Source organism: Ascaphus truei, chromosome 14 (genome assembly GCF_040206685.1).
Source record: "Ascaphus truei isolate aAscTru1 chromosome 14, aAscTru1.hap1, whole genome shotgun sequence".
Lineage (NCBI taxonomy): Eukaryota > Metazoa > Chordata > Amphibia > Anura > Ascaphidae > Ascaphus > Ascaphus truei.
The window spans coordinates 24,875,078-25,125,474 of record NC_134496.1 but is presented as its reverse complement, the minus strand read 5'-3'; the positions used below and the strand labels follow the sequence as shown (position 1 = coordinate 25,125,474).

The 250,397-nt window shown below is 44.7% G+C and overlaps 1 protein-coding gene, 1 long non-coding RNA gene and 1 other non-coding gene across 8 annotated transcripts; 1 reads left to right on the top strand and 2 right to left on the bottom strand.

The window, feature by feature from the left end:
- Positions 1-15,245: 15,245 nt before the first annotated feature.
- Positions 15,246-151,764, bottom strand: RHBDD1 (rhomboid domain containing 1). Of its 6 annotated transcripts, XM_075570131.1 has the most exons (10): positions 151,666-151,764; positions 122,376-122,879; positions 120,109-120,241; positions 83,456-83,541; positions 81,232-81,285; positions 78,434-78,562; positions 19,695-19,745; positions 16,892-16,945; positions 16,495-16,614; positions 15,246-15,771 (listed from the first exon to the last, which is right to left on the bottom strand). In XM_075570131.1, exons 2-9 carry the CDS (start codon positions 122,806-122,808, stop codon positions 16,583-16,585), a joined length of 972 nt encoding a protein of 323 aa, XP_075426246.1. In that variant the 5' UTR covers positions 122,809-122,879; positions 151,666-151,764; the 3' UTR covers positions 15,246-15,771; positions 16,495-16,582. The 6 variants fall into 6 exon arrangements, with proteins under 6 accessions (XP_075426246.1, XP_075426248.1, XP_075426247.1 ...); XM_075570133.1 differs by lacking the exon at positions 16,892-16,945; XM_075570134.1 differs by lacking the exons at positions 15,246-15,771; positions 16,495-16,614; positions 16,892-16,945; positions 19,695-19,745 and adding exons at positions 69,668-69,726; positions 70,887-70,913.
- On the bottom strand, positions 61,756-61,860 carry LOC142466259 (U6 spliceosomal RNA). Its single transcript, XR_012788113.1, has one exon. It is a non-coding gene; the product is annotated as a U6 spliceosomal RNA (small nuclear RNA).
- LOC142465818 (uncharacterized) lies at positions 151,142-222,420 on the top strand. Its single transcript, XR_012787985.1, has 3 exons — positions 151,142-151,342; positions 217,693-217,767; positions 221,467-222,420. It is a non-coding gene; the product is annotated as an uncharacterized LOC142465818 (long non-coding RNA).
- Positions 222,421-250,397: the final 27,977 nt, after the last annotated feature.

Sequence of the window (250,397 nt, the reverse complement as noted above, 5' to 3'; positions counted from 1 at the left end):
GCGGGGGGGGCGTTAAAGGCGGGGGGGGGCGTGAAAGGCGGGGGGGGGCGTGAAAGGCGGGGGGGGCGTGAAAGGCAGGGGGGGCGTGAAAGGCGGGGGGGCGTGAAAGGCAGGGGGGGCAACACACACACACAGTGTGACACACACACACACAGTGTCACACACACAGTGTCACACACACACACACACACACAGTGTCACACACACACACACACACTGTCACACAGACACACAGTGACACACACACGTCACCTAGAGCGACACACACGCGACACCTACCTGTAGTTCAGGCCGCCGCCATCTTCTCACTCGGCGCCGCGAGGGAACTACTTCCGGCCGCCGCCATCTTCACTCGGCGCCGCCGCCATCTTAGGCGCATCGCGAGGGAGGAAGGGGGTCTGCTGCCTGTTCCCCCGCCGGGGATGGAGATGAGGCGCCGCGAGATCCGCTGCCTGTTCCCCCGCCGGGGATGGAGATGAGGGGAGCGGGAGCGCCGGGAGAGGTGAGCGGAGGGGGTGTAATGTGCGCGCGTGTGCACAGGGACATCTCACTCGGCGGCGCCGCCGCCATCTTAGGCGCATCGCGAGGGAGGAAGGGGGTCCGCTGCGCGGGGATGGAGATGAGGCACCGCGAGGTCCGCTGCCTGTTCCCCCGCCGGGGATGGAGATGAGGGGAGCGGGAGCGCCGGGAGAGGTGAGCGGAGGGGGTGTAATGTGCGCGGGTGTGCACAGGGACATCTTCTCAGTCGGCGCCGCCGCCATCTTAGGCGCATCGCGAGGGAGGAAGGGGGTCCGCTGCGCGGGGATGGAGATGAGGCGCCGCGAGGTCCGCTGCCTGTTTCCCCGCCAGGGATGGAGATGAGGGGAGCGGGAGCGCCGGGAGAGGTGAGCGGAGGGGGTGTGTGTGTGTACACAGGGGTGAGAGTGTGTGTGTGTGTACACAGGCCTGACAGTGTGTGTGTGTACACAGGGCTGAGAGAGAGTGTGTGTGTGTGTGTGTGTGTGTGTGTGTGTGTGTGCAGGTTGTTGTTTCACAGGGGTGACTGTGAATGTGTGTGTACACAGGGGTGACAGTGTGTGTGTGTGTGTGTGTACAGGGTTGAGTGTGAGTGTGTGTACAGTGTTGAGTGTGACACTGAGTGTGTGAGTGTGAGGGGGTGACTGTGTACCAAGGAGTCCTCAGAGGTTCTGGCCGTGTGGTGTGACTGCAAGTGTGTGAGAGTGAAGGAGGTGATGTCACAGTGGGGCGTACCTCTTGGCCAATGAGTCACGGACCAATCAGATTCACCGCAGATAGCACTAACCTCGCTAACCATTCGATTTTATATATTAAGATACGAAGATACGATGAAACCATCTTCCACCGGGACGTCAGCTTCCAAAGACTGAAGTTTGTTGGAATTGTGGCTTAAAAAATGGGATTTGAATGGAAAAGTACTGATTTTTATTAGTGAGACTCCACTGAAGTCTATAAAACCGCTGATGCTAAAAAAAATCAGTGAGACTGACTCCAATCCAATGAAAACGTGGAGAAGATTGGAATCCAATTCAGTCTGAATAGTTAGGAAATAACGAGGAGTTTACCCCTAAACACACAATACTTCGTCACGGGGGTGGATTCGTGGAGTTGCCCCCCGACAATGGTAGTAGTTACATAGTGGTTAATACATAAAAGGAATTCAAACGTGCTTGGGCTAGCTAAAAGCTGGTACCAAGTACAACATAAAGCCAAATATCAAATTCTAAGGTTTTACAGCAGGAAATGGGCAGAGTGGGTGTGCCACGGGGTTCTTGTCTGCCCTCACATTCCATTTGAAGCTGCTGGTTCCACTTGATTTAGACTTTTTTTTTTTTTAAATTAGCTGTGTACCATTTTCTATTCATAACATATCAACCCTTGAAAAACAGAGTCCCCCGGGACGGATTAAAATGATTGTGTTAGTTTGTCATACAGTATAATAGGCTTGAAGGCTAACATCCAAATACCTCCTTCATCTTCAGGCTTCTTTGAAAAAGAAGAAAGGTTAGGAACATGTATCATAATATGAACTTAGCTCTAAATGCATATGGTGCGGATTGATTAAATGACGACGATAGGAATTTATTTTCCCCCCATATGAGATATCTTTGGATAATGTGTCACTGTTTAGTTTTTTCCTGCCTCTGGATCAATATACTGTAAGTACAAATATATACTGTATATATATATATATATATATAAATAAATATATATATATATATATATATATATATATATATATATATATATATATATATATGTTTCGGTCGTCCAAATTTAACATAGGTTGGACTTGATGGGCATATGTCTTTTTTCAACCTCATCTACTATGTAACTATGTAACTATGATAGTCTGAGGGAGTAAGGAGTATAGTTACTTTTTATTTACAGACCTAATTTAAAGTATTTTTTGGAAAATAAAGGGTTTGTTTAAAAAAAGAACCTCCTTCGTACTGATCTTATAACACACGGTACATAACCTATAATTTTATGTTTACTTAAGTGTCTGAAGATCTTTATGCTCTAGACCAAGGGTGCGCAAACTGGGGGGTGCACCCCCCAGGGGCGATGCAAGATTCTCCAGGGGGGGTGCGCGGGCAGTTGCAGAGGGCCTGCACTCTTCACCAAGGCATTTAAATTAAATGCCGGGGGATCGTGTGAGTCCTCTGTAATTCACTTACTGGGATGCAGATGTGTGGTGTGACGTGGCGCCATGGCAACGCGGCATCAAATTACGCCGCGGGACCATGTGACGTCACATGACCCCGCTGTGTCATTTGACGCTGGAAAACGAGGTAAGAGGGGTGCGAACACCGCTAGACTGGACTTAACCAGTACTTTTCTAATGGCACTTCAATCACTGTTTAATGGTGATCCAGAACCACTGATACTGTATATAATAAACTAGTGTCACCAATAGTAAAATCCCTTGACGAGTGCCCCATGTACTTAGATTTATTTTCTCACTCTGTCTTATATATTGCTATTTGTCACAATACAATGACAAGGTTATTAAGATTGTTCTCTACAGGCATACCCCGCTTTAAGGACACTCACTTTAAGTACACTTGCGAGTAAGTACATGTCGCCCAATAGGCAAACGGCAGCTCACGCATGCGCCTATCAGCATGTCCTGAACAGCAATACCGGCTCCCTACCAGTACTGAAGCTGTGCGCAAGCGGGGAGACTATAGAGCATGTTACAAATGCGTTATTTATATCAGTTATGCACGTATATGACGATTGAGGTACAGTACATGCATCGATAAGTGGAAAAAAGGTAGCGCTTCACTTTAAGTACATTTTCGCTTTACATACATGCTCCGGTCCCATTGCGTACGTTAATGCGGGGTATGCCTGTATTGTCTTCCCAATGCCTATAGGGGATTTGCCGGTTAAAAACCCCTCTTAATTCAAGTACCATTTCACTAACTAATGTATGCACTGGTTTGTGTCTGTGATAAAGCTCAACGTTAATTAATTAGAAACATTGGCCCCTTTCCAGTGTGCTATGAATCTCCTTTCGATCTTGAAGATTTCAGCTCCTTTCATTTGAATCAAGTTGAAATCTTTCCAAGTCAGGAGAAGATGATTTCACAGCATATTAGTCTGTGTATCAAGCAGTGTGTATTAACAGAATGTCACTTTTCAATTAATGAACATTCTTTGTACGCAGTAGCATAGTAGATGAGGTTGAAAAAGGGCATCTGTTCATGAAGTTCAAACTATGTTAATGTTAGGCAACCGATAATTATCCTATATTTGTGTAGCCCCTGTAAGTAAGAGCGGGCTACTTATCCTTCTCCTACTGGAGTAAGCCCTGGTAAGGGCAGGCGCCAGTAGTAACCATGGGTTTTCCCCCCTCACCAAGCCCTGCCTGGAGTGATAGAGGTAGGCCCCTGACTCTGTAGCAGGCCTGAGACAGAGGGGAGGTTCTGCTGACATTGTATTGTATGTCTTTATTTATGTAGCGCCATAAATGTACATAGCGCTTCACAGTAGTAATACATATCATATAAATAACAAATAATATAAATAACAGATCATGGGAATAAGTGCTTCAGACATACTGTAAAAGTAACATTAAGGAAGGAGTCCCTGCTCCGAGGAGCTTACAATCTAATTGGTAGGTAGGGAGAACGTACAGAGACAGTAGGAGGGAATTCTAGTAAGTGCGTCTGCATGGGGCCAAGCTATATGTATCGTGTCCATGATTATCCAGTGCTATTCATATGCTTCTTTAAGCAGATGTGTCTTAAGGTGAGTCTTAAAGGTGGATAGCGAGGGGGCTAGTCGGGTATTGAGAGGAAGGGCATTCCAGAGGTGTGGGGCAGAAAGTGAGAAAGGTTTAAGGCGGGAGAGAGCTTTAGATACAAAGGGGGTAGAAAGAAGACATCCTTGAGAAGAACGCAAGAGTCGGGATGGTGCATAGCGAGAAATTAGGGCTGAGATGTAAGGAGGGGCAGAAGAATGTAAAGCTTTAAAAGTGAGCAGGAGAATTGAGTGTGAGATACGGGATTTAATCGGAAGCCATGGAGGGGGATTTCAGGAGGGGAGATGCAGAGACAGATTTAGGAAAGAGTAGAGTGATTCTGGCAGCAGCGTTTAGGATAGATTGTAGGGGAGACAGGTGAGAGGCAGGAAGGCCGGACAGCAGGAGGTTGCAGTAATCGAGACGTGAGAGAATGAGGGCCTGAGTCAGAGTTTTAGCAGTCGAGTAACAGAGGAAAGGGCGTATCTTTGTGATATTGCGGAGGAAAAAGCGACAAGTTTTAGAAACGTTTTGAATATGAGAGGAGAATGAGAGAGAGGAATCAAGTGTAACCCCTAGGCAGCGTGCTTGGGCTACTGGGTGAATGATCGTATTTCCAATAGCAATGTGGATGGTGGTAGTAGGGCCAGGTTTGGGAGGAAGTATAAGGAGCTCTATTTTTGCCATGTTAAGTTTCAGTCGGTGGATGGCCATCCAGGATGATATTCCAGAGAGGCATTCAGAAACTTTGGTCTGTATAGCAGGTGTAAGGTCAGGGGTTGAAAGGTAAATTTGTGTGTCGTCAGCATAGAGGTGATATTTAAACCCAAAAGATGCGATTAGGTCACCTAGAGAGAGTGTGTAAAGAGAAAAGAGAAAAGAGAAGGGGTCCCAGGACAGAGCCCTGGGGTACCCCCACAGAGAGATCAATAGAGGAGGAGGAGGAGAAGAGGAGGAGGAGGAGAAGAGACACTGAAAGTACGATGGGAGAGGTAAGAGGAGATCCAGGATAAAGCTTTATTCCGAATACCAAGAGTATGGAGAATGTGAAGGAGAAGAGGGTGGTCCACGGTGTCGAATGCTGCAGAGAGGTCGAGTAATATGAGCAGAGTGTAATGACCTCTGTCTTTGGCAGCATGAAGGTCGTCAGTTATTTTAGTGAGGGCTGTTTCAGTAGAGTGAGCAGTGCGGAAGCCAGATTATAGAGGGTCTAGGAGAGAATAGGTGTTGAGAAAGTGTAGCAATCGAGAGAATACAAGACGTTCAAGGAGTTTGGAGGCAAAAGGCAGGAGGGCGAGGTAGAGATGGAGAGAAGTGAGAGAGCGAAAATGAGATGAGGTGATGGTCAGAGAGAGGAAAAGGGGAAATTGAGAAATCGGAGAGAGAGAAGTTTTTAGTGAAAACCAGGTCTAGGTAGTGTCCATCCTTGTGGGTGCTGGCTTCAGTCCACTGTTGAAGGCCAAAAGAAGAGGTTAGAGAAAGAAAGCGGGAAGCCCAAGGGAGAGAGGGGTCATCAATGTGGCAATTGAAGTCCCCAAGGAGAAGAACAGGGGAGTCTGAGGAGAGAAAGAAAGAGAGCCAGGATTCAAAGTGAGAAAGGCAGAAGGGGTAGAGGAAGGTGGGCGATAGATGACCACCACATGGACCAGGAGAGGAGAGAAGATCTGGACTGTGTGAACCTCAAAGGAGGGAAAAGCAAGAGAGGGAGGAATAGGAACGGTTCGGTAGTGGCAGAGAGAGGAGAGCAGGAGCCCCACGCCTCTACCCCTGCCATCAGGGCGCGGAGTGTGGGAGAAGGAAAGTCCAACATAAGAGAGGGCAGCTTCCAGAGCAGAGTCAGACTGAGTGAGCCTGGTCTCAGTTATGGCAAATAGGAGCAGAGAGTGAGAGAGAAAGAAGTCATGCACAGAGAGGAACTTGTTAGAGAGGGAGCAAGCATTCCAAAGGGCACAGGAGAAAGGGAGAGAGGAGGGAGGGTGGCAGGGGATGGGTATGAGGTTGGAGGGGTTTACACCAGAAGGAGTAGAAGTTGCATATGGAAGGCGAGGACGAGAGCAAGTAGAAATAAGGCAGGGACCAGGATTGGGAGAGATATCCCCAGAAGCGAGGAGGAGAAGCATGGACAGAAAGAGAATGTGTGAGGATGATTTGTAGGGGTGTGTTTTAGTGCAGGAGGTATAGCTGTATGGTGACAGAGGGCGCAGGTAAGAGAGGAGTTCATGTGAACTGAGAAGTGGTGAAGTAAGGAGAGATGAAGATATATGAATAGAGTTAGAGACATGAAGATGCTGGTGGAAGGAAGTGCATAATTTGAAAATAAGTGAGGTTACAGCAAATATAAAAAATAAAGGTGGTATCATAGCAATAGTAATGTGTTGAGATGTGCAGTCTGGGATGATATACTCCTTTCAGGCGTAGTTCAAATGCAGGAATCAGAAGCAGTAGATGGTGTCCACTTTTTCCACTTCTTTTTGAACTTCCTTTTTTTTAAACTTCCACACTACTTTAAAGATTTCTACTTAAAAGCATTTCTGCTTAGAAGCAAATGCTGCAGGCAGCAATGGCTGTTGTGAGTTTACTTATATACTCTTACAAAGTCACCTGGCTGGACTAAACAACTTAATTAGCACGTGTGAGGGACGTTACAACAAATGGTTTGAAAGACAAATTAAATTAAGACACAGCAGGGTATGATGATTGCAGGACAGACAGACAATTTGAGATGTTTTTACCTAAATTGAACTAAATAGGCAGCAGGGTAGGATGATTGCAGGACAGACAGACAATTTGAGATGTTTTTACCTGAGAAAAGACAAGACATGAGATGAGAAGCAGATCAATGGCCCCAACTTCCTTTTTTAAACCTCCACACTACTTTAAAGATTTCTACTTAAAAGCATTTCTGCTTAGAAGCAAATGCTGCAGGGCTGGATCTATTTAGTGGGCTGTCCTGTGTGTGTGTCAGTTCTGGAGTGTGTCAGTCTGAGAGTTCTGCCTGTGAGGAGGAGAGGCTGTCAGTCTGTGGAGTTGGAGTGTCTGGCTGGTGTGTCAGAATCTGGAGAGGAGAGTGGCAGTTCTGTATGGTGACAGGAGAAGCCATGCTGAGAGTGAGAAGAGTGCTTGGAAGAGATACTCAGAGCCCCTCTGAGTAGAGCGGACAGAACTATAGAGGTGGACCAATGCCCCTCACCCTGTTCAGGGGGTGAGGGGAAAGACATCTAACCTCACCCATAGGGCCTACCCTGGGGGGGTGGAGGCAGGGGTATTGAGGCCCGGTCCAGACCATCCTGCCAGGATACAGTCTGGAGGAGAAGGAGGGAGGAAGAGACCTTGTTCATATGTGGAAGTACTGCTGCTAATGAACTGCTGCTTTGTATGAGCTAAGAGACAATAAAGATATTGCTGTTTTACACAAAGAGACTGTGTGAGAGCTGGATCATTCGCCCTGGGACCAGGGTTTTCTCTGTAAGGGTCCTATCCCACATCCCTGGGACTTATGGAGATGGGGGCGCTGCTCCACAACCACTAAAGAATGGAGGCATATACCCCAGAAGCCTGGCCCTGTTATCCCCCACACCAACGCGGGAGACTCAGGCCCTCCTGTTCCAAGCAGGTATGCACCACCAATTACATGTAGCCAGCCCTCACTACACCTTAGAGGCATGATCTGTGTCTGGGGCGGGGGGTTGGGGGGGGGGGGACATGGGCTACATTTGTATATCCAGTATTTGGATCCAGAGGAAGGTAAAACCTAAAACCCCAGTGACACATAATTCAATGATGTCTCATCTTGTTTCCCTATTTTATTTAATGTCTTCATCCCCCTTTGAGAAAGTCGACCATGTGCGACGAAACATGTCAGGGAATGTCATTACGCATCACGCACTGACATTACGTCACCACGCATGCGAACGATCAGGCCGGATCGATCGCGGAATACAGTTGCGGCCTACCATTATAGGAGACTGTTTTGGGACTTCAAACGGACTATTTGTGAATATTTAAAGTTGCCTCCAGGTTCCGCGGCTGACCACTGCCCTTCTACACTACTGAAGGAGACTACAACTGTGGACTTCAGACGCAGATTGACCGGATTGGCTGTGATATTATTCACAAATTGCTTATTTTATACCTACCTTTGTGAGTGATTTTCTTTCCCTCCCCCTCCTTTCCCCATCAGTAAATTTACTTTTTTTACGCTATGGGGCGTGCGCTCTCTTCTCTTTCTCATATATATATATATATATATATATATATATATATATATATATATATATATATATATATATATATATATATATATATATATATATAATATTTATTTGTATATAGTTATCATATCCCCTCTTAGACGCCTCTTTACTAATGTAAATAAAACTAATTTAGCTAGCCTCTCCTCATAAGTTAGATTGTCCACCCCATTTATTAATTTGGTGGCTCTTCTCTGCACACCCTCTAGTTCCATAATGTCTTTTCTTAGGATTGGTGCCCAAAATTGTACTCCATATTCAAGGTGTGGTCTTACTAATGTTTTATAAAGGGGCATAATTATGTTTACTTCCCTTCCATCCATTGCCCGTTTAATGCAAGATAAGATCTTGTTTGCCTTTGCAGCTACTGCATGACTTCGGGCACTATTGCTAAGTCTGCTGTCTACCAGTACTCCTAAATCCTTCTCCATCAAGGATTCCCCCAATTTATCCCCGTTTAATTGCTTTCATACCGGCCCTTTTGACACAAACTCGGTGGTACACAAGGACACCTGTACTCCATTTTGAATTTTTTTTTTAAGTATGCTCATTGAACACACTATGAGATAAATACAAAGGTATAATTTGCTCAATCTTTGATGTACCTTAAACATGGTACATCGGCTATACTCTAATCTACATAACTGTTTACCTTTTTGTTCTGTTTCGCTAAGATTTCATTATTCAGGTCACTAGTATACACCAAGACCTGAGATACCTCTGTCTAATACCATCAGAAAAGGGGTGTATATCGAAGCTTCGTGGTATACATTAATAGCATTTATCCAGGCTAATGACTTTATTAAAGCCAGCACAGACAAGGGACCAAATGTCCCGCTGGTTATCCTCTATAATAATAATAATAGCATTTTCTTGTATAGCGCTGCTAGTTTTAAGTAGCGCTTTACAGAGACATTTTGCAGACACAGGTCCCATGAAGCTTACAATCCTCTTCTGAGGCACAGGGAGATAAAGTGACTTGCCCAAGGTCACAAGGAGAGGACACTGGGAATTGAACCAGGTTCCCCTGCTCCAAATTCCAGTGCCAGTCAGTGTCTTTACTCACTGAGCCATTCCTTCTCCCTTCTAAACCAAAGAAGGGTTAATACTTACCTTTGCTGATAAGGTTAATGCTTTACAGATAGTAACTTGTGATGAAGGATCGCTTTTTCTGAGTAGATTGGTTGCTACAACTCCATTCTCTACCAACTAAATATAGCAGCACGCATTCACGTCTCTGTTTCATACCAGCATTATAAATACAATCGCGCCATGGGACATGTATCTATATGGTTGCTAATGGCAGCCAAGTAAACAATATAGAGATTCAGGGTATCGGAGTGTTCTCAGGACTCATACATACCTTTGATATACTGTAGAGTCAAAGTGTTAAAGAGATCATTGATCCCACTATCATATACAGGATCACATGGTCTAATAGGTTTGTGCATACTCACAGAGGTCTATTATTTTTTACAGAAAGTATAAGGTTTTTAGCAGCACCTAAAATGAAGAATATAAACAGGTAAATACAGAAGTGGTGCACGGGAACAAGGAGGAACCCTGATTTCCTCCAAAATTACAATGTAGAACATGGGGTATGTTCCCAGCACACAATGAGAATACGATTGTAATTATTCAATCGTATTCTCGTTGTGTGCTGGGAACGTACCCCATGTTCTACTAGTTTTACGTTCAGACGGGTATATTTGCTAACACACCTAGTTCTGAGCATCTAGTCTACCTCATGTTATTGCACAACGATTTGGTTAATTCGATGTTTTTTTTTATTAACTCTTCTCTCACATCATCCATTGTATTTGGATGCTCATTATTTTATATATTATTCGAAATAAAGTATTTGAACTAAGTCACTAAACATATATATTGTTGTGTGCCGCAAAGAGAATCTTTCTCTCCAGAGCACCCTGCAGCTACTCATAGCCTTTCCCAGGCAGCACACAATATAATCACTAAACACCAGGTTTGAGCGAGGTCCCCTACACCGTATATCTATTTTCAAGCAAGCAGGAAAAGATCCATTCAAAATACTATGCTTTTAAAATGTCAATATTATATCTTTGATGTCTAGAGAGACCCCTATGTTTTTTAATACCCAAACTTGTACATTGTAACTGTAATCTTTCTATTTCTGGCAAATGATGTACGTTATAGCGAAAGCATTTTTATAACTAGCAGGAATATGTTACATATCAGATGTGCATTTACTCATAAAGTACATTTCAAGCCGCTAAACTAAATATCGGCTTCTCTCACAGCAATTGAAAAGGCTGAACTTTAAGTAAATTCACAAAAGCCACTCCGGGAAGAGAATACATTCTATGATTTGTGTTGCTTTGTATATAAGAACTTCTTGCAAACAGGGAAAATGAATCTACTTCTCTTTTCATTTTATTAATCCTAGAATTTATTGTTAAATCAGCTAGTAGTTTTGTTACCTTGAATTTCAGACCTGATCGGAGAGAAGGAGAGGCTCAGTGAGTAAAGACACTGACTGGCACGGAGTTTGAAGCAGGGGAGCCTGGTTCAATTCCAGGTGTTGGCTCCTTGTGACCTTGGGCAAGTCACTTTATCTTCCTGTGCCTCAGGCACCAAAAAACATAGATTGTAAGCTCTACGGGGCAGGGACAGTGTCTGCAAATTGTCTCTGTAAAGCGCTACGTAAAACTAGCAGCGCTATACAAGAACATGCTATTATTATTATTAATTGTCAGCGCATTGTCATGTAGGGGTTTTATCCCAGCTACTTATAATGAGAATGCGGAGATGTACTAAACTCTGCTAAATGAGGGAACAGCACGTGACGTTACATAAAACAGGAAAGGACATTATGTTCCCTGAGTTACTTCTGTGTTGGTCCTTTTCTTCCATGTAGTAAGAAAGGAGGGAGAGGGAGTAGGGTGTATGATACCTTTTATTGGGCCAACAAGTAGTTGATACGTTACAAGCTTTCCAACTTCTCAGGGTCTTTCATCGAGTTTCCCTGACCCTGAGAGGTTGGAAAGCTTGTAACATATCAACTACTCAGTTAATACCATATCCACTAAAGCTAATTATGTGCAAAAACAATGTGACATTACTTTGCTCATTGGCATTGGAGTACGGTCAAGTTATTACCGATTTCTAATAATTATCACATGATTCATAATAGGCCAGGTAATTGGTTATTGAAAGTGCAATTCCACTTAGTCGACCAGTTGAATTTCTTAGGTGCCTCTGAATGGGCAAGTGTTTGTCATTCAAGTGTTTTCTTTCCCCTTATCCCACCCTGTCCTTAGCAAAGAGCCAATAAATAGAGGGGGTGGGTGATGAGAGGGAACTCTGTCTGTACAAGCATTTGCTGATCATACAGTGACATCACACACAAGGGAGCAGCCAGAAGAAATCAAACCCCTCCCAAATCTGACTTTAAAAAATACTTAGGTGTCAGGTGTGGGTAAAAAATGTACTGTATTAATCACCCAGATGAGACACCTTAAACAGGTCACTGTAATTAGTTCACCTACTGTAGGTTACTGGTTTACAACTTTTTTTAGTTAAGGGACAACCCTAAGTAAAATTCTGAGGAACCCCAACCCTCTCTAATAGCGCGTCTGAGAGATGTATTGTAAGGAGCCTCAACCGTCTCTAATAGCGTGTGTGAGATCAGATGCATTGTAAGGAAACCCAACACTCTCTAATAGCGCGCCTGAGATCTGATGCATTGTAAGGAACCCCAACCCTCTCTAATAGCGTGTCTGAGATCAGATGCATTGTAAATTCTTCTGTATTTGAAACAATTTTCAAATGACCAAAAAATTGCAGGGAACCCTTTAGGGGTGCACGTGTAACCCAAGAGTTCCTAGGAACCCTGGTTGAAAAACACTGACCTAGTTTTAGAAGGGATTGCCTCTTTAAGCATCTGGTATCTAAATTCTTTAAAAAAAAAATTATAACAATGTTGTGTGTATGAAATGATGCATATTAACCAATCAAGCCACTTAACCTGACTCTAGGCTGTGCTATCGATGTCCAAATTTTGACCTACACTGAAAAGTTATTAATTCTATCAAACAAACATTACAATGGTAAATGTGTTAGATGGATGAATGCTTTTATTTAATAGTCAATGCAATATATCTCGATGATTGTGACTTGGTTTGATTAAAGTACTTAAGAAAGTGGTGGTACAGAGGCAGGACAGGCTGTTTAATAACGGCAAATAGATTTTTTTACCTCATTTTCAAATGGCTAATTTTATATATTGTCTACAAGAATTGAAAAGGGGTTAGTCTTTTAAAATTTATATTAGGAATAAATGCAAGTATCAACAGCAATGTATACAACATACCCACACCCTGACCACCACTAACTGATGCAATGAATAGGCAACAAGTTAATTTGGCCAATTACAGTTGATGCATCATTTTGTTGACATTGAAAGCAATGGGTATATGAACCTCTGACCTCAAGGTTGCAGAGATGTCACACAAACAGGATCTGGCTGTGCTAAAACAGAACTGAGGTCCAAAGGGAGTATCACAAGAACTGGGACCACCCAGAAGGTAAAGCATTCCATAGAGATTAATTATCCAATTACAGGGGAGATTGGGAGAGTAATTAGAAAAATTGGCAGTTGTCCTCCCATGAAGAATAAATTATAGACATGAAGGAGGTAAATTGATGTTCAATAGAATAGATCGAGTCTTGTAGGTGCAATTACCTCTCATCTATATGGGCTACCTCATGCGTGAACTGCTGTTTGGTTTACGGATTAGAGTTAAAGGGAGCCCAATCAACACATCCTGCCCCTGCCCCTTTGAATGCGAGAGAAAAAGACTTCATTCTCTTTAATTATAAACGAAAACAACAATGGTTCATAACCGGGTCAGGCAATTCATCTGTGTTAGAGCACTGTACATTGCTGGCTTCAAAGAGGTGAATGATATAAAGCACCTCTATTATTATCTAAACAAAAGTATGAAAGAATCCGTGCAAAGCGTTTTTTTGTCCGAGTGCTGAATAGCTTATTGGAGTAGAGAAATCTGTATTGTGGGGAAGAATTCTGTGCTGGAGGCACTGGGACAGATACACACACAGGCCCAAATTTACTAAATAGTGCTAAGATTTGGTACACCTTAAAGCTCCAGGTCAAGCAATATCCTACATGTGTGTTTTTTTATGCATCAGTTCTGTACTATGAGAAAATACTTGTAGCATTTAAAAAAAACAAAAAAAAACAACTATGAATGAATTTTTTTATGTATTATAATGTAACAAGCATTTTTTGTTTCTATAGCAACCACTTACATAGGGGATGTGACTTCCTCTTCTGAATCAAGCTCTGGCACACCCCTTTTTTGAGCCCTGCCCTCTCTCTAGCAGTGCACAAATTGTATCTAGTGACTGTCTGGTCACATGATCTTCCCCACAGAACTTTGCATCTCTCGTCCTCTTCTGCTGCACTGACAGCCATTTAGTGAACCCCCGAGCCGAATCTTCACTAATCGATCACAGGATAACGGATCGATCAGCAGCTTAGCTAATTACTTATCATTGTGTGGATTGTATTAATGCACATATTAAAGGGAGGGGGAACGGCAGCTTGGACTGCTGCTTTAAGGCCTATAGCGGGTTGTGATACGTAGACCTCTTGTATAATAATCTCTGGCCAGTGATATCATTTTCTGTTGTGTAAATATGTGATATCCTGTCATTTCTGTTACAATATGATGGGATTTCCTCGGAGCATTGATCGCTCTATTGCACAGTCATCAAACTCCGACAGCCCCAAAATATGGTATAGAAGCACCCAAAAAAAAACAATTATGGTAAGTCATCAACATTGTATCACACATTTTTTTTTAGCCCATCCGATAAAAATATCGGGACTGGAATAAAAATGACTAAATACCACAAATGTTGTCATTTTGGTACCCATCATTAATAACGTGAAATAATACCACCATGTTGAATCCCCGATTCCAGTTGGCTCTATCTTGCCTATGTACAGTATAAAAGGGCCATTACTGTACATAAATAGGCAAGATACGATAAATCAACATGGTGATAAAATATAACATACAGTACAACACATTTAACTACAGTACATATTAACCCCTTAGCATCCCAAGTGGTCAGTCATGGGTTTCCACATGCAGCCGCGTCCCCACCTGCAGCTGCGTCCCTACCTGCAGCCGGGTCCCCACCTGCAGCTGCGTCCCCACCTACAGCTGCGTCCCCACCTGCAGCTGCGTCCCCACCTGCAGCCGCGTCCCCACCTGCAGCCGCGTCCCCACCTGCAGCCGCGTCCCCACCTGCAGCCGCGTCCCCACCTGCAGCTGTGTACCCATCTGCAGCCGCGTCCCCACAGCGCTTAAGGTAAGATGTAGGGCCTGGCAACCCCGTGGATGCCGTAGATGTCTCTACATCATGAGGGAGCTGGACAGCAAACCTCCAGACCCGGCTGCGGCCACAAGGACAGTAAGGCTTGTTGCATCTTTACAACGGGGCAAATAACTGCTTATTTAGCATAGTTCATTATTTTCAAAAAGTAACATTATAGCATATAAAAGCAGAAATGAAACCTGTGGAATATACTAAAGAAAACGGTGAATATTATGGGTACTGTAGGCATCTCACAGAGCCGGTGGATTATGGTGTTTCAGAATTCCAACAGAAATAAACATTAAAAACAAGAAGACGTAAGAATGAATGTCATGAAATTGGAGGTTGTGGATCTTTTATTGCTTTTTGACTTATGGCTTTGCAGCTTGCAGTCGGTCTGGTTAATATTGCGTGAATATATATAGTATCGACTTGCTCAGCTCTCTTAGCTACTGTTACCGAACACATCAACAAGAAGTCAGGATCATTGTTTCACCAACGTCATATTGAAACAAATATTAGGAATAGTTACGCTCCAGATTCATGTGCCGTGACCAACTTTAAACTGGTATTCTTCTTGGTTTGCTTGTATTAATGTACAAAGGTCTAGTTCAGGGGTGGGCAACTCCAGTCCTCAAGACCGAGCCTCTGATTGAGCCACCTGTGCTGAAGCAGGGATATCCTGAAAACTTGACCTGATGGTGGCTCTTGAGGACTGCAGATGCCCACCCCATGTCTAGTTGCTACATTGGTCTTTCAGGATTGTCAGGGTATAAAACAGTTTAATAGACCAACGTGAGAGTCCATTAAAGATTACAGCGCCGGTGCTCACCTCGAGTCCTGGCAGAAGTGGTAACACCATAACTGTGTGATGCAGGGAAAAGAAGGGGGAAAGAACAGCATAAGATACACTACTTACACCCAATTAAAGTATCCACCCTCAACTTATCCAATAGGTTCATAAAACCAATCCCTGTATCATTAGCGATAAGGTAATAATATCAGAATAATAACGTACACACTGATAAGCAAATGGAACATCACATAACAACTTTCTATCACATAACATAAAATCATTCAAATCAGTTTAACCTCAGTGTGTTCCTGTATTTCGGAAGCTTTTCTAAGGGTGATTCTGGCTGGGACCTTTAGTTTTATTGGAGAATTGTAAGGGGTGTATATTCACACGAATGTGCACTTGTCACATCTCATTTAAGTGCTGTGCCAGTGCTAGATGTGCGCTTGGCTGATCTTGATTAATTAGATCCCTACACTACATGTGGAGAGCAGCCTTAAACTGCACCTCCTGCAACGCGGTTATTTTCAGCAATGCAACCAGCAATGCAACCAGCAATGCAACCAGCAATGCAAAGGGCAATACAAGTATCAAGAAATGCTTTATTTTATTTTCTGTTTGACTAACCCAAAATGAGGTCTGGGCACAAAATATCCTGTCTGCGTTCATATCTCTAATGCCAGGTAGAGCTCAACATTACGGTAAGTAAAAGTGTATGTACAAGTATGCATGCAAGTGTGTGTGTGTGTGTGTGTGTGTGTGTGTGTGTGTGTATATACACACATACATACATCATCATCTTCAGCTCTTATCGATCTACTGCTGGATGACGGACTCCCCAATGATCTTCCAGGTACTGTGGTTACAGACCTCTCTTCTCTAGACGTGCGAACCTGTCGAGATTCGCTTCCCTGCAAAAAAAACCAAATATTTTGCGGGAGCTAGTGCAGCCAAAAGTTCAAGGGAAACAGGCCACATTTTTGTTTTTTAATTCTCTATTTCCTTGTTTAACGTGGCAGAATAGCAGCCCCTGCGACTTTTCAAAAACGAAAGTGAAAAGTGCTGAGCGAACTTATTGCAAACGTTTGGGTCGAACCAAAACGGGTAAAATTCTACCATCTACACAGTATACAGTACTCTTCTCCATGTTGCTGCAACAAATTTTCTGATTTCATCTTCCCATCTTACTTTTGGTCGTTGTCTTGGTCTTTTGATATTCTGTGGAATCCAGTCGAGTACCATCTTTATCGGATGATGATCATACATATATATGTTGATAAAGAGACAAGCGCAAGGAAGACGCGATAGTATAATATTGTTTGTATGGTTTCTCTCAGTAAAAAGTATGGTAAGTATGACACACATGACCAATGTCCCCGAGGGAACTACCACCATCACCCACCCCCTGAACTTCCAGCCCCCAAATAAACCACCCCAACTTGGCTCCCTTACTGACTATCATGTAATGCTTTAGTAATCAATAAGGAAATGAACCTCTAAAACCATCACCCTGGAGCCCTAAACACCTACCCTGGGCCAACTACCCACATCACCTACCTAATCCTCTGCCCCCTCAACCCTCGTGTGAGTAATGTGCCAACAGAATGAACAAGATCTGTGTTGATGCAATAAAAATATTTATATTATAAATTGTGCAACAAAACAAACTGTATAACAAATACAACATTACTATCGCCCTCTCTTAGCAGGGATGGGGGCCTTCTGGGAATATAGCGGGGTTCGGTGCAGACGTGGTGCGGGGCCTCTTGCCTTCTGCTGCTCATCATGCAGGGACCCTCATCATGGTGCTCCGACATCAAATGGTGTTATGTTGCCATGATGAGGGATCCTGCAGGAAGAGATGGACAAGGGAAAAGCGTTACAGAGGCCTTGCACTATCCCCCTGGCAATCAGTTTCATTCTTGTGGGAAAGACCACGGGGCCTCTGTAACAACAGGGCTCGGTGCACTGAGGGGAGGGTTGTTTTGTTGAGTGTAGGGGGGTGGGAGATGGAGGTAGGTGCCCCGGGGTGGGTGGTTAGGCTTCCTGAGGGGTGGTGGCAGGTGTTAACCCCTTGGTTACCTTACCACTAGCCACGAATGTGGCCAAGGGGGGTAAGTTATGTTTTTTAATATGGTAAATGTATTTTTTTTAATTATAGTTCACCATTGATTGCCAATGTGGCTATCCAGGTCCCCATTGAGAGGGCTTAGGTAGCCACAGTGACAATCAATGGTTTTATGGTGAACATTTATTTTGGAGGGGAGTGGGGGAGGAGGGTAAAACGAGTAGTTTCCCCCAGGGAGCATGCTTAGGCCTCCTGGGGGGTTGGCAGGACGGGTTAACCCCTTGGTTACCTTAGTGGTTAGTAAAGCATTGCATGGCAAGGATTTACTAGTCACTAAGGGTTGTAGGTAGTGTAGTTTTATATTAACCCCTTTGTAGCTCTCGTGGTCAGCTGGAAACCATGACTAGTTCACCAATGAGCTACTAAGCAGTTAATTATGTACTGTCAAGTATTTTAATTACTATTTTATCATCTATTTCAGGTTGGTTTAACTTATCTTGCCTATGTATATATTGGCCATTATATACATAAGAAATACAGGGCTAAAGCCAGCCTGGAGTAGGTGATTAAATATTTGGGTTGAACCAGGTGATCTCCGGAGCTGAACCACGTTGATTTCAGCTCCTGGGACCCCCTGCTTCCCGAGATACACACCTCCGTAGGTGCTGCCGGTGACAAAGAGAGAATATGACGTAAGGGGGGGGGGGGGGGGGCTGACATAACAGCACTGGGATCTAAGCAACCATTTTAAGTCAGCATCCATCTCTTAGGTTTTGTCTGAGTGAACGGGTTATGAGATGAACGGTTTGAATGAGGTTTTTGCTTTTAATTTTTCAAGTGATAATAAACCAAGCAGCTAACTGAAAAAACCTTGAGAATGAGTGCTAAGTGCCAATGTTATGAAAATACGAGCCTGATAGGCACTGTCTCATTCCGAGAGGGGGGCATGAAGTTCTGTATGTAGAGAAAAGGTCAACGGCTGAATAAAGGAATATTGCTGAATCATTTAATTTAGGCATCCCATAATAATGCTTTAACTCCAATGTGTTCATATTCATATTTTGTTTACGTAGTGATGACACGCAACCTTGCATAGGGGGCGTGGGTTTAGTATTTTGTGTATAAATAAGGCCTGTATGCCACCATGTCGTTGGGAGGGTTTTATTTTGAAACTCTCCTCTGCGTGTGCACCGTACACTGCAATAAACTTATTTGTCATTCTGCAAAATATATCCTCAGACTTGTGTTTTTTATTCACAACTTTCTCACCGGTATGTCTCTGCAGTTAAATGTCCCGATCACGGCTTCCTATTGGCCCCTTGTGACCTTGACATTTAAACAGCAGAGAGATACCGGCACCCCTAAGGAGGAGTATATCTCGGAAGAAGGGGGCCCGCGCAGCTAAAATCAACGATATTCAGCTCCGGAGAAACTCTTGCATCAAACCTAATTTTAAAATAATGTCGGGGACAGATTTAACCCGTTATTACTGATTTTGACTTTTTGGGGCTGATCCGTGGATATCCCCGGGCCAAAGAAACCGGACGATCCGAGGCAGATTAAAATCTGCCAAAAAGATTGACCATCTCTATTTTACAGTATATGGTAAATAACATGTTTACATAATGAATTAAGTAGTAGCCAAAATGTATATTATGATACAGTTAATGTTTAATTACTTTTTAAAAAAAAACCATTATTCACCGGTGATGTCACTCACATACTGTATGTTAAATTAATTTACTGTGAAATGTATTTGATAGAAAAATATTGTATTATCAAATTTCATATCACAATTCTTATTTGTGACTTGGGTATTGGGCACTATTGACAGCTGCCAATCACATACTGTATGGTATATACTGTGTGTATGTGAATACGTTCTTGTGTTAAATTTGGACCCTTCTTATATCAGTTACTTACCTGGTGAAGAGGAACTCAGCGGTGCGAATGGGGCGATATTCAGGAAGGAAACTATAAGAAGGTAACACAGAATGTATTAAGTAAAGGTTCTGTACATCATGACATCTGCTGCTTAAACAGATTTACATGTAGTGACATTAAAATACATGTGGACTGTATTGGCTTAATATGTGAAATAACTATATTTGATATAATAAAATTGTAAAATGGCAGTCATTTGTACAGTATATGTACATATATATATATATATTTCTTTAACAGTACTGTACTATTATAATGGCAGATTTCAAATATTTGTATTAAAGCATAATGTAATGTAATGTTGGTCACATACAGAAACTGTAGTGTGTGTTACATCAGGGGTGAGCATACTTTTTATGCCGAGCCCACCTTTTCACCCATAAAATTTCTCGGGCCCCCCCTGCCTGATGTAATCAAAATCACATGAAAAAAAAAAAAACCCTTTATTAAACGGTATACAATATAAATCCAAATATGTTTAAATACTTACATATTTCAGCAGCTCGCGCTTGCAAAATTAGGCTGCGTCCACGCTGCCGCTGAGAGCGGTGACATCACCAACTCTCCAAGCATGAGCACAGGGTGTCCTGCATAATTTTGCAAGCGTGGATCGGGGCTATTTGTGTGTGTGTCTGTGTGTGTCTGTGTATTGACCGCTGCTGAGCGCACATCAAAGTCAATTTTGTTTGTCTCCCCAAGCGCCAAGCTTGGGAGAGCGTACGTGCACAAAGGCAATACTTTGGGGGGGCATTCATCCACCTCTTTGCTACCTCCTTCCCTCTACCCCCCCTTTTTTTCTTCCTTCCCCGCCATGCTTTTTGTCTTGCTATCCCCATTGTCATCCAAACTCCTACCTACATTATTATTTATTTTTTCCCGTTTTCAATGTTGTGTTTTCACAGTTTTTTTACATAATTTCTGTACATTCATAGTATGAGTGATATAGTGGCAGCCGACCCTTTCACTTGCAGAGGATCGCAGTGAAGCAGGTTGCCAGCAGAGGAGAGCAGGATCACAGCGCTATTGCAGGGCAGACACCGAAGGAGGGGCGTTTGACTTCACCGTGCTCGGGCGTGCTCCTCCCTGTACCTCCGAAGCCCCTGCGTGTGCGCTCACACACCATCACATTGCCGCCACCTGCACTATCCTGTTCAGCCATCCGCACACATCTTCGGCTGCCCGCCCGTGCACATCTTCTTGGCCGCCCCTCGCGCACAGCGTCTGCCGGCCCGCGCACCCAGTTTTCGTTGCACACCGCCTGCGCCACCCTAAATAATCTTGCGCCTCATTGCCCCCCCCCCCCCAGTTTGCGCACCACTGCATTACAACACACACTCTCTCAATCAATCACCACATACACTCAATCACCACACACACACACACACACACACTCAATCAATCACAACACACACTCAATCAATTACAACACACACACTCAATCAGTTTGCGCACCACTGCATTACAACACACACTCTCTCAATCAATCACCACATACATTCAATCACCACACACACACACACACACACACACACACTCGATACCCCCCCCCCACACACACACACACTCAATCCCCACACACTCACACAAACACACACACACAATCCCCCCACACACACACTCAATCCCCCCCCCACACACATACACACAATACCCCCCCCACACACACACTCAATCCCCCCCCCCCACACACACACACACACTCAATCCCCACACACACAATACACACACACACACACACACACACACACTTTCTCCTGAGGGGGCGACATGCTCCGATCCCCCAACCCCCCAACCCGCTCACGACTAGTGAGCAGACAGGAAGAGAAGGAGGGGCTGTCTGTGTGCAGAGAGAAGCCCCGCCCCCTCTGCAAGACACAGACATAGAAGCAGCAGCACGGAGCTTCTGGCCGCCCGTGCACAGCTCTGCCCGCCCCCAGGTTTCCCTGCAAGCAGCCCGCGCCCCCACTACATAGTCTTGCGCCCCCCAGTTTGCGCACCGCTGTTTTACATTAATATTACTGCACATTCCAGGTATGTGAGTAGTGCATAATATTGTTGATAACATACAGTAATGACCTTTAACATATTATCATTTGGTTACCTGCTTCCTCATCTGGCATTGGTCGGCCTGTGTCCCTGACCCATTCGATGTCGGGGTGGATTAGGTGCTTCAAAGAATTCTTATAGGCATTGTATAGCACCGCCATAGGAGACCCTCCACCTGACCCTCTACAATGTGTTGCCTCTTCAGCTATTTTGGCCTTCAACCTCCGCTTAATGTCAGCTTCTTACAGTGCTGGGCACTGCGCAGTACTATACCAGCACTGTGTACCACATCGGTTATCTACTTCTACTTGACATTCTTAACAGACATAGTGGGTATGAATGCCATACTCCGAGGAATGACATCGTAGCACACTACTATATTTCATATAAGAAATGTATATTCTCGTCATCCGTTATCTTCAGGTTTTGTAGCTGCTAAATCTCAACTGCCTCCGTGCCATGATCAGTTGGAGGAGGCTGGACATGAGCCTCCCGTGGACATTGATGCTGCTCCGTGCCTGCTCCACCCACACCCCTCTGCCTTGTTACTCTCTCGTCTCCCCACTCCTCCTATCCTGGCGTGTTTCTGCACTGATGACTGAACCCCCCCCTTCTCCGCCCACCACCACTCCTCACACTCCCTCCACTCCTCAGGTCCTCACTCCTTTGCCCACCACCAGTCCTCACACACCCTCCACTCCTCAGGTCCTCAATCCTCCGCCCACCACCAGTCCTCACACACCCTCCACTCCTCAGGTCCTCACTCCTCTGCCCACCACCACTCTTCACAATCCCTCCACTCCTTCTGTCCTCACTCCTCAACCCACCACCACTCCTCACAATCCCTCCATTCCTTTAGTCCTCAACGTTCCAGGCAGTATCGGTTCCTGGAACTCACCAGAGGGAACCCCCCACAGACCCTGAACTGATGTGGAGAGCATTCTGCCTCAGGCATACAGACAGATTTCCCCTGGCCCAGGTCTAGTTACTTCTGCCCCCTGTCCCCCCTTGCCGGCGATCTTGCGAGCCTCCCCCCTCCCCCCCAATTTCATACCTAACGAGCCCCCAACTCTTCCCAGGTATTTCTCTCCCCTCCGTCTCACTCCCTCCTCACTCACCCCTCTCATTTTCCCCCCTCCATCAATTACCCAACTGTCACTCAATCCCCCCTGCCTCGCATGTATTTCTCTCTCCTTCGTGTCACTCGTACTCCCTCTTTTCCTCACTCTCACCCTTACACTCCCTCCGATAGACATAGAAAAATACACACTACACCCCCCCAATACATACACAGAAAATACACCCACCCCCCAATACATATAAAAAAAATACACCCACCCCCCCAATACATATTAAAAAATACACCCACCCACACCCCCCCAATATCTACGACGCCACGCCAAGCTCCCGACACTGGCACGCACTGAGCCCCTCTCTCGTGCTGGTGCAAGCCAGAAGCTGAGGCCCAGCTTGCTTCCGGCACGCTGAGTTCAGAGAGGCCCGTCGCGTTCCAGCGTTAGAAGCTTGGCGTGGGACAGAGTGAGGGAGGCCAGGAGCTGGGCAAGAGCCGGGGCCGGGCAGCAACTGCTTTGTCCGGCCGCCGGCCCCCCGCAGCCACCGGGCCCAGGGCACTTGTCCCGGCATTCCCCCCGGTCCGCACTTCTGCCCTGCCTACAGATACCTCTCTGTAGACTTGTGTTAAAGGTTTGTAAGAGGCCTAGTCTTCCAGCCCTCCGATTGGGACTGCTGAATGTTAGGCTGCGCTTATAGTGCCGGCGACAACGACGTTGCGGCAAAACAAATGCATTGCCGCCGTCGCGTGCACTTATAGTAAGCGCGTGTGACGGAGCGACGGTTCGGTTGCGATCGCTGGAAGTCATCTCCATTTGATTTTTTCAGCGACCGTAGCCTGACCGTCGCGTCGCCGGCACTATAAGCGCAGCCTTAGGCCAGAGGGATGGGGAGAGCGGAGGCGTGCTAACGCTGAGGCTCGCCTGCTTCAGTCAGCACGATTGCACGGACTTGCAGGCGAACCAGCGTGCGCGAAGGGAGCCGGGGGGAGGTGGTTGGAGGCGGGGCAGTGACGTCGCTGGGCCAATCGCCCGCGACACACTGACGTCAATGTCACGGCGCCGTGACGTTGACGCTGCTGTGCTGTGATTGGAGGTTTTCAGCCGACAGCACGCTGAAAAACAGCTTGGCGCTCGGCTGAAACCTCCATCTCGTCAGCACGCCTGCGGACGCTCGCGTGAGCCCCCTCTCAAGGCATCCTCATTGAGGATGCAGGGTCTCAGCGCGGAGCGTCCGCACGCCTCAGCACGGCCTGTCCGTCTATGGACTCGGCCTGAGTCTGTCCCCTACATGGGGTTAGGCCTGGTGGTTGTTTTCTGTGCTAATTGTGTTTTCTGATATGAAGCTGTTTTCTGGTTAACGCTGCTGGATAATAAAGCCTACGTTTATTTTCCCCTAACACGTCTCCTGTGTTTGACCTCAGCGCACAACTCCTACAGCAACCTTTCTGATAAGTAAGGCAGTTTCCCCAAATGGTCCATTGATCTTATGCACAACTCGCTCGCATTGTGTTGGGTGTCACTTAGAAATCTCAGTAAAAAACAAACAAAACATATCTTTCTGATGGGTTCCAGTCATCAGCACTACACACAAAAAGTCATCTTAACCCTTCAGTGTTTGATCTGCAACATGTCTATGAATTTGACAGTATATTACATGCGCTGTAAATTATTCTTTGAGCACAATCTGGGCACTGTTGGCATTCTTTGCACCTCATTTTCTTTTCTGCTGTGAGAGAGCACCTTCTACTGAAAGACTACTGTACATGAGACCTTTCAAACCAATACATTGTATTTTAAGTGGTCCAGCTGGGAACAAGCTTCTAATCCTAAGAGCATAGAGAGAAAGTGTTCAAAAGCTCAATAGGACCTGTCAATATACTTCTACATCGTGTGAAAAGCCTTTTTTTTTTCAAGTGCTGCCAAAAGGTGTTGGGGAGGTAGAACTAATGATTTAAGGACACATTTTGACAGCATGGTTTATAAAAAAAAAAAAAAAAAGGTTAAGTGTCTTAAAACGAATGGCTTTGTGCCTAAATACAGGGGAGCACGAACCAATTAACGAAGTGAGGACAGCTCTTTCAGTCTCCGTTTTCTATAGTCTGGTCAGAAACACATAATTACATGCACGCCTCTTTTTTCTTCAAAGTGCAATGCAACTGTAAAGACGTACAGCAGAGGGCCTGCAGTTCCATAGCATTATCTCATCTTAAAGCCATTCAATAAAGTACAAAGCTGCCATCTGCACTATAGAACCCTGCAATGGTTATTTCTGAAATAAAATCTTAGTTTCAGCAGCCCTCATGTAAAACTTCCAGACGTTTGCTGCTGTGTTAGCGCACCTGGTAACTAAGCGGATGGAAGTGCTGGGTGTCCTGGCAAAGTCAGAGGTCTTACATGGGCAGAGGTGCAGCGTGTCAGAATTGTGAAATAACGTGGCTTTGGAAGTGGGAAAGGCCGACTCTTGCACTCTTGTGATGAAACAATACATGCCCACCAAGAAAGAAAAGACCCCAGGCATATTTCGTTGGTTTGTTCTTAATGGGATCTGTCATCTTCAACTCAGAAAGGAGTAAAGTATTTGGACTTGGGGTGGAAAGTTGAGTTTTTATTGTGTATGTTGGGTTTGCCGGTATAGCAGAGTGCGTGTAATTGTTTAACCCCTTCCCTGCTAACAAAGTAGCCAACACTTTGATCTGAAATGCTTTGCACCTCTGGTTCTGACCAACCCTTGGGGTCACGGCACCAGCCATCCAATACCCAAATCCATCGCGATCATGTGACGGCATCGCCACCCAATCCAGAAACAGAAGAGGCGTCAAGTCGCGTAAGTGCAGAACGCGATCTCCCCTGGAAACCAAGCTGTAAAAGGCTGGCATAACCAGTACGTCACAGGGCTCCTTGTCTTCCGAACCCGGTGACGTCTTAGGGCACCTAACGGGTTTAATGTATGTTAGAGAGAGAACCTTTGGGTTATTAACTTCTGATCCAACAGAATAAAAGGATGAGAAATTGTCACCTGTTGTAAGAGTTTAACAGAAAATATTCATGAAATAGACATAGGGAGAGATTTAATAAGGTTTGTTGTTTGGTAATGCACCCAATCAGTTAAATGTAAATACAGGCGTACTACATTCTCCTTTTTAGTTTTTGCTATGTTACCATGTTGAAGGTTACTGGTACACAAACCTTTTAACATTGTGTACCATGCATGTAAAATCTGGTTGGTAATCTGTCCTTCATGTCACCTGTAAACTGCCTTTCAGACTTTGGAGCGTATTTACAAAGTTTTCGATTAAACATTTTTTTTGTGTGCCCTTGAAAATATTAGTGGTAAAAAGTATTAAAAACATTTTTTTTTAAATGTATATATGAAGACGCATAATTTGTTTGTAATAATTTTTGACATTTTGTTTACGTGAAAACAGAATTGTGTCTTTTATTTATAACTAATAATGGTAAATACAAATGGTTAGTGTAATAATATATATAATAGCCATACTGTGGCAATTACATCTTGTTAACCTGTATAATAGGGAGGGGGGGCAAACTCGGTCCACAATAGCCACCTGGTTTTAAGGAGATCCCTGCTTCAGCACAGATGGCTCAGTCAGAATGACTGAGTCACTGATTGAGCCATGTGTGCTGACGCAGGGCTATGCCTAATACCTGGCCTGTTGGTAGCTATTAAGGACTGGAGTTGGCCACCCCTGCTTTAAAACTAGTTGAGCACAGGCGTGACTGAGCCTGATTGGGCCACCTGTACTTAAGAAAACCTGGCCTGTTGATGGCTTTTGAGAAGCGAGTATGGCCACCCCTGCTATATAATGTAACATCTGTGTTGCTTTGAATATATAGCAACTTAATTCACTATTAAGTGTCTTTTTAGCGTAGAAAAACAAGTTGGTGGGTGATTTTGAGGCACTTTAAATTTGATATGAACTCTTTTAGTGCCTGCCATTTACATGTGCAAACGCCGGCAATTTCTATACGCCAAAACAAAAGTAAAAAATATTTTGGGACACAGTGGCTCAGATAGAGAAATTTGAGTTAGGTCCATAGGGGGGAGGGGAGGGAGGTTAACTCAAGCTTAAGGGCCACCAACAGGCCAGGTTTTAAGGATATCCCTGCTTCAGCACTGATTGGGCCACCTGTGTTGAAGCAGGGAAATCCTTAAAACCTGGCCTGTTGGTGGCCCTTGAGGACTGGAGTTGGCCACCTGTGCCATAGTGGTACAGAAAATGCAATTGAAATGGAGTTTGACATGCAGCAATTGTGCACCAACAAAGCCGCTTGCAACACCTAGTATGTAGCTTCTTCCAACGCCTAGTACAAAGCCTCTTCCATTCGGAACCAGTCTCTCAGCGCGGGGGGAACCTGTCTAATAAGTAGATAACGAATGCTACTTTACGCAGCCAGTCGTCCTGAAAGGATAGGCAGAGGGCCAGCAAATGAGCAGATGTCAAGTCCGCATGGAGTGCAGCTAAGAAAGAACATCTCGTTGCACTAACTTTGCTTCTGTGCATGAGCACCATGGATGTCCGTTAATGATTACTGCTGCCCTGGCACTGTGTCAATCTGTCTTTTCTGCTTAACCCCTTCTCTGGGAAGCCTGCAACAGATGGCTTTGAAGCCGACTCTAGCAGTAACAGGGGTTAATTATATAGGTCCTCAAGGGCCACCAACAGGTCAGGTTTTCTGGATACCCCTGCTTCAGCACAGGTGGCTGCCATTGACCTGTTGGTGGCCCTTGGCGACTGAAGTTGGCCACCCCAGCACTAGCAGAAATCAGGACTGGGCATTGAAATATGGTCTCAAAGTGTTTATTGCCTGTTTTACATTCTTAGCTCTATCACGTATCAGCGCATATTTACTGCTATAAATTAAAGATATATGTACTTTCCAGCACACTGCCTGATCCTCTATAGCAGGGGAGGCCAACTTCAGCCCTCAAGGACCACCAACAGGTCAAGTTTTCAGGCTATCCTTGGTTCAGCACAGGTGGCTTTGACCGAGCCACCTGTGCTGAAGCAGGGATATCCTGAAAACCTGACCTGTTGGTGGCTCTTACAGACTGGAGATGGCGACCCCATGGCTAATAAAATACTGTAGTTATCCTGTTTTTCTTTTAGGCTTTGTTTGTGCCTAAACTGTGTGTTCACTTTCTATACTGCTTTCACCACACTACACCTGATGGGAGATTGTTCCATGCATCAACTACCCCATTCACAGGCAGCTATAGTCCCAATTCCATATAGTGAAAACATGTATTGACGTTTGGTTCACAATGCAACAGGTTGATGCAGGTGAATGGGTGTGGATGTGTTAACCATGCGTTACCCGCACCTCTCAAAATATATTATATTTTCCAGCAAGCTCAAAGCCCACCCACCCCCCCCTCACACGCTCAGCGCCAGCGGGGACTCAGCCTTACTGATGATAAACCTTTTCCAAAACAAGTTGTCTTAGTGATAATGTCATCATCATGTCTTTATTTAGTGTCCCTCCGTGAAACAGGGACTAGGTCCTGAACTCGCTCCTACCACAGGGGGGATTGCCGGACCCTTACACCAGGATAAAAAAAAAAAAGAATTAAAACAAAGCGTAAACGTATGTGATGAATAGAATAACACAATTAGGGAAAAGCTAGACAGAAAAAGTGTGTCTTGCGCTGGGTTCCAAAGTCAGCGAAACCCTGTGCATTCTGAACCCAATATGTAAAATGCTTAATACGTCATAAGGGCAATTTTGTACTGAATACGGAAGGTCACAGGAAGCCACTGCAGATAGCGGAGAGCGAGTGTAGTATGTTCAGAACGGCCGACACGTCGAAGCATGCGAGCAGCAACGTTTTGCACTGGCTGGAGCCTCCTAATCAGTACAAGTTCCGTAGTGTAAGACCCCAAGGAACATCTCTCCCCAAGAGGGGTCCCCCCAGGCCACAACTCACCCGACGCTCTCCGGCTCCTGCTCCACAGGAGCTCCGCCGCGAGCGGTCCTCTCCTTCCCCTTCCCTGGCTCCCGTGGCTGCCTTTATTTATTTATTTATAAAATATTTTACCAGGAAGTAATACATTGAGAGTTACCTCTCGCTTTCAAGTATGTCCTGGGCACAGAGAAAAACAAATAATACATGGTTACAAGTACAGTTGCATAAATGAACAAGGTATACATTATATACAAGACATTGCATGCACAGTTAAAGATAATATATATTATGAGCGTATGAAACAGTTACAGACCAGGTTAAAATGTGAGACAGCCTTAGATTTGAAAGAACTTAAACTGGTGGTGGATGTGAGGGTCTCTGGTAGGTTGTTCCAGTTTTGGGGTGCACGGAAGGAGGAGGAACGTCCGGATACTTTGTTGAGCCTTGGGACCATGAATAGTCTTTTGGAGTCTGATCTCAGGTGATAAGTGCTGCAAGTGGTAGGGGTGAGGAGCTTGTTCAGGTAGCTGGGTAGCTTGCCCAGAAAGTATTTGAGGGTGAGACAGGAAAGGTGAACTTTGCGCCTAGACTCAAGTGATGACCAATCTAGTTCTTTGAGCATTTCGCAGTGATGTGTGTTGTAGTTGCATTGGAGAACGAAACGACAAATTGAATTGTAGAGGGTGTCAAGTTTGCTAAGGTGGGTTTGAGGTGCCGAGCCATATACTATGTCTCCATAGTCAATAATTGGCATTAGCATCTGCTGTGCAATACGCTTTCTGACCAGGAGACTTAGGGAGGATTTGTTCCTGTAAAGTACCCCTAGTTTGGCATAGGTCTTGGTTGTCAGGGTATCAATGTGCATCCCGAATGTTAAGTGGGAGTCAAACCATAAGCCCAGGTATTTAAAACTAGTGACAGGTGTTAGGGTGGTTTTAGCGTTGGTTCTAATCAGGAGCTCAGTCACTGGAAGCTTTACAAATTTAGTCTTGGTCCCAAATACCATTGTTACAGTCTTGTCAGTGTTTAAAAACCGTTTGTTTTGGGAAATCCAGTTTTCGAGTCTCAAAAAGTCAGACTGAAGTATGTGTTGAAGGTCAGAGAGGCTATGGCTGTGTGCATATAGGATTGTGTCATCTACATACATGTGTATTGAGGCTTCCTTACAAGCTGTGGGAAGGTCATTAATGAACACTGAGAAGAGTAGGGGCCCCAGAACAGAGCCTTGCAGGACACCACAGGTGATATCCAAGGGGTTGGAGTTAGAACCTGAGATAGACACGTTGGGATCTACCTGATAAGTACAGTACCAGTTTAAAGCATGCTTCCCTATTCCAGAGCTCTGGAGTTTAAGCAGGATAGCATGATCAACTGTGTCAAAAGCCTTTGCAAAATCTAGGAATACTGCACCAGTGAGTTGTCCCCGTTCCATTCCACACTGGATTTCATTGCAAACTTTTAGCAGGATAGTTACGGTGGAGTGTTTGGGACGAAACCCAGACTGGAATTGGCTAGGGAAATTTGTCTTGGTGTAGAAATCGCTTAATTGGGAGTGGACACATTTTTCCATAACTTTGGATAGAATTGGGAGAAGTGAGATTGGCCTGTAGTTTGAGACAGTGTTTTTGTCCCCACTTTTGAAGATTGGGACAACTCTGGCAGTTTTCCAGGTCTTAGGGATATGGCCTGCAGACAGGATAGAGTTGACTATGGACGCAATTGGTTTGGCAATGGCTGGGGCACCAAGTCTTAGGAACCTAGATTGTAGTAAGTCGGGTCCACATTGGCTGCTTAGTTTTAGTTTGAGGAGCGCTTGTGTAATCTCCTCTTCAGATACTGGGCTAAATTGAAAATTGTGGGCAGTGTTGGGAGGGGGTGGTACTGTAGGGATACTCCCAGGATGAGATTCATGTTTGGGGTTTGTGCTGCGTTTCGCTAATAAGTTAGTGGCACACCCCACAAAGTAATCATTGAATGCATTTGCAATGTCAGTGGGGTTTGTCAGAGTAATATCCCCCTTAGTGATATTACTTGGTTGTTGATGGTTAAGAGGCTGGAATATATTGTTGATAACCTTCCAGAAGTTAGCTGGGTTTGATGTATTCTGGTGGAGATTGTCAGAGTAATATTGTGCTTTTGCATGCCTTGTTTGCCTTGTGCACATGTTCCGCATGCATCTGTAGTGATTGAGATCCTTGGTAGTGCCAGTTACTTTGTAGCTTTTCCACAAGGCATCCCTGAACTGGTAGAGTGCTATAAGGTCAGGTGTAACCCATGGAAGGTGGGCCCCCCGTACCCTTATTTTGCGTAGTGGAGCATGGGTATCGCAGAGTTTTAAGAACTCGGATTGGAAATAGTCGAGCGCAGAATCGGGGTCGGGAATTAAATCGATTCTGTGCCATGGGCAGTTGGTAAGGTCATCCAGAAACTGTTGTGGGTTAAAGTTTTTAAATGTTCTAGTGAGGAGAACTTTAGGGCTTGAATGGGGTGGTTTAATTTTCCTTACACAGTACACTATTGCATGGTCACTGAAAATATCAGGAAGGATGCCAGAGGATTGGATTCTGCTGGGGTTTGAGGAGAGAATCCAGTCTAGCAAGGAATGGTTATGCGATTTCAGGTTTATCCGTGTGGGTTGGGAAATGAGTTGCGATAGGTTAAGTGACTTGAGTTGTATCTGGATTTTGTGGTTTTTAGGGTCAAGCCAATTGAAGTTGAAATCCCCTAGAACTAGCAGCTCACTCTTCTCATTCAGAGAGGAAATGGAGCCAAGAAATTGGGTGATATCAGTCAAGGATTGTAGAGGGGCTTTAGGGGGGCGGTAGATGCCAGCAAGCAAGATGGGCTTAGAAACGGGGAGGCAGATTTTGCCAACTAGAGTTTCAAAAGAGGGTGGACTTGGTGGGCAATTTAACAGTGTAAATTGTAAGGTGTCTGCAATATAAAATAACACCCCTCCTCCTCTCTTTGACCTATCTCTCCTAAAAATGGAGTATCCCTGAATGGCGAAATTTGCATCAGGGGTTTTAGGGGATAGCCATGTTTCTGTAAGAACGATGGCTTTGGGTTTATGCATAAGGCACCATGCCCTTAGTTCATCCAGTTTGGGCAGCAGGCTCCGGATGTTTATATGGGCGACAGATAGCCCTTTTTGGAATTTAAAGGTGGAATTCTCAGGGGCATGGGACAGAGCTGAAATGGGAGGACCTGGGTTAGTTTCAACATCACCTGCTAGAGAGAGTAATAGTATGAGTAGAAATTTGGTTAGTTGTTTGCAAGTTGTAAATTTGTGGTGTTTGCCATTTGAGTGAGCAGTGGTTGGTGTGCTGGTTTTTAGAGTTCTCCGCCAACATTCAGTAGATAGTGCAAGGCTTCTGAGTAGTCCAGGGTGTATGGTGATGTTGGGTGTGGGCCAGGATGGAGGAGTTTGTAGTGGATAGAGGGAGTAACATCTCCATGAGGCCAGGAGAAAGAAAAAAGTTAAAATACATAGCAGGTTCATGATGCCAGAGGTAGGCAGTGCTGCAAGGAGCTGTTGTGAGCAGAGTGAGTGTGTGCAGACTAAACAGCAGGGGTGAGCCTGTACCTTGTCAAGTGTTTGCTGCATTGCAATGCTAGGGTCAATTCAGGGTTTCAGTGTTTTATGCATTCAGTTTTGGGAGAGGCTGCAGTGAAAGAAGTTGTAAAGGGGTGGGGGGTTAAACTATGCAGGCTAACAAGCATGGGATCATAGTGTGATCTGAATAGCTTACCGTTTGTTGTCTTGAGTAAAAGAGTGGGCAGTAGATGCAGTCCCCAGTCACCTTTAGTCAAACTGTAGTCTAACTGTATTTATCACTTAAAAAGCTCACTTCAAATGCCGCTCACCTTTATTTCCTCTCGCGAGCAGGCCTCTCCTTCCCCTTCCCTGGCCCCCGTGGCTGCCACTGGAAGCGCACATGCGCGCGCACGTTCGCGCGTCTCCGTCTCCTCCTGCGAGAGGGACTCCCGGCCCCAGCTTAGGCCGCGCACATCCCCCCCGCACGGGGCACACGCCTGATGCGCGTGCACAGCTCACAAGCCGCGCGTCAGGCAAATCAGCTGGGGCAATATTTCCTCCTATCCCTGTCTCCCATGGGATCGCGCCTCCGTTCCTCCCCCTCTTCCCATTGGTCTCCCTTCTTATATATACACTGCTCAGCCATTCCTTCGTTGGCTGAGCATAGTTCTGTATGACCAGTGTTAACCATGGTCGTGTCTGTCTTAGCTCTTGTCCCTTTGTCTTTTCTAGTGATCTTTTGTGTACCGAACCGGCTTGGCTGTGGATCCGCTCTGGACGTCGACTTTTGGCTAGTATCCTGATCTCCTGAACTTTCCGACCTCTTTCCTCTGCTTACGGATCCTGATCTACCTCCCAGCTCTGGACCCCAGGCTCTCGGTACCAACTATCTTCTGGAACCTCCCTTCTCGTCCGGCGAGTATCTTACTTTATCTTATACTCCCGTACGGTTGCAGACGGCTATTTTCCACTTTCCAGGCGTGTCCCCGTAGCTGTGGGTGCATGGGGTTACTCTTCTCACCTCAGTTTCGGGGTCCCTCCTTGTCCGTGGTGAGCACAGCGTTATATTATGCTCAGCCCCACAGACATGGACCCCGAAGAGGTGGAGCAACCAAGCCCCATGCAGCGACTTCTCCAGCTAGAGGCGCAGCTCGCCTCCATGACGCTGGAGCTCTCAAGACTCTCCTCATTGCAGCATACCCCAGGCCCCTCTGCCATGGCAGCTGCGGCGTTTCCCTCTCCGGGTTCCTCCGTGGCTTTAGATCCTTGTCTCCCGACTCCCAATCGCTATGCAGGGGACCCGCACGAGTGCAGAGGGTTTCTTAATCAGTGCGAGATTCAATTTGAATTATCCCCATCGCGCTTTCCTACCGCACGCTCAAGGGTGGCTTATATTATATCCCTCTTGAACGTAAAGGCCGTAGCCTGGGCATCCCCCATCTGGGAGCGGGAACCTGCCATGACGCGTGACTACCCTCGCTTTCTTCAGGAATTCAGGCAAGTATTTGATACACCTGGTCGCCAGATTACGGCGGATTCCTCTCTTTTTCATATTTCCCAGGGTACTCGTCCTGTCGCCGAGTACGCTTTGGACTTCCGGACCATCATGGCGGAGACCTCCTGGAATGATAACGCACTCTCCGCAGCTTTTTGGCAGGGTCTGTTTGACGCCATTAAGGACCAGCTGGCCACCATGGAGAGACCCACCAGATTGGAGGAGCTCATTGCAGTCTGCATCCGCGTGGACCAGCGGCTACGAGAAAGAAGACTTGAACGTGCTCTTCCTCGTACCACTTCCCCTCGGTCTACCAGCCGCAACCTCGTCCCTTACGTTCCCCAACCCACGGATGAGCCCGAACCTATGCAGCTCGGAGGTCATCGGCTATCCGCGTCTGAGAGACAGCGCCGATGAGATGGTGGGCTTTGCCATTATTGCATTCAATCCGGTCATCTTCTGGCAAGCTGTCCTCTGCGTCCGGGAAACGCCAAAATCCAATAAGGTATGAGAGGGTCTCATTGGGTGTGATCTCTTCCTCTCTTTCTTCTCCTAAAAAACTTCCCACCAGAATAATGCTGCCCATCTCTCTGGCCTGGAATAATTCCCTGATCCCCGCCTCCGCATTCATAGATTCTGGGTCTCAGGGAAACTTTATTGATCAGAGTTTTGCCTATAGGAATAAGATTCCCTTCCGATCTAAAGCTGTTCCAGTTGGTCTGGAGGCCATAGACGGGCGTCCACTCCAACCAGCTTTTATTTCCCTGGAGACTTGCTCTCTATCCCTCTCCACGGAGGACGGTCACCAAGAGAAAATTATCTTGGACGTGATCCATACTCCATCAGTAGATGTGATTCTGGGACTCCCCTGGTTACAACTACACAACCCACAACTGGATTGAGTTAATAAAGAACCCATACGTTGGAGCCCCCAATGCCTCAAGACCTGTCTTCCCCCCAAACAGATGTTAGCCGGAGTGGATTTATCCGCGGAGTCCAAAATTTCTCTCCCAGCGGCCTACTGGCACCTGGCGGACGTTTTTGATAAGGTGCGTTCCTAAGTGTTACCCCCCCATAGAGTCTTTGACTGTCCTATTGACCTTCTTCCCGGTGCTGCCCTACCCAAGAGCCGTTCTTACCCCCTATCCATACCTGAGACCAAGGCCATGGCCGAGTATATCCAGGATAACTTGAGGAAGGGGTTCATTCGCAATTCTTCATCGCCAGCTGGAGCGGGATTTTTTTTTGCTAAGAAGAAGGATGGCTCCTTAGGTCCCTGTATTGACTACATAGGTCTTAACAAGAACTCTTCGATCGCCTACAGGGGGCAACAATTTTTTCCAAACTTGATCTCCGCGGAGCCTATAACCTTGTCCGCATCCGTCAAGGCGACGAGTCGAAGACCGCCTTTAACACTCGGGATGGGCATTATGAATACCTAGTTATGCCTTTCGGCCTGTGTAATGCCCCGGCGGTTTTCCAGGAGTTTGTCAACGAGATCTTCCGCGATCTCCTCGACAGCTTCGTTATCGTATACCTTGACGATATCCGTATCTTTTCTAAATCTCTCTCTGACCACATTCAGCACACCAAGTTAGTCCTGTCCCGCCTTCGGGAGAACCATCTCTATGCTAAGCTAGAGAAATGTTCTTTTCATCTTTCTTCCATTCCCTTTCTTGGATACATCATCTCTAGCCCTGGCTTCTCTATGGACCCAGTCAAACTCAAAGCTGTCTTAGAATGGCCACAACCCACTTCCTTGAAAGCCATACAGCGATTCTTGGGATTTGCGAATGACTATCATAAATTCATCAAGAATTTTTCTTCTATCGTGGCTCCCATTACTGCCCTTACCAAAAAGGGAGCTAACACAGCAGTCTGGTCTCCTGCAGCTCTCCAAGCTTTCGACTCCCTCAAAAAATCTTTCGCTTCTGCTCCTATTTTGCGTCATCTTGACCCCGGGCTTCCCTTTACTTTAGAGGTAGACGCATCCGACGTCGGTGCTGGCGCCATTCTCTCTGAGACAGTCCCCACAAGCCAAACTTCATCCCTGTGGGTTCTTTTCAAAATAAAATTCTTCGGCAGAATGGAATTATGACGTCGGAAACAGAGAGCTCCTGGTGAATAAACTCGCCCTTCAGGAATGGAAACATCTTCTAGAGGGAACAGAGAACCCCATTTCAATCTTTACTGATCATAAAAATTTGCTTTACATTGAGAGTGCACGTCGCCTTGGGGCACGTCAGGCTCGATGGTCTCTTTTCTTTTTGAGATTTAATTATCTCATATCTTACATTCCTGGCTCAAAGAATCAAAAGGCAGATGCACTTTCACGTCAATTCCTGTCTGAGGACAATTCTGAAGTTATCTCCGAAACAATCTTACCCTCCAAATATATCATTTCGGCCAACTCTTTCGATATCCTGGATCAGGTCATTGCAGCACAATCTAACCTCCCGAGGGGCCTTAAGGTGCCGGTCGGCCGTCTGTATGCAGCTCCACGCTTCCTTAAGAAGATTCTTGAGTGGGGTCATTCTTCTAGGTCAGCCGGTCATCCAGGCATTGACAGGACTTCTGACCTCATTGGTCGTACCTTTTGGTGGCCAACCATGTTGCAGGACATTTCGGAGTACGTAAAAACCTGTCCAATTTGTGCCCAGGTTAAGACCGCTCGTAAAAAGCCGTACGGTCTTCTACAACCCCTCCCTATACCAGAACGCCCATGGAGTCATCTGTCCATGGACTTTGTAGTGGAACTTCCAACCTCTAAAGGGATGAACACCATTTTGGTTGTCGTGGATCGTTTTTGCAAACAGGCTCATTTCGTTCCTCTCAAAGGCCTACCCAATTCCGCCACTTTGGCAGACATTTTTGTTAGGGAAATATTCCGCATTCACGGAGTTACTCTTTCCATCGTATCCGATCGAGGTACACAATTTGTCTCAAAATTTTGGCGGGCCTTCGCTCGCAGGATGGATATCACCCTCCATTTTTCTTCCGGGTATCATCCCCAAACTAATGGGCAAACCGAGAGAACGAACCAGACGCTGGAGCAATACCTCCGATGCTTCATCGCGGACAGCCAGGATAATTGGGTAGATTCACTTCCATGGGCAGAGTTCTCCCACAATTCTTTAAAGAACAGCTCCACGCTGAAATCACCTTTTTTCATTAATTAAGGTTTTCACCCAGGTCAGCTGCCCATCACCTCAGTTCCTTCCGGGGTTCCAGCGGCCGATGACCGAATCAAGGATCTTCAGGAATCCTGGAAAAGATCCAAGAGGCTTTGAGAAAGGCAATCCACAGACAAAAAGGCACACTGTGTACGGTTCCAGACGCCTATTTTCCACTTTCCAGATGTGTCCCCGTAGCTGTGGGTGCAGGTGTTACTCTTCTCACCTCAGTTTCGGGGTCCCTCCTTGTCCGTGGTGAGCACAGCGTTACACGTAGTCCAAGTTGTCACAAAGGCGTGGACAAGTGATTCCAGGTCAGGCATCGAGAGAAGCTAACACAATCCTCTGAGTATCCGTAGGAAATAAAACCCAGTTCTAACTGCAGCCAGAATCGGCACTCACATGTTCATGCTAAAGTGAAACAGGACTCCTAGATTGCTCACCTCCGACACAGGGAGGGGTCTGACACCATTAATTAGTGTGGTGTCGATCCCACGCTCTAAGTCTTTGCTCTGACTCAACAATCATGACTTCAGTCTTGTCTGGATTAAGATTCAACCAGTTCTGACCCATCCAACTGGCTACCTGTGACATGCATGCAGACAGAGCAGCAACCGACACCCCGGGGTCTGATGTAAAAGAAACATAAATCTGTGTGTCATCAGCATACAGGTGGCACAACATACCACGTCTCCGAATGATATCTAAAGGCCTCACGTACACATTAAACAATAAGGGAGACAGTACAGAACCCTGAGGAACCTTGTGCGTGGCCAGGCCAACAGGTAATACATGGTCACCTATGATCACTTGCTGGGTCCTGTCCGTTAGGGAGGTGATCCACTCCAGAGCGGATCCCCTGATCCCTCCAAGACTCCTCAGGTGTCCCAACAGTATCCCATGGTCAATAGTGTTGAAGGCTGCTTACAAGTCCAACACGACAAGGTCAGACAAGCTGCCCGTCCATTGCTAGTGGTAATTAACCTTTACAAGACCCTAATGAGTAATGACGTACCAGGTATGCCCGGGGCACGGGTTAATTTTCTAGCTGATTATGGAGTCCTCTGTACTTCCGTTTCTGGCATCTGGGCCCTGGGAACATTATGCTATCCCTCCTGGTGCGATTACATGATGCAGAAGTGCCGGAGGTCCGGTGGCACTGTTAAGGTTGCGCTAATTGGTTGAGTATGTCATAAAACAGACTGATTGTAAACCTCAAGGACTAAACTTGAGCGTCACTGCTCTGTGACATCCGTTCTTGCCTTCTATTCTACTCTGGTGCCTGTAACAGGGGACTTATCCCTGTTCACAAATGTGCCTCTAATCCAGCAGTGTGGTGGTTAACTGCTGGTAGGCAATTAACTAACACCACCTGGCTGATTGCAGGTGGTAGAAAAAGCCTGCCTTTGAGACAGGAAGTGAGACTCCTTAGCTCACACCTGGGCTGAACTGGGAGACAGAGCAGAGATTACTTAGTCCACAACTGGGCTGAACCAAGGAAGGACAGATGTCTTGAGCGACAAGCTGACCACAAGACAAAGGGGACAAGATTCTAACCTGGAGCCTGACATTTCCTGTGCACACAAGGGTGTGGTTCCAAGAGAGCAGAGAAGCTTCCCCTACAGCAGCCCAGCTAACAGACTTTTCGTATAAGACTATTATCTATGTCTATGTGTATTGATAAATGTCTCCATGATTTGGGGCTGGTAAATAGCTTAGCTAACCAACCCAGTCAGAGAGGGCTGAGCTACATGTGTAGATAGTCTCCAAAGCAGAGATAGGTTTCTTTTGTTTGGCTTATTCTCTTATGTTGATTTTTGCTGTGTTTAAAGCGACAGCCACAATAAAGCCTTGTTTTAATTTCACCTTAAAACAGTCTCCATTGTGTACCTCTGCACATGTGCTCCTACAGTGCCACTTCAACCCTGGCACTTAAAAGATTAAAGATGTACAGATCTGTAGCCCCATTTAAAACACATATGACTTGCAGCAAGTGAGAACTCATTCAGGTGCAGCAATTCCTACCATGTTAAGTTTCATATCTTAACCCCTTTACTGCCAGAGTACAGTAGTAAGCAACACATTGCAGAAACCTTCTGGCAGTGTAGGGGTTAAAGAGTTAAGCCCTGTCGGGGTTAAGTGTAGGGAATGAAGCAACATATCACAGTTGCAAAACGCGTTGGAGAAAGGACATGAGGGAGTTTTGTCCCCATTGGCGATCCTTGCTAAGACCGGAGAATCCAGGAGTGACGTCACCGCAGCTGCAGCATGGAAGACCCTCCAGCCGGCACCACGGAGCAACGGGGTCACTGTCACCACACAAAGATAAGCCCTTTTAACTTATGTACATTGTGAGTGCATTTTATAGCTCTTTTTATTTGAATAAATGCGTTTTAATTGTCTGCGCTTCTGTATTCTGGAATTTCCTGTCTGGGATCTGTGGACTCCCTTATCCAGAAGCAGCATCAACACACCTACTAAAGACTAACATTTTAATATGTTGTGGGACTCCCTTTTCCTATCACCTTCAGGACTTTAGGATTTAGACATTCTGTGAATATATATTTTTCTTGCATTCTTTAAGGATTTATTTGTTCCATTTATTTGTCGGGACTTTATCAGTGTCACACACTGTGTTCATTCTCATTCATTTTTATACCCACAGGCCCCTTTATGCAGCTGCCTACATGTACTGTATTTGGCCGATCGTACATTTTTGGATCCATGGTGTTTGATTCATCTATTTGGTTTCTGACCACCTAACCTTCCCCTCACTATTCTCTATCTCCATCCTACACCTTTGATTCATTCATAGGCTTCTAATGATATTTATTACAACATTTAAGAAATATAGATGTGTAACCTTTAAACTGCCCTTATCTAAAGTGGATGACCGTTCAATGTGTTTGTTAGTTACCTTCTACATCGTCCAGCCATAAAGACAATAGTAGCGCTCAAACTTTGGATGGTAACTTAGTCATTTATATTTAGTTGACGTCTTATATAAAAGTGGGTGAGTATGTGACAGTGCTGCTTTAATTGGTGTCCTCATACAATAGTTTTTTTTGTTTAAATCCTTTTCTGTATTCACTCCATCCAGCCAGTGTTCAGATTTACTATTTAATTTAGATGCTACTGATGCATTTTGTGTAGCCGATTAAAAAAAATACAACTTGATCTAAGTACGCAATATTTGATTTAATGACAGAAATAAACATAGGTTGGACTTTATTCCATTATACTGTACAGAAATGTATCCTTTTTTTAATCACCTGTTAACCCATCGGGACGATTTACACAGCATTTATCAACTACTGAATCCACCAAATATTTGTTTTCTTACAAAAATCTATAGCTGCCCTAAAAGTAGCAATAAAAGAGAGAGGATAATAGTGAAATCAAGACATTATTTCTAGTGTCCAAAGCAAGGGTGTTAATATAAGAATGTAGCATCTTAATCCTACCAGTCCTATTGTTTAATCTTCCCTATTACTTAAAGATTTGTTGGCGGCTATAATATATTTTACGAAATCTTCCTAGATGACATTATAAGGTACAATGTTTTCCAAACCCCACAAGTCTTTTCTTTAGGTGTAATACTATAATATACTGTAATAATACACTTAGTTAACCTATATAATATGACATCCGTGCTGCGTTGAATACATTGGTACATACTGTAGCAACTTTTCTAGACGGTCAATATTAAGAGTCTTTTTAAGCAAGTTGGACTTGGTGGACGATTTCGAAACACTTCATTGAATTAAATGCAGTAAATTTTGTTTCTGGCATCCGGGCGCCAGTCTTGTCATGTGAACGCTCCTGGAAAGACTTCCAGCACTCTAAAGGTTAAAGCGCCGTCCTTCTCCTTAGAGAAAAGGCAGAGAGAACAAAGTAACCCACAAGTAAGATGTTGGTTTTGGCGTTTGCCAGCCTCCTGCAATAGGGGATTCTGTTTTGGTAGTTACAGATTATTAGTAGTGATCGTAGGGTTTCAGCTGCTGTAAATATTGACAAAAGGCTATATACAGAATATAGGCCTGTGCACTATATATACAGTATACTGATGCAGCGGCCGTTATTCGAACACATCTCGGCACCGATTTTGAGTTCTCTGCTGTTCCCCACGCAGCATGAACGCGGCCAATCGCCCCGGGCACCCGCGCTTATCGCGGATGTTTTGTTTGAATTTCATGGATTCTGTTTCTTTGTTTGCAATAAAATGGATGAATTGTAATGTGTACAGTACTGTGCTACTGTGCTACTGTGTCAATTTCATGTTTTTAAAAGCCAGAACACTAAAATTCGTTTTTCTGCACTCGCCGCGCTCGCATCTTAGTGCGGGGAGGCTGGAATTCATCCCGCGGTTTCAAATTGGGATTCCGATGTACATGACGCGTGAAGTGTTCAAATAACGGCCGCTGCATCAGTACATATACAGTAATTAGATTTGAGGAAACCATATTTTTCTAGTAGCTGCAGTATTGTACATGTGAGTATTTGCAAGTATTTCCGCCCGGTTTCCCATTTTGGATTTAACCAGCGAATTGGCAACATTTGTGAGATTGAGACACTTTGGCCATAACGCAGGGATCTGCAGAGCCGGAATTAAATGGCATCTAAAAAAGCCTTCTCTCGACCAGCTTGGACACGAGTGAGCGGCTTTTAGAATACAGCGTGTTGTATATCCGCGGGAAAGGGGCTCTCTCTCCGCATGGATATGCACTTCTCGCAGCTACTAGAGCTGGGGCTTATTCTGTACGGGAGTGATAGCGCGGATATCGTCCTATGGCAGAAAAAGCCCCATTTAAGTCAATCTACAAGTCATCTGCGCGATCACACCTTACAGAATAGGCCCCTCTGTCTCTAAGCAGAAGAAAGCGGATTAGAGTTGGAAGTCTATAGTCATACTGATGTAGCCCTCTTACCCCCACCCTAAGTGAGATTAAGGTGGGTAGGTGTATCTGACTACTTATCAGTGTGGTGCTGTACCTGTTTGGCAACCAGGAGGGCTGAGCTTCCGCCACGGGGAACCTGGGGTGAATTACTCTTACTACTACTATATGGTGCAGCGCCTCCACCTGCGATGGCTCCCAGCAGAGTGGGAGTTGTTCCTCGCAGGACACACACAAATGAATACATACACTAGATGTAAAATAGCAACAGTCTTTACTATATGCAGAATGTAACTTAACACATACATCAGCAATACACAACAAGATATATGTACCACCCTCTGCCACTAGCTGGCAACTATAACCTTGCCCCTAACTGGGCTATAACCTCCTTCCCAACCCCGTGTCCAAAGAGTCCAAGCCCACCCAAGTGTGTGAACAGGCCTGTCACATGTGAGGAGCAAGTTAAAGTTGGTGCACGTGTGGAAGGTTGTAAATACCTGCCCAGGTGTCTCTACACCTGGGTGTCTTCGCAAAGGGTCTACCGGCGTCGCTTGGTCCAGCGCTGATCTGTAGCTCCGCGTGGGATGGGGTCCAGCCGGACGTCCCACCGTAAGGACAGTCTCTGGATCAGCAACACCGCACACAGGAACATGCAGCAAACCCTTTCACTGGGCCCCTGCACTAAAGAACTGCAGCAGGGCCTCTCTCTCTTCCTGCACTAAGGAACTGCACAGGTACTGTCACTAGGTCCCTGCCTAGCACACAGCTGAAGGGCACAGGGTCCTTACCTAAGGGGCTGTTCCTATGAACACCCACCCTCACTAGTGGGGAGTCAGGGCCTCAACTCTAGCCTGGGGATTTCTGGCCTAGGGCATAAGCTCGCAGCTCTCTGCCCCCCTTCTTTCCCTCTCTGTGTCCTCAGTCTCACTGAACAATCCCTGTCTGCACACAACATTGTATCTTCTTTGCAGCATGAGAATCTGTCAGCCTTAGTGGCTGTCTGACTGCATGTGATAGAGGTGAAAGGGCAGTCCCCAAAGGCTGCTGGGAATCGTAGTCCACTCAGGGCCTCTTTCCTATGGGAACCGCGTGCGCAATCTCTCCTGCGCCTGTGCGAAGCTGTAATGGCCGCCGCTATGCTTAACTGCGCCTGCGCAACCTCCCAGAGCTCATGCACACTTGTAATGGCTACCGCTACCCTTCCCAACCTCTGCACATTGCGCAAACCTCGCGCCACAACCAAGATGGCGGCGCCCACCGGGAGAAGTCGCCGTCCCCTTCCCCCACTGCCACAGGGGTAAGGCAGGGGGCAAAGGAAGATCAGGGGAACCGGGGGTGACTCCCTTACACTCTTCCCCTGGTGAAAATACCAACGTCCCCGCTTGGAGGACAGAGTCACCCAGCACAAAGTTATATAAAAAAAATGCAGGGCATGATATATACAACTTATCACATATGCTTTGTATGAATTGTTACACCACATAACAACCACAGTAATACCCGAGGCCAGCTGAGTGTTAGCTGCTTGCTGAGACCAATGGTGGGGTGCCCCTAACTGATAATGTGGGGGTACCTCACTTTGACTTTTGTGAGCCTCTGCCTGGGTAATCTCTTGGAAATCATGCTCTGGGGTAACAGTCACTGGTTCCGTACTACTTCCTCCCCCTGGTGGAAGGAATAGCACAGTGTCTCTTGGCCAGACCTTTACCTGGCCATCTGCGGCATGGATGCGGTAGGCCAGGAGGTCTTGATCTTTTCCTCGGTCCACCACACGGCGAATGAAACGCTCCATGTCGCACTTAGAGGAGGCAAATTTCACTGGATCACTAACAACACAGTCCTTGTCCTTAAGCACTTGGGAGGCTTCCACTGGGAAGCGAGCGATTAGCAAAGTCTCGGTACTCAATGTCTTTACCACATCCTGGAGGGGGTAAAGGGTTGGTGCCTCACCACTGCGGTGATTCACGGTGGCCAACAGGTCCTCGGGGACGCAGTCAGTTCCCACCTCGGCTGTCTTGGGACCTGTCCCCAACACTTCTGGGGAAGTCCACCCACTTTCTGGACACTCGGGAGCGTTGGATCCCAATCCTGAGACCAATTGGGTTGAAGCGCACGGGCTCACACTTAGTTCAGTTACGGTAGTACTTATGGCGGCACTGGACATCACGATGGGGCTGACTTTTCTCTTCGCCTGGACGATAGGCGGTGGGTACTGGTCCACTCGCACCACTGGACAGTGGTCTTCTAAGGGGGACACCTCCGCCAGGATGCAATGCCGAGTGGAGCCAATCGTCCTGGTGGCCAGACTTAAGGAGCTACCGTGCTCCGCGGTCACCTGGAAGCTCACACTCGACACCCCTGGGGCAGTCAACTCACCCTTGTCGTTGTTAGGTACTGATCCCAAGCCTAGGACCGACGGTACCATCATCTTAGGCCGGACTGGCCGTAGTAGGGCACACGGGCCCATAGCAGGCGAGGCAAAGTGTTCTTTGTCCTCAGCTTCACTTTTCATCTGTGGTTCCGGCATTAGAACCGAATCTGGAACCGCGGTTAGGGCGCACGGGCCCTCCGTAGTTGAGGTAGGTTGGTTAGCTGCATCTTCCTCTGCGGGTTCCGTAGCACACAGCAGCACTGGTTTTAGGAACTGTGCCTCGCAGCAGGCACACTTGGGTCCCCAGCTCAATTCACCATCTGGAAAATCACACGTGGGGCATAGACACCTGACGTACCTTTTTCCTTCGACTTTCACTACCTGAACCCCTCGTGGTCGCTGATAGGGATCAAAGTTCATACCACCGGAGAGTTTAAGGTCTTTCTGTATGCACGGGCACAAAATAAATGTTACATAAAGTCCCTCTGCTGGCCAAACACCATACAACTGAGGATGTGGTTCGCTGCATCCTGTACTGTCCTTAGTGGAGACAGCAGTTACTGAGTGAGCATCCTTGTGCTGGCTCCCCCTGGTGGACTCCAGAGGCGGAGCACCCTCTTTCAAGGAGTGGTTCTGACTCTGTGCTGAGCTACTCACAGTGCAGGGGCGAGGCTCTGGTTTTCGCGCCCAACCCGGACAATACTCTGCAACAATTTCTTGCACAGTCCTGGTGCTCTCCCGACTTGGCGGGAGCCGCCATCTTAGGTGTGACTCCCTGCTTGAGGGAGCCTCCATTTTAATCACAGTCTCCGCAATTACACTAGGGCTCTCTGCATAGATAGGGGGGTAGCCTTCTGGTGTGGCCTCAGGTTTTCCTGGCATTTCAGGGTAGATAACAGGACACCATACTTTAGTGAGGGTTCCATGGAGCAATATTTTGGATGGGCCTCCTTCTCTTATTAAATCTTGTTCGGCCCTCACCAACACTGAGCACCACACTCCGTCGGCATCTACGCAGCGGCCTAAGACTTTTGCACCCCATAAGCCAGGGTACTGACCCAATATTAAGCAAATATCACTGGAGGGAGTGTCAGCAGGAACTCGTCCTACAGCAAGGGTTTGTGAGGGCGGGACTTGCCCCTTTAATGCCCATTCGTACACTTCTTGGCAGGATGGCAATGATAATGAGAACAACATAATTTACTGAGTACGGGCACCCCAGGTCTGGCTCTCAGCAGCGCCTCCAAATGTAGCCCTCTTACCCCCACCCTAGGTGAGATTGAGGTGGGTAGGTGTATCTGACTACTTATCAGTGTGGTGCTGTACCTGTTTGGCAACCAGGAGGGCTGAGCTTCCGCCACGGGGAACCTGGGGTGAATTACTCTTACTACTACTATATGGTGCAGCGCCTCCACCTGCGATGGCTCCCAGCAGAGCGGGAGTTGTTCCTCACAGGACACATACAAATGAACACATACACTAGATGTAAAATAGCAACAGTCTTTACTATATGCAGAATGTAACTTAACACATACATCAGCAATACACAACAAGATATATGTACCACCCTCTGCCACTAGCTGGCAACTATAACCTTGCCCCTAACTGGGCTATAACCTCCTTCCCAACCCCGTGTCCAAAGAGTCCAAGCCCACCCAAGTGTGTGAACAGGCCTGTCACATGTGAGGAGCAAGTTAAAGTTGGTGCACGTGTGGAAGGTTGTAAATACCTGCCCAGGTGTCTCTACACCTGGGTGTCTTCGCAAAGGGTCTACCGGCGTCGCTTGGTCCAGCGCTGATCTGTAGCTCCGCGTGGGATGGGGTCCAGCCGGACGTCCCACCGTAAGGACAGTCTCTGGATCAGCAACACCGCACACAGGAACATGCAGCAAACCCTTTCACTGGGTCCCTGCACTAAAGAACTGCAGCAGGGCCTCTCTCTCTTCCTGCACTAAGGAACTGCACAGGTACTGTCACTAGGTCCCTGCCTAGCACACAGCTGAAGGGCACAGGGTCCTTACCTAAGAGGCTGTCCCTATGAACACCCACCCTCACTAGTGGGGAGTCAGGGCCTCAACTCTAGCCTGGGGATTTCTGGCCTAGGGCATAAGCTCGCAGCTCTCTGCCCCCCTTTTTTCCCTCTCTGTGTCCTCAGCCTCATTGAACAATCCCTGTCTGCACACAACATTGTATCTTCTTTGCAGCATGAGAATCTGTCAGCCTTAGTGGCTGTCTGACTGCATGTGATAGAGGTGAAAGGGCAGTCCCCAGAGGCTGCTGGGAATCGTAATCCACTCAGGACCTCTTTCCTATGGGAACAGCGTGCGCAATCTCTCCTGCGCCTGTGCGAAGCTGTAATGGCCGCCGCTACGCTTAACTGCGCCTGTGCAACCTCCCAGAGCTCCTGCAAACTTGTAATGGCCACCGCTACCCTTGCCAACTTCTGCGCATTGCGCAAACCTCGCGCCACAACCAAGATGGCGGCGCCCACCGGGAGAAGTCGCCATCCCCTTCCCTCACTGCCACAGGGGTAAGGCAGGGGGCAAAGGAAGATCAGGGGAACCGGGGGTGACCCCCTTACACTGAGAATGCTTTATATTACAACATGCTCATTATCAGTGGTAGAGCAGTGTTTTTCAACCAGGGTTCTAAGGAACTCGTGTTCCCCGAGCACCCCGACAGGGATTTAAAAAATTACTTTTTGGGACAAAATAACTTGCACAAACTGAAAGTGTTGTTTACAAAAAAAGTTTATATTTAATAACGTTTTGTGGTTTTACAATGTATGGGGAAAGAAAGTACAAAATTCTCCCTTATATATTCCACGCTGAAAAGAAGCGTTTGTAAGGAGATTATGGAAGTTTCTTACAAAGTACAAAAATAATTTAGAATGTGCAGCATCAGTTTGATCTAAGGCAGGGGGGCTCAACTCCAGTCCTCGAGCACCCCCAACAGGTCAGTCTTTGACTCAGCCTCTGATTTAGCCACCTGTTCTGAAGCTTGGATATCCTGAAAACCTGACCTGTTTGGGGGCTGGAGGACTGGGGTTGAGCGCCCCTGATCTACGTAAAAAGACCGTGCATGCTAAGAGACTGGACCAAGTCATTCATAAGAGGGCTGAGATATCAGTATCTGTTCAATCTTCGTCTTCTAATTTCTTCTGCAGAGGGTTGTTCTGATGGGATCCCAGGGGCATCTGGTTGGGTCCTCCTCTGCCCTTCTAAAATGTAAACACAAATGATCCCAATTAAGTATTTTGACCGCAACATCTACATGTAAATAATTAAATGGATACACAGACACCAACAGTGCAGCTACACCGTGTACACACAATCGTAAGACTGTAATAATGTCACGCCTTCACTAACAAGAAATTCCCTAATGTTCAAATTAATATAGCACTTACGATCACATTCACACGTCAGGCGGATCCACCAACCTGTTTTTCCCGTGATGACAGCACAACCTGGGTTACAGAAGTGCTTGTCCGCTGAGCATACACTTTAGTGACCCATGCATTGCTGTGAACACTGTGTAAAATGGCAGGCATCATTTTTATAAAGCAAAAAGTGACACACTGGGTGATCATTTGCATGTCATTACCCAGAATCCCTGGTGGCAGTGAAAGCATTGTATGCTAGGAGATAATGGGGGAAGCCAGGTTAGTGGATCTGTTGAAGATATGTGAATGTGCTCACAAGTGGTATTGTCTGTACGCTGGTTTCGGTTTTGGTCACTTTTTTACTCGCCATAACTTAGCTTGATATTCCAAGAAAAGGATTACACCTACAATACAAATACTCTTAGGCATCCACTGACAGCTGTTAAGCTAAGTTTGGACGGTATGTTCTCTTAATCTGGAATACCTAAAGCTACTTACAGTATATGCAAAAAGAATGCTCAAAATACATCTAATTAGAATAAACGTAATGTCACAATATTATGGCATACATTTGTGTAATCTTTCAGTAACGTGAAGTTATATCAGTCTTATCGTTACTCCGATCAAATGGAGCAGTGAGTTACAAAATCATGTGATTTGGTGCTTAATCATTAAATGCTGAAAAAGCCCTCCGGATTGGAGCACTGCCAAGTTCAGGTATGACTTAACTAATACAAAAAACATAACTAATGTATGTCAGTCCCTGCTTCAGCACAGGGTGCTCAGAGGCTCAGTCAAAGATATCCTGAAAGCCTGACCTGTTGGGAGTTGAGGGGGGCTTGAGGACTGGAGTTGAGCACCCCTGCTTTAGATGATATGGTTAAGCTCCCGCATCAACTGCTTAACGGACTTTAGAGGAGGAGTGCTCAACTCCAGTCCTCAAGCCCCCCTCAACAGACCAGGTTTTCAGGATATCCCTGCTTCAGTATAGGTGGGCCAATGAGTTCCTGCGTCAGCACAGATGGCTCAGTCAGTCCCTGCTTTAGCACAGGTGGCTCAGAGGCTCAGTCAAAGATATCCTGAAAGCCTGACCTGTTGGGGGGTGGAGGGTGCTTGAGGACTGGAGTTGCGCACCCCTGCTTTAGATGATAGGTGACTCCATTTGTTGTTACAGTATTATCTTGTGTTATAGTTAAGGTGATGCCCTTTTATGTCAAACAGTTAGTGGCCTATGTGGACAGACACTGTTAGCGAGTCGAGATAACCACCACATTAAGTAGTTTAACGGCTGGTAAGTATTAATAAATTCACTCGTATTTCTACCTTTTCGTTATCTCTCATTAAGAGAAATGTGCAGCAATACCCTTCTGAGAACAGGCACTATTAGTAAATGTAGCAGAGAAACGCAGAGCGCACCGGAGATCAGTAAAGAAATATCATTATGAAGGTTGGACATCTTTTTAGAAAGGAAAGGTATACAGGGATATACCAAATAAGTAACATGGGAAGGATGTTGATCCAGGGAGTAATCCGATTGCCAATTCTTGACGTCAGGCTTGGATGATATGTCACTGGGGGTTTTGTTTTCCTTCCTCTGGATCAATAAGTAAGTATAGATATAGGATAAAGTATCTGTTGTCTACATTTAGCACAGGTTGAACTTGATGGACGTACGTCTTTTTTCTACCTCATCTACTATGTAACTATGTAAGGTGACCGCGACGTGTTTCGCACAGCTGTACTTAATCGGGAATAAATGTATCATCGTTGTTATGATTAATGGTTATCTTGCGGCTTTTTTTTTTTTTTTTTTTTTTTTTTTTTTTTTTTTTTAATGCCCTTTGTTATTATATTCACCAAAAAAAATAGTATGGGGGAAAAAAAAAAACCTCAGACAATAAGAAAAAGCGTCTGCACTCAACCATATATCTCCAAAAATGTGTTTAGCAAAGTTTGCTAAATAATCCAAAACTAAGAATAATACAATAAAAAAGACAAATACGATAATATACAGTGAAGGTCGACACACCTGAGAAATCCTCTTAATAAAAAGGGTTGTTTCCCGAAATGTTGAGGATTTCTCAGCTGTCGGCCCTTTGCCCTTTAGTTGTATATTATTGTATTTATATGTTTTTTGATTATTATTGTTTGTATTATTTTTACCTTTGGATTGTTTACCAAATTTTGCTAAATACATTTTTTGAGATATATGGTTCAGTGCAAACTCTTTTTTTTTCCCCGTCTTGTCTCAGTTTTTTCCCGTACAATATTTTTGTGCGTTATTGGGGGTCCTCGTCTCTACATCTTGCTATTGGATTATGTTTTATCCCTTTTGGAGTATACCTTTGACATTATATTGCCTTTGAATGTCCAATGTAGTTTGAGTTAATGTTCCACATGTGAAGGTGTTGCGTATTTACAAGCTATATCCAATGTCACCATAAAAGGAAATGTACATTTTTAGGATATTGGGAATTTTTTGTGAACCTGTGCTACTTACTAATCTACTGGTGACTATTAGGGCCTCCAGGTGGCTTCTCCAAAAATACCGGACACAATAGTGAAGGGTGCGACGCAGACACACCCCTCTCCGCTCCATACAGTTTCCTCCTCTCCTTGGCCCCACCCCTGGGCTCATGACACCACCTCCTGATTTAGTTACATTACCCAGCAGCAGCCAATCAGGATGAAAGAAGCTGCCTAGCCCCCTAGCAGCAGCCCTGCTAGGGAAAATCCCGTGGCACCCCAAGTCGGTCAGGTCATTATGTCCAGATAGGTAATACCGGTATACACCCATATACATGTCCAGTATTACCTGTAATTGTATACTGGACAGTGTCCAAATACAGGACAGTCAACACCTGGCACTATTATTATTAGCATTTATTTATCATGTGCCAACATATTCCACAGCACAATCCAACGTGATGTATGTATGTCTTTATTTATATAGCGCCATTAATGTACATAGCGCTTCACAGCAGTAATACACGAGACCTAATAATATAAATAACAAATAATACAAATAACTCATAATGGGAAGAAGCACTTCAGAAATAAAAGTAACATTTAGGGAAAGGAGTCCCTGCTCCGAAGAGCTTACAATCTAATTTGTAAGTAGGAAGAACGTACAGAGACCATAGGAGCGTCTTCCGGTAAGTGCTTCTGCAAAGGGCCAAGGTTTATGTATGCGGTGTATAGTATCAGCCACGGAGCTATTCATATGCTTCTTGAAGCAGTTGTGTTTTGAGGTGGGTCTAAAATGTGGATAGAGAGGGTGCTAGTCGGATATTGAGGGGAAGGGCATTCCCGCAGTGTGGGGCAGTGAGTGAGAGAAATTTAAGGTAGGAGAGGGCTTTAGATACAAAATTGGTAGAGAGAATACATCCTTGAGCAGAATGCAAGAGACGGGATAGTGCATAGCGAGAAAAACAATGTAAAAACAATAACATGACAGCGCTAACATATACAGGCACAGTTGGTAAGGAAGACCCTGCTCAAAGGCGCTTACAATCTAAGACTAGGTAAGTTTTAGTATTTGTGGGTGTAACAAGCATGGTAATCAGAATGCCAGAGTTCCTTGTTGTGGGTAGTCTACAACAATCCTTCCTCCGTGTACTGAATACCAATACGAGAGACCTCACACAGCCTCCTCACAAAGGCTCATGTTGGCTGTTTGACCAACGGATAGAGGGACTTCCGCAGGCTAATGTTCCGGAGTCTGCAGTTTTCAGACCATTGATCAAACCCCCCCCTCCCCCCCCTCCCCCCCCTGTTAAGTACTTGGATCTGGCTTACTGCAGGTCAGCCAAAAGTAGTACTTAACAATGAGCCACAACTCTAAGTGGCATAGCAGTGAAGTAAACTGGAATTGGTGCGTTTTACCACATGTATTCCAGCAGAGGGCACCAGAGTCCTTCTCTGGGTACATACAAGAAAACTAGGACAAGCGCCAGTCAGCAGAGCTTTCCACATAGTAAGCAGAATTAGGCTTATTTTGAAACAGATGGGCACTACAGAAGCTGCTGTACTGAATGTTATGGAGTTGTTTATTGTCTGGCTGGTTTCAAAATCAGGGATTACTCTGCCGCATCTAGCAGTTTCTGTGTCACATCAGGTTCCATCCAAAGCAGGCCAACAAGTGAAAGCTCACGGGGTTACACGTGTGTGTTTTTCTTCTCTAATCCAGTTGTGAATTCAGAACTAAAAAGTCCTATTGTTACTGTGTTGCTACACATTTTTTTTCCGTTCTGTGTCAGTCTACATCAGGGGTGGTCAACCCCAGTCCTCAAGGGCCACCAACAGGTCAGGTATTGCGGATATCCCTGCTTCAGCACAGGTGGCTCAGCCCTGGACTGGAGTTGGCTGAAAACTGAATCGCTGATTGAGCCATCTGTGCTGAAGCAGGGATATCCCCAATACCTGACCTGTTGGTGGCATTTGAGGACTGGAGTTGGCCACTCCCTGCTCTACAGCTAATGAACGAGTCAAAGCCAGGAAAAGAGAGAAAGCTGTAAGTTCTGCAAACAGTCCTATCCGACTGCTGATAATATCAGACATATACTGCAATCAATCAGATAGTCTCTTGTACATATAGTAAGATGTGCTATTTACCAGATCCGTCAACATAGAAGCCACTTGGTCAAAGACACCCAAAGGGCATATTCCACTACTGTAGCTTCCAAAGCAAATGAAACTCTGATGTCATATCCTGTGGTATATTACACGTGTAATGTATATGTGTTTGCAAATGTACAGTACTACAATCAAGGCACATTGTACAACACCAAACACAATAGATTAATCCCGGAAACAAATGACAGCGCTGACCCATTAAACATGAAATCAAAGTAAACTGATGCTATCAAGGTTCACATGCAATGGTCACTCAATGCTCTTTTTTTCCTATTTGCTAAATATAGCTTGTTTTTTTGCACCAATATAGTCCCAGCTGTGTAGCATGGAAACTTTGATGAATGACTCCATTAGATTGTATGGTCTTTGGGGCTTGACGTTTTCCATATGTTTAGTTATGTCTGGTGTTCTTACCTCTATAGGGGCCTATTCTTGTAACTCCGAAGTGTGACAAACCGCTTCTAAAATGCCCTTTAGAAGCGGATTAGCACGCGGTGCTATTCTGTAAATCCTTATTGCAAGGCCAATCCGCATCTAAATGCCTTTTTTTTTTAGAAGCGGTTTCACTCTTGCTCTGACAATCCAATCGGTTTGTCAAAAAAAGCCTCTCGCTCGTATTTTTTGCCCACAACGGCTATTGTCGTAGTTATTATTTATTTATAAAATATTTTACCAGGAAGTAATGTGAGAGTTACCTCTCGTTTTCAAGTATGTCCTGGGCACAGAGTTAAGACAAATAATACATGTTTACAAATACAGTTACATAATGAGCAGGGTATACATTATATACAAGACATTGCATGCACAGTTAAAGATAATTTATATTATGGGCGTATGAAACAGTTACAGACCAGATTAAAATGTGTGATAGCCTTAGATTTGAAAGAACTTAGACTGGTGGTGGATGTAAGAGTCTCTGGTAGATTGTTCCAGTTTTGGGGTGCACGGTAAGAGAAGGAGGAGCGGCCGGATACTTTGTTGAGCCTTGGGACCATGAACAGTCTTTTGGAGTCTGATCTCAGGTGATAGGTGCTGCATGTGGTAGAGGTGAGGAGCTTGTTCAGGTAGCTGGGTAGCTTGCCCATAAAGAATTTGAAGGCAAGACAGGAAAGGTTAACTTTGCGCCTAGACTCGAGTGATGACCAATCTAGTTCTTTGAGCATTTTGTTATGCAAACCGCTTTTACAAACTCACTTTTTATTCACGCCACCTAAATGGGGGAGAGATTGGTATCGCGAGTTACATCCACAGCCTGAAATATGGGTTTGGCTGAGAGTGTAAAACCCATAAATCAGACTGGGAATGGATTATGGAGTTGGCACCACCTCAGGTTATTCCGCTTCTAAAGCAAGTACAATCCGTGCGGTTTGTCACTTTTTTAGAAGCGGTTTAGAAGTGATTTGCAATAGAGACTACCATTTTTTCTCACATTTCATTCCCCTTCTTGTGAACATTCCGCTACTTGTGAACATTCCGCTACTTGTGAACTTTCCGCTACTTGTGCTGTTTGGCAATGACAACTTTGGAGCTACTAGAATAAGCCCCTGTGCCTTTGTGCTGTACATGTTAATGTACCATAGGATTGCCTTCATTGCATACGTGGTGGGAGTTGTATATACAGCCGGCTCTATATACAGATGCAGCACTATGGTTGGTCGCGCTGCCACCCCTAAATCAGCTGCGGCACAGTATTTTTTTTATCTGTGCTCGTGGTCTCAGTAAGGAGATTTAATGGCCCATCGGAATAACACAGCGGGGGTCCCTGTGTCTGAATAGGACTCGCGCTGTGTGAGTCCTACAGGTCTGCACTTGTGTGTAAGAGACGCGCACTAAGAGTGAGACTGTATCACTCACTCTCGCTGCGCGCCTCTAACAGGCGTTCGCGGGGCTTTTATTTTATTTTGATAACAGTATTGAAGCAGGGGGTCTCTGGAGCTGAATCACATTCATTTCAGGCCGGGGACCCCGTGCTTCCCGAGTTACAGGCCCCGTTATGGGGTGCCGGTATCCCTGTCATGTTTAAATTCTCCCGCGTCAAGGCCCACGTAACTGGGAGATTTAAACAATGCAAGGGGATACCGGCCCCGGGGAGGGTGGTTAGGCGTCTCGGGTGGGTAATGGGAGGGGGGGATAACCCCTTAATTAAAATAGTGGTTAATAACGGCTAAAGTGATTAAGGGATTGCAGGTCAGTAGTTAGTTTTTTTTTATTTTACTGTCGGTGCCCACTAAAGACGAGGATGCAGAGCAAGATGAGGAGGATGAGGGCGGCCTTCATCCTGGCAGGGGTAAGTAAAACTTGAATTTACTATATGCTGGCGGGGTAATGTTTTGGATATGTTTTATTTTTTAATTGGCAAATGTGCTATTATACAGATATGGATAATAGGGATTTTGCTGATTACTGTACTTTACGTGTTGGGGGGAGGGGGGTTGCTCATTGTATTGGTGGTTGCATTGTAATGTTTATTGGGGTGGAGGGGGTGGGTGAAGGGGGTAGTTGCCCCAGGGTGGGTGGTTTGGCCTCTCGGGTGGGTAGAGGGAGGGGTTAACCCTTTCATTACAATAGCGGTTAGTACTGCTAAGGTAGTGAAGGGGTTAACCCCTCCTGCAACCTTCCCGGTCAGTCTAACCACCCACCCTGGGGCAACAACCCCCAAACCCACCACCTCTACCTCCAATAAACCAGGTACTCTGGCTTAACTCCTTCATTGCCTTATCAGCTAGCCACTAAGGAAATGAAGCTGCTTTTATTTTATTTTGATAACACAGTAGTGAAGCAGGGGGTCTCCGACCTGTGAACAGCATTCATTTCAGCCTCAGGACCCCTCTGCTTCCCAAATTATAGGCCCCGTTATGGGGTACCGGTATCTTCCTGCATTGTTTAAATGTCCCAGTCACGTGGTCCGTGACGCGGGATAATTTAAACATGGCGGGGATACTGGCACCCCATAACGGGGCCTGCAACTCGGGACGCAGGGGGTCCCTGGACCTGAAATTAATGAGATTCAACTCCGGAGACCCCCTGCTTCAATACTCTGTTATTAAAATAAAATCCCTGCGATCGCCTGTTAGAGGCGCACAGGGAGAGTGACTGATTCAGTCTCACTCTTACTGCAAGTCTCTTACAGACAGGAGCAGCCCGGTAGGAATCACACAGCGGGAGTCCCATTCAGACGCAGGGATCCCCGCTGTGTTAATCCCGATGGGCCATTACAGCCTGCGGACTGTCAAGGCATTGCACACGGTTGACCAGTCCATTCTTGCAGCCACGTGCCCAACCATAGTGCTGCATCTGTAATAATGCCATTTTCAGGGAATATCTGTGACAAGATGAAGGCTTTATGAAGTAAGCAGGAGATGCCCTCGGCAGAGTTAAATATGCATGTTAGTAGGTTTATATAAATGTGTGGCTTGCGTCTTCTTGATTGTTTTCTGCGCTGGTTTTCTACATCGACCTTAAAGATTGTGTAAGTCATTTTGTAACGCAGAATACTAATGCAGCATGTGCCAAATTGTCCAACAGCAGAATGAATATGTTTCGCCTGGACAGATAAGAATACTCATTTTTTAAGTACATGCGTTGGCATGCACCCCGTTCTTCTTACAAAGACTCCAGTATATGTTCTAAATCACAAATCATTTTTTGTATGGTGCTGCCAATGTATCATACATTCTGAATGTAATGACGCAAAGTCAGTGAAACTCTGCTCTGAAGCAATCACTATTATTTTGGTATCCCAACAGGGAGATGAAGTGGCGTGTTAAATGGCACACACCTCTGCAGTTGCGCATCAACCACGGTTTGGAGGTCAACACATTACAAGCCAGTATACACTCCTTTTATTCCTGTCTTGGCCATGTGTACTGCAACTTGTAACCACAAACTAGATGCCTCTTCCAGATATAAGAGAATATCTTGTTTGTAAAATAAGCATGAAATGCATACACCATGACCAAGCATAAGAAGCAATGCCTCACTTCACTTTCATTGACCTGGGATGGTAAACAAAGCTAAGAAACAGGGAAGATAAAACATGAAGCATTTAATAGGTCAAAAAAAACCACTCTGTATGCCATTCATTTATTGAAGTTTTTTTAAATTTATTTCAGCACATCACCATCATTTGTGTTTGAGAAAAAAAACACGCTTCCACTTAAGGGGCATCGCAAGACTTTACAGTTAAACAAATTACAATGATCTACAGTTGTTTAGTTAGACAGGAGAATCCAGGAAGAAGAGAGAAAAATTACATCGACCCCGAAACAGTGGTAAGGTAGATATACACCTGAGCTCTGGCGGTAGCGAGTTCCAGACCTCTGCAGCTGCACGAGAAGGCCCCGCCCACCCAGCGTAGGGTGCAGCACCCTTAAAATTAAAATGGGTTATCCAGCCCTTGCACGCTGCTTGTGGTTTATATTCTACAACAAGTTGTAAAAGGCCATAGGAATAATCTAGGTAAGGTGGGCACAGTTGTAATATGTACATTAAGGAAATGTCAAGTGACCTAGCAGATAAATGTCCCCTTTTCTCCAACAACCCATTGGGAAATTTCAGAGCCAGACAACAAATTCAATAATGGAAAATCAGGGGCACAAGAACAAACATCCTCACAGACTTTGGGTCATATTTACGAAGAAGTGTTAAGTCTTCAGGCACCATACAGACATTCATTTGAATGGGCTTCATCAGCTGGATGGTGTCTACTGTGAGACCCACTTCCCACTGTACAATGAAGAGCTATCGGTTTAAGAAACACTAAAGGACTCTAGTTAAGAATGTGTCTATGGATGTTTTGTTTTTTGGCTATGCCCATGCATATGTGTATTTCAGCAGAATGAAGCAGTTGAGCTGTCTGCTGTAAATGGATAAGGATGCTAAACGAGATATAATGTTTAATTTGTACTGTATGTCCATGAAGAGGATAACTTGTGTCTGTAGTGTGTTATACTGTAATTACTGTCATATATATGGGCTGTTAAAAATAAACCTTACAACATGACATGGTCTGGATTGTTGTAATCAGCACTTTACTGGTATAAATGTAAATGGTATTCTTATGGTGAGTGGCCATTTAAATGTCTTCTACGCTGCATTGAAATCAGTGTTTTTCAACCAGGGTTCCTAGGAACACTTAGGTTCCCTTGGCATCCCTAAAGAGTTCCGTGTAATTTTCAGGTCATTTTAAAATGTCACCAAATACAAAATAATTTACAATGCATCTGATCTCAGACGCGCTATTAGAGAGGGTCGGAGTTCCTTACAATGCATCTGATCTCAGACACGCTGTTAGAGAGGGGTGGGGTTCTTTACAATGCATCTGATCTCAGATGCGCTATTAGAGAGGGTTGGGGTTCCTTACAATGCATCTGATCTCAGACATGTTATTAGAGAGGGTTGGGGTTCCTTACAATGCATCTGATCTCAGACACGCTGTTAGAGAGGGGTGGGGTTCTTTAACCAAAGAAAGTCCACCGACTTAGATCAATATAGAGCAAATTAATAAACACACAATCCCAGCAAGCTCTAACTCAAGAACACACCACATTATATATATATATATATATATATATATATATATATATATATATATATATATATATATATATATATATATATATATATATAGTGGTTGACAAATCACCCAAAAATCTACTCGCCGAACCAAAAAATCTACTCGCCACCTAGTCCCGCCCCCTATCCCGCCCTGCTTGGTGTCGGCCATGAGGAGGTCGCCACGGGGTCAAATCCAGTCGCCACGGGCCTGTATTTTAATGGATTTGTCGAACACTGTTAATATATATATATCAAAAGGAGTGCTGCTGAGCATGACCAAATGTATACAACAAAAGACAAAAATATCCAATGCCACATCCAATGTGACAAAATACATAGTTAAATATTTCAAATGTTAGTATTCTCATGAGTAAGGGTCATTTAGTTGATCCCTTTGGCCAAAGCGTTATAAGCCTGCCGCCACGTCACGGCATGACCAGTATGCAGGTCCTAACACTACCTGTGAAAATTCTCATTTACCTCTGCAGTGGAGGGAGAATGGCCTTAATAGACCTGTCCTGCACAGGTACATGAAAAACCTGCTACTTAAAACATTGAACATTTCGGGTCCATGTTAAAATGGACAGGAAGCAAAAGGTGACACTGCGTGATTTGCATATCCTTTCCCAGAATCCCTGGCTGCAGTGGAAGCACTGAATGCTCAGAGATAATGCGGAAAGGCAGGTTTGCAGACCTGTCTGAGACGTGAATGTGCTCACAAGTGGTATGTTGAAGCCAAAATACCACACAAATATAATGTATGTATATCTTTATTTACTGTATATAGCACCGAACAGGTACATAGCGCATCACAGCAGTAATATACGTGACATAATAATATAACACATAATGGGAATAAGTGTTCCAGACATAAAGTTAAAACTAGGAAAGGGGGATCCCTGCACGGAAGAGCTTACAACCTACAGTTGGTAAGTAGGAAGAACGTACAGAGAGGAGGAGGGTTTCTGTTAAGTGAGTCTGCAAGGGGCCAAGGTCGATGTGTAAGGTGTATAGTATCAGCCACAGAGCTACTCGTATGCTTCAATACAGAGGTGTGTTTTAAGAAAGGTCCTAAAGGTGGAGAGAGAGAGGGTGCCAGTCGGATATTGCGGGGAAGAGCATTCCAGAGCTGTTAGTCATTTGAAATAATCACAATATTGCTCCTCCTTAATTTACCATAATTTTGCAGCCATTCATGTTTGTGAGTATTTTAAATCTAAAATAAATCCCTAAACCACTAACACAAGCATCAGTATCTCAATCAAAAGGGTGGCCATCTTTAAAACACACAACGTAGATAAGAGCATCTGCTTCCATGAAAATCGGACAAGAAAAACACCCTTGTTCTATAAAGAGAACATAAAATAAATGGCATGTTTCATAACATCTTTATTTTTGATATTGAAGACATTGGACACGGGGGCTTGAATTTCCAGGAATGAAAAACATTTCTCCTTGGTGTTAATGAAGGTCAGTAGAGAGATGCATTTAATATTGCCTCCAAACTTTTCACAACTTGGAGGGGGACAAAAAAAAATGTTGTTTTTGGATTTAGGACAAAACATGCATTCAAAGAAATAGCCTTTATTTTCTCAAGTTATGAGAGTTTCCAGCACTGAATGCAGAACGGCCGATAAACCAGCGTGGTATGGTCGGGGGATCTGGAAAATACATTCTATCCTGTTTGGGGAACGTTAAATCATAACATTCCGGCCAACAAAAGCATGGCACAACTACAGTATAAATCTGATATTGTCCTAACTTGATTAACTAAGATTGCGTAATTTCTATTGCTCTGACACGTCCGGAGGTGGAATGTATCCATGTTACAGTATGCAAGTTAGGTGTGCTATCTTTATAGGTTTATATTACAAAAAGATAGACCCTAGAGCTGTATTATATGGAGGTTTTGGGGGAAAAGTACTGCAAAGTTCTAAACCAATAAATCCACATGTATTGTACACAGATGCTGCTTGCAAGACATTCATGGGAGCTAAAAATAATACCCCGTTTTGCAAGGGCGTTGACAAAAATACTTCCCAACACCGGGGGTGCTCAACTCCAGTCCTCATGACCCCCCCTCAACAGGTCAGATTGAGGATATTCCAGCTTCAACACAGGTGACTCAGCAGGGATTGAGTCACCTGTGCTGAAGCAGGGATTGATTTAGGCACCTGTGTTGAAGTGGAGACTGAACCACCTGTGCTGAAGCAGGGATATCCTGAAAACCTGACCCGTTGGGTGTCTTGAGGACTGGCTTTGAGCACCTCTGTCTTACACAACACCATTTCAACAGTATTTGACTATTTAAAATCTTTGTCCCCCTTATTCGATGGATAAATTATGCAAAGTAATTACAATATTATTGTGTAGACTGGTTGTAGGATGTGATACTTTTAGGTCAACTCATATGAGAATTCTTGACAAATGAATTGAATATAGAGCTTTCCAAAGCTCACGTCTCTTCCTCAAGTTCCAGTAGGGTTGGTCCACCTAAATGGTACCACAATCTACACGTCTCCAGGGATGATATGGCTAGGGCTGGTATGGTTCTTTGTGTTTTGGATAAACACCGATGCCAAATAAATGCGGCTTCATTAGCACCTGCCATTTTCACTTTGGAATCGCAGCGGTATCTTTCCAGAGTTTATCTTGAGCTCCTATCAAAGCAGCGTGTATTGCATATTCTATATTATTTGTTGGTTTGTGCTGTTTGAAGATAAGGGCCCATATTTGCTAAGCAGTGCTATTCCACATGATGCCCTCAAGTTAATGGGTTGCAAGTTGTTTGCTGGTGCAGTAAGATGTCTTATCGGATAACACCGCTTGGCAAACATGGCCCATAATCTTTCAGATCATTAGGATGACTTTCGAAAAGAAAATGATAGTGGTGAAAGTAGAGGTTAGTATGTTGAGTGATTTCACTTTATTGAATGTCAATATATGTTGCAGGATCTTCTACTAGAAGTGTATTTAGTTGTATTTCTATCAATACAATACTATATCTTTGGCTTTTGACCAAATATGTACTTTGAACAACATATTTATCCCATACTCTGTATGTTCACTGAATAACTAACATCAATCCGCACACGGTTCTGTTAAGTATGTGCGCTCTTACATTTAGTGAAATGCATGGGACTTTATTGATTAAAATTGCCAAGAGAAGGATGTGATCAGCTCTGGGAACGTGTAACTGATGTAAGGCATACAATGTAGTTCTCCTGTCATACGTACTTGTGATCCAGCCAAACCACGTTTTTCTGGCAGCTGCCAAAAAGCAAAAGATGCATAAGCTATGAACTGTGCTTCTTCATGGCTGTAAGGAAGAGTGCACAATCCCTACAGGTAGCTGTGTCATGATAACAAGCAGCTTTCTGGCACAAAAACACAGGCACCTAACAGCATTTTTTGGGGTTTCCTCTCTACCTTTCTGTTTCCTACTGTTAGGATAAATAATCGAAACGTCTTTCTACATTGCTTTCTCCCGTGTCTAACACATGTTGGTTTTATTCACAGTGCCATTACTTTCTTAAGCCAGTGTGTGAATTGTTGCAGAATGCACCAATACTAAAATTATTCCTTAGATCAGGAGTGGCGAACTCCAGTCCTCAAGGGCCACCAACAGGCCAGGTTTGCAGGATATCCCTGCTTCAGCACCGGTGGCTCAGTCAAATACTATGTTTACGTTGCACATTGTACATTGCCTAACGCTGCACCACGTCAATACAAATAAATTAATAACCGTTTAATCCTTAAAACCTGACCAGTTGGTGGGGGCTTGAGGACTGGAATTGAGCACCCCGGGTCAAAGGTACCTACAGTAGTTGTTTGTGGGGAAGGGGGCGGGGAGGGGGGGGTCATACCTGTCTTGGGCGATCTTCATTTTACAAGTAAATTAAGGTTCAGCTGTTTTGACGTGTCTAGAAAAAACTACGGAAGTAATGTGCACTAGTACAAAACTTCCCAAATGTGCATGTCATCCTTTTTCAGGCACCATGCTAATCTTCTCTGCATATTTCCAATATCAGTGGATAAAGCTTTGGATGATTCTAACAGTATTGCCAGAAGTAGGATTGCTAAGTCCATATTGTTTCTTGTTCTCATTCGTTTTCCAGCGGAGGGCCAGAATATAAAGTGTCGCTGTAACAGGGACTTATCACTGTTTGAGAGAAACTGCCTCTAAATCCAGCCGTGTGCTGGTTAATTGCACACAAGCAATCAACCAGATTCCAACTGGCTGATTAGGACTCTTAGAAAAAGCCTGATGTGAGAAACAGGAGAGAGATTCCTTAGCTAACATTTGGGTTGACATAAGGAGAAGGAGGACTGCAGAGATTTCCTTAGCCCACAATGGGCTGACCTGAGGAAAAGATGATGTCTTGATGCACACAGAAGGACTGTATGCTGACAGCAAGAAACGTGGGACAAGACCTGTATACCTGGAAACAGCGAGTGCCATAGCACACAAGGATGCTGACCCAGGAGAACAGAAAGGCCTACAGCTACAACAAACAGATAAGAGACTCTCTTGTTGGACTAGTGTGTGTGTGTGTGTGTGGGGGGGGGGGGGGGTAACCAGCTTAGCTACACACCCAGTTAGAAAGGGCTGGAATAAAAGTTTAATTATTCTCCAAAGTGGAGTAGGCCTATATTTTGTTTGTTTTTGTATGTTTTGCCTTGTTAAAGGAACAGGCGCAATAAAGCCAGGATTTAATTTCCCCCTAATCGGTCTCCATTAAATGTACCTCTGCAAACATCTCTTACAGTCGCTTTCAAGTGTTGTTTTCAACATTTCCATTATGACGTATAAACATTTGAACTTTGCCCTTGTGGTTTCTGATATGAACACAGCATTATTGGAAAATAACAGTGCGGCTAATGGATTCCTATTTATAACTGTTTGTTTCCTATATATACTACCGTTTACTGTGAGAACATTACCTGTACATTAAGTCGAAAAACACTACTTAAAAACATTCCTGCATACACAGAGACAATGAAAGGCAGAACACGGCACACGCAAGTAATGTACTGTACACCCATTAGCTCAGCACTCATAAGCTTCATAATGGAATTATGTTTTTGACACACTGAATGCAAAATGTAAATTTAGTCTCCATAAATAACATTGTACATTTTCTTGATTTAAAACAGAAGGGATTTCTAGTCACGTAGCCAAGGTCAGTGGGGACCAATCAATTATTGCATGTGATAAGAAAGTTGCCATTAATAATAACCATGCAATTTATTTATTTATAACAACATTTATATAGCGCCCTTATCCAGGGCGCTGTACAGTACATTAGTTAGTAAAACTTGCTTGGTTGGTGGGCAGGAGGTTAATGGGGTATCATGGAATGTGATGGAGAAGAGACAAGTTCTGAGTTGGCTTCTGAAGATAGGGAGGGGGCAGATTGGATGTGGTGGGGGAGATTGTTCCAGTGGAGAGGGGCACGTAAGACAAATGAGAGGAGGCACAGGGGGCTGTGGGGGCGGGAGTGAGGGTTGTGGCAGTCAGGGAGTGAAGATGACGGGAAAGTGTGTAGCGAGAGAGGAGTGCTGAAAGGTGAGGAGCAAGACCATGGAGAGATTTGGAGACCAGGGTGAGGAATTTGAAGAGGGAACGCTGGTGGGTGGGTAGCCAAGGAAGTTGGGAGAGGAGAGGCATGGCGTGGGCAGAGCGTGGGAGATTGAGAAGTGTACGGGCTGCAGTGTTTTGGATTTGTTGAAGGGGTATGGAGGAGTAGAGGGGGAGATCAAGGAGAAAGGAGTTACAGTAGTCGAGACAGGTGAAGATGAGGGAGTGGATGAGAAGTTTGGCAGAGAAGATACAAATGAGTGGACACATGTTTCTTATGTTGTGTAGGTGGTAGTGATGGAGGTGATGTGTTGGGCGAAGAGGAGGGAAAGGGTCAAAGGTTAAAGGTGACTCAGAGGCTGCGAGAAGAAGATGATGGGGAGATGATGAGGGGGGAGGAGATGGTGGGGGGGAGGAAAAAGGAAACTTGAGAAATTCAGTCTTAGCTGGTTTAATATGTAGGAAGTGGGAGAACACCCAGATGGAAATGGCAGAAAGGCAGGCAGAGATACGGGTTGAAAATTCAGGTGAGAATAGTGGGAAGGAGACATAGATTTGGATGTCATCTGCAAAACAATGGACGTTGAATTAATGGGAAGAGATGAGGTCAAAGAGGGGCAGTGGGAAAAGAGGAGAGGACCAAGGACGGAGCCTTGGGGAATGCCCAATCTCGGTGGGAGAGCGAGGATGAGAGCCATGAGAGGGCGGTGTTAGTGATGCCAAGGTTGGTGAGTGTGGAGATAAGTTAGGTGATCGACGGTGTCCAAGGTTGAAGAGAGGTTGGGGAGGATGAGGATGGAGGAGAGTTTGTAGTGGCGTTCTTGGGAGAGAAAGTTGAGGTGAGGAGGGCAGTTTCAGTAGAGTGTGAGGGATCGAAACCAGACTGGACAAAGGGAAGGAGGGAATGAGTGTGGATGAAGGTGGAGAGTTGGAGAAGTATGAAGGAGTGAGATAGGGTGAAAGTTTGCGGGTAGGGCAGGGTTGAGAAATTGTTTTTTTTTGAGGAGATGGATTACTATTGCAGTTTTGAAGAAGTCTGGGTATTGTCCGCTGGATAGGGAGAGGTTGAAGGAGAAAAGATAGGGTTAGGGGAGGAGGGGTGGAGTGTGGTGTCAGAAGGGGATGTGGTGGGAAGAGAGCATTTGATGGTTGAGAGGAGACCATCATGAGAGATTGGAAAGAAGGAGGGGAAAGAGTGGGTAGCGGTGGTGGATGGAGGGGAGGGGGCAGCAGTGGGGTAGGAAGCACGTATGTTGTTAATTTTTTTGTTAAAAATTAGGAGGCAAGGTCCATGGCTGAGATGGGGAGGGTAGCTTAGGCAAGAGAGATGGGGAGGGTTGTAGCAGATTGTTTAGGGTGGAGAACAGATGGCGCGGATGAGGTGATAGTGATTTGATAAGGGTGTTATAGCATATTTGTTTTTGCGATTTCAGAGTGGAGGTGTATTGGTGGACGGGGGATTGGAAGATGGCTAGTGAGGATGGAAAAGATTTCCATGATCTCTTGGCTGTGCAAAAGGAGAGGCGGAGTATTTTGAGTTGGCAGGTGAGCCAGGGGTGAGGTGGCAATAGATTTTTCGCCGACACCTTTTTCAATGCATTTCTTCTACATTAAGTTAAATAATGATAATAGATTTGAGGATTCTGGAAAATTGCCCAGCACTATACATAATAGAAAACATAACAATAATGAGCCGATCAGTGACAGTCAAAGATCTAAAATTGGTATCTCGAGAACGAGAACCCCTGAATCTTACCAGTGACCTTCGTTGGATCCTGCCAGCAGTGCATAGTCAGTTTTAGGTTTGCAGGTCCAAACCGCAATATGCTATGTTGGCCTGCAAGAAGTTGGCATGGGATTGGAGCCCTTTCTCCAGTTTATTCGTGTCTCCTCCCGAAGGTGCTTGAGATCAGCACTCCTCAGTCGCTCGAGGAGGACTTTTTCTAAGTATAGTCTTCTTGCTACGTGCGCGGTCATAAGATTTCCCTCACGTCGGGTGCTCGTCTTATTGTAGGCATACTGTATGGCAGCAGTTGCAGAGCGTTTAAAAACAGCCCTTTGAGTTTTCCGCTCTTGAAGCTGTCTCTCTGCCCTTTTCCCACTCAATGGGGTTGCTAGTTCAGCCTCTTTGGGGTTAACACCCACTTCCAGAGAATGTCCCATCTTTTCAGCTTCATCAGCTAAGGATTCTTCTGGTTTTGATTCAGCACGTGTACCTTCTTTTGTTGCCTGTTGGGTGGCTGAAGGTTTTGCTTGTGCTTGTTTAGGTGGTTCAAATTTTGCAACCTTTTCTTTCAGATGAGCAGTATTCCCAGCTCTCACTGTACCCTTGTCTTCATGGGTTTTTGTGGCTGTGGGATACTGACGCTTAGTCAGGGTCAATACTTGTCCTTGTAGGACTGTAATCTCATCCGCGAGAGATCCCTGTTTTTTGAGTGCGTCTTGCAAGTCTCTTCTCAGGGAATTTATCTGCACGCTTTGCTTTCTCTGAGCTTGCTTCCACATTTTTATTGCATTGTGAAGCACTATGAATTTCTTTGCTCGGGCCACAGTTACTTGTTTTAGTTTCTGGACCTTCTTGTGCTCCCATTTGTGCCGGGTCACCTGGGTTCTAAGCTTGGCCTCTAGCGACGCTTTGGTGGCGCTCAGGGTAGCCTTCAGTTTCTCATGCTGTTTTGCGGGGACATACTGAGTCATCAGACGTTCCTGCAGCACTTGAATTTCTTTAACAGCCTGCAGATTTTCTTCCTGCAGATTTCGCTGCTTCTCCTCAGCCTTCTCGAGGTTCGTACGCAGACCTTGCAGTTGGTTCTGCAGTCGGTGCTCTGCTTCAAACTTCTCACCTTCCAAAAGTCTATTTATTTCCTTAAGCTTGTGTAGCTTTTCATTCTTTTCCTTGACTTCGTCTGTCAAATGAAAATTTTCTTCTTCCAGTTTTAAGTTCTCTCTTTTTAATCTTAAATTTTCTCCTTTTTCAGTCTCTGTACTATTCAGGGCCTCCTTGCAGTCCTCCTTCCATTTACGCACATCTGTTTTGAGAATGACAGTCTCCTGGCGTGAGACTTCCTTCTCTAGGTTGAGGGTCTGAAGCTCCTTCTGAGAGACTTTGAGATCTGTCTTAAGATTGACAATCGTTTCTTTAGAAATGTCCAGCTCCTCAGTGAGACTGTGTAGTTCTTTTCTGGAAACTTCCAGGTCTGTGCGGCAACTGTTGGTCTCATGATGTGAGGCATCCAGTGCTCTGCGGAGTGTCTGAACCTCTTTCTGAGATACGTCCACCTCTGTCCGGACACTGTTGACCTCCTGTTGTGAGGCATTCAGCTCTATGCGAAGAGTGTGAACCTCTTGCTGGAAGACTGTCATCTGCTTCAGTGCCTCCTCATACTTCCGCTTTAGCGTAGCCATCATTTTATCAGATTGGCTCTGCTTTTCATCCATGGCGGAAATAGTAGCATTTGCAGTATCTAGCTCAGTCTTGAGATCGTCCAATTCTGTCCTGACTGCAGAGTACATTGCGAGCACCATCTTCTGTAACTCAGCATTATCTTTCAGTAGCTCCGCGTAATCATCTTTCTTTTGTTTCAATTGTTCACGGAGTATATCACAGTCTCGTCTGGCATTTTTCAGGGCATCCTCAGGGCTGGTCAAGGGATCGACACTCACTGGTTCTGGCTCCGCTTCCCTGGGATGACTAGTTGAGGGTTCCTCACTGTTGGCACCGGACAGACACTTCTTTGGGGTACACGACTTCTGCCTTGGGCCCTCTGGATATTCGGTTATCTAGGCTGCAGGGCATCTCGGTCCCCCTTTTTCTCCACAGGGTCTGCGGACGTGTCTGTTCCTTCCACAGTAAGTGAAGAACCGCTTTTCTTTTTCCGCCCTTTTGTTTTGGATGACTCCGTCCCATCAGGAATACTGGGGTCTCCTTCTTTATTTGATACTTCAGCAGCTCCCTTATATACGCCAGGCTTTTCTTGCAGTTGCTTTAGATGATGGAAATATTGGGTGATCTGCTGCTCCCGCTCTTTCTCCTGCTGATCATATTCGTCATCATAGGGAGCGGTCTTTTCGGTTCGTGCCGAGTTCAGGCACCCCCACCATACTTGGGGTGTTTTGTGGGTGTGACTCGGTTCGGGTTCCCCGTAAGAGATGTCTTCCTCTTTATTGGACTGGAAGGGCCACTCTTCCGTGGGGTAGGGTTCATTACAGGAACGCTGCATCTTGTCCTCCATTTTGAGGCTATCAGGTGTAATTTTCTTCCTGACCTCAGGAGGCGCTATTGCAGCTGTTGCCACTGTATTTGCTAGAACCCCCAATTGTGGTAGTCCTACAGGTGGGCATATTTTGCTTGTAGAGGTCGTAGCTCTCACAGACATCTCTGTAGGCTTTTTCTTTCTTGGATAAGTTTTACAATATCAGCAGTACTGTGCACACATTTTCTCTCATCAGGTATACAGGATGTGCAGTTGCTAGGTAAAAACGTCTACTGTATTTGCTTTACACTATTTACTTGCTAGGTGTAATCTCTCATTAGGTATGCTGGATGTGTAGTTGCTAGGTAAAAACTTCTGTTTGCTTTACACCATTTACTTGCTAGGTGCAATCTCTCTGCTACAGCCAAATAATGTGATTTTCTGCTTGAGTTCAGTCTCAACTTTGGGTATTATAACATTTACTCTTCACACTTTGGGATACCTTTTACACAGTTCAGCAATTCCTTTTTTTTTAGTAGGCAATTTTACCCTCAGCACTTGTTTACTGAAAATTCCCCTGCTTCAGCACAGTCTTGCATCAATTTTCACATTTTTCTGCATATACTCCATTCACAACTGGTAGTCCTATGCGGTGAGGCAGCCTTTACTTGCAGAATCAGTACCGCTCATGGGTCACCATCTGTATTCACTGTTTCAGCTAAACATTTGAAAATAACAAATGCCTATCCCTTTCAAGGGCTAACTCACTTTTTGAACCCTGACTATGGCTGGAAGGCAAACCCCCTATTTCAATGACCATATTACACTTTATTGTGATAGGCAAATAAGGTTTACCTGCTTCAGCAGTCTCTCTCTCCTCTTGGGATTGGGGAAAAGAGTCCATCTGTGATTTTGTAAGTTTCAGTGCAGTGGTGTGTATCACGTTAACTCTGGTCTCTGCTGCATGAGTTTTTTTTTAAGTTGCTCAGACTGTTTGTAGGCAAAAAGCATAAAAAAAATTTCACAGAAAAAATCTCCGGTCATTTCTAACTTCAAAGACCACCTCTCGTCCCACTTCGGACACCATATGTAGGCGGACGCTCACAGAGGTATGCAAGGGAGTCTGGTTATAGTAAAATTAAATAAGGCTTTTATTGCGCCTGTTTCCTTAACATCAGGAAACCATCCAAATAAGGGGTAAACAAAGCTTCTATTCACTTGGGAGTATTTCTAGTGAAATACTTTGCAATCCACCACTCCCTTTAGATAAGCATGTCTCCCACCCCAAACAAATAGCATGAAATGAACAGATATAAAAAGTCTTGTAAATGAAAGTCTTATCTGTTAGCTGGGCTGCTGTAGGGGAAGCTTCTCTGCTCTCTTGGAACCGCACCCTTGTGTGCACAGGAAATATCAGGCTCCAGGTTAGAATCTTGTCCCCTTTGTCTTGGAAGCAGCTCTGCTGTTTCTTCTGGCAGGGCTCAAGACAAGTTGTGAGAGTCGAGGACAATCTCTGCTCTGTCTCCAAGTTCAGCTCAGGTGTGAGCTAAGGAGTCTCTCTTTCTGTCTCAAAAGACAGGCTTTTCTAAGCAATCTAATCAGGCAGGTGGTGTTTGTTAATTGACTACCAGCAGTTAACCACCACACTGCTGGATTAGAGGCACATTACCTGAACAGGGACAACTCCCCTGTTACAGTACCCAATACTGGTATTCCCACTTAGTTACTGTTCTGATCTTTGATCATAACCGCAATGCATGACGCCAGTGTCGGGTACAGTGGGCTACTTGCTGTCTTGATCAGCTAACAAATCTGTTTGTACTCGCCTATCAAACTACATCATAATGAATTATGGTACGTGAGCACTCAAAAAGGGACATGTTCTCACTTACAAGGGATCACAATATACTGGTTACTGCATTTTAATTTAAGGCAGCACTATTACAACAAAATTCACATACACAACATTACAGTTGTCGTGCAAGCTTGTATCTTCTGGTGTGTACACAATGATAATTCATGTACAATTGATGTTTTTGTTTATATTTCCCATACACCTCTTCTCTTTGAATTTCACATCTTGTCGGTCACTATGGCATTACTAATGTCTGTAGATGGTAGTACATAAGGTTAACAGATTATGACCTAAAGAGTGAGATGGAGAAAGGTTGACGGTGAGATGAAAGAAATGAGTGAGAGACCAAACAGTGATTGGGGGGAAAATGATGCCCCAAATATATTGGAGTGGGAAGAGGTCTACCCTAACAGGCATGTATGGTATAAGTGCAGTATGCCCCGCGGTTATGTGAGATGTGGCATGCCAACCCAGACATGGTAAACATGGCAGGATTTGCTGACCCAGCCCTGGCTATTCATCCGATTTTTATTTTGAAAAGGTAACTGATAAGTACTGTAATAACGCCAGCAGCTTTGGTTTGGCAATACTAGTATTACTACTAATGTGATCACCAAGGACACCACTAATACTACTACTGTGATCAGCAAGGATACCACTAATACTACTACTGTGCTCAGCAAGGACACCACTAATACTACTACTGTGATCAGCAAGGATACCACTAATACTACTACTGTGCTCAGCAAGGACACCACTAATACTACTACTGTGATCAGCAAGGATACCACTAATACTACTACTGTGCTCAGCAAGGACACCACTAATACTACTACTGTGATCAGCAAGGATACCACTAATACTACTACTGTGCTCAGCAAGGACACCACTAATACTACTACTGTGATCAGCAAGGATACCACTAATACTACTACTGTGATCAGCAAGGGCACCACTAATACTTCTACTTTGATCAACAAGGGCACCACTAATACTACTACTGTGATCAGCAAGGGCACCACTAATACTTCTACTGTGATCAGCAAGGGCGCCACTAATACTACTACTGTGATCAGCAAGGGCGCAGACTTGACAATCACTCTGTTTTTATATAAAACGACATCTGACATCTATAACAACATGTTTTCTTCTATAGTGTTGACAGAGTATGCAGTACTGTACTTAGAAATGTGCAGGTACATGTAGTCCCTATCCTGAAGAGCTTACAATTTAATTTGGGTGCCTGAAGTCCCAAGGAGAGCTGCCACTGGGATTCACCCACTTCAAAGGCAAGGACATTACCACTGAGCTGCTCCTTCAGCCTGTGTAGGATTTACCTCTTCAATGCTGCAAGTACGAGTAATATTCTCCAGCAGGGAAAGGGTAAACCAGCACCTATTTATGTGAAGAGCCATCTGTTTCTCCCGAATCAGATGGTTTATTTTGTTACCTGCGGTTAGCTGCTTCTCCTCCGTCCCTGTAATTGGAAACAATGACATGCTTTTTGGAAATATACTGTGCATCCCTTGAAAGTGACATTGCTCATTCAGGCCCGTGATTTGTCAAGTTAATTGACAGGGAAGAACATCCTAATTGCTCATTAGCACTGCAAATGCACCCTGCATCTCGTCTCATGGTCTATAGAGCCATATAGAACAAGCAGCTGCCACAGCGTGCCATGGCCGGTACACATCAGCAATGATCTATGTAAAAGAACCTGAGTTTGTGCAGGTTATCTTCTGATATGTACCTTTTATTGGAGCCAGATGGAAAGTCCACGTGGATGTTTTACAGTGAAACATTTCCCTTGATAGAAGGAACACATCCAGTTTTATTTTAGGCAGATAGGATACAATTTAATTAGCAATTGTTGTTAGCCAATAAAATGGTCCCATTTGCAACTTAGACTACAATCCTCAGTTTAATAAGATCTGGGGTTGTCGAAGCACCGAACCTGCTGAAACCAAGCACCGAACCTGCTGAAACCAAGCACCGAACCTGCTGAAACCAAGCACCGAACCTGCAGAAACCAAGCACCGAACCTGCTGAAACCAAGCACCGAACCTGCTGAAACCAAGCACCGCAACTGCTGATACCAAGCACCGAACCTGCTGAAACCAAGCACCGAACCTGCTGAAACCAAGCACCGAACCTGCTGAAACCAAGCACCGAACCTGCTGAAACCAAGCACCGAACCTGCTGAAACCAAGCACCGAACCTGCTGAAACCAAGCACCGAACCTGCTGAAACCAAGCACCGAACCTGCTGAAACCAAGCACCGAACCTGCTGAAACCAAGCACCGAACCTGCTGAAACCAAGCACCGAACCTGCTGAAACCAAGCACAGAACCTGCTGAAACCAAGCACCGAACCTGCTGAAACCAAGCACCGAACCTGCTGAAACCAAGCACCGAACCTGCTGAAACCAAGCACCGAACCTGCTGAAACCAAGCACCGAACCTGCTGAAACCAAGCACCGAACCTGCTGAAACCAAGCACCGAACCTATTGAAACAAGGAACACCGAACTTATTGAAACTAAGAACTGAAACTAAGCACTGAACTTACTGAAATTTAATTCGGTTGTAGACCAATCTCAAAACAACACCGAACAAGAACATTTATTTTAGCCAGGTTGGGTAAGTATGGAAAATAATGAAGCCTTGACACCATAAAATGACACTGTATTACCTTTTAACCTTCATTAAAGCCCAAGGTTTGATTTTTTTAACATTTTTTTTGAGCAACCTGAATGGAAGATTCCCTGGTATTATAGGTACCCTGTGGCAATGTCATGGCAGAAGCCCAAGGAATAAGGCGGAGACACCGACAATATTGGAAAATTCTAAACTGTGTGATTTATGGCCGTAAAATCAGCCTGAGAAAGTATCAGAGTATTGCTGAAATTTGGAGGAAAATTTATAGCACTGCTCTATAATATGAAGGAAGCCCTGCAGCACGGTTTTGAAAACACATGATGGATTATCACTGAACATAACTAAACTGGGGTCAAACCCAGGCGCACTCATAGTGTATTAAAGTTTCACAATTTATGTAGGACTGAAAAATAATCTAAAATGCGCACTCACAAACAGATCTAGAACAAAAGCATTCATGAGATAAAATCTCAAACCCCAACACTTGTAGCCTGGATCCAGCTTCTGGTGTAAATTCAGTGCCTCTCTCACTGTGCAGACAGGACCGGGAGACTCATCAAAACCCTCCGTGTACCGTATGTGATGTTTGCGCGCCGTGCGCTCCTCCATTCTGGCCCCTCTGTTCACAGTTGTTCCTCCTCCGGTTGTTCCGGCTCACAGCTCACTCACAGTGCCTCGCAAATTGGATCCTCTGCTTGGGGTTGCCTTCCGATCACCAGCCTATGTGTTTTAGTCTCTCCGTGTGTGTGTGTGCAGTAAAATATCGAGTTGCTGCACTTGCCACTCAAACACCCTACGCGTTTCGTCTGGGATGACTTCGTCAGGCATCCCCTGAGGCACATTTAATATATACATGCATATTGTAAGGAATCCGCTCCTCGGTTTAATGTTTGCCTTACCTTGCAGACATGTGCAGTCCCGTAACACTTCCCCTGATATTTACTGCAGCCTGGATTCACTCACCAAAGCAATACTGCCACACGCCCCTTCTGCCATTGGTTCTCTGACCTTTAAGTGTTGCCTTCCCACAATGCTCCCTGCCGAGCATAGTCCTTCCTGGATGTCTCTGTGTTCTGCTATAAGCCTTGTCTTGTCTGTCTCCTTGGTTCCTGAGACCGGCTGCTAGTGTCACGCAGCGGTCTGTTCCTGTGCTGAAGCGGAGTACTCTCCTTGTTGTCTTCAGCTCCCTGATTCCTGTGACTGGCTGCTAGTCTCATGCAGCGGTCAGTTCCTGTTTCCTGTGCTGAAGCTGAGTACTCTCCTTGTTACTTCAGCTCCTTGTTTCCTGTGACCGGCTGCTATATTCATGCAGCGGTCTGTTCCTGGTTTCCTGCACTGAAGCGGAGGTTTCCCTGTGTATCTTCAGCTTCCTGGTTCCTGGGGCCTACTCTTTCCCTAATCTAGAGAGGCCGTGTCCTGGTTCCTGCGCTGAAACGGAGGATTCCCCAGCCCGCTCAGAACTCTTGCGCTGAAGCACTGGTTTACCAGTGCAGCTAGGCGGTGTGCTACTCTGGTCTGTCTACCACTTCCTGAGACCAGTACCATGGGCCATGGTCGCCGCACGCGCAGAGGCCACTCCCGCGCTCCTAAGCTGAAGCGGGGCTCTCCTGACTACCTGTTGCCGAACTCCTGCTTGAACAACGTTTACCCTGATGTCTCCAGTCCTGACCCTGGCGTGTCCACCGGCGATGCTGTCTTCTCCTATCCTGATCCTGCTACGTACGACTACGAACTGCGCAATCCGGATCAGCCTGCGCGGTCTAAGGTCGGTGCTTTTACAACCCCACCTCAGCCACGCGGTCCGACCCAGGTTTGTGGCGAGCACAGTCGTGACACATATATATGCATCTCAACAGGTTGTTCTAGCATTGCACATCTGACTGAATGGCATTATGAGATTTCAATCCAGTCCTTATTTTCTAACACTGATCTCGGTGCATTCTAGTTCAGAACTGTTCTGCATTTCTGTATAAAGTGTAGCTTTGGAAAAACCAGGACCAGAGTGCAATCACACGAGGACATGGAGCAAAGTGGGCCAACAGTGGGTTATCCACTTAAGAGCAGTCCTGGTGATTTGTATGCTGAGCCTTGGATCAACAATGTCCCATTTAAACTTGACGACTGAGCTACGAGATTCTAAGTAGTTTATACTGTATAACAATGATCATTTCATGGACGGCCTCCACCCTGAGCCATATTAGACAATACTTTTACCCATAATAAGCTATCCCATTGAGTTTTTACTGTTTTAAATGTCACGTCTGAGGCATTGGATAATGCATCTTCTCTATAAGACAATGAATGAAGAAAATCTTACTTTTCTAGTAAAGTACACATGGAATTCATTTAAAATCAGGTGGATTTCTATGAGAAGTGCAGGATGCCCAGAAGCGATAACTTTGTTGTGACTGCCGAATTTATTAGCATTCCTACAGCCATAAATCAACGTTATAATCCGTAAGAATTAATGAAACGATCGCTTGGATCAATCTGTGAAATGTGAGGTCCCTGACCTCAGAAAGGGTGTGCCACTAAGTTATGCTATCAAATACTTATCATATTTTAACACCTCAACCCTTGAGGCGTACATTTTTACATGTATTAGGTTGTTTCATTTCAGCTGTAATTAAAAACTTGTTTTTGTAACCTTTTGACTACAACTCTCTTTAGGAAAGGCCAAGCTTGCTACACCCCACTGAAAGCGAATTAGAGCAGGGGTCACCATGGTTGATGGATTAATCCTATGTATCGACCACCGAGTCCTATTTTACTGCCGTCAGCCCTCACGTTTCATGCAAGCACATTCGGGAATAAAAAATAGCCCCAACAAGAAACTGTACGGAATGGGACATTTGGTCGCGACCATCTTGCCGTGACCAGGCTTTTCAGCACAGCATGGGTTAAAGAAGTGCAGATACAGTGACCCTACTCACAGACGGCTATTTCGACCTTTTGGGTCTCATCAGTGTGAGGTTGGTTGACACCAAGGCCCATTGTTACAAAGTGGTGCTTACAGACCATTCAACTGAATAGAACGTATACACTCACATGCAGAAGATACACCATGCCAACATTATTTACATTTATTTAACAATGTCATTATACAGGGCACTAAATGTAAATGATAAAGCACAGCCATTCTTTGTTGTTTAACTACAGTGAACTGTACTATTTAGAGAACACATTTTGGCTATAAAACATAATGTCGGTCTGCCTTTCATTAGCATGTGTGCGCCACATCATGGACAGGGATCAAGCATTTGTTCCTATAAGTGTTTGTTTCTGTTCAGTGCACCAAACATAGGGAATCTTTTAGTATTGCCTGTTTCCGAAATTATTTCAGGCTACTATTTAGGCCATGGCGCCCCCCACGTTACAAACGTGGCTCACGGAGGGTCTTGGCCCTTGGCCCTGTCAGCTCCTGCTGATTGCAGTGGCATTTTTCTGCACAGAATCTCACCGGTAAGCCAAGGTCTTGTAGATGTATACAGTATGGGAGAGTGGTTATAAATGCAAAACGTTGAACTGTGATGTTTGGTGTTTACGTTGATCCAAAATGACATGGCAATATTCTTCTTTTTGGATGCGGCCCACTAGAAAACTAGTTGAAGAGCCCTAGTTTAAACCCTGTATCAAAAGTAAAGCTAGACAGGGAATGGTAGCTAAAGGAACAAATAAAACAAAAAACAAATCTTCGTCTGTATGATTATATTGCGAACGATATGCAAAAACATTTGCTTATATTGTATTGTATTGTATGTCTTTATTTATATAGCGCCAAAAGTGTACTCAGCGCTTCACAAAGAATATAGTACAGGGAATTATAATAATACAGTAAGCGCAGCAAAATCAGACAACAGGAAAGGAAATCCCTGCCCCGAAGAGCTTACAATCTAAGAGGTTTGATGGGGAACTTACAGAGACAGCAGGTGAGGGAATAAGTGCGGTAGATGGCAGTGCTTGGTCACAATGGGTGGTAGGAGTGACTGAATGTGGGTGAATAGCCATGAGTGCAGGCTGTTGGGTTGCTTTGTGGGGTGAGTTTTAAAATTAGTCATTATTAAAATGTTATATTTATGTTCATAACAAACGCTGGATATTTACGACGGCGAAAGCAGTCATCAATATATTAAACATTGCCAAAAACTGTAAAATGTGATTATATTACTTAGAAAGCATATTTCACCTTAACCGAGTATTGACTATATTTTGCAAGTTTCCAATATTCGCACCAAAACAGGACAAACAGAGATATGAATGTTCTTGCCCTGACAATTGACCCGTTCGCCTTTCTTTGAATACTTCAACAATACCCGAATTTCGGCACAATTTCGAGCACACTTTGCAAAGTGAAACGGGATAGGTTTGATCAGGGGTGGGCAACTCCAGTCCTCAAGGTCGACCAACAAGTCAGGTTTTCAGTATATCCCTGCTTCAGTACAGGTGGCTCAATCAGTGGCTAAGTCTTTGATTGAGCCACCTGTGCATAAACAGGGAGCCACTGATTGAGCCACCTGTGCTGAAGCAGGGATATCTTGAAAACCTGACCTGTTGATATCTTTTGAGGACTGGAGTTGCCCACCCCTGGGTTAGATAATCTCTAATAATGTTATTGCACCGTCCGACACGTCAAATTGACGGGTTAAATGATATAGGTAATGCGCATAACCTTTTGTTTCAATAGAGTCGCGTCAAAGCTGCTCGGATAATCCCAGATCTGACGCGACTCTATTGAAACAAAAGGTCAATGGGATAACTAAATTGGCTACACCTGTAGTTCTCCAAGAACAGGAATCCCTTTGAAAGCAGTTGTTGTTTTTCCTTTGATAAATCTTGTACAATTCTCCTGCACTGGGTTTGCTGAAGGTGCACAGCTGGAGATTTTAGTAAATAACCCCCAAAGTGCCTTGTGGTAATTTCTTCCCCCCCCCCCCATCACATTTTAATCCACCAAATATATGAAGAAAAAGTTCCCTGCACTGAACAGCTAAATAACTCCCTGTCTCATATACTTTTTTTTTTTTTTTTTATAAATAGGATAAGTGGCACTAATCAAAATAAACAAACCACCCACCTATAGTGGTATATGCACGAGTCATAAAAAATACACATCACCCTGAAAGTTTAGAGAGATGGACACAGCACACGGGGGTCTTTAGGCTGCGTCCCCGCTATCGCTGAACGCTACATATATAGACAGTGGTTGACAAATCAGCAAAAAATCTACTCCCCACACAAAAAAATCTACTCGCCACCTAGTACCAAACGTGTGCTGCTTGGGCCAATATTTACTCGCCCGGGGGTTAAATCCACTCGCCCGGAGCGAGCAAATGTATAGGTTTGTCGAACACTGTATATAGATATATGTAAGTCCCCGCTCACCGGCGCTCGTGTGCGGGCTCACACGCTCACCGGCGCTCGGAACTTATGTAAACAAAAAAATCTAACTTTCTAGTGTGCTCAATGCCCCCCCCCCTGCGCGTAATTGACCGGACACCCGGCGCTCTTGCTTGGAGCGCTCTCCAAGCATGAGCGTGCTCGGCGCTAGCGGGGACTCAGCCTTAGTTGCAAAATAAGTGTATTATTTAAAGTCCATACATGAAAAACATGTGTGGACTTCAAATAAAACACTTATTTTGCATCTAAAGACCCCCATGTGCTGTATCCATCTCTCTAAACTTTCATTCATGTTTTTTTGTCACTTGTTTTTAACCATGATCCAATAAAGTATTTTTCTATTTTTGTGATCATCTGGTGAGTTCTATTCCATTTTTGGGGTTCGCGATTTACCACTGATCCTTTTCCAAACCTATCCAATCTACTCATCTGTCTGGGGCGCCAGTTGATGAACCAGGAATACCTAACCAATCCAAAGTGTGACTGCCGTGTATGCATGACAAAGCGCTATGTAGGCTTGAAACATTGCATATATTATAGTTGTAGAATAGTGTATTATTAGATGCATTCAAATAATAATATTTTTAAGTATTTGGCGAGTGCTGTGGCTCTCTGAACTTAATGTCTCAGCCAGAATATTACCATGACCTATCACAATTTTACATTACTTTTATACTTTCTAACAGAGTTTTTTTTTTTTAAGTACTTCACAAGAACATCATTATGGTTTACCAATAAAAATATGTACAAATCCACCTAATTATCCAGGACCACAGTGTTAAAATTGTGATCGGGCTTCTGCCTTTATTCTAATCCCTTCTCCCGACCTGTACGTTCTTAGAAGAAAGCTGTTCCTGCTCATGTTTTCTAGCGTGAAATACCTTTGGTACTGTATTCAACACATTATTTATTACCTCAATCAGTATAGTCATAAAGTTTCTTACCTCTTTGGTTAAGACTTTCTCTTATGGCTCTTTGCAACTGTTCCTCTTCATTAAGCCCCCCTGTGTACATCGCATCGCTTTCCGGGGGTCTGTTTTGCTGGTACTGATAATCTGAATACCCAGCGTAACCTATTAGAACAAGGAGCAGAATTCAGGTTTTCACACATACTGGTCTTTTTGCACCTTTCTGAAATGCTTGATTTAAAGGGACAATCTCTCCTAGGACAAAAGTGAACTAATTGCAGTGACATATTTAAGGTGTCTCATCTGGGTAAAGGATGCCTTTTTTTACCCAAATCTGGCAGATATAAGTATTTTCTATGTATTATTTAAAGCTGGACTTGAGAGGGGTTTGATTTCCTCTGGCTGCTCCCTTTGTGTGATGTCACAGTGTGATGTCCCCCTTCCCCTTTCTTTATTGGCTTTCTGATAACGGCAGTATGGTATAAGGGGAAAGAAAACACTTTTTTGATAAAAACGTCTCCATTCAGAAATCCCTAAGAAATTCAACCCGGCAAACTATGTGGGATTTTACCTTTGAGATAGTACTGTGAATTGATGATGATGGGTACTACTTATGTAACCCCGTGTGTCTGCAATCATCATAGGACATGGCCCCTTTAAGAATTACATTCCACTGGACCATGTGACTGTGCTTAGCCAGTGGAGAGACAGTTGGGAAGGGATTGCTGAGGGGACTGAGGTGGCAGTTTGTTTGGATGTGGTGAGGCTGCTGCAGAACACTCTGCAAGGGCCTGACTGGTGGATTCGGCTGGCCAGTACAAAGTATAGTGACACCCCAGGGAGCACTGCAACAGCTAAGAGGAGAAATATCAGGATTTAACAGCCAGTGGAAAGAAGGAGATCCCCCTTGGCATTGGCACACGGGTTATGTTTTCAAATTAAGTGTAAGCAGCAGCAGCCTGCATCTGTTTGAATCCAGAGCTCCAACGAAAGGTTATTGTACAAATACTGTGTCTGATCAACAGGGCATGTGAACTAATATGCAGTGACTGTAAAATATATAAAGACAGAGGTGCAGCGTTAGTGATTTGTTTTAGTAAGATTGCAGAAATACTGTACTGAGTGGTTATGTGGTAGCCCTGTGTATGTATCCCTGTTCAAAATGATAGATAAAGTAATATAAAGTTTGTTATAATTCCTACACAGTTTTGTTGTGTCTAATTACTCCGGCTTCCCACTCTGTGTACCACAGACTATAAGAGTTAAACCCCAAGTTACAGGACTCAGGCCCCCACCTCAGTGACAGGTTCTATAGTCTGAGGTAAAAAAAAGAGGGGTTACATTTAGAAATGTTAATTTCTACAGATGTAGCCCCGGCGCTCAGCGGCATGAGAGGCACACATTGTATGTATATATATATATATATATATGTATGTATGTATGTATGTATGTACAGTGTGTGTGTGTGTGTATATATATATATATATATATATATATAAAGGGGGAGAGAGAGAGAGACATATACCATGCTTTAAAAAAAATACTGCACCTGCCATGTTAATGGAAATAAAAAAGATCAATTGTTAACCAGGTATGTAATAATAACTAACTGTTCTACTGTATTTGTATACATTTTTAGCGCCCACCATTATTTATCTTCCTATATAAACATAGTGCTACTACTAGGGATATTGTTAAGAATCATTTACAATACTGAGCTAAGCCAACGTTCTTGCATGATATACTCTATAAGGCTTGCAGCTCTTGTAGCGTACGGATTAATAAAGGATGCCGATATGAAGAAAATGCAGATTACAAAGGTAATTATTTACTAAAACCTTTATTTAGACAATAAACTAAACAAGTGGATCTCAACCTTCTTTTGTTCTATACCCCATAGTAACACAGCAGAACCATTACACAGAACCATGTTATCTATTTCCCTCTTTACTAATGCAACGGGAGACCTAGGGAATGGCTCACTAAAGCTACTTATCTATTGCAGAGTGTTAGGAGGTTAGTCATGAGATTGCAATAGTGCCGATCGGGACACAATCGCACAGACAAAATCAAACTGAAGTCAATGGTACTGTAGCTTCCGTGCAATTTCGTTGATAAAGAGGAAGTTCAACATAGCAGGTAAAAAAAAATATGAACAACTTGTCAGTGTAATTAGCTTCCGTAGAACGGTTCAATCCCCCTTAATGGAGCAGTTTTCCTTGTGAAAACTGATTATGAATCGGTTCTTGTTGGGGACACTGGCTACTTACAGTATGTCTGTCTGTTTCAATAATAATAGCACTACAAGTACTTTATAAACAAAGGAACAAAGCCAAGCCAGCAATGTTAATGACTAGTCTTTTGGGGAAAAGATAATTTGGCGTTTCGTGAAACCCTTTGTCCCACCTGAAAACGTTAAAAGTTGGAAAAATATTTAAAAATATTTTTGTGTCTGTTGTTTTTAGAAAAGATGTCAATCAGCTCCATGTAACCTATATAACAGCTCCATGTAACCTATATAACTAGCCACTGTGCTCAGTTAACTCATCCTGGGTTGAACTTCCCCTTTATTGTGCATTCAAGATCATGGCTATTAACAGTCAACCATAGCTACTGTACTATACTATTCCCCGCTGAAGCCACAGAAGATTGAGGTAACACTTTGAGGGATACTGTGGCCCATATTCACTAAATGATGCTCCTTAGAATGTGCTAAAGCTTAGTCCCCTTTAATGAATATGGGCCTGTGTACCTCCATTAATACTCATGCCACGGGTTGGCAACTTAACAAACTGCTCAAAATATCATACTAATAATATGGTAAAACGTCATACCAGAAGAGTTGAAGTTCCTGTGTGTTGGTGACCAACCATCAGAGAAATACGTTGCTACGGAAGAAACACAACATGGGATTCTGATATACTGTAGTAATCTCTCCAATATTGGCAATATGATGTTAGTATTTCTCTAATACTAGGGGGGGGAGGGGGGGGGGGGAAGGAGGGGGGATGGGCACTGCTGCGCTAACTGGAACAACAAGGTGTGAGGAATAGCAATTGAACAGTGATAGTGTATAACACAAAGGAGTACACCAATAGCTAAATATATACTGATTAAAACTGATACATACTAAAACATACTTAAACATACAACACAAACATATGGGAGGGAGGGGAAGGGGAGGGTGGAATGGGAAAGGGGTGTTAGGGAAAAAAGCCCCAAGAGACAGGTGAAAAAATAAAAATATAAAAATAAAAGTGTCTTTATACTGCTGCTGGGTTTCGCTGCCGGTCTTCAGGATAAACCCCCTTCCTCTCAATCTGTAAAACAAAAAGAAAACAGCGCGGCTCCCATAGCGTAAAATTGTAATTTAATAATAAAAATGTCGTGCAAATGAATCACGGACACTTACAATATGCAAGTAAAATAAAGACTTGAATATAAAGTCATTCGTAGTCATCACGATGGAGCCTCTGTGGAGAGATGATACATGGATGTCCTACACACTCTTGCCGTGAACGCCAGGTGGGTGCTCGCGCACCTAGTCTCCTCCTGGAAATAGATCTCGCGAGAGTGTGTGTCCCCTCCAACGTAACAGGATGCTGACACGGAGGTCAGACTTCCTGCATCACCATGGTGTAATCCAAGTGCCGGCTCCAAATACAATCGTGTGACTAATAAATAATAAGCTGAAAAGTTCATGGATAGTAAATAGATGAGTAAGTCCAATACTAGCTCCTTCCCTACGCGTTTCGTCGCGATATGCGACTTCCTCATGGGATTGGGCTATACTAAGAAAATTGCCATATATATATATGCCTGTACGATTGATGCACATTGAAACACCTGGATGTTAATTAATGATTAATGGCTTCAATCATTAATTAACATCCAGGTGTTTCAATGTGCATCAACTCATCTATTTACTTGGACTTACTCATCTATTTACTATCCATGAACTTTTCAGTTTATTATTTATTAGTCACACGATTGTATTTGGAGCCGGCACTTGGATTACACCATGGTGATGCAGGAAGTCTGACCTCCGTGTCAGCATCCTGTTACGTTGGAGTGGACACACACTCTTGCGAGATCTATTTCCAGGAGGAGACTAGGTGCGCGCGCACCCACCTGGCGTTCATGGCAAGAGTGTGTAGGACATCCATGTATCATCTCTCCACAGAGGCTCCATTGTGGTGACTACGAATGACTTTATATTCCTTTCTTTATTTTACTTGCATATTGTAAGTGTCCGTGATTCATTTGCACAACATTTTTATTATTAAATTACAATTTTACGCTATGGGAGCCGCGCTGTTTTCTTTTTGTTTTATATATATACATACACTGTACACACGCCTCTCTAAACTTGCACCTTTCATGCTAATGTACCAATTTTTGCTCCGTGTGCACCATGCTGCAACTTGGATTGTGTCAATAAACTTAACAGAGCTCCCTGCCAGCATAGTTAAATAGGAGGAAAAGTAACAGTAACTTGTTGCATATTATTGATATGTTAGGAACTTCAGTCTATGGGAAGTGGAGGAACAGCCAGCACTGATGATCCTTTTTTTTAGCAGCTGCAACCAGCTTCAAAGGAAGACATTACTCAGAGCATTTCTTACTTGATTGTCAAATGGTATATGTACTGTAGTTCTCCATAAACTTTGTTAGATATTGAAAACTGGGAATACACAGCAGTGTTGTGAACTACATGTCTCTCAGCACTTAAGCCGAGTCTTTTGCCTGTAGACATTGATTTATCTGCAGTTAAAATCATTATGTTCTGTAAGCCTTGTTCAGTTTTATAGTGCCCTTTTATTATTATAGCATCCTGCCAATCACTCCCAGCCTGCCATAAGGTAAGCTTTGTATTCATTATTTGAGAAATAAAATATTAATATTACACAGAAATGGCTTGTGATGAATGACAAGCACATCATTAAACTCACATAAGTAAGTCATTAAACTCACAGGTGTGGCTTATAAAAGAAAAGACGATTGCCTTCAAAGACTGGGCTTCATACTGAAAGCGCGTTTGCACGGTGGGGAGATTACCTGCCGTTGTCAGAATCGTCTTCAGAGGCCCATGCGTGTACAACACTCCGACCAAGATACCAGAGAGATGCCCAACAAAGGAAGTCCTAGGAGAAGTGGAAATCCTACATGAGTACTCTTTACTTTTATTTGTGCACAGGTCAATTCATTGACTGGATTTGCTTTACATGACATACACAATCTTGGCAAATTCAAAACTCACAACCCCCGTATTATATATGTAATTGAGTCAACTGGACTGATACTGGGCTAGTGACCTCAAATATACAACAGTAACAAAAGAAGCCCCAATGCATGTCCAATATGACCAATTATTTTATTCATTTCGCAATGTTTTTTTTCTTCTCATAAGTATGGATCATTTAGTAAACATGGTAAGCCTGCCACCACGTCAAGGTGAGACCCTATCCAATTTTTTTAATCAATGCCTCTAGAAATGAAAAATAATTATTTGCCATATTGGATATGCATTTGGCCATCGTTGTTTACGTTTGTCCTACATCATCCGCTAGCTTTGTTACACATTGTTAATCCTATACACCTTTGTATAGATCAAATAACCATGTTTCCCATTGCATACAGCAAACATGCTCTTTGTAATGTAATAACACAGCTCTATTTGAGGGGTTTCATTATTAATGGCATAATTACAGAAAATGTGTACTTGTCCATCACTCCGGTTCCTCCAATACGATTCATAAAAGGTTTTCAATGGTGCGTAGTGTCTCCGAAACCGTCACCATTTCAATGATAACCTTCCTGAAGTGTTAATTTTGTACCCCCGAAATGTTGTGCCACTATTTATCTCTTTTTAATATAATTAAAATGATCTCAGGATCCTTTGAACATTACGAGGGCGACAATCCCTCCTTGCTTGCTTATCTTTAGGATTTAATGTAAATGACAGTAGTTTCATACACATTACGGATGAATAAAAACAGCATATACACACAAAGACACTCGCAGAACTATATACCAGGACTCTACAACTAGCTTTCCAATGGGGCTAGAACAAAACAAGAATAAAGCTCTAATGGGCCACAAGAATGATTCAATGTAATTTTGGCTACATGTAAAGACATTTTTCAAGCATTTATAACATTTGTACCATATATATTAACATTGCCTTGGCTTACAAGAAAGTTTCAGTGTGAAACTGCACTTGGCTGACTGAGCAACTACAAATATATTGGCAGGAGCAGACTATCCATGGCCTTTTGTGTCAGTTGAAGAGCCCTGCTATACCCCATGCAAGTTCTTGGACTTTCATCAAGTAAGTGCTATGGAAGAACAAAGTATTGCATACATTCCAGTTTGTTTTGGAACTACTATAAAAGTAACAGAAGAGTTCGGTGCAGCATGTTTAGATCAGACTCTGTATGTAGTACCTCTCACTTGAGATATGTGCCTACAGCGCAGAGCAACATAACGACTGCCAAGCTGTAACACTGTATTCATACTAGATTCTTTCTACCAAAATGACAGTTCACAAGTGCAGACAATATGCAATTGAACAGAGGGGGACATAAAGATAATGGTTCTTTATATTGGAAGGTTAAAATAAATATAATTTTTTTCACATAGTGTTATTTTGACGTACTCGTAACTTGCCCAAATTTATCTTGGGCTGGGAATTTCCCATTTGCTAATTACCTTGTGTCATCAATTAACAGTGTCTAGGTAGATTCCATGGGAATTCGGTTAATTTACACATTTGAATTGGACCGTGGATGGATGTTGTTACACTCCTTTATAAAGAAGATATGCTGCTCTTTCTCCAAAGAAAATTATAATCAATATGATTTTTCTTGTTCAGTCGACTAAGTAATGCTAATCCTCTGCATTCCTAACTCCTTCCCCCTTATAATAATATCACTATGCTAGGGTTATAAAAACAGTACAGTATGTATATAGGATTGAAGCAGGGGGTCCCCCTGCTTTCAGAGATACTTACCTCCATAGGGGATGCGGGTAGCAGCTTCGGCTCAGCTATGTGGCTCATGTAATGGCTCCCAAGCCCAGCGGGCCAATAGGAAGCCATGATGTCATCCGGTGCGGCTTCCTATTGGCCCGCGTGACCGGGGGCTTTAAACTCCATGAGATACCCCAAACGGAGGTAAGTATCTTGGGAAGCAGGGGATCCCCAGAGATTAAATGAATGGGGTTTAGCTCCCGAGACCCCCTGCTTCAATCCTGTGTAAATAACTGAAAGGGCCACTTAGATTGCTCCTCTAAGAAAAGAAAAAAATGTGGAAAATTAATAATTTTATTTAGGGGACCAAACCTAGCCCACATGTCATTGTTGTGTTTGTAGGTTTTCATCCAAGCAATATCCTACGTGTGGGGTTCTGTACTATGAGAAAATACAGTACTTTTTAGATTTTTTTTTTTTAAACTAAATTAAATTTTTAATGTATTATAATGTAACAAGCTTTTTTTTGTTTCTATAGCAACAAAAGTCACATTCCTCTTCTGAAACAGGCTCTGACACACCCCTTTTTGAGCCCTGTCCTCTCTAGCAGTGCACCAATTGTATCTAGTGACTGCCGGGTCACATGATCTTTCCCACAGAACTTTGCATCTTTGGTCCTTTTCTGCTGCACCGACAGCCATTTAGTGAACCACCGAGCTGAATCTTCGCCAATCGATCGGCAACTTATCTAATTACTTATCATTGTATTGATGCACATATTAAAGGGAGGGGGGGGAATAAAATAATTTCAAAAACAGCAGTAAAGCCATTTTTAATGAGTTTAATATACTGAGCATCCTTTGATTTCTACAGCAGATTTTAGCACAGGTCCCCAGCAGTGCAAGATTTTTGCAACACTTTACTGTTTGTGATAATTTGTTGCCAATATTCCCAGCAGTTTGAGCTGCAAACTGTAACAATAGATAATGTTACCTTAGTAATATAAGGATACATTGTAGCTGCTTAGTTACACTGACTGAAGAGTTGCATTGAAAAGGAAAGGCAGCCATTTAGTGAAGCCTGGGAAGCAGGATCTTTGCTGATAACGAGAAAACAAACAGCTTAGGTAATTAGTTTTCAATAAAGGTAATAAAAGGTTGCATATATTAAAACAAATATATATATATTTATTTTTTTTAAGCTGCTTAGATTGCCTCTTTAAAATGATTTCAAATGTTAAAAATAAATGTATGTACAATGTCTCTAAATTGGAAAACATTTACAAAGCAAAGAAATGGCGTACATGTGGAAATATTTTTTAAGTCATGTAAGGTCAAGTCAATTGGCTTGGTGATAAAATAATAATTTACATTACTTTTTACACCCAACATCTGTTGGGTTCTATACATAAAAAAGTACATTTGTTAAAATACCAGCTTTCTGAGGGATTCCGCAAACCGTGCATTAAAATATGGTTTGCCCATTACTTGCACACATTTACTTAATAATGACTATGTTGTTATTTTTCTTTCATCATGTCTTCATCACATATTTATCTTTCTATTTTTGATGTCATGAGATTAAAAATCCAAATATCTGGCGTTCTATTTTTAGGGCTCATTTTACTTCAAGATTGCACTATAAAATGTTTTATAACCATTTAAGTGTGGGAGAGAAATGTTCCCCTTATTAAGGCAGATTGGTTCACTTTACAGGGTTAAGGAAACCATTAGAAATCCTGTTGAAAGACCGTAGTGAAGGTTTAAGGTGCATTGAGGTTACTAAAGGACTAGTACTCATGACTATCTTTAAACACGTACAGCAAACTTAAACCCCAATTGAATACTAGCCTTACAATTTCTTCTAGATTTGTAACTTTTCAATCATTTCATCTCAACTAAAAATAGTTTTCACGTAGTCTTAATTCGAGCTCTGAAAATATCAGCATTTTTCTCTACTTGTGCATATTTAAATGGAATCCAATTCACATTGCATTATAAACAAACTAGTAGACAAAGTATGCAAAATGTTTGAAAGTCCAGGTGTAAAGTATCTGCAAGTGACAAATGATCACTTCAAGTTTCAGGCATCAAATACCTTTGCTTTAGAAGTCATGTTGCTGATGGATTGAGTTGGATGTTGTGTCCTTATGGATGAAATTTACATCCGACTAAATTTAAACAATGATTTGAGCTACGGTACGTTCAGACTAGTTCAGAGAGAAGCATCAGAGGTATGTTCTCCAGCTAAACTGCAGGACTTACAGCTCAAAGGTTTTCCCAGTTCATAAAATATTTTCAGCTGCCAGTAAAAAAAAAAACAAGAGGCCACTGGGGTCACTGACAAAAAGCTATAGCCCGGCGGTCATATTGTGTCACTCTAAGAAGTATTCTTGTCCAAGAGATGACAGTGTTCATTTCTCAGAAACCAGGGGGTCACCAGTGCCCCCCATAATGTAGACACCCATATAAGGGCATCTACGCACATCATCCAGGGGGAAGAGGAGGAATCCATGTACAGCCCCGCATCTCTTACCTTCAGTGCTGCGGGGACACGGCTGCAGATGGACAGGTGGAGACACGGCTGCAGACGGCTGCGCAGTTCATCTGAAAGGTGAGTTCGGTATTTCTCTCCCTGCAGATGGCCCAAAAGGATTAACGATGCGGGAACCCATTCAGAAGCATGGAACCTCAGAGATAATCCTCCTTGTCAGCTTACAGTCCCCGGGCCGTGAGAGCTGTAGCAGCATTGCAGCCGCACTGGAGCAGTGAATATTGTGGCACCGGGGACAGTAAGTTTGGCTACATCTGTACCATGGTGCTGCTCCAGGGCCTCCCTGGTTTATGTATGGCTGAAAGAAATGTACTTTGGGAAGCATAGTTCTTTAATGTTCCAAAAAGTCTCATGCATTGGCGAATCCACTCACCATTAGGATAGGTCCATGTATCTCAGGTTTTCATGGCAATGGTCTGTGGTGTCTGGTTAACCGGAGATCACCATGCTCAATCTATTCAGTCAATCCATAAAAGAAAATATTGGAACTTCACACTCTTTCATGATGCAAAATATTGGCTTATCTTTTATTGCTGAGAAAACAAACACAAAAGTATTCCTGTTTCTTGCCCTCTCACAGCAGATTTCCTGCTTATTTTTTGTTTTTGTTTCTAGAAACTATCAATTTTCGGGTAATAATCAATGCTGATCTCATAAAAACACAAGACAGAGAAGCACTCCCAAATATATTTTTATTGTTTTAACTGTGCTTCACTATAGCATTTTTTTTAAACTTATCTTTTGGGTAATTTTCTGCGCTTCACCGATCCTTAGAAATCCATGATTTCATCAAAGAATGATGTGATATGTTACCTCATGTATAGAGCAGCAGTCATTCATTAGAAGAATGACAGATACACTAGGCACCAGGTCATCAGTTAGTGGAATACACAGAAGTGGAAGGTGGCTCAGGGGTCATAACACAGACACCAACAGAGAAGGCAGTTGAAAGATACTTAAAGAAGTGTTCAAATCACAAGAGTGTAGAGGTGCTAAAAGCACTCTGGATGAAATAACTAAAAAAGTACTACCAAAGAGAAACGCGCGTTATTCCCTGTGTGGTTTTGTGTAACTCCTTCACTGCTGCAGGGGCCAGTAACTCCGTTTCTACTAATTGTTTCTACTACAAACAGATCTAGACACTCTTATTTTGGGGTTGGAGGTGGATCTGGTTTGCATTCAACATTTTCCTAGTAAGAAGATTTAAAAGACAGATTTTGACATCAACACCATAAAAATACAGCCATGTCACATTTCTCCACATATGTTTATCATCCCATAACTGACTGTTAGCATGTTATGTATATTGTGGTGAAGACTAAATACATATTGGATGTATGCTGTGTGAATTCCCAGCACCATGCTTGTTTTTGGTATTGTGCTGAAAGTGTTGAGACTGCTTTTCATGCCATTATCAGCTAAATGCTGAGTTACTAGAGTGCTGAGTCTTACACCTCAGGGCCCATGTACTGCCTCTAAATAAGCCTACATTTGTTATTTTTAATTGTTTTTCAAGGTTTACCTGATTTTGATCAAGCCCGATTTACTATCCTAATTTTGTAGGCCAAACTTCTATCTTAACCAGCAAAAAAGTGCATACCCAAATTTGGAAACAAACACCCCCTTTTGGGTAAATTAAATATACTCAGAAGCAGCAGTTCGGGATTTTCGTCTGAAAACGCACGACGTTCAGAGTATATTGAATGTCCCTCTTAGTCATTTACTTTTAACCGAGAAGCTGCTGGTGTTGAGAGACGCAGGACAAGTTGTTGTATCTGATTGATTGCGTGATTTTTCCTTAAAGGTTCAGACCAAGCAATATCCTACATGTGTTTTTTTTTTTTTTAAATAAATCCATTCTGTACTGTACTGAGAAACTACTTGTAGCATTTTTTTTAAACAACTGTGAATGACATTTTTATGTATAATGTAACAAGCATTAGTTGTTTCTATAGCAATCATTTACAAAGTCACATCCCCGTCCTCTTTTGAAAAAGGCTCTGGCACACCCCTTTTTGAGCCCTGCCCTCTCTCTAGCAGTGCACCAATTGTATCTAGTGACTGCCTGGCCACATGATCTTCCCCACAGAACTTTGCATCTTTGGTCCTCTTCTGCTGCACTGAGGGCCATTTAGTGAACCCGAGCCGAATCTTTGATGATCAAAGATCAGGAGAACGAAATCGATCTGCAATTTAGGATTGTATTGATGCACATATTAAAGGGGAAAAGGTAAATTTAAAAAAAAACACAGCTTGGACTGCATCTTTAATGTCTGTTCTTAACAGCATTGTTTGAAATATATTTGGGGCTAGGAGAGGAACCATGAATGCAATGACATGTAGGGAACTACTCATTCAAATAATATATCAAGTGCATAACTGTTTAGGAACAAGTTCCATGTGATTAATGAAATGGTCTTGTAGTTGGAAAACCTGTATACAGTAAGTTTGGCCAAATAGACATTAAGGGGCCTATTCTACAAGCCTCGATAAGCCACTTATGGAGGCCTGTTCGGCCAAAATGCCTACTGCAATCTGCAAGCCTCGATAAGTGGGCAATAAAGGCATAAATCTACCATTTTTTCAGCCGTCGAAAACACATCACCAAGTGAGCCGCGATAAGCCACTTATCGGCAGGTTCTGAAACTCATGCAATTCTATTAGCCTCGATTAGTTTATCGAGGCTAATCGCGGCTCTAGAATGCGAGTTTCTCCCAAATTCTTCACGCCAGGAAAAGTTGGCGTGAAGCTGGGGAGAACCTGCTGAGAAGGCGGCGAGAGAGGACTTAGAAAAAAAAATGCATTTTTTCTGCATCGGATTGATGCCGGGAGTCTCCAGAGCTGATACCCAATAATATCAGCACCAGAGACCCCCGACATGAATCAGATGCATGGGAAATGCATTTACAGGCAACTTCATTACCTTAGCGGCTGACCGCTAAGGCGATAAAGAGGTTAACTACCAGTGCCATGTTTATTGTGAGTAGCAGGGGTGGGTGAAGTTGGTATTTTGCCATTGGTGGGTGTTTAGGCCTTGTGGGGGGGTTGCGGGTGTAGTTAACCCCTTCATTACCTTAGCGGTTAATACCGCTAAGGTAATGAAGGGGTTAACCCCTCCCGCTACCCACTCAGTAGGTATAAACACCCACCAAGGGCCAAATACCAACTACACCCATCCTCGCTACCACAATAAACATTCAAAAACACAACAACACAACAACACTACTACCCACCTCCTCTACCCCCCAACAACCCCCCACAATTCATACAGTACAGTCATGGGCACAATAACTATATCCAGTGTGACAGGGTCATTGACTCAGTATATGTTAGTAGGAGATGGCAGTATGCATGCTTTCCAGTAGACGAGGGGTTAACCCAGCTTGTTAAGCAGTCCACAGGTGATTCAAATTAAGCTAGTTCACCTGCTTTAAAACAGGAAGAGGAAATGCCTCTGGGGCGGCAGTCTCTCTCTCTGAGGTGCAGAGAGAAGACAGAGGAGTGTTGACAGACAGACACAAGCTGCTCAGATTGATCCGGTCCCAAGGGGGGGAGAATAAAGCTCCCAGGTATGGAGCCAACTGCTATTGCTGAACCTTGTTGGGCTGGACTAGGTTAGCTAGCCAGCCAGGTAGTTAGCCTGCACTTTTGTTTAGTCAGTGCCCCGACCGGGGTTAGGCTTTTGTTTACGTTTCAATTTAAAGGGACAGTGTACCCATTGTTTTAGTTACCCTTTTTGGACAAATAAATCCACCAGCACTATTTCACCAGAAAAGTCGTGTTGTCTCCTCACTTACCACGACCATCCTGCCACACGTGGTGTCAGAAGTGGGATTTCAAACACCCTGTAAAAGGGGCGGAGCTACCGATTGCGACTGGTGGGACCTGTCCACACGGTAACTATCAGTATGGAGGACATTGTAAAGGCCTTAGTGCACAGCACCGCTGTTCAGCAGGAAAGCACGACTGCACAACGCGAGACGAACTGGATACTTGCAGCCCAGCTTGACATTATTGCAGACACACAGAAACAGCTGATTGAGCAGCTGACCCAGATTAAAATGGACTCGTCCAGTACGGCCCCGGCGCGGCCCGTCCAGGCGAATGTGTACCTGCAGAAAATGACGCCGCACGATGACGTCGAGGGATACCTCAGGTCCTTTGAGCGAATTGCTTCCCGGGAAAGTTGGGCCCGCTCCAAGTGGGCTGGGATTATCGCACCCTTTTTACTGGGGGAAGCCCAAAAAGCGTATTGTGACCATGACGAAGAAGCCGCAGCAGACTATGACTGTCTGAAAAGCGAAATCCTTGCAAGGATTAGAGTGACTCCCGCAGTTTGTGCGCAGAGGTTCCATACGTGGAGATACCAAGAACAGATGCCACCCAGGTCCCAGTTATGGGATTTGATTCACATAGCGTCCCAGTGGCTGAAACCAGAGGAATATAGCCCGACGCGGATCCTTGAGATGGTGGTGTTGGACCGCTTCATTCGAGCGTTACCCCAGGACCTTCAACAGTGGGTGGGGCAGGGAGATCCCCTCTCTTGTGATGCCATGGTAGGCGCAGTGGAGCAGTTTCTGGCTATCCGTGAACTGTCACGCCCCACTCGCACAAACCACAACCCACGTACCAACTCGAACAGTAGAGGCCAGCACTGGCGCAAGGACCCACGACCGTTCGCATGATTTGAGCGGGTGGAAGAAAACCCGGATAGGGACAGAAGCTCTAAATCTCAGAAAGGGTTTCAAGAACGAACTGGGCCATTTGTTTGTTTTGAGTGTGGGGAGACGGGACATATTAAGGCTCACTGCCCACAGTTGTCTGAGCCAATGGAGTGTGCGTATGGCTCTGTGAAGTCTGAATTTTGTGGAGTGGTAGGTATGACCCTCGAGGGAAAACGTACCCACAACTTCCTCACCACGGTGATTTTAAATGGTAAACCAGTCTCCGCCCTGGTGGACTCAGGGAGTAATATTAGCTTGGTATCAGGGAAGTTGGTTAAGCCTCTCCGGTTACACCAGGGTGAGAAGTTGCGGGTATTATGTGTGCATGGGTGTACGATTCCGTACACCACGACTCTGATAAAAGTAAAAATCGAGGGGCAAGTCATCCAAACTACGGCAGCAATTGTACCAAAGTTACCCCATTCCCTAGTGTTAGGCTGTAATCTCCTGGGTTTTGACACCCTGATCAGAGGACAGCTCACCTTAAACAATCCTACTCCAGATGAGCTTTTTCCATTTACAGATCCCGAATTAGTCTCCGAGGTGTCTAAAACTCCTAAGTCGAAACGAGAACGTAGGAAGGAAAAAAAAAAAGAGGTACACCCCCACCCCAGTTAGCACTGGCCACTACTCCTGACGGAGGGAGACCAGAGGGAGAAGAGTTGTCCGAGACAGGACCTGGTGATGCTCAGGTGTCCGAGTCACCCGTGGAGGTAACCGGCCAAACTCCAGATGAGGAAGGTTTTGAAAGTCTAGAACTTTCCCTGACTAACTTTGGTAGGGAGCAGGCTAATGATCCCCAGTTGAAAAATGGGTTTAGCCAGGCAGTAGAAGTTAATGGAGTCCCGGTAGAAGGGACAACCAAGGAATCCTATCCCTATTTTTGTATTAAAAATGACTTGTTATACCATGTGAGCCAAGAGGAGGGCCAAGAGTTTGAAAAATTGCTAGTACCCAGTTCATTAGTAAGGAATGTCCTGGAGCTAGCACACTCTCACTTATTGGGGGGTCATCTGGGAGTAGAGAAGACACAGCAAAGAATCCTAAAAAGATTTTACTGGCCTGGGATATATAATGCAGTAAAGAGATTCTGTGCCTCTTGTCCAGAGTGTCAGTTGACAGCCCCCCGACCAAGTTTGAGGGCCCCATTGATCCCTATGCCTATTATTGAGATCCCATTTGAGAGGATCGCCATGGATATAGTGGGTCCCTTGGAGAAATCTGCCAAGGGTCATCAATACATCCTAGTGATCCTAGACTATGCCACTCGCTATCCAGAGGCGTTGCCTTTACGTAATACTTCCTCCAAAGCTATAGCTAAGGAATTTTTACAGGTATTCTCCCGACTCGGGATACCGAAGGAAATTCTGACAGATCAGGGTACCCCGTTTACATCTAAGCTTATGCGAGACTTATGTGTAGAGCTAAAAATACAGTCCCTAAGAACCTCTGTTTACCATCCGCAAACGGACGGACTGGTAGAACGATTTAATAAAACTCTGAAGATGATGTTGAGAAAGGTGAATAGAATTTATTGCAGCATTGTTTTTAAAATATTGGTTTAATCTATCATTCACCTGGCTACTCTTGACAGTTAATATCAAATTAAGGGTGGGTTCTAACATCCAGGTGTACATACTATATGTATGACAATTAGGCGCTGTTTCAATTCTTTTGTGTGTATATGTGTATATATATATATATATATATATGTGTATATATATATATATATATATATATATATATATATATATATATGTGTATATATATATATATATATATATATATATATAATATATAATATATATATATATTTGTGACAGGGTCATTGACTCAGTATATGTCAATAGGAGATGGCAGTATGCATGCTTTCCAGTAGACGAGGGGTTAACCCAGCTTGTTAAGCAGACCACAGGTGATTCAAATTAAGCTAGTTCACCCGCTTTAAAACAGGAAGAGGAAATGCCTCTGGGGCGGCAGTCTCTCTCTCTGAGGTGCAGAGAGAAGACAGAGGAGTGTTGACAGACAGACACAAGGTGCTCAGATTGACCCTGTCCCAAGGGGGGAGAATAACGCTCCCAGGTAAGGAGCCAACTGCTATTGCTGAACCTTGTTGGGCTGGACTAGGTTAGCTAGCCAGCCAAGTGGTTAGCCTGCACTTTTGTTTAGTCAGTGCCCCGATCGTGGTTAGGCTTTTGTTTACGTTTCAATTTAAAGGGACAGTGTACCCATTGTTTTAGTTACCCTTTTTGGACAAATAAATCCACCAGCACTATTTCACCAGAAAAGTCGTGTTGTCTCCTCACTTACCACGACCATCCTGCCACACCAGATATAGATAATAGCTCATTTGCCCATTCAAAATTAAACAATCGCCAGCCTATCTAAATAAAGTAAATACAACTTTCTACTTACCCCTGCCATCATGAAGGGTGTTCTCAACAGCATACTGCAGGTCCATGTCCTCTGTTGCCAGCAAGAATACATAAAAAATACAATATAATGCACAGGAGATACCGGCACCCCATAACGGGGCCTGTACCTCAGGAAGCAGGTGGCCCCCGGACCTGAAATAAACGCGGTTCTGCTCCGGAGACTCCCTGCACATCTACACTAGTATTAAAAATTATATTAAAATCTTGCGATTGCTGGTGAGATTTGCGCAGGGAGAGGCAGCTGGAAAAAATCACCGGATTAGCCCTTTTGAGAGAGGCGATCATGACGTCACCGGCTACTCGCCCGTTTTGGGGCTTTTGCTATCACTGGTAATCAAGGCTTTCTGAGTACCGTGATAGCAACGCTTACAAAACTGGCGGCGTAATCGGCCACGTGATATTTTTAATGAAGCCTTATCAAATAGGCCCCTTAAAGTCTTGTTAATGAAGCAGGCATAATGCACAATGGTTCGGGGAAACCCCTTCCTCAAGTGCAAACACGTAAGTACACCTAAAGAAGAGATTTCCATGAAACGTTATGCATTATGTCTGCTTCATGAAAAAGACTAGACATTTTTATTTGACTTTTGTCACAGAGTTTGAGTGCCACAGGATACAGTTACAGTATCTATTGAAATCTATGGAGAGATTTCTGCTGGGATTCTCACTTTCCCGTTAGAGCATCAACCACCATTTTGAAAAGAGTGGTATGCGCCACCATCTTTGGATCCTTTTAAGTTTGGCAAGTCACGGTGCTTTGGGTAACAAACATTTGATTGTAAGCTTTTCATGGCACTCATTTGATGTGCCGTCATAGTTCTATTATCTATATTAATGTTTTCCAAATCAGGGTTCATAGGAGCCTTGGGTTCCCTGCAATTTTTTGGTCATTTGAAAATGGTACCAAATACAGAAGAATTAACAATGTATCTGATCCCAGATGCGCTATTAGAGAGGGTTGCGGTTCCTTACAATGTATCTGATCTCAGACAAGCTGTAAGAGAGGATTGGGGTTCCTTATAATGCATCTGATCTCAGACGCGCTATTATATATAACTATATAACCAGGATTTTCTTCTAGTACAGAACTGATTTATTAAAAAAAAAAACACACGTAGGATATTGCTTGAACTGCTGCTTTAATGTATTTGCGAGCTACTTGGAACCACCCCTTAAAGGTTCCGATTTAAGTAACTTACAATACTGAGTAAATGAAGCCCCTTTCTGTCAGGAGGTTCTGCAATGCTTTGCTATATGACAAAATACATGTTCTAAGTGACGTCCATCTTAGAAGTCTTTAGATTCCCAAGAGCAAAAACATTTCCAAACACCTGCCCTTTCATTTTTATCGCTGCAAGACTGTGGAATGAACGCTATTCATTCATTAGAAATCTGTCCATGGTATGCTCCTTTGTGACACTGATTAATGCATCTTAAGCAGATGTGTGCATCTGTATCACAAATGCTGGTTTCTATTTTTGTAGTATTTAAAGATCAAAAATATTTCTTCAGTGTTTGGTCTGTCACGCAATCTTTTTTTTTTAACATAGTGATATTGTAGGTGAGGTTGAAAAATTACATGTCTGTTGAGTATAACCTCTCCTTCAATTCTAAACTGGATGAGACACATGCTACGTGTACATGTCTTGCGGTATTGAAGTAGTTAAGCACAACACCAATCCTGCTTCTTCTTCACTTGAGACTTCTGGGGGTGAAATAGTGTCATTTCCACCAAGCCTCTCTCAAGTCAGTGTATCAAGCTCTTTGCTGCAATTTGGGGACAGTCAATAAAAGGAATTAGGGAGGCGATACAATGAGATGTATCCCATGCAGTTCTACGCGTCACTTTTTCTCCCTCTACATGCGCCAAATAATCTGCCAAATTGAAGGTGATGAAATGTTTTGGCTTCTTACAATCTGCACCAGATCTAACAAAATGTTTTACATTTGACTCGGTGCTTCAGGAAATGGTGCACTGTGCTATAGTGTTTAGCACTTTCCATAACATCCTCTTTTAGATGGGCAAAGGAAGAACTGGTCAAACACTTTCATCTGGGGCGCTGTGGGAGGTTCCCTGGAAAGTTGGTCGTGTTTCGTCCCAATCCGCTTCATCCCATAATTATTCTCTTCAAAGAATTCTCTCCGTTGGCCGCCACTAATACTTGATGGCCAAGGGAGACCTAGTTTTCAATGTATCCTAGTCCTTTTTCATTTATTAAGATCTTTATAGAGTTGACACATTTGTTTAACATCACTTTGATCTTGCAGAGATTTTTATGGAGCCTTACCTTTTTATGTGCTTTGACGAGTTCTCCGATTTGTTGCTGTACTAGGTAAGGACTGTGTAGTCTTCAATTGTGTGTTTCTTGTTAGCTAGGATATAGTCCATTTCATTGAGGTCCACTCCATGTCCATTTTCTATTTGGATTTTTCTTGAAGAATGAATTCATGATGCAGAATGTCTCCACGTTCATTCCTGTTACAGTTACCATACTTACAAATGGATGTTTCATCTTGCTGCATGGCACTAATCTTTAGATTGAAATCTCCCATAATGATCTTGAGGTGACAATTTTGTTTGTTGTTAAATTGGTTGGTTTCATGGTAGATGTCTTCCACGTCATTGTCTGTGTGATTTGATGTTGGAGCATCCACTTGCATTATTTGTATAGCTTGTATCAGTTGTCAAATAAATGATGATTCTGGTTGCTCTATCAGCTGAACTTTCATACTTCACTATGTGGTTTCTCAATTTCTTGTCAACAATAAAGCCTACTCCACTGATTATTCTATTTGTTATACTTCTGAAATATAATAGGTGTCATTTTGGAGCTCAAAGAGGCCTTCATCTTCTTCTTACTTCAACAAGGCCACCTGTGACGGTGAAGGGGTTAACCAGGCTCACTAATAAAGGTTAAGCCCACTTGGTTACCACTGACCCATGTGTTGAGGTCCTAGAGTGTCAGCTCTTGGACCCATATGTCAGAAATGCATTACCGTGACTGTGTGTAAATTATGCGACATTAAAGATTTGTTTGTGTTTTGCCTTTCCTGGGGTGCTGGGAACGGGAGATTTCTAGGCTGTAAGTTTCGGGGTGGGTTTTGCCAGAGAAAGTCTTTACAGAATGTGTCTATGTATCGGAGTTCTGGAGTTATGGGATACCCCAAAAGTATGATCCGGGAATCGAGTGAGATTCTCGGATACAGCCAAGCACATTGCTCCGGCCAAACCCTGACTCTGAAAACGTTCTTACGACTCACCGCCAGGATTCCTGCTGCAGAATCATCCAGACAAGGTAAACGGGCATGAAGGGGCCTTAATGTATACCTGCAACCATGCAGGGAGTCCCTAGTATAAAGAGGGGTCCCTAGTATAAGGAGGGATGCCCAGGTACTCTGAACCTAGTATAGGGGTTCAGGGGAAGTTCCAGCTGTATGATAAAGCTGACCGTGATTTTTGTGTGTAAAAAGTTTAAAAGTTATTTCTACAGTCTGCCAAGAATGAGGCTAATGAGGGTAGGCAGTATATATCCTCCCTCCACCCCTGACACCAGAACAAGGACTTAAACATCTTTATCACACAAAATACAGGGCACAGTATATTTTAGTAAAGAGTTATGTTTAATAGGTATATATGCTGATAACCTGTGAATCAACTGTGGGATTTCCAAGTCATGGATTCCGAGGGACCAGATGGCTACCAAGCTTGGTGCCTATGGGTCTGTGCGGAGTGCGGACTTGAAAGCCTCAGGGATGCCAAGGTGTTTGAACAGGAGGGGTACTGCAGTTCTGCTTGAGTACCCGCATCCTGGGCTAACACAAGGCTATCTGGCCACCATTTGCCAGAGCCCAGACTCTGTGGAGCCTGGACAGTGGGTGGGTTCAGTATGCAAAGAGGCAGAGGTGCCAGGTTGGCGCATGCCCTTTGCAGAATGAAAAAAAAAGGTGCCCTTCCGGCTTTACAATACCGGCAAATCGGGGATTGGCTGGCAGGAGAGTTCCCACCATCTGATAGGCTGTAGAGGTTTGTGAATGGGACACTGAAACCCATAAGGAGCCTTGCAGCCAATCAGGAGAGCAGATTCCAAGCGCCAAACCAACAGTGGCAAATTCAAAGATGCTCTGTGCTGAATAGACACAAGCAGGCTTCAAAGATTTTGACTAAAGAAATTTTCTAAGTCACGCTTTTTAAGAACGTAGCGGTCGCGGCTGGCATTGCATGACGAAATCAGTTCCAGGACTTTTGTGAGTACCTTCCGGTCATTGGAAAGGGCTCCTACAGAGGTCATTTTTGTGAATTTCGTTTAAAGGACCAGTTTATTCATTAGCCCTGTTCCAAGTGTGTTAACCGTGTAAATTGTGTTACATTGTGTGTATGTCTTTTCCTGAAATAAATTACAATTTATTTTACCTCCTTGCTTTGCTGAATCATATGATCCCGGTATAAAAAGGTGGCGATAAACCTGGTCTCCCGTGACACCACCACTATCCCGTTTGAGTTTTTCAAGCTTGTTTTCTTGTTCTCACAGTACTGCTTTACTGAAGAGACCAGCAGTTGTAGGTAGCCTGATTTAAGATTGAATGATGATTGAATGTTTAACCACTGAGATTCTTAGCACCTCTAACTTCATACTGAATGCTATCAAGCTAAAGGACAATCCGGCCTTTGGAGAATGACGGCCATTGCTCTTCAATGTCTTCTATATTTTGGGCTTGAGGCCTTACTTGCCACATTTATTTATACTGTATCTATTTCAATATGCTTGTGTCACTCATCCATGTACTGCTTTTCAAAGCATTGGTAGTGATAATATTTAGGATTCAACTCTCCCTCTAAAAAAAAAAATACTTTACCCAAGTACTCTAAAGTTCAGAGAAAGAATTGGCCGTACATCACGGGTAACTGGGAAAAAAGTGTATAAGTCAAAAATACAGAATTCAATGTTTCAGTCCTTACTGCACCGACACACTTTATTCGAGCAAATACCCAGTATGTACCTGGCAGATACCTGGAATGCGCCGCTTCTCACCTCTGACAAGCCCCGTTGCGTTTGCCTTCCCAGCCTGGGTTCATGCCTGGCTGACGGGCGGCTGATCTGTTAAATGATAATGATTAGGATTTAATAGGCTGCAATGCTTCGCGTGTCTACCAGATGGCATAAATTCATGAATTGTAATGCAGTATATATATATATACTGTGCAGTATTGCAGCCAGCGGGAATAAAATGCTTCAATCCCTGCCTGGAAAATACCTCAATGCACTCGGGCAGAAAACAGTCACAAACCTCAATACACCCGGGTATACCCGAATTCGGGGGACTAGCCGAGCTCGAATAAAGTGTGTCGCCAGTGTATATCAGGACCTTCGTCAGGATGAAGGTCCTGATATATTTTTTGTCCACTTACCTGCGATGTGCTGCTGTTTCTTTCTATGGACTTCGGTTTGGGTAAAGTATCTTATTATATGATTGTTATGTTGTGTGTGTGTGTATATATACAAGTGTGGTGAAACCTATCCCTGCTTCATTTTTCAAAGCCAGTATAACCAACCCCACACTGATGAGACCCATTAAGGTCGAAACGGCTGTCTGTTGGTGGGTTTACTGGCTATGCATCTTAACCCAGGCTGTGCTCAAAGCTGTGAAATGCAGCAAGCAAAAGCTTACAGGGAACCATATTATATGGTTTTGAAGCAAAAAGTGGCACGGTGTGCTCATTTGCATGTAATTTCCCAGAATCCCTTGCTGGAGTGGAAGCACTGTGTGCTGGGTGATAATCGTGAAAGGCAGAGTTGCAGACATATATATATATATATATATATATATATATATATATATATATATATATATATATATATATATATTTGATGAGAAATATTTTTTTAATTCTACATCATATCACAACTTCAAAAAAAAAGTTATATAGGCGAGTTGTATTCTTCTGCCCTAACAATTCAGAATAATTCATGTGGGACTTGACTAATAATATACCAAAAACGCCCACACGTGTAGTAGGCTACATATTGAATATAGCAATTAATTTCTACATTCATTCTTACTTACATGTGTGTAACGATCGTGCTTGCCACAAACCGGGACCGGATCGCAGGGCTGAGGTGGGGATGCATATACACCGACCTTAGGCCACCGTGTCAGGTCCGGAGTGCGGATTCCGTGGTCAAACGTAGCCGGTTCAAGATTGGAGAAGGCAGAGTGATCCGTGGACAAGCCGGGGTCAGGGTTGGAGAAGGCAGGGTTAACGATATCCAGGCTGGGGTTCGGCAACAGGAAGCCAGGTACGTAGCGCTTCAGCGTAGAAGCTGCAGCATAGGAATCGCATCTGTGTGAAAAACGGCAGCGGCCCTTGACAAAGGCCTCTGCAATGGGAGTAAGCAGACCGGCCTAGGAACACTGAAGGTTAGCACTGGGGATCCAGAGCTTCAGCACATGAACCAGGAAGCAGGCCTCTGCAAGGAGGATATGCAGCAGGCTGCAGGAACCAGGAAGCAGGCCTCTGCAAGGAGGATATGCAGCAGGCCACTGGAACAAGGAATGGCTAAGGCAGGTAGCTTGTGGCAAACACAGTTACATCCAAGTAGCACTTGGTTTATGCTCAGCAATAAGGAAAATGGAGAGCCCAGTATACGAAGGAAAGGGAGCCAATCAAAGGACAGGGGTGTGAGGGAATTCCTCCAATGACGGAGCACAGAGACAGAGCTGCAGTGATTGCAAGCACAGGTGATACTGATTGCAGATTCAAGGGGGAGTGGTCTAGAAACTGCATAGCTCTGTAAGGAATGCGTTTCAGCCAAACCCAGGAGCGGATTCCTTACAATGTGAAAATACTTGGATCAAAGAAGCATCCTTCTACGCAATAAAGCCAGGAGCTCCAAAAATATTAGGAATTATACACATACAGTATCTAGGGACGGTAAGTCTGTATGGCTAAAGAGGACAATAACATCTTGCTCAGCTTGGATCATCAGATCTGGTTAACACTCCTCAATGACAAATCCTGGAAACCCCTTCTGATCATAGCCATCATCTTCTTCTCTGCTCAGACAAGCACGTCCATGCAGTATTTAGTATGGCATACTACTTCATAAGACACCTTTGGGCACCAGAATGCGCCCGTTCACGCGAGTGTCTTATGGAATCGCACTACGTAGTATTTATGACCCAAAGTCTTTCCAATGCCTACAGCTATGTATATCTAAGACTCATTTAAAGCATTGGTAGTTATAAGAATCCCATTCGAAAAGCATGAGGACAGAACATAAATTAAAGACTTTACATTCTTTCAGGCCAGTATCCTTTTCAACCCTGCTAATGGTTATCTGATGTAATCATCATTTCTAACTTCTGGTCTTCTTTTTGATCTCTCTTTGTTGAGTTTTCACATCTTTCCTTTGATCCATTAGATAATCTGTTACTAAAAAGCACCTGGAGCTTTGGCTGACAGTTCAGAACATAAAGCGGTAGAATCATATATCCATATATGTCTCTGGAAAACTCCATGCATCATTGTTTTAGCACTATAATCAGATATTTCTCCTTCTTCCACCATGCTTTTTGTTTTCTTTGTAACTTTCAAGATGCATCAAGTCGAAGGCATTTTGAGAAATACTTTAAGTACATACATGGCGGTCAAGGACATTCTGGCCCTGCCATCTCGCCGCAGTCGATCAGCCATGGGTAAAGCTAACTGCCAACCGTTTCACCGCCAAGGTATGTCCCTAACCTTAACCCCTTACTACAAACCCTCAATCCCTTACCCTAAAACCCTACAGGAGACCATTAACCCCTTACCCTAAAACCCATACATGTAACCCCCAATCGGACCCCTTACCCTAAAAACCCCTTACTGTAACCCGTTAATCCCTTGCCTAAAACCCCTAAAGTTAACCCCAAATACTAATACTAATCCTTCTAACCACTTACGTACTTTTGCGGTGAAATGGCCAATATATCCATACATAAGGCTGTAAGATACTTTAGTGCTGCTAAGTACACATGGCCCCTAGTATTTTATTATAGTAATGATCAGTGTTCGACAAAGCTATACATTTACACGCCCGGGGCGGGTGGATTTAACCCCCGGGCGAGTAAATATTGGCCCAAGCAGAACACGTGCTTGTTTTTTAAAATTTCCCCCGCTCGCGCTGAATTTTCCCTGCTCGCGCTGAAAAAATAAATAAATAAATCCCCCTACCTGATTGCTGATTGGCGCGCGCACCCAGGCTTTGTAGGCGCGCGGCCAGGCTCTATATGAGCCCGCCCCCAACGAGCGGCCATTTTTTCTGGCCAGAAATCTGTTGGAGAGTACTAGAGTAAGTACTCTCCAATCTTCCATCCCCTCTGCTCCTTCCCTGCCTCCTGCAGTTCCCCCTTACTCCCCACTTCCCCCCCCCCAATACCCGCGCGTGGCTGCAGATGGTAGCGAGGGTGTTCCGCCTTCTCTCCCCGGCCCCCGCTTATCCGCGCGGGGCGGAGGTCCCCCCCCTTATTCCCCCCAGCTTCCCGCGCCACTTCCAGCTTTCCCCGGTCCCCGCGCGGGGCGGGTGATGGTAGTGGGGTGTTCCCCGCTTACCCCGGCTTCCCACGATCTCCGCGGGTGGGTGATGGTAGCGGGGGTGTCCCCGCTTACCCCGGCTTCCCGCGATACCAGCGCGGGACGGGTGATGGTAGTGGGTGTTTTCCCGGCTTCATGCGCCACTTCCCGCTTCCCAGATCCCCGCGCGGGGTGGAAGATGGTAGCGGGGGTGTTCTCCTCTTACCTCCTTGGTCTCCGCTTCCCCGCGGTCCCGTGGCTGTCCACGCAGGGAGGGAGATGGTCGCGGGGGGGCGAGAGCGGGGCAGTGGTGGTGCTTGGTCGCGCAGCCTTCCCTCTTCTTCCCCCTGTCGTGTGTGTGTGTCTGTATGGGAGAGTGTGTGTGTATGCATGCATGTGTGTGTGTGTGTGTGTGTGTGTGTGTGTGTGTGTGTGTGTGTGTGTGTGTGTGTGTGTGTGTGTGTGTGTGTATGCATGCATGCATGTATGGGAGAGGTGTGTGTATGGGAGAGTGTGTGTGTGTGTGTATGGGAGAGTGTGTGTGTGTATGCATGGAGTGTGTCATATGGGAGTGTGTGTGTGTATGCATGCATGCATGGGAGAGTGTGTGTGTATGCATGCATGGGAGAGTGTGTGTGTGTGTGTGTGTGTGTGTGTGTATGCATGCATGCATGGGAGAGAGTGTGTGTGTATGCATGCATGCATGGGAGAGAGTGTGTGTGTATGCATGCATGGGAGAGAGAGTGAGTGTGTGTGTGTGTGTGTGTGTGTGCGTGCGTGTCTGTGCATGCATGCATGGGAGAGTGTATGTGTGTGCGTGTGTGTGTGTGTGTAGGATACCAGAAGTGTCACTCCACCCAGTCACCCCACCCCAGTCACCCCACCCAGTCACCCCGTCACCCCACCCAGTCACCCCGTCACCCCACCCAGTCAACCAGTCACCCCGCCACCCCACCCAGTCACCCCAGTCAACCAGTCACCCCACCCAGTCACCCCATCACCCCACCCAGTCACCCCACCCAGTCACCCAGTTACCCCAGTCACCCCACCCTCGTCGCCCTCTCTCTCTCGCCCCCTCTCTCTCGCCCCCTCTCTCTCACACCCTCTCTCTCTCACACCCTCTGTCTCTCACACCCTCTCTCTCTCACACCCTCTCTCTCTCTCACACCCTCTCTCTCTCTCTCACACCCTCTCTCTCTCTCACACCCTCTCTCTCTCTCACACACCCCCTCTCTCTCTCTCTCACACCCTCTCTCCCTCCCCCACACCCTCTCTCTCCCCCACACCCTCTCTCTCTCCCCCACACCCTCTCTCACACTCTCTCTCTCACAATCTCTCTCTCTCACACCCCCTCTCTCACACCCTCTCTCTCTCACACCCTCTCTCTCTCACACCCTCTCTGTCACACCCTCTCTCTCTCACACCCTCTCTCTCTCACACCCTCTCTCTCTCACACCCTCTCTCTCACACACCCTCTCTCTCTCACACCCTACACCCTCTCTCTCACATACCCTCTCTCTCTCTCACACACCCTCTCTCTCTCTCTCACACCCTCTCTCTCTCCCCCACACCCTCTCTCTCCCCCACACCCTCTCTCACACTCTCTATCTCACAATCTCTCTCTCTCACAATCTCTCTCTCTCACACCCCCTCTCTCACACCCTCTCTCTCTCACACCCTCTCTCTCTCACACCCTCTCTCTCTCACACCCTCTCTCTCTCACCCCCTCTCTCTCTCACACCCTCTCTCTCTCACACCCCCTCTCTCTCTCACACCCTCTCTCCCCCCCACGCTCTCTCTCCCCCACGCCCTCTCTCTCTCACACCCTCTCTCTCTCTCACACCCTCTCTCTCTCTCACCCTCTCTCTCACATCCCCTCTCTCTCTCTCACACCCCCTCTCTCTCTCTCTCTCTCTCTCACACACCATATCTCTCTCAAACCCCCTCTCTCTCTCTCACCCTCTCCCTGTGTCTGTCTCACACTCTGTTTCTGGATCTCTTATTTACCCTATATATCTTAACTGCCCTATACTACACCAAAATCACCTATACTGCTTTCTTCTAGATCTGACTCAAGCTTCACACAGAAGACATCGGAACCCCCCCTAACCCAGAAGACAGGTAGGGAACACCTAACATTGCGGGAATGAGGTACCTGGACATTGAGGAAATGCGGATCAGGTAAGATCCCAGGTGGGATTGCTGCTTTAGATATTGTGAAGCGGGGACGTCCAGACACTGGTTAAAGGGTTCAGGAAACTAGTCATTCACACCTGGCTTTTATTTCTAGATCGACATTTACACACACACACACACACACAAACACACACACACACACACACACACACACACACACACACACAACAAGGACTAATTGTAGTATAATGTAATACAATAAAGACATTTATGTCAAAAACTAATGTTGTTCTGGCTAGGAATTTATTAAATGTATTTTATTTATATATTTTATTTTAAAGCGGGGTTGGGGGCGGGACTAGGGTTGGGGGCGGGACTAGGGGCGGGACTAGGGGGCGGGACTAGGTGGCGAGTAGATTTTTTGGTTGGGCGAGTAGATTTTTGGGTGATTTGTCGAACACTGGTAATGATTATTTGTTAGATATGTGTACTATTTTCCAAAAACATAGACAACTTAATTTTTATTTAAAAAGGCAACACTCACTGACTTGAATAACCGTTAACGATCATTAATGCCTTTCCCTTAAACCCCAATATAATTAGAAGTTGGTTAACATAGTTAAAAATACATGTTTAGAGGAGCCTAAACATATGACAGACAGGTTCAGAAGGAAGGGTGCAACAGGATAGGTGATTAAACAGGTCGATGGAGAACTATCATTACAGGTGAGAAGAGTGGAAGTTGGGTGGGTATGCTGCCGCCTCTACCGGTCGCCAGTAGAGTGAACACTGAATTTCCCGAGCAAGACGATTTGCCGGGTTCAGCATTGCCTCCAGTGGCCAATAGAAAGCCGCAATGTCATCAGGATATGATGTGGCAGCTTTCTATTGGGGATCATGGTTGTTTGTTTTTTTTAACCGAAGTTACAGGAATTTCAGTAAATTTTAACGACAACTGGGCAGTCCCTGGAGCTGGAAGTATGATGGTTGAGCTCCATGGAATCGCCCCATTTTTCTAAGGTTAAGAAAAAGACATTTGGGGAGGGTTGCATATTATTAAACTAGCCCTGGGTTATGTAGGCCTTGAACTCGGTTACATGTCTTAAAGCTGCAGTTCAGTCAATATCCTGCATGTGTGTTTTTTTTAATAAATCAGTTCTGTAGTAAGAAAAAATACTTTTAGCATTTTCTGTTTTTAAAAAAACAACTTTGAAAGACCAATTTTCTTGTATTTTATTTTAACAGCCATTTGCTAAGGCACTGCCCCTTCATGTCCTGTCACGAGCCCTGGCACACCCCTTTGTCAGCCCTGCCCTCCCTCTAGCACTTGTCTGTGCAGGATTGCTCATGAATATTCATGAGCTTCCACTGACAGACAAGCAGAATATAAACAAATGCCAGCTTTTAATATGTCATCAAATTTCGACCTATCAATACATGGAAAACGAATTGACCTGCAGCTATACTGTTCTTTAGCTAATTAGAGATTGCACACATGAAACTATTGAAGTAAAAAAATTAATGCAAAAAAAAAAAAAAGACTGAACTGCAGCTTTAATGACCACTGACCATTCATCACACAGCTAGAAATATTAACAGAACATATCCGCAGAGTGATAATAATGATCATTGCGAATGAAATGGTTAATACTTCGTTTAAAAAAAAACTGTTTACAGACTCATTCATTTTAAAACATTAATAATAATTACATCTTATATTTATATAGAACCTTTCATTTTGAGACCTCTTATAAATATTAATATACACAACTCTTGCATAGTATCCGGGCAGTACAGTTCTTGCACGGAGGTCTGCATGTCAACCTCCAAAGGATATATGACGTATTATATTAGCATTATTAATCAATTACTAGTGGATTTGTGCTAGATCAGACAGAAACCTCAAGAATCTGTATTTTAGCATGGCTGAGATACCCTCCAACCTGAACAACATCTACTTGGAAGAGAAATATTAGTGCCTAATAAATCCATATCTGATGGATGACAAACGACTGTAGAAGATTCTAATACACTGGGTGCACAGTAATATCTTTGTTCTGATACATTCTCATATGTTAAAGACCAACAAATAACCCCACATAAATAATGTGAAAACGCAGCAGCTTTATCCACATGCCTGGGAGTATTTTATCGCTGTGTATTTATTAAGGTTGTTATCCTGTCCCCCCAAAAGCTTTTAGTCATTGTTATCATTTAGCCACTTAGCTCAGGAGCCGCTGGCCAAGAAAGACAAAATCAGTAGGTATTCAAGCAAAACTGTTAACCATTTGCATCTTAAAACGTTTGAGAACAAACTACTGTAGATATTCATATGATAAATGGATTGTGCAATGTGTGTCCCTACGTGTATGTGTATGCGTGTGTATGTTACACACTTACCAGAACACTCTCATTCTGTCTCTGTAAGTTCTCCCCACGTATCACTTAGATTGTAAGCTCTTCTGGGCAGGGACTCCTTTTCCTATTGTTTTGTCCGAAACGTTTATTATTATGCCACGCGTATTGTAAAGCGCTATGTAGCTGGATGGCACTATATAAATACAAATTTACATATATATGTATGTGTCGGTATATATCTATTGTCCCTGTCCTGTGCCATGCACTGCTCTAAATACTCCAGGCTGAGTAATGTCAAAGTGCACAGACGTGACATCAGCAGGCCTCAGATCAGACACATTAACATGCACATGGTGGATAAATGACTGTCCTGCACTATGCACTTTGTTACATCAGGCTGAGTGATGTCACAGGGCACAGCAGTGACATCGGCAAATAAAATCTGCGGAGAGCTCTCTCTCGTATATATGTGTCACTATCTATACTGTATATATATTGCTGCATACCCTCCAACATTCCACCCCCTTGTATAAACCTACCCCCACCCGCTCATATACCTTCCTCACATATAATCGCCACCTCACTAATATGATAACCCCCTCCCTTCCCCTATTAAAAAAATCCATGAGATTAATATTATAACACACACACTACTACTATAGTGTATAAAAACAAACAAAAAAAACATTGCACTACTATAATAACCCCCATTATTTTGCAGCCACTCCTTACCTCCACTGTATAGGGTCCTTGCAACTGCAGGCCGAGTCTGCGGAGGAGGGACCTGGACACAGAGCCCACCGCAGATCTCTTGGAGTGTCCAGGGACAGCGGTGGTTTCCTGCTGCTGCACGTAATCTGTAACAACGGGCCAATCAGAATCTGCTACAACCCTGATAGGCTGGTGCAATGCCACCGGCCGCTGCTGCTCTTACCTCCGCTGTCGGGGCGCGGCGTCCGGTCCCGTGTCCTCTCCTCTCCCCCTGCAGCCCCTGCTGCGCATGCACGCCGTCGGAGCAGACCCCCGCGCGCGTCTACTGTTCCGGCTTTTTCTCCTGGCAGCACTGCCGCCAATGTACTTGTTCCTCCCACACCTGTTCTGCATCCTGCCTCAGCCTATCAGCGCTCTACCTTTATCTGACATCACCGCTGGGAGCTCTCATTGGCTCCTATCAGTATATAGTGCTACCAGCCCTGAGCTGATTGCTGAGCATAGTCAGTCTCTAGTTGTGCTTGCTACAAGCTACTTCGCAGTCTGCTCTTGCCTTCCGTTACAGACCCTTGTTTGAATCTGGACTCCCGATCTCTGGCACCCTCGAACCCTGGCTCGCCCTACGGACTTCTACCCTCTCCTCGACCTTGGCTTTGGACCCCGACTACTCTTGATCTCTTCGACCCTGAATCTGGCAAGTACCTCTACAACTCTACACTCTCCTGTCCCGAACCAGGCTATCCACACGACTCAACTTACCGGACCCGCTCACGCGGCTGTAGGGCGGTGGTTTTCCTGTATCCCCACCTCGGCCTCGCAGTCCAGTCCGGTTTGTGGTGAGCACTCCTATAGTCCCGTGACATTATGCTCAGCCCAACAGACCTGGACTCCGCCGAGGTGGGTCGATGCTTAAGCGAACACGATGGCCTGTTCAAGGAAGTAGAGACTTGTCTCTCTCAAAATAACCAGCGTATGGAACTGCTCCAAAACTCCTTGGGTACCATTTCAGAACAACTCAAATCCCCTCTGTCCTCTCCCGATACTGCTGCCACTCCTCCTGCTCCTATCTTCTCCCCGCCGGTACCTTCAACTCACCCTCCTGAACCTCGCCTACCTACTCCCAATCACTATGCGGGAGAGCCTTCAGCATGTCGTGGCTTCCTGGGGCAGTGTTCCATCCAATTTGAGCTTCTACCCTCTCATTTTCCTACCCCACGTTCCAAGGTCGCGTACATTATCTCGCTGCTGACCGATGATGCCCTGGCCTGGGCTACACCCATATGGGAGCAACGGCCGGATCTGACTTCCAACCTGAACCGATTCTGTGCTGAAGTCCGGAGGGTCTTCGATACACCAAGTAGGAGGGTAACTGCCGCATCTTCTCTCCTCAATGTAATGCAGGGAAATCGCTCTGTGGCTCGCTACACACTGGAATTTCGCACTATTGCGGCAGAAACAAGGTGGAATGACGAAGCACTCGCCGCAGTGTTCTGGCAGGGTTTAAATGACTCCCTCAAAGATGAACTGGCCGCCCTGGAGCGTCCTACATCATTGGAGGAACTCATCGCGCTCTGTATCCGTATGGACCAGCGGCTCCAGGAGCGAAGAGCAGAGAAAGGGAAGCGTCAAAAAGGTACCCAACCCACTTCCTTCCCACATACAGCGCCAGGGGAGCCTGTTGCCGCATCTTCCGAAGAACCCATGCAGCTGGGTGGGACTCGCCTTTCGTTGACAGAAAGACTACGCCGGCGTCGGGCGGGCCTCTGCCTTTACTGCGGAAATAGTGGACACCTGGTGAGTACCTGTCCTTCCAAGTCGGGAAACGCCAGCCCCCAGTGAGTACTGGGAGAACTACACTGGGCATGGTAACTTCTCCTCCCATTCCCAAACTACCATCCAAGATACTCCTTCCTATAACCCTATCAGGAGGCTTTGGGGACGTCACCATGAAGGCCTTCCTAGACTCCGGTACTGGTGGGAACTTCGTCGATCAGGCTTTTGCGGAGAAGAACCAGATTCCTCTGGTAGCCAAGGATTGGCCCGTGGGCCTTGAAGCCATTGACGGTAGGCCTTTTCAGCCCGCATTCATTTTACAGCAGACCATTCCCCTCCGTCGTAAGATGACTGGTCACCATTCCGAACATATTCAGTTGGATGCCATCCACACGCCGGCTGTAGACGTGATATTAGGTCTTCCCTGGCTCCAGCACCATAACCCCCAGATCGACTGGCTCCAGTCACAACCCATCACCTGGAGAGACCAGTGTCAAGACATTTATCTGGATCTAAGGCCCTAGTAGGTGCCACACATCCGGAATCCAAGAATCCCCTCCTTCCGGACGCCTACGGGGAGTTCAGAGATGTCTTCGACAAAATTCAGGCGCAGGTATTACCACCCCATCGCGCTTACGATTGCCCGATCGACCTTCTTCCTGGCGCGATTCCCCCCAGAGGTTGTACCTACCCGCTTTCCCCCCCCCCCCGAGACCAAGGCGATGAAGCTTTACATACAGGAGAACCTCCAGAGAGGCTTTATTCGTAAGTCTTCCTCTCCGGCAGGAGCTGGCTTCTTTCTTGTAAAGAAAAAGGATGGCAGACTTCGCCCTTGCATTGATTATCGTGGCCTCAAAAGGTGACTATCAAGAATCGGTATCCACTTCCCTTGATTGCCGAACTTTTCGACAGGTTACAAGGCACCACTATCTTCTCCAAGCTGGATCTCCGGGGAGCCTACAATCTGGTTCGGATTCGTAAGGGAGATGAGTGGAAGACGGCTTTCAACACACGTGATGGGCACTATGAGTACCTCGTGATGCCCTTCGGTCTCTGTAACGCGCCAGCCGTCTTCCAGGATTTCGTTAACGACGTTTTCAGAGATCTTCTGGATCAACACGTGGTGGTCTACCTAGACGACATCCTTATATTCTCTCAGAATCCCCTGGAACATACTCGGCACGTCAAACAAGTACTTCAGAGGTTGCGGGAGAACCATCTGTTCGCCAAACTTGAAAAATGCCAGTTCCACCAGTCATCCACGTCATTTTTGGGTTACATAATCTCGGACACGGGACTCGCGATGGATCCTACCAAGGTGGAAGCTGTCTTGAATTGGCCCCAACCCCTCTCTCTGAAAGCGGTACAGAGGTTTTTAGGCTTTGCCAATTATTACCGCAGGTTCATAAAGAATTTTTCCACGTTGGTCGCACCCATCACAGCCCTCAATCAGAAGAGCGCCAATCCCGCACTGTGGTCCCCCGAGGCAATCATGGCATTTCAGGTTCTCAAGGAAGCCTTTGTCACAGCACCTATCTTGGTGCATCCTGATCCAGCACAACCCTTCACTCTCGAGGTGGATGCTTCGGACATAGGGGCAGGGGCGATCTTATCCCAAAGGAAGAACCCACAGGCCCGATTGCATCCCTGTGCATTCTTTTCAAAAAAATTCTCTGCAGCAGAACGGAATTATGACGTGGGTAACCGTGAGCTCTTCGCGATCAAGATGGCCTTGGAGGAGTGGCGTCACCTGCTGGAGGGCGCTGAGTACCCCGTCACCATCCTTACGGACCATAAAAACCTCTTATATATTGAGACTGCCCGCCGTCTGAGTGCCCGGCAGGCACTTTGGTCCCTCTTCTTCACCCGGTTCAACTTCCTTATTTCATACCTCCCTGGTTCTAAAAATATTAAAGCTGACGCACTGTCTCGTTAATTCTCTGTAGAAGACAAAACCGAAGACCCTCAAGAGACTATCCTTCCTCCTAAATGTGTCCTGTCTGCTAATACCTTTGACGTACTGACGGAAATCACCATGGTTCAAGATCAAATCCCTCAGAATGCCAGTTGGACGACTCTTCACACCCCCTACCTTCCGCCAGAAGGTAATGCAATGGGGGCACGCCGCCAAGACGGCAGGTCATCCAGGGATCAAAAGGACTATTGACCTCTTGCAACGAACATTTTGGTGGCCAGGCATGCGCAAGGACATTCAACATTTCGTCTCAGCATGTTCCACCTGTGCACAAAACAAAATTCCACGGAATAAACCTCCAGGACTCCTGCAACCCCTTCCCATTCCCGATCGACCCTGGGAACATCTCTCGATGGACTTTATTGTCAACCTCCCCAAATCTAAGGGTATGGACACTATACTAGTAGTGGTTGACGGCTTTTCAAAACAAGCGCACTTTATCCCACTCAAAGGTCTACCCAGCGCTCCTAAACTGGCCGAGGTATTCGTGAGGGAAGTCTTCAGGCTCCATGGGTCACCCCAAACCATAGTCTCTGATCGTGGGTCGCACTTTGTTTCGAGATTCTGGAGGGCCTTCTGTAAGAAACTTAACGTGGCACTTCACTTCTCCTCTGGATACCACCCACAGACCAATGGTCAAACTGAACGAACCAATCAGTCACTGGAGCAGTTCCTTCGTTGTTTCATATCTGACTCTCAGGACAATTGGTTCGACCTACTCCCCTGGGCAGAATTCGCTCATAATAATCTCAGGAATGAGTACACACTACAGTCTCCATTCTTTTCTAATTCTGGCTTTCATCCCTCCGCCCTTCCTCAGTCTTGGCCTAGTACAGGAGTTCCGGCCGCAGAAGAGAGGATTCGGGATCTTCGAGCTTCCTGGTCTAGGATTCAGGATAATCTCAAACAGGCCACGGCTATGCAGAAGAGACAGGCTGATCGCCATCGTTGGAAACCACCCAATTATGCCCCGGGTCAGAAAGTATGGCTATTGTGACAAACGCCCCTCTTTTGTAGCGCTGACGTCTGTCTGGGTTATTCCCGACACAGTCTTCTAGGGTTAATTATACAACAAACAGGAACATGCAAAGTATTACGTTGCTTAACTCAGGCTTCTGCCTGCTTTATTTTCATCCATGTAAGGTACTGCAGCTTTAACATGTGTAGGCAGGAGGCACTCAGACATTTAACCTTCAGCGGTTTACTCATATCAGTGTTATAACATTTCACACAGTGTCACTTTTCAGAACCAAACCAAATCAAATAAACCAAATCCTATCCCATTCAGGGATCTAACTACACATCAGAATCAGCCTCTAACTGCTGCTGGGCCAACTAACCTGGTTCCCCAGTTTAAAAGAAGGCCCTCTCATTTAGGGTCACTAGATAAAGCATAATCTTTTAGATACAGAAATAAAGATTTGTTTGTCTTATCTGTTCGTGGTGGGAGCTCGGTCCCAAGTGTCCAGGCAAATCCTCTGGTACTGTGATACTTGAAGGGGCCGTTCACCCCGAACTGGATTCAGGGGAGCAGCGACACCCCCAGCCCCCAGGCTCTAAGGAGAGAGACTGAAAAGCAAACCTCTCTGCTCTAAATACCTGTTCTAGTGATTAGGAGAGCAGGTGAGGGAGAACTAGACACATTGTAAACTGTGGTCTGGATTTTCCATCCACCAGCCTGAGTAAATGTGAAGCTGTGGAATGGATCATTAACTATTCCTGCACTTTCTGACCTAAAATGGGGCAGAAAGCTGCCTAACATCTTTGGACTATGTCACACTATCTACAAAGAACATACGGTTGAAAGTCACATCCCCAAAGCTAGCACCCTGATTTATCGGCCCATTCTCTATATTGGAGTGGATCAATCCGGTTACCTATCGACTGAAACTACCTGCAACTATGAAGATTCCCTCTACCTTTCACTGTTCTCTATTAAAACCGTTTATACCCAATCCTCAGATCCAACACAACGCACCTCCCCCCAGACTGGTCAATGGACAAGAGGAGTTTGAGGTACAGTCCATCCTGGATTCTCGTATCTCAAGAGGAGGGCTCCAGTATTTGGTGCATTGGAGGGGTTTTGGACCCGAAGAGAGGGCATGGATTCCTCAAGCCCAGGTACACGCCCCCAGGCTGGTCCGGGCATTTAATCTCAAATTTCCGCTTAAACCTGGTATGGATCGTCCGGAGTCCGACCCTGAAGGGGGCGGTACTGTAATGTCACCGCCCGCTGCGGCTCTTACCTCCGCTGTCGGGGCGCATGGCGGTCCTCTCCCCCTGCAGCCCCTGCTGCGCATGCGCGCCATCGGGGCAGACCCCCCGCGCGCGTCTACTGTTACAGCTTTTTCTCCCGGCAGATTCAATCCGCCCCTTCCGTCGCGCGCGTCGCACGCACGCGCCACTATGTCCATTTCCACTGCCGCCAATGTACTTGTTCCTCCCACACCTGTCCTGCATCCTGCCTCAGCCTATCAGCGCTCTACCTTCATCTGACATCACCGCTGGGAGCTCTCATTGGCTCCTATCAGTATATAGTGCTACCAGCCCTGAGATGATTGCTGAGCATAGTCATTCTCTAGTTGTGCTTGCTACAAGCTACTTCGCAGTCTGCTCTTGTCTTCCGTTACAGACCCTTGTTTGAATCTGGACTCCCGATCTCTGGCACCCTCGAACCCCGGCTCGCCCTACGGACTTCTACCTTCTCTTCGACCTTGGCTTTGGACCCCGACTACTCTTGATCTCTTCGACCCTGAATCTGGCAAGTACCTCTACGACTCTACACTCTCCTGTCCCGAACCAGGCTATCCACACGACTCTACTTACCGGACCCGCTCACGCGGCTGTAGGGCGGTGGTTTTCCTGTATCCCCACCTCGGCCTCGCGGTCCAGTCCGGTTTGTGGTAAGCACTCCTATAGTCCTGTGACAGCTGGCCTCACTACACGGCCAGCCTATCAGCATCCCTGAATATTCTGATTGGACTGTGGTTGCAGCCAGGAGCATGCAAGCAGGTACACTGATTGGGGACCGGTATAGCACCTGCCAAATCTGTACAGTTGGAGGGTGCGTCCCTGTATGTGTGCGTGCGTGTGTATAGAGCTGGGCTCTTTAACTAGCTCTCCAGCCAGATAGGCAAACATTTGGGAGAAGCGCCACAAGCTTATTGTAATGTCCTTTTAGATGCACTTCCAGACTGAACAATGATTATATTTCAACATTTTGCAAGCATTAATAACATCTGTACCAAATATATTTACATTACCTGTGCTTATAAGTGAGTTTGTGTGTAAAACTGCATTGAGCTGCCTAAGCAGGTAGTATGAAATTAGCAGGGGCAGATAGTATAAGGGCCACATCAAGCACTCTGCAGGCCACATTTTGGCCCACGGGCCACCAGTTGAAGAGACTTGGTATAGATTGATAGATAGATCTAGTTTTAGGATAGCATGATTGGTAATGCAGTTGGTTCCCTATGCCAGGGGTGGCCAACTCCAGTCCTCAAGGGCCACCAGCAGCAGATCAGGTTTTAAGGATATCCCTGCCTCAGCACAGGTGGCTCAATCAGTGGCTCGATTGAGCCACCTGTGCTGAAGCAAGAATATCCTTAAAACCTGATCTGCTGCTGGTGGCCCTTGAAGACTGGAGTTGGCCACTCCTGTCCTATGCTGCAGCAATATAAGTTATGGCAAGCAGACATCAATATCTCCCTCTCTACTGCAGACAAAGCATGACATTCCAATGGAAAATTTTACATTTTCAATGTTGCTGCCTGTGGCAAAGTTTGTTCTTCACCTGCTTACACTAAGTGAGATTGATGGCTTTATTTTAGCTCATTCACCTAAGATACAAAAATGCACAACAGGCGTTCTTCAAAGTTGTACAAGAAGCGGGCAGAGCTCCTATTTGGCAACTCTGGGAAGATGTTACTTCACATACTTGTCCCATGTAACAAGTATTAGCAGTAGCACTGAGCAATGTTACAAAACAGGGTGTTATGACCCAGCTAGTCACATTCTTCTTGTCTTCATCAAAGCAGTCCCAAGACATGCGGTTCTCCAACTTATTTGTATGATAACCTTTCGCAGATACATACAATATTCTTAGGGGGAAATGGTTATGACATCTATTTCATGCTTAGTACGTCATGGTATAATTTGACGATATATATATATATATATATATTTTTTTTTTTTTTTTTACTTTTTTTAGCAATTAGTGAAGATGTTGCTCTGGACTATATTATAAAGGGATATATACATCTTTGAGGTATACAGGCATAACCCGCATTAACGTACGCAATGGGACCGGAGCATGTATGTAAAGCGAAAATGTACTCAAAGTGAAGCACTATCTTTTCCCACTTATCGATGCATGTACTGTACTGCAATCGTCATATACGTGCACAACTGATGTAAATAACGCATTTGTAACAGGCTCTATAGTCTCCCCGCTTGCGCACAGCTTCGGTACAGGTAGGGAGCCGGTATTGCTGTTCAGGACGTGATGACAGGCGCATGCGCGAGCTGCCGTTTGCCTATTGGGCGATATGTACATACTTACTCGCGAGTGTACTTAAAGTGAGTGTCCTTAAAGCGGGGTATGCCTGTATGTATAAAGATTTTTTTTTTTTAAACAAATTGAAAGAGCACATTGCATTAAAAAAACAAAAACAAAAAAAAAAACAATTTTGCACCTAAAATAATTAGTGACATGTTGGAATCTTATTTATGATCTTACATTAGGCGCACATTTTCTCTTTCTTTGTATGGTGTACGTCATATTCTGACATATAGATGCATTAAGAATTGTTTGTGTCTACATGTGTTTCTCTGTTAACCCTTTCTTGGCGTAACAGACAATGTTGGCGCCTTTCTGGCAATTTTGTTCTCCATATAATTTGCGAACAGATGAAGCTACCTTTATGATCTGCGATGCCACTGCCACCAGCGGGCACCGGACGGCGGTGGTCACGGCACCAGAGGACCTTTGCTTCCTAGAGCGCGGCGCTGGAGATGGCGACTCTCGCTACACCTGTAAGTGCCCCACCGACGGCCTCAACACCCCCCCTCCAACACCTCTCCCTAGGTCATTATTTTTGCTTAGTGGAAACAAAACTGATCCACAACCAATCAAAATCGGTTTTATACATTGCGTACCAGCACCCATTAATTTGTCACTCTTCTGCTTGTTACTCAATTGCTTTTAGCCACGCTTTATACATAGGCCTGTTTGTTTCTGCATCATCTGAATACATAGCCCCTACCCTGCTTTGTTCTATTGTACAGAGCCAAGCAGGGGGGTCAGACAGGGTTAAGTGTATTGATAGTGGCCACTGCTGAGCCTTTTAATGCCCATACCTTATGCTCTTGAATTCTATTGCACACATTCACTACCATACACCGGTACACATACAGACATGTTAATGTACTGTATGTACATCTTTATTTATATAGCGCCAAAAGTGTACTCAGCGCTTCACAAAGAGTACAGTACAGGGAATTATAATACAATAAGCGCAGCAAAACCTGACAATAGGAAAGGAAAGCCGTGCCCCGAAGTGCTTACTATCTAAGAGGTATGATGGGAGACTTACAGAGACAGTAGGTGAGGGAATAAGTGCAATAGATGGCAGTGCTTGGCCACAATAGTTGCTGGGAGTGACTGTGGGTGTGGGACAATAGCCATGAGTGCAGGCTGTTGGGATGCCTGATTTGTGAGGAGAATTTTAAAGTTAGTCAGTATTAAATCAGATATGTTAACACCATTAGCAGGGGAAGAGGTGGCAGGGAGGCGTGGGTGAGAGCAGGTGTGTGTATGTCTGGGTGCAGGATTAGGAGAGATATCCCAAGCAGCAGGAAAGAGTAGATAGAGGGTGTGAATAGAGGATTTGTGTGGGTGCTTTTTTATTGAGGGGTAAAGAAGTTGTGGGGAGAGAGGTATATAAATAATGGTGCAGTGTATGGGCACAGGCATAGGTGGAGGGGAGGAGAGATGAAGAAATGTGGATAGAGAGGGAGGAAGGTGGAGAGAACAGCAACGTTTACAAAGGAGTGAGGAAACAGTACAGAAAAAGCTTAGACTTCCCAGATAAAGCAGGATAGGAAGATTACAAATTATCAGAGCATTTAGAAAGTCATAATCTCACAGTTGTTTTTGTGCAGAGTCCAGATCTTTTTAAAAATGGATTAGAAGCAAAAGGTGAAACGGAGTGCTCATTTGCATGTTATTACCCAGAATCCCTGGCTGCAGTTACAGCACTGCATGCTAAGACAGGGGTACTTTACTCCAGTCCTCCCGGCCTCCACTCCCCCCCCCCCCCCCTAGGTTAGGTTTTCAGGATATCGCTGCTTCAGCACATGTGGCTCAATCAGTCCCTGCTTCAGCACAGGTGGCTCAATCAGAGGCGTTGAGCACCTATGATAAAGCTGGGATATCCTGAAAACCTGACCTGTTGGGCGGGGGGGAAAGGGAGGTGAGGACTGGAGTAGAGCCCCTAAGGGATAATTGGGAAAAACAGGGTTGCAGACCTGTCTGAGACATGTGAAATGTGCTCACAAGTGATATTTTTATTTGCTGTACAGCAGTTGAACACACAGCCCTGTTCTGAAATTTTAGGCTATTTACTTAAAACTCAAATATCATCCAGCATCACCATGTCTCATTATTGGCTCTTTTTTTTGCTGTCAAGTCTCTTGCTACAAATGCAGCTAATTTCTCATTTGCCCAGTGTTGGTTTGCTGGACTTTTTATTCACATTTAATAGGCCCACCGTGCATTATCTGTGACACAGTGATAACATGGCACCTTCTATAACCGTTCACTTATCATTTTACCTGCAGTAAGTAACAAATTCATTTATGGTTATTATTGTGCACAAATGTGTATTTTTAGAAATATCTAAATAGCTTACTTTGATCAGGATACGCGATTTCCGAGGCAATGTGGGATTTGAAATACTGTACAGTACTAACTAAGTCAAGTCCAGCATTAACTTGGTACCAAAATAAACATTCTGAAAAGGAATCTCCTACATAGAGCTACTTTGCAAATGTTTGGCACTCTGCAATAAATGCAAATTGGGGGTTTACACAAGAGTTACAAAGGATTTAAGCATCTATTACACGTATAATGGGATACAACATATTGTATCTAGTTTTTAATTTATTGGGTCGCACTGATATCTGTTATGTCTCAGGAGTTACACGGCTCTTTGGCTAATGATCTGTGTCAAACATTCACATATTGCTGATTTTTTATGCATATGCAAGCAAAAAAAAAAGAGTCACATTTTGCTGTGTGTGAATACTTCCTGTTTTGTTGCCTCGATAGGTAGGCTCCTATTCTGTATGCTGAGAAGCGAGATAAACCCCAGGTCATGCTGGAATAACGTTGATTCTAGAGACTGGAGGGTAATGCATCATTATCAGTACGTTGCCCTGATTCTCACTATATTGAGTAAAGGGAAGAGCCCCCGATGTTTTAAACAGAGACAACCTTGTATTAAGAACTCAGAAGAACACTTACCCCGGTGATACCACATGGATCGCCACCAGCTCTGCCCAACAAGCATAACTGTTAGATACTTGCAATCCAAATATATTTGATGATCCTCCAGGGTGATAATGGTTGTTAAGCACTTTCAAAGCAAACAGTACCCCTAGAAGCAATAATAGAACAATGATGAGTAATTGTAATATATATATATATATATATATATATATATATATATATATATATATATATATATATACCCCTGAAGAAGTATGTGTATTTATACACACACACACACATATATAAACATACACATATACATACTGTATACATATACATTCTAGTGTTGCCATCGGTTAGTTTATCCCAGTTCACCTATAGGTCACACAATATATATTTTCCAATTTTGTCAAGAGAAATCAATGCCTCAATCCACAAAGCTCCCTGGAATCAGAACTCATAATGTCAGGAGCAGACATTCTGTTCCCTGTGGTTAACGCATACCCACCACGCTCATTTTAGCAAAAACAACGCCCATTCTATATCTCATTAGCATAGGCTTAATGTCACAGTATTGTATAATGTTGGAACATTACGTACAGTATGTCTTGCTGCTAATACGATCCAGACCCTGAAACAGGTGTTTAACTCAAATTGTGAAAGACAGGAGAGGAGAGGGAAGTAAGGCAGGAAATGACGATAGTTAACTAATGCCTAATTGACAGAATAGGGACATTTGGTTGCGCCCGTCCTGCCACGACCAAATGACCACCGGCATTGGAACATCCGCCGTCGGCTGCTTCTAGGAGAAGGTAAGATTTACCGCTTAGGGCAGGGGTGTGACAACTGGGTCACAAGATTTTCCAGGGGGGAGGGGGAGGCGCGGCGGTTACAGAGGCCCCGCGCTCTTCCCCGTGGCATTTAAATTAAATGCTGGTGGATCGCGAGGCCTCTGCAACGTCCCTTACCTTGTCTTCGGCGACGTGTCGCCATGGCAACATGGCGTCAAATAACACCGCGGGGCCATGCGACGTCACGTTGCCATGGAACGTGACCCCGTGGCGTCAATTGACATCGAAGACAAGGTAAGGAGGGGTCACGAGCAGGGAGTGGGAGGGAGCAGGCAGGGGTCGTAGCTGGAAAAGTTTGCGCACACCTGGATTAGGGTATGGGGTTAGTTTTAGGGGTTTTAGTGAATAGGGTAGGGGGGTTTTAGGGAAAGGGCTTACAGTAGGGATTTTAGGGTAATAGCCTAGGTAGGCACTTACCTTAGCGGCAAAGTGGCAGGCGATGACAGCTTCTGGTTTCAAGGTGAGTCACGGCGCAGCACTGGCGGGTATTTGGTCGCAGCGAAACGGCTGCGACCAAATGTCCCATGGCTTTACACCCATCCAGACCCTGTAAAAGCCCTATTTCAGGGCCTGGGTGTGAGTAACGCCAAGTCCAGGTATGTCCTAACCAACATAATGTGAAGTCCCCGCATAAACCTTAATGCACGTTTGTGCGCTGTTACCGTAACATTTGCATATAACGTGCATGTAATTATCACTAGTGGCAATGCTCTTTACGTGACCAATCATGACTTTACATTACGCTATTGGCCTTGAAAGACATGGGGTGAGGCGTAAGGTGACATTAAGTTAATTAAAATCATGTTAAATTACTTAACAGAGGTTTGTGGAGTTTGGCCTCTAAAATCTTTGGATAAAGATGCCACTTAGGAAGCTTCTTCAAGCATACAGTAGCCCGAAAACAAAATGTTTTCTTCATCCCACATACATTATTATTGTACAGATGGAAGAATAACGTATTCGTCATTAAAGCAGCAACACGGGTTTCACTTTCCTTTTAATTTTTATTACAGGTTTGAAGCAGGGGGTCTTCGGAGCTGAACTGTGTTAATTTCAGCTCCGGGGACCCCCTGCTTCCCGAAATACTTACCTCCAAAAGGGCTGCCAGTATCTCTGCAGTCAGAGAAACTGTGCGCTTAAGATAATGGCGACGTTTAAATATCACGCTGACCAATAGGAAGCTGTGATGTCATCTGGTGCAGCTTCCTATTGGCCCTCGTGACCGGGACATTTAACCTGAAAAGAGATTTACCTCTTCGGAGGTAAATATCTCTAGAAATAGGGGGTTACCGGAGATTAAATTAATACAGTTCAGCTCCGAAGACCCCCTGCTTCAAACTGGAAAAGAAAAAGATGGAAGCTGTATTGCTGCTTTAAAGTTCCCACTGTAGTCATCATCTTGGCAAAATAAAGCTTCAAATGAATCTATTACTGTAACCAATGCCATACCCGAGAAGCCCACGGCACACTGCATCTTGTAGGATGGATCATCCATGAGTTCTGCCAGGATTAATTCCAACATGACATAAACCACGCCAATCAACTGGGAAAAAACAGCGATAAGCACGGCAAACAGCACACTTCCCAGCTTACGTTCCAGCTTGGAGCCCTTCCACAGCAAGGACACCATGTTAAAATACAGGTGCCAATCGTCTGCATGGTGGAACGGTGACAGAAGTAAGCGTTGCCAATCGCTGTGGTAATAACCCTCTTGTACGCTAATACAAACATTAAGCAGTGGCTTCAGCGGGTTTAAGAAGAGGAAGACGTTCAGGCCGAGTGTTGCCAGAGTTACAGGGGGAATGTTGTTAAACCCAAACTGATAGATTTGGGTAAATAGAAGTAGAAGTCCAATGTTCGCTCCTCTCTGTCTTCTCTGCATTGTAGGGTGTGATTACGTTTACACAAATGATGAGCAGAATTGAACTTGACTGTATCACATTCCGACCGCATCTGAAAACGAAAGATAATGAAGATTACATGGCAGTGTTCTCAGTTCTTCCATATCAGTGTTTACTTTAAAGACAAAAGCTAATACAACAACAGTAGAATCTTTTGTAAACTCTTAGGTGTATTTCTCGTTTGCCAGGATGCCCAAATGTCAGCTGTGTACAATTGGGCACAATACGATGAGAAGCAAAATGTTGGATTGTATATTCCATTGTATTGTATATGTTTTTGTGCTATGCTTTATAATTTCATTTTGTTCCAACTTCAGTATCTATTACTAAGTACCGTTAGTCTAAACCAGGGGTGACCAACTCCAGTCCTCTAGGGCCACCACCAGGTCAGGTTTTAAGGATCTCTGCTTCAGCACAAGTGGCTCAATCAATCCCTGCTTCAGCACAGGTGGCTCAATCAGTCCTTGCTTCAGCACAGGTGGCTCAATCCCTCCTTGCTTCAGCACAGGTGGCTCAATCACTCCTTGCTTCAGCACAGGTGGCTCAGAGGCTCAGTCTTTGACTGAGCCTCTGATTGAGCCACCTGTGCTGGAGCAGGGATATCCTCAAAACCTGAACTGTTTGTGGCCCTTGAGGACTGGAGTTGGCCACCCTTGACCTATAACATGCACATAAGGCCTCGGGCATGGTCAGCGCCTAAGCGCTGACCCGTGCTGAGGCGCGCTGGTGCTTACCAGTGAGCCCCTGCAGCCGCAATAAGAGCGGCTTTAGCAGGGGCTCGCGCACGCTTCCGCAAGCGTCCGGAAGCGTAGGTCTTAGGAGAATTTTAGATTCAAGCGCTCAAGGGAGCGCAGGGCCGGTCACGTGAGTGGTTCGCCCAAGGAGGGCGAACCAGCTCCGTGACGTCACTGGCCCGCCCCCCGACACGCCCACGGACGGCGCGCTAACCAAGGCCAGGGAAAGCACCCGCTTTCCCTCAGCGCGCCTCCGTACGGCTGCTGCAACCCTGGACGCAGCCTAACACAGGTCATTCTGACTGAACCACTTGTGCTGAAGCAGGGATATCCCCAATACCTAGCCTATTGGTGGCCATGGAAGACTGAGGTTGGCCACCCCTGGTCTAAACCATTAAACATCAACATATGATGTGGGGATCTCGATAAGTATGGAGTCTATCGGATGTAGTTATCAAGCTGCCCAAACTGGATCATCAATGACGCATAGCCAAGGTGCATTGAGCCAGTGTGGTGCCTCTTGCACAAGCGAGTTAGTTATAGAGGGGCCGCATTACTTTAACTGGTGCAATTTTCCTTTCCTTTTGTGTTAGGTTGAAGTGCCTTTACCTGCTGTTTTGAGATCAGTGTAAAGTGTGAGAGACAAGTTTCATAATATGCCACTGTAACATTAATACAAATGAATGAATTCTTCTCCAGCACTGGAAGAGGCTTCCCCGCATGTTAATTTAAGGAGCTTGGATATTTAATTTTTTTACACCCCCCCCTTTTTTTTTTGTTACTTAAGTTTTTATTAATCATTATTTAGAATTTAGGGAAGGGGATACATAAAAAAAGAAGGGGGGGAGTGCATTGATACATATAATCTGGTAAAGTCACAATTGTGGAGGAATTAGGGGGGAATGGAAGGATACGGCATTTGTACATATACAATATAATGAACCAGTTTAGATACAGCATAAATCACAACATTCAGAATGTCTTAATCTAAATATGGAGATATACCCGCACTGAGAATTGTGAGGTAGAGCCATTCAGAGAGATTTTACATCTAAACTATATGCCAGATTTTGTTGTTTATTTGGTGTAGAGATGGGTGGGAAGCAAGAGGGTCCCCGGAGCTGAAACACGCCAATTTCAGCTACCGGGACCTCCTGGTTCCTGAGATACATACCTGTAAAAGTAACGCCAGGACCGGCCCTTCCAAGGGAAACAGGGGAGGTTTAAATCTGTCACGTTATTCCCATTGGCTCGCGTGACGAGGGAGGGGTTTAAATGTGCGTTAGTACCGAGAGCTACCTTTACCGGTATGAATATTCAGATCCAGAGAGCCTCAGGAGCTGAGGACCAGCACTGGAGTGCTATATAACTTTAAAGCCCAGTATTATCCCTATTTTGTGCCTATTTTGTACGCAGTTTGTCAGCTTGGGATTTTGGGAATGCAGACAGTAGAAGTTACGGTGTTAAAGTCGTCTCCATCATTTTATATTCTTTCCTTAGAGCAGGGGTGGCCAACTCCAGTCGTCAAGGGCCACCAAAAGGTCAGGTTTTCAGGAAATCCCTGCTTCAGCACAGTCGAAGCAGGGATATATTTAAAACTGGACCTGTTGGCCATGGAAGACTGGGGTTTGCCACCCCTGGTTTAAACCATTAAACATCAACATATGGGGTGGGTATCTCAAAGTATGGAGTCTATGGGCTGTACTGTAGGTATCAAGCTGCCCAAACTGGAGCATCAATGACGCATAGCCAAGGTGCATTGAGCCAGTGTGGTGCCTCTTGCATGTTGGTGGCCCTTGAGAGCTGGAGTTGGCCAGCCCTGCCTTAGAGTAAAAAAATCCCCCAGCGCTTTGCGGTAGCGAAAATCCGCACATGGCATATTGGCTGCAAGAAACGTCATGAACAAACACTCAGGGACACAGCCGCAAACAGAAAATCAAAGAAAGACAAAAAATAACCCAGTTTCACGTTTATTTTGTCTGCTATATAATCCTTGTTGTGTTTTCAGTGTATTAAGGAGTGCTCGAAGTCTGTGTCTCGCCTACATACCGGAAAGGGTTAATTCCAGGCGGCTACTTAATGAATGATCAAAGTAAAAAAATAAATAAACACCCGCTCACTGGAATCCCAAACCTGGCTCCGGCACAGGGGAGAGGCAGGCGTTCTGCTCCGGAGTGCTCATTCATGCCGACAAGATGCTGATGTGTGGGATCGGCACTTCTCCCAGGTCAGCTGTCAATACAATTTTTGGAGCAGCGCAGGAACATGACAGCGGTGACAGGACAGGGAAGCTGCACACTGGGACGTGCGAGCGAGGTTTACCCGTGCTTGAAAATGCAAGTCTCCTCTGCAGAAAAGAAATGCAGAGGCTGATCTTTTGTACTGTGTGCCACGGATCGGATTGTAAGCTCTTCGGGGCAGGGACAACTTTTGTAGACTTTTATCTGTGAACGCTAATTCCCATTATGTCTCCTAGTATGCCACTGCTGTGAAGCGCTATGCACTTACCAGAACGCCCGCCATTGATCTGTTATTTGTTTTACTTGTTATTTCTATGATTGACATGTGTATTACTACTGTGAAGCGCTATGTACATTAATGGTGCTATATAAATAAAGACATACATGCATATATGGCGCTATAAGGGGGATATTACTCTGACAAACCCCACTGACATTGCAAATGCATTCAATGATTACTTTGTGGGGTGTGCCACTAACTTATTAGCGAAACGCAGCACAAACCCCAAACCTGAATCTCATCCTGGGAGTACCCCTATAGTCCCACCCCCTCCCAACACTGCCCACAATTTTCAATTTAGCCCAGTATCTGAAGAGGAGATTACACAAGCGCTCCTCAAACTAAAACTAAGCAGCCAATGTGGACCCGACTTACTACAATCTAGGTTCCTACGACTTGGTGCCCCAGCCATTGCCAAACCAATTGCGTCCATAGTCAACTCTATCCTGTCTGCAGGCCATATCCCTAAGACCTGGAAAACTGCCAGAGTTGTCCCAATCTTCAAAAGTGGGGACAAAAACACTGTCTCAAACTACAGGCCAATCTCACTTCTCCCAATTCTATCCAAAGTTATGGAAAAATGTGTCCACTCCCAATTAAGCGATTTCTACACCAAGACAAATTTCCCTAGCCAATTCCAGTCTGGGTTTCGTCCCAAACACTCCACCGTAACTACCCTGCTAAAAGTTTGCAATGAAATCCAGTGTGGAATGGAACGGGGACAACTCACTGGTGCAGTATTCCTAGATTTTGCAAAGGCTTTTGACACAGTTGATCATGCTATCCTGCTTAACAAACTCCAGAGCTCTGGAATAGGGAAACATGCTTTAAACTGGTTTCAGTCCTACCTATCAGGAAGATCCCAACATGTGTCCATCTCAGGCTCTAACTCCAACCCCCTGGATATCACTTGTGGTGTCCCGCAAGGCTCTGTTCTGGGGCCCCTACTCTTCTCAGTGTTCATTAATGATCTTCCCACAGCTTGTAAGGAAGCCTCAATACACATGTATGCAGATGACACAATCCTGTATGCACACAGCTATAGCCTCTCTGACCTTCAACACATACTTCAGTCTGACTTTTTGAGACTCGAAAACTGGATTTCCCAAAACAAACTGTTTTTAAACACTGACAAGACTGTAACAATGGTATTTGGGACCAAGACTAAATTTGTAAAGCTTCCAGTGACTGAGCTCCTGATTAGAACCAACGCTAAAACCACCCTAACACCTGTCACTAGTTTTAAATACCTGGGCTTATGGTTTGACTCCCACTTAACATTCGGGATGCACATTGATACCCTGACAACCAAGACCTATGCCAAACTAGGGGTACTTTACAGGAACAAATCCTCCCTAAGTCTCCTGGTCAGAAAGCGTATTGCACAGCAGATGCTAATGCCAATTATTGACTATGGAGACATAGTATATGGCTCGGCTCCTCAAACCCACCTTAGCAAACTTGACACCCTCTACAATTCAATTTGTCGTTTTGTTCTCCAATGCAACTACAACACACATCACTGCGAAATGCTCAAAGAACTAGATTGGTCATCACTAGAGTCTAGGCGCAAAGTTCACCTTTCCTGTCTCACCCTCAAATACTTTCTGGGCAAGCTACCCAGCTACCTGAACAAGCTCCTCACCCCTACCACATGCAGTACCTATCACCTGAGATCAGACTCCAAAAGACTATTCATGGTCCCAAGACTCAACAAAGTATCCGGACGTTCCTCCTTCTCCTTCCGTGCACCCCAAAACTGGAACAACCTACCAGAGACTCTCATATCCACCACCAGCTTAAGTTCTTTCAAATCTAAGGCTGTCTCACACTTTAATCTGGTCTGTAACTGTTTCATACGCTCATAATATATATTTTCTTTAACTGTGCATGCAATGTCTTGTATATAAATGTATACCTTGTTCATTTATGTAACTGTATTTGTAACCATGTATTATTTGTTTTACTCTGTGCCCAGGACATACTTGAAAACGAGAGGTAACTCTCAATGTATTACTTCCTGGTAAAATATTTTATAAATAAATAAATAATAAAAATAAAAAGATATGTGTACAACATATTTTGTTCAATGTGGCAGTGCATCATGGGTAGGCGGGACTACTTAAGTTTAAGTGAGTTGTTAAAAACAAACTGGCCACTTCACTGCCTGCGGGGCTTCAACAAATTGCACAGCGGTAACCCTTTGAGAGCCGGAGGGGTCGGGGTGCCCGAGTGCACAGTGCAGTCATGTAACGCGGTGGCCATTTTAGAGGAAACAGAAAAGGGATCCTCCTTCATTTCCGCACTGGTTAGATTGCGTCCTGCGCTCAATGGGAACGCAGGACGCATTCTAACCTGGAAAGGGTTAAAGGAGAAATTATTTTCCTTCCCTCCCGCCAGCTAATTTCAGCCCCTGGTAGCCCACTGGTACTACAGATATATATATATATATACCAGGAAAAGTCACGAGTGTACCGTCCTCTCCAGGAGGAAAAAATGGCAGTTTAACCCTTTGAGTGCCCTAGGGCGTAGCTATTACATCAGAGGTTCTGGCGCCCTGGACGCCCCTTAACGCAGTACTCGGGCTACGTCCCCCAAAAATGCTCGCGGTCTTACCTGATGGCGGACGGAAGAGGGATGACACCTCCCCTTCCATCATGCGGTCACATGATCGGAGTGCAAGAGGGGATCGGAGTGCAGGAGAGGCTGTCCCCCCACCCCCTGTCCCGTCTCTCCTGCACTCAAAGGGTTAAGTCTCCTGTGATACAGGAGTCAATAGGAAGGATTTAAATATCCGAGTGTAGCGGTACCACCTTTACCGGTATGTACCTCGGCAGCTGAAATGACAGTGGTTCAGCTCCGGGGACCCCCTGCTTCCATCCGTGGAAAAAAGAGAGGGGGAGGCAGAACAATACAAAAATATATCATTGTTCTTATTCAAAAATGACACTTCTTATTAATTATATTACATAGAATGTTGTGCACAGAACTTTCCAGAAACAATGGGACCCTTACAATCAGTGCGGATTTCCATTAGGCGGAGTAGGATATAGCCTAGAGCAATTTTTGGGGGAGAAAATGTGTGTGTAAGAGCTGTACCTTTTCCCGAGCGGGTCCCCTCCTGTAGCGCTGCATCGTCATGGCGACCCGACGATGCATTGCCATGACAACGTGGCATCACACGACGACACGTTGCCATGACAATGAAGCGTCACATGCCGTCGTGACATCACTACGCTAGGGCAGAGGGCCGCGCCCTGCCTACAGGTGGCAAAAACGTGAGTCCGCCACGGCTTACAATGTGTCATTTTTAATTGCTGAGGCACAGGGAAATAAATTGCTTTAAAGCTGCAGTTCAGTCAATATCCTGCATGTGTGGGTTTTTTAAATTAATCAGTTCTGTAGTAAGAAAAAATACTTTTAGCATTTTCTGTTTTTAAAAAAACAACTTTGAAAGACCAATTTTCTTGTATTCTATTTTAACAGCCATTTGCTAAGGCACTGCCCCTTCATGTCCTGTCACAAGCCCTGGCACACCCCTCTGTCAGCCCTGCCCTCCCTCTAGCACATGTCAGTGCAGGAGTGCTCATGAATATTCATGAGCTTCCACTGACTGACAGAAGCAAATAAAAACATATGCCAGCTCTAATTATATCACCAAATTTCGCCTATCAATACATGGAGAACGAATTGACCTGCAGCTATACAGTTCTTTAGGTAATTAGAGATTGCACACATGAAACTATTGAAGTAAAACAATAAATTAAAAAAAAAAAAAAAGACTGAACTGCAGCTTTAAACGATGTCACAAAAAGAACGGAGATACAACCAAGTTGGCCGTGTTCTGACACCAAAAAATAGGTTTTAAGCTTTTCAGGGCAGGAACTCGTTGTTTGAATATCTCTGTGTACACCATCAGCGCAATTTAAGGCGGCAATCCAAGCTGGCGATTTTTTTTTTTCTTTTCTTTTTTTAACATGGAATTGAAGCAGGGGGTCTTCGGAACTGAACCCCATTCATTTCGGCTGTGGTGACCCACCTGCTTCCGGAGATGCTTACCTCCGTAGTGCAGGTAGCAGCTCCGGTCAGTTAGCAGGGATCACATAATGGCCGCTTTTCAAAGCTCCCGCACCCTGCGAGTCAATAGGAAGCTGTGATAGGTGCGGCTTTCTATTGGGAGCTTTAAACTTTGTCAAGATACCAGAGCCCCCTGCACAGGTAAGTATCCCTGGAAGCAGGGGGTCCCTGGAGCTGATATTAATGGGGTTCAGCTCCGGAGACCCCGTGCTTCAATTCTATGTTAAAAAAATAATAATAATACTATCGCCCACTCGGATTGCTCCTTTAAGAAGAAGATATTTTTATCCCAATTAATACTTTCAAAACCTAACAGATCTTTTCTGTACTCCATGTGTAAAAAGAGACCTGTGAGGTTTCACATGTTTTGTACTTACGAGTACATCTATGAATAACCTTGGCTGGTCTATTAAAAGGCATCACGATTGGAGATGTGTGAAACTGTCCAAAATGTGAAAAGTCCTCATGGGCTAATAATGTGGCTAAATTTGTAAGCTTTGTGAAACATTTCCCCAGTCAGTGAGCGAAACATGAGGTGTCTGCCCTATTTATAGTCTCAGCATTAAGCAAATGCAATAATTGTAGAGAATTTGGCAGATTATTAGAAATTACAATGCACGTTGGCTGGGAGTCATCAAAACACAATCCATCACTTCACTCCTAAATCTGTCTCAGCGTCTGTCCTGCTGAAATCCCTCTCCTGCCTTCCTATTAAATCATTTATTACATAATTCTCTGTCTGCCTTTTAAGGCTATACACTCTTTTGCTCCTCCTTACATGTCAGTCCTAATTTCTCGCTATGCACCATCCCGGCTCTTGCGTTCTGCTCAACGATGTCTTCTGTCTTCCCCTTTTGTATCCAAAGTCCTCTCATAAAAACCTTTCTTACTCACTGCCCCGCACCTCTGAAATGCCCTTCCCATCAATATCCGACTAGCACCCTCTCTTCCAACCTTTAAGGCCCACCTTAAAACACACCTCTTTAATGAAGCATATTGGTAGCTCTGTGGCTGATACTATGCATCTCATATGCACTGACTTTGGTCCCTTGCAGACGCACTTACCAGAATACCCTCCTACTGTCTCCAAGTTCCCCTCACTTACCACTTAGATTGTAAGCTCTTCGGGGCAGGGACTCCTTTTCCTAATGTTACTTTTATGTATGATACGTTTATTCCTATTATGCCACGTGTATTACTGCGGTAAAGCGCTATGTACATGAATGGCACTATATAAATGAACATATACATACATACATGCTTTGGAGGCTGAATCTGCTATATGTGCCATTGACTTTAATGGCAGATATTGCCGATTTGGGCATGATAGAGCAGATTGCGCATTGACGACTTCTGGCCATGGACGGCATGGCAAACAGCTCGCCAACTCTGGTGCTGCCACAGCTTTTTCAGTGTCTCAAAAAAGGCCCATTTTGCGTAGTTGTGACCTCATGCACATGGATTGCAGATTTGTAATCCCTCATTTCTCTTGGACCAATACAGCAACAAGGGAAAAAAACAGGTAACTCTGCGTTTTTTTCCCTTGTATTGATCACTGGATGGAGCACGCTGAAACAACAAGCAGCTTGGAATCACGCTACCGTCTATCAGCATCAACCGGCAGTCTACACATCATACTGTGAGTACTTGCCAGCTGATTCATTCATCGTGGGACACGGGGTGTAGGTGAGGCTAGCAGATACTGGACATTGTGACTTACTTTTTGGCATTTCTATTGGCGTGCCTCTTTGCACACATGCTTAATAGCCCTCCACCCTGAATTTGTCCGGTTACGTGTGAAGGATTCAGAGCCTATCATGTTTATGTTTATGAAGACGTTGTGCCTTTCTCTGTGCTCTATGGACTAAAATATCACTTGCCCTGGTTGTAGCCTCAGGCTTTGGGGGTTTATTCCCCATTTTTTTCACAATACAGCAACTAGTACTGTAAATCTTGCCAGAATCCATTTGCCAAACTTTGCAAGATTTTTTTTTTTTTTACCAAAATCTATCGCTGGCCGACCAGTCTGCACAACTTGTAAGGGTTAAACGTTTCTCAGAAACAACACCTTTCCACCATCAATTCGCCGTTTCACCAATGAACCCCATCTCGGTCGCAATTCTTATGTGATTTGCCAAGCATTTTCTCCTCTACTCTCCGGCCAAACTCCTGTTTTAGACTCTGGATGGGAGTTTGAATAATTCATTGAAATGCGTGGCGAGTTTGGACCGTTCAGGGATTTGGCTCTGACCAATTCGCAATTTTTCTGGTAGAAAAAAAGGGCCAATTTTGCATGGTTTACTAAACCGGTCAACAGCTTCACACATCTCTTTGGTGTTAACAATATTGAATGTGAAAGTGACATTTTTCCAATATAGAATCACTCATACTGCGTGAGCCTGGACCGACTTGCTAGAGTACATCTTCTGATAGCTATTTTCAAATACAAGATCCCAATACTTGTCAATAACGCTCTACGAACACATCCTCCCAGAAATGTGGTCTTTAAAGAGGGGAGCGGGTGATTTTTTTTATTTAACTAGGATTGAAGCAGGGGGTCTCCGATAGAGATGGGTGATTTTTTTTATTTAACAAGGATTGAAGCAGGGTGTCTCCGGTAGAGATGGGTGATTTTTTTTATTTAACTAGGATTGAAGCAGGGGGTCTTCTGTAGAGATGGAGGTTTTTTTTTTTTTGTTGATTTGGATCTGCAGTGTATTGGCCAGTTCCTGTGGACCGTGGTTCAATCCCAAAAAGGGCGACTAGCGATTTGTTGACTTTCTATTAATATTACCAATACACCCCACGGATTCCGCAGCCAGTGGGATGGGTTTGAAGAATCCAATCAGCGGATTCAGCAATCCGTTGGCGGATTCTTAAGAATCCACCAACAGATTGCTGAATACGCGGATTGGATTCTACAAATGTGTTAACAGATTTATCCAATGGCGGATTTTGATGGTTCCGCACGGATTAGGACCAACCAAATCTGTCCACGGATTTTACCCCACGAAACAGATTTTGGGGTCAAAATGCATAAAGATCCAGGAAACTGATTTGGGCGTATTCTATCTCTAGTCTCCGGAGCTGAATCCCATTCATTTCAGCTTTGGGTATCCCCTGTTTCCGGAGATACTTACCTCTGTAGTAGGTGCCCATAGCCAGCGAGCAGTGATCACGTAATGGCCGCTTTTCAAAGATCCCGCTCCCTGTGGGCCAATAGGAAGCTGTGACGTCAACTGGTGCAGCTTCCTATTGGCCCGCGTGACACGGGAGCTTTAAAAAGCAGAGAGATACCGGCACCCCCTTCGGAGGCAAGTATCTCTGGAAGCAGGGAGGGGAGGGGGGATCCCGGGGCAGAATTGAAATGGGGTTCAGCTCCGGAGACCGCCTGCTTCAATCCTATATTAAAAAAAATTCACATTACAAAAATCGCCCGCTTGGATTCCAAAGAAGCCATCTGCTCTGTAACCCTGATTAATTTCGCATTTCTTTACACGTGCCGCTGGAAGACTGTCATTTGTACTGCAGACAGGCTTTGGTTAACAGTTCAGCCAACTAGTGCTAAGAGAAGCGGTACTAAAGAGATAGGAGGGGATGTGACATTGGGGTTATTCTGTAGAACAGCACATCTGGTATTTGTGCTAGAAAAGAGCTGCTGACATTGCTTCATTAAAATTCTATTAGCAGCTCTGGTGGGAGATGCAAAGGCAGTCTGGGCCATTCAGAATGACTGTACTATGAGTCAAATAAAACTTGTTGTGTTCAGAAATATTCAAGGCAGGAAAACTGACAGACACATTCTTTCATTCAGAAAAAAAAAATGCAAACGCAGAACTGGATATTGGTTTATCTGCCCACTATGGAGGCAACATATGCAACCATTTAGCTGGTGATACAGAGACTCCTACTGCACATCGAGCCCCAAGGTGTTGCTTTTATACTGCATTTTTTTTAAAATATGTTTTTGACATGTAATACACTTGTGTATCTCTGAAATGACATTTCAATACATTGAAGGCATCCTGTGTTTCGTCTGCCTTGAAAAGAATATATTAGCCCACGGGTGCTCAACTCCAGTCCTCAACCTCCCCCCCCCCCCCCCTCCAACAGGTCAGGTTTTCAGTATAGCCCTGCTCAGGTGGCTCAATCAGTGATTTTGGTGAATTAATAATCCGCGGTCGGGTTGTTATTAACCCGCACTCAGATTAAATCCTAAAGGGACAGGGAGAGAGGGAAAGAGGGAGGATTTGTAACAATCCGAGTGTGGCTTTTGTATTCCATATGGAATTTGAGTGCGGATTCTTAAAAATCCCCCCCCCCCCCCCCCGATTGTATCCAATGGTGGATTCGGATTAATACAAATTTTTTAGTACCCAATCAGCAGACGGATTTTGATGGGGGGAGTTGGGCTGCCAGATTTGGTCAAAACAATCCAGGGAATGGATTTGGACTGGTTCGCTCATCCCTAGTGGTTATTAAGGGAACAAAAACTTGTCGAAGCTGGGTAGCCGACGTTTCGGTCCAAGACACAGACCTTCTTCAGAGAATGGAAAATAGCTATACCGACTCACAATTTTATACTCTTACTCCAACTCAGAGTGGGACCCGGCGTTCAGGAAGTGGCGTGATAATCACAGGCAGCCGCAGTGTGCCAGAAATCCCCGCGGCTGACAGACGCAGCCACGCCCCTCAGATACGCCGGGGCCAGTCTGCTAGTAACACAAAACCACAACAATCAGGCTCATTAGTGCGAAGATGCGGGGAATATATATAAAAAGAGAACAATAAATCAAAAGAAAAAACGAAGAGGGCAATAAATAAGGAATCTTTCCATGACCCTCCTGGAAATAACACTAGTGCAAACAAACAACAAACAATCTCCAACATAACTCGAACAATACAACCACTACATATAGAAAAAAAATTCTAACTTTAAATGAGTAATGATACAAAACACTAATAATAATAATAATAATAATAAGTACAAACACATCAATATATTCCATATGTGCCTGCTCACTCATATACAGAACCTTTTCAGTAATGATCCTTTGACCTTAATTAACTATTTGATGATTTGGTACTGAGGCAACTTCATACACAATCCATTTAGATTACCTGTTTGTCAGTATACAGCACCCGTACGTAAGGAACTCCATCAATATGCATGACAGCATATAATACAATATGTCCTGTGTTCTGATCATGCTTCAATGACAAATGGGCAATGTTATTGTGACATCAGCCATATCCTGATATGAAAATACCATTTGCAATGGTTTATGTAGATAATCATAACCAACATACGGCTTTAATTCAACCACTGACGCTTGCACAATTCTTTATTGGTGTTAGATGTCTGGATTTACGGCTGCTCTATGAGAGTGGATTTCAACCGTTTACTCGAAGAAACTTTAGCTACTCCAGATTTTAGGAATGACTAATGAATTAAGAGAGGGGAGTTTGCATTTAGTTCACAAGTACATGGAGGATTTGGGGCTAATTCTGTATCTGCCAAATGTTGGTCGAAAATGGTCCAATCGGCTACTGAAACAGATATAGATATAGTTGGCTACGGTCTAGGACAGGTGTGGCCAACTCTAATCATCAAGAGCCACCAACAGGTCAGGTTTTCAGGATATCCCTGCTTCAGCACAGGTGGCTCAATCGAAGACTGAGCCACTGATTGAGCCACCTGTGCTGAAGTGGGTTATCCTGAAAACCTGACCTGTTTTTGGCCCTTGAGGACTGGAGTTGAGCACACCTGGTCTAGGACATGAACGACGGCGACGAAAACGGTTACGTTTAAAAGTCCCATTCCAGTTGGCTTAGCCCAAAGAAGGCCTGGTTCAGTTTTCCTGAAGGTAGGGTTGGACATCTTTGTTCTTAACACAAACCCAAAACCAAACAGAAAATCCAGTGTACAAGTAGCGTTTCCGTTCCATGTGATGGAGAGAGAACTGTAGAACGCGTCCTTGCTGAGCACAGATCTAATGATTGTTGACCTGCAGAAGCAGATCATCATTCAAGGCTTGTATTTACTGGAGTGTGATGACTACCATTGATCGTCAACAGCCACTCGTTGAAATGGCCATTAATAATGGCTACCTTGTTAAACACATGTAATGTGGGCAAGCTGGTATAATATAGTCATGTTTCCCACACCGCAGGCATCAGCTGTTCTACAAGAAGCAGCATTAATAAGGATTAAAATGTATTGCAGTTTATTTCTCTGACTGCCTGTGTCATCAATGACATCTCCAATCAAAGATGATTTCATCCTCACTCCTAGAAAGATGTAGTCCACATTTTACTCCGCTGACACTAATCTTATTTCATAACCACATGCATAAAAGTATTCCTCTCAAGTCTACGTGTTCGCCAAGTTAACCGTACACATAAAAGACACTTGGACTTTTATTCAGAATCACAAACCTAGAACAATAGAAGCTTTTTTTTGGTGCTTTTGAAACGCACTTCACATGCAACACAAGCTTCTTTTCTCTTACTGTACAATCATCTCCAAAACTATGCGGCAGCAGCCTACAAAAAGTGCACATCTTAAGGTCACGCTTTAAGTGGCTAGTTTGTTGCGACGCTTGACTGCCACGCGCCTGCATTTCTGCTGCCTACTCAAAGTAAATGGGAAACAACAGTGCTGCTTTATAACAACAAAGTGTTACACTGGGAGTCCGAAAACAGATTGAACAAAATAATAATATTAAGATGCCCTGCTATACACTTTCTGGAAGATTCATATCTGTTTGGTTTGAAATCCTGCTTTCCTCTTTTTTATATAGTTATAGAATTAACGCAGGGGGTCTCCGGAGCTGAACCCCATTAATTTCAGCTCTGGGGACCCCCATGCATCCTGAGATACTTGCCTCCGTAGGGGGTGCTGGTAGCATCTCCGGCTGGGCTATGTGAAGCTATCGAAATGGCAGATTTGAAGCTCTTGCGACACGCGGGCCAATAGGAAGCCGTGACATCATCCATTGCGGCTTCCTATTGGCCCGTGTGACCAGGACATTTCAACCTAGCAGAGGTAGTAGCGACATCATCTACGGAGGTAAGTATTTCGGAAAGCAGGGGGTCCCGGGCGCTGAAATTAATGGGGTTCAGCTCCGGAGAACCCCTGCTTCCCATCTATGCACTGTTACTGACGAGTGTGTTGGTTTCAATAATATATTGCCTCTTGTGAGGATTCGGAGTACAAACATGTATGCTTCCTGATTCACCGGGTGCACCAACATTTCCGACGATACAGTAAGTCAGCCTCTAGTTGAAATGGCAATTGCCTCCATCTGTCATTATCCTTTATAAGGCTCGGCCGGCTGTCTTTGCCTGTGCAAAGTGCTCTGTACCTTTGCTCCTCCCTGGATTCCTGTCTGCTGTGGTTTTTTTTTTAAATTCATCCATCACCCCTGCCTGCATTTGGACTCTCTGCTTCCCTCCTGCCCAGTGGAAACAGAGATGCTGTCTTGCGCTCTTTTTATAGGTGAACAGTTCAGGCACCCGTAGGTGTCAGTATACCCAGTGAGAGCGGAGTGTGTGAGAGCAATAAGACCACTATTTGAAATCGGCGTTGGGAAGGTTTGCAATCCTTACCTCCATTAAATCTCTGATCTGTGTCATGCACTGATATTCCTCCGCTGCTCTTAGCGTGCGTCCGGTAGATGAGAGTGAACAGGAATGCAGGAGAATCCGGCGCCACTGCAGCGGCAAAGATCCAGGCAACTTCCGGTATGTCACTGAAAAAACTTTATTCTGACAGCATACACGAAGAACCCAGGTTACACCACAGCCTCCCCCTCAACGCGTTGGAGTCAAGACGAAGCGCTGTTCCATAGCGTGAAACGCGTTGAGGGGGAGGCGGTGGTGTAACCTGGGTTCTTCGTGTATGCTGTCAGAATAAAGTTTTTTCAATTACATACCGGAAGTTGCCTGGATCTTTGCCGCTGCAGTGGCGCCGGATTCTCCTGCATTCCTGTTCTCTCCTGCCCAGACCTTGGAAAAGAGACCTTGACTATTCTGCCTCTCTTTTACCCCGACCAACCTGCCATCACCCCACTATCCTCATTCGTTGAGGATCCAGATCCAAGGTACAGGTCGGGCTATACTCCTCACCTGTGCCTTGTGGGTCTGTCTCCTGGACAATCGAAGTCCACAGAACACCCCAACCATTCTTGGGTAGAGAGGGACACGGAACCTATTTTGTTCTGGTTTACCCGATTGGCCGGCTTTGCTTGAACTGAAATCCTATTTGGGACCAAATGCGACAGAAAGAAACAAGTACCAAATGAACCAATAGCAAGTGAACTGTAAAAGAAAATGAAATGTGCTAAAAATGGAGGGTTAATATAAAGAAATCCATATAGGGGGATACCGAGCATAGCAGCCCGCCTGGCGCTCACTGGGAGACAAACACTGGAACCATCCCAGTCGACTTGGCGTAGCAGCAGCCCTTTCTTCAAAGATAGTACACTGTAGAAGCAATTTCTCTACACACATAACAAAGCGTAATGTCCCAGGCAGTCGTGTTTTAATTCAAAGTGATCCAGGCACACAGACAGGAAACCGTGCCAAATTAAGAAAATTATATTTTTCTAAGTAAAGCCACGGATATTTGACCTTCTTTTATGTTAATATTTGCCTGCCGTGCCAAGACCTGCTGGAACCTCTGATTCTGCTTGACAAGTGGAGATAAGGGCCCATGTTTACTAAGTGGTGCTATGCCATAAAACCGCTTCAAGCGACCGAAAGACACTTTGGGGTGCAATCAATTGAATCTGCTGCACGTTGTCTTCCAGCACTGGAAGGTGTCTTATTTCCTTGGCTTTGTGAGCATCATTTTTATTACCTATTGAAATAGGATTTTGTTGAATGCAACTTAGAACAAATCTGATTCACAGTAACCTCACTTATGAACAAAACAATGAGAGCTGAGGTTGTAAAGAAGATTTGAGTGCGATAAGTCAGGAGTTGGCACATTTCTCTGTGCTCCCACAGTGCATCCAAGAGCACCACTGGTTTCTTGCCTTTCCTCAGTCCCTCACAATTTAAGTCTATTGAGATACTGTATACTAAACTGTGTGGTGTTGCTACCATTTCCGCAGTATCACTATCTTGGGTTTGGGCTGTGACAGCACCGATATACATAAATACAGCATCAATGTGCCTGCAATAATAAGCACTACAAAGCAAATAGATAAGAGAATTACACTTGATTATCAATTACTAATTCATGTTGACGCCTATATAAGACTAAACTGAACTAACAGTGATTTATTTACTAGCTTCAAACCACTTTACTACAGAGTGCCTCTTTGTAAATTGAAACAAAAGACAGGTGGCACTTAAAGTGTCCATCCCTGGTATTAACCTACTACCCATGTAAGTTATTGTGAGCAAAAAAGTGAGAAAAACCATCCAAGTAGGGAAATTATAAAGAACACTTATGAGCACATTCACATATTGACAGGTTCCCAAACCTGCCTTCCCCCATAATCACACAGTATACAGTGCTTCCACTGCAGCCAGGGATTCTGGGAAATGAAATGCAAATGAGCAGTATTAGTGCATCAATTTTTGCTCCAATCCACTTTAACATAGCTCCCTTTAAGCTTATGCCATCTGCTTCACACATTATTCTCACTGGTTCAATTTCATTCAAAGTGAGATTACACCAGGAATAGATTAAATAGATGGTATATTGAAGAAGAAAAAAAACTGTCGATACATTGTCTGTGTTGTGATGGTTCCCACTTTAATTTACCTCCCCCTTTTTTCTCTTTTGTACCCCTCAAGTCAAATTTTCAATACAAATATTTGTACCAAGAAAAAATACAAAGCAACCTTTAGTATCTACAATCCATCTCTTGCTTTGGTTAAACTCTTTGCAGATTTGATTTGCACATACCTACCTACCAGAGGCAGCTTACATTTGCATTCAGTGGGCATTTTTAATTACAATTCATATAAAAGAATAGGTCAAACTATTTGCTGTCAATTACAATTAGCTGTAAAAGTTCTAGTCAATTACTTGGTTAATAACAACAGACAAGGGTATGACATCATTATGCAATTCATTAATTTACACAGAAAGGCTTTTTTTTTTTTTACATCAAACACATCCCACAGATACTTAGCCCCTTGTCAGGCAATGTGTATTGTAGTATCTAAGGAATCTTTTTAGATAGAGCAGAGCTTTCCAAACTGTGTGTCGCGACACGTTAGTGTGTCGGCTGCAGTGTGTAGGTGTGTCACGCGAACGTAACAAGAAACCGCTGACCGGTGCGGAAACTGGGGGGCGCATGATTATTTAGGGGGGCGCGGGCGGTTAGAGCCACCAACAGGGGGTTTGCTGAGCCGTGCGCTGTCCCCTCGACAAACCTGGTCACCACAGGGTGACAGGCGCGCGCTGGGGAAAAATAAATAAATAAAAATCCCCCCACCTGACTGGTCGGCGCGCAGCCAATCTCTATCCGAGCTGCACAGTGAGGGGGCGCCTTTTCCTGCACGGAGCGAGTAAGGTAAGTACAGCTCCATGCCCCAACCCCCCCTGCTCCAATTGGCCCCCCGTGTGTCCGATCCCCGTTTTTGTGCAAGAGTGTGTGTGAATGAATACAGACACCAATCCACAGTCAGTCACCCAGCCCCTCTCTCCCTCCCTCTCCCTCCCCCTCCCTCTCCCTCCCTCTCCCTCCCCCTCCCTCTCCCTCTCTCTCTCTCTCTCTCTCTCTCTCTCTCTCTCATAAATGACAAAAATTTTGGAAATGTATGTTATCTTACAAATCATATATTTTTAAAAATATAAATGAAAGGTTTTCATGAGATATGTTGTGTCCCCATACATTTTGTTATTACAATTTATGTATGTGTCCGTATCTCTTATAAGGGGTTAGTTTAACCTCCGGTTTGCTAGTAAAACAGATTTACAGTGTCGCGAAACGAAGCATGTCTAAAAAGTGTGTCACCAACATGAAAAGTTTGAGTCTGAGATAGAGTATAAAGGCTTCCTAGAGAATCAGCACAGCTTCCAGGCATTCGGAGAACATTACAGAACACACCTTGTAGCAACTATCAAAGCTCAGCATGAAGGAAAACCAGTGGAGAAATAAAGTTTGACTCTTTCAGTGCTAGAGGAGACTGCATGAAAGATAAATGGTTCATAGCACAAATTAATAATACCGGTAATAATTGATTTCATTTGGATTATATCATCTTGCCGGGTTTAATTTGCTGTAGATAACGTAAAGGAACATCATGTTCCTTGTCCCAGGCCACACGTCACAAAGAACTGATGCTGGCTTTTCAACGAATGTCCCAGTTTAGTGTTTATCACGTCTGTTTGCGTCATTCAGTACATCACTAGCAGCACGTTTTTGTGGAAATGCTAAATATGTTCCTTATGAATGATACTCATCTGTGGATCTGAGAGGTCTCCTATACCTTAGATCTGAGGTGGGCAACACTGTCGCCCATCGCCACAAGTGGCAAATCGGCAATGAAAGTGTGGCGAATTTGAGTTTGCCAGCTCCCACAGTAAAATAAACTTTTTCCTGACGTGTCAAAGACAAAGCGCTTCGGCGTGAAACGCGTCAGAGGATCCGCCAGAACTCCACAACTATGCTCCAATAAATCTTCTTAGTCACATTTTCAGCCTTTTCATTTTTTCATCTTGGTGGTGCACCCTTTCTTTCTCCTGTGGGAGGAGTATCATCCTGAGGTGAGTGAAGCAGCAGGTGATAGTGCTGAGGTGAGTGAAGCAGACGAACAGTGTGTGTTGTTTTAAATGTTTGATTGAGCAACCTAATTTCTCAATTTTTTCTGAATGAGTCAACAAAGTGAACCAGACTATTTTGATCTGGTTCAATACTGATTGGCCGGCAAAGCCGGCCAATTCAGTAAAACAGCAATTCTACTTGTTGCCAAGTAGAACAAAGAAAAACCAGTCAAACAAATATATAAGGGAATCAACAAGTGCACTGTAAAAAGTGCACTTAATAAAGAAGGGTTAACTCAGAAGAACCCATGATGGGGGATACCGAGCAGAGCACCCCGCCTAACGCCCACTGGGAGGCAAACTCCGAAACCGTCCCAGCAGACTCGGCGTACGTGAACTCTGCCCGAATACGGGAGTGCACCAGCGCCCGGAACACTGCCACGATGTTCGTTGGGACCCCCCTCTCCAAACGCTGCTTCCTGGTCTTGTAAATGGCTACCTTAGCCACTGCTAGGAGCAGGTTGACTAGGAGATCCCTAGGCTTATTGTCTCGGGACACTGGGCACCCAAAAATAAAATGATGAGGAGAGAAGTTTAACCAGAACTGCAGGAGAAGGCACCTCAAGGTGGATAAGAGGGGCTGCAGTCTGGCGCAGCTCAGATAAATGTGGAATACGGACTCCCGCTCGCCACAGAAGGGACAGGCGGCGGGGGAGTCCGTGAAGTGTGCCAAGTACTCTCCTGTGCTCAGTGCACCGTGGAGGACCCTCCAACTCAAATCCCTGGCGGGACGGGGAACCAAAGCTGAATAGAGCTCTCTCCACCGGGGTCTCTCGCCCTCGTTCCCAAGAAATACCCGCCTCCAGATGGTATCTGGGCGGGTGACAAGGGCGAGGTAGTGCACTATATGGAGCACCAGAGAATACAGGACTTTCCTCGGCATGCCGCGAAAACATGCCGGGGACATATCCCCCAACCTGCTGAGGTTGGGGGAGATAGGAGCCCGAGGGGGTTGCCGTGGTTTGGGTTCTACGCAAAGATCCGGAGAGCTGAAGTTGATAGGTTGACAAGGCTCTCCGGTCTGCAAAACCCCCTCAATGAAGGTGCGTGAGTCGGGGTGGATTGCATCTTTAATCTCCCGGATCAAACGACGAGGGACACGGGCAGTAAGCATACCCATACGGGGCACAAGCACCTCTGCGCTTACCCAGTCTCGCCGCTCATAATCCAGGAGATCCCCGACTCTGGTCACGTGCGCCAGGATTAGCCGGCGGCAAATAGAGGGTGAATCCAACATCCGAGCCCCCACTGCCGGATTATACAGCAGGGGCTCGGCGAGGAAATCAACCCCCACCGCCTGCTCCTTCCTGGTCGCGGAGACCAGTTTCCAGGCCTTTAATAAGTCCCGGTAGTATGCCGGCAGCTCCGAGAAGTTTCTTCCTGTCAGCACGTCCTGAAAAGCAATACCGGCTCCCTACCTGTACCGAAGCTGTGCGCAAGCGGAGAGACTATAGAGCCTGTTACAAATGCGTTATTTACATCAGTTATGCACGTATATGACGATTTCAGTACAGTACATGCATCGATAAGGGGAAAAAAGGTAGTGCTTCACTTTAAGTACATTTTCGCTTTACATACATGGCTGGATATACAAATGGAAGCGTAATACAAGACACGGCTTTCTTATCCTGCATTGGTACATGGATTGGCCATGCAAAAACTTACAGTAGCCATAACTGAGAGGCTAAGCCAGGGGTGGCCAACTCCAGAGCTACCACCAAGTCAGGTTTTCAGGATATCCCTGATTCAGCACAGGTGGCTCAAGCAGTGCAATCAGTTGCTCAGTCGAAGACAGTACCACTTGTGCTAAAGCTTGGGATAACCTGAAAACCTGACTTGTTGGTAGCTCTTGAGGACTGGAGTTGGCCACCCCTGGGCTAAGCTAACTAAATGCACCCTTAAAATATGTATGTGTTACTGAGACTGAGATAAAATTGCTGCTATTAGAGGAGTATGGAAGAAAGACGCATTGTCCAACATTCCTAACATTTCTCTCCTAAAAAGCAAAGCAGACACAAGCATACCTATATGACAGAAGGTGTTTTATTTGTCACTCCCAATAGTATGCAAGGAGTAGGGAGAACTATTTGCTCTGCTGTAAATTTCTGAGTGCAAATATATGCCCACAGTGCCCCATGCTTTCAACACGCAAACCTATTTCTAAGTACCAGTACTAACACAAAAGTGCTTCTCTATCTTGTATCTGGTTATCTTGTACATCTGTTGGACAAAAGGCATATAACAAGCCCACGCTAAGTGATCTTTACTGTACAGGCATCAATATTTCCTTGTCATCAATACGATGGCACTTTTGATAGGAACAGCCCCTCGTATCATGTTTTAATCCAAGGGTGGTGGGTAACTAATCGTACAGTTTTCAGTGCACCATTCGGTATATTGGACGGGTGCTGGTGGTCTGGGAGAATCACTACTTTAGCAAATACTCACTAAACAGTGCTGAACCTCTTCACACCTTAAGCGAGTAGATCCCATCTGTGATTTTTTATTTTACCTGTTTTTTTTTTTTTAACATGGGTTGTAAGTCGGGGATCTCCACCTCTTAGTTTCCTCCCTACCCCCCCCCCCCTCTTCCCCTTCCTGCTCCCCCCTCTTTCCCTTCCTGCTCCCCCTCTCTCTTTCCCTTCCTTGCTCCACCCTTTCCATTCCTACTCCCCCAACCTCCCCCCCTTTCCCCTCCATACTCTCCACTCTTCCCCTCTCTACTACGTCCCTCTTCCACTCTCTTCGCCTCCCCCCTCTTCTCCTCTCTACCTGCCTCTTCGCCTCCCACCTCTTCTCCTCCCTACTCCCCCCCATCTATCAAGGCAATTCGGGGGCAAACAAACTGTACCAAAAGTATAAAAGAAAAAATCCTATCCTACTGATTCCCACTTGCCCCAGTGTTGCCTTGATACACAGGCCCATATTTATACATTAAAAGTCCACACTGCTCGGAAATAGTTTTTTTTTTAGTTTATGGGGTATTTTTTTTAACCCTAATTGGAGGGTCCCCCGGACCTGATCTGTGGACCTCCGTCCTCCAGAGCAGCGGTGCGCAAGCTGTGGGGAGCACCCCGGGGGCGGGGGGGGGGGGGCGGTTACATGGGCCTCTGTAACATCATTTACCTGCTCCAAGCCGGGTCTTCGGTGACGGCGTCATGTGACGTGACGCCTTGACAACGCGCGTCAAATGACGCTGCGGGGTCACGTGACCCACGACGTCATTTGACACCGGGTTCTTACCGACGGGGGGCGCAAAAAGATGAGACTCCCAGGCAGAGGGGCGCAAGCAAAAAACCTTGTGCACCCCTGCTCCAGAGAACCCCTGGTTCCCAATCAATGAGCAGCTTTGTCCACCGATCAAGAACACTTGCCCAGTGGACACAACGTGGCAGTGGGAGCAGAGCTTGCTCTGTCGGCCAATAGAAAGTTGCGACCTTACAGATGACCCTGCAACAATATTTCTAGTATTTTTTTGTGTGTCAAAACTGGCGCAAAATGAACTAACAACATCTTGGGAATCTGGGGGTCCCTAGAGCGGGGGTGCCCAACTCCAGTCCTAAACCCCCCTCAACAGGTCAGCTTTTAAGGATATCCCAGCTTCAGCACAGGTGGCTCAATCAGTGGCTCTGTCTTCCCTGCATTAGAGGTTCTAGTAAGTTGCACGGCAGGGGTAGCTAACTCCAGTCTTCAAGATCTACCAACAGGTCAGGTTTTCAGGATATCCCAGCATCAGCACAGGTGGCTCAATCAGTCTATGCTTCAGCACAGGTGGCTCAATCAGTCTATGCTTCAGCACAGGTGGCTCAATCCAGTGCTGAAGCAGGGACACCCTGAAAACCTGACCTGTTGGTAGCTCTTGTGGACTGGAGTTGGCCGCCCCTGTTGTAGCGATACACAGATAGTATAAAAAACATTTTTATACACATTACAGCAACAAAATATCACAGGGCTACATTGGAACCACCTTATTCATGTCACAACTATACCAACCCCTTTTTTTAATTTGATTTTTACACCAAGTTTGTTTTAGAAAGAGCATGAAACCACATGACTAATCTATTTAACCTCGCCAAGAAACTGGCAAACAAACATCCTTACATTATGAATTATTACGTTCACGCGGCTGAAGTCTCCTCTTCGTTATTTGATATCCTGTCTCGTGTAATTTAAAAAGCTTTGGCGTGTCATATCGGCGGTGGGGGGAAAATAGCATTGGGAAAATTAAGCCGCCTTTAACCCTTCTAGCCTTTACCTATACCAGCATAGAGATAAGATAGAGACTCAGCGAGGAAACACACTGATATTGATTCAGTTCTATTCCGGTGTCAGCTCCTTGTGACCTTGGACAAGTCGCTTTGTCTCCCTGTGCCTCAGGCACCAACAAATCGAGTGTAAGATCTGCAGGTCAGGGACTGTGTCTGTAACATTCCTATGTGCTGCATACCATGCGCTACAGGCCGCGTCCATACTTAGTGCGATGGTTCGCGCGGCGCGTACAAAAGTCCGTGCCTCTATGAGGCAGGCCATAGAGCGCGCGACCGCCGAGCAGACAAGATAATCTGATTTTGTCGCGGGACGGCCAGGTCATGTGAGCGGTTCAGCCAATGAGGGCGAACCAGCACTCTGACGTCACGGCCACGCCTCCCCATCGCGCGTCTTCCCCTAGGACACAAATCGCCTCTGCGGCAGTATAGTCTCAGCCATACTGTAATTGTGAAGCACTTTGAGTCCTATTTGGAGAAAAGCACTATATGTAATAGTTATTATTATAACAGTACAGGTGGTGCAAGCTTATCCGACGGAATGCGTCCCGCAAACCGCCGTCGGGTAACGGACCATCGGATTGCGGGTCCACGTTAATCGGCAGCGGTGACCGTCAGATAATGCGTCCGATGGACGGCATTATACGGCGTCAGATATGGCATCCGTCGGTAAGCAGGACGTCGGTAAGGCTGGGGCCATGGTACTGCAGACCGTGCGGAGGCGAACAGACTTCCTTAAGGCAGTGATCGCGTTCATGCGGCGTGCGGAAGAGGGCGAGCGTTGCGCAAGAAATCAGTTCAAACTGATTTCTTGGCGCGACAGGCCGGTGACGTGAGCGGTTCGCCAAATGAGTGCGAACCAGCTCCGTGACGCACCTAGGCACGCTTCCCCCTCTTCCACACGCCCCCCATGGCCAGCGAAAGCACCCGCTTACCTCACAGCCTCCGCACGGGCGAAGGCACCATGGCCCCAGCCTAAGCGAGTACTTACTGTATACACAGGACATACCTGAAAAGGAGAGGCAACTCTCAATGTATTTTTTTACTGGTAAGATGTTTTATATATAAATATAAGAAATATAAATATAAGAAATTCACCAATTCAGGGCTCTGATGCTAATAATCTTATTTTGCTTTACACTGTCGAACGTATGTATTTATATATATATTTGTTGATATGGCGCCAACAATGTACATAACACCGCTATTCAAAGTAGACTATAGAATACAGCAAATAATAGCATCGTAAATGCGACACTTACTAGCACAGGATAGGAAGGGGAGTCCCTCCCTTGGAGAGCTTACAATCAAAGTGGCATGTTGGTATACTTAGACAGGGCACCCAGTAAGTACAGTGGCCAGCAGTGCTGACCACAATGGTTGGTAACTGCTTCCGTGGGTCTGGGAAGCAGTGGTAAGTCCAGGCTTTAAAAGGCATCATTAACTCTTTGAGTGCCAGGGCCCTTCCTGCACAGTCCGATCATCTGACCGCTTTAAATCGCTGTCACATGACCACAGCGGCAATTTTCCAAAAACGGGCAGATTGCGTCCTGTGCTCAGTGGAAACGCCGTACGCTATCTACGCAGGAATGTATATATATTATGTGCAGTGTTATACATGCTTGCAAAATATTTTAAGTGTAATCATTTCTAGTCTTTAAAGAAGCACTCCAGGTGACATTTTTTTTAATAGGTTTGAAGCAGGGTGTCTCCGGAGCTGAACTGCATTAATTTCAGGTTCGGGGATCTCCTGCTCCCCAACATACTTACCTTGGAAGGGGGTGACGGTAGCAGCCCAGATGGGGGCTATTGAAATGCCGGCTTTAAATGTCCCGTGGGCCAATAGGAAGCATGACATCATTCCTGCTTCAGCACAGGTGCCTCAGTCATTCCAAGACTGAGCAACTTGTTCTGCAGCAGGTATATCCTAAAAACCTGAAATCTTGGAAGCCATTGAGGACTGGAGCTGCCTATCCCTGGCATATGCTGATGGAGATAAACCGTGGCATCCTAACCCTCTGAGTGCCAAGGGGTCCAACCTCCGAGTCCTCTGGAGAAGAACCACACTGTTTTTAGTCTGTGGCCACCCGGTTCCCGAGATACGTACCAAGGAAGTTACCTGTATTACTTCCTGGTTTTTAAGGGGGCTTTAAATTGTCGTCCAAAAGGAAGCCACAACCAAACACGTTGTGGATTCCAACTGGCCCTGTAGATTTAAACCTAATAGAAACACAAACAAAAGTTCCCCAATTAATGCACTCACTGTAAATTGTGTGGTGAAAATGAGTAGAAATAAAAACCTTTTAATATTAAAGCTGCAGTTCAGTCAATATCCTGCATGTGTGTTTTTTTTAATAAATCAGTTCTGTAGTAAGAAAAAATACTTTAAGCATTTTCAGTTTTTAAAAAAACAACTTTGAAAGACCAATTTTCTTGTATTCTATTTTAACAGCCATTTGCTAAGGCACTGCCCCTTCATGTCCTGGCACACCCCTCTGTCAGCCCTGCCCTCCCTCTAGCACTTGTCAGTGCAGGAATGCTCATGAATATTCATGAGCTTCCACTGCCAGTCAAGCAGATTATAAACAAATCCCAGCTTTTAATATGTCACCAAATTTCGACCTATCAATACATGGAAAACGAATTAACCTGCAGCTATACTGTTCTTTAGCTCAGGGGAGCGCAAACTTTTTGTGCTGCGCCCCCGTCACTCTGCCCCCGGCTCTCGCGCCCCCCTGCCTACCTTCATTCGCGTCAGATGACGTCACATGCCCACGCAGCGTCAAGTCACATGGTGCCACGGCGTCTATTGACGCCGCGTTGCCATGGCGACGCAACACAGACGGCTGAATCCCGGTAAGTAAACAGTTGCAGGGGCCTCACGCGATCCCCCGGCATTTAATTTAAATGCCTGGGGGAAGAGCGCGGGGCCTCTGCAACTGCCCGCGCCCCCCCAGCACAATCTCCCGCCCCCCCTGGGGGTCGCGCCCCCCACTTTGCGCACCGCTGCTTTAGCTAATTAGAGATTGCACACATGAAACTATTGAAGTAAAAAAATAAATGTAAAAAAAAAAAAAAAGACTGAACTGCAGCTTTAAATAGTATAAAATAATTTTTGTAAAGAGGGACTTGGTATTCATAGTTCCATGGCCAATCCCTTTAACCACATACATATCAGATTTAGTACATATATAAAAATGCTTGTTTAACCACTTCTTTATTTTGTACCCTTTGTAATCCATATATCTACTTCCAATGGAATGTCATTAATATGATCATATATTCCTTGGAATATCAGTGCTGGCCCAATTTCTCATGTCTGAAGGGGTCCAATATATGGCATTGATATATTTTACTAAAACCCAGGGTTAATAAATATATCCCTGAGATCTGAATCACTAAGAAGTGAAGAAGCCAAGTTAGAACGGTACACGGTACATACAACTTAATATAAAAGAAGTTACATAAAACATGCTTTGGTAACGTAACCACAACTTGAAAATCTATTGTTGTGGGGTCATGTGCTAGTGAAGTAGCTGAACCTTTGTTAGCAGTCACAGTTTAATTCATATCCTGCAGTGTTATAATCTTGCAAAGGAGGAGTGCTATTCCTCTAGTAACAAATAATGTTGGTGTTAATGCTTAATTAGTTGCTACTCAGTCATTCATGCTAGATTTACTAACACCGCTATCTGCATAACCTTACTGCCACTCGATGCCACATAATTAGCAGCTTATTTGTGGATAGAAAATATATACAATTGTGTGTGCCAATCTTAAGTTTTCAGGTGCTAATGCCTTCCAACCCTATATTTATAGGCACACTTAGGCGTGGATTTATGCCTTGAGGCGTGTAGTTCAGTGACCGCATCAAGTTATAGCCTCAATCTGAGCGTAGAGCGTTACACTTGTAGCTATTCTCATCTACCTTCAAGCACTTCCACATCATAACATCGTTACGCCGTACCACCCGACGTAAGTTTCGCGCAATCAGCGCAGTGTCCGAGGTTCTCTACTCATTTTCACCACACAATTTACCGTGAGTGCATTCATTAGGGAACTTTTGTTTGTGCTTCTATTAGTATATATTTATCCCTATTTGCACCATAGTATATCACTACTACGCTGATGCGGGTGTTTTCCCTTCTCTCCCCTTACCCCATTATTATACCAGTAGATTTAAACCTGTTGTACACCTATATCTTGGAAACCGGTGGTCCCTGGCGCTAAAAATAGTGAGGCTCCTCTTCGGAGGCCCCCTCAATTCCCTGTCGCTTGAGCGATCTGTGGCCTTTGAGCTAGGGAGGGGGAAGCGTGGCCATACCGTCACAAAGCTGGTTCACCCCCATTGGCAGAACTGCTCACGTGACCTGGTTGTCACGCGACCAAAACAAAATCTTTCGTCCGTTGCGCTTCATTGTGCGCTCTATGGCCTGCCCCGTAAATGTACGGCTTTTTGCTTGGGTCGCGAGGAATATGGACGCGGCCTTAGGGAGTGAGCATGACTTCATGGAGCTGGTTCACCCTCATTGGCTGAACCCGGCCGTCACACAACAAAATCAGCCGAGCTCGACCTCTATGGCCGCCCTCATTGATCATTACTACTGTGAAGCGCTATGTACATTAATGGCTCTATATAAATAAAGACATACATACATACATACATACATACATACATACATACATACATACATACATACATACATGATGTGACATAAAATGCACAAAAAAAAAAGTGTAGTTGAAAATGCCTTTTGTTTTTTTTTGTTTTTTTAAGTACTTTCCTTTGTTTTGCTCTAATACTTTTTGGAAGAATTACACATATTAGGTGTGATGGTTGCATCACGTGACTTGCAGCCAAACAATCCCAGCGCTGAAAAAACTACACAATCACAGTGCATAAAACATAACGGGCGTCAAAGTAGCTTAATCAGTGTCATTGCCGCAGAAAAGACCCCATTAAGGTATTGGAGCAAGGATCTTTATTCCCAACCGCTCCTCCAAGCTCCTGCCCGCGCATGCGCAGTATCTTCCCCGCTTCTGCCTGACAGTATCTGGGGGCTTAATGGACAGCCAGGTAACCTGTGTAGGGTTACACTGACCCCCCACTACACTGCGAGATGATTGACAGGTATCTCAGTGAACGCATTGCTTAGGTGTTAACTACTTGTTGAGGAACGTGGATAGGACTAGGTAATAAGCAGCGTTGCTGCTTAGACAGGCAGTCACTGTATGTATGTGTAACTCTTGTGATGATCCTGCATGGGATTATATCCAGTGTCAGAAGGGGGGATTCAGTGTGGCGCAGGCCGCTCTGGCGCGGAAGCGGTTAATATGTCACTGCTTGTGTTAGGTAAAGCCTTGAGGATACGTATGGACAGGGTAAGACAAGGCAGGGACCCGGCCGGGTAACTTTAGGGTCCGCAGTGTGTGTGACGGGGGAAGGTTTCTAACCTGAATGCTGCAGCTTCCTGGCGGCCAAAGGGAAGTCCATACGCAGCCTGAGGTAGAAAACTACATCTCCCATCATGCCTTGCGAGAAGCAACCGGTGGTGAGGGGGGCATTCAAATTGGAAAAAAACTTTATTAGCACATCTGTATGTATGCTGACTACGGTGACATACATACACAGGCTGGTTACAAGTTGAGGAGAACCAAGTGGTAGGTGTCAACTGTTGCATTACATGTAAATTTAATTTAAAATAAATAATTGCCAAACACTTGTGACTTGAATAACACTGTCATTGCAAATGTAAAATGTCATGGTGATTAGGTATATACTATAATACCAGTTCCTCACCACCTTTATAAGAACTTGCATTGAATGTAACTATTCATAGATAAACTGTTGGGTTACCTCAGCAATTTAATTATGTAAAGATGGGCTAGTTGTAGGGACAAAAAGGTTTAGAAACTAGTTAAACTGAAACACCCAGGGGGGGGTCCAGTGGTCTCCTTTTATCTGTTATGTTAAATTGTGTAACATTTTAACAATGTCATACAATACTCCACAAGGTTAAACTCAACATGTCTATTAAATTCCTTCCATACCATTGATCTTCCCTGTCGCTCTCAATTGATTTATTTGTGTAACAACTGAATAGCTGTCCATGTTAAAGGACCCAAGAATGAGGCTTGGAGATTCCTGGCTGAACAGCAATTGACTTTTAATGAGATTATTCAGTGTCTCCAAATGAAAATTCAGCTTCATGAGCTTGGTGGGGATAAAAGCCATTGCTTTGTTTGTTTATCTATCGTAAGGTAATCTCTCTTTACTCTACCTATTTTATTTTGTTTTGTATTGTTAGCAATACAACCAAAGCCCAACAAGGCTGAAGCGTCACAGAAACGACTAGAGCAGGAGATCTCAACCATTTTTCCAATCATATATATATATGTATGTATATAAACAACTCACTATGGGGGCATAACAAGGAAAAAATATATCTCACTAGAGCAGTAGAACATGTGGGAGATAGGGGGGGGCAGAGAGTGTGAAATGGAGGACTGTACATAGGGGAAGAGAGTGAAAATGGGTGGGAGTTACATGGGGAGGCTGTGCATGTGCTCTCTCATCTCAGTGCAAAGGGAGCAGGGACGTTATGGGCCATGGGTGAGATTGTCTCCCCGCGTCATCTGCTTAATACTGTCCGGCTCTTCTTCTTACCGTTTAGAACAGGGGTGTCCACCTTCAGTCCTCAAGGTACACCAACAAGCCAGGTTTTAAGGATATTCGTGCTTCCTCACAGGTGGCTCAGTCTTCAACTTCGAGCCACCTGTGCTGAAGCAGAGATATGCCCAATACCTGGCCTGTTGGTAGCTCTTGAGGACTGGAGTTGGCCACCCCACTTTAGAACAAATGTTGGGCACAGAATGGGAGCGTGACACTTTTAATGACCACACTGTCTGAAAATTTCTGTTATGAAGGGAGCTGGTGAAAGCTCTGATCCGTGGCAGCAAACTTTCTGCTCTTTTTGCACCAGAAATAGAGGGAGAGTGGGCCGTCGGAGCCCTCTAGGGATTTCCCCTGGTCGCCGACCCTGTATGCAGTGATAGAAATGTTATAGGTGCTGTAACAGGGGACTTATCCCTGTTCAGTAATGTTCCTTTAATCCAGCAGTGTGGTAGTTAATTACTAAACACCACCTGCCTGATTAGATTGTTTACAAAAAGCCTGCCTTTGAGACAGGAAGTGACTCTCTTTAGTTCTGACTGAGAGCTGACCTTTGGAGAGACAGAGCAGAGGTTCTTGAGTCCCAAGAGAGACTGACCAAAAGAAACCCAGATCTCTGGAGCTGACCAGTCTTGAGCTCTGCCAGCCACACAGCAGAGCTGATTGCAAGACACCAAATAAGACTTCTAAACCTGGATGCTGATATTTTTCTGTGCACGCACGGGTGCGGTTCCAGGAGAGCAGAGAAGCTTACTCTACAGCAACTAAACAGATAAGACTTTCCTTATTAAGAGACTGCTTATATCTGCTTATTTTCATGTTATGTGTTTGGGCTGGGAGAAGCTTAACTAATGGAGATGTGAACTAATTGCAAGGATTTCACTAGAAATACTCCCAAGTGAATGGAAGCTTTGTTCCCCTCTGTGTTTGGATAATTTCCTGACGAAAAGGAAAAGGCACAATAAAGCCTATTTTAATTTCACATTATAAACGTCTCCAAATTGTGTACCTCTATGAACGTCCGTCTACAGGTGCCTATTATCGTAGCTCCGAAGTGTGGCAACCGCTTCTAAAGAGCCCTCTCTGATCGGATTGCATGCTTTGCTATTCTGTAAGCACTTCTCGCGTGTCCAATCTGTGTCCAATAAAAGGCATTCTTAGAAGCGGTTTCATTCTGGCTCTGCCAATCCGATCAGTTTGTCCAAAAAGTCTCCAATTCGCATTTTTGACAACAACTGCTTTGCTAGTAGCTCTGTAATGCAAACCGCTTCTACAAATTCATATTTTTTTTTACGCCACCCCCACCCCCATCCACCAGGTTGGAGAGATTGGTATTGCGAGTTACATCCAGAGCCTGAAATATGGGTTTGGCTGAGAGAGTAAAACCCAGAAATCAGACTGGGAATGTAGTATGAAGTTAGCACCACCTCAGGCCCTTCCGCTTTCTAAAGCACGTACAAACCGGGTTGTTTGGTTGTTAAACCGTGTGGTTTGTCACTGTTTATAGACGCGGTTCAGACGATGCGATTTGCCATAGAGAATAGGGTTTTTTGTCACATTTCATTCCGCTACTTCTGAGCATTCCGCTGCTTGTGAACATCTCGCTACTTGTGAACATCTCGCTGCTTGTGAACATTCCGCTGCTTGTGAACATCTCGCTACTTGTGAACATCTCGCTGCTTGTGAACATTCCGCTGCTTGTGAACATCTCGCTACTTGTGAACATTCCGCTGCTTGTGAACATCTCGCTACTTGTGAACATTCCGCTGCTTGTGAACATTCCACGGCTTGTGAACATCTCGCTACTTGTGAACATCTCGCTACTTGTGAACATCTCGCTACTTGTGAACATCTCGCGACTTGTGAACATTCCGCTACTTGTGAACATCTCGCTACTGGGAGTAAAGACACTGATTGACACTGAGATTGTTGCAGGGGAGCCTGGTTCAATTCCCGGTGTCGGCTCCTTGTGACCTTGGGCAAGTCACTTTATCTCCCTGTGCCTCAGGCACACACAAAAAAAAACATAGATTGTAAGCTCCACGGGGCAGGGACCTGTGCCTGCAAAATGTCTCTGTAAAGCGCTGCGTACAACTAGCAGCGCTATACAAGAACATGCTATTATTATTACTTGTGAACATCTCGCTACTTCTGAACGTTCCGCTACTTCTGAACATGCCAAACCAGAACTTCACAATTACGAGATTAGGCCCCAAAGACTACAGGAGGAAGCTGTCTGCGATGTGAAGGGTTTGAGGAAATCCAGTTGCACTACGGACTGAAGTTAAGTGCATTGATTTTGAAACAATAAATGCATACATAAAGCATAAAAACGACATTCTAAACTACAATGTGGGTAAAACACAGCAACAATCTGCCTCAGATTTGACCTAAGTGTGTCAAAAAGTGTCATGCTAAGCATTGTAATGGAATGTAACATTATGTGTTCCCACACATTCAAAGCAGCTGGTGGGAGCAGCGTACAGCTGCGGGGCAACATGGCGATGGTCGTAAACGCTTCCACTTCCAGGTGTGAGGGTTTTTAGTCTATTAGTGAAATAAAAATAAACATTTACCAAAACAGCTTTAAAAAAATAAAATACAAAAAGATGTAGTTGATTCAGCTCCGTAACTAGAAAGGTCTTATTTATGTGGAGTACAATGTTTTGTGAAACCTTCATATTAAAAAAAATTCTGGCATGCTGAAAATATATTGTAATTATTCGTGCACTGTATGTATGTATATATGTATATTTTTATTTATATAGCGCCCACAGTGTACTCAGCGCTTTACAAAGACAATACAGTACAGGGAATTATAATACAATAAGCGCCACAAAGTCAGACAATAGGAAAATAAATCCCTGGCCCGCAGAGCTTACAATCTGTAACCATCTTTGGCTATTTTGTTGGCATCATTATTCTGAATATTTGCATAGGATTTATTTCTTTCATAAACCTATTTCACTATTTTTACACAGCTGCCAATCAATTTTTTCACCCAGCGTCGGATTTACAAATCTGCTGTCCCTAGGCACTTGCCTGTGTCAGCCACCTCCTTGCTGCTGCCCCCCTGCTCCTTTGGCATCCCAGCGTCATATGATGGCGCGGATGTCACGAACGTGACGTCGCACGACGGCGTGTTGGCATGGAAATGTAACGTCATTTGACGCTGGTATTCCAAAGGAGCAGGAGAGCGGCAGCAAGGAGGCGGCTGACCCAGGCAAGGGCATTCCCATTAGGTCCGATAGGTCAGAGAGTGCGGCAAATGCATATGAGAGCAGACATTTTTGCCGTCCCAAAATTTGGCCGCCCTACGCCGGGGCCTTATGGAAAGTCTGACACTGGCTCCATCTGTAATGAGAATTTCTGATTATTAATAGAGTGATTGTTAAGCAAAAAAAGAAGGGTTAATAGTCACCAAAAGGGAGATCGCGTGTAATGCTCCATCGGAGCAATGTTTGTCACTTACCAAAGTCCGTTTTTATTAAAAGAATTTAAATAATAAAGTACAAGTGTGTGCGTACTACACCATGATAAAAAAAAAGAGTGATCAGTGCTAATGCTTACAATACAATACATACAGTAACAATATGAATTACAGTGATTACCAAATAAAACCTTTAACTTAAAGTTGAGGCTGCCTAGAAAAAAAAAAAAATCGCAAACAAAATAATTTTTATTAAAAGAATTTAAATAAAAAAGTACAAGTACAAGTGTGTGCGTACTACACCATGATGCTACTCTGTGTGAACTACTATACTATAGATCAGTGGTTTTCAAACTTTTTGGGGGTTAAGGAACCCTGTAATTATATTGTGAGATTCTGAGGAACCCTAACCTTCTCTAAGGGTGAGTCCCCAGTCAGCATTGTAACACGCGCGCCCCGGCGAGGGGCGGCACATGCACAGCGCTGCACCGCGATCTGCGGTCTGGGGGAGAGTGGGAGCGTTTGCGACGGGAGGGGGCGTGGCGGTGGGTTTGCAGGGGCGTGGCCAGGACCTCATGTGGCTGGTTCGCCTTCATTGGCTGAACCGCCGGTGGGGGCGTGGCCACGCCTCCGTCGCACACTAAATTTCCCTGCCTGCCTGAAAACCTGTTGTGCACTGCTGGGGAAAGGTGTGCGACAGGGTACTAACTGGGACCGGCCTGACGGGGGCGGAGCTTGAACGCACGGCGTGCGCTGTAGAAGGGACTGGGGCCGCCCCCTAATAGTGCGTCTGAGATCAGATGCACTGTAAGGAACCCCGACCCTCTCTAATAGCGCATAACAATAAAAAGGCGATTAGATGTCGAATAACATCTATTTAGGGTTTTACATTGAGTTATACAATCTTCAAAATCTGATAAATTAACACTAGAAGATTTGATTTATTTATTCTTATTTTTCATCAGATAGCTACTGTATGTTTTATTTTTTATATGTTTTAATGACTTGCTATTAAGAAATGTATGTATGTGTGTATATATATATATATATATGTGTGTATATATATATATATATATATATATATATATATATATATATATATATATATATATATATATATATATATATATATATATATATATATATATATATATATATTGCATGTCTGGAAGAAGCTAGCCAGCTAGGAGTATGCCATAAAGAGATTTCCTGAAAAAAGATTGTTATTGCCTCTTACAAAGTAATTTAATGGTCTCTGTAATGCATATGTAATATTCCTTCTCAGAGCTGTTTAAAGAAAATCTTATTTGCAGTTTTCAAAATAAGATCACTTTGTTATTATAGATGATATCATTGAAAGTATTGAAGTTTGTAGGGGGAAATGAGGGTTGTATGAGAATGCGTGTGAAGATAATGAGGGTTATCCTGTCTGCCTTCAACTACTTTCTGGGCAAGCTACCCATCTATCTGAACAAGCTCCTCGCCTCTACCGAAGACTCTCACAGCCACCACAAGTCTAAATTCTTTAAAAACTAAAGCTGTCTCACATTTTAATCTGGTCTGTAACTGTTACATACGCATATAAAATATATTATCTCTTACTGCGCATGCAAAGTCTTGTATATGCCCAGGACATACTTGAAAACGAGAGGTAACTCTCAATGTATTACTTCCTGGTAAAACATTTTATAAATAAAATAAATAAATATCCTAAAAATGAGTTGGAAAGTCTCAAAAGTTCATGTACAAACTAAATGCATGATAGATGCTCATGTTTAGTCCAATATATGTTATCACAACCTGCAGTATAATTTAGATCATGCATATTGCACCAGGAATCCAGTCTGTAAAAAAATGTGTGTGTGTGTGTGTGTATGTATATATATATATTACAGTATATCATCATGTTCAGCCCTTGTCGATCCACTGCTGGATGAAGGCCTCCCCAATGATTTTCCATTTTCTGTGGTTGGCACTTCTCTTCTCCACATTGCTCCAACACAAAATTGTATTTCGTCCTCCCATCTTACTTTTGGTAATTGGCTTGATCTTTTAATCACACTTGGATTTCAGTCAAGGACCATCTTCGTCCAATGATGGTCCTTTTTGCTTGGGATATGTCCGGCCCACTGCCATTTTAATTTCTTCCCCCTCGTGTTGATATCACAGACCTTTGCGTGGTTTCGAACCCATTAATTCTTGTATATATACAGGAGGGCCCCACTCATACGGCAGGTTCCGTTCTAGGCCATCGCAAAGCGAAAATCGCCAAAAAGCGGAACATAGCATTTGCTATGTCCACCGGTGATTTTCTGTCTTTCCTACCCTTCTGCGCATGCGCAGACTCTGCTGCCCCCCTTCCGTGCATGCGCGAACTCGGCTGCTCCCCCATTCTGCGCAAGTGCGACCTCGGCCGCTCCCCCTTCTGCGCATGCGTGACATCGGCCGTCCCCCTTCTGCGCATGCTTAGACATGGTGGCCCCCTTCTCGGTACCGCCGTATTGGCGGATCGCCAAGAACCGGGGCCCGACTGTATAGATATTTAGATGTAACAGTCGTTATTGCTCCCATTAATGAGACATATTGCGCCAACTCGGACGTAATATTTGAAGCATTAGTTAATGCAGCTCCATTCAAACAAATGGTAACGCACGTATTATTTTTCTAATGCCTGCAATATTTTACGCATTTGTTGACACAGTGCATCCCGTTAGCAGTATGTCTGCTACATCTGCATTTGTATTTCCTTGTAAAGGAGCCTCTGCTACATGTCGTATTAATGTAGTGATATATTTTGTTGAACATTAGTCTTCTGGATGTGTAAAATGGCAGCTAAAACATTCTTCTCCTTGAGCCAACACAACTGCTGATAATGGTGAGACACCAAAGTGTTTGTTTCGCCTTCTTGGATTGCTTCTTTAAATTAATTGGTTACAAGGTGTCTCACGGCATAGCACTGCTTAGTATGTACTGTATGGTTCATTCTGTCATAGACTGCCCTCTAAACATGAAGCATATTGTGATAAAGGTATAAGACTGAGTGTATGCCAATGCACAATCAATGATTTCATTAGTTATCATGTTTACAGAATCAAATAATGTTGTTGCTTTGAAGTAGCAGCTCCAGTTGCAGGAAAGTAATATCAAGCATGTTAGATGTTACAAGACGGGGTTCTATCTATTCTTGATCTGCCTAATATTAGTAATTACTTATGTAACCCCTTTTCCCCCACCCTAAGGGAGATTTGGTTCTGGTTACCGGTGTAGTGCTGCTCACCTGTTAGGCTTACAGGATTCTCAGTGTCCGCCGGTGTTAGTGGGGATAGACAGGACAGGCTTTCTTATCTGTAGCTCTTATCTTCGGTGCAGTGCCTCCATTCCAACAGGGCCTATCAGAGATAGGTGCAGTCCCTGCAGGAAAACCTCTTTCCCTCCCCCTGAAAGACTGCAGCCTCAGGCAGGAGTTAAACATAACGGTGGTCTTTATTCTGGTCTCACAGCATACATCAACAGCATCTTGACATACATAGCAACCTCTTCTCTGTGTCCCTGGAGTCAATCCCATGAGCTTGAGGCCCCAGGAGTATCTCCTTGTCTCCCACACTCCCTGGTGGAGTATGGGGTAGTTGCTTCCACTACTCTGCGGGAGGAAAGGCCTCAAACAAGGTCCCTGGTCCAGCACAGCATACATCCCACTCCCCCTGAGGGGACGGGATAGAACACACCTCTCTCACTGAGGAGTGAGAGAGACAGAGAACACTGTATTTGGGCTGCAGCCCTTTTTTGTTACCAGGAGAGGGTCCCAGGTCTTAGCCCCGGTGTGGGCAGTTCCTAGGCCTTAAGCCCCCCTCCCCCCCCCCCCCCATTACTCTAGGGAGCTGTTTATTGCAGCAGGGCATAGATTTAACCCTAATACTGCCTGCACTGGTACCAGGACTTATGTGTTAGGCAGGGAAATTAGTACCCCAGGGGGCACCTGGCTACACTTGGTTTTACAACGCATGTCTCAAGATGCAGTGTTTTCAACCATTTACAAGAAAGGAGCTCTTACCACTTTTTTCCAAGCATAGGGCTTTTTAAAAAAAAATAAAGTTACATCTCCCTAAACTGCACACACCACAATATTTCAATTTTGTAAACTAAAATTAGATAATGGAATTAGATATTTTTATTTATGAAATTAGGTTATGCTTATGGGCAAATAAAAGGATTGTGGTGTCTTGCAAAGTTAAAAAAAACACTTTAATAAACACTTTATGATACAGGTACTTACCATCTATTTCTCTATTATCTACATGCTCCGGTGTATTACCGGACCTGCCTTGCACCCATGGCGAGTTGAGAATGTATTCATGAGTGTTCCTGATCCATTACTATTAGGGAATCCTTAAATATACACTTTGCAATCTACACAAAGTTCAATAAATACCATTACCCCGTCATTTGTGGAGCTACTGTTGTCTATTGCGGAACGGTGGTTGAAAATCAGTGCTTCTAAGACATTGATGCAGTTACCAGTAGAGTAAAATGATGGTACCACTGTTTTGTCACCATCATTTCCCCTTAACGAAGAACATGAGAAGAGAGAAATGCAAATGTTATCTAAATATCCCATGTCCCTTACACACCTAGCCTATGGCTCCTTTTTTTCATTTACAGAGGAAGATGTGTGTCACCTGCTCTGCTCCTCAACCTCCGGCACATGCAACCTCGACCAAATTCCCATCACATCTCCTTAAACCTCTTGCTTCTACCTTACTCCCCATCCTCACTCATATCTTTACCTCGTCTCTTTGGTCTGGCAATTTTCCATCTCTTTTTAGGCATGCTACTGTTCAGAATAGTTTGAAGAATAATACCCTTGACCCTACCTCTGTTTTATAACTATTGCCCTATCTCTCTCGTGGCTTTTGCCTCTAGGTTGTTTTGTTATGCATTCTTAATTCTCTCAACTCCCATGACCTACTAGACCCTCTCCAATCAGGCTTCCGCACAGTATACTCAACTGAAACGGCACTCAATAAAGTAGCAAATTACCTCCACATTGCAGAATCTCAAGGAAACAACTTAATTCTGGTTCTTCTTGACCTCTCCTCGAGTTTCGATACTGTTGACCACCCTCTTCGCAGATTCTTCACTCTTTTGGTGTCCATGGCACTGCCCCCTCCTGGTTTTCCTCCTCCCTCTCTCACTGCTCCTTCAGTTTGACTCTTTGGCCAACTCCTCCTCTACCTCTGCGTATCTGTTGGTGTGCCTCAAGCCTCTGTTTTAGGCCCCCTATTCCCTTTATATATGCTCGCACTGGGTGACCTCATTAACGCAATGGACTTCAGCTATTCAGTACATTTGTACTGATGATACAGAACTATATTTCTCTGGACCTTACATTACACTTGCAGTCCATCACAAATCACAAATTACCTGTCAATCTCTTCCTCGATGGCCCTCCCAAACCAGGGCCCATTCTTCCCTTCTCTCTTACAATAACACTACTATCCACCCAGTCTCGGAAGTACGTTGACTCTCCCCTCTTTTACTCCCCTCATATAAACCCACTTACTAAATCTTGCCATTCATTCCTTTGCAAAATTGCAACAATACACCCCTTCCTCTGTTCCTCCGCTACTAAAACCCTAATGCATGCCCTCGCCCTCTCCCGTATTGATTACTGCAGCATTCTGTTATTTGTGCCTCGCATCTCTCGCCATTACAATCTAATCCAAGTGGTGCTGCTCGAATCAGCTTCTGCTCTTATAGATGTGTGTCTGCTTCTGGCCTCATCAAACCTCTGCTGGCTTCCTATCAATGTCACTATAAAAAATAACATTCTCCTCCTTTCTTTTGAGGCTCTCCTCTCCTCTGCACCTCCATATAGCTCAACTCCGAGCTCATCAGCCCTCTCCCGTCTTAAACCTTTTTCACTTATTTCTCTCTACCTATGGAGTTCTCTTTCACTCAATTCTCGTAAACTACCGTCACTTTCCATTTTTAAAGCCCAGCTGAAAACGCACCTATTAGAATCTCATTAAATTCTCTACGCCGACACTACTGACTCCAGATAATCTTGATCTCCCTGATTTGCACTTTTAATAGATTTTTACTCCTACTGTGTCTGTAAGTCTCCCACGTTCCACTTACAGTGTAAACTCTTTGGGACAGGGTCTCCCTTTGCCTTTGTTTGTACTTTATTTCCCCTGTGTTGTCATTTTGTAAAGCGCTGTGTACACCATTAGTGTATATAAATACAATGATACCTACATATAGATCTAGCAAGACTTAGTATTTTTGGCACCGGCGGAAAGCCTTCGTGCCGGAGGATTGTCGCTGTCGGAGGTCCAGTTTGGAAGCATAGATCCTCACAGCGTTGCCGCGGCAGCCCTATCCCCGGAGCCGCCATAGCCCTATCCCTGGAGCCACCACAGCCATATCCCTGGTGCCGCCGCTGCCTTATCCCTGGAGCCATGGCAGCCCTATATCTGGAGCCGCCACAGCCCTATCCCTGGAGCCGCGGCAGCCCTATATCTGGAGCCGCCACAGCCCTATCCCTGGAGGCGCGGCAGCCCTATATCTGGAGGCGCGGCAGTCCTATATCTGGAGGCGCGGCAGCCCTATCCCTGAAGCCGCCGCTGCCCTATCCCTGGAGCCGCGGCAGCCCTATATCTGGAGGCGCGGCAGCCCTATATCTGGAGGCGCGGCAGCCCTATATCTGGAGCCGCCACAGCCCTATCTATCCCTGAAGCCGCCGCTGCCCTATCCCTAGAGCCGCGGCAGCGCTATCTCTGGAGGCGCGGCAGCCTTATCCCTGGAGCCGCCACAGCCCTATCCCTGGAGCCGCGGCAGCCCTATCCCTGGAGCCGTGGCAGCCCTATCCCTGGAGACGTGGCTGCCCTATCCCTGGAGCCACGGCAGCCCTATCCCTGGAACCGCGGCAGCCCTATCCCTGGAGCCGCCGCTGCCCTATCCCTGGAGCCGCGGCAGCCCTATCCCTGGAGCCGCCGCTGCCTTATCCCTGGAGCCGCGGCAGCCTTATCCCTGGAGCCGCGGCAGCCCTATTCCTGGAGCCGCGGCAGCCCTATCCCTGCAGCCGCCGCTGCCTTATCCCTGGAGCTGTGGCTGCCCTATCTCTGGAGCCGCGGCTGCCCTATCTCTGGAGCCGCGGCTGCTCTATCCCTGGAGCCGCGGCAGCCATATCCCTGGAGCCGCGGCAGCCTTATCCCTGGAGGCGCGGCAGCCCTATCTCTGGAGGCGCGGCAGCGCTATCTCTGGAGTCGCGGCAGCCTTATCCTTGGAGCCGCGGCAGCGCTATCTCTGGAGTCGCGGCAGCCTTATCCTTGGAGCCGCGGCAGCGCTATCTCTGGAGCCGTGGCAGCGCTATCTCTGGAGCCGTGGCAGCCTTATCCTTGGAGCCGCGGCAGCGCTATCTCTGGAGCCGTGGCAGCCTTATCCTTGGAGCCGCGGCAGCGCTATTTCTGGAGCCGTGGCAGCCTTATCCTTGGAGCCGCGGCAGTGCTATCTCTGGAGGCGCGGCAGCGCTATCTCTGGAGGCGTGGCAGCGCTATCTCTGGAGGCGCGGCAGCGCTATCTCTGGAGGCGCGGCAGCGCTATCTCTGGAGGCGCAGCAGCGCTATCTCTGGAGGCGCGGCAGCGCTATCTCTGGAGGCGCGGCAGCGCTATCTCTGGAGGCGCGGCAGCGCTATCTCTGGAGCCGCGGCAGCGCTATCTCTGGAGCCGCGGCTGCGCTATCTCTGGAGCCGCGGCTGCGCTATCTCTGGAGCCGCGGCTGCGCTATCTCTGGAGGCGCGGCTGCGCTATCTCTGGAGGCGCGGCAGCGCTATCTCTGGAGGCGCGGCAGCGCTATCTCTGGAGGCGCGGCAGCGCTATCTCTGGAGGCGCGGCAGCGCTATCTCTGGAGCCGCGGCTACATCAATATTTCTACATGACAGAAAATATTTCAATCATTCACAACAAGGCATTGACCACAAAGAGAAAGGGAAATAATTTGGGACTTTCCCGGCTATGTGGCACTGTCCCCTAAATACTCTCCTCTGGCCAATCTATTGGTTTGGCAATAAAACAATGGTGAGTTGCTTCTGAATGCTTCCAATTGTAAACAATGTACAGTAATCTGTGTGAATTTCTCTACCGATAAAAACGGATAACAATGTCATTCTGTTAAAACCAAGATCACTGGCTTCCAAGAGACAGAGAAACAATGCTTAGGGCATTTTTTGTTGGGGTGTGTCTACCAGCAAGGCCTATTCTAAAGCAGAGGATGAAAGTTAATGACTCATGGGGAACAGGGATGTGTCTTCTGTTTACCATACTAAGTGTGTTAGTCGAGTACATGCTGAACTTTCCCATGTGCGTGGGCAGCTGGTGACTCCACGGTTGACAATTGAGGCAAACAAGCCACGTATCCCTTGTTTGAGTTTAATGACAATATTCTAACTTCATTTGCAACTGCATGTTGGCAAATGTTTAGATGTTACCGACAGAACGTCCATAGCTGAACAGCCTTGACTTGGCATACGTCTCGTTTGCTGGCACAAGAATTTAAGTGGAGTCTAGTTTTTGAAGATGGCAGCTCCAGCTGCAAAGTGAGGCAAGGAAGCAATAATTCTATACGGAAAAGACACTGGACGGGAATACGAACACACGTGAAAACACCATGTATAGAATATTGGACACAGCCGTTATAAATGTGTATATGTTCTAGTTATAAAAATTGAAAACGTACAGTAATACAAAAAAAATAAGTACAAGAATTCTGATACTTGTTGGATAATGCAAAGCATCTCAACACTATGTGGTCATTTGTCAAAGTTTTACTTTCACTTCTCACTGGGAACTATCAATGGTGCGATTTTCTCCCCTCTGTAAAACTGAGAAGCTAGGAAATACCTCCGTTTTCTAAATGACACTTTCTAACATCATTTGAATGCAAGAATGCATTAAATATTACCAGGTAACCAAGGCACCCTTTACATTTCTCTCTCTCTCTTGTGATAATTTATTAGTGTATAGTACCTAGTCAGATTTATGGGACATATCTTGACCAGAAGACCCATTTTTCTTAAAGGTGGGTACATGCCTAAAAGCAATACATTTACTTTGTGTTATATAATATTTGTTGAGGTTATATTCTGAGCAGTTAACTTACAATTCACATTGTCACTTAATCATGGTCCTTATGACTGACGACTTGGCTTGGAGATTATGAAGACTTTAGGTAGTAACTCCCTTATGGTTTCTTTTTTTCTGTAATGTGCTGCTTGTAAGTGTGAGAATGATTTCAATGACTAGAGGTGGATGCCAAATGCTTGGCTTAGTTAACTAGTTTGCAGTACATTTAGTCCGTGCCAATAGTGGGTGTTTCTCTGCATTGTAAATACCTGAAGAGAGTGGGAACAAAGAAGAGTAAGACAGCAATGAAAAACCAGTGGCCAACAGTTGGGGCTTTCCTGGCAGTTAATGACGAGGCTGCAGGCAAAACCAATGTTCTGACCAAATGGGAAATATCTTTCCCAGAAATTATTAAAACGAGCCATACATTTTTTTTGGGAAATAATTTAACTATGGAAACAAAGACCTTTTTACGGTGATCATTACTTGTTATGATGCTACAGCTGCCAGTTAGCATGAAGATCTCCCGTCCATGCATTCCATTGGTTTTATATTATGTGGAAAATGCCACAAGCAATATAACACTTGAATTAAATGCAGTTGGTTAACATTAAGCAGGATTTATGATACTGAGCATTACTAGGCAGCAAAGGATGAAGCACTAGTTGTAATATCATATTAATATACACATAATATTGTAACTTTGTCTCTAAAGTTACTTAAATAGTAGGGATGTTACTAGAAAAAATAGAAAATTAAATAAAGAATACAATAATAATAATGTAATAAACACTACTGTGCTGCTCTTATGAAAATTCATCTGGTCCCCCGATGCTTTCGGCATCAGACCTGAAAGCTTCAATCTGTGGCTTTCTTCCAAATGATTAAATGCATAGCATGCATGTATAATACAAAATCTATGTAATACAATCTTTTATTGTGCAGTCAATTCATAAATTAAGGTAATTTGTTCTACGCTAGCTACTTTTTTACTGGACAATTTAGGGTTCTGCGGCATTGTAGATGAAAAGGGGCAATAAGTTAATTGACTTGTTCTACTTACTGAAGGGATACCTACTGTACGTTTTGCCTGTTACTAAGTGATCATAGAGAAGGACTCCTTAGTTCAGGTGGACAGCAGTGAACCATGTTCCAAGAGAAAGGATTGTAGGATCTGATGGTTAGAAAGGAGAAGGATCACCTTGAGACACATTAGGAGACGAAACTCTACAGACCCACTTTGCTGGAGGTGAACAGTCAGTTACTATGCTAGGTTTCTAGAGCATAAAGCGCCTCCAGCACTGAAGTCATGGAGGGCCATTGAGCGGCTCCGGTATGAGATGTGTGAATGCTGGCAAATGTAGTTAGCCAATTGTCTAGCGGATTTTTTTTTAAATGTCGCAAAAGCTACAATTGCTCCAAAATAAGCAGAATATTTCCACTTTGTCCAAATGTTTGCGAAAATCTGCCAGATTTTGTGGTTAATTTAATTTCAAGGTAATGTGATCTTGAATATTTTGATCACTTAACGAAAAAATATTTTTCGGTGAACCTTGCCGTTTTCTTGTGAATTGTATCTGCAAAAAAAAAATGAACCTTTTTGCCAGATTCACAAACTTTATACACATCTCTAGGCACTAGTGCAGGGGTGGCCAAGTCTTCAAGTCTTCCAGGGCCACCAGCGGGTCCGTTTTTCAGACTATCCCTGCTTCAGCATAGGTGGCTCCATCAGTGGCTCAGTGGAAGACTGAGTCCTGAAAACATGACCTGTTGGTGGCCCTTGAGGACTGGAGTTGGCCACCCCAGCACTAGCCGAAATCAGGACTGGGCATTGAAATATGGTCTCAAAGTGTTTATTGCCTGCTTTACATTCATCACGTATCAGCGCATGTTTACTGCTGTAGTTGTAGCAATAGTCGCAGATGGTCTTGGAAGATGGAAGCGCTACATTAAACAATAGAAACACGTTACAAGGCGTCCTTGTGTATGAGCTTTTATCTTGCTCTATTTGCCGTTTTGCCTTCAGTGATATTTTTGTACTCTATTTGTTTATGTTCTTCGGCCCTTGGTTTTGAATTATGCTCCCTATTGTTTAAATTACATTCCCTATTGTCCCCTACTAATTCCTCAAGGCCATGGCTGCATCATTGCTACATGCAGTAGCTATAATTATTTAGACAGTGTGACACAAATCTAGCCTGAAGTTCTCGGGCTGCTACATGTGGTTAGATTGCATGTGGCTTCATAACACAGAAATAACTCCACATGCAAAAAGACTGATTTAAAAAGTAGAAGCTTCTCAATATTAGGTACATGCCAGCCTTTCCAATTTGCAAGGGGCACGATATTCGGGTCAGTCTTCTTGCTCCTGTGCAGGAGGTCGAGAGATTGAGTGTGGGCCAACACTATACTACATTCAGTTTCTCATCGGTCCTGCTGTTCAATTCAAATCAATGTGGAAGGAGTGTCTCCTAGATCCTCCAAGCTTGATTAGAACTGCTTAGAGCATTGGAGGATGCATGCAGCCCTCAACCGCTTACCACCCCAGCAAGCCGTCCTCTCTTTCTCCCCAGTGCAGATGGAGGGGAGTTGTTACTGGTGTGAATGGTAGCTTGTTTACACTCCCTGGGCTGCCTAATGATAGTGCTAATCACTAATTCCCTCTGTAAGGAGAGGAGTGGGTCAGTATCATCATTATCAGTATCATCAGTGTACCGGCATTAAGAAGCTGACTGGAGGGGAGAAGCTCATACCCGTTACTGCAACGTCCCATCTGCCTGTGCAGCATATATATATATATATATATATATATATATATATATATATATATATATATATATGTGACCCTTGGAGGGCTCAAGGGTGGCACATCTGGCCCTTGAGGTATATCATGGTGTCTACCACTAACTTAGAGGCGTTAAGGAGATAGGGGAATCCTGGAGTTGTGAGAACATCTTGTCTTGTTCCACTCAGAGTGAGTCTCACACAGCAACAAGTACTGTTGCTTGCAGGCAGCATGTCACTGTAGTCACTGCTCTTGATTCGGAGGGGGCGCATACTGTCACTTGACTAAACAGCCTATCTCAATGGTTAGATCGTCACTAACTTACACCTTGCAGTCCATTGCAGTCAACTGGCTGGACGGTATCTTCCAGTGGTGGAATGTGTTGTGTTAGCACACGCTCTCCAAAGGACATAACTTATTTATTTATTTATAAAATATTTTACCAGGAAGTAATACATTGAGAGTTACCTCTCGTTTTCAAGTATGTCCTGGGCACAGAGTAAAACAAAATAATACATGGTTACAAATACAGTTACATAAATGAACAAGGTATACATTATATACAAGACATTGCATGCACAGTTAAAGAAAATATATATTATGAGCGTATGAAACAGTTACAGACCAGATTAAAGTGTGAGACAGCCTTAGATTTGAAAGAACTTAAGCTGGTGGTGGATATGAGAGTCTCTGGTAGGTTGTTCCAGTTTTGGGGTGCACGGAAGGAGAAGGAGGAACGTCCTGATACTTTGTTGAGTCTTGGGACCATGAATAGTCTTTTGGAGTCTGATCTCAGGTGATAGGTACTGCATGTGGTAGGGGTGAGGAGCTTGTTCAGGTAGCTGGGTAGCTTGCCCAGAAAGTATTTGAGGGTGAGACAGGAAAGGTGAACTTTGCGCCTAGACAAAAATCATATGGAAACTGTGTTATAGCTAAATGTCAGTTTTTCACACTTGACCTGTATTTAAATTGCACATGTGTATGGCCTCAAGTCCTGGTACTATTTTATATGTTTTTAAAGTGATACTCCATAGTTACATCATTCAAAATTCTGAAGGTGACTGGAGTCTTTCAGAATGCTCATTGCAGATTGTAGTTATTATGTCAGTCGTAGCGTTAGGACCTTTTACTTTCCAATCAGATTGCAATGCTTTGAAGTAACAATAGCCACACAGTAAGCCACACAGTAAGCCACACTGGTTTCAGTTGATGTTAGAAGTACTTTATTTTGTATGTTTAGCTGTGGTCTTGCATCTTTGTATGATGTAAATGGGTAATGTTCTTGCTACCAATTCCCATGCTCCGCTTTTTCCTTTTGGTTTTCTATGAATGAACCACTAATGTCTAATCAAATAGGAGACTGAATAATAAATGATTAACGCTGGATGCTGAATAATCTAGTTCCTAGCTGTGTTAAAACATTGAATGGTCCTCTGCATATGTCAATGTCAATATCATAAAAAGGATTGTAAATATTTATAGAGGCAGCACAATGTTATTCCCGAGACCAGCCTGATACTACTCTACATTCAAAGCCATTCTATTAATTTTAGTAATATTTTATTTGTTTGCTGTTCTTTTGATTAGCGTTGGATTACCATGATGGAGCGTTAAGCAGAATGAGATTCTAGCTCTGACTTCTCCCTCCAGCTCCAACCTGAAGGGAAACTTCCTAACTTAATTAACTTGCATTTTATTTACCACGCCATCCTTTTAATTAGAGGATAGTGGGGGGAACTCGAAATGTAGCATTTTCTATTATTTGTATATGGTTCTGAAAGTTTAACTCAATGTTTGCGATGGCATGTTAAGAAAAAAATGACAATGTCATGAGTAGCCCGAGACTGACAAATGCAAACAATAGATCAAGCAAATGCTATCTCTCCTAGAGATTGGCGGTTTTCTTTGGAGGATTTGGATCCGCGACGGAAAAGCTGGTTCCTTTGCACGGCAGATCAATCTCAAAAAGGGCGATTGGCATTTTTGTGGATTTTTAAAAATTATTATTGACAATACAATCTGCGGATCCCGCAATCAGTAAGAATCCCCGTCCACGGATTCAGCAATCCGTCAGCGGAATCCGTGGCTTGTATTGTTACAATTCGCCAGCGAGTTGTATCCAATGGCGGTTTTGAATTCATCCGCGTGCGTTGAAACTAACAATCCGTCAGCGGATTTTCAACCGCGGAACGGTGTAATGGCAAACTCGGGAAATTCCGCAAAATAGAACGATTGGACGGGTTCTCCCATCTCTACGTTAATAATAATAAGAAAAAAATCTCCCTTACACTTCAAGAAGAGACTTGTAAGGTTTTGAAATCTCTGTACACTATCATTTAATCTATGAAGAAATGTTGGCGGGGTAGGGAGAAAGCAGTCTGTCCAGTGGTGGAGAATGGATGTTGAGCAGTGTAGGGCGCCTCTGGGATCGGCCAGCCAGTCCTGGGCACTTGTTCCTGCTTCTGTACCCCCCTGATGTCGGTCATGACCTAGGTTGAGAATCACTATGTTTTGGCAGTCATTATGCAGAACTATACAGAATCCTTGTATACCAAAAGTACTTATTTTTAGGCATTTTTACATGTACAGTATGTTTTGTTATAATAACTTTATTTCATATAGTGCTTTTCTCCCAATGGGACTCAAAGCTTCACACTTACAGTATAGCGCGCGGTACGCAGCACATAGGAGTGTTACACACAGTCCCTGCCCAGATTAACTTACAGTCTGTTTTTGGTGTGTGAGGCACAGGGAGATAAAGTGACTTGCACAAGGTAACAGGGAGTTGACACTGGGATTTGAACCAGCTTCAATCTCAGTGTCACTGTTAGCAGAGTCAGCATCTGCTCCTTCAGGGAGTAAATGCTTCAGGCATCCCCCATACTTGCTGCTTCTTCCTCCATTCTTTATTAAAACTATACTTTTCTTTTTAGAGTCATTTCATGTGTCTAAATGGCTAATTGCATTTGCCAGATGTTCTGTTCTCTGTAGATCTGTGATATCTCCAGCCATCCACAGTCCTCCAACCTCACAGTGTCTGATTATAGTATAGATAAATAATTCTAAAGAACACACATTTCTGTTTTGATAGTCTGCCTTATTCTACAGTACGTCACCCTTCTCTTATTGTTGTCCCTTTTGCCTCAGCCTTCGAGTGGGTATCCACCACACATTATATAAGTTAGGGTGGGTGTGTAAGAAAGTGACAAAAACCCTCCACAATACATTGTACAGCAAATAAAAATATCACTTGTGAGCACCTTCACATGTCTCAGACAGGTCTTCAACAAGGGATTCTGGGAAATGACATTCAAATGAGCAATCGGTGTCATCTTTTTGGGTATGCACAAATCTGATTAAGTTTTCATTGAGTTGGAGAAAACAAGATAGTCCCACAAAGGATCAAAAAACACTTTTTTTTTACTCATCAGTGTAATTGATTTCCTTTGAAATATTCAAATCTCCCATAAAACTATTTTTCATAGCCTGTGAAAAAAAAATATTTTTTTTATTCTCGGTCTGTTGAAATCATCCATGTCATCTCGTTTTGTTTATTTCTTCGACTAAGGATGCACCCCCCCTCCCCTTCCCCAACAAAACCCCAAGAATGTACATGGAGGCGTGTAGTTTAACAAACGTCTTACCACCAAACGACATTGCATCAAGGTTGTTTGGCCGATAGGGGTGGCCAACTCCAGCCCTCAAGAGCCAACAACAGCTTAGGTTTTAAGGATATCCCTGCTTCAGTAAGGTGGCTCTGTCAAATTGAGTCAGTTGTGCTGAAGCAGGGATATGTGGACCTTGAGAATTGTTGTTGGCCACTCCTGGTACTCTTAAGTATTTAACACTCAAATGTAAGGGTACCAATCAACTATGTTAACCTATCAAACATGGCACTGTCCTAAAATCACATTGGTCCAAGGAGGGACTATCCGAAGCATATGCCCCCCCCCTCCATCCCCCGTTTCACATGCCGTAAACAAAGGAACATTTCAGACATACATTTAGACATCCTTATAGACGACTGACTTTTAAGATATAGTTAAAAACGACAGCATTACTGCTGTTAATTAACTCTGCTTCTAAGTGAGTGGGTACAATACATGACAGGTCATTGCTTTTGTCTCATTCGGTACATGATGTATTTCATTTTATTGATTCAACACTTTCTATAATGTCTACGAAATGCCCAATCCCAGCCCCAATATAAATATCAGACTTCCTTGCAGATGACTTTGTGTTGTCGACACAAAAACCAGAACACTATTGCTATATACTATATACTATATAGCACTATGGCCTTCAGGGTTCATCTTCACACTCTAACAGAGAATTGTAACAATGTGCAATAATTCACATCTAATTTCAGTTTTAGGCAACAATTACCCTTTATCTTTCTCCATTGTAACCTATTTGATCATTCTTTGCTTAAAATATACTCAGACATTCGTGCAGCTTTGCAAAATTGCCAAATAGAAAGGGGTTTTTTTCAATCAACATTTAGTTAACACTATATTTAAAAAAAAAAAAAAAAAAAGGGATTGAGATTAAAAAAAATAAATAAATCCACACGCCCATTTCTTTCTTCCAATGATTATATTCTTTTGTGAAATATAAGAGTTAGAAGATGGAGATCCAGCATACACCTTTGCCAGACAATATATAGTTGTAGCAAGACTTACTGTACTGTCCGGTGCGGCTGCCCCATGTGGTAACGCGACCACATCAGTTGCAGAAATGTAGGATTAATGCTGCAGCGAGTCTCATTCAGAAGCATGGACCCCCCCGTAGCTCCATCGCGGCAGACTCTGTCCGGCCGCCGCAGACTCTTGCTGTTCGAATGGAGGACAGTAAGTCTTGCTACATCTGTATGTTGAATTTTCAAACTACAAGGCGCCCACAGAACATCTTCCTTGCCTTTGTCTCGCTTTTCAATAGGCGATGAAGGCTCTTCTCCAAGTTGAAGCCCCATTACTTTCAAGGAGTCGTCCAGCTTCCTAGACAAGGAGAAGACAACGTCAGAGTACAGATGTACCGATGTAGCGCTATTCACTTTGGCCGTGTGGCAATTGGAGTGGGTAGAACGCAGGATAACTGTGGCACGCCTCGCGGCTCACGGCCCAGCGCAGAGTGAATTTTCCAGGAGGATTAACGCAGCGGGGGTTCCCTGCTTCTGGATGGGACCCCCACAGTGTTAATCTGACCGGGCTGTCACCGGTCTGAAAGAGCTGCACCGAGAGATCAGAGAAGCCGTCTCTCTGCTCTCCCTGCGTAGCTCTTATAGCAGATCTCACTATTTTTATGATTATTTTTAGTACGCAATGTTGAAGCAGGGGGTCTCTGGAGCTGAACCACTTTTGATTCAGATCTGAAGACCCCCTGCTTCCCGAAACACAGGCCCCTGTATGGCGTGCCGGTATCTCCTGCAAGTTTAAATCTCCTGCGTCACGATTATGTTACAGGGATATTTAAACTGCAGAGAGATACCGGCACCCCATACGAAGGCCTGTACCTTGGAAAGCAGGGGCTCCCCGGACCTGTAATTAATGGGGTTAAGCTCCGGAGACCCCCTGCTTCAATAATGTGTAATAAAAAATAAAATACATTTGAAAACTAAAACAATTGATTGTCACTGTGGATAACTTGACCCTCTTAATGAAGAGCCTAGGTAGCCACATTGGCAATCAATATTAAACTGTAATTAAAAAAATACACTAACAATTAAACACAGTAATGTGCAATAGCCCTATTAGCCCTAATTCTGCATGCATCCACTATCCCAGATACAGTACATATTATTTTTTAGGGGAGGTGTGAACTCAACCCAGTGTAGTTTTATGTAAATAATACAAGAAGCAAAGAAGTCCAGAGCAACATCCAATGTGACAAAAATATACAGTGAAATACCTATATCTCTCTTGAAAAAGGGTCATTGAGTTAACCCTTTGGCCAAAGCGTATAAGCCTGCGAGCCACTTCAAGGCATGACCAATTCGCAGGTCCTAACACTAACTGATTAAAACTCTTATTTACCTAATATATATATACCTAATATATATATATTTACCTAATATATATATATATATATATTTACCTAATATATATATATATATATATATATATTTACCTAATATATATATATATTTACCTAATATATATATATATATATTTACCTAATATATATATATATTTACCTAATATATATATATATATATATATATATATTTACCTAATATATATATATATATATATATATTTACCTAATATATATATATATATTTAACTAATATATATATATATATTTACCTAATATATATATATATATATATATATATATATATATATATATATATATGTGTGTGTGTGTGTAATTTTGAGGGGTTCTTAGAGCTTGCTGGGTATCTGTGTGTTTTTTTAACTTTATCCAGCTGGTCTCAGCTGTTTTGGAGGTCAGTGGCTTCTCCCTCCCAGGGTGCAGCTGGTTGTGACAGGTTCAATATATATTAGTGTGATAATTTTGGAGGGTTTCTTAGCGCTTGCTGGGTATCTGTGTTTATATAAATAATATATGAATATGTTATTTGTTCATGCCTGGTATGAACAGTAGGCTAAAAATATTTGTATCTAAGCTGCTCAAAACTGGACTTATTTTAAATTCATCTGTATATGAATGGACAATTCTAGGGTGATCATTTATTTAATGTGATCAACATGAATATTTTATGCTGTTTTAAATATTACCAGTACTATAAATAGCAGGTTACAATGCAGAGATAACAGCACCAGGGCAATTAAAGAAAACATTAGGGGAAGAGCATCCCAATCCATCAAGCATACAGTGCGAGTAATCGATATTATGACTTCCAGAGACTGTAAAAGGGAATGTAGGTTGTTTAGGGATCTGACATTACAGCAAATTGCTTTTGTCCCCAAGCCCTGAAGAGAAAAGTCAAGTTTTCTGTCGTCTTCCCACAATGTTTCAATCTCAAAAGCTACAACATTTCCCCAACTCCTGGAAACGACTGGACCAGAATGTCGGCAAAATCTGCCAAGTTGTCCATAGGTCATAGACACAAACCAGCACTAAAATATAATGAGAAATGTTAGAACCTTACAAGTATGCTAACTGAAGACACACTGACTTTTCCATGTTCATCTCGATCCAGCCTTCAAACTAAACATTAAGCAAGCACTTTGTGTTATCGTATTAAGTGATTTTTGCAGTGTTTTCTGGACAAATGAGATATTGCTGTTAACATCCTACAATCAGATTACTTCCAATTCAGCATGGAATAAAGCAGCTGCATGCTCCAGGTTACATGGATAATGTCATCTGATGTCTGAGGATATGTCGTTAGTAGTAGAGCAGTTGTAAAGTATCTTAAAGCTGCAGACCAAGCAATATCCTACGTGTGTTTTTTTTTAAAATAAATCAGTTCTGTACTATGAAAAAATACTTGTAGCATTAAAAAAAAAAAAAACAACAACTCTGAATATTTTTTTTAATGTATTATAATGTATATAATGTAACAGGCTTTTTTTGTTTCTATTACAACCATTTACAAAATCACATCTCCGTCCTCTTCTGAAACAGGCTCTGGCACACCCCTTTTGGAGCCCTGCCCTCTCTCTAGCAGTGCACCAATTGGATCTAGTGACTGCCTGGTCACATGATCTTCCCCACAGAACTTTGCATCTTTGGTCCTCTTCTGCTGCACTGACAGACATTTAGTGAACCCCCGAGGCGAATCTTCGCCGACCGATCATAGGCGAACGGATCGATCGGCAACTTGGCGAATTACTTATCATTGTGTGGACTGTATTAATGCACTTATTAAAGTGAAAAAAAAGAAAAAGCAAAAGTCCAAGCTGTGTTTTTTTTTTTTAAGTATTTGTAAAGACAGTTCAAAAGTACATGCTTCACTGTGTGTATTGAAAAGAATAAAAGCTTTCCATTTAATTATCAAGCTATTTTGCACACTACAATTTGCATAATACATTTAATTGGTAAATTTTTACACTAAATATATTGATCATGCTTAACTGTTTTTTTAAAATAAACAGACAATTCCATTGTTCTTTTTACAAAATAATACGTCTTTTTATGTTAAAATAATTGTATGTATACAGTCTCTCTCTCTCTCTCGTCCCAAATGAGGCAGGAAACACTGTACTTTCTAAGCAGGGGTTTATTTACAGGGATAAATCATATGAATAGGCCCACCGTCCCTTTGAGAAAAAAAACAAATAATCAAATCCTATTTCCATTAGGAAAGCCAACTACACATTTCAGTAGCAACCCTTACTAACCCGGGTGGATAGCTAAGCTCATTCCACCCAAACAGATAGTATTGCTACGCACATAAAGTCTCTGTATACCGAAAACAAGGGTTTGGCTTATCTGTAAGTCCAACCGGCGATGTCACTGCTTCAGCACAGGTCTCTCAGCAGTGTCTCTCAGACTTCTTTTACCAGCCTCCATTAGCTGGGGAGCTCCTCTGTCTCATCCCTTCTCTGGGAAAAACTGTCCCTCCCCCCAGCGAAACATTATTTTGTGAGCGGCCTGTGCACTATTCCTGTGCACCCACCTCTTTGTCAAACATCGGCTCTTCCCTCCCCCCCTTTTTTTTCTTGCCTTCCAATTTAGGCATTTTCTTTTTGGGGTAATTACCAGGCCATCTGGGCCTGAAATACAAGAAAACTGGGGTGCACCTCACAATTATACCCAAATACCCAAAATCTAGTTGGAGTACAAAGTGGATGTAGATAGGCGGCAATGATGCACATAAATAATAAAATCATGCAATACAGCCGGTAACGGATCTCCCACGATCCTCACTCAGTATGAAGACACAATAAGGCGAGCGCAAGCCAGAAAAAACAGAAACAGCAAAATGTAAGTCACACAATAGCCTAAAATGCTAAAAATTGAATGGGTGATGGGAGGGGAAGCCACCTTTGTTGTGATGTGTATACACTCACACATGGCCATGTGAGTGATTTTGTATTACTTCCTTCCATCCTATTTCCCCTCCCATCACCCATTCAATTTTTAGCATTTTAGGCTAAGTGTGACTTACATTTTGCTGTTTCTGTTTTTGTTTTTTCTGGCTTGCGCTCGCCTTATTGTGTCTTCATCTGGGCCTGAAGACTGGTACCTCACTATCTCCTTGTCTTGTGCCATCTGTGCGGTCTTTCTCCTCTTACGATCACGGGCACACTTCTGTCTCATTCGCGGCTGTCTCTTCACAGTGACTGCCCTCATGGCAAGGAATCCACTTTGGGTCCCCTGGGCACTGCAGTATGACTGGATTCCCACTGTGCTACTCCATAGCACCTTGGTCTTCCCATCCTGTGCCTTGTGGAAAGTAGACTGTAGTAATGCAACAGTATTGTAGTCATTCTTCCTTGAGCGCCTCACTTACCTAGGCAGTTCAAGCTTTGTCATCTTATTTTCCAACTGAGCGGTGTCCCCAGTTCTCATGGTACCGTTGTCTTCACGGGCATTCGTTTCTGTGGGATACAGACGCTTGGGCTGGGCCAATACCTTTTTCTTCAACTTCAGCTGAGAAACCACCTGTTGGGCAGCAGTAGAGTCCAACATAGCCTCATGCACAGTCTTTAGGGCCTCGAGTATCTCGTCCAGGTCACGCTTTTGTTTCTCTGCCACCTGGCGGTCAGCACGCTCAGACTCCGGGTCCTTCCTCAGGTCATGAAGCTGTCCTTCTGCATTTCTTTTTTCACTTAGTGTAGCTGCCAGTTCAGCTTCTTTGGCGTTGAGTCGCGACTCCACATCTGCCAGCTGGTTTAGCGCAAGGTTTAAATCTGTTTCTTTTCCTCTATTTCTGACCTGCAACTGCCGGTGCTCCTCCCAGACCTTGTCCAGGTGCAGTCAGGCCTGCTCATTGGCCGTGTGGTGCAGCAGCTTGCGGGTATCGGCCATCTCGATTTCATAGCGCAATGTCAGGCAAGCCACCTGACGGACGGTCACCTCTTCCCTCTTGGAGAGCTGTATTTTCCGCTCAGCAATCTGCGTCTGCAGCTCTTCAATTTGATCCTGCAAGTCCCCTCTCAGGGCCTTCACCTCTTCCTGGTTTTTGCTCTTTTGGAGCTCTGCAGTTTTTGTCGCTAGGACCGCCGCTGCTTCTGTTTTCCAGGCCTCTTTCTCCTTTGCGCACTGACTCATGGAGATGGAGTTGCCTTTCTGCTTCTCCAGCTCCTGCTCCAGTCTCTGGACCTTCTTGCGCTCCCTCTCATATAGAGTCACCTGGCATCTAAGCTCCGCCCCCAGCGATGCTCTTGTGGCGCACAGCGTGGCCCTCAGCTCCTCATGCTGTTCTGTGGAGACATACTGGGTACTCAGCCGTTAGCGTAGCACTCGCTGCTTCTCCTTGGTTGCTTGCAGACGTGTACGTAGCCGTTCCAGCTGGCTCTGCCATGGGTCCGCTGCTTGTGTGTGCTGCTCCAGAGAGACACGTTGCACCCTCTCTGGTTCGCTCAGCTCTTTGCACATGGTGGTAGCGGCAGCCTCTGTCATCTCTAGGCGTGTCGTCGTTCCCGTGACTATTGCGCCAAACGCTCTGGGCTGTAGCTCATCTCGGGTCTGGTGTAGGGTCATCGTCATCAGTTGCAAACTCTGCTTTAACCTAGCAATATTCTCATCATGGCTCCGCTGTAACTTTGGCTTTAAAGTAGCAATACTGGGCACACATTCTCTCTCATCATCGCCGTCATCAACCTGCCTGAAGGGACCGTCTTTGGTGTGTTTCCGCTTTTCACACCAAAAACATCCCGGGTGCAGTTCCTTTTGTGGGACCACGCCAGGATACTCATTCCTGAAAGGACATTGTTTTGTGTGGCCAGGCATATTACACATAAAACATATTGTATCCTCCATTTTCTACCTCCAGGTGTATTCTTCACCTTGAACTACTGGAGGCGCTATTTCATTTACACACAGCACTTGCTAGCTGCAAATTCACTCGCTTCAGAAAAAAAATTGGTTTTCTGCTTGAGTTCAGTACCTTTAAATCTTCTGACCCCTGGGTGCTATTGCATCTACACGTCACACATTATCTGTGCATGCTGTAAGCACAACTGGTCCTACACATTGGGACAAACTTTGCTTGCTTTCCACTTCAGTTGGGCGGCCATTTTAAATCCTCGCATTTATCTTCAAACCCACAGTTTCCACTGCTTCTGCCTTAGGGACTGCCCGCATTAAACTCCACCATATTGTGATGCCGACACTACATTGCAGTCTCTTTTGTCCCAAATGAAGCAGGAAACACTGTACTTTTTAAGCAGGGGTTTATATACAGGGATAAATCATATGAATAGACCCACCGTCCCTTTGAGAAAAAAACAAATAATAAAATCAAATCCTATTTCCATTAGGAAAGTTAACTACACATTTCAGCAGCAACCCTTACTAACCCGGGTGGATAGCTAAGCTCATTCCACCCCCCAAAGAGATATTATTGCTACGCACATAAAGTCTCTGTATACCGAAAACAAGGGTTTGGCTTATCTGTAAGTCCAACCGGCGATGTCACTGCTTCAGCACAGGTCTCTCAGCAGTGTCTCCCAGACTTCTTTTACCAGCCTCCATTAGCTGGGGAGCTACTCTGTCTCATCCCTTCTCTGGGAAAAACTGTCTCACAGTGCCTTGCTGCTTCCATACTTTTAAGGCACTTCCTGATTAATTAGCCAGCAGGTGAACAGCCAAGCCAGAGAGGATTAACTCTATGAGAGCTGCAAAGTCATATAACAGCCCTATTCAGCCCCTAGAGGACAGCGATGGCACCGCAATATCTATATATATATATATATAGAAAGAGTATACGTTACCATCCGAGGACTGATAAAGTTCCTACTGTGTGCTGTCTCTACTTTATCAGTCCTCGGATGGTAACGTATATTCTTTCTATTTATTTTTAAGGGACAAGCACCAGGCCTTATTATTATCTTTACTAGGAGTGCTGATTCTTGCCTATATATATATAATATATATATAGTGTGTGTGTGTGTGTGTGTGTGTGTGTGTGTGTGTGCTTAGGTTAACATGTATAGAACAAACAGTATGAATAACGGGCGCAGATAAATTATTCAGTAGTTAATAAATGTAATACACAATGTGTCTCGGAAGGTGTTCAAGGTAGTAACAAAGTCCCAATTTTCTTTGATCCTAAAGAGAATGAAAAAGAGAACCACAATAGTGAAGTATGAAACAGCAACTTTATTTAGAGATAGCAAATTGGCTACTTACAACATAGCGGATACAATCAGGCAGTGTGGGTGTATGTCACCTCACTGACAATCATCATACAAATCAGCTGGCTCCCTCTCCGCGTGGAATCCTCCGGGACTGGAGTTCTTAACTCCTGCAGTGTTGTTTTGCTCTGCTTGATCGGGCGCTGTTCTGATGTTGGAATCCCTCATCCGACTATCACGGTCATGTGGCTATAATGTCAGACACCAATGTCCAAGGCAGTGACAGCGCGTTCGTAACACACAAACTAAAAAACTGTCCTTCGTTCTTTAGAGCCGAACAACTGATCCGTAGCTAGATATAGCACTAAGCATATAAAAGTACTTAAGGTAAATGCACAATAAGAAAAGAACCCTACGCGTTTTGTTCCTAGCATGGGATCTTCGTCAAATAAAACTCTATGCGCACTCAAGTTAAAAACACATATAGCCACATCGCCCTTGGTTAATTGAGAACAAATACACCTGAAAATTCAGGTTTGCTATAATGCTCAATCAACCAAATAACATGACTTCAAATATGCATGAAGACATATATACAAACATAATTAGACAATTGTACTAAAAAAGCCTAACAATTTTAATAAGTATACTGTAATTATACAATAAAATTAGTAAAATATATATTTCTAAATAAAATAAAAAGGTTTAGGGCATAATTAAAATATATAAATAAATCAAAAAAGAAAATGCACATAATAACGGAAAGACCAGCTGGAACAACTCAGAATCATATGGGAGTTATATGTAACTGATAAAAATAAGGAATGTACAAACTGGATGAAATTACTCAATGAGGAGTAGGATAAATCACACTATATTAAGAAATGCACCCAAGTCGATTTCAGCATTTAATCCAAAAGGGACAAGGGTTTTCATAGTGGGTATCCACTTTGTTTCTAATCTTGAAATTTCATTAATTGTATCTCCTCAACTCCAGTTTGGAGCAAGTTTTTAAATTCCTATACAAAACATTTTGGTCATGACATTCTTTAAAATGTTTAGAAAGACTGTGCTGAAGCAGTCCTTTTTATAGATTGGTGATATGCTCAGCAAACCTAAGTTTTAATTTTTCTAGTTGTTCTGCCAATATATTGTTTGTTGCAAGGACACCGGATCAAATAAACTGCATTACTTGTATCGCAACTGATAAAGCTCTTAATATTAAATTGAGCTTTTGTTTTAGTAGATGAAATACGTTTGACCTGTATATTCTCATGTGGGTTCATTTGACACATTTTGCATCTCAAACACTTTCACATCTAAGAATGTATGTGTGCCTATGTTGTTTTTATTCTCTTTAAGGCAACTAGGGGATACTTTATGTTTTAAACTGTCTGCCTTAGTGAAAATAATTTGAGGGCTGGAAGGTAAATGGTTTTGCAATATGGGGTCTTTCAAAACCAAATGCCAATGCTTTTTAAGCACCTTCCGTATTTTAGGTACTAAGGCATTATACTGTGGAACACATACTGAATTGTTCCATCTTTAGATTTGAAATCCAAAACTTTTTCAGTTTTTTTATACGTTAATAGTTCTTGCCTATCAAGATTTGTAGCTTTATGAAAAGCTCTATTAACTATAGTACTACTGTAATTTTTAGATTTACATTTTTCCATAATTGTCCAGGCCTGTTCTTCAAATATTTTGATATCACTACAGTTATGTCTCATCTTTCTTAGCTTGCCATAAGGTATATTTTCCAACCATTTAGAAAAATGGTTGCCTTCTGCGTCAATGTAATTGCAACAGCTTACTGGTTTATGAAAAGTCTTGGTACAGATACCCCCATTCTCAACATAAATCAACAGATCCAGGAATTCTAAACGTGATTTACTAAGATTGTGAGCACATTTTAAATTAAAGTTATTATTATTTAAATAATCAATAAACAATAATAAAGTGCTGTAATCACCCTCCCAAACAAAAGACATCATCTATATAACGTTTCCAGAGCACCAAGTTAGCGCCGAACTCATGCTGAGACCAGATATATTGTTCTTCCAATAATCCCATTAAGATATTAGCATAGTTTGGCACAAACTTGGTGCTCATCGCTGTTCCCTTTATTTGCAAGTAGATCTGATCACTAAACCAACAAAAATTGCGTGTTAGTGTAAAAACATAATAGTACTAATAAAAAAAATCTATATGTGCAGAAGTGAATGTGCCCTCTTTCTCAAAAAAATATTGTTCTGCTAAACACCCTTGTGTATGTTAAATTACAGTGTACAGTGAAGACACATCAGAAGTGACTAGTGTATAGTTAAGTTTTTCATCTACTAAAACAAAAGCTCAATTTAATATTAAGAGCTTTAACAGTTGAGATACAAGTAATGCAGTTTATGTAATCCAGTGCCCTTGCAACAAACAATATACAGTGTGTATATATATATATATATATATATATATATATATATATATATATATATATATATATATATATATGGGAGGTGCTCACCAATAATTACTTAATTATCTGTCCCTGAAATGCAGCCACAAGGTCTTCAACTCCACAAGCGCTAAGTAGATATCAAATGAGAACAAAATGACCAGGAGACAAAAAGAAGAAAACAAATATAGGGTACTACAGTATGCCTGTACAGTTGCAAAGATTGTATCTGTGATTGGTAACAAATTCACATTTTATAGGATAAAGTAATGCATGTCTCCAAACAATCGTTGGAACTGGAATCAGAGATATTCTGTGTATGCCCAATCCACAGAGTGTCAGAGTTAGTATTCTTCTCCTGGGAAAAACATGGAGGAAGTCGCAATAAAGAAACGCATAGGGTCTGCGTTTTTCCCAGGAGTTACATACCAAATAAGGACAATCAAGTGCAAACAGATACAGAAGTAATGAGGGCCCTGCTCGTGAGAGCTTACAGTGTAGAGTAGGAGTGGCCTGGTTTTAAGGATATCTTTGCTTCAGCACAGACGACTCAATCAGTGGCCCAGTCATTGACTGAGCTACTGATTGAGCCACCTGTGCTGAAGCATCCTGAAAACCTGACCTGTTGGTGGCCCTTGAGGACTGGAGTTGGCCACCCCTGCAATAGCTGATATCTCAAGAAAGCGGGACATCTCTGGAGCTGAGACTACTGCAATTTGGCTACAGGGGAACTCCTGGTCCAGGTAATGAAAGACAGATTTAGTAGACAAAATGACTGTATGCTGCTTTAATACCTACTTTAATAAGTATTAAAACAGGAAAATTGTAGTCATGAGAGCAGCTACATATATTTCTTCTAAATTAACAATATACTGTAATGGAAATTTGACATTATGTTTGAGTTTTGGCTTCAGTCGGCTTTTAGTCATTGGAATTTACTGATTCTATATTGTCATTTTTAAGGAGCTCTGCCATTCTGCGCCTTGGTTAATGAGGATAAGTCTATTTTCATATTTTTAGAAGTTGAAAGTTTCCACTGTAAACGAGAAAGAATTCCCAAATTGTTAATACAGTACGAACAAGTCCAATCTTTGAATATCATGATATGGGATCTGCTGCTACAGTTCTGAGAAAAAGAAGTCAGGTTTAGATTTAATATTTATTAATAAGTGCCTCCATATTCAGTGTAAAGGTTTAATTTTCTGGCAAGAATTTTCCAAATCAGTTAAAACAAATAAAATTAAAAGTAATATTAGGCATTACTGGCCAAATCTAGTCATATTTCAGTTATTCAAGGGGTTGATCACCAAGTATAAAACCTACCACTAAAATTATTAGCACTTCATGTCTAAACTCGTATTAACTATACTAATGCCATGAAAAGAGTACTGGTGTTTTGGGGGTCATAACATGTCTGCCCCATAGCAAATAAAAATGAATTTACATCTAAATTACAATAAATAATTCAGCTGTAAATATAGAAATGTGCAAGAAAAGCAGTTAAACCCTCTCAGTTAGTATTTCTGTCCGGTTGTTAATAATGTAATAATCACTGTTTAGAGTTTCTAGGTGATCCCAATAAAAATGGAGCCAGAACTAGAAAAAGGAGCTTGTTTCCGCCAACTCAAGAACTTCTAAACCTGCTGTATTGATCTGTTGGGCAGCACTCTTTAGACATCCTTCTGAAAAAGAGAGGGAGAAAGCTATTGTAAATGAAATCTATTTGTCTAAAAAAGGACATGGACGCGTAGGAGGGAAAATAAAGGGTAGTGATGCTATGTACCTCTTTATACTATCAAACATAGACTTCGGCATAGACATAATGTAATTCTATGTGCAGTTCTGTTATATAATCACTTTCTAAAAAGATGTCTAACCTTTTTTTTTTAAAGATATCTGTTGTATCTGCCATCACAGTCTCCATGGGTAATGAATTCCACATTGTAATTGCCCTTACTGTAAAGAACCATTTCCTTTGTTGCTGTTGAAATCTCCTCCTCCAAACTTAAGGGATGACCCTGTGTCCTTTGTACTGTGCTTGGGATGAATAGTACTTTTTAAAAGCTCCTTGTATTGTCTCCGAATATATACAGTATGTATATAGTTATCATATCCCCTCTTAGACGCCTCTTTTCCAATGTAAACAAATCTAATTTATCTAGCTTCTGTGCATAAATAAGATTATCCATCCCCTTTGTACTTTCTCTAGTTCCATAATGTATTTTCTACGGAGTAGTGCCCAAAATTGTACTCCATGTTCAAGCTTAAACATCTCAGCTTAAACTTTGCTGCAGTTCTGTGAGTTTCAGTTTGACTTGAGAGGACTTTCAATAGGAGCAGTTAGGAAGCAGTTACTGTACATGACACATATTATTAAAAGATGTGTCAAACTCTGTATTAGTGCACATTGTTTCTTCACATTTTACTGGTGTCAAATCTGCCAGGTACAATTTCCCGGTATATAACATAGTCAGATGAAGTTTTGTTTTGTAATGAAAATGAAGTCAAGGTCTTGATTTTGCTAGCATGCAATAAGAGCGCCCCAATCTGATTAATTGCAGGGGTGGCAGACTACATGCCTAGGGTCCCCAGTAATAGGTGTGTTAAGGGTTAAAGGGGGTAGAATGAAGGTAGGCGAGATATGAGGTGAGAGGTTGTCTGAAAGGTGGGGGAGGTCTTGTATGTTATGTTTTGTATCACTTACTGTTCCGGCCTCTCTTTTCAGACTGCCTTGTGGAAAAAGCCCCACCATTCCTCCCTATATATTTAGGTTTTGGAGTGGGTTATTTGCCCAGTGATAGGTATCTGTTTTGTAAGGAGTTCGAGAAGGGTTAGCATCTTGGGTGCTGTGTCAATAATAAAAGTTCTTAATGCCCATCCTTATTCTATCTGCATATCCACAACTATATACAGGCATACCCCGGTTTAAGGACACTCACTTTAAGTACACTCGCGAGTAAGTACATATCGTCCAATAGGCAAACGGCAGCTCACGCATGCGCCTGTCAGCACGTGCTGAACAGCAATACCGGCTCCCTACCTGTACCGAAGCTGTGCGCAAGCAGGGAGACTATAGAGCCTGTTATGAATGTGTTATTTACATCCGTTCTGCACGTATATGACGTTTGCAGTACAGTACATGCATCGATAAGTGGAAAAAAGGTAGTGCTTCACTTTAAGTACATTTTCGCTTTACATACATGCTCCAGTCCCATTGTGTACGTTAATGCGAGGTATGCCTGTATATATATATATATATATATATATATATATACATGTAGAGGTATCAGTACCGTGTTAGCCGAGCTTCAATAATCAAAAAATAAATAGATGATACCGTTCTTTGGCTAACAAAATGCTTTTATTTGTGCGAGCTTTCGAGATACACTGATCTCTTCTTCCGGCGATGTTACAAGCATTCTTTCATCATTTCTTATACTCTGTTAATTAAGGCCAGGTGATCTGCACCTGGCTTCATTTGCAAAACTTTCCCTGGGCCTTTAACCCTTAGTAGGGATGGGTATAATTGGCATGTATCTCCCATCCACAACTTCACCACCTTTCCGCTCACTATATATATATATATATATATATATATATATATATATATATATAATCCTCTTCAGACCTTGTCGATCCACTGCTGGATGAAGGCTTCCAAAATGATCTTTCACGTACTGTGGTTACAGTCTCTCTTCTCCACGTTGTCCAACAAATTTTCTGATTTCATCCTCCAATCTTACTTTTGATCGTCGTCTTGGTCTTTTTTTTTTTTTGTATCAATCTTTTTTTATTGGCAGCAACAAATAATACAGACATGGATACAGGAGTGTCATAGGCACATGACAGCATTTCTTAACTGGGTACAACAGTATGTTGGCCAATGGAAATTATGGTTGGGGGGGGAAAGGTGGGGGATGGGAGAAGGGGGCGGGAGAGGAGGAGGGGCAGACAAACGTGGGGGGGGAGGGAGGAGGGGTGTCGTGGGTCTCCGACCTCATCTTCCGCCTGTGTTTGATATCTCCAACTTTATCGTAGACCTAAGCCCTGCGGACCGATCCAGGGGTCCCAAGTGTTCCAGAACTGTGGCATTTTTTTGTGGAGCATAGCGGTGAGCTTTTCCATTGTATTGTATTGTATTGTATTGTATTGTATGTCTTTATTTATATAGCGCCAAAAGTGTACTTAGCGCTTCATCTATTACTTCATCTATTCTTCTGATTACCGTACTTCTCGCGGGGGCCTTAGTCTGCTTCCAGGCCGCCACGACCGAGCATCTAGCTGCAGTCAGAATGGATGAGACCAGTCTGCTCAGGGGAGAGGGGAGGTCGTCAATAGGTTTGCTCAGCACAAAGGTCAGGGGGTCTAGGGGGAAAAGAAGCCCCGTGATCTCTTGGAGAAGCGCCTGGATCTTAGTCCGGAACCTCTGGATCTCTGGACACGACCACCAAATGTGGGCTATGTCACCCTTTTGACCACATCCTCTCCAGCACAGGTCAGGTGTGCCGGGGAAGATCTGGCTCAGCCTAGCCGGGGTCAGGTACCACTGGAATAAGATTTTGTAAATGTTCTCTTTTGTCACTGTACAGATTGAAGTCTTTGTGGCCAACTCCCAAATATCCTCCCACTCGTCTCTATCTATTGGTATGTTAAGGTCTTAGGACCATTTTTGCATATAGTGGTGGGTCGGGGGGTCGGTTGCCGACTCCATCCCCCTATAGATCTCCGAAATTAGGCCTCTCTGGTAGGTGCTTTTAATGCATAGGGATTCAAATCTGGTTAGTGGGGGGAATTTGGAATTTTTGGAGAGTGATAGTAGAAAGTGCCTAATTTGCAGGAACTTGAACAAATGGAGATCTTGGGATTGGTATTTGTCCCGGAGTTCCTGGAAGGAGAGAATCTCCTCTTTCCTCAGCAGATCGGCAACCAGCCTTATACCTAGACCTTGGAATTGGTCAAATTGCTTTTTAGAACACCCAGGTGGGAAGTGTGGGTTTCCAAAAATTGGGGTGAGTTGAGACGGGGTAGCTACCAGGCCATACTTCCCTTTGCTCTTAAGCCAGACGTCCCATGTGCATCTCATTGCCCCTAGATCAAACCTCCATGGTACTCCTTCTCTTCCCCCCGGGGACCATAATTGGACCCGGAGGGGAATGGGAGCTGCATAATGTGATTCTATTGCTAGCCAGCAGGTGGAGGCCGGGTCGTAATTCCAAACTACAGCCTGCTTCAGCTGGGTCGCAAGATTGTATCTGACCACATCGGGTACCCCCAGACCTCCGTTCGTTTTTGGGGAGAGCATCACCGCTCTTGGGACCCTTGGTCTCCTATCGTTCCAGATAAATTGGAACATTAGGGCCTGAATATTTTTTAGGGCTGCCAGTGGGACGACTACGGGAAGGGTTTGGAAAAAATAAAGTAGTCTCAGGAGGACATTCATTTTAATAGAAACTATTCTTCCAAACCAGGAAATTTGGAGCTTTTTCCACAATTCCAGATCTTTTTTTATTTGGTCAAACAAGGGGGGGGGGTAATTGTATTGGTATAGGGACCCGTAGGTGCTTGAGATTCTAACTCCAAGGTATTTGATGTGAGTGGTACTCCACTTACATTTATAATTAGATTGTAGGAGTGTCCACGTCGGGACAGGAAGGGATATGTTAAGGGCTTCTGACTTATCCATATTAACTTTGTAGTCAGAAACTGTGCCAAATTGGTGTAATAATCTATGGAGATTGGGAAGGGAGGTATGGGGGTCGAAGAGGGTCAGAATCACATCGTCTGCAAACAGGGAAATTTTGTATTCTTTTTCGGCTATTCGAATCTCTTTAACACTTTTATCTTCTCTTATTTTGGCCGCTAGCGGTTCTATGGTTAGAGCAAATAACAGTGGGAGAGCGGGCAACCCTGTCTGGTCCCGTTTCCGATGGTGATTGGGTCCGAATAGCCACCAGAAATCTTAACATATGTTGTTGGTGTAACGGTATTTCTGAACCGGCCTGACCCACCCAATCTCACATTGGCCCCTGTGGTCTAACCGGCCCCCATTACAGTGTGGTAGTGTCTGGTGGTGCACCTGTTGGCAACAGGACTCCTGAGTCTCCCGCATGATGGTGTGTGGGGAGGACCCGTCCAGACAGGCAGCTGAGGTAGTGTGCTGAGTCTCACCTAGTTCCAGTGCAGCGCCTCCACCTCATCAGGGTCCCTGCGTCCGCAAGGGGATGATCCTGTTGAGGAACTCCTCCGTGGTGCTCCTCTCTGTACATTCACTCCACACATGTACACGAAAGGGTTTGTGAATGAGAACATCTTTATTGGTTGATGTGGGCTAGCTGCCCCTCGCAGTATATTCTTAGCCACTCATTCTGCCGTCAGTGCCTCCCTTTAAAAGGTGTATCTTCTCCTTAATTAGGGATTCCCTATCCCCGCAGGGATCACGCCCTGTGCCAGGTCCCTGGACACAGTCTCCTCTCAGTTACTATAACATAACTAGAACTCTTATTAACTCAGGCTAGTACTTGAACTTGAACTAGATGCAGATCTCTGACAGAACTAACTTTAGACTCAGTGCTGTGCCTTATGTATACTCTGGAAGCTGACACACCTCTGACATCACTAACCATGGAGTCAGAGCATGTGACTACTCCCATCCATACACAGGGCACCCCACCAGGGTGTGAGGGCAAACCTCCATAATTACTGCTGGCATGCCCACAACTTACCAGGCCTTACTGTCAGCAGGAGAGATGACTGTAGCCATTTTACATGACCGCTACATTCTCCCCCTGGTGAATCCCATCGTCCTCGCTGGGACCTAAATTTGTATACCCTTTTCCAGGAAGCACTGAAATACAACACATAATTGGTTAACTTTTCATACAAATCTTCATGGTATATAACAAAAAAATGACTACAGTACATTCCGCCAAGCCCGCCCCGACCAGCAGCCAGGAACCCGCGTAATGTATTAGTACCCCCTAAAAATAGTGATTTGGGTCAGGTTTCTTGACCTCTCTTCCGCCCATGTCTATGACCGTGACGTGATAGTGCCTAGGCAGTCCCCTCTCAGGCCTATATGTCACCCGGTGCTTATAAATGTTTCTGCCAATGCCCCATACACGCACTAAGTGCTCTATGCGCTCCTCGGCCTTCTTCCCTATCACGGAACTCCCTCTTCCTACTAAGTGCATTTCAATGGCCTCCCTAAGCCACCTATCCCGGTTGTCCTCTATCTCATCCATGAGAGGCTCAGGGACATACGGGTACTCCAACCCATGGGATGATTTATACCGAGCCATTATGGTTCTCTCGGCCCTACTTATCCTAGTCAGGTCAGCCTTACCTGCCCTCCCAGGCAACACCCATGATAGGGGCTCATCAGGGTCCACGGGGTCTGATAGGATGCTAGGGCCCATGGGTTCTATCTCCCTATTCTCGATCTGCAGCCACCGCTCCTGCAACTCTCTGTCCCTCTGTTCAGGTGTGAATTCTCCCACAGCCCACCAGTAATCCACTACATCTTCTCGCCGGATGAGGAACCGAGTGCGGTCCATCCAGGCGGAGTACCCTTCGAATAGTGGGGCCCACCAACGGTTCTCTCTGAATCTATTTGACCTCCCTGACTCCCTGTCATCATCTATAGAAAATATCTCAGATGACCGTGCCGATCGCGGTAGAGACCACCTGGAAGACCCCGGGGCCTTTATCACTGGCTCGGGTGCTGTCGTGACCACTCTCAATTCTCCCCCTCCCCGAGAATCACCCTCCGTAGCGCCACTGCGCTGTCTTTCCCCAGTCCGTCTCCCTTCTCCCCCTGATGATATGTCCACAGATTCCAAACTAGGCGGGCAACCCGGGGACCGTGTGATTGGGGCAGGGGTTTTAGCTAGGGCGTGGGATTGGGCGGATGGGCAAGAAATTGGACCCCACGGGGTTACGACCCGTTCCTGGCTGTCCGTAGACTGGTCCAATGAGGATATCTCACCCTCCTCAGTCCTTGGATCGCCCATCCAACTCCTGGGCCTTGTAGGTGATCAGGGACCTTCCCCCGATCGCCGAAGCGTCGCTGCATTCTTCCTCGGGGTTCCGCTGTCGCCACCGGAAGTGATGTCCTCCCCGGAACCGGAAACACCGTCATCGCGGGTTGGACCCCCATTCGGGATCTCTTCTTCAATGACGACATCCGGAAGCTCCGGCGTCGTCCTCACCGGAAGTGATGCCGTCTCTCCACGTGCGCCTGCGGCCTGGCATGGCCTCTCCGCTCCTACACCGTCTGCTGGGGCAAAGTAAGTGAAGGGACTCCTCTTACCCGTCCGCAGGGGTGCCGGCGTCTCTCGTCCGTTGCCGCCACGTTCTGAGGCGGAGGGACTCCGTCTCTCGGCTCGCCGATCTGCGGGGGACGTCCTGTCTTTCTGACAGCTGCTGGTACCAAGGGGTGTCGTCCTCCCCGGTTCTATCCTGGGCCTCGATGTCACCTCCGCCAGTTCACGGAGATCCTCGTCCGAGTATTCTCCCTTCTCGGTGCGGTCAGGAGGTGACCCGACTGTCTCGGTTGCGGCCGACCCAGCCGACTTGACCGGCTCCAGTCCCCTTTCTCCGGGACTCGCACGTCCTATCCACAGTGCGCCAGGGGACTCGGCGGCTCGCCTAGCCTGGTCCCCCGGGGGGTCAGCCGATTGTATCGGTATAAATGTTGGCATAGGCCATAAGTACAGTGTCCCGCAATGTGGGCAACGTGCTGCCGTGTTGACCGTGCCTCCGGGCAGCCCGCATTGTAGGCAGAGCCCGACCACCGTCTCGGTGTTAGCCACCCTTATTACTAGTAGCCCGCCGGGTACTGAGTAGGGCTGAGTGGAGACCATAGTTCCCACAGCGGAGGGGCAGGCCAGGGACCACTTTCAGTGTGGGTCTCTCCAGGTCAGTGGTTCCTCGCAACTGACCGGTAGAAGCTTCTGGGCCAGCCACTTCCTGCTTCGGCTCCTCCTTCCACTGACATAGCTGGAACCCGCCCCCAGGGGTTGCAATTATGGGCGGGTCCCACAGGGGAATATCATGCCCCTTAATTAAGGCCGCGCCTCTCTCAGTCCTGGTGGGCGCGGTCTGCGTTTTCGCGCCAGTTTCCTCCTCAGAGCTGGATTCTTTTCCCGCGGCTAGTTCCCGCCTTCTTCTTGCAGCAGCTTTGCGTGCAAAATATCCCTCTTTCTTGCAAATCATTTCCGCGGCCGGAACTACTTTTTGTAGTGGCGCCGTCTGGATATCAGTCCCTGGGCCCAGTGGGTGCATTCCCACAGGCCATAGTTGAAAGTCACTCCCCCTGGTGGAAATCAGGGGAGGGTCCCATAGACTAAGCGGTTGACTCAGCACAGGGGCCGAGTGAGTCACTGTCCATGAAGGCGCAGCCATAGCTTTCGCGCCATGCCCCCCATCAGGGCGGGGCTCTGCTGTTCGCGCCATTCCCGGCCAGCTCTTTGCAAGTTCTGCATCAGCCATTTCTTCTGTGACTGTCCCATGCGGTTTCCCTAGCAAGCGGGAACCGCCATTTTTGTTGGCTTTTAAGCCCAAAAAGTCATTTTGTTTGCTCTCCTCGCGGGGTTCTCCCCCAAATATTACAATTTCCTCACATTCTTCAAGGGTGGCCCCTCGGTGTCCCAGACAGGATAAAAACGGGGCAGCCACAGCCTTCGCTCCGCTCCAGAGCAGACTGGTTAACGATAACTCGGCGACAGTTTGCTCTTCAGTGGGGTGCACGCCACGGGTGCCCTCCCCATCAGCCTCTGGTCGCCATTTTGTGTTCTCCGCACCACGCGGATCCTCCATTCTCTCGTAACAGTTATCGTACATGGGACTCCACTCTGCGGGGCAGCCTCCACATCAGTACAATAAAGAGTTGCTCAGATGCACCACCACATGTGTACCTGAACTAGGCTGAACTCATGTTGCACTACCTCAGGCTAGGCTCACTCTCTCAGTGTCTGCTGTGTCTCCTTCCTCCCAGTCTGTGCTCCCTATGGTAAGTGTCTGGAATGGGCTAGGTACTCTGGCTCTGCCATGCAGTACTTGGGGCGTCTACCTCTCTTGGTCAGCCTAGCGCAGACCCTCTCCAGGATTCCTGACCAAGTTACAGGCTATCCCTTCTGGCGTCCTACCAACTAGCACTGCCTCAAAGTGACTCGGTCAGCTATAGCCCGGCTCCAGACCCCTCACTCCTTTCAGGCCCCTAGGTTGTCCCTGCGAACTGACAATATCCCGTCAGCCCCCTGACCACCCCTAGGTCCGTCCCTACGCAGCACAAAGTGGCAGCAGACACTCTCCCTGTTTCCCAGTGTGCCTAGCTAGAGCCTGTCCTGATGACAGATCTGATCTCAGCAGCTCGCCTCCAAATGTAACGGTATTTCTGAACCGGCCTGACCCACCCAATCTCACATTGGCCCCTGTGGTCTAACCGGCCCCCATTACAATGTGGTAGTGTCTGGTGGTGCACATGTTGGCAACAGGACTCCTGAGTCTCCCGCATGATGGTGTGTGGGGAGGACCCGTCCAGACAGGCAGCTGAGGTAGTGTGCTGAGTCTCACCTAGTTCCAGTGCAGCGCCTCCACCTCATCAGGGTCCCTGCGTCCGCAAGGGGATGATCCTGTTGAGGAACTCCTCCGTGGTGCTCCTCTCTGTACATTCACTCCACACATGTACACGAGAGGGTTTGTGAATGAGAACATCTTTATTGGTTGATGTGGGCTAGCTGCCCCTCGCAGTATATTCTTAGCCACTCATTCTGCCGTCAGTGCCTCCCTTTAAAAGGTGTATCTTCTCCTTAATTAGGGATTCCCTGTCCCCGCAGGGATCACGCCCTGTGCCAGGTCCCTGGACACAGTCTCCTCTCAGTTACTATAACATAACTAGAACTCTTATTAACTCAGGCTAGTACTTGAACTGGATGCAGATCTCTGACAGAACTAACTTTAGACTCAGTGCTGTGCCTTATGTATACTCTGGAAGCTGACACACCTCTGACATCACTAACCATGGAGTCAGAGCATGTGACTACTCCCATCCATACACAGGGCACCCCACCAGGGTGTGAGGGCAAACCTCCATAATTACTGCTGGCATGCCCACAACTTACCAGGCCTTACTGTCAGCAGGAGAGATGACTGTAGCCATTTTACATGACCGCTACATTGGATTTTGGTAGAGGGCTCTAACGCCCTCCAGGAAGGGGCCGCTGAAACCGAACTTCAGCATTGTTTGATCTAGGAAGGACCATTTGATTATGTCGAACGCTTTTTCTGCATCGAGACTGAGAATGATTGCTTTGGTTCCTGTGAGGTGCACATGGTCGATGATATCCACAATTTTGCGGGTGTTGTTAGAGGCCTCTCTGCCTGACACAAAGCCTACTTGGTCCGCTTGGATGAGACGGGGGAGAATTGGGTTAAGCCTGTTTGCCAAGATCTTGCTGTAGATTTTGAGATCGGTATTTAGTAGTGATATTGGTCTATAATTACCGCAGAGGAGGGGGTCTCTGCCCTCCTTGTGGATAATGGCTAGATTTGCTGCGGTAATAGTGGAGGGGATCGGTTCTCCCTGTAGGAAGGAGTTAAACATATCGAACAGGTAGGGGGAAAGAGTCGGCAAAAATGTTTTGTAGTTAGAGTTGGAGAATCCGTCAGGACCAGGTGTTTTGGCTAATTTAGGGGAGCCAATGGCTCCTGCTAATTCTTCTTGGGAGATTTCCTTATTTAAGTTTTCTAGTTCCTCATTAGAGAGGGAAGGGAGTTTACATTGCTGTCGTCTTGGTCTTTTAATCTCTCTCGGAAGCCATTCGAGTACCATTTTTGTCCATCAATGGTGATTTCTTCTTGCTATGTGTCTGGCCCACTGCCAGTTTAATTTCTTCCTTCTTTGTGATCTCACAGACTTTTGTTTGGTTTTGAACCCATTCATTATTTTCCCTGTCTCTATGGGTAATACCCAGCATGCATCTCTGCATACATTTTTGTGTTGTTTGAAGCTTATATATAGATGGTAAGATACATATATAAAATAACAAAAGGGATAGGCACACCATAAATATGTATTATTGGCCCAACATTTCAGCTACCGTTTGAAGCCTTTATCAGAGGGTAGCCAAAACATTGGGCCAATAAAATAAATGGTATTACATATTTATGGTGTGCCTATCCCTTTGTTATTTTTGTACAGTACCTTATAGCAGCACCCTCTCTGGTAGTTTGACTAAGTGTGTTCCCCAATCCCTTCCCATTAATATATATATTGTACAAACTCATTGCAATGCAGTCCCTCCAAAACCCTGCAAAGTCACCCACCTCACTTCACCAATCGCCTCCACTGTCCCTACTGTAAGACCCATCACCATGCCACAAAAAAGACTAAATCCAGAGATGTGACCCCCAACCCATGCCCACCAACCAAGCAAGCTCTCAATGCACCTAACCCATAACCTGACCATAATGTTCCCACACTGCCCACCAATCAAGCAAGCTCTCAATGCACCAAACCCATAACCCGACCATAATGTATCCTCCCCTGCCCACCAACCAAGCAAGCTCTCAATGCACCTAACCCATAACCTGACCATAATGTTCCTACCCCTACCCACCAACAAAGCAAGCTCTCAATGCACCTAACCCATAATCTGACCATAATGTTCCCACCCCATACCCACCAACAAAGCAAGCTCTCAATGCACCTAACCCATAATCTGACCATAATGTTCCCACCCCTACCCACCAACCAAGCAAGCTCTCAATGCATCTAACCCAAACCTGACCACAATATTCCCACCCCTACCCACCACAGTCATATTAATAATTACTATAAAATGTTCCATACGTATCCCCACCATTGTTTTACTAACTAGTGTACAGTGCCCTGGATAAGGACGCTATATAAATGCTGTTATAAATAAATACATGAATAATGCAATGCTTTGCTGTGCTCTGGCTCTCAGGTAACCATGTTGCTGCTTGGAATTATTTGTCAGAAGCAACTGTTCCTGAATTGCTCAGCATAACAATGTTTTACTGGGCCCTCCAGTATAGAAGGAGTTAACATACTTTAGTTTATTAAAAGCTTCAGGTTTCGGGACATGCCACCTCACTGATAAATCTTTTGATTGTAACCAAATTAGAAATCTAAAGTCATAATTACATGTATTTTTTTTTTAATTGTACAAATGGTGAGTCGATTAAAAAGTAAAAAGTCTGCCGAATTTTAATTAGCACTCTGATAGCATCATGTTGTTTAATTAGTTTGTAAAAGGTAATTAATTTCATGGCAATTAACTTTTAGAGTGCTTATATGACAAAGCTGGTACTGCACAGGCTCCGGCAAGCTACAGGCCCTATTGATATATCAGATACGGCATGTCACAAATGTTCGTTTTCCAGGGATGATCAGGCTAACCACTCTAATGGTGCGGTCCTCTCCGGAGGCACGCTATCGCTGCCGGACCTCCAGCACTGTAAAGGTTAAAGGCTTTTTTAAACACTAACATGTTTTGTGACACCAAGGTACAGTAATAGCTATTTCGTGTGGCAAGTGAGAATAAAGGAGCATACAATTAAGCTATTATTATTATTATTATTATCGTTTATTTGTGATGCGCCAACATATTCAGGAACGCGGTATAATAGGGGTACAGAGATTTGATCATTACATAAAAAGAGTTACATACAAAAAAGGACAAACATACACAAACAGATACAAAGAGGTAATGAGGGTCCTGCCCCGGAGAGCTTACAATCTACAGGGAATGAGTGACAATGCTGAAACAAAAAGGTGAAGTGGTTGATCATTGTGGGATGGAGTATACTTCAGGTTGGAGTATGGCCCAGCCTGACAGCTGATTAAGGTTTGATGGTGGGGATGTTAGTGGGTGTTACACAGCATGGAGATTGGTCCAGACGCACAGCTGGTCCCAATGGGGTTGGAGGGGGGAAGGGGACGTTGGGCGTCGATATGGTCTCAGAACTGAACACCGAGCTCTAGGTGAGATCTTACCAATGATCTAGGAAGAGGCATCACTACCTCTCTCATTCTGCTGCTAATATCTGTCCCTACACAACCTAGTATCCTACTGGCTTTCCCCATTGCTTTGTTACATTGCTCGCCTACTTTTAAAGCTGAAGTTAAATCAATATCCTACATGTGTGTGTGTGTATATATATATATATCCGCTCTGTACTATGAGAAAATACTTGTAGCCTTTAAAAATGTTTTTTTTTTAATGCAACAGGCATTTTTGTTCTTATAGCAACCATATATAGTCACATCCCCTTCCCCTTCGGAAGCAGCATCACCTTTTTGAGCCCTGCCCTCTCTAGCAGTGAACCAATTGAATCTAGTGCCTACCTGATCACATGATCTTCCTCACAGAACTTTGGCCGTCAGTGCAGCAGAAGAGGACCCAGCAGAATTCCAGCGATCGGTCAAATGAGAACAGATCAATCAGCAACTTAGCTAATAATTTGTCAGTGTGTAGGTTGTATTAATACACATATGGAATGGAAAAAAAATATATATTCTGGTATATAAATATATATATATATATTTTTTAAACGGAAGCTTTAAGGCAGCTACGATAACTTTGCGTAGTTGTCATACTAAACAATCATTGACTTACCAATTCTGTATTGGGCAGAAGGAGCAGCTTGTGTTGCGTTTACAGCCAGCTCCTGCCTTTGGTACATACAAACTTTTATCTGGACTTTCGTGCATCACAATTTCAGTCCCAAAACGTAGATGTGTCGCATGTATGAAAACCATTAAGTAACTTCATACATGTGACGCTTAGGGGGTTATGTACTAGGGCAATTTTAGAGCAAAATTGGGAACAGTTGCATAATTTTTGTGTTGTGCCTCTAGGGAAGGAAATGGGCGAATTTATCTTCAAATATTTATTTTAAGTCCGCAAAAACATCCAGCATTTCGGCGGTCACTCCAGACGTTCTCAAGGACATTACAAAAGTCTGGAGTGACCGCCGAAACGTTGGATAGTTTTTCGGACTTAAAATAAATATTGGAAGATAAATTCTCCCATTTCCTTGCCTCTTCGTTGATACTGTATACTTGTCGGGTTATCAGCAAGACTGGAGCACTGGTAATTATGTATTGCACCCTCACATTACTGAAGTGTAAATATTGAGTGCTTTAATATGTATGTATATCTTTGTTTACATAGCACCATCCGTGGACATAGTGCTTCCCAGCAGTAATACACGTGACATGATAATATAACACATCATGGGAAAAGGTGCTCTAAAAATTAAAGTAACATTATAAATTGAATCCCTGCTCCAAAGAGCTTACAATCTAAGTTGTAAATGTGGAGAATGTGCAGAGAGAGAAGGAGGGTGTTCTCGGAAGTGTGTCTGCAATGGGCCAATGTCCGTGGGGGTTAAAGAGGTGTGTTTTAGTGGAGGGAGAGGTTGCCTGTCCTTTTTTCATATACCTATTTGCACCAAATGTATCAAGGACTTAGCAACATTTTTTCCCTGTGTGCGTCAGCTCCTTTTTTGAGGAGTCTCAAAAGTCGCAACAGGTTTGGTGAATTTTTGGAGCAACAAATTTTCCTGGGTGTTTTTCTGATTGCTACAGTTTTAATTAGAACTGACTAGTAAATATAAATGATTGGTATAATATTAATTATAATGGCCATACTTTCATACAGTATACAACATAGAATGTGTAGGGTATGGGCTCCGAATTCTTCCCCTTTACAATCTAATCATTCATGATGTGAGATGGAGCGGCTCAGTGAGTAAAGACACTGACTGGCACTGAGTTTGAAACCTGATTCAATTCCCAGTGTCAGCTCCTTGTGACCTTGGGCAAGTCACTTTATCTCCCTGTGCCTCAGGCACAAAAACATAGATTGTAAGCTCCATGGGGCAGGGACTGTGTCTGTAAAAATGTCTCTGTAAAGCGCTATGTATAACTAGCAGCGCTATACAAGAACAAACAATAATTATGATTAATTTTGAATGTCGCACGGAGATAAAGGGTCATATTTTTTAAGCAGTGCTAGGCTGCAATTCACCTTATTGCCCATTCAGGTGAATAGGCAACAAGGTATCTTATGCCTGTCACCAGGATCTGGGTACACACATTTCAAGGGCAGTATGTAAGGGTTCCAGTCCTGAGTTTTGCTGGAACTTGCCCTTATGTGGCCGTTACAGCCATCTTGGTTCCTGGCAAACCTCTTCCTGGACTTGGTAATTGCTGCAGCAGTTCCAGGGCTCTATATAGCAGTCATTTACATGCTATCCCATGTGTTCCTGGACCCTGTGAGTTCTTGATCCCATGCATTACCCTGTACCGGTGCGTTCCTCTGAACCCGTGTGTTCCCCTGTACCCGTGCGTTCCCCTGTACCCGTGCGTTCCCCTGTACCCGTGTGTTCCCCTGTACCCGTGCGTTCGCTGTTGCCAACCCCAACCACCACTCTTGGGCCGCCTTCCTTGACCCCAGTCTGTAGTCTGACTTTGCACCTTTGCCACCTGCCTTGACCTCTGCATGGATCACGTCGACAACTACTCTAACAGAACTCTGACCCCTGGCTCTGGTCGGTGATCATATACCCCTACCTTAGCTCTGCGGTCCTATCGGAGACGAGCATTGTTTTACAGTGACATTACCCATGTGCCATCCCTCTTTTAGTACTGTACTCGCCCTAGCGCACAATGTAATGTCCGTGATGAATTTCACATGAAAGGCCTGTAGTTTGTAGAATTTAATAGTGATAAAGTACCAGTTATAAATGGCTTCAACATTTACAATTTAAAAGACATTCGGAGGGGGGGGGGGGGGGGGCAATGGAAGAAACACCACCTGGTGGTATGGAAGTTAAGGGCCTTATTCAATATGGTACAAATAGGCTGATCACTGAGCGATCAGCCACTACAGACCATTTTGAATAAGACCCCAGAGACTAAAGGGGTAATTCTATACCGGCCAAAGCAGCCGTTTTCGACCAGAAATTCCCAAAGACTTCCATAGGGATTTTTGGCCCAACTTATCTCCAAGGGCTTCTTCAGCAGATATAGAATATGGTCATTCATCAATAAGGTCTGAAGCCATTGACTTGAATGCCAGGTTTCAGCTGATCGCATGAACGACGTCCTAAAATGGTTTGAGCAAAATATAGAAAATTAAGAGATTCAACAATTTTCCTGAAAAGTATTCATCAAGAGTTTGTCATCAATGTATAACATGGCTGGGTAGCAAAAAGGTTGTAGTATATAAATGGATGAGCACTTGTTCTTTATCTGCTGCCTATAGATACAGTATGTTTACTTTAATTAATGCATCAGAGAATAGTTTCCATATTAACAGCCTACATAGAAACATTGTACCAGTAACCTTGCAAACAAGATTTATGCAAAAGTTCCCCATTATCTTTTAGCATACAATGCTTCCACTGCAGCCAGGGACTCTGGGTAATGACATGCAAATGAGCACACAGTGCCACCTTTTGCTTCTTATCCATTTTAACAAGGGATCCCTATAAGCGTATGCCTGCTGCATTACACAGCTTTTCAGCACTGCCTGGGTGAAAGACGTGGATAACCAATAACCCTTCTCACAGACAGCAGTTACAACCTTTTGGGTCTCAGTGAGGCTGGTTATACTGGATTTGCAATGTGATGGGATAGGTTTCAACCACAACACCAAAGGGAATAGATAAGGGGTGATACTTTATCTGGGATAAAACAGATTTATCATTAAATGACTTTCATAGAGATCATAACAACTCTACAGTGAATCCATTTCCTGAGCAGCATTAACAGCATTAGATACCCTAGCTAATCCTTTTTACCCCTTCCCCCACTTTTTTTTTTTACATGGGTGGGATGTAGGGGGTCTCTGGAGCTGAACTACTTGTATTTCAGCATCGGGAACCTCCCGGTTACTGTGACATTTACCTGGGAATGTGCCACCAGTAGCAACATAATCATGTTTAGAGCTCAGCGCGTTAAGCAGGACATTAGCTTCCCCGTAGCCCGGTTTGTGTGAAAGATTTAAATACCAGGAAGTAACCAAGCACCTTCCCCAGGAAGTATCTCGGGAACTCCAGGGACCGCCTGCTTCCCATATATGTAACAAGAGGATGGATGCTCCTTTCAAATGACATTTAATAGCTACTTAAACTGCCTGGATTTTTTTTTTCATATTGGAGTAAATAATATATTTGGCCTCATGTGCTATGAATTCAATTTGTTGTTTTTTTTTGCTGGAGCTGTTTCTTTAATACCTTCTTTTTCTCCCTGAAAAAATACCAGCTGCCCCTTGCAATTGCTAAAAAATAAATTAAGAGATGACAGAGAGATCAGATAAAAATGTAAGCTACATTTTGAAATGTGTTATGGATTATTTACATGGTTATGAAAATGCCCTTTTAACTACACATTGTGAAATGAAAAAGCAAACAGCATCTGGAAAGGTTAATCCTTACCCCCCCCCCCCCTGCTTTTAGATATTTTACAGGGCTCTCTTCTCCTTCAGGAAATGCTAATCCGCTGCCCTGTGCTTGCAGTCTTGGTAGCCTGTCTCTAATTTGTCTTAGCAAAGGTGAAACAACATCAGATTCTGTCCGCGCTCGAGTCAGCGAGATAAAGCTGTATTAAGTGTGTTGTGAGTGCGTAAGTCTGCAGAGAATTGGATGGGAGAAAGGTCAGTGACAAACAAGAGACTTCGAGCCAAAAGTGCTGACCCTTTAATCACAGGCTCTGTAGATTGCAAGTCAGCAGGGCCAACATTGAATTCGCCTTCCACATCAAGCTGGTCTGCTCTGACATCCACCATCTTACGTGCAAGTTAATGACTGTGTCAACTGTTTAATGATATGGGCTGCAGCAGCCAACCAACGGCAAGACCTCAGTGACCGACTCAGCTGCTGCATGTTCACTCCGACAGGGAATCTGTATAGATTCACAATGACTTTGGAAGATCTTTCTGCTACATTGGATGTATACATGGCAGTGATTTGCAACCTTTTTATGGTTAAGGAACCCTAAAATGATATTGTGAAATAATTCTGGGGAACCCCAACCCTCTCTAATAGTGTACCTGAGATCAGATGCATTGTTAATGCTTCTGAATTTGGTACAATTGTATAATGACCTGGAAATTGCAGGGAACCCTTTAGGGGTACCCGGGGAAACCCAAGGGTTCCTAGGAACTCCTGTTAAAAAAACACTGATCTATGCACACACAGACTGGTTTTCCACACAGTGTAGTCAGTGACTGAATAATTGTTCTGTTCTATACATATGAAGCAAATCCCTTTTTCAATTATTGGGTCATGTGAATAGTGCTGATGGTCCCAAGCCCCCTTTCAAATGACAATTTTTGGCCCCCATCCACCTTAGCTCTGTTATTGGCGTAACGAGGCGATAACTTAAACGCCCCAGTAACGGCTAACGGGGATCATCAAAGCTCAGTAATGCAGTTTTCAGCCGTAATGGACTCTTGCGTTAGTATAACGATGTTAATGTTAATAATATGTGTAGCCAGGTCACCTGATGGCTACTATTCTGTCCTTGGGCTGGCAGTAAACCCTGGTACAATCAGGTTGCTAGTAGTTGATATGGGGTTTTCCCCCTCTGAGGAGCTGCATTTGAGTGACAGTGGGAGGCGGTGACATCCGGCCTGGGCATGACCAATAATGAGCCAGACCTGGTGCCCTCCTCCTGGCAGTACTTAAAGAAAGGACCGCCCTAAATGGTTGTGGTTGTCCTTCCCCACTGAGGAAGGTAGGTCGCACAGTGGAAAGGCTGAGTTTGGGCCTTCTCCAGTCCTCTTCCCCTCGGGGGAGAGTGAGTGTGGACCATACCTCTGCCTCTGCTAGGGAGGTAGGGAAGAGCTAGGACGGCTGCGGGTGCCCTTGGCCTGTAGTGGCGGTCCAGGGACCATCATCCAGTGAATAGCTGAGAGTACTGCATTGGGCAGAACCTGCCTTGTTCCTGTAATTGTACAGAAGAGTAATAAACCCATTCCTGTTTGCATTTACCTCCTGCCTGGTGGGTGACCTTACTGGGGGGAGAGGTAATAAGTTCTACCATGGGAGATCACCTTCAGTTCCTGGAGCTGACGGCAGATGGAGGCGCTGAACACTGCTAAAGAGATATGTGGGGTATGAACCCCAGAAGGCTTGTCTTGTGTCCCCACTACCATCGCGGACGACTCAGCTCTCCTGTTACCAGCAGGTATCATGCACCACATGACCAGTAATGGCCAAATCTTCCACCGGGTGGGGGAAACACAGTTACATATGCAAAAGAGGTGATCCCTGTAAGATACGCATAACACGAGTCATGTTAACCTAATGTTAGGCAGTGCTAACGGAACGTGACATTAAGCCTGTTTTAAGGCAAACCAATGGCCATTCTTTTTGCATACAATTCGCTTTGTGGATACCCGTAAAACTGGAGGAAATAACATCCGTTATCTATCAGGGACTGATTGAGCCACCTGTGCTGAAGCAGGGATATCCTGAAAACCTGACCCTTTGAAGGCTCTGGAGGACTGGAGTTGAGCACCTTTGATTTAGATAGTGTCATGTTATTTGCCCGGACTTAACGGACCTTTGTAGATCTGGCCTTAATATTGCACAATGCATCCATATTTGAATGTTTTCAGGGCTGCCTAATTCAAACCAGCACCACGGGTGTCCATTCTGCGCTTAAAACCACCCCCTGATTACGTCAGACACTTGTGGTTAACTAAAGCTAGGGAGCTCTATGTCTGAAGGGAGTTTGGGTACTACATTTCTGCACTTTCATCCATGTATTTCAAGACTACGTTTCTCAATTTTATTTTTGCCTCTTTAAAAACTTTGTGCAATCACATTAATACAACTTGGCTTTTTAAACCCAGTGTCTACTCGCTGCATAATATGCACAGAAATAATTCCAGGTTAGAAAAGAATTGGGATATAAAGTGTTCTAAATTCTCATTCTTTGTATGTCGCTATACATTTGCAATCTATTGAGCCACAATCGGATCATTATTCATTTTAGGCTATTTATTTAATAAGCTATAGCTTTGTAGAGAAGTGACAGTTTAACTTAACGCTCTTCTTTAAGACTTTGACGCTTGTACAAAGCAGGGGACTAACCTTGGTGTAAAGCTGGCAAAGTTGTACACTACTCCTGTATTCCCTCTGAAAAATTCATCATCTTATCTATCATTACAGTAGACAGCTTTCACCTGTCTGTCCTCTTGTTTTTATTAAAAGACAAATGTGCCTGTTAATTACAATGTTGCATGTGAATTGTTTTGCAATCACATAGGGGCTTATATACCAAGACATTGTTCTTCAACAGTTTCTATGAACCCTTGGGTTCCCCCAGGTATCCCTAAAGGGTTCCCTGAAATTTTCAGGTCATTTGAAAATGTAACCAAATATAGAAGAATTTACAATGATCTCAGACGCTATTAGAGAGGGTTGGGGTTCCTTACAATGCATCTGATCTCAGATGCTATTAGAGAGGGTTGGGGTTCCTTACAATGCATCTGATCTCAGACGCGCTATTAGAGAGGGTTGGGGTTCCTTACAATGCATCTGATCTCAGACGCTATTAGAGAGGGTCGGGGTTCCTTACAATGCATCTGATCTCAGACGCGCAATTAGAGAGGGTTGGGGTTCCTTACAATGCATCTGATCTCAGACGCGCTATTAGAGAGGGATGGGGTTCTGCCGAATTTCACAATATAATTATATAATTATAGTGTTCCTTAAACCAGGGGAGCTCAAACTTTTTGTGCTGCGCCCCCTTGTCTCTCTGCCCCCGGCTCTCGCGCCCCCCGCCTACCTTCATCCGCGTCATATGACGCTGCGTGGGCTTGTGACGTCAGGTCACATGGTGCCGCGGCGTCTATTAATGCCGCGTTGCCATGGCAACGCAACACAGATGGCTGAATCCCGGTAAACAGTTGCAGGGGCCTCAAGCAATCCCCCAGCATTTAATTTAAATGCCTGGGGGAAGAGCGTGGGGCCTCTGCAACTGCCCGCGCCCCCCCAGCACAATCTCCCGCCCCCCCTGGGGGTCGCGCCCCCCACTTTGCGCACCGCTGCTTTAAACCATAGTATATCGCTGTACTAAGATCATATATTGAATTGATTTGCGTGCATCAATATTTTAGTGTTAAAAAGTAGTACAAAACTTCATAAAATATGCGTCCTATGAAGGTTGTTGTGGTGACTTCATACATCAGACGAATAGCTTGTTTTTTGAAATTAAGTTTGATGCATTGCGTTATTTTAAATACCGGATTGACACAAGTTAGTTAGAACAGAATTATGCCGGAGACAATGATTCTTTACATCTGAGCAGCATTTCAGAAGTTGTCTCGTACGAATGTATTGTCCTTCTCTATTGTCTCTTGATGGTGAACATCTCATTAAGATGAGAATACACGTCAAAGATTTCATTAATAGCCAGGGGTAGAAATGTTTTATTTAAGCTCCTATAAAGCTCTAAAGTTATGTTAAAAAAATGTCACTCTACAATCCATACAAACCAAGTCATGGTTTTTGTAGCTAGAAGCGGAGACTTTTCAAATATCTTCAGACAGGCTCAGTTGGTCCTGCACTCTCCTGCTAAACCTTTCTCACTCACTGCCCCACACCTCTGGAATACCCTTCCGCTCAATATTCAACTGGCACCTTCTCTCTCCATGTTTAGGACCGTTCTTAAAACCCACCTCTTTAACGAAGTGTATGGCTGCAGTCCCAGTCACTGCCACAGCGCACGGCTCGGCGTGCGCTGTGCGTGAAAGCAGCGCCCCTCAATGGGGGAGGGCCCAGTACGCACCTTACCGCTGAAGGTGCAGCCGCGCCAGGCTGCAGGTTTTTTTTCAACTCAATGAAATTGAGTTCAAACCCTGCGACGGAGGCGTGGCCACGCCCCCACCGGCGGTTCACCCAATGAGGGCGAACTAGCTGCGTGACGTAATGGCCATGCCCCCGCAGATCCCCGACCACGCCCCCTCCCGTCGCAAGCTCCCTCTCTCCCTGTCAGACTGCAGATCGCGGTTAGCGCTGTGCACGCGCCGCCCCCCACCCCCCGCCGGGCGCGCGAGTCACAGACACTACTGGGATTGCAGCCTAAGGAATCCACACCTCAGTTTACTGTTTACCTTGCCTTACAGACATGTGCAGTCCTGGAACACTCCCCCTGGTTTCTACTGCAGCTGTGCAAGCTATCACTGCAACCTAGCCTTGTACTCACTCATTGGAGCAGTGCCCTCACACCCTCCTCCAGGGATTGGCCCGCTGGCCTTTAAGTACTGCATCCCCACAATCCTTCTCTGCCTAGCATAGTCCTTCCTGGATGTCACCAAGTGTTCTGCCACAAGCCCCTGTCTTGTTATCTCGTTACTAACTCTGTTATTGTCCTAGTTCTTGTTCCTGGTTCCTGTGCTGAAGCGTTGGATCCTCAGCGTACTTCAGCTTCCTGTTTCCCGAGGCCTGCTGCCCTTCCCATAGCAGAGGCCTGTCTACAGGTTCCTGGGGCCTACTGTTCTCTCTCCTTTGCAGAGGCGGTGTCCTGGTTCCTGTGCTGAAGCGGAGCACCTCCAGTGTATACTTCAGCTCCCTGTTTCCTGAGGCCTGCTGCCCTTCCCTTAGCAGAGGCCGGTCTACGAGTCCTGAGGTCTGTTGCTCTCTCTCTCCTTGCACAGGCCCACTCAGGACTCTTGCGCTGAAGCACTGGTTTACCAGTGCTTCCAGGTGGTGGGCCCACTCCGGTCTGCCTATCCCTTCCTGAGACCAGTACCATGGGCCATGGTCGCAGCACGCGCAGAGGCCACTCCCGCGCTCACGCTCCTAAGCTGAAGCGGGGAACTCCTGACTACCTGTTGCCGAACGCCTGCTTGAACAACGTTTACTCTGATGTCTCCGATCCTGACTCTGGCTTGTCCACTGATGATGCTGCCTTCTCCAGTCCCGACCCTGCTATGTACGACTACGAACTGCGCAATCCGGATCAGCCTGCGCGGTCTAAGGTCGGTGCTTATACAACCCCACCTCAGCTACGTGGTCCGACCCAGGTTTGTGGCGAGCACAACCGTGACACGAAGCATATGGGTAGCTCCGCTGGCTGATACTATACATCTCATATGCACTGATCTTGGCCCCCTGCAGACGCACTTACCAGCTCACCCTCCTTCTGACTCTGCAAGTTCTCCCTACTTACCTCTTAGATTGTAAGCTCTTCAGGGCAGGGGCTCCATTTCGTATTGTTTTATGTCTGAAGCGCTTTTTCGCATTACATTTTTAATTTCAGTCCAAGACTTGGGATCTTCAACTAGTTCTCCGAAGGATCTAGATCAGAAAAAAACATTTTGGAGTAGAATTTCCACAATCTTCTTAAAATGTCATTTTAGATAGATTTAAAGAGGCAATCCAAGCTGGGCAATTTTGTTGTTGTTGTTTTTAACATAGGATTGAACAGTGGATCCCTGGAGCTGAACCCCATTACTTTCAGCTCCGGGGACCCCTGATCCGGAGATATAGACCTCTGTGGGGGGTGCCGCTACATGCTCTGCTCGGCTTCCAGGGTTCACATTATGGCGGCGTTTCAAAGTTTCTGCGCCAAGAATTGGGCGAACTGTCAAAATCTATTTCCCGCGGATCATTGTGACAAAATCCATTCCACACACTAAAATACGCATGCGCATTGCATACTTAAAAAGCCAGGTGGATGCATTTAAAGAACATCTCGAAAATCAGGGGAGCGCAGGTATCGATATGTAAAGAAATAAAGAGCACAAAATAGTGCAAATATTGTTTGAATCAAACGATGTGATGTGAATTTTCAGGTGAATGGAGACTCACGTGGTATCAAATTAAATCAGGCATGTCAGAGATCAGTGGCAAATGCTTGACTCTGTAGTGATAGATGATGGATGAAAACCCCACAGCTGGGTGACTGATATGATGTTAGCAGCACACATGGCACTTCGTCAGTCAGGGTAATAGGGAAAGGAGAGAGGCTTCCATAGCGTAACACAATAATAGCACTTTATACACGCAATAAAATCAACACTTACAGTGTCATAGATCAAAATGGGCACATAAAACAAGCGATATCACTAGCTCCAGTTTCCTCTGTCTTGGACCTCACGTACCGGACCGCGGTCGCCTGGATCAGCTGACACCCCGATGTCACGACCGGAGCGGGGATCCTCTGTATCTTTAGTCTTTGCTGTGCAAGATATCTACGCGTTTCACTAAACAGTGTAGCTGTGGAGTCCAGACGAAGCTACACTGTTTAGTGAAACGCGTAGAGTCGCTGCCTGTGACATCATCAGCTACCGCCCGGAAGTTTACCGGCTGTTTCCCCGCGATACGAACTGTTTCTTTGGCGTGCTCACCGTGGATGTGCTGCAGACCACTGGATGCCGATATCTTGCACAGCAAAGACTAAAGATACAGAGGATCCCCGCTCCGGTCGTGACATCGGTGTGTCAGCTGATCCAGACGACCCCCGCGGTCCGTAACGTGAGGTCCAAGACGGAGGAAACTGGATCTGGTGATATCGCTTGTTTTATGTGCCCATTTTGATCTATGACACTGTAAGTGTTAATTTTATTGCGTGTATAAAGTGCTATTATTGTGTTACGCTATGAAAGCCTCTCATCTTTCCCTATTACCCTGACTGACGAGGTGCCGTGTGTGCTGTTAACATCATATCAGTCATCCAACTGTGGGGTTGTTCATCTATCATCTATCACTACAGAGTCAAGCATTTGCCACTGATCTCTGACATGCCTGATTTAATTTGATACCATGTGAGTCTCCATTCACCTGATAATTCACATCACATCGTTTGAGTCAAACAATATTTGCACTACTTTGTGCTCTTTATTTCTTTACATATCGATACCTGCGCTCCCCTGATTTTCGAGATGTTCTTCAACTGAAGTGGAATCTGCAAACCATCCACTTAAGGGTTTTGAGCTGCATTATTTATTCACGTTTCACTTGAATTTATCCCGCACTGTATTATTCACGGATATATTGATTATTTGTCACTGCGCCACCCTACTTTGCAATTGGATGCATTTAAAAACCACCATTATTTACAATCCAGAGGGGGCGGGGGGGTAATCTAATATAATTAGTAGTCTGCAGTTGTATATGTATATCCCCTCAAACGTCCCTCCAAATAAATTAGGCTGCGCTTATAGTGCCGGCAACGCGACGTCGCCTGAAAACAAAAGCATTGTTGCCGTCGCAAGCGCTTATAGTAAGCGCGACGCGACGGCAGCGACCAAAAATTTGGAAGCCGATAAAATTTGATTTTTCAGAGGCTGTCACCGCATGTGACAGCCTCTGAACCAATCAATTGTCAGGTCGCCAGCGACGTCGCCGAAAGTTAAATTATAACTTTCGCGGGTGGCAACGGGTGACGTCATCCGTCGCGTCGCCGTTGCCATCGCGCGCACTATGAGCGCGGCCTTAGGGAGACATGCCTATGCAGAAAAAGGAGCAGTGAGGTACCTGGCTGGGAGATATGCAAAATATATTTAAATGAGTCCCGTCCCACACTTCCTAAAAGGATCTCTATACCGACCATATAGAGTTGATAATAAGCCCAAGGCACCAACCTAATGTCAGACGCAACAGGACTAGAGCCCACAACCACTGCTTTTCTAGGCCACAGTTCTGTACCTCTGTACCATGTATATTTACATTAACTTAACTTACTAGTGAGTTTCAGTATGCAAAACTGCACTTACAGTAGCTGCCAATGCCTAAACAACAAGCATGAAATTAGCAGGGACTGTTTAGCATCATTATATTTGCATTTTTTTGTTTTTATATATCCTGGAAATAATAGGACCGTATTAACATATTGTGCTGACCTAAAGGCAACTGGAAACAATACATGGAATTCCTTTTACCGAGCCAACACAAATATACGTTCAACAGGGTTGATCAAGCTCTAATGCAGTATATTGTACCCAATCCGGCTTTAGCTGCCATTCAAGGCAATGGCATTTAATGCTGGACCAGGGGGCGGAATCAGACATCTTGCCACGACCAAGTCGCCACCTGTGTGTGGCCACCTCGGGACCCTTTGCCATGGCCGCTCCACCGCTGGACACCCTGCCTCCGGCCATTTTGCCAATAAGGGGTTTTAGCAGTTAGGGTACGGGGTTAAGGATAGGGGTTTTAGGGTAAGCGGTTAAAGTTTTTATGGTAGGGAATAGGGGTAAGGGGTTACGTTTAGTTTCGGTAGGAGATTAGGATAGGGGGTTTAGGGTAAGGGGTTAAGGTTTTTAGGATAGGGAATTAGGGTAAGAGGTTACTTTTTGGGGTAGGGGGTTTAGGATAAGGGTCTTAAGGTAAAGGGTTAAGGTTTTTAGGGTAGGGTACCTTTAGTATTAGGGGTCACGATTAGGGAATTAGGGTAAGGGGTAAGGACCTATCTGCTTCATACTGTTTTTTATTCCCCCTCCTTATGTTGTAAAAGAAATCGCATGCACTGAGAAGGTCACTTTAAGTGTCTTGACAGCAAAAGTTGGGGGAGGAAAACAGCACCAGATCAGCCCAACAGGATTTCCATTTTCTACACATCTAGTGCATAATATTTTGCATTACTTTGGCCCCGATTCTGCAGCAGAGAGACTTTGACAAACAACCTTTACCCCTGCACACGCTTTCTCCCCAATGCCCTCTTTTACAAAAATATGTCAATTTAATCTGGGTTTTTTTCCCCATTTGTATTTCAAGTAGATTGCATATCTTTCATTGGCCTGACGTGAGCATGATTTGTTAGTGTTTGTGTACTTAGCTAGGAGTCTTGCAATTAAATATGAAAATGGATTAAAAAATGCCATTATAATTGACAATTCCACGTCTGTTGAGAAACAAGACCTACATTTAAGACCAAAAAAACCTGTTATATTGGCGTTCTGCTCTCAGGCTGAGTACTGTATAGGGTTTTTCAGTTTTTATCTGAGTGACTCATTTGAGCCACACCTGGGGTACACAGACTTGTTCACCACCAAAATTAAAATGTCCCAAAACCACACTGCATCATTACAGTATGTCTCAGGTTTGCTCGTCCAGCTGTTTATTTGGAGAGGAACATGCATGTGCAGTACCTAGGCAGCAATAAAAACATGTTGCAGCTCTGTGTGAGTCATTTGAATAATATGTGTCAAGCCCTTCATGGAGTTAGAAGGCTCTGTGGGTGGATTGCCCTATCAGACGATTGGGCTTGCCCTCTGTGGCCGGCTGGGTCGGTATAGTGGGTCGGTGCAGTGCAGTGGGCCGGTGCTGTGGCTCCCCAGCTCCCTTTTAATACTCTCCCTCTTCCTATCAAAAGGAGCTGCAGAGTCCCCGGACCCGCGCAGGACCGCTCCCCACCACAAGGTGTGTTGGAGTGAGTGAGACGGGGGTCTTACCTTCTCCAGAGCAGCCCTCCTCCTGCATCGTCATCTTGTCATGCAACCCTCTACGACAAATGATACCCTGACGCGTTTCCATGACAACGCAGCGTCACATGCCGCCGTGTCGCTGCAGGAGGAGGGCCGTTCAAGGAATAACCCAAACTGGCAGCTAAGCACAATCCGCCCGTTAAGGCTCCTTTGGGGTGGAAGGACTTGCCAGCTTTGTTAAAGTAGGGTTTGATCATTGAATAAAAAACTGTATGGACTTTAAACTTGTAACTGCAGTTGGTGCAGCTGGACAAGCTGGGGTGCAGCTGGTACAGGAGTGGGTGCAGCTGGTACAGGAGTGGGTGCAGCTGGTACAGGAGTGGGTGCAGCTGGTACAGCTTAATCTTCTAGGCTCTTCTTACTGAAATGTCTCCTCTCAAGAAAATTTCGACTCATCAGAAATATTTGATTTCCCTTTGGGACAAGTACCAGGCCTTTGGGTTTTGGAGACCTAATTGCCTCTGTATAAACGCAGTCCATATTAGCAATGTCATCAGGATTTTCCATCCACTTTGCGTTTTCAGGAAATGCCTGGCAAAAACATCTTCTGTGGTGGCCTGGGTGTCTTCATGGGCATTAGTTTCGGTAAGATAACAGACGCTTGGGCTGGGCCAATACCTGTTCCTGTAATGGAGACACCTGTGCATTACTGTTCGCATAGCTTCCTTTTGTCTTAACTCTACCACCATATTTTCTATGTACTGCTTCGGTGACCCAAGTTTCTGTCTTAGGGTTGTAACATTTTTCTCCAACTTTATCTGAGGAACCTCCTGCTGGGCAGCAGTAGTCCAACATAGCGTCCCGCCCAGTCTTCAGAGCCTCGAGCTCCTCGCCCAGGTCACGCTTTTGCTTCTCTGCCATCTTGCGGCCAGTACGCTCAGACTCCAGGTCCTTCCTCAGGTCCCGAAGCTGTCCTTCTGCATGTCTTTTTTTGCTCAGTGCAGCTGCGAGTTCAGCTTCTTTGGAGTTAAGTCGCGATTCCACATCTGCCAGCTGATTCAGAGCAAGGTTTAACTATATTTCCTTTTCTCTATTCTTGACCTGCAGCTGCCGGTGCTCCTCCCGGACCTAGACCAGTTCCAGCTGCAGCCGGCCCTCTCATTGGCCGTGTGGTCCAGCAGCTTGCGGGTATCGGCCATCTTGGTTTCATAGCACAATGTCAGGAAGGCCACCTGACGGACAGACACCACCTCCCTCTCGGCAATCTGCGTCTGCAACTCTTCAATTAGATCCTGCAAGTCCCCTCTCAGGGCCTTCACCTCTTCCCGGGGCTTGCTCTGGGTTTGCATCAGCGCATCCTTCATATTTTGGAGCTCTGCAGATTGCATCACCAGGGTCACGGCTGCTTGCGATTTCCACACCTCTTTCTCCTGAGTGTACTGGCTTTTGGGGATGGAGCAGCCTCTCTGCTTCTCCATCTCTTGCTCTAGTTTCTGGACCTTCTCGTGCTCCCTCTAATAAGAGTCACCTGGACTCTAAGCTCCGCCTCTAGCGATGCTCTTGTGATGCACAACGTGACCTGCAGCTGCTCATGCTGCTCTGCAGGGGACACACTGGGTATTCAGATGCTCCTGCAGAGCTTTTACTTTGTTAGCAGCCAGGGTACTTTCTTCCTGTAGGCCCCACTGCCTCTCCTTGGCCTCCTGTAGATACACACACAGCTCTTGCAGTTAGCTCTGCAGTGCTGCCTGTACTTTTACATTTTCCTGGGACAATTGTTCCGTCACTTTTTCTGCTTGGCGAAGCTTCTTCTTTCCTCCACATCACCATCACTGATCAGACAAATCTGAATGTTCTTTCAGACTTACATTGTCTCTTTTTACAGTCTCTAAATCACTCGGGGCATTCTAATAAGCTTCCTTCATTGTACACAGCTCTGTGTTTAGACCATGACCCTCTTGTCGAGATTGTTCCATCTGCGAGCATGAACCTCTTTCTGAGAGACTTGCAACTCTCTATGGCAATTGCGAATCTCTTGCAGAGCCTCCTCATATTTCTGTTTCAAGTTAGCAATTAGTCCGTCCGACTTGTTCTGCTTTTCATCCATGGTAGCAGTTGAGGTGTTGGCCTTTTCCAGGCTTGTCGTCACCTCTTCCAACTCACTCCGTAAGAGACACTCTGTTTTCTTCAAAGCGTAATACTCCTGTAAAGCTGGGAGTATAATCTTCTGTAAAACGGTGTTAATCTATCCTTAAGCTCCTTATCCAATCGTTCCTACAGGACATCATTATCATCGCGAGCGGTTTGGAGTGAAGAAATGAAGTCCTCTTTATCCTGGATCAAGGATTCAGCTTTCCTTTGCTCCTCCTTTTTCTTTGCTACCGTTCCCGTGACGATTCCTCCCGCCACTCCGGTCTGCAGCACATCTCGGCGCCTATCTGATGCACGTTGTCCTGACAGCGCAGGCTCACCAAGTGTTTTGGTCACTTCCTCTTTAGGTTGAGAAACACTTTTCTTTTTCTTTCTCTTTGCTTTATTAGCTCCAGAGAGATCAGTAGTACTGGGCACAGACTCACTGTTACCAGCTTCCACATCTTGTTTGCGCTCACAGCTGTTTGTATTTGAACATTTGGGGACACACGTCTTCCATGTGACCTAATTCATGACAGGCCCAGCATACTAAATTAATCTGCGGTACGAATCATCATCATCGTATGGCCTGAAGGGACACTGTTTTGTATGATTACGTACATTGCAAAACAAATATTTCATGTCGGCCATTTAAAAAACCCGACAGGGAAAACTTGACACTCAGCACTTTGCTTATGGCATTAGCTTTACACAGCACAGCAATCCTTTCATACCGGAAGGGGCAGACTTTACACTCAGCATTTGCTAGATGCAATTTTCACTTTCTTCAGCAAAAAATGTATGTATTGTGGCGAAGTTTCCATTACAGGAGAGCCAACAAAGGGGGAGGGGGAGAGCATGAGCGCCCAAAAGAGGTTGTCAGGTCCTATCCCGCGAGCACATGAGCTGCAAGCAGAAATTACATTTTTATGGCCTGACATTTGGGCAGAGACAAGGTGCTGGATTGAATCCTTCTCAGATTTTCCTGGGTGGGAGCACACGAGGATGTGAAACGGTTCTGTGCACCTTGTCCAGAATCTCAGCTAACCTCATTTAAAGTTAAACAAAGAGCACCACTGATTCCATTGCCAATAATTGAAAAACATTTTCATCGATAGCTACGGGTTTATTGGAAGTGTGCAACAGGGGTACACATACATTATGGTGATTACGCCACCAGGAGTAACTCTGCTACGGCGTATGATGGCACGCACATTGACTGCTGAACTGGGTACGAATTTCAATCATCTTATGAAAGAGTTATCTAAACATCTAACAAAAACCCAATTACGGACTAGGGTATATTATCTGGAGAGGGATGGACTGGTGCAGCATTTTTATAAGACCCCACAGTGTATGCGCAGCAAGTTCATCAATGCTGATGGCCGTGAATTGGACAAGACACATCCCTACCTGCATGCGTCCCACAGGCATCCACAGGATTCTCGCCTTTTGAGTTGTATATGAGCGACAACCTTGTGGAATCTTAAAGAGTCATGGGAAGCAGAAACATGCCATGCATTAAATACAGCCTAGTATGTGATACAGTTGGACAAAATTAAAAAAAACTGGGGAAATGCCAGCTTCAGAGAATATTACCCAAGCGACAGAGTCCTGTTGCTAATAGCATCCTCCGATAAGAAATTGTTGGCAAAAGGGAATGGACCATACAAAGTCTTGACTACAGTATGGAAGGTAGATTATGAGGTCTGTAGCCCAGATAGATGGAGAGGTTCAGAGGTATTTCCTGTGAACCTCATGAAACCATGGGTTGAATGGGAAGCATTCCTTATATACTATATCCAGTTGAATCTGCACAAGACTATGGCCATGAAGCCAAGCTGGGGCAGATGGGACAAAATTGGAGAAAATACTTTGAATCATGGGGGGTAGGGTGAAAATGCCCTGGTTCTGCTGCAAAATGCCTTTATATAGACCTCACAAAAAAGTCATATGCAAAAGAAATCATTAACGCACAATTATCATGCATATATTATGCATATATTGTGCATAATTCTTTGTGAATACGGTGTTAAATTGGAAGAAATATCCCACATTATTTTTTTTTATATAAAGCTATGTTAGTTCAATTATTTAAAATATATGGAAAAGGCGCACTCATCCACTGGAAGTATAAATATATCAAGATTTTGTTCAAATAATAAAAATACAAAAATATATCAAATATACACATAAATCTATGTCCCAGAAAACCCCCCACTGATTATTTAACCAGGAGAAAAGTATCCACATCAGAGACGCTTTCAGGGTTTTAAGGCCAATCTGGAGTAGGATTCATATTATTTAAAGCATGCCTAGCTGTGGCATTACGTCCATTCACACACTGTAAAAGCCCTATTTCAGTATCTGGATAGGAGTAACACCAAATGTAGGTCTAACTTAAATCATGTAACGTCAAGTCCCCACAATAACCTTAAAGGACTTTTGTGGGTACGTGATGTTATGATAACACCTCATTTGCGTATCATTTGTCATTCTCACGAACGTCCATTATAGTAATCGCTATGCTCGTTACGGGAACAAAACAGGACTTAAGGCTTTGTTAATGTCCTATGAAGATATATTATTAGTGGGAACACTTCCTTAAGTGACAGAGCTTTGTGGATACAAGACTGAACCGATTAAACCTATTACTGTTGCCAGTTCACTTAGGTCCTGTTTGGGACTGACCCTTGTTGAATGGTTGCAAAGCAAAATAGCTCCATGTTACTCCATGGCCTGCAATGCATTTCATTTTCCATTAGCAGTGAAGCACATTGTGCAGATGAGAGCTGTTTCTCCACTTTATTTCAGAAGTAAAAAGACTGAGGTCAATTATTTTGAATCAGGGTTGTGACATCAAGCAACGGTTCAGGCAGTTTTATGTTTAACCTCCAAGGTATCACAAGGTTAGGTGTGAAACATTGAACACAGGCTGTCTCGGGCTGCAGGCAGCGTACACGATTATTACACCTAATTGGGGATGTTGCACTATCCCCAAAGTAAAACAAAATAACAAAGGGAGACAAAAACGTGTTCATAGTTACACTGAACCAGTTTGTTTTATTTACATTGTAATTTCACACATTTTTGAGTTTCACCGTTTTATTGAACTGAAATATTCTCGTTAGAGATGTTCGCCCCATTTAGCTCGTCAACGGTCAGTATATGTGACCGCAACATCGGCCTGTGTGGACTCAAATCTTTTTTTGGATGAAGACCTCTGTTGTGCCGATTCCTTTTTGTTTTTGGAGGATGTGTCCTTCTCAAAAATCGCTTCACCACATTTTTCGATCCATTTTTTGATCCATTTTTTTTTACAATGTTACGTTTTTCACCCACATTTCGCAAATTGCTTGAAAATGAGTGAAATGTCCTAATTGTTGGCACAACGTTGCCTGAGTTTTTCGCGAAGATGGCATCATATGAAGGGGTTGCTCTAGGTGACCTTGAACATTGACTTTCAATGCTTAGAAAATATTGGATGCAAAGCTTGTCGATTTATGAGAAATGTGCTACGGAAAAAAAAGAAAGGGTTTAATTCACCTGGTTCCCAAACTTTTCGGAACATGCGCCAATGCTTGCGCAAAGGGCGTGTTCAGCGATCCGTAGCAAACTATTCCCAGCCATAAAGCAGTGTAGGACAAGGAAAGGCGTGGTGATAATGCCAATGTCTGACCTTGTTGGACACGGACAAGTCATTCGGTGCCACAGTGTCCAGATTGATTGTAAAATCTACATGGCTTGGACCGGTCCGGAAAGTACCAGTACCATATAACAAATATTATTATTATCGATAATATCAATCGTCCAGGCTCACAGTTACTGAATCATGCCAAGCCTTAGAGCAGGGGTGCTCAACTCCAGTCCTCAAGCCCCGTCCCCCTTCACCAACCCCCAACAGGTCAGGTTTTCAGGATACTCCGGCTTCAGCCCAGGTGGCTCTAATTGAGCCACCTGAGCTGAAGCCAGAACAGATTGAGCCACCTGTTCTTAAGAAGGGACAGATTGAGGCACCTGTGCTGAAGCAATCACAGATTGAGCCATCTGTGCTGAAGCAGGGACAGATTGAGCCACCTGTGCTGAAGCAGGGATATCCTGAAAACCTGACCTGTTGGGGTGGGGGGGGGGGGGGCTTGAGGACTGGAGTTGAGCACCCCTGCCTTAGAGACCCAAGGCGTACCCTGCCGGTCATAAACTGCCACACACGCTAGTTGCCCTATGATGTACAAGGAGGTCCTTCACACTATAAATGTGTATCTTCTAGGGGGAGAACGCAACATCATGACATCGTGACGCTGCAGGAGGAGGGCCACTCTTCAAGGAATCGTCAGGCCGGCAGGTAAGTACAATCCACCACTGGGCACAAGCTGTAACATCGGTCTGCTAAGTGCCCCTGTCAAAAAGCTTGGCCGACTTTAAATGCTTTTATTTTGCATTAGCTGACTAGGAGAAGTCAGAAATCCATTAAAGAACTCGAGTTACATTTTAAAAAGACATCTCTTTTACTGTAAAATAAATGGCTATATTGTGATTTTTGAGTCATGGGATTACAAGGAGGGAAATGACAAGGCATCGTTTATAGTGCAGACACGCGTGCGGCGGAGCGCATGGCGTCGCGGGTGCCTGTCGCTTGAGCGATCCCAGCACTCCGACGGGGAGGTGACCGTGACGTCATGAGGCTGGTTTGCCCTCATTGGCTGGACCACTCACGTGACGTGGCCGTGACACGGTCATCATGCAAACAAACAAAATGATTTGTCGGCTCAAAATTCTGTCGTGCGGTTGCTGTTCCTCGCTCGTGCGCTTGCGCGCACCATGGCCGGCCTGATAGAGCTACTGCATTTTGCTAGCCTAAGACTCAGCACCATATCTCTATTCCCCAGCAATCAGAGGAGAGATTTACAAGATGCGTTATGGAATGAAAAGATAACAGTATCTAAATGATGACACAGTAATGTATCGAGCTTCATTGTGGAACGGAACACAGTGTTTCCTAGATGACTGCTCCTATGAATGTTTCTCTCTCCATTTGGGGTGTATGCACTCAAGCGAGACAGCTTCTCCGTGGTCTACAGCCATTCAAGTGAATGACCATTACAAATTGTTAATGGCTTTTACTAATGAATAAATAGCTGACTGTTCTAGTAACCATACTGGTCCAGAAGAAGTGTAGATTGAATACGGGTTATAGAAGCAACTATTGTGTAGAGAGCTTTCTAAGCCTTGCAGGTCTCTACTTCAAGTGAATCAACACTAGAGTGAATAAACCCCCTTGCCTTGTACCACACAACATGCCAGGAGATGGTGTGTCATGAGGGCCTTATTCTATACAGCACAAATTGGGTGCTACCGCGTGGAGAGCCCCATTGAAGTCAATGCATCTTCACTGAAACACGTTTTAAATCAGGGGTGGCCAACTCCAGTCCCTGAGGGCCACTAACAGGTCAGGTTCTCAGGGTATCCCTGCTTCAGCACAGGTGGCTCAATCAGAATGACTGAGCCACTGATTGAGCCACCTGTGCTGAAGCAGGGATATTCTGAAAACCTGACTTGTTGGCTGCCCTTGAGGACTTGTGTTGGTCACCCCTGATTTAAAACATGTTCCAGTGAACACCCCTGTTTTAAATAAATAAACATTTGCAATCCATCTCTTTGCGCCTTTCTGCTTTCTTATTATGTAAGTAACATTCTCAAATTACTCAGTGTCTTAGTTACATATTTTATGGGGTGGGGGATTACCATATATCAAAATAAAGTTTCTCCCTGGAATATGCATTCAATAATCCTTTTTTATTTCCAGTTGTGATGCAAGTTGGGTTTGAATTAGCCGCGGCCCAGACCAGGAAATATAACTTCAGTGCTGTGATAAAAGAAAAAATAGCCCCACACCCTAAATCACTTTGCAAATACATTTAAAGAAAACTGAATACAAGTATTGAATACAATGATAAAGATAAATATAATTTTCAGAATGATTGAAATTAATATTTATGTAGTTAGAATATCCAAAATGGTGAAAAACAAAGTTACTGAAATTGTTGTGTTGGTAAAGAGTAAAGAGACTGATCTATTCCATTGAATCAGCATCATCAATGGATCTCTCATGTTTTGCTATTTCAACAGCCAATATGTGGATTCTTATCATGCCGATTGATTTGGATTCCCAGATGGAGGTTCCCTTAAAACTAGTTGAGTAAATCATCTGCACTTCCCGCATTGGTCGGGACTGTGGCTGAGCTCCGTCATCTCCCCACACTGGTCGGGACTGTGTCTGAGCTCCGTCATCTCCCCACACTTGTTGGGACTGTGACTGAGCTCTGTCATCTCCCTGCACTGGTCGGGCCTGTGGTTTAACTCTGTCATCTCCCCACACTGGTCGGGACTGTGGCTGAGGTCCATCATCTCTTCGCACTGGTCAGGACTGTGGTTGAGCTCTGTCATCTTCCTGCACTGGTTGGGACTGTGGCAGAGCTCTGTCATCTCCCTGCACTGGTTGGGACTTTGGCTGAGCGCCGTCATCTCCCGCTGTCAAGGGTTGATCTATGGCTGGAGTGGATCCCAGTGGCAGGAACAGCAGGTAGCATGGTCGGGTCACAAGCTGAGGTCGTAGGCAGGCGGCAGATAGTGTGGTAGGGGCCACAAGCAGACGTCGGAAGCAGGTGGCAGATAGCGTGGTTGTGGTCACAAGCAGAAGTCCGCAACGAGGAGACAGGAACAGGACTGGGACTCGGGAACAGAACTGGGTCTGAGTAACAGGGCAACAGCAAATAGCAACAGCAAACAGCGACAGCAGCAAAGCAGCAGCAGAAGCAGAGAATACAGGAACCTAGCAGGTGCTGGAGGAACCAGTATAAACAAGCTATGGAGGAACAGGATAGGGAGATTTATATAGGTCTGGCTGGAGGCATGGGACAGGTGTCAGCTTTCAGGGTCTGGAATGTTCTTTGAGAGAGCTAGCAGAGTAGCAGCAGTCCTGGTGGATGAGCATGGGTACTGCAGGCTAAAACCTGACACCCGCACTGGTCAGGACTGTGGCTAGGCATCATCATCTCCCCGCACTGGTCGGGACTGTGGCTGAGCTTCGTCATCTCCCTTCACTGGTCAGGACTGTGAATCAGCCTATGAAACAGATGTCCGCATGGTAACACTTTAAGGGTAGAATGTGCATAATAAAAGAACTTGACCAAGATCTCTGATACAAACACCCAAGGTTCTTCATCCTTTTGCTTTGACAGATTCACACTGTAAATTATGACTTGATTAGATATTATGTGTGACCAGAGAATGCTGAAATATGTACAAACACAAATATGCACAATGTTGACAATTAGCCCAAGGTACAGAATGAAAACTGAACACCTGACATCAATCAAGTAATGTATCCAAGTATTGTATTATTTGTCAACTTGGGGAAAGAAGTGTATCAAAAGTGAATATAGTGTGTTTTCAGTTGAATTACTATTTCAAAATGTGAGTAAATGTACTGAAAAGAAGCATAAGTAAAACTTCTATACACCCCCAAATTAAGGTTACAAAAGTGAGTTCTCAGTTCCACAAATTGATTAAAACTAATTCTAAACATATCTTTAAAAAAAAAGAGAAATGGAGTTGATGACAGTTCTTTTAGAAAGTACTATGCCAGTGTTTAACCCTTTTTTTTGTATCAATCTTTTGTATTGGCATTGTCATTTACAGGCATGTTTACATTATGGACAACAACATATAACTTTTTAACTTTGATAACACTGAGTGAATACTGGCCAACATAGTTTTTCCCTTTTTTTGGAAGTTGAGGGGAGGGGGAAGTGTGGGAGGGGCGGGGGATGGGGGGGTAGACAAACAGAAAAGGGGGGGGGAGGTCCCCCTTAGTTCATCTCCTCATTCCGTTTTTTCGCCTTATCCCGTTATCTCAGGCCCTGGGGGCCTATCCATGGATCCCATGTGTTTTAGAACTGCGGCATTTTTTTGTGTAACATGGCAGATAGTTTTTCCATTGACATTAACTCGTGCACCCGTCTTATGACCGTGTTTCTTGCAGGACCTTTGACCTGCTTCCAGGCTGCTGCTATTGAGCATCTGGCCGCCATCAATATTGCAGAGACTAGTCTACTCATTGGAGGGGGTAGGTCGTCGAATGGTTTACTCAGCACCAGGGACAGTGGATCCAGGGGGAGAGGGATCCCCGTTGTCTCATAGAGCAGCGTCTGAATCCTTACCCAGAACCTCTGAATCTCCGGACACGACCACCAAATATGGGCCATGTCTCCCTTTTGACCATATCCTCTCCAGCACATGTCTGGTGTGCCGGGGAAGATCTGGCTCAGTCTAGCTGGGGTCAGGTACCACTGAAATAAAATTTTATAGATATTTTCTTTTGTTACTGTACAGATTGATGTTTTAGCCGCCATCTCCTAGATAAGTGTTTAACCCTTTTTAGGTTAAGAAACCCTATAATTATATTTTGAAATTCTGAGGAACCCCAGCTCTCTCTAATAGTGCGTCTGAGATCAGATGCATTGTAAGGAACCCCAACCCTCTCTAATAGAGCGTCTGAGATCAGATGCATTGTAAGTAACCCCAACCCTCTCTAGTGGCATGTCTGAGGTCAGGTGCATTGTAAGTAACCCCAACCCTCTCTAGTGGCACGCCTGAGATCAGGTGCATTGTAAATTCTTCTGTATTTGACACAATTTTCAATTGACCTGAACATTGCAGGGATCCGTTTAGGGATGTCTGAATAACCCAAGGGTTTCCAGAAGCCGCGATTGAAAACCACTGAACTATGCATTATAGGCATTTTCTGATTATGTGATGTTAGTCTACAAGTGAAGTCATTTTTTTGCTATACCAGCTAAATAGGACATTTTAAAGTCTCAAAAAAAATAGCTTTTTATGTAATTTTTATGTCACCACTAGTGTCCCTCAGAACAGATGTTAAATAGACAGACATCATACCATTGTTTTTATCGATTATGCTAGCTTATGAGTAATATTTTGTTCTGTACACGTTTGGTTTTTATTGCTTTTCAATTTTTTCTTCCTATATATGGAAATTTTGGCTTTATATCAGTTTGATGGATTTTCACTTGTGTTTGTTTTGATATTTTGTAAGCTTTAATGCTTTGAAGTTCTGCATAATCTGTAACAAAAATTATTGACTTTACTAACTGCATCTTAAACCAAATAAAATTCTAAACATGTTTTTACAGATGTGTCATTTTCAGTCTAAACAAGCAGAATAACGCAAAAACACTGCTTTAGTAATTTCTATTATTGCCACTGCAGCTGGATTTATATTTATATGGAGTAATACAAGGTATTAAATGATGAGTTATTTGATATGCATAATATCATTCAGTGGTGTTTTTGTAGGAAAAAGGTGCTATCGCCCTAAGCAAAAAAAAATTGATTTAAATCTAAACTGCAATGAATAATTCAGCTTTAACGCTGCAGACCAAGCAATATCCTACGTGTGTGTGTTTTTAAAAAATAAATAAATCAGTTCTTTACTATGAGATGAAGAAGAAAAGCCGCGCACAACAAAAATGAGGGAGTAGGGTCCAAATGCTGCAAAAAGGGATTTAATGGCAAGACATATGCACAGAGGTAGACCTTCATGAACATGAACTTACAATCATCTCTCATATGGTGATATTCCCTTTTTCACCCACTGTTCTACTGCATACTGGATTACGTTATTGCTACTTTAAAAAGGTCTTGTATTAGAGCGCCCTTACCACTTCCCATATCTATCTTTACTATGAGAAAACAACAACTCTGAATTACATATTTAATTTAATCTATACTATAATTCTAAGTTTGTTTGTATGTCAGAAGCATCGAAATCTCAGAAATGGCACCACGTAGCATAACAAAACTTTCACTGGACAATCTGCTGCGGATTTGTAGGTCAGCGCAACTATTTTAAGCTTCCTATGTGACTCACCTCCCAAGTTATGGACATTCTAAGTTTCCCTCGGCTGTCCAGCAAATTGTTACAGCAGGAGGGGGGCATGGCTACTAAGGGAGGGGGCATGTTTGTGCCAGCTGGGTTGGACATGTGCCAGCATCGACGGTAGATCAGCAGCTGGACAAACACACACAGACAAATGTCTCCCCACTCTACATCCCACCCACCCAGTCCCCCCCAGTTCCACATCTCTCTGCTCCCACTCCCCGGTTCAGCTCGCTCCGCCTCGAGACTCGGCAGTGAAACCGAAGGGACTGGGGCAATGGGAGGGATGGGACCCAAACACCCCGCCCCAGAGAGACACCAGGAACCCCCCGTCCCTAAGAGACCCCCGGACACCCCCCCACGCCCCAGAGAGACCCCTGGACACCAACATGTGCCGGCAGTGGGGGGGAGGGGACCGGGCAAAGCCCCGGTTCAGCTCGCTCCGACTGGGGGAACGGGAGGGATGTGGTGGATGGAGGGACAGGACCGCCCCACCACCCCAGAGAGACCCCCGGATACACCCCCCCACCCCCCACAGAGAGACACCGGACACCCCCCCATCCCTGAGAGACCCCCGGACACCTCCCCCCCTGCCCCAGAGAGACCCCCGGGTGCGCAAACTGTGTGGCGTGCCCCCCAGGGCGACGGGAGATTTTGCTGGGGGGGGGGGGGCGTGGGCGGTTGCAGAGGCCCCACACTCTTCCCCTGGACATTTCAGTAAATGCCGAGGGATCTCGTGAGGCCCCTACAACACTCCACTTACTGGGATTCAGCCGGCTGTGTGACACGTCGCCATGGCAACGCGGCGTCAAATGACGCAGCGGGACCATGAGACGTGACACACGTCAAATGACGCCGTGGGTCACGTGACGTGACGTCACATGACCCTGCAGTGTCATTTGACACGGTTACAAGGTGGGGGGGGGGGGGGCGCGTGAGCCGGGGTAGAGAAGATAAGGGGGCACAGCTTCAAAAGTTTGCGCTCCCCTGATATAAAGCATGACTAAAGTTTCTTACATTTGACAAATGACATAACAGGAGACAATACATGGTACAGATCAGGGCTCTTTAACTAGTTCACCAAAGGGGCTCGATCAGAAAATATTTAGTTGAAGCGCCACACGCTTATTGTAATGTCATTTTAGAAACATTGAAAGTCTTATTCGATTTCAACATTCTGCTAGCATTTATAAAATGTATACCATATAGATGTACCTTAACTTACTGTAGGTTCAGTGTGAAACACGGCATTTGGCTGCCAAAGCCACTAGTGTGAGATTAGCAGGAGCAGAGTCCAAGGGCCACCAGTTGAAGAGCCTTGGTGCCACATGGTACAAATACACACATGATGTATAACCCGGTATTCCATATGCGGTGAAGGAGCTTTACAAGAGATTTGCTCTATTCAAATTAATAGGACTAAGATTCAACACCGGGAAGATGGCTTCATTTAAATAAAATGCCGGGGGAGGCGCGAGGCCTCTGTAAATCTCTCTTACCTGGTCTCAGCTGCCTCTTCGGCGACACGTCGCCATGACAATGCAGCATCAAATGGCAATGTGTCGCCATGCCAATGCGACATCACGTGATGTCATATGACGCCGCAAAGCTCAGAGCCGGTAAGGGAAGGGGGCGCAAGCAGGGGGAAGAGCTGTCGGGGGGCACAAACAGAAAAGATTGTGCACCCCATGTCTAAAATATAGTGCTTCTGTATAATAAAATATGTCATCGTAAAATGTCATACAATTTCATCGTAAAACCGTAAAATTATTCTTTCTATTGATGTTATTGAAAAAAAATATATAGACACAAATACATATATTTTAATGCTTAAATATACATCACCCACATTTATTATAATATATAATTATAAGTATCTAAGTATGATACAGATATCATTCACATATATTTATACTAGCTTATTATTCAAATGTGTTATAAATCATACCATACAATTCTCAAAAACTAGAAATGTTTACACTTGTGAATACACTTTAAAAGAAAGACAGCAAATGTTTATCTTTCTCTCTGTGTTTCCCTTTGGGCTAATTTATAATTGTCAAATGACATTTTGATTTCGTGTCAAAAAAGGGCGTACCTCTTCTCCCTGGGAAGAAGCTTTAGGGGGTTGGGTGCTAGCCTCAGTTTAATTATGCTTCATTTCTTTTACATCCGCGTATTAATTTATTTCTATGTATGTGAGTTTTGTTTGATCACTTAACTCTTTTCATAGCAAAATCAACAGTTGTTCAAGAAGACTTGTTACATAGTAGCATGTACTGTAGATTAGGTTGGAAAAAAAAAAGATCAAGACCAGTCATTTGCTAAATTCTAACTGGGTGACATTCTCTAACTGTAAATGTACTTTTATCGGTCCAGAAGAAGCAGACAAAAGACCCAGTGCAACACTTCCCAATTACATCTTACATGGTGTAAACATATATTTCTTGACTCCAGTAAATCAGGTCTGTAGGCCAGCAGAGGTAATAACAGGAGACTTGTGTTTGGAGAAAAAAAATAAAGGCTTTTATTTAGCCAAAGTTCAGCAACAACAAAAAAAAATGGCTTTTCCTTAGCCAAAGTTCAGCAGTAAAAAGTATAAAGTAGAACAGGTCAACAGTCAAAGTTCAAAGTCAAAGTCCAGCAGTGCAAACAGAGACACGGGGGAATTGTACTTACCTGCCGGCCTGGGCAATTCTTTTAAGACTGGCCCTAGTCCTGTAGTGTCATGATGTCGCGATGTCATGGGGTGTCATGTTGTCATGGCAATGTGTCGCCATGTGATGTTTGGTCACCATGACAATGCGACGCTGCAAGAGGAGGTCTTTTCCGGAGAAGGTAAGAACACACCTCACCTCACTAAAACACACACATCCCTCCTCCTTACCTTGGCGTGGGCAGCGGTCCTGCACCAATCCGGAGACTCCCCAGCTCTCTCCTCCAGTTGGGCGGAAGTTGGATCCCGGCACTGACAGGAGGAGGGAGAGCATTGCAAGCGGCCAGGGAGCTGGGGAGCAACAGCACCGGCCCACCGCACAGGTCTACCGGCCCACTGAACAGGTTCACGGTCCACCAGGGCAGCCCCAATCGGGCAATACGCCCACGGTAACAGAGCTCAGACCTAGTGTCCCTCTGTAGTCCCAAAAAGGCCCCAGCCCAGGTGGCTCATTGACTGTTTGTTGGCTGCACTGCTACAAGGTCCTTGGATAATTCTTAACTTGTTCAGTCATACCACTGTATACCTTTCTTCCGTGAAAATATATTAATTTATTCCTTAAATGTATCTACTGCCACCTGTAAGAGTAGTACAGTCAACCCTTTCTTTTGCTGCTGGAGGAATCTACTTTCATCACAATGTATGACCTGCAAAAATTGTACAGTTTTTGGATGTTCCAACTACATTCTTCATAAGTCATTAATTGTAAGCAATTTGTCACATCGTTTATTAAAGTGTCCCCATGCATTTCGAGCTTGTTGAAGCGATTTTTCAGTTCTGGTTGAAATTCTCTGCTGTTATTTTTGAGGTTCTTGATGTTGATTGTTTTGGTCTCCTTTTTAATCAGTTTTCTTCTTTCCAGCTTCACATTCAGATGTAAACTGCAGTGAACCAATTGGTAATGACTCCTGGTGTATTTTAATTCTAAAAGCAATCTGCACCATTGTTTCCTTTTCATGTGGGATTCTCCATCCCCCCCGCCCCCCATCTCCTTCATCCCCCTGCCATTTAATTTTCTTCATATCCTGATGGATGCCTGATGAGGATGCCTGGATGTCCATAAGAGTTGGTTACTCTAGAAAACCTCACTGCTTATACACATCACGGAAAATGTGAGTGGATTATTCACTATATCTGATTCACACTGATATCGTTTTTTTTTGTTACTGTATTGCACTAGTTTTATATTTTTTCCTCTACACATGACCTTGGACTTATTTTTACTGCAGAATCCATTTCGTTATTACCTTTATTGACTTGGTTTGAGTCCTGTCTGGGAGCAGCACTATCTCCGGGGACCGTATATTTATTATATTTATTATATATTGTGATGTCTGCATCACGTCGCAAAATCTTTTAGTCCCAGATAAAGGCTGAAAACATTGTATTTCTCAACACAGGGTTTATTTACAGGGTTAAATTATACACTAACAGGCCCACCGTCCCTTTAAGTCAAAACAAATAATAAAAATAACACCTACTCCTTCATAGGAGTATAACTACACAGTAGCTGCAGCCTTCTCTAATGGTAGCCACCAGCTAAACTGCTTGTCGGCTCAAAACATGTACTATTATCTCTAAACAATATACACAGTATCTGCATGTCAATATAGTGTTTATCTCTTATCTGTTTCTGTTAGGGCTACAGGTAATTCTCTCTGGACCCTGCAAGAGTTCAGAGAATCCCTGTTCTCTGTAGTTCCAACGTTATGAACAGGACATCCTTACTTCAGCGCAGTCTCATGTCCTTCATTCTTCTTTCTGGGATTAAGACATAGTCAGTCCCATTATAATCCACGACCACCATCCAGCGGGTCTAGGGGACTGTGCCATCCTGTTCTTAGCTGGGCAGCGCTCTCTCCTCCCTTTTCTGGGGAAAAGCAGTTTCTCTCTGAGCAACCCATGTCCTGACTTTTAACTCCCTGTGCACTCATGAGTCCAGCCTGTTCAATTAGTTGCAGCTGTAGCAAGCTTGTACAGAGGACCATAACCTCCAGAACACTGGAAAGTCCACTAGCTGCACAATTCCCTGACCTAGAGACAGTGATTGTATTACAGTGCAAAACTGTCCTGTGGCATGGCCTGTGCACCACTCCCGTGCACCCGCCACTTTGTCGGAAACATCCAACATCAATCTCTTCTTTTTTCTTGCCTTCCAGTTGAAGACTTTTTCCTTCGGGGCAATTACTAGGCCTTCTGGGCCTGAAGAATGGTACTTCGCTAACTCCTTGTCATTCACTCGTTTGAGTTTGGCGTTGACGTTTAGCTTTTTACGTGTCACTTCTTGCAAACGTTCCTGAGCATCCCGCAGTCTGTTTGCTCTCTCTGACAGGACTTTATTATGCTCTGTGACCTTGACCTCATTGGTTAGGTTATTGCGCTCACTCACCAGTGACTGTTTGGCCCTCTCTTGTGAAGACTGGAATTCTGCATCAATGGTGATGACGTCTGGGCGACTTGTAGCCAGGATGACCTCCATTACTTGGTTTTCCATGTTCTCTTCTGGAATATCTTTTCAATTTTTGTCACTTACACAATATCTGTGGTTGATTCAACACCATTTGGCTCTAGTACTTCACCTTGGACTGGATTCTCATTAACCCCAAGGGTACCCCATGGCACCTCTCTATTACTGTCAGCAGACTCGTAGGCTTCGGCCTTTCTTTCTTGATAACTTAACTTACTCCTACGGAAGTATCGCTGGATAATCCGTGTGGTCTTTCTCAGTTTACAATTACGGACACTCTTCCGTTTTGTGTCTATTACTTAAAGACCTTTCAAGACAAGCTATTTGTGTTTTCAGAGCTTGAAGCTGTCCTTCTGCACTTCTTTTTCCACTCAGTGCAATTGCCAGTTCAGCTTCTTTGCCGTTGTGTCGCGATTCCACATCTCTCTGCTGATTCAGAGCAAGGCTTAAATCTGTTTCTTTTTTCTCATTTATGGCCTGCAGCAAGTTCAGTGGCTCAGCGAGAAACTTCTGTTTTTTGAGTACATCTTGCAATTCTCCTCTAAGGGCCTCCATCTCTTCAATGTGCTTGCTCTGAGCTTGCCTTAACGCATCCTCCATCATACCATTTTTCCTTACCCTGATGTACGTGTAACACTTACCTGCTGATACAATATCTCAATACATTTTTAAGATACTGCACTATGAGTTTTTGTGCTGTTTTTTCTTTTCTCTATATTTATTGTATGTATATCTTTAATTATATAACAGGAATAAGCGTGTGGCCCGGTCTTCCCTTTGGGCAGCCCCGTGGCTCTCACATAGCTCCGTGCAGCTGTCAGCGGATGCGCGTGTGGGTGCCGCTGGAGATGCAGGGGATCCGGCACCGTGCAGGAGGTGGTGGCTTGCTGGGAGAGGGAGCGCCTGGTGCTCCGGAGCTCTGCGGCGCACCCTGCAAGCGGGGGCTGCCATTCTGTGTAATCGCGCATAGGAGTTCTGCGCATTCGCAGAGAGGCTCCGAAGCCGCCGACCATTACAGGATGCGCACGCATGCGCAGTAGCTTCAGAGAGCGGTGGGCATCACAGATCAAGCTCCACAGGGGAACTAAATTTCCCAGAAGGCTCTGGGAGTGCTAAGCACATGGGCGCGAACAGCCAATAGGGCTGCTAAGATCACGGACAGCTAGTGGTTACTATTGGCGCGCTTAGACAGCCACGCCAGTCGGAGCTGGGACAAGGAAGGGGTAGGTTGTGGGGGTAGGGGTAGGCCAGATATACCCTATTAGGCCCAGCTAGGCCCTGACTCCCCTCAACTTGTGATTTGTGCAGGGACAGGCCCATAGATAGGGACACTGCCCCTGTAGCATTAGAGTGAGGGACACATCCAGGACGCGGCTGCATCCTAGCTTCAGGTGATCTGGGACCAGACACCTGCTACTACTACAAGACTATTAAAGGTGGTACAATCCATGCAGGACCCACCCAACGTAGAGGCGGAGGCTTTGTGGATAACATCACCGCATCTGTAGATCCCATCTTCCTCATCTGTGTGCCTGGGTGTGGACACACCCGGCAGGTACCTCACCTCATCAAGTGCACCTACAATAAACGGGCTAGTGGGCAGCGCTGTCTCACACACGTGGGTGGGTGTTTGACTCTGTGGACACCAGGGTGGTTGGGTGCCATGGGGCACCTCAGTACAGTGGGGCAAACCTTACAGGGGTGTGAACACGTGTTGGGGAGGAACGGTGAGGGGTTACGGCCCTGTGAGGCCTGAGTGTTAGCCCACATTGTTAGGATCCCGTGCAGGTGGAGGCGCTGTCATCAAATGGATCAGGTACACCCCAGGATCCCAGCAACGGAGGTTTAGGCTTCCTGTGAGCCGTAGGTAACGCACCACATTCACTGTAGCCGCCATATCTCCCAGGGGGTGGGGGAAAGTGCGCTACTAGTGCTACAGACATAAAAGTTATAATTAGCAGAGGGAGTCTCCTTTGGGGAGTCCCTTCCCCGAAGAGGTTACAATCTAATTGGCAAGTAGGGAAACATTACAATCAGAGTGTGTAACGGTAAGTGTTTGCAAGGGGTCATGGTAAGTGCATATGGAGCTACTCAAATGTTTCTTTAAACAGGTGTGTTTTCAGATGGGCTTAAAAGTGGAAAGAGAGGGTGCTTGTCAGCTATTGAGGGGGAGGGAATTCCAGAGGTGTGGGGCAGTGAGAGAGAGAGGTTTTAGGTAGGAGAGGGCTTTAGATACAAAAGGGGTAGACAAAAAGCATCCTTTAACAGAACACAAGAGGTGAACAGGTGTATAGCGAGAAATTAGGGCTGTGACGTACGGAGAGAGAAGTAGAATTTTGATATCTCAATAAAGGATTATATTACAATTTTTTTCAAGTATAGCAGGTGACTTTTTCAAACTCAGACAAATTCAAGAAAAGTGAAACTTGCGGAAAAAAAAGCCGTCTTCACAGTGGATTTTAACGTTGGCGAAACGTTCACCCATCTCTACCTGTGTGTTAGCTCTTCCCCCTATAGGGCAGAGCTAGAGTTGGATTTCGGTTAGCGTTTAGGGTTAGAAACTGTTTTATTTCATTAGGGTTAGAAATTGGACTAAGGTTAGCAATGTTTAGTTTTAGGAATTGAGTTAAGGTTAGAATTAGCATTACAGCTAGAAATAGAATCCCGGCTAGATTCTGGTTATGGTTTTGAATGGGTTAAATATTTTAATGGGTTAGGAATTTCAGTTGGGGTAGGGATATAATTTGTAATAGGGTTTCGGGTAAGGTTTGGTGGAGAGGTTTTATTTTAGTGATGGGATAGAGTTTCTATTTTGGTGTAAGGCCAAGGTTAATGCTTGTAACCGTGTAACCAGGACACAATCTAAGCAGGGAAAATAACCCTCTTTGGGCATGACCGTCACTAGATCCTAGGGGCCCCGGAGTGCCAGTCCCCATACGTCTCGGCAGTATGTGACGTCACGTTGTCATGTGATGTCGGGTCACAATGACAATGCGACGCTACAGGAGGAGGGGTGATGATGCCACTCAGGAGAAGGTGAGACCGCCCTACACACACACACACACACACACACACACACACACACACACACACACACACACACGTACGCACCTGCCTTGGGCTGAGCAGTGACCCTGCATCAACCCGGGGACTCCCCATGCTCTGTCCTACGGCTCTCTCCTCTCCTATTGGGTGGAAGTTCGATCCCAGCGCCGACAGGAGGAGGGAGAGGTAGCGTGGTGCCCAAGGCAACCGCCTTGCTCGCCATGTCCTAAGGACAGCCCTTTTGCTTGGGGCATCCAAAGGGTTAAGGACCCATTGGGTTTCCTGCTTGTAAAAAAATGGGGGTCAAAAAGAAAAATGAGCAGGCGGGATTGCTGCTTTAACAGAATTATAAAAAAATACTCATTCTTAGCTTAATCGTATTTCATTCAGGGCACTTCAGCTTTTAATTATATTTTTATATTGCCAGAAAGAAATATTATTGCCATTCTCCATTATAAAAGGCAGAGGCATGAATCCTGTGTCATTAAAAAGCTTATGTTATTTTTTTTAATGAGAATTAAGAAGCATAAAAACAGAACGTTTGCAGCTTGAAACTCCCTTCAATGCTTGTGTTGTCCAGAAAGTGGAGACTACCCTTTGCTACAAGAGAGGTTTTCAACAGATGCCTTTCAGCATGTGGTAAGCCGAACAGATCAGTGACATTGTGAACATAGAGGGAGGGCAAAGAACAGAACATTGCCTGATGCCGAGAACTAATAAGTACACATGATTAATACCATGGCTACGTGCCTACCATACATTGATATTTTTACTAAGTGGGCAACTTGCAGTATTATATGGAACTCATGGAATATTCTGTAAATCAGTATCACTGACCTGAGGAAGACACAGAGAACTCTTGAAAGCTTGTCCTGTAATATCAATAGTTAAATTTAAAAAAAGGTATCACCTAGTACTGAAGTATTCCTTTACTCTGCACTATTGAACTGGACTAACACGGCTGATTCTATTTAATTGTAGTGTTATAAGAATGCAGTTCAGAGTGAATGCTACTTGTTCCTCCTGTGTAATGTGCTATAATTTAGCCTTCTGGGCCTGTGTGTTCTGACATTAGAACAGACAATAATGAGCAGGGGTGGTCAACCCCAGTCCTCAAGGGAAACCAACAGGTCAGGTTTTCAGGATATCCCTGCTTCAGCGCAGGTAGCTCAACCTGTGCTGAAGGAGGGATATTTTTAAAACCTGGCCTATTGGTGGCCCTTGAGGACAGGAGTTGGCCACCCCTTGTATAGAGGATCAGGCAGTGTGCTGGAAAAGTACATATCCTTCTTGCAGCAAACAGTTCATTAGCATCATATCAAAGTCTTTGTACCCTAGTTTATAGCCAGTTCATACCAAGGCAGCACACAGTGAGTATGCTTTGAAACATTGCCTTGAGCATTTGAACTTTAATCGGGTGAGCTTCCCCTGGAAACAGACAGTCTTTATATAAAACACATGTTGAGTTTTTTTTAATTGTTTGAGTTGCAACTTTTCTGGTATTGTTCAACAGCATCATGGTTATAGGCAGCCGAAATTATAAGCCTGTGTTTTTTTGTTTGTTGCTTATATGAATGTTACGCCCCTGGGAAAGTAAAGAGTATATTCCACATGTATTTGTATTGCTCACTACGCCAGGGGCAGCCAACACCAGTCCTCAAGGGCCACCAACAGGTCAGGTTTTCAGGATATCCGTGCTTCAGCACAGGTGGCTCAATCAGCCCCTGCTTCAGCACAGGTGGCTCAATCAGTCCCTGCTTCAGCACAGGTGGCTCAATCAGTCTTCGTGCTGAAGCAGGGATAGCCTGAAAAACCTGACCTGTTGGTAAACCGGACCTGACCTCCGCTATAACATGAACCCTGGGAGCCGAGCAGAGCGGCTACCGGCACTGGAGTTGGCCACCGCTGCACTACGCTCTTCGGGGCAGAGCTTCCCATTGGTTTTTATTTACTGGCTGCTCTTATCCCCACTGTTTATGCTTTATCTGCCTCTATATTGTAATTGTGTAAAGGACTGCGCACACTGTTGGCGCTGTACACCGAGAATGATACATACACTGCACTTCAGTGACCATGAACGACAGACGGACAATGGTTAGGGCACTTCTTTTATAAATAAACCCCTTTTATGTCAATCCTGACAATTATCGGCAAGCCTGAATGTTGGTTTTGTGCAACGTCGGCTTTTGTGGGCATCTGACCCACAGTAATAGCTAAAAGGCAAGTCCTGCCCAGTTGCAGGTGTTAAAGGTCATTGGGGTCAAGCAGTTTGGTCAGCAGCAACTATTTTGGAGGTTCCCCCTTTGATGTTTCTTTGTGTCTTTTGTCCATGGAGAAGAATCCTATACGTTATCACGCATTGAATGGTTACTGTGAAATGTGACTGTTAGAAACATACTCAGTGTCGCTTTATATTGTATTGTTGACGCACAGAAATTGATGGCAAACACTCGTTTCACCTACTCTGCCTGTTTGCCAACCTGCTCTGAAGCCGGGCTGGAGCTGTTCTCTCCTTTTAAAAAAGGAGCAACCTAAGCCATTTAACTGTATTTCATTTTTTAACACATGATTGAAGCAGGGGGTCTCCGGAGCTGAACCCCATTCATTTCAGTTCTGGGGACCCCCTCTTTCCAGAGATACTTACCTCTGTAGTAGGTGCTGGTAGCCGCTCCGGCTGAGCTAGCTGGGGTTTAAAGCACCCACGTCACGTGGACCAATAAGAAGCCGATCCTGATGTCACGTCTTCCTATTGGCCCGCAGGGTGCGACGGCTTTGAAACTCCGCTATAACATGAACCCTGGGAGCCGAGCAGAGCGGCTACCGGCACTGGAGTTGGCCACCGCTGCACTACGCTCTTCGGGGCAGAGCTTCCCATTGGTTTTTATTTACTGGCTGCTCTTATCCCCACTGTTTATGCTTTATCTGCCTCTATATTGTAATTGTGTAAAGGACTGCGCACACTGTTGGCGCTGTACACCGAGAATGATACATACACTGCACTTCAGTGACCATGAACGACAGACGGACAATGGTTAGGGCACTTCTTTTATAAATAAACCCCTTTTATGTCAATCCTGACAATTATCGGCAAGCCTGAATGTTGGTTTTGTGCAACGTCGGCTTTTGTGGGCATCTGACCCACAGTAATAGCTAAAAGGCAAGTCCTGCCCAGTTGCAGGTGTTAAAGGTCATTGGGGTCAAGCAGTTTGGTCAGCAGCAACTATTTTGGAGGTTCCCCCTTTGATGTTTCTTTGTGTCTTTTGTCCATGGAGAAGAATCCTATACGTTATCACGCATTGAATGGTTACTGTGAAATGTGACTGTTAGAAACATACTCAGTGTCGCTTTATATTGTATTGTTGACGCACAGAAATTGATGGCAAACACTCGTTTCACCTACTCTGCCTGTTTGCCAACCTGCTCTGAAGCCGGGCTGGAGCTGTTCTCTCCTTTTAAAAAAGGAGCAACCTAAGCCATTTAACTGTATTTCATTTTTTAACACATGATTGAAGCAGGGGGTCTCCGGAGCTGAACCCCATTCATTTCAGTTCTGGGGACCCCCTCTTTCCAGAGATACTTACCTCTGTAGTAGGTGCTGGTAGCCGCTCCGGCTGAGCTAGCTGGGGTTTAAAGCACCCACGTCACGTGGACCAATAAGAAGCCGATCCTGATGTCACGTCTTCCTATTGGCCCGCAGGGTGCGACGGCTTTGAAACTCCGCTATAACATGAACCCTGGGAGCCGAGCAGAGCGGCTACCGGACTGGAGTTGGCCACCGCTGCACTACGCTCTTCGGGGCAGAGCTTCCCATTGGTTTTTATTTACTGGCTGCTCTTATCCCCACTGTTTATGCTTTATCTGCCTCTATATTGTAATTGTGTAAAGGACTGCGCACACTGTTGGCGCTGTACACCGAGAATGATACATACACTGCACTTCAGTGACCATGAACGACAGACGGACAATGGTTAGGGCACTTCTTTTATAAATAAACCCCTTTTATGTCAATCCTGACAATTATCGGCAAGCCTGAATGTTGGTTTTGTGCAACGTCGGCTTTTGTGGGCATCTGACCCACAGTAATAGCTAAAAGGCAAGTCCTGCCCAGTTGCAGGTGTTAAAGGTCATTGGGGTCAAGCAGTTTGGTCAGCAGCAACTATTTTGGAGGTTCCCCCTTTGATGTTTCTTTGTGTCTTTTGTCCATGGAGAAGAATCCTATACGTTATCACGCATTGAATGGTTACTGTGAAATGTGACTGTTAGAAACATACTCAGTGTCGCTTTATATTGTATTGTTGACGCACAGAAATTGATGGCAAACACTCGTTTCACCTACTCTGCCTGTTTGCCAACCTGCTCTGAAGCCGGGCTGGAGCTGTTCTCTCCTTTTAAAAAAGGAGCAACCTAAGCCATTTAACTGTATTTCATTTTTTAACACATGATTGAAGCAGGGGGTCTCCGGAGCTGAACCCCATTCATTTCAGTTCTGGGGACCCCCTCTTTCCAGAGATACTTACCTCTGTAGTAGGTGCTGGTAGCCGCTCCGGCTGAGCTAGCTGGGGTTTAAAGCACCCACGTCACGTGGACCAATAAGAAGCCGATCCTGATGTCACGTCTTCCTATTGGCCCGCAGGGTGCGACGGCTTTGAAACTCCGCTATAACATGAACCCTGGGAGCCGAGCAGAGCGGCTACCGGCACTTACTATGGAGGTTATCATCTCCGGAAGCAGGGGTCCCAAGAGGTGAAATGAATGGGGTTCACCTACGTCAAAAATAAAAAAAGAAAGAAAACCGGCATGGATTGTCACTTTAATGGAGGTAAATGATTAGATATCTCTTACTGTAATAGTTTCCTTTTAATACCTTACGTCCTCATGTAGATCAGAGTTGTAATGCTTTGGATTAACCTCCACCGCCCCTGTTGCGAGGCTTTTCCGTGAATTCACCACCTTTTAATTTAAAAAAATGCTGCCTTAAATGTTCCCCGAGCCTCCCACCTTCAGAGCACGACTCCGTGTGCTACCATTTCTCTCTAAAACATGCGTTCCTCCTGCACCTTGTTGATACCATTACTGTAAACCCCAACCTACTGCATGTTTATTGTAGGAGCAATACGCCTTCAGATACGTTTGCCTTACCCCAGTATTATTTAGTGCTGCGCAGGGCCATTATTTTGTATTCCATGCATTGGCAATCTCCATGTTTCCATGTTAATCACTGCTACAGTCACAGGCTGCAAGAGTTACCAGTTTAATGCCTGCATAGGAAAGGGGGGCGGGGACCAAGTTATAGTGTTGAGCCTAGGATATATGATGAGCTTCGTTGCTATTCTTCCAGCACTGTAAGGGTTAAGTAAACTATCAATTCCGTTTGCTAATGCATACAATATGCGCATAAAGGGACAACTTGCTGCCGCTGGCTGTCTTGCCACGAAGGTAAGCTATTAAGGGGTTAAGTTTAGGGGGTTTAGGGTAAAGATTTTTAGGGTAAGGTTTTAAAGTAAGGGATTTTAGGGTAGGGTCCAATTATGAGTTGTAGGGTAAGGGGTTAAGGTTTAGCTTTTTACGGGAAAGGGCTATGGCTTGGGGTTTTAGGGAAAGGGGTTAAGGCTAAGGATTTAACATTAGGGGCCTTTGCAGTAAAGTTAGGGGTTTACCTTTGTGGCGAGACGGCCGGCTGTTAGTTGGCTGCAGCGAGTCGTCCTAGATCGCAATATATGCGCTCAAGACAGGACTGGCCGTTTAACCACTTTGGTGCTATTTTGTAGCAAGCACCTCTTATCACAAGTGGTTTTCGGCAACCTTGTTATTATTGATGACATCCACTGTGTAGCATCGTCTGACAAACGGAACATGGGGGGAGCTAGAGAACTCGTTCCCGTCAGTAGCAACTCATTATTGACAGCCGAAAGGCGAACCGTGTTCACTTCTCCGGCTGCTACTCAATATGGTGAGAGGCCGTTAATGATGCACCAACTTCCAGAGGGTCAAACACTGGAGACATTCTAGCAGAAATAAACATAGGCTTTATTAGTCAGCAACCTTAATGACACAAATAACAGCTTGATGTCAGCAGGCTAAGGGAAAACAAACACAGACCTAACTTCTATAGGGAGTACTGACTGTGCCCGCCAACGCCCTATGTACAGGTTGGAGGGGCTAGGCCCCTTTCCATCCACCCAGTACAATGAGTCAAGGTTCAGGTCAAGTATCTTCTGTTTGGGTAAGGGTCGGGAAGTCCTTATGCAGGCGTCACTCTACTGTGGTCCAGTGCCCAGTAACGCAGTCTGCTCTCTATAGCAGTACAGTGCGTGTGTGTCTGGACCAGACATCTCTCTGCCGTGCATGCAGCAGCCTTTTTAAGGCCCTCAATGAGGCACCTGTGCAGGCAATCAAGACAGCCCTCTGGGTTTAACCTGTTCAGTGCTGCCTCTGTCAGCAGGTCTTATCACATAAAGTGGGATTCACCCTGTTACACGAATGAACACTTGATGAACAGGTTCCTTACATTTGACATAGATGCAAGCTGACAGTGTACAACATGTTTGATAAGGCACACGTTTCGGGAGCTTCATACACAGCCATTATAGTATTTCCTTTCTTTCTTTTCTTGTTACATTTACATTTCATAACTGGAATGAACCTACATATATATATATATATCAGATGTGCTTAGTGGTTTCCTTAACCAAAGTAACAGATGTGTGCAGTGCAGCTGAGGTCACCATATACTGTAAATCCAGTGCACACCCAAAACTACACTTACCAAAAAGTATTGAATGGCATCCATAAAGTGGGGATTATTTTTCGCTGAGGGCTCAGTCTTGGAAACTATTTTGGCCTCATAGCCCTGTCTGAAATACTTAGGAAACGTCTTATTTCAAGTGAATTGTAATGCCAACCTAACACATACTCAAAGTAAAGTACTAATTGCATTGGACTCTACCTCTGTCTGTTACATCCCAATAAAATGTGTTTTCCTATATGCCTTCAATTTGCTTTTTAAAATAGTATTTTATTGGGTTACAATCTAATAATAATTGGATGGTGATGGTAGCCTGTCCCAGAAAGATACTTTGTGGGCTAGGATAACATTTAGTGGACCAACATATCTTCACGAAGAGACCTCTGCACAAGACAACATTTTATGGTTGATATGTTGGTCTATAATAGCCCAGAAAGTTCCTTCATCTAATGAAAACAGATTCTTATACACTCCATTGAACAAAGCAATGTTAAATGAAGTATATAAACGTATAGTTTCCTTACACATGGTACAATTAACCCATTGACAAAAATTCTGAATGTATTATAGTATTATTATTATATAAAGATAGTTGTAGGTGACAATAGTAATGCGAATTGTGATACATGGGAGTAGCTGAGTGGGGAGGGGGGGAAAGAAAAAACAGTTCCCTCTTTATTTATTTGGGGGAAATTAATAGACATCTTTCCTCTAATTCCTTAGGTCCTCAAATAGATCAGGTTTGTAATGCTTTTTTTTTTACTCTCGTTTAATACCAGTAATGGTGCTCGTAAGATAAATAGCCCAGAATATTCCTCTTGAGATAGCAGTGTATTTCTGTGGTCATAGCAGCTCCGTGATTAAAAGTCTCCACCATTAACACATAGTCACTGTGACGAGGGCCAGTTAAAGATAAGCCCCCAGCCTGTTGCCCCATCACCACCAGTCGCCCCCTTTTCTACCTGGTAATGGGTATAAGGTGGCCCTATTTTACACTCCCGGATTCCGCAGCCCGTGGACGGATTTGTAGTATCCAATCCGCGGATTCAGCCATCCGTTCTTAAGAATCCGCCAACGTGTTGTATGCAATGGCGGTTTTTAATGAATATGCGCGGACTGAAATGGGCCAAATCCGTTTGCGGATTTTACACCACGAAACGGATTTTGTGGGTAACATCAGCGGGAATCCGGGAATCGGATTTGGGTGGATTCGCCCACCTCCTAGTAAGAAGTCCATTTTTTGACACTCATTTTATTGTACTGTAGGTAAAATGTGTAGGACTTCTGTGTGTAGGGTTCTCAACTCCAGTCCTCAAGCCCCCCCCCCAACAGGTCAGGTTTTCAGGAGATCTCTGCTTCAGCACGGGTGACTCAATCAGTCCCTGCTTCAGTACAGGTGGCTCAATCAGTCCCTGCTTCAGCACAGGTGGTTCAATCAGAGGTTCGGTCTTCGTCTACCTGTGCTGAAGCTGGGATATCCTGAAAACCTGATCTGTTGGGGGGAGGGTGGGGCGGGGGAGGGGGACTGGCCTCACGACAGGGGTTGAGCACCCCTGCATTAATGCATACTAACAGGAAATATATACAAACATAAAACCATCAGTTTAGCAACAACAAACACATAGATATAGGACTAACATATAGGTCACTACCATGTAAAATAAATAAACCAATGTTAACCGTATAGATTGATATAGTACTAATATGATAAATAGATCTAAGAGAAATCCCAATCATAGACAATATATAAGAAGTAGGGTAACAGTTAAGGCTTGTATTATCCTTCTGGAAAAATGAGTTTGACAAACACCTTACGTAATCCGCCAGATGGGATATTGATTTCACAAACAAGTGACCACAATGATACAGCAAGATATATAAAACGTGGCTGAAAAAAACAATATAAGTGGGAAACGCTTGTATCAACCATATGATATATATATGCAATGGTTGATAATTAGAAAATAATTGGTCCAAAAGTGTGGCATGATCACGATGTAACTGTTGTTGGATTAAACATCTAAAGATTGGACTGAAAATTGGATTCTCACAATAGTTCCTCCAGTTTTCCTCTATGTGCTGCATAGGACAGGATAAAGCTGTTTGGAAATATAACTTGGCCTTCTTCCAATATCAATATCAAAGTCAATTGCACATTAAAAGGCTACTGGGTATAACGATGGGGTTATCTTTGACTCTGATCTCTCTTTCATTCCTGACATTCGGTCCCTCATGAAGTCCTGCCGTCTTCACCTCCAAAATATTGCCATGGTATTCCCCTTTCTCACTCGTGATGCAACTAAAATCCCAATTCATTCACTCATACTGTCCCACCTTGACTACTGCAACCTCCTCCCAGTTGGCATTCCCCTTGTCTGCCTGTCCCGACTTCAATCCATCCAAAATGACAGACTCTTCTACCTCACTCACTTCTCCACCTCTGTTGCGCCACTATGCAAATCCCTACACTGGCTTCCTGTATCCTCCAGAATCAAATTTCAAATCCTGACTTACAAAGCTCTCAACGAGCCTGCCCCCACTTACATCTCAGAACCACCCCAAAAATATGTACCTTAACACCATCTACACTCTGCCCACTACTTCCACCTCTCCTCCTGCCTTATCACCTCCTCTGACTCCCACCTACAAGACTTCTCCCGTGCTACCCCTTCTCACTGGAATTCTCTACCCCGCACCATCCGACTCTCCCCCAGCTTCCAGTCATTTAAATTCTCCCTGAAAACTCACCTGTTCAAGGAAACCTATCTAGCACACCCCTAACACCCTCCCCGCCAACCCTACTGGTACCAGCTGAGCGGCTAGACCAAACTCCAGTCTACCTAACACCCCACAACATCACCCCCATCCCTTAATGGGACCAAAGAAGTGCAATCACCCGGCGCTCTTGTGAAGATGCAGAAAAAATAATTTATATATATAATCAAATATTGTGATGATGTGATATAATCTATAATAACAATATTAGTGAAAAATAGTGAAAATGTAATAAAAGTGATGATACTGTAAACCAGTTCCTGTTCTGCTCTCAACCCACGTTGAACCCTCCTGGTGGATTCTTGCAAGAGCTGGTTTGTAGAAAAGATGCGGGGAGCTCAGGAACCGTGATATATGTGAAACAAAAAATAAAGATATATAGTGCAACACTGTCTGATGGTGATGAATCAATAGGTGAATAAAACACCTGATGGGTGTACACTCACACTTTTCCATAGTAAAATCAGCATGTATGCCTCTCTGGGCAAACCCCCTGGGTGTTGATAGAAAGGAGTGCTTGATGGTAGTGTCAGTAGTGTCGATAGTATTAGTCCTCCAGGATTCGGATGGACATAAGAGAGGAGATAAACACAGAGGAAATGGATTTAGTGTAGGGAATAATGCTATATTTGTAAGTCAAAGGCCAAAAGACAAATGACCACTCGCATGTATTCCCCAAATGTACAAACATAGTACGAAGTCCGCCCTTGTGGGCGGACTTCGTACGGGCGGACTTTTGTGGGCGGACTTCGTACTGTGTTTGTACATTTGGGGGCTACATGTGAGTGGTCATTTATCTTTTGGCCTTTGACTTACAAATATAGCATTACTCCCTACACTAAGTCCGTTTCCTCTGTGTATATTGTATGTTGTCACATGACCCCACGACGTCATTTGACACCCATTGCCATGGCAACGCGGCGGCAAATGGCACCACGGGGTCACGTGACGTCAAATGACCCAGCGACGTCATTTGATTCTGGGAACTGAGGTTAGGGGGGCGCGAGCACCGGGGGCAGCAGGCAGGGGGGGCGCAGCTGCAAAAGTTTGCGCACCCCTGTACTACAGTATGTAACTATGACAACCTGGGTCCACGTTTGTTAGACTCTGGAGGACACGCTGCAGCTGTTGTCGGTGTTACCTTTGATCCTTTTCCTGATTCAAGGTACCCTCTATTTCCAGGGGCCTGACACCTCTGCATTAGGACATCGCGCTTGATTCTTCGCAATTTCGTGACTGCTTCTGAATCCTCGTCATCTTCCCTAGCAAAACGAGCCATTTTTGTTTTGACAACTACTACGTCATGGTGGACCCGGAGTGCCGGACCCCATTGACTGAGCCACCTGTGCTGACCTGAAAACCTGACCTGTTGGTGGCCCTTGAGGACTGGAGTTGGCCACGCTTGGTTTAGGTGATGATTCTATAGTTATTTTTTATTGTTCCATACCTCCATTCTGAATACATCAGTATTTCTTCAGCCTCGATCAACCAGTACCCCCCTGTCCCCAACACCACACCCCCCTCACCCCAATAAACAGACTGAGTACATTCTCTGTGAATAATGTGCTTTTTGTTAACTCTGGTTATTCCTAAAATCAGATTTAGCTGAAGTGTCCCAGTGAAAAAGTTGAGAAATACTGCGATGTAATATTGCAATTATGATCCGCAAGCAGGGCCAGTGCAAGGGTATTTGATGCCCAAGGTGAACCTTTAGCTTTGCTTCTGCCAAACCGCTCCCACCCCGCCACCCCCACGATGAGCTTTTGGATTATTTTTTTATGTTATACCCAATTCTCTATCTTCCACCACCTCATTCTCTCTCCCTCACCTCCTCCGTATAATCTCACCCCCCTCATCATCCTCTCACCCCCACCTCTTCCTTTCACCCCCCCTTCATCCTATCGCCCCCTCCACTTCGTTTCACCCCCCTCATCATCCTCACCCCCCTCTTCATCTTCTCACCCCCCTTCTCATCCTTTCACCTCCCCTTCTCCCCCTCTCACCCTTTCTCATCCTCTCATCCCCCTCCTCATCCTCACCCCCTTCTCATCCTGTCACCCCCCTCCTCTTCCTTTCACCGCTGGGGCGAGCTTCGCAACAGCGGTCCTCTCTCCTCCCACGAGTCCCGCTGTCACCCTCAACCCTCCTCCGCACCCCCCCCCCCTCTCAAAAAAATAAATAAACGTGCCACCAGCGGTTGCCTAGCGGTTGCACCGGCCCCGGAGTGGTACTATTAACATAGCACCTGCCTTTCCTGGTTTGTAGTAAAGACTTACGGCGCTGCTTTAACCCTTTGTGCGCTTCACGACGTAGCCACTACAGCATGAGGTCGTAGTGGCTACGTCGTGGGCTTTGTCAGCTCGTTTCCTAGGGGACAACGCGTTCTGCACTCTGGTGAGCAAAAAAATCAATCTGGCATGCAGGGAAACAAAGGAGAAGGACTCATGCGACGCCTTAACACTTGTGGTGTCCCCGTATGCCACGTGTCCCGCCGGCCACATGTTCCACATCACTTCCTAGGATGGCGCTTCAGGTCTGTGTCGACACCCAACGCGTTTCGCAATTACAGCTCGGTACGGCAGTTTCCCTCCCACCCTCCTTTATATCACTAACCTGATAACTATCGTCTCCGATAGGAAGCGGACCAGCAGAGCTATGGTAGGAGTATATGATCACCGACCAAAGCTGTTAGAGTAGTCGTAGTCGGGATGGAGGCAGAGGTCAAGGTCAGGTTAACAGGCTCGGGTCAAGGTAGGCGGCAGAGGTACAAGGTTGGGGTCACAGGCTGGGATTGGCAACAGGAAATCCACAGGAACAGGGAACAGATTACCATGCTCGGCCGGGACTGAGAGTCACTAACTGTTACTTAAAGCCCTGGAACAGGTGCAGCCAATTACCAAGTCCAGGAAGAAGCTTTCCAGGATCAAAGGGTGCAGTAACGACCACGTAAGGGCAAGTTCCAGCAAAACCCAGGACTGGAACCCTTACAGATAACGTCACTAATGCATATATTACCCCAAATTACACAGGGAAAAATGACAATAATAGCTCATTTTCAATATACTCAATGAATAACGAATACCACAATCTTGCAAATGTAACACAATTCCACGTTAAAAAATGAATACATTCACCTTTTAAAATATTTTAGACATTTAAGCAAAGAAAGAGAAAGGAGAAAAGTGGGGATAAATGGAATTAAAAAATAAAGAAGAAAAACAACTAATTACAACACAATGCAATGTACTGGCGTTAAGCACCCCTGATATAAAAAGTAAATTAAAAACTGTCTTTATAACAAAACCATATAATCAGTGATATATTAAAATAAGAACATACGTATAACATATACACGTGTAAAGAACATATTCTGTATAAAGAATCTTTTGCGTATAGAAGAATTCCCTACATACATATCAACATATATATATATTATATTGATCACAAAGTTAAATGTTAAATTATTTTTTATTCGGATTTCCTAACAATGGATAATTTAAAAAAATCCACCTTGTTTAAAATACTTGAAGCTATTTATTGAAAGCACCTATATTTAAATGTATCATGATGGCAGAATTTAGTTCAGTAGCAAAAACACATTTATCCTTAGCATCAAGTTGTGTCAGCAACATATTTATGAACCTTAATAATCTTCTTCCTTACATTTGATCTCATAGGAGCAGAGGGTAATGTTATGTAACCTGGTGGAGTTATTTGACGCAGAGAAAGGAAAATGACACTAGTTACAGGCGCCGATTTTAAGGCATCTATTGCACTGACGAGCTCTCCAAATATTTACTGGCCCAAATGGAGCAGAATTAGTAGGGTGACTGTAACAGGGACGTATCTCTGTTAAAGCAATGTGCCTCTAATCCAGCAGTGTGCTGGTTAATTGCACACCTGCAATGAACCAACCCCACCTGCCTAATCAGAGCTCTCTCAGAAATAGCCTGTTCTGAGACACAGGAGGAGGATTCCTGAGCTCACAATTGGAGCTGACCTAGAAAAGACAGACCAGAGGATTTCCTTAGTGGAAACTGGACTGACCAGAGGACAGATGTCTTGAGCTGCAAAGAGACTGCAGGCTGACAGCAAGACAAAGGAGAGCAGAGTATACCTGGACAGACATTGCCTTAGCACACAAAGGTGCTCACCCAGGAGAGCAGAGAGGCTTCCCCTACTGCTACAAGAAACAGATAAGACTTTCTTATGGGACTGTTATATATCTGTATATATGTTTATATATTTGGGGCAGGTAAATAGCTTAGCTAACCATCCAGTGAGAGAGGGCTGGACTACATGTGTAGATATTCTCCAAAACGGAGCAGGTTTTTCTTTGGCTTAATTTGAATGTTCTGCTGTGTTAAAGGGACAGGCGCAATAAAGCCTAATTTTTAGTTTCACTTTAAACAGTCTCCATTGCGTACCACTGCGCACGTCTCTTTCAGTGACCATATCTCCCGGTTTAGCCGAGACAGACTCAGATTTTAATGAAACGTCCCAGTGTCCAGACAATTTGAAGAATGTTTCCTATTTTTAGGAGGATGGTCGTGGTGGCAGCTGCGGGGGTCAGAGGTTGGAGGAGGTTGGTGATAGCAGCGGAGTTTGGAGCATGACGGAGGTTAGAGGAGAATGGTGATAGCAGCAGAGGTCGGAGGATGGTGATAGCAGTGGAGGTCGGAGGATGTGGGAGAATGGTGATAACAGCGGAGGTCAGAGGATGGCGGAGGTTGGAGAAGGATGGTGATAACAGGGGAGGTCAGAGGATGGAGGAGGATGGAGGAGGGTGGTGGTAGTACTGGAGGTAGGGGGATGGCGGAGGTCGGATGGTGGTAGCATCTGAGGTCAGAGGATAGATGAGGTCGGAGAAGGATAGTGATATCAGCGGATGTTGGAGGATGGCGGAGGTCAGAGGAAGATGGTGATAACTGCGGAGGTTGGAGGATGGAGGAGGTTGGAGGAGGATGGTGATAGCCATGGAGGATGGTGGAGGTTGGAGGAGGATGGTGGTAGCAGTAGAGGTCGGACGATGGCGGAGGTCGGAGAAGGATGGTTATAGCAGTGGATGGCGGAGGATGGCGGAAGTCGGAGGATGGCGGATGTCGGAGGATGGTGGTAGCAGTCGAGGTCGGAGGATAGATGAGGTCGGAGAAGGATGGTGATAGCAGCAGAGATCAGAGGATGGCGGAGGTCAGAGGAGGATAGTGGTGGTAGAGGAGGTTGGAGGATGGCGAAGGTCAGAGGAGGATGGTGATAGCAGCGGAGGTTGGAGGATGGCGGAGGTTAGAGTAGGATGGTGATAGCAGCGGAGGTTGGAGGATGGCGGAGGTCGGAGAAGGATGGTGATAGCAGCGGAGGTTGGAGGATGGTGGAGGTTGGAGAAGGATGGTGATAGCAGTGGAGGTCAGAGGATGGCGGAGGTCGGAGGATGGTGGTAGCAGCCGAGGTCAGAGGATAGATGAGGTCGGAGAAGGATGGTGATAGCAGCGGAGGTCGGAGGATGGCGGAGGTCGGAGTATGGAGGAGGACAAAAGATGATGGTGGTAGCAGCAGCGGAGATCAGAGGATGGTGAAATTTGGAGGAGGATCATGGTAGCAGTGGAAGTCGGAGGATGGTGGTGCTAGCAACAGATGTCAGAGGATGAAGGAGGTCGAAGGAGGAAGTTGATAGCAGGGGAGGTCAGAGGACGTCGGAGGTCGGAGGATGATGGCAGCAGCGGAGGGTGGGTGCGGGGGCCTGTCCCAGCGGTCCGACCCAGAAGTCAATCACAACTTCCTGTGTCCCGCTGCGCCCCCCCTCCCCACCCCTTCAGCTCTACAAGTTCAGGTAGGGACTTTTAACTGAGATGGAAATGGTGGAAGAGAATGGGGGAGGGAGAGAGAATGGAGGGAGACAGAATGGGGGGAAGGTGAGAGAATGGGGGAGGTACAGAGAATGGAGGAAGACAAAATGGGGGGAGAATGAGAGAATTTGATGAGGGAGAGAGAATTGGTGGAGGGAGAGAGAATTGGGGGAGGGAGAGAGAATTGGGGAGGGAGAGTGTGGAGAGGGAGAGAGAATGAGAGGTGGGAGAGACAGTGAGGGGGGGTATGGTGAATGGAGGGAAAGAGTGGGGGGAGGGATTGAGAGTGGGGGGAGGGATTGAGAGTGGGGGGAGACAGAATGGGAGGTGGGACAGAGAGTGGGGGGAGGGAGAGAGGTTGGGAGGTGGGAGGGAGAGTGGAGGAAAGTAGAATCCATAATGTGTCCCGGTTTCTACTTATAAAACTCATGTGACTGGTCTTGAAACGATCACGACATGACCAGGCTCCGGTTGCCGGAAACAGAAGCGGAGGCACCACGCTCCGACGAATCAACCCATAGAAAACAAGTATGTGTCAACGAAGTACCCAGCCTATTATAAGGGCCTCCGGGGTGCCATGGTGGCCCATGCCTGACCAGGTACGTCATTAGGACACTAACGGTTAACCTTACAGTACATCAATATCATTAGTACTCTCTGGTCCTCAGTGGAACGGCGACCAAGATTAAAAATGGCCAAGAGATGGCAGCATTGAGCAGTTTATTTTTTCCATCGTGACGGAAATCATTTCTTCACCTTGGTTTATCATGAACATATGAATTGCATGTGAGTTGTGATAGTATACGATTAAATAGATACTGATTCCTTAATTGTGCAATAGGTCGGCAGAGAGGAGGATTATAAATAATACAGATTTTGCCAAGACTTGTTTGATAATGCAACACATCAACAGAAAGGGAATTCTCAGAACAGCTCTCTATAGCAACATAGGGTATATGAAGGCTCACATTAGTTGAAATGCAAGTGATAAAGTATTGATAATGTATTTGATTTCAAGAACATTCTTTGTATGGTGTGTGCTGTGTATTATACACATGAATGCATTAAGAATTGTTTTCGTCTACTTGCATTTGTCTTTTACGCCAAGAAAAAGTTGCATTTCTACATTGGTTCACAAAGACGTCAGCATTTGTTACTCGTCTGTCCAACCCTTTTGTGCCAAATTTGCTTTTAACCGTATACATACGCCCCTGATATTTTCTGTTGCCCTTTCTATTCCCATTATAAATAATAAATTAAGCAATGAATCATGCGTTAATTCCATCAGAGAAAACAGCAGCCCCATTTAAACGTTACAAATGTATAATCAGGTAACTTTTCTAAGGTGGAGAATTAATATGAAAGGGGTGAAAAAGTTATAAAAAAATCGTAAAAATGGAAACCAAAAATGGTTCAATATACAATAAAGTAGTCTAAAGTGCTCCAATTTTTCTTGTAAAAATAAGTGAAAGTGGTGATTAGCAAATAAAAAGTGATATTCAAAACTCGAATTTTACGCACTGGATATTCAAATAAATGATCACACCACCTTGTACAAGATCAGTACAGTACAGAAAATACCAGTGGGTAAAAACGGGTTTTAATCCTTTTGTAAAAGGTGGAAAAGCAACATGTTAATTTGATGCTGTATCTTAAAGGATGACAGGAGAAAATGTGTGTTCGATTGTCCAGATTCGCATCTTACCTGACACATTTCGCCATTAGCATGTTGGGGTTCGCAGTTAATAATGCATTTATTTCATATAGCGCTTTTCTCCCAATGGGGCGCAAAGCGCATTACAATTACAATATAGTGCGTGGTATGCATCACGTAGGAATGTTACACACACAGCCCCTTCCCAGATGAACTTACAATCTATGATTTTGGTGCTTGAGGCACAGGGAGATAAAGTGACATGTGCAAGGTCACAAGCTTCCCGATTCAATCTCAGTGGCATTGTTTACAGAGTCAGCGTGTCTCTCTTTCATGGGGTACTTGGTAAGGGCTAGTGAGTTCTTTTTAAAAATATTTCCTCACAATCAACAAAGCCAGGGAATCAGATCGCTGTGTAGTCGCGCTAACAAATACATTTCGGCTAAAGGGGAAAAAAAGCACCTTTCCTGTCCTAACTGTGGTGCAATTTTTAAGAGATTCCTAAAATCTGTAAAGTTAGAAGGTGAGAATGTATAAAGGTGACTCCAGATATCTCTCTTGCCTACTGGACTTTTCAAATGCAAGCTTTAAGGCTCATTCTGAGTGTTGCTTTATACGTACAGTACAGCTGTATTGCAAAAAAATAAAATTATAAGTGACAAAAAGATAGTAAAGTAGGGAGCAATGGACAAAATAAATGTAAAGTCCACCTTTTCCCTTTACTCAAGGAACATTATATACAGGAATATAAACACGACCACATCTCTCATCAAATAGTTTCTCATCCTCTGTGCTATGCACAGACGGTTATATATTCTGTATGTCTATTTTATCTGTGTGATCCATTCTCATGTTAACTTTTCCAAGCGGTGTTCTTGTTGCCTGTGTTGTGTCATTGTATTGTATGCTTGTTACAGTAAAGTGCTGGGTACATGGCTGCAATGCTAAAATAATAAATAATGATTAATACGGTACTTCAGTGACCCTGAAAACTTGACTTAACCCTATGTTTACAGAGGCGTTCACTTGAATGGGCTATAAGGCGTCTTCCGGCAATTACATGCGTTTTATGGAGCTGCACTGCTTAATGAATGTAGCCCTAAATATTAGCAAGTCAGTAAGGGTCAAAAATCAGAATTGTTCTTTTCCTGACAAATTCTAGACATTACCACTTGATAATTATACAATATATATATATATATATATTTTTTTTCATCTTTCAAATACATCCCTATAGCAGGTGAAGATATCCCACTTGTTCCACTCACAAGTGTCCCTAACAGGAGCTTTTTTGGGGTGTCTTGTAAAGTTCTGTAAATGGTGGTCCTGAAACGTAACCCCTTCACAGCCAGAGAAGTCTGCGATGCCTTCCTCCCCGATTTCTGCAAAGTCATAAAGAACCATGAAAATGTGCTGTCTAATATATATTATTATACAGGTGCCCTTTATTATACAGTATAGGCATTATTAATGGTGATGAGTGCACATAATGCAGATATAATAACATTAGCCGCATTATGGGGAGAGAGGGGGTAGGGGGAGGGAGAGAGGGGGGTAGGGAGAGGGGGGAGAAAGAGAGGGGGCAGGTGGAGAGAGGGGGCAGGGGGGCAGAGAGAGAGGTTGGCAGGGGGGAGGGAGATGGAGGTGGGCAGGGGGGAGGGAGATGGGAGGGGGGAGGGAGATGGAGGTGGGCAAGGAAAGAGAAAGGGGGCAGGGGGGAGGGAGAGAGGGAAGGGGGAAGAGAGACACTGAGCCGCTGGGTTTATAAA

Bases quoted from the DNA above. Each gene is read 5' to 3' on its own strand.
- RHBDD1 (XM_075570130.1), bottom strand. From the start codon at position 122,808: ATGCAGAGAAGACAGAGAGGAGCGAACATTGGACTTCTACTTCTATTT. The intron at 83,542-120,108 runs GTAAGTGTTCTT...CACTTCTCCTAG, and splicing joins ATCCATGTGGTATCACCGGG to GACTTCCTTTGTTGGGCATC. The intron at 78,563-81,231 runs GTATGACGTTTT...TTGTTCTAATAG, and splicing joins CAGGAACTTCAACTCTTCTG to GTTACGCTGGGTATTCAGAT.